The 261,387-nt window shown below is 50.9% G+C and overlaps 18 protein-coding genes, 1 non-coding gene and 2 pseudogenes across 39 annotated transcripts; 12 read left to right on the top strand and 9 right to left on the bottom strand.

The window, feature by feature from the left end:
• The first annotated feature begins 10,472 nt into the window (after positions 1-10,472).
• NCCRP1 (NCCRP1, F-box associated domain containing) lies at positions 10,473-13,665 on the top strand. The gene is made up of 6 exons (XM_032613984.1): positions 10,473-10,764; positions 11,355-11,417; positions 11,503-11,554; positions 12,164-12,259; positions 12,831-12,969; positions 13,096-13,665. Exons 1-6 carry the CDS (start codon positions 10,473-10,475, stop codon positions 13,234-13,236), a joined length of 783 nt encoding a protein of 260 aa, XP_032469875.1. The 3' UTR covers positions 13,237-13,665.
• A 1,860-nt stretch (positions 13,666-15,525) lies between these two features.
• SYCN (syncollin) lies at positions 15,526-16,032 on the bottom strand. Its single transcript, XM_032613435.1, has one exon. The coding sequence runs from the start codon at positions 16,030-16,032 to the stop codon at positions 15,526-15,528; it is 507 nt and encodes a 168-aa protein (XP_032469326.1).
• A 15,918-nt stretch (positions 16,033-31,950) lies between these two features.
• Positions 31,951-33,395, bottom strand: LOC116744115 (interferon lambda-3-like). Its single transcript, XM_032613434.1, has 6 exons — positions 33,386-33,395; positions 33,100-33,281; positions 32,743-32,820; positions 32,330-32,473; positions 32,138-32,221; positions 31,951-32,046 (listed from the first exon to the last, which is right to left on the bottom strand). Exons 1-6 carry the CDS (start codon positions 33,393-33,395, stop codon positions 31,951-31,953), a joined length of 594 nt encoding a protein of 197 aa, XP_032469325.1.
• A 3,725-nt stretch (positions 33,396-37,120) lies between these two features.
• On the bottom strand, positions 37,121-38,555 carry LOC116744665 (interferon lambda-4-like). Its single transcript, XM_032614708.1, has 5 exons — positions 38,388-38,555; positions 37,889-37,960; positions 37,653-37,796; positions 37,347-37,421; positions 37,121-37,219 (listed from the first exon to the last, which is right to left on the bottom strand). Exons 1-5 carry the CDS (start codon positions 38,553-38,555, stop codon positions 37,121-37,123), a joined length of 558 nt encoding a protein of 185 aa, XP_032470599.1.
• Positions 38,556-45,436: 6,881 nt separating this feature from the next.
• On the top strand, positions 45,437-47,179 carry LOC116744114 (annotated as a pseudogene).
• Positions 47,180-47,365: 186 nt separating this feature from the next.
• On the top strand, positions 47,366-52,350 carry LOC116744113 (interferon lambda-3-like). The gene is made up of 6 exons (XM_032613432.1): positions 47,366-47,432; positions 51,020-51,201; positions 51,481-51,558; positions 51,828-51,971; positions 52,080-52,163; positions 52,252-52,350. The coding sequence occupies exons 1-6, from the start codon at positions 47,366-47,368 to the stop codon at positions 52,348-52,350; spliced, it is 654 nt and encodes a 217-aa protein (XP_032469323.1).
• A 3,703-nt stretch (positions 52,351-56,053) lies between these two features.
• DPRX (divergent-paired related homeobox) lies at positions 56,054-56,868 on the bottom strand. The gene is made up of 2 exons (XM_032613431.1): positions 56,622-56,868; positions 56,054-56,256 (listed from the first exon to the last, which is right to left on the bottom strand). Exons 1-2 carry the CDS (start codon positions 56,866-56,868, stop codon positions 56,054-56,056), a joined length of 450 nt encoding a protein of 149 aa, XP_032469322.1.
• Positions 56,869-77,606: 20,738 nt separating this feature from the next.
• Positions 77,607-93,727, top strand: LOC116744110 (annotated as a pseudogene).
• Positions 93,728-98,998: 5,271 nt separating this feature from the next.
• On the bottom strand, positions 98,999-117,182 carry LRFN1 (leucine rich repeat and fibronectin type III domain containing 1). 4 transcript variants are annotated; one of them, XM_032613813.1, is made up of 5 exons: positions 117,068-117,182; positions 108,652-108,684; positions 106,386-106,440; positions 104,530-105,972; positions 98,999-100,732 (listed from the first exon to the last, which is right to left on the bottom strand). In XM_032613813.1, the coding sequence occupies exons 4-5, from the start codon at positions 105,933-105,935 to the stop codon at positions 99,835-99,837; spliced, it is 2,304 nt and encodes a 767-aa protein (XP_032469704.1). In that variant the 5' UTR covers positions 105,936-105,972; positions 106,386-106,440; positions 108,652-108,684; positions 117,068-117,182; the 3' UTR covers positions 98,999-99,834. The 4 variants fall into 4 exon arrangements, with proteins under 4 accessions (XP_032469704.1, XP_032469703.1, XP_032469705.1 ...); XM_032613812.1 differs by lacking the exon at positions 117,068-117,182 and adding an exon at positions 111,162-111,225; XM_032613814.1 differs by lacking the exon at positions 117,068-117,182 and adding an exon at positions 110,956-110,989.
• On the bottom strand, positions 117,102-123,998 carry GMFG (glia maturation factor gamma). 2 transcript variants are annotated; one of them, XM_032613816.1, is made up of 7 exons: positions 123,861-123,998; positions 121,342-121,438; positions 121,195-121,244; positions 120,692-120,741; positions 117,986-118,068; positions 117,438-117,511; positions 117,102-117,264 (listed from the first exon to the last, which is right to left on the bottom strand). In XM_032613816.1, exons 1-7 carry the CDS (start codon positions 123,894-123,896, stop codon positions 117,193-117,195), a joined length of 462 nt encoding a protein of 153 aa, XP_032469707.1. In that variant the 5' UTR covers positions 123,897-123,998; the 3' UTR covers positions 117,102-117,192. The 2 variants fall into 2 exon arrangements, with proteins under 2 accessions (XP_032469707.1, XP_032469708.1); XM_032613817.1 differs by lacking the exon at positions 123,861-123,998 and adding an exon at positions 121,821-121,939 and having other exon boundaries at positions 117,104-117,264.
• A 4,539-nt stretch (positions 123,999-128,537) lies between these two features.
• SAMD4B (sterile alpha motif domain containing 4B) lies at positions 128,538-165,057 on the top strand. Of its 7 annotated transcripts, none has more exons than XM_032612337.1 (16): positions 128,558-128,627; positions 134,503-134,821; positions 139,381-139,441; positions 140,423-140,479; positions 141,733-142,135; positions 151,332-151,802; positions 156,355-156,594; positions 157,168-157,277; positions 157,437-157,523; positions 158,261-158,603; positions 159,713-159,798; positions 160,299-160,417; positions 161,000-161,198; positions 161,388-161,511; positions 163,300-163,383; positions 163,594-164,999. In XM_032612337.1, the coding sequence occupies exons 5-16, from the start codon at positions 141,940-141,942 to the stop codon at positions 163,620-163,622; spliced, it is 2,088 nt and encodes a 695-aa protein (XP_032468228.1). In that variant the 5' UTR covers positions 128,558-128,627; positions 134,503-134,821; positions 139,381-139,441; positions 140,423-140,479; positions 141,733-141,939; the 3' UTR covers positions 163,623-164,999. The 7 variants fall into 7 exon arrangements, with proteins under 7 accessions (XP_032468230.1, XP_032468228.1, XP_032468225.1 ...); XM_032612334.1 differs by lacking the exon at positions 139,381-139,441 and adding an exon at positions 136,124-136,178; XM_032612333.1 differs by lacking the exon at positions 139,381-139,441.
• Positions 165,058-165,967: 910 nt separating this feature from the next.
• PAF1 (PAF1 homolog, Paf1/RNA polymerase II complex component) lies at positions 165,968-170,949 on the bottom strand. 3 transcript variants are annotated; one of them, XM_032612342.1, is made up of 14 exons: positions 170,649-170,949; positions 170,065-170,094; positions 169,874-169,966; positions 169,440-169,561; positions 169,280-169,346; positions 169,091-169,192; positions 168,903-169,008; positions 168,737-168,805; positions 168,549-168,652; positions 168,342-168,458; positions 168,116-168,244; positions 166,792-166,897; positions 166,589-166,679; positions 165,968-166,510 (listed from the first exon to the last, which is right to left on the bottom strand). In XM_032612342.1, exons 1-14 carry the CDS (start codon positions 170,693-170,695, stop codon positions 166,113-166,115), a joined length of 1,581 nt encoding a protein of 526 aa, XP_032468233.1. In that variant the 5' UTR covers positions 170,696-170,949; the 3' UTR covers positions 165,968-166,112. The 3 variants fall into 3 exon arrangements, with proteins under 3 accessions (XP_032468233.1, XP_032468232.1, XP_032468231.1); XM_032612341.1 differs by having other exon boundaries at positions 165,973-166,510; positions 170,065-170,115; XM_032612340.1 differs by having other exon boundaries at positions 165,973-166,679.
• A 245-nt stretch (positions 170,950-171,194) lies between these two features.
• MED29 (mediator complex subunit 29) lies at positions 171,195-174,523 on the top strand. Its single transcript, XM_032612343.1, has 4 exons — positions 171,195-171,450; positions 171,998-172,056; positions 172,334-172,418; positions 174,220-174,523. The coding sequence occupies exons 1-4, from the start codon at positions 171,235-171,237 to the stop codon at positions 174,460-174,462; spliced, it is 603 nt and encodes a 200-aa protein (XP_032468234.1). The 5' UTR covers positions 171,195-171,234; the 3' UTR covers positions 174,463-174,523.
• Positions 174,524-181,126: 6,603 nt separating this feature from the next.
• On the top strand, positions 181,127-183,718 carry ZFP36 (ZFP36 ring finger protein). Its single transcript, XM_032614275.1, has 2 exons — positions 181,127-181,261; positions 182,075-183,718. The coding sequence occupies exons 1-2, from the start codon at positions 181,238-181,240 to the stop codon at positions 183,026-183,028; spliced, it is 978 nt and encodes a 325-aa protein (XP_032470166.1). The 5' UTR covers positions 181,127-181,237; the 3' UTR covers positions 183,029-183,718.
• Positions 183,719-186,671: 2,953 nt separating this feature from the next.
• On the bottom strand, positions 186,672-186,764 carry TRNAI-UAU. Its single transcript is given in 2 exon segments — positions 186,672-186,707; positions 186,727-186,764. It is a non-coding gene; the product is annotated as a tRNA-Ile (tRNA).
• A 232-nt stretch (positions 186,765-186,996) lies between these two features.
• On the top strand, positions 186,997-200,604 carry PLEKHG2 (pleckstrin homology and RhoGEF domain containing G2). 4 transcript variants are annotated; one of them, XM_032614310.1, is made up of 19 exons: positions 186,997-187,957; positions 188,623-188,746; positions 189,549-189,817; positions 189,896-189,996; positions 190,905-190,971; positions 191,091-191,137; positions 191,383-191,533; positions 191,856-191,993; positions 192,167-192,367; positions 192,811-192,903; positions 192,993-193,079; positions 193,679-193,712; positions 193,804-193,905; positions 194,004-194,051; positions 194,129-194,167; positions 194,334-194,350; positions 194,535-194,711; positions 194,819-195,743; positions 195,826-200,604. In XM_032614310.1, exons 2-19 carry the CDS (start codon positions 188,644-188,646, stop codon positions 197,394-197,396), a joined length of 4,170 nt encoding a protein of 1,389 aa, XP_032470201.1. In that variant the 5' UTR covers positions 186,997-187,957; positions 188,623-188,643; the 3' UTR covers positions 197,397-200,604. The 4 variants fall into 4 exon arrangements, with proteins under 4 accessions (XP_032470201.1, XP_032470199.1, XP_032470202.1 ...); XM_032614308.1 differs by having other exon boundaries at positions 189,546-189,817; XM_032614311.1 differs by lacking the exon at positions 186,997-187,957 and having other exon boundaries at positions 188,089-188,746.
• Positions 200,605-201,541: 937 nt separating this feature from the next.
• On the bottom strand, positions 201,542-204,160 carry RPS16 (ribosomal protein S16). 2 transcript variants are annotated; one of them, XM_032614320.1, is made up of 5 exons: positions 204,008-204,160; positions 203,769-203,870; positions 202,036-202,132; positions 201,887-201,934; positions 201,542-201,746 (listed from the first exon to the last, which is right to left on the bottom strand). In XM_032614320.1, the coding sequence occupies exons 1-5, from the start codon at positions 204,053-204,055 to the stop codon at positions 201,601-201,603; spliced, it is 441 nt and encodes a 146-aa protein (XP_032470211.1). In that variant the 5' UTR covers positions 204,056-204,160; the 3' UTR covers positions 201,542-201,600. The 2 variants fall into 2 exon arrangements, with proteins under 2 accessions (XP_032470211.1, XP_032470210.1); XM_032614319.1 differs by having other exon boundaries at positions 201,547-201,746; positions 201,887-202,132; positions 204,008-204,146.
• Positions 204,161-206,328: 2,168 nt separating this feature from the next.
• On the top strand, positions 206,329-208,199 carry LOC116744109. The gene is made up of 5 exons (XM_032613430.1): positions 206,329-206,457; positions 206,588-206,632; positions 207,602-207,880; positions 207,967-208,016; positions 208,148-208,199. The coding sequence occupies exons 1-5, from the start codon at positions 206,347-206,349 to the stop codon at positions 208,197-208,199; spliced, it is 537 nt and encodes a 178-aa protein (XP_032469321.1). The 5' UTR covers positions 206,329-206,346.
• A 2,800-nt stretch (positions 208,200-210,999) lies between these two features.
• Positions 211,000-238,061, top strand: SUPT5H (SPT5 homolog, DSIF elongation factor subunit). Of its 2 annotated transcripts, XM_032614312.1 has the most exons (30): positions 211,000-211,085; positions 211,357-211,431; positions 216,574-216,739; positions 220,364-220,429; positions 220,970-220,981; positions 221,508-221,577; positions 221,674-221,742; positions 221,852-221,917; positions 222,207-222,237; positions 222,994-223,062; positions 226,470-226,721; positions 227,917-228,006; positions 228,115-228,185; positions 229,762-229,867; positions 230,099-230,192; positions 230,281-230,417; positions 230,850-231,005; positions 231,105-231,251; positions 232,112-232,258; positions 232,345-232,470; positions 233,352-233,436; positions 233,753-233,872; positions 233,957-234,059; positions 234,143-234,270; positions 234,362-234,467; positions 234,923-235,081; positions 235,203-235,371; positions 235,487-235,690; positions 237,471-237,566; positions 237,653-238,061. In XM_032614312.1, exons 2-30 carry the CDS (start codon positions 211,360-211,362, stop codon positions 237,794-237,796), a joined length of 3,261 nt encoding a protein of 1,086 aa, XP_032470203.1. In that variant the 5' UTR covers positions 211,000-211,085; positions 211,357-211,359; the 3' UTR covers positions 237,797-238,061. The 2 variants fall into 2 exon arrangements, with proteins under 2 accessions (XP_032470203.1, XP_032470205.1); XM_032614314.1 differs by lacking the exons at positions 211,000-211,085; positions 211,357-211,431 and having other exon boundaries at positions 216,601-216,739; positions 220,268-220,429.
• A 105-nt stretch (positions 238,062-238,166) lies between these two features.
• Positions 238,167-246,381, top strand: TIMM50 (translocase of inner mitochondrial membrane 50). Of its 4 annotated transcripts, XM_032614317.1 has the most exons (12): positions 238,167-239,478; positions 239,638-239,763; positions 240,406-240,568; positions 241,098-241,129; positions 241,345-241,366; positions 242,815-242,873; positions 242,966-243,085; positions 243,489-243,593; positions 243,703-243,801; positions 244,781-244,937; positions 245,278-245,384; positions 246,172-246,381. In XM_032614317.1, the coding sequence occupies exons 1-12, from the start codon at positions 239,371-239,373 to the stop codon at positions 246,271-246,273; spliced, it is 1,200 nt and encodes a 399-aa protein (XP_032470208.1). In that variant the 5' UTR covers positions 238,167-239,370; the 3' UTR covers positions 246,274-246,381. The 4 variants fall into 4 exon arrangements, with proteins under 4 accessions (XP_032470208.1, XP_032470209.1, XP_032470206.1 ...); XM_032614318.1 differs by lacking the exon at positions 239,638-239,763 and having other exon boundaries at positions 238,977-239,037; XM_032614315.1 differs by lacking the exon at positions 239,638-239,763 and having other exon boundaries at positions 239,335-239,478; positions 241,240-241,366.
• A 5,138-nt stretch (positions 246,382-251,519) lies between these two features.
• DLL3 (delta like canonical Notch ligand 3) lies at positions 251,520-260,281 on the top strand. Its single transcript, XM_032613558.1, has 9 exons — positions 251,520-251,659; positions 251,787-252,068; positions 252,911-252,968; positions 253,899-254,141; positions 255,069-255,286; positions 256,358-256,580; positions 257,876-258,455; positions 258,706-258,790; positions 259,130-260,281. Exons 1-9 carry the CDS (start codon positions 251,591-251,593, stop codon positions 259,133-259,135), a joined length of 1,764 nt encoding a protein of 587 aa, XP_032469449.1. The 5' UTR covers positions 251,520-251,590; the 3' UTR covers positions 259,136-260,281.
• The last annotated feature ends 1,106 nt before the right edge of the window (positions 260,282-261,387 follow it).

Raw genomic sequence — 261,387 nt, 5'->3', positions numbered from 1 at the left:
AGCCACTAGCCACATGTGCCTATTTACTTTTAAATTAAATGAAATAAAATTAAGCATTCGGTCCCTCAGTTGCACTAGCCACACCTCACACGTTCAATTGCTACTTCTGGCCAGCGGCTGAGGATTAAACGGTAGAGATGCGAAAACCTTCTATTATCTCAGTTCTGTTTTGACAGTGTTTTTCTCTAGCTGGATTAAATATCACCGTGGGGACTTCCCTGGTGGTCCAGTGGTCAAGAATCCGCCTTCCAATGCAGGGGGACGTGGGTTTGTTCCGTGGTCGGGGAACTAAGATCCCACATGCCACAGGGCCACTCAGCCTGCACGCCGCAACTTAAGATCCCGTATGCTGCAACGAAGATCCCGCGTGCCGCAACTGAGACCCGACGCAGCAAAATAAATAAATAAATAAATATTAAAAAAAAAAAAAAAAAAACACCGTGAAAGGTAAACTATAAAGTTGATAGAGGAAAATAATTGATGAGCTAGGGGCAGAGAAGGACTTCTGAAAACTCCCCCAAAGAAACAAATTATGAAGAAAAAAATCAATTGGATTATACCAAATTAAAAGGCCAACAGGGATGTGCGCAGGTGCTCAAACCAATTAGTAATCCGAGAAAAGCAAATTCAGCGATGAGCTGTCCTATTAACAGTACGAATCTGGTAAAAATTAAAGTCTGGCTTAGGTGAAGTGCTGCACATACGTATCTCGCAGTAATTCCGCTCCTGGGTGACTTCCCAAAGAAATTCTCCCTCGGGACCGTGCAGTATTTATGCAGGATCTGAGGGCACAAGGCAAGGGCTCCTGTGAAGCCATCAGGAGCCAGGGACCAAGTGTGCCCATGGGAATGGGGAGCCAAGCCAACCAAGTCTGTAAATCAAAAATTGTGGACATAAAAGAATAGTCCTCATTTGGCAAGACCAAAAAAAGAGACTCATTTATGGAACAGAATGGCTCACAGTGAGGAGAATGGAAGAAGGAGTGGGCTAGAGGGAAAGAATGAATGAAAGAGAGAGGGGTCTTGGGAGGAATAAAGGCCTTGAAGGCCATGCTGAAGGTCTGTTCTGTGAGCAAAGGGCAACCCCCTTTGGTGCGGATTGGAGTCTGGTCATAGGTATATAAAATGAGAATTATCCAGGCAATTATAACATGCAGCCAGGATTGAGAATGGTAGTTTATCTGCCACAGTAAGTCATTGGTGACCTCAAACTCGTGCCTGCCTCCTGCCGACGCCCCACAACGAGAAGGGCCCAGGAATCATCTCACACCTTCCCCCATTTCACAGATGTGGAGACTGAGGTCCATGGAGGGGAAGGGCCTGCCCAGGGTCACGCATCCTACGAGGGCCAGGCCTGAAGTCCTGGGTCCCTCACTGGCTTTCTGAGCCAGGCCTCAGGCTGGGCGGTGGGGCTGCAACAGTGAGCAGGACAGATCTGGTCCAGGAGGCTCCAACTCTGATGCCCCAGGGCCAGGCAGGTGACACTGGGGACTGGGGAAGTGGCCACACACGCCCCTTCGAAGGTCAGTCACTTCTCAGGGCTCCTTGGCTTTGCGGGGGTTTGGTCCAATGATGCAAAATGTTCTGATTTTCCTCGAGAGATCCTCATTTTCATGTGAAAGCTTTTGAACTCAAAGGTAGGCAACTTATGAAAAACATTTAAGAATATCACGTGGGCCAAGCAAAATCAAGGGAATAGTTAACATTCATCAAAACCTTACTGTGTCCAGCGCTTTGCTGAGCTCCTAGTTTTACCTCATTTAATCCTGTAGTGGGTTAGTGTCCCCTCCCCACCCCACCCCCCCAAAAAAACCAGACGTGTCCCCGTGGAACCTGTAACTGTGACCTTATTTGGAAAAAGGGTCTTTGCAGATGTGATTAAGGACCTTGAGGTGAGGTCATCCTGGCTTATCTGGGTGGGCCCTAAATCCAGTGACAAATGTCCTTATAAAAGAAAAGCAGAGGTAGACTATAGACACCCAGAGAAGACCTTTTGAAGACGGGCAGAGATTGGAGGCCTGTGACCACAAGCAAAACCGCACTGGGAGCCCCTAGAAGCAGGAAGAGGCAAAGAAGTCTTCTCCCTCTAAAGCTCTAGACAGAGCAAGTCCTTGCTGACACCTTAATTTCAGACTTCAGCTTCTAGAACTGTGAGAGAAAACATTTCTGCTGTTTTAAGCAACCCAGTGTGTGACAATTCATTATGGCAGCCCCAGGAAACTAACACAACCCTCCTAGCAGCTCTCCGAGGAAGTATCTTCCTTGTCCCATTTTATAGCTGGGAGACTGAGGAACAGAGACTCGAAGTCACCAGCCTGAGGTCACACAGCAAGAAAGTGGTAGAGGCAGGGTTCAAAGCCATCACCATGCCACAGCCTCCTGAAGACTGAGCAGGACCTCCCTTTCCAACCGCACCTGAGGGACCACAGGTCTCAACAGGAAAGGGTCAACCTCTGTCTTACAGGGCCGCCAGTCAACTCAACTAGGCCAGACCCCAAAAAAGGAGACTCTGGAAGAAAGATGGCCACTCCAGGAGAAGACTGAGAGGTATTAGGCCTGGGGGGACAAAATGGGGCAGCAAATAGGGTCCTGGCCTGTCATTGGGGGAGGTCAGGACCCCTCACAGCCTTTCCCGGATGACCAAAGGCATCTACAGAAGTTTGGGGACCACTGGATTAAACAGAGTTAAACTCTCTCTCCCTTTCTTCCTCTATCCCTCTCTTCCCCACAGCTTTATCCCCGACTTTCTGTCTCCCTCTGTCTTTCTTATTGTATCATTTAATCTTATTTAGTGTTTGAACAGGTAACTGAAGCCCATGGTACAAAATATAGAAGATTCCAAAGGGAATGAGTTGCAAAGTCAACCTCCCTTCCTCTGCATCCCCAGCCTCTCGGTCCCCGTCCCCAGAACCAGCCACTGCTGCAGGTTTCTTGTATCTGCTTTCAGAAATGTATGCACACACCAGGAAATACCTACATGCATATACTGATACATGTTCCACTTTGCGCAAATGTTAGCATACTGTACACATCCTTCTACACCTTGTTTTTTTGTGACCCAACAATGTATTCTAGTGGTTGATCCCAGTCGGTACATAAAACGCAGCCTCGCTCCTGTTAATGGCTGGGTGGTATTCCGTGACGCATATGAACCTTGATTCACTGAAACAGCCTCTGTTGATGGACATTCAGGACATTCAGCCTGTGGCTGTTTGCTGTTCTAAACAACGCTACAGGAGAGACCTTGCACGGACTTTCTATTTGGCAAATTTATCTGGTGTGCGTACGCCTCGCCTCCCCTGCCTACCCCTGGACTCCCACCTGCCCTCTGTCCCAGGTAATGCCTTGTGGGTATCCCTGACTTTCTGGATCCTTCCCTGGATCTGATCAACTCCATCCCAGTCCCTATAAGCATCTCTCCTTTTGTCTGTCTGCTTCAGCCTCTCTAGATCTCTCTACCTCTCTTTCCTTCTGTCTTCATCTTCATCACTCTGTCTGGATGTCTCTTTGTTTTCCTCCTTACCAGCGTCCCTCCTCCGTCTCCCCTCCTCCCACCCCTTCTCGTTTCCTTCCTTCTACCCCAACTCATCCCCACCTCTCTGTCGCCCCCTACAGGGTGAAGCTGGCTCAACACATATCCCCACCTCACAGCCCAGTGGTTTATATTTGGGGGACGCGGCACCCAACCTAGCACACCTTTCTCCCACCCTCACCCCACGCCTGACCTGGCTGGGCTCTCCCATCCCCTGCAGCCCTGGTGGAGAAGCCACCATCTGCTCCTCCAAGCCCTGATGCCCGCCCTCCAGGACATCCCCCCCCCCAGGACATCTCCCCCTCTTTCTTTCTCTGTACCAGCAGGATTGGGCCCTGAGACGCGCCGATGCACCTGGGGGTGATACTGGTTTTGCAGCAGGAGCCGTGGGAGCTAGACTTGTGCAGGTTGGATGTGGTTCTTGGGCTGGACAGAGCCTCTTCCTCCTGTTTAGGGACCGGCCTTCTTGCCCTCCCTGCTCAGCAAACAGAGCAACCAGTCAGTGTCAACCCTGAGCTGAGGACAAATAATAAACAAATAATAATAATATATAAATAATAAATAATAATAAATAATAATAAACAAACCCACCCAATAAATAAACAGGCCCTGCCCTGGTGAGGTTGACATTCTTACCGGGTGACACAGTTCATGACCAAGTGAACATACCCATGTACTCACAGGTATTTACAAACAACACTCAGTTCAAGAAAGAAAGAACAGGGTGCGGCAGGGGGGTGGGAAATTGACCTGGTGGGGGAGGGCCCAAGATGCTTTATAGGAACCAATAGGGAACAATCACCGAGATGTATTGTTCGGTAGAATAAGGCAGGAAGGGTGTGTGCCTTGTGAAGAGATGACATTTGAATGGAGATGAAGGCATCCACTGGAGGCGTGGAGTGGAAGGCCTTGTAGGCAGAAGGGGCAGCATGTGCAAAGGTCCTGAGGTGAGAAGGAAGTTGGAGGGTCAAGGCCCAGCAAAAATGTGGGACTCACAGTGGGCGAAGAGGAAAGCGTGGGTCGCCTCAAGTAGCACTGTGGGGAGGAGAAGATAGCCCCATTTTATAGACTAAGCTTTGGAAAGAAGGAAAGTCCTTTGCCCAGGGACACACGGAGTAAGGGTGAGGCCTTGAGCTCAGGCAGCCCTCTGCTCCTCACCACCAAGATCCCAGATCTGCAGCAGCATCACCTCTCACGTGGGCGCAGGGGTGCGGAGCCCAGAAGCCTGCACTTAACAAGCCCTCCAGAGGATTCCAACACACGATCTTTTTTTTTTTTTTTCCTGTTCTAACACACCAACTTGAGAACCACTGAACCAGGCTCTCCTGCCTCCCCCAATTTTGCTCTTGCCCTATGAGGAATCCCTGTCCATTGTGGGTTGACTGATGGTCCCCCCAAAAGATATGTTCACATCCTAATCCCCGGAACCTGTGAGTGCCACCTTTTTTTTGAAAAGAGGGTCTTTGTAACTATAATTAGGTTGGGGACCTTGAGATGAGATCATCCTGGATTATCCAGAAGAGCCCTAAATTCAATAAGTGTCCTTACAAGAGTGAGACAGAGGGAAATTTGAGAGCAAAGGAGGAGGCAATGTGACCACGGAGGCAGAGACTGGAGTGATTCGACCACAAACCAAGGAATGCCAGCTGCACCAGGAGCTGGGAGAGGCGAGGAAGGCTTCTCTCCTAGAGCCTTTGGAGTGAGCACTGCCTGCCAACTTGATTTCAGACTTTTGGCTTCTAGAACCACGAGAGAATACATTTCTGTTGTTTAAGCCACCGAGCGTGTGCTAATTTGTCTCAGCAGCCCTAGGAGATGAATCCACTCTCTAATGGGGCAGACCGAGCAGCAGACTCCAGCCTGACTTCCCACCTCGGGCAGAAGACTGAGCCCACACAGGCTTCCCTGTCACCGTGCCCGGCACTGGCTTCATCCTGTCATTTTCCCGAGAGCTCTGAGTCTTCTTACGAGTGGAATTCAGAGCTGCTGGGATGTAAAGAGAGGGGCAGGGGTGGGGTTGAGGTGCACTGGGACCAACTGGATGACTTAGAAATGGGGCTGCAAACTAGAATCTGATCGGGGGGGGGGGGGGCGGGTCTGAGGAGCCGGGAGGGGTTTCAGGGAGAGCAGAGCCATGGTCAGATGGCTGGTGAAAAGGATCATGGTGCTGGGAGTTAGACACTAGCATGAGGAGCTTGAACCCTAACCTGGGCCACCCTCCCCTCCCTGGGGATGCAGACTCTGGGGCCAGACAGTGGGGGTTCAAATCCCAGCTCTGCCACTTTCTGGCTGTGTGACCTTGGGCAGGACACGTCACCTCTCTGTGCCTCAGTTTCTTCATCTGTGAAATAGGTTTAATGATAATACCTACCTTAGAGGGTGCATTTGATTCACAGGCATAGAGCACATAGTGCCAGGCACACAGTAAGTGCTCCATTATTGCTATTGTTTGTTTGTTTTGTTTTGTTGCGGCTTGTGGGATCTTTGTTTCCCAACCAGGGATTGAACCCCGGCCCTCAGCAGTGAGAGCTCGGAGTCCTAACCACTGGACCTCCAGGGAATTCCCATCACCCCTTTAGATGTCCAGTACTGACACCTGAGATAAAAATACTTGATTTCGTGCCCACCCTTCGCCCTCAATCTGTTCTGACCTCGTTTTCCCCTCTCTGCAAATGGTGCCACCTTCTTCTGCCCATTGCTCAACCCTCAAGTCCAATCAAGCCTTTCCTCTTTGTCAGATCAGCAAAGATATTAAACCTGTCCTCGACCAGTCACTCTATGGCCCCACCCTGGTCCTGCCCACCCCCAACTCCTTCCTCATTGTTTCCTTGCCCCCTCCCTGCCCTCACTCAGCCAGAGATCAATTCATCACTTGCCAGCCAAAAACTTCCCCATAGTTTCACTTTGCATTTATTACACTTAGATAAATCCTACAGAGCTGCCCACCCCATCCTCTCTCTGATCTCATCTCCCCTGCGTTCCCTCCATTCCAACCACACTGGCCTCCCTCCTGTTCCCCAAATGCACCATGCCTGGTCCCACCTCAGGGCCTTTGCACTTGCTGCTCCCTCTTCTTCAGGTCTCTGCTCAAATGTCACCTCCTCCGAGAAGCCCTCCCTGACCACCTCAGCTAAAACAGGCTTCCCACCCGCTGCTCTTCCCTGTCATCACAACCTTTTTTCACCATCAAAGCATTTCATGCTGCTTGTCAATTAGTTACTTGTTGAACAGTTGAAGCCTGTCCCTCCTCCCACGAGGAAGCCCCATGGGGACAGGAATCTGTCTGTTCTTTCACCATTATATCCGCAATGCAGAGGCCTTGGCCACTGTGGATGTTTAATAAGTATTTGTTAAAAGAACAAAAGGTAGAAAGGGCAATGGGAAGTTATGGATCCTTGTTTTCTTCATATATATTTTTTGTTCACACAAATAGTAGCCTATGAGGCCCACTATTCTAGATCTGGCCTTTTTCACTCAATAGGCTTGTTGCTATTTCCTTGTTTGTACGTGGAGAGAGTTACCATATCCTTTCTGCTTTGTTTCTTATTGAGGTATAATTTACACACAAGAAAATACACCCATTTTAAAGGTACAGTTTGATGAGTTTTGGCAAATGTATACACCCATATAACTACCACCACAATTAAGATAGAACTTTTGGGAACTTCCCTGGTGGTCCAGTGGTTACAACTCTGCACCTCCACTGCAGGGGGCGTGGGTTCAATCCCTGGTTGGGGAACCAAGATCCCTCATGACCTGAGGTGCCACCAAAAAATACTAAAAATAAAAAAAAGTAAATACACACAAAAGAAAGATAGAGCCTTTTTTCTCACTCCAGAAAGTCCACGCCCCTGCCCCGCAGCCTAGGAAACCACCAACCTGTTTCTCTGATTCTAGATTACTGTTGCCTTGTCCAGAATTTTCTAGAAACGGAATCACACAGTACGTGCTCATTTCTGCAGGGCTTTTGTCAGTCTGTGTGAGGATTTTTAGGTTCATCCATGTAGCTGCATGTTTGGCTAGTCATTCCATTTTCTTACTGAGAGCATCCCACAGTGTGGACATAGCACGGCTGGTTTATCCACTCGCCTGTCGACGGGCACCTGGGTGGGCTTGCTCTGGAGTCATCATGTGAAAGCTGCATTGGGTGTGGGTCTTTTGGTGGCCATGGCTAAATCCCCAGGAGTGGGATGGCTGGGCTGTAGCGTGGGAGCATATCTGGTTTTATGAGAGATTGCCAATTTGTTTTCCAAAGTGGTCACACCATCGCTCGTACTTTTTAATGTTTCATGACACATGAGAGGTGGCTGTGGGGAGGCGTGCTGTGTTGGTCATCCAGGCCTTGGCCCTTTTGAAAAACAGCCTTTCAGAGCTTGAGTCCCCACACTGGGACCTTTACCGCTCAGAAGGTGGAGAAAGGAGACGTTTGCGATCTAATGTTGAAGACACTTGGCTTTGTATGGCCCTGGTTGTGTCCCTGGATCCCTCAGATTTAAGTAAAAATGTTTCTCATAGTATGGAATGATGGGGTGGGTGCTTCTAAAATTTTAGATTCTGGGGCCCAGAGGGACTGAATTAGACTCCTGGGAGTGGGGCTTGAAAATACACATATAAAATAAGCTCCCTGGGTGAAACTAATGAGCCCTAAAGTTTGGGAACCACTGAGTATGGGGATATGGGTGAGAGGGAAGGGCATTCTGGGTGGAAAGAACTTTCTGAGCGAAGTCCCTAAGATGGGAGAGAACAGGGAGCAGAAATACAGGGTCTCTAATGCTGGCAAAGAGCTGGGATTTTTCTCCGGCACTGGGGAGCCATGGCAGGTTTAAGTGGGGGAGCAACTGCTTGGGTTTAAGCTTTCATAAGACCCCTCTGGCTGTGGCGTGTGTGTGTGTGTGTGTGTGTGTGTGTGTAAGAGAAAGGGGTGAGGACCCCAGGAGGGAGATAATGTGGACACCATGGCAGGAGGGTGGCAGACAGAGGAGGGGTGTTGATCCCCATTCTATAGACTTGCTGCGCTTTTTTTTAGGTTTCTGGCTCTGAGCCACTCCCTGCCCTGGATTCTGACCAGGGGACAGCTCTGAGTCCACTAGACAGACACTCCTCCTTCTCTCTCTGTCCTTTCCTCCTCCCCCTCCCCCTCTTTTCCCCTCCCCCTCCCCCTCCTTCCCCTCCCCCTCCTCCAGTGAAGACAGGTGGGCAGCCAGCCAGACAAGGCTGTGGGTTTGTGCGCTTGTAGTGGCCAAGGGAGTATTTCCGGTTGTGCGTGTGTTGCGGGCTCTGCGAGTGTTTGTCTGGGAATCTCCTGGAGACTTCCAGGTGCAGCGGGGCTATTGCACATTCGTTGGTTTGCCCGCTTCCATGGGTCCTCCCTCCTCCCAGGTCCCTGGCTAATTCCCAAGTTTCCCAGGATAGGTCACTTCACCTCTCTTGCCTCAGTTCCCCAATCTGTCAATGGAGGTACTATTACCAGTTCCCACCTCCCAGGGTTGTAAGAGTTAATGAGTTAAAGACAGACAATAAATGTAACCATTTTCTCCTGTCTGTTTCTGTGTTGAGCCAGTGTTTCTCTCTAGGGGCAGTTTGAATCTGAATCCCTGTGTATCTCACTGAGATTCTGTGTCCAGCTCGCCGCACACCAGCTGTGCAACCTTGGGTGAGTTACTAGACCTCTCTGAGTCTCAGTTTCCTCAAGCATCATCATTCCGGTGTGAGCTCAATTCTGTATGTCTGCAGTATGTGTCTCTCAGGGTCTTGTGGGAATCTGAGGCAGGAGGCACCCATGGAAGCATATGGGGTTATCTGGGGCACTATGGGACCAGGCCTGTGAGGTGGGACTCTGTTTCCTCATCCGTGAAATGGGGATAACAACAGTTCCCCACTCAGGGTTGGTGTGCAGGCGGATGCTGGAGCGCTTGGGCAGACATGCAGCTCCACACACGTTCTCTATTCTTTCTTTTACCTATAAAATGCCCACAATAGTAGCACCTACGTCGTTAGAGGATGAAATGAACTTGTAAGCGCTTAGGACAGCACCTAGCGAGCAGAAAGCTCTCACTGTGGCACTTGTTACTGGTAACCTGTGTGGGACTCTGAGCCTGTGCTTACCGGGGCCGGGTGTGGGATGTGGCATGGGCAGAAAGGGGCTGTGGGCGTCTGGCCCTACAGGTTCCTCTGCCATCCTACTTCCTCTGCACCCCGACCTCCTACCCCAACCATCACTCCCGCCCTCACTCCAAACTCCCTATGACCTCCGAGGGAGGAAGCTTTGGCAGCTGTGCCACCTGCCCCAGCCCCAGGAAGGGATGCAAGGCACCCTGATACCAGAAGGGGTTTCTGCTTCTCTCTCTGGTGCTATCTCAGTGTCTCCCTGATGTTCCCCATCTCTGTGACTCCCCATCTCAGGCTCCAGGTCTCTCTCTGACCTCCACTGCACCCCCACTATGTTTCCAGAACAGGAAATGTCAGGTCCCAAGGTTGTGTCCCACGTCAGGGCAGAGGAGGAACTGGCAGAGGACCTACCCTCCCAGCCCCCACCCCTTACTGCCTAGCTGAGGGGGGTGGGAAGAGGGGGGCTTCATTAATTAACCTCTAATCCTGCCATGCGGGATCTTAAAGAGGTGGATGTGCCCCGGAGCCCTGGCATTAGCACCTTGGTCCCACCCCTCTCCCAGGGCTGGTGTATGGGTCCTCAACTGGCCCTGGGGAAACTGGGGCAGGAGGCTTGGGAAACGGAGCAGGGCCAGGACCCGGACTCCTACAGTCTGGGAAAAGGAGGCGCTGTGACCTGGACAGCTGGATCTGAGGGAGGAGGGCCTGGGGCCCCAGAGCCTTCCCCCAACACACCCTTCGCTTAAATGCCAGCCGAGGCGCTCCGCCCTCTCCCGCCCTGGGTTAATTCCGAGCCCTGCAGAGGAGCCGGGAAAGTCTCCCAGACCCGACGGATGGAGGAGGTGCGGGAAGGACCAGCGCTCGGTGGCGGGATGGAGGAACCCTCGAGCACCCAGGAGCTGCCGTCGCCGCCCCCGCCCCCGTCGCCGCCGTCGCCCGCGGCCCCCGAGACCCCCGGGTTCCCGGTGCCTGAGCAGCCGACCGAGGCCCATGCACAGCAGCTGCTGCTACAGGAATGGGCGCCGCCGGGAGGGAGCCTGGAGCTGCCCCCGCGCCTCACCTGGAAGCTTCTCTTCCTGCAGCGGCCGCTCTACCGCAACCTGCTCCGCTCTCCCAACCCCGAAGGTGCGGGACAGAAGTCCGCGCGGGGCTGGAGGCGTCTCTGCCTTCTTTCCCCAGGCTCACTCACCCAGACCGTCTGTCTCTTCTTCTTTCCGTCTGTTTGCTTGTCTCTCTACTGTTTCTCCGTCGTTGTCTATTAGTGTGCCTCTCTCTTTTTATTCCTCTACATCCCTCTCTGTCCCTTTTTGTCATTGTGCCTCTCTCTGTCTCCTTGTGTCTCTTTGTCCCACCTGCATCTCTGTTTCTTTCTACGTCATGTGTCTCCGTCTATCTCTCCCTGTGTCTCTTTGTCTCACCCCGTATCTCTCCCTCCCTCCCTCCCTCCGCCCATATTCTATCTCTTTTTCTTGGTGCCTCTCTCTCTGTCCCTCTGTCTCTGTCTCACCACAACGCCCTCCCTCTCCAAGCATTGTCCCTCTGCCCCCAGGACATTCTCAGGGCTCTCCCAGGGCCATGACTCACCACTCACCCCTGCCTGGCTGGTCTGGTCTGATTCCTGCTCTTCCAGCCCGCCCTGGGGTTAGAAAGTGGGGAGCTTTCGGAAGGGGGACAGCTTCAGCGCGCCTGAGGCTCTGCTTCCCTGCACATTTCAGGCATCAACATTTATGAGCCAGCGCCCCCCACTGGTCCCACACAGCAACCCCTGGAGACTCTGGGTAAGCGCTTTGTGGCTAGCCCGGTGCTGAGGGGCTGGCCCTGGAGAAAGGGCACATTCTAATCCTTTGCTCATCCACCCGCCAGGCAATTTCCGAGGCTGGCACATTAAGACGGAGAAGCTCCAGCAGGGCCTCAGGTGAGTGGCCGGGACCCACGGTGACCTGCCTGTGATTCCTTGTTCCGGCCTTCCTCTCTGTGGGACCTGGAGAAACAGTCTTTGCCTCTCTGGGCCCTAGTCTCCTGCTCTGTAAACAGGGTTAGTCATAAGAGCATGCCCATAAAACGCACGCCTGGCTCGCTGGGAGTAGGCTGCACATAGTAGGTGTTAAATAAATAGCAGTTAATATTGTTCCTATGCTCAGCCTCTTTCCGTAGGAGGGGGAGGGTCACCCAGGCCACCAGCTATCTGCCATTAAACCAGGCCCTGCTTCTGAACGGTGGGTGGGATGGTGCGACTCAGAAGCTCAGAGTCACAGCCACCTGGGTTGGGATCCCAGCTCTGCCACTTCTTTGCTGCTCGATCTTGACACGTCAATTCCCTTTGTGAGCCTCGGTTTCCCCATCTGCAACACGGGGCTCAGGATTACCTTCAGAGGAGTTCACGGGAACTGAGGCCGTGAGGTAGGCTGAGTGAGCTCTCAGTGCCCTTACGCCGGTGCCCTCGACGTCACTTCCAGGGTGCCCTGCTTGCTGGGGCCAGGCTGGCCTGGGAGAATCCCCACCTCCCCTGTGCTGTCTCTCACAGCTGGACCGTGAAGCAGCAGCGTGTGGACCTGCTGGCGGAGGGCTTGTGGGAGGAGCTGCTCGATGTGGAGCAGCCACACATCACGGTCATGGACTGGTACGTGCCTCTGCACCACCGGCCTGCCCAGCCAGGTCGCACACAGGCACTCCCCGAAGCGCAAGCCTCACGCCATCCTCCCAGAGACCCTCCTGCCCCTGCAGGACCCAGCCCTGCCCACCTCTGTGGCCCCTTCTCTCTGAGTCCGTTCTTGCAGTGTGCCAGCCCAGAGGCTGTTCCTTCTTCCTTGGATGCCGGCCACCCTCTTTTCTTGAGGCGAAGTCCCCTCTCTCCTTCAGGAGTCCGTACATGTGGCTCCACCAGGAAGCCTTCCCCTGGCCGCCCTCAGGTTGTGTCAGATGCATTATCCCCCAGTGCCCCGATTTCCCCCATCTCGGCCCTGACCATTCCTGTTTGTCACCGCCTGCTGACATGTCCGCCTCCCCCACTGGACCATGAATCCCATGAGGGTGGCGCGTGGGGTTGTCTTGGTCGCTGCTGTGGTGCCAGCACCACCCAGCCCCGGTGCACAAAGCGGGTGCCAGTGAGTGTCGACAGGCGACTGAGCCGGGGTTTGGGGCTGGGAGGTAGGGGCAGTGGAGGCAGCTGAAGGCCTGGCCCCCACCCCCAGGTACGAGGACAGCCGACTGGACGTGTGTGTGTATGAGCTGCACGTCTGGCTGCTGGCAGCTGACCGCCGCACAGTCATCGCCCAGCACCACGTGGCCCCCCGGACCTCTGGGAGAGGCCCCCCTGGCCACTGGGTCCAGGTGAGACTCCCTACCCCGTCTGCCACCCGCACACACGCTTTCGCATCCCAAGACCTCACAGAGGGAGGAGAGCAGGGTTTATGGGTCCCTCATAAGAACTTCTTCCTGACCCTGGTGCTGCCCCAGGTGTCCCACGTATTCCGCCAGTACGGCCCTGGCGTCCGCTTTGTCCACTTCCTGCACAAGACCAAGAACCGGATGGAGCGCGGTGGGCTGCTGCGGACGAGGGTGACCGACTCCTCCGTGTCTGTGCAGTTCAGGGAGTGATTGGCTGGCTCCGGGCCCATTCTGACCCCTTGTCGTATCCATCCACCCCTTGACACCTCCCTGACGGGCCCATTCTGACCGCTTGTCATATCCATCCACCCCTTGACACCTCCCTGAGCCCTTAGCATCTTCTTGTTCCTTTATGACTTCTGACGTCTTAGCGTCTCTCTGACCCCATAGCAGCTCCCTGACCCTTAGCAGTCCCTAACCCTGGGCACCTCCTTGACCCTTAAGCTTACCGTGTTCCCTGAGCACCTCCCTGCTCCCTCTAGACCTTCACGACCCCTCAGCTGCTCTTGGATCACGTACCACCTCCTATACCCCCGTAATCCTGCCTGACCCTTGGTTTCTCATTTGACATCTTCACACATCTTTGAATGTCTGACTCTCTGGCATTTTCCATGAGGGCAGTGGCCGCTTCTTCCTGAGTCAGTGCTTGACAGATAGTAGGGGCTCAATAAATCTTTGCTGACTGAACGAATAAATACATGTGCCCAAGGATGCTGATTATTTCCGTGGTGTTTGATCCTTAGAACTTCACCAAGGGACTTCCCTGGTGGTCCAGTGTTTAAGACTCTGCGCTTCCACTGCAGGGGGCGCAGGTTCGAGCCCTGGTAGGGGAACTAAGATACCACATACCCGTGCGCGGTGGCCAGAAAAAGAAAAAAACTTCACTGTGTTCATTTCCCACTTTCCAACTTGCACATCCTCTAATCCTTGATCCTCCGGTACCTCCGCTGACCTCTGATCTCTTCACATATCCCCAATTTATGGCCTCGTAGCCTCTCCACTTACTTCTTCTCCCATGTCTCTTAACCCAGAATCCCCCCAGATTCCCTTCCTCCTCCAACCCCAAGTTATCATCCCCCAGAGCTGTCCCCCTACTTCTTCTCCCCCCAAGACCCCTCATTTCTCTTCCCTCACTCCTCCAGAGCACCCAAACCCAGGCACCCATCAAGGGCCCTGACCCTTGGGAGTAGTAAACTGCAAATTCGAATTTTCAAAACTATACAAATTAGAACTAAAATGTTCTCCATGTGTTGGGTAGAGGGGCACTGAAAGCACTTCACAACCCATAAGTCCTGGGCTGTGACCAGATTGCAAAACAGACCCTGGCCCTAGCCTGGAGCAGGGTCCTTGAAAGCCTCCTACTGTCCTATTCATAAATCCTGAGGGAGTCTGGAGGTCCCAGCAGGCCTGAACAGCTGGGGGGCATTCAGAGACGGGCTATCCACCAAAAAGTACGGGAAGCATTTCAATGTTTAACAATCAACCGGCAGTACCATGGCGTGTCACCCAGATGTCCTGTGTGTGTGGGGGGGTGTGTGTCCACACCTAAACCCATGTCGGAATCTATGGGTGTGTCCCCATCCACGGCACTGTCCCAAGTACGGGCTGACCCAGGCCTGACCACCCTGCTCTCTCCTCCATCCTGACCCGCATCTGCATGGGCTTGGGTCCCAGGCACCAATAGACGGCAGACAGGGACAAGTTCATAACAGTTGTATTACAGGGAAGGAAGGGTGGTGGAGGCAGGCGGTGAGCTCTCTTCTGGGTCTCGCGGACTTCAGCAGACCCCACGGACAAGGCCAGGTGAGGGGCTCAGCACTTTGCGGGGGATGGAGATGAGGGATTGCTAAGGTATCAGTAGCACCTGCCATAGAATCAAAAATTACAACCAGGGGGCGCCAGGTGGGAGGGATTCTGGAAGCCTGAAATGGGGTGGGGGTCCCGGGCTGGACTCCGAGTTCAGGAGCTAGGCATCCTGGCCTGGAAGTTTGGGGCTGGAGGCTCTTGGAGTTCTTGGGGGTAGAGGGACAGGTGGGGTGGTTTTAGAGGGTGCCCTGGCTACATTTAGGGCCCCCGGGTCTGTGAGCTTGGATATGTGAGTCCAGGGTGGGCTCAGGGGCCTCCAAGTTGGGTCTGGGGGCTTCAGAACCTTAACAGGGTCTCTGGAACTGGATTCTGGGGCCAAGGCTGATCTATAGGGTCTAGGGGGGTGGAGCATGAGGGCTAGATAGGGTAAATCCTAGAATTAGGTCTGGGGTCTTGAGGTCTGGGTCAGGTTTAGAATCTGGGAGTCCCAGAGTTGGGTCTGAGAGCTCTGGGATCTGAGGTTGGAGAGGGTGCTCCCAGAACGGAGGCTGGATTACTGGGTCAGCTTCTGAGCCTGGGAATCCCAGAGTTGGGTCTGGGAGATCCAAGGGGCATGGGCTTGGGGGAGGGGGCCTGGGTGAGAAGGGGGACCTCCGGGACTGGTTCTAAGGACGCCCAATTTGGGTCAGAGGCTCAGCGGTCTGGATGATGGGGCTGGAGCCCGGGTGCTCCGTTGGGAGCTAGGCAGGTGGATGTGCGAACTGGAGGGCCGGGTCCCTGGGGGCGCGGGCCAGCGGGCGGGCACCTGCAGTAGAGCGAGGAGATGGCATTGGACCAGTCCCCGAAGACGCCGCGGCGGTACTCTTCCAGGCGCGGGTAGGTGCCGGACGAGAATTTGTGCGTCTTGCCGGCCTTGCCGCGAGAGGACCACACGGTGAGCTCGCAGCGCGGGGCCACCACGAGGGACGAGATGGCGTTGTTCCAGCCAGAGGGCAGGTAGGGCAGGTCGGTGCCCGGCTCCACCGACAGCTCGGCGCCGCCGCAGCAGCGATCGTAGTAGGGGTCGCTCTTTTCGAAGAGCTTGGCGCACGTGCGCGTCCCGTCGGCTCTCTTGAGGCTGGCGGGCTCCGGGCAGTTGCCTCGGACGCCGGGGACGGCCGCCAGGGCCACGGCCAGCAGCAGTGAGCACAGAGGGGACATGCTGACACTGCAGGGCAGCGCCCTCCCGCCCTTTTATGCTCCTGACCCGTGGGAAGGGAAAAGCTGAGAGATAAGGACTTAGGGAGGGAAAAGGAGGGCGCTTAGGAGTGGGCAGTCTTCCCAACCTACGTCGGAAACCCACAACAGATGAATACAAGACGGACTTATTTGTATAAAACTCAGCAGCTTAAGATTTAATGTGGCAAATGACAGGACCAGTGGCTTGTAATACAGAAGGTAGCATAGAGTTAATAGTTATAGGGAGGGGCTTCCCTGGTGGCGCAGTGGTTGAGGGTCCGCCTGCCGATGCAGGAGACACGGGTTCGTGCCCCGGTCCGGGAAGATCCCACATGCTGCGGAGCGGCTGGGCCCGTGAGCCATGGCCGCTGAGCCTGCACGCCCGGAGCCCGTGCTCCACAACGGGAGAGGCCACAGCAGTGAGAGGCCCTAGTACCGCAAAAAAAAAAAAAAAAGTTATAAGGAGGAGAAGCTCTTAAAAATTGACAAGGAATGGACAACCCCCTTCCAAATACCAAGAGACCCAAAGAGGGGGAGGGGAGCTGGGCCTCCGCGCGCTGGGCAGGTCCCCTGAAGGGGAGGCAGGCCCTTGGGAATAGAACAGCTGGAGATAAGGAGAGAGAGACCCTGGAGGGGAAGGAAGAGGCGGGAGAGGGGAGATGGGGAGGGGGACTCCCCCACCTCCCCAGGAGCAGGAGATCTTCCTAACCAATCTTAAGATATTAGACATATTTGCATAACAAAAACCATTGCAAGGCAATGTACAAAAGGCTTGGGGAAAATTCTGCAACACTTGGGACAGCATAGAATTAGTAGCTATAATATATAAAGAGGGCTTATAAATTGACTAGAAGATATCAAACAACCCCGCCCCCAGTCCCCACTCCAAGAAGGACAAAGCCAAGGAGCGGGGAGAGAGAAGGAAGAAGAGGCTGCCTCCCCCCCACTCCACTGCCTGGCATTCCCACTCCCAAGGAGCTAGGAGATTTTCTTAACCAAGACTGGAAATCTTGCATCTATAATATAAACAAAGGACCTTTTGAACTGTACAAAACTTAAACCTTTTGTAGAGCAACAAACAAACAAATAAAAACCTAATCTGGGGGAATATAGACAATTTTTGTAACATGACTGCTTACTGATCAGCAAGCTGAAATGGCACAAGCCAAAGGCAAAATTAAGGAGCTGCACAAGAAGGTTAGGGAGGCTGGGACCTCAGGGAGAGACAGGGCCCCTGGCATCTGGGAGTCTGGCCAAGGCCCTTCAGAGGCTCTTTGGAGTTCCTGGTCTCCCACCAGACAGGAACAGGGTCAGGTGTGTGGATGAGCTGATCAGACAGACAGGGGTTCAAGTCTGTGGCTCTGTGGGTGAGTCCAAGTCTGGGCCTCAGTTTCCTCATCTGTAAAATGGGTGATATTTCTTCCTACACTATAGGATTGTTGTGAAGATTACAAGGGATAATAGAAAGTATGGGGGCTAAAGGAACAGCTTATGGAGCCAGGCTGCCTGGAGCCAGATCCCAGCTCCTCCACGAGCTTTCACCCATGATTCCACCTCAGGGCCTCATGGAGACAAGGACGGTATCCACCTCAGGACACTGGTATAAGGAGTAAATGAATTAATCCACATAAGAGTACTTAGAGTAGGGCCCTTGCTAAATGCCATATGAGCATTTGCCATATTCTTATTGTAAAAGCCTTTAGCACGGTGCCTGGCACACATTAAAGGCTCAATAAACACACACCAGCACAATGCGACACCGACAGCAATCTGCTATTATGCATGGCCACCCAGCTAACACTGCTCCCTCCTGGTCCCCCAGATGCTGTCTTCCGCCTTGACCAGGGTAATGCAATGGTTACGAGCCAAAGGCTGGAAACACTTGGAACTAGGTTCAAATTTTGACTCTGTCACCTTGCTGAATGACCTCGGGCGAGTGAACTCACCTCTCTGAACTTTTCTTCCTACCTTCAATGGGATAATAGAAAATGATAATAGAAAATGATAATTAAAAATTACTATGGGGCTTCCCTGGTGGCACAGTGGTTGAGAGTCCGCCTGCCGATGCAGGGGACGTGGGTTCGTGCCCTGGTCCGGGAAGATCCCACATGCCGCGGAGCGGCTGGGCCCGTGAGCCATGGCCGCTGAGCCTGCGCATCCGAAGCCTGTGCTCCACAACGGAAGAGGCCACAACAGTGAGAGGCCCGCGTACCGCAAAAAAAAAAAAAAAAAAAAAAAAAAAAAATTACTATGTAATTTATAACTAATAGAATATTATTCAAAAACATTAGGAACAATTCATATAATTATTTATAAATATAAATACTTAATTGTGATATTGAATAAATACAACAGTATAAATATAGTTATATTTATAAATGACAGTATAAATATAAAAACAGTAAAACTATAAAACATGAAGTACAGTGCCTGGCACATGGTATATACACAATTAACAGGAGCTATTAGAACTATACTTTTTTTTTTTTTTTGGCCGCACCGCATGGCATGCGGGATCTTAGCTCCTTGAACCAGGGATCGAACCCACACCCCCTGCAGTGGAAGCTCAGAGTATTAACCACTGGACTGCCAGGCAAGTCCCTAGAACTATTCTTATAATGATTCTGAGACCCTGGACTCTGGTCTGGTCCTGCCTCAGACCAAATCTGGATCCTTCTCCCTCCTTTCCGCTCATGACTGTGAAATCTTATCTCCAGCTGCTAACTTCCCAGCGGGCCTCCTTAACCTCAGGGACACAGAGCCCCCACCCTCCCAGCTCTGCAAGGGCCACCGGACTTGGGGATGGACACAATCACCTAGAGCCCCAGCCACCCAGGAGGGCCATGAGCTTCAGACACAGAGAGCAACATGGAATGGTGAGGAGACCCTGACACGGAGGCAGACCAGGGACAGGAACGCAGGACCCACTGAGCCACAGCACACAACCAGCGTCAGAGAGAACCCACAGAGATCTGGGGCATGGGCACAGCATCTCCAGTCCAGAGACACACACGTGGGTTCGGGGGTGTAGGGATACCCCTTCACACAGTCAGCTACTGATGGTCACTGATTCTCACTGGTGGATCCTAGAGGATTACAGGCATCAAGTGTAGACACATGCTTGATACCACAGTGCTAGAGAAACACGGTCCCAGACAATATCCTTCCAACAGAATCACACGCCCACCATCATCAACAGAACCCCAGTTCTCAACTGCTCCCACCCTACACCCCATGAAATCTCAAAATCACAAAACTCCATGCACACATCAAACATGCCCATGTGAGCACCCATCAGGCATCTTCCCCCAGAAAGAGTTTCCTTGCTGTTGATAACACATAGTGGGACAAATAGTAGAAAAATAAACATCTCCTTATTGCACATTTTTTTTTCTTCAAATGGAAGAATGTCCTGCCCTTGAGAAACCCATGAGCCCTTCAGAAAGTTAGATGGTAAATCAATAATTCGAACACAATGTGAAAAGAGCTATTACAGGTGCGTTGCAAAGGACTCTGGGAATGCAGTGGGAAGAACAGCAGGTTTTTTAAAAACCATCCACCGATGTATTTTGATTCGTACAATGTGGGGAAAAAAATCCCCTTTTTAGATCTCACACCTTGATTTGACATTTTTCATCAGACCATAAAAAAAGGAGGTGGGTATACACTTGAAAGTGCCACTAGAAGAAAAAAGAAAGTTTTTGTCTCAATCAGGGTAGAACCTGAACATAAATCACATTATAGGTGACACATAATTTAAATGAAAATGCTAAATCTGTGCATAAATACAGGAAAATATTCAGATCAGTACTTAAATTTACACTGGATCATTGGAATGAATTACTCTTCTGTAATGACAGGTCACTGACTGGGATCATTTCTATATAATTCTCAAGGGCTAATACAACCCTCCAAAGCAGCCCTGACTCTGTAGTTTGGAAACAGTGGTTCTCAAAGCATGGTCTCTGGACTAACATCATCAGTATCCCCTGGGAACTTGTGAGAAATGCAGATTCTCAGTCCCATCCCAGTTCTATGAATCAGAAACTAGGGGTGGGGCCCAAGAGTCTGAGTTTTAAACGCCCTCCTGGTGACTTGATGCTAGAGTTTGAGAACCACTGGGTTAGGGCTTTGGTCTTCTAAGACTTCATATGTCACTGATTGTTTATCACATCTAGGATTTTCTGTATTGATACCTCAATTTGCTCAGCTCCTATAAAGTTTATTTCATATAATTTTCCAAACAAATTAAACAAAATTCCATTAGCAATAGAAAAAGGAACATCTCTTGGGGTCCACGACGGAGCCTCGTAAGACAGTGCCTGGAACCCAGGTGCCTGGAATGCACTTGAATCTTCAGCTCAGACACAAACAGGACGTGGCTGAAGACCGTTTTCTCAGCCACACCTGCTCCAGGTGAGGGGCCTACCTGGAAGGCTCCCTGGGTCCCACGGTCCTCTTGTGGTCTAGGCCAGAGCTACTCAGCCTTCACTGTGCCGCAGATTACTTGGGGGTCGAGGTGGGGTGGGGAGGGTCAAGATACTGATCCCGATTCAGCAGGTCTGGGGTAGGATTTCGTTTCTGCATTTCCTACCAGTTCCCAGGCGATGTCAGGCTGCTGGGGGCCCTTGAGCAAGGCTCACACTCCCAGCTGAGACAGATATAGCAATAATTGAGCTCCAAATAGGCAACCTGCCACCAGGAGGGAGCGGCAGGAATTCAGAGATGATCAAGGCTGTAGGGTAGGGGCCCCTGCAGGGGAGTGATTGAAACTGAAAGAGAACATCAAATGAAATTTCAGAAGGAAGCCTGTGGAGTAAGCGGAGTCTGAACCTCCTAAGGGCTGCAACAACCTTGACCCGAGATTCCCGGCAGGTGGGCGGTAGAAACCCTAAACTCAATCCGGGGAGGGGGCGGAGTTTCGCGGGCTGCCGGCCGGGAAGGGGAGGCTGGGCATTCTCGCGAGGTGGCGCCAAAGCCAGAGATTCGTGTAGCGGGCAGGTGAGTGCTGGAGCCTCAAGTTCAAATCCCGACGCTGCCACTTACCTGCTGCGTGAACTAGGTAAGATACTCAACCTCTGTGAACTTCAGTTTCCTCGTGTGTGAAGTGGAGACAATACACACAAAAGCTAGCTACCTCTTCTAGTTTTGAGACTTGTAAGGAACGTTTCCTTTCCTTTTATTTTACTTTTTATACAATTTTAAAAAGTTACACTCCTGGGCTTCCCTGGTGGCGCAGTGGTTGAGAGTCTGCCTGCTGATGCAGAGGACACGGGTTCGTGCCCCGGTCCGGGAAGATCCCACATGTCGCAGAGTGGCTGGGCCCGTGAGCCATGGCCGTTGAGCCTGCGCGTCCGGAGCCTGTGCTCCGCAATGGGAGAGGCCACAACAGTGAGAGGCCCGCGTACTGCAAAAAAAAAAAAAAAAAAAAAAAAAAAAAGTTACACTCCTTTTACAGTTACTATAAAATATTGGCAATATTCCCCGTGTTGTACAATACATCCTTGTAGCCTACTTTACACCTCCCACTCTCCCACCTCTATATTGCCCCTCCCCACTGGTAACCACTAGTTTGTTCTCTGTATCTGTGTCTACTTTATTTTTATTTTTTATTTTTTGGCTCCCAGGCTTGTGGGATCTTCGCTCCCCGACCAGGGATTGAACTCGATCTCGGGCCACGGCAGTGAAAGCACTGAATCCTAACCACTGGACTGCCAGGGAATTCCCTGCTTCTTACTTATTATACTCACTAATTTGTTGTACTTTTTAGATTCCACATGTAAGTGATACCATACAGTATATGTCTTTCTCTGTCTGACTTATTTCACTGAGCATAATACCCTCTAGGTCCACCCATGTTGCTGCAAATGGCAAAATTTCAGAAGGTTTCCCTTTGTGTTGCTTATATTGGTCATTGATATATTCTCTATCTCTCTTTTTTCTTTTTCCTTCTCTTTTCCAGTTTTATTGAGATATAATTGACATATAGTATTGTATATGTTTAAGGTGTACAACATAATGATATATGTGTATATTGCAAAATGATGACCACAGTAAGTTTAGTTAACATCCATCCCCTCGAATAATTGCATTTGTTCCCCTGTGGTGAGAACATTTAAGATGTCCTCTCTTAGCAACTTTCAAATATACAATACAGTATTGTTAACTATAGTCACCATGCTGTGCATTACATCCCCAGGACTTATCTATTTTATAACTGGAAATGTGTACGTTTTGACCACCTTCATCCATCCACCAACCTGTTCTCTGTTTCTATGAGTTCAGTTTTTCATTTGTTTTTGGTTTTGTTTTTTTAGATTCCACATATAAGTGAGATGACACAGTATTTGTTTCTGTCTGACTTATTTCACTTAGCATAATGCCATCCATGCTGTCGCAAATTGCAAGATTTCCTTCTTTTTTTTAATGGCTGAATCTTTTATTTCATCGATTTTGAGATATAATTGCAAGGGTTTTATTAGTCTTCAAATTACTAGTGATAACCAACATTTAGCTTTGTAGATCCTCTCTATTGCATATTTGGGTTTTTTCTTTCATTTGATCTTATTTCATTAATAATAATAAATAGCATTAGTTTCTATTGTGCATTTGGTTTTCATTCATTCTTTGAGTTTATTGTGTTGTTCTTATCCTAACATTTGAGATTGATGTTTAGCTTGCTAATTTTCAGCCTTATTTTTCTTTTCCCACATTTGTATTTAAGGCTTTCTACTTCCTTTGTAGGATTGTTGTGAGATAATTGTTATGTGAGATAATAAGTGTCATGTGCTGAGATTGTGTCAGGCACAGGAAAATGCTCAGTGTGTTAACTATTAATGTTGGTGTTGGTTTTGATTATTGTTTCTTTAAATTTATTTTTATTTATTTGGCTGCGTCAGGTCTTAGTTGCGACACTCAGGACCTTCACTGCAGCATGCAGGATCATTCATTGAGGCATGCGGGCTCTTTCTAGTTGTGGCACACGGGCTCAGTAGTTGCGACGTGCAGGCATAGTTGCCCCGTGGCATTTGGGATCTTAGTTCCCCGACCAGGGATCGAGCTGGTGCCCCCTGCACTGGAAGGTGGATTCTTTTTTTTTTTTTTTTTTTTTTTTGCGGTACGCGGGCCTCTCACTGTTGTGGCCTCTCCCGCTGCAGAGCACAGCCTCCGGACACACAGGTTCAGTGGCCATGGCTCATGAGCCCAGCCGCTCCGCGGCATGTGGGATCTTCCCGGGCCAGGGCACGAACCCGTGTCCCCTGCATCGGCAGGCCGACTCTCAACCACTGCGCCACCAGGGAAGCCCTGGAAGGTGGATTCTTAACCACTGGACCACCAGGGAAGTCCCTTGATTATTATTATTAGTGATGGGCCTTAAAGACAGAAAGATTCAGGGCAAGAAGCCTGGATCAATGATATATTAGTTTTCTATTGCTGCCATAACAAATGATTACAAACTTAGTAGTTTAAAACAACACAGACATTATCTGACAGGTCTGGAGGTCAAAAGTCTAAAGTGGATCTCACTGGGCTAAAATCAAGGTGTTGGCAGGGCTGCATTCCTTCTGGAGGCTCTAGGGGACAATCCATTTCCTTGCATTTTCTAGTTTCTAGAGGCTGCGTACACTCCTTAGCTCGTGGCCCCCTCCTTCTTCAAAGCCAGCAACATAACATTTTCAAATCTCTCTCTGACTCTGACCTCCTCTTCTGCCCCTCTTCCATATTAAAGGATCTTTGTGATCACATTGGACTCACCCGGATAATGCAGGATAATTTCCCTATTTTGAGGTCAGCTGATTAACAGCTTTTATTCCATCTGCCACCTTATCTCCTCCTTGTCATAACTGGGGATTAGGACAGGGGCATCTTTGGGGGGGCCATTATTCTGCCTATCACTAATTTGTATTTGATTTTACCACAAATGAGGAGTATTCTTCTCTCCTTCATGAAGAGAGGTGCCACCCAAGCTGTCTGGGGCTCCAGCGTCAGACTGTCTGGGGTTCCACAGTGCAAGAACCCAAGCTCCTTCTACATTGTTGCTCCATCGTCAATATGTGGCTTCCTCTTCATGGTCCAAGATGATTGCTTGAACTCCATCCTTTGCATCCATATCCCAGACAACAGGTGGAGAATAGGAGGGAGGGAAGAAGAAGAGGATGCCCCACCCTTTAAGAGCACTTTCTGTCAGAACTTAGCTACAGGTGAGCGTATGATGCCATAAGAAGCTGAGTCATGACTCAGGGTAGCCATATGCCTGGTAAAAAATCAAGTTTCCTATTAATAAAGGGAGAATAGATATTAAGGTATTATCACAAAGCTTGGGTAAGAGGCAGGTTGAGGGATAATCAGAGAGTCAGATAGGACACAGATCTCCAGGGGGAAATAAAGGGAATTCAATCTTTCCACAACCTGGGTACAGTAGAAGGAAGGCTGACTGTGGTAGGCTGATTGATAATGGCCTCCTAAGATATCCAGGTCCTAACCCTGGAACCTATGAATGTGACCTTTCTTTTGGCAGAAGAAACTTTGCAGACGTAATTGAATTAAGGATCTTGAGATGGGGAGATTGCGCTGGATTATCTGGATGAACCGTAAATGGAGACACAAATGTCCTTATGAGAGGGAGATTTGACTACAGATGAGAAAGAGATGTGATGGTGGGAGCAGAGACTAGGGTGATGTTCTATGAAGCTAGAGGAAGGGGCCACAAGCCCAGGAATCCAGGTGGCCACTAGAAGTTGAAAAAGGCAAGGAATCGTATTCTTCCCAGGATCCTCCCTAAGGAATCAGCCCTGCTGACACCTTGATTTTAGCCCTCTAAGACTCATTTTGATGCAAATGACCAATTAGCATATGAAAATATGTTCACTGATCATTAAGGAAATGCAAATCCATTCCATTTCTTTCTTAGATCGACTGGTCAATTTTTCTTTGACATATATATCATTATTTTGTTTATTCATTCATTGATCAATAGACACTTACTGTGAGTGAGATGGAGCCAGGAGAGCACTCTGGGCGGGGGAGGGGCCTGACCTGACTCAGGTATTCACAGAGTCCCTCTGGCTGCATGTGGGGAACAGACTGTGGGCTCAGAGCAGGGGTGGGGAGCACAGGGAAGAGGCTGCTGCCATGGTCCAGCTGGGAGAGGGTGGGGCCAGAGAGGGAATGAGCAATGGTCCAATGCAGCATATTCTTTCAAGTAGCATCAACTGGACTTACTAACTGGATGTGGGAGATGATAAAAAGAGAGGGGCTGAGGATGATTCCAAAGTCTTTGGCCTGTGGGTCTTGAAAGATGGAGCTGCCATTTACTAGGATGAGAAAAATAATAGAAGGAGAGGTTTAGGGTGGAGAAGGGAAGAAGTTACATTTCCGGCATGATAAGTTTGAGAAGCCCATTAGACATCCAAATGAAGTTGTTCAGTAGTCAGTTTGATGTATAAGCCTGGAGTTCAGGAGTGAGGTCTGAAGAGCTAAATTTGGGAGGTGTATCAGTCAGTGTGTGCTGTGACTGATACACAACCACAAAAATTTCAAAAACACTTACTTAGCTCAGCAATCCACAGATGAGCTGGGGATGGCTCTGCTGATCTCTGGGGCTGGCTGATGCAGGTCGGGTTCAGCTGGGTGGCTCTGATTCAAGCTGAGGGTCTGGCTGGCTCAGGTCTGAGACCAGGCTGAAGGAGAGCAGCAAGCCAGGGGAGCTCTTCTCGTTGTCATGACAAAATCCCAGGAGGGCACAGGAAACCCATGAGGCCTCTTGAGGACTAGACTGAGAACAGGCACATTATTGTATATCATTGCACATACATACCATTGGCTAAAAAAAGTCACATGGCGGGCTATCCTGGTGGCGCAGTGGTTGAGAGTCCGCCTGCCAACACGGGGGACACGGGTTCGTGCCCCGGTCCAGGAAGATCCCACATGCCGCGGAGCAGCTGGGCCCGTGAGCCATGGCCACTGAGCCTGCGCGAACGGAGCCTGTGCTCCGCAACGGGAGAGGCCACAACAGTGAGAGTCCCGCGTACCGCAAAAAAAAAAAAAAAAAAAAAAAAAAAAAAAGTCACATGGCTAGGTCCAAAATCAAGGGGCAGGGAAGTAAACTCTGCCTTCAGTGAGGCCATGGGAAGGGTATAGATGCAGGGAGGGGGAAAATTTGCACCAAGAATTCAATCTGCCACAAGAGCCATGACTGTAGAGGTGGGGTTGGGTTCTAAGCCATGAGAATAGATACATGCATCACAGATAGATGAGAGATAAGGGCCAGGATGAGCCCTGGTACATTCGGGGAGGAGCAGAATCAGAAAAGAGAATGAGAAGGAACCACCAGAGAGGGAGGAGGACAACCAGGAAAGTGGGAGCCAGCGAAGAATGTGTTTCATAGAGCAGAGGACGAACACCCATGTCAACTACTGCTGACAGATCAGGAAAAATTGTACTGAGACTCAACCGCTGGGTTTGGCAACATGGAGGTCATTGGTGGTCTGAACAAGAGCTGAATGTGGAGTGGTTGGGACAAAAGCCTTACTCAAAGGAGACACAGGGGAAGAGGAGACAATGACATAGACAACTCTTTTGACAAACGTTGCTGAAAGGGGAGCGTGATGGTCAACTTTATGTGTCAACTTGATTGGGCCATTGGGTGCCCAGACATTTGGTCAAACATTGTTCAGGGTGTGTCTGCGAGGGTGTTTCTGGATTAGATTACATTTGAACTGGTAGACTGAGTAAAGTATACTGCCTTCCCTACTGTGGGTGGACCTCATCTAATCAACGACAGACCTGAATAGAAGGAAAAGGCTGAGTAAGAGAGAACGCCACCTGCCTGACTGCTTTGAGCTGAGATGGTGTTCTTTTCTGGCTTTCAGATTCGAGCTGAGACATTGGCCCTTCCTGGGTCTCAAGCATCCTGGATTTTGGACCGGAACTTACACCACAGGCTCTCCTGGTTCTCAGGGCTTTGGAATTACACTGGAACTACACATCGCCTCTCCTGGGTCTCCAGATTGCCAACGGAAGCTCTCGGGACTTGGCCTCCATAATGCATGAGCCAACTCCTCGTAATAAATATATATGTGTGTATATATATATATATATATATATATATATATATATATATATTATATATATATCTGTATCCTGTTGGTTCTATTTCTCTGGAGAAGCCTGACTAGTACAAGGAGGCAGAGAAATGGGGTGGTAACTGGAGGGGGTGTGGGACTGAGATAGAATTTCTTTATGTTTTTATTTTTATGTATTTTTTTTGGCCACATCGCGGCATGTGGGATCTTAGTTCCCTGACCAGGGATCAAACCTGTGCCCCTGGCAGTGGAAGCGCAGAGTCCTAACCACTGGACCGCCAGGGAGTTCCCAAGATAGAATAAATAATAGAAATGATAGGAATAGACAGGGGAAATCTGATGATGCAGGATAAGCGGTGAGGGGAGAATTATGAGTAAGAAACAGGTAGGATCCAGGGTCCAAATGGAGAAGCTGGGTTTAGAAAGGAGGATAGCAGAGCATCCAGACCCCGATGCTGGTAGGTATGTGGATGTGGTAGTGGGAGCATATGGGATTTCTCTTCTATTGCTTCCATCTTTTCAGTGGAAGAAGCAAAGCCATCTGTGAGAGTGAGGATGGGGGAGAGGAGTTGGAGTTTTAAGGAGAGGGGAGAAAATATGAAATAAGTATTGGAGGCTTGTAATAGATTATGGAGGCCTGAAATAACCCCCATTTTGATCAGAAATCTACCATCTTTGCTGTGACCTGAGCTTTCAGGAGAAGTGGGCCCCAACCCCACTCTACAAAGCAGACCATCTTTGGTCTGAGCCACTTATAGTTGTCTCATGTCCCTTTCCAGTAAATCATTTGGGCTGAGACATGTGACAGTCATCCATTCTTTCAATAGGTATTGACTGAGCACCTACTCTGTGCCTGTTTTGGGTGCTGGGGACAGAGGTGAACAAAACAGACAATAACCTCTGAGCTGGTGGAGCTTATATTCTAGTAGAGAGCGACAGGTCATAAACAACAACATAATAAGTAACCACATTTCTTTCTTTCTTTTTTTTTTTTTTTTGGCAGAGCCGCTTGTGGGATCTCAGTTCCCAGACAAAGGATCGAACCCGCATCCCCTGCAGTGCAAGCGCGAAGTCTTAACCACTGGACCGCCAGGGAAGTCCCAATAAGTAAGTACATTCTTGGGACTTCCGTGCTGGTCCAGTGCTTAAGACTCCACACTCCCAATACAGGGGACCTGGGGTCGATCCCTGGTCAGGGAAGTAACTAAATCCCGCACGCAGCAACAAAGGCCCCGTGTGCCGCGACTAAGACCTGGCTCAGCCAAATAAATACATATATATTTTTTAAAGTAAGCACATTTATGGTGTGTTAGAAGGAGATATGTGCTATGGCGGGGGGGAAGTAGAGCACTAGGATATCAGGAGCACTAGGGGGTTTGCAATTTTTTTTTTTTTTTTTTTTTTTGCGGTACGCGGGCCTCTCACTGTTGTGGCCTCTTCCGCTGCCGAGCACAGGCTCCGGACGCAGGCTCAGTGGCCATGGCTCACGGGCCCAGCCGCTCCGCGGCATGTGGGATCCTCCCGGACCAGGGCGCGAACCTGCGTCCCCTGTATCGGCAGGCGGACTCTCAACCACTGTACCACCAGAGAAGCCCGGGTTTGCAATTTTTAATGGAATGTTAATGTGGGATTGAAGGAAAGTCTGCTAGGGGCTCCTAGGAAAAGTTTTCCTCAGTGATAAGAAAGATACATGGAAATGCTGTCCCTTTTCTTCCTCTGGACATTGTTCAAAGGACTTAATATCCGGAACTGCGGTAGCCACCGTGTGACCTGAGATGATCAAACTTGAGGATGAGGCTGAAATGCTGAGGACAGCAAGGCTGAAAGATGGAAAGGATTTGAATTATCAATAACATTAGTGTGATTTCCTGAATTAGCCAACTCCTTATCTATCTTCCCCTCAGGCTTCTTGGTATATGAGATTACAAATTCCTGATTGTTTAAGCAAGTTGAGTTGAAGTTTTCTGTTATTTAAGGAAAAAAAATCCCATAACCATTATGTGATGTGACAATATTTCATTTTAAAAATCTGTAAGTGCTGAAGAAGTTAACAGGCATCCACCAAGGTCCCAGAGATGAAAGAAACCACCCTCCTGTAGCCAAGAGTGGTGTTCAGGACCATGGAGAGTGGACAGTGGTCCTGCCTTCTCAGCACTGTGGACTAGCTCTTCTTAATGGGGGTTTCCACCAGCAAATCCCTTTCTACGGATCATTAGTCGGAAAATGGCATAGGAACTTTTAGGATGAGAGTCTTCATTGCTACTGGCTTATCAGCTGGTCCAGTTTGGATCTGAACTTGAGCTGGTTTCTATACACAATAATAAAGCTAATTTGTCTTTGTCTTTAAAGTCAGAGTTGGAGGGACTTCCCTGGTGGTCCAGTGGTTGAGAATCCGTCCTGCAATGCAGGGGATGCCGGTTCGATCCCTAGTCGGGGAACTAAGATCCCACATGCCGAGGGGCAACTAAGCCCGCGTGCTGTGACTACTGAGCCCACGTGCTCTAGAGCCCGTGCACCACAACTAGAGAGAAGCCCACATGCTGCAACTAGAGAGAAGCCCCCATGCCACAACAAAAGATCTCACGTGCCACAACTGAGACCCTATGCAGCCAAAAACTAAATAAACAATAAAGTCAGAGTTGGAGATAAGAACTTAGGATGTGTTATACTGCCTTATCATTCCAAATACCTTCTTCCTTTCCAAAGTGAGGAATCCATTTCTTGGGGAAAATTATTAATCTCTGCCTTATTGACCTCAGGCTTGGCTATGTCACTTGTTTGGGCCAATGAAATGGGGATGGAAGTGGTGTGTATCATTTCTGAGCAGAAGTTCTAAGAGCCAGTGCGTGGTACACCATGTACTCTTACAGAGGTAAGAAATAGTAATGTCATAGAGACAGGAGTAGGCAGAAGAGCATGTTTCCCTAGATTGCAGCCCCAGATTATTCATCTTCTTGCCCCCCTTCCATGGATACTGAATACAAGGACTATTTGCAGCTTTGTATCAATGACAGTCTTTGAAAACCAATCAATACAATCCACAAGACAGGCTAAAGAAAAGAAAATCACATGATCATATCAATCAATGAAGAAAAAACATTTGCTGGATTTCAACATCGATTCATGATCTTTTTTTTTTTAATTGGGCTGTGTCAGGTCTTAGTTGTGGCATGCAAGATCTTTCATTGCAGCACACGGGCTCTTCGTTGCAGTGCGCAGGCTTCTCTCTAGTTGTGGCACGCGGACTCCAGAGCACACAGGCTTCTCTAGTTGTGGTGCACGGGCTCCAGAGTGCACAAGCTCAGTAGTTGCAGCACACAGGCTCTCTAGTTGTGGCGCACAGACTCAGTAGTTGCGGCACACGGGCTCTCTACTTGTGGCACACAGGCTCTAGAGCACGTGGGCTCAGTAGTTGTGGCACACGGGCTTAGTTGCCCTGTGGCATGTGGGATCTTCGTTCCCTGACCAGGGATCGAACCCATGTCCCCTGCATTGGAAGGCAGATTTTTAACCACTGGACCACCAGGGAAGTCCCCAGTCATGATCTCTTTAAACTCTTAGAAAAATAGGAATGGAAAGGAACTTCCTCAACTTGAAAAAGAACATCTACAAAAAACCTACAACTGACATTTACACTTAATGGTGAAACTGAATGTTTTCCCCCTAAGATCAGGAAGAAGGCAAAGATGCCCTGTTTCACCCTTCTTATTCAACATAGTACTACAGTTTTATCCAGTGCAATAAGGCAAGAAAAGGAAATAAAAGACATACAGATCAGACAAGAAAATTATTTGCAGTCAACACCACTGTCTACATAGAACAATGCCCACAGTGGACCTTAATGACTTTTTGGTGACAACTCTCTCTGTGATATTTCTCCCAGCACATCGCCACCCTGACAATAGTTATCCCAGGTTTAGAACCACAGGAGGTTGGGGTGAATGTAACACAAACACAATTTTAACACATATCCTTAGAAATACTAACAGTGATAGACCATAGGTCCATCATAAAGCCATGGTCCTGCTGATCTGACCCAGACACAGCCTCCTCTAGACATCTTATTACTTAATGTCATGATAGCTTGTGATGCAATGAAATCTTCCATTGCTGTGGCTGAAAACATCCTCGGTGATTTTTTCACTCCTCATTCATTTATTCTTTCATAGTCTCTTCATCTCTCACTTCTTCTTCCAAATGCAATACACACACACTCAGAGGGGCACAGTCACATACTCAGCTGTGCAGTCACTTATACAGTCACATATAAACAAGGTCAAGGTCATAGACAAATTGTTTATTTTCACACATTTTACAAAAAGTACAACAATAAATATCTTTTAGGGGCTTCAAAAACAAATAGGGATCTGGAAGCAATAATCCAGTGGAGGTAGTTTGTGCATAAATAATATCTAAGATGCTGAGACAGGGCTTCCCTGGTGGCACAGTGGTTAAGAATCCAACTGCCAATGCAGGGGACACGGGTTAGGGCGCTGGTCCGAGAAGATCCCACATGCCGCGGAACAACTAAGCCCGTGTGCCACAACTACTGAGCCTGCGCTCTAGAGCCCGCGAGCCACAACTACTGAGCCCGCGTGTCACAACTACTGAAGCCCACAAGCCTAGAGCCGGTGATCCGCAACAAGAGAAGCCACCGCAATGAGAAGCCCACACACCGCAATGAAGAGTACCCTGTGCATGCCGCAACTGGAGAAAGCCCGTGCACGGCAACAAAGACCCAATGCAGCTAGAAATAAATTAATTAATTAAATTAAAAAGAAATAAAAAAGATGCTGAGACAGGTGGGTCTCTGGGGTCAGACACACTGGTCTCCACTGGCAACACATTTCAGGTCCCGGGTGAGGAGGCGGAAGAGGTTGAACATGACAGAGGCTTCGAGGCAGTCCCGGGACTCCTGGGAGCAGAGGGGGATGGCTCAGTAGCTCCCACGTCTGGGCTCCCAGCTGAGCCCAGCCATCGGTTTCCCCTCCCCGGTCACTCACCTTCTTCGGGGCCTCCTGGAGCCGGTGCAGCCAGTGGTGGAGGCGGCCCCGGGGCCTGGGGCCTGCTGTGGGCCGAGCTGGGACCTGTGGACAGAGGAGGGTGGCGTTGAGGGTGTGAGGCAGGGCCTGGGACAGAGGGGCACGTACAGGTGGCCAGAGCCCAGACGCGGCCCGGGTGCCCCGAGTGCTCACGCAGGCCTGGAGCTTGGAGTGGATGTGGTGCAGCGTGTGAAGGGGCTGGTCCAGGATGTGATCCGGGGATGAGTTAGCCGTGGCCTCCAGGACGTTCAGTGTCAGGGCCAGCTCCGCCTCCAAGGCCACGGGGCGCTCCCACACCTGAGGAGGAGACAGAAGACAGGTGAGAGTTGCACGTGAGAGAGAACAGGCGAGGAGGCACAGGTGAGGGGGACAGAGGAAGGGACAGTGGAAGGTGAAAGTCGGGGTCAGGTGAGAGCCGATATGGTTGGCTGAGGGGAAGGGGTCAGGGGACGAGTGGGGAGGGCAGGGAGAGAAGGACGTGAGGGAAGGAGGAGGTGAGGGGCCACCCGCAGAGCCGGAGCAGGGCGGGCAGGTGAGGGCAGGCAGGCCTGACTCCCCCAACTCACCTGCAGCTGCCTCAGGTCCCGGGTCCTGGGGAAGAGGCGGGAGCTGCAGTTCCAGTCCTTCTGCAAGAGCGACTCTTCCTAGAGAGCAAGGGCAAGGTCAGCCCACAGGGGGAGGGACAGAGGGAAGACCCCAGGGAGACTGGAGGATGGCCAACAACAGGAGGACGGGAGGTTGACTTCCAGAAGAACCGTAGAGGCACGTCCACCGCAGGAGGACAGGAGATCGCCCACCGCGGGGAGGGTGGAGGTCAGCCCAGTGCGGGGAGGGCAGGCCCACCTTCAGGCCAGGTAGCCTGGGAGCGCACAGAGGGAGGGGTGGAGGGTCGCCCACTGCAGGAGGGGTCGGGGGAGACTCACAAAGGCATCCTTGGCCCTCTTGAAGGCCTGCAGCGCTTGTGGGGACAGAGACTTGAACTGGGCCATGAGGCAGCCCCTTGCCCCTGGGAGGGCCCCGAGGGGTGAGGGCACAGGAACCGCTCCTGTCCTGCTCGGCGCCACGGTCATCAGCACCAGCACCAGCGTGCAGCCGGGGGCCACGTCTGTGTTAAGGAAGGACAGAAGGTGAGGGGAGGGAGGGCGTCGCGGCGGGGAGGGGGGAGGCTCTGGGGAGGCGAGGGTCCCAGACAATGATGTAGGGGCTGACCCAGCTTCATTCCTGCTCTCTGGTCTCTGCAGCAGACGGGGGATCGAGTGTCCGCTCTGAGGCTGCCGCCTGGGGTCTCTCAGTCTCCTCCGGCGTCTCTGACTTCAGCCTCCTTCTCTGGATCTCAGCTCGCTGCTCTGTCCGCGTCTCTGAACTTCCAGCTCCGTCTCAGGTGTAATTCCTGCCTGAGTTCCATGGCGCAGCTTTTAGCCTGTGCAGCTGGGCAATCCCAGCTGATGTAGGAAAAGTGAAAACACAGCTAGAGGCTGACACTGGCCACAGGGGAGGCGAGCGCTGGGAAAGCCCAGAGCGGGGCGGGGCCTGTGAGCCATGTGAGCTGCTCAGGGAAAGAGAAACTGACATGGATTCATGTCCCATTTCACCTCCAAGAAAGTGAGTAAGGAAGTCAAAATCAGGGCTGGGGCAGCTTCAGCCCCACACCGAGGGTCTCCTGCGCCGGTGCCCAGGCTGATCTAGGACTGGGGTGGGGAGGGGACAGAGGGACTTCCTTTTTGGCAGAGGCCCCAGTACAGGGAGTAGAGGGAAAAGGCACCTGTAGGAGGTGTTGCCATGAAGAGCCTGGAACTTCCAAGAGGGAGGCTGTCTGGGAGACGGCAGAAGGTCCAGGGGTGCTGCTGCGGGTGGCAGGGAGAGGGAGAAAGGCAAAACACTCGCGAATTCAGAGAGGACACCAGCTGCTCCCCACCCTTCCCCACCTGGTACCGACAGAGGCAGCGTGGGGGAGGTCGGGAGCCTGCACCGACCTGCTCTCTGTCAGGCACACAAGGACCCAGGAATAGGAGGAGGTGCTATGAAATTGAGCTGTGACCAGTACTTCGGGGAAATCAGGTGGGGTTGAGAAAAATGCCTTCATTCATTCACCAAGTACCTATTTGCCCTCCCACCCCAGCTTTGGGTCAGACCCTGCTCAAGGTGCCAGGAGGAGAGCATTGCAAAAAGAAAAGACATGAAACAATCCTTCATGGAGCTTTTTACTAGAGAGAGGTACAAGACAGTACCTGTCTGGGACACGGGGATTAGGCGTGTGGTATGTATTACGTTAGGTAAAGTCAGATAACGGAAAATGAAAGAAGTGAAGCAGGGACGAGAGCAGAGTGCGAGAGGAAGTCTGTATTAATAAGGTAATGAAATGACATTTGAGGGAAGACCTAAAGGAAGTGAGGAAGGGAGGTCTGTGGAGATCTGAGGGGGAGCCTTCCAGGAAAAGGGAACAGTCAGTGGAAAAGAGAAACAGAGACACGCCCCTCCTTCTGTGAGCCTGTACATGTCTCACCCTGTTCACAGAGGCTCTGCCACAACATGGTTTGTCTTCTGTGTTGTTGTTGTTGTTGTTTTTGGCCGCGCTGCCTGCAGGATCTCAGTTCCCCGACCAGGGATTGAACCGGGCCCTCGGCAGTGAAAGCGCAGCGTCCTGACCACTCGAATGGCAGGGAATTCCCTCACAACGTGCTACTGAATACTCATGGTAGCACCAAGGACATCCTGTGCTTTGCCTACATTGCAAATACAGAGGAAACTGCAGGGACTCAGAGGGGTTAAGAGACTTGCCCAAGGTCATACAGCAAATAAGTGGTGAGGGCAGGATATTAACTGAGTTCTGTCTGACACCAGAGAGTAACCACTACACTCAACAGCCCCAGTGTAGCTACATCTCCTGACTCGGAGGTAATGGACGTCTCGAACAGAAGGTGTGGAGTCCTTTTGACTATTACTCCCACCCCCTCTTTCCCTCATTCATAATTCCAGGGAGAGGGTGGACCAAAGTCCTCATTTGGGAATGTCTCTGAGCTCTGATACGTAACGTTTTTTAGAAATTTTTTTATTGGAATATAATTGCTTTACAACGTTGCATTAGTTTCTGCTGTACAATGAAGTGAATCAGCCATATGTATGCCTATATCCCCTCCGTCCTGGACCTCATTCCCACGCCCCCACCCCACCCATCTAGGTCGTCACAGAGCACCGACCGAGCTGAGCTTCCTGTGCTCTAGAGCAGGTTCCCACTAGCTAGCTATTTTACGCCTGGTAGTGTATATATGTCAGTCCTACCCTCCCACTTCGTCCCACCCTCCCCTGCCCCAACTCTGTCCACATGTCCATTCTCTAGGTCCACGTCTCTATTCCTGCCCTGCTGATAGGTTCACCTGTAACAGCAGGTGGACTTCCCTGGGGGCCCAGTGGGTAAGACTCTGTGCAGGGGGCCCGGTCTCTATCCGTGCTAGAGGAACTAGATCCTGCACGCATGCCGCAACTCAGACCCAGAGCAGCCAAAATAAATAAACATGTTTTTTGTTTTTTTGCTGTACGCGGGCCTCTCACTGTTGCGGCCTCTCCCGTTGCGGAGCACAGGCTCCGGATGCGCAGGCCCAGCGGCCATGGCTCACGGGCCCAGCCACTCCGCGGCAGGTGGGATCTTCCCGGACCGGGGCACGAACCCGTGTCCCCTGCATCGGCAGGCGGACTCTCAACCACTGCGCCACCAGGGAAGCCCAATAAACATGTTTTTTAAAAATAAAAGCAACAGCAGGGATGTGCCCAAGTCACCTACCAGTGTTCTTTCTGGTCAGTTTCTATTAATTGCATCGGCCTTACATCAGGGGAGGACACATTGCAACAACTGTGAATCCTGAAAATTGACAAATTATCTCAAAATCCCTCAACATCATACTGTTTCTCTTAGAAAGGAAGTTCAGGGGAGTGGTTAGGAGCATGGGAGCTGGAGCTAGACTCTGGGGCTCAAACCTGGCTCTGACCCTCTCTAGCTGTGTGACCTCGGCAAACAGGCTTTGCAGTTGGCCACGAAGATTGCCCATCCACAGATGCAGACAAATTATAAAAGTGCAATTGTTCTGCACTTACGTGTGTGATTATTTAATGGAGACCAATCATTAAGGCCATTCTGTGGCTTCAGCTGGAAGCTTCAGAAACATTATTTCAATGTATAGGACTCACTGCAAGGGAAGTGTAACAATGCCATGGCATAAATGAGTAAACTGAGGCTCAGAGAGAAGTAATTTGCCCAGACACGCAACACTTAAGGGGCAGGGGCAGAACTGAAACTCAGGTCACCTGATTTCCCTGTCTCAGCATTTTGTGCTGAACAGCCCCCCTCAAGATGATCACGGAATAAACAACCCACAGAAATGCAAAAATAGTTAATAATTCGCAATTAATTAACAACAGAAGACAGAACGGCAAATACACACAGGAACTTCATAAATACAAAACACGTTTAAGTAACGGAATTCAAAAAACCACTTATCCAGAGGACTTTTAGCCCTTTCACTACCCAGTCCCTCAGGGAAAGAGACTTCCCCAGCGGGGACGTCCAAGAGTCACATACTCATGGACTCGCAAAGCGGGCACTGAAGGTTCAAAGCAGGGCTGGGGCCTGTCATGAGACAGGGCTGTTCCTGTAACCACAGAAGTAGAAACTGGTCCACGGTACGTGGTGGTCAGCGACCAAGGCGGACACGGACTCCAGTCTTTTCCTGCCGGCCCGGGCCCTGGAAGATCTTAGGGCAACGCATCCCGCGGAAATATCGCTGCTTCCGGGGGAACTCGTTGTGGTCTTTGGGAAAAGGGCGCCTCTGGCACCAGCGCCGGCGGGTCCAGGCCGAGAGACCCGCCTGGTCCGGTGGGGTCACGGAGGAGGGCGGCGTCCGCAACCAGGCGCCCCCAGAGCTTCGGGTCCCAGGCGGAGCCGCGGCGGGATCACAGACAAGGACCCGAGTGCGCCACCAGCCGCAGGTCCCACGCGAGCAGGCGCAGGAGGTTGAAGATGACGGTGGCTTCGTGGCACCGAGGCGAGTCCTGCAGCCCGGGAAGGAGGCGGAGCGGGGCTGAGTCAGGGATCTCCTTCCCCGAAAGACCCCCCTCCAGACCCTCACGGCTCCAAGCCGGGCTCCCGTCTAGCCGCTTTCCCGCCTGCTCCACGCACAGCTGTGCGAGTTTGGGGACGCCTCCTGGGCCGCCGCAGGGACTTCCTCCGGGAGCCTGGCCGGACCAGCTCGAGCTGGAGGGAGAACAGGAGGTTAAGGAAGGCGGCGGGGAACCGAGCCTCCCCACCCCTCCCCCTCCCAGCCGCAGACCAAAGCCCGGATTTGGGGACACCGAGAGGACGTGAATCGTGTCTGCGCCCGTTTCTGGCCTCATGGGACAGATTCGCAGTCGGGGGGCCTGGCCTTGAGACCAGGGGCGCAGAGCGAGCCGGGAAGGGTGCGCGGCCAGGGCGCGGCGCACTCACGCAGGCCGCCACGTCCCGCCCCGCGGCCGCCAGCAGCTCCAGGGTCGGGCCGACGCCGGGGAACAGCTCGGGGCTCGGCAGGCTGCTCAGCACGTCCTGGGCGTCGGCGAGGCCGCGGGCCACCTGGCGGAGCAGCGCACGGGACTGCGGGCACCCGGCGGGAGTTAGACGGGACCGCGCGCCAGCCCGCGCTCCCCCACCCCACCCCCACCCCGCCCGCCGCCCTCGGGCCTCACGGAGGGCCGCGGAGGGTCCCTCCTCCGGCGGAACGAGCAGTTGCGCGGCCTCCAGCTCATCGTCTCTTCTTCCTGCGGGGCAAGGGCTGGGGTGACGAGGAGTCTCCTGGCAAGGGCCCCTGAAGCGCTGGGACGTCGGAGATTCCTGGACGTGGCTGGGAACTGGCCGGGACGGTTGTGCTTATCGTGTCCCGAACCAGGCAGCGCGCCTTTGGCTGAGTGGGGCTGAAAGGCACCTGCGCTCCCCGTAAGGAGCCTGTGCCCCGATGTGGAGCCGAGTCCGCCTGGAGGGGGAGCCCCTCTGTGACCCGCACCAAGGCCGTGCATGAGCTGACCACCCGGGCCTCTGGGAAGAGGTCGTGGTCACAATTGTGGACCCTGAAATCTGAGATGTGCCTGCTGGACGCTAGGACGCGAGGGCCCCTCGCGACAAAGTCTGGTGTCTCCGAGCCCGGTGGGCCCGGGGTCCAGGGGGTGGGGGCGTCTGAGCATCACTCACATAGCGGTCCCTCAGTGCCTTGATGGCCAGCAGCGCCCGGGGGTCCAGGGAGCGGTAGTGTGAGAGGAAGCGGCGCGGAGGCTCCACCACTTCGGGGTCCGCTGCCACGCCCACCGTCACCAAGACCCACAGCCCCACGGCCACCGCGGCTGCGCCACTCGGCCCCATCTCTGCTCCTGCAGGATGCGACGGACGTCAGCGAGCTCAAGGAGAAGGCCCCGAGTCCAAGCCCCTGCCTGTGGTTAGACTTGCAGAGGGACTGACGCTCAGAGCGTGGGCTGTGGACACACGCAGGGGAAGAGACAGGAGGGCCCCCTCCTACCCTCAGCCTCTCTCCTCTCACTCCTCACCTACAATGTGTCTCTGGTGCCTGGTGCTGCAGCAGGGCCTGCCTTCCACGGTCCTCTGGGTGGTGTCCAGAGTGGTGTCCACCTGGGACAGCGGTGCCTGCACCCTCCATGGTGGCTTTTAAGTGCCCAGCTGAGAATGGTGAGCAAGCGGGCTTCCCCGTGCAGGGTAAGCTTTCCCAACGTCATTGCTGGCCGTTGAATAGCCCAGAAGGCTGCAGGCAGGGGTGTGAGGACTTTACCCACCTGTGGGCCAGTGCCAGCGATGATTCTACCCCAGCTCTCTGCCACCATTTCTGGTCTCTGTCCCCTTCTGTATCCTCTCACTTTCTTTTCATCACCCTGGGTGTCCTTATCTGTGTTCTGTAATAACAACCAGCCCTTATACAGTGCTTGGTGTTACTGGGCCCTGTTCTAAGTAACTGATATGTACACGTCTCATTTAATGCTCAAAAAATGACACTGCAAGAATTGTTCCACCTCCAGTGTAGAGATGGGATGACCGAGGTACAGTAAAGTGAAGGAACTTTTCCAAGACACACAGTCAGTAATTGGCAGAGGCAGAATTTGAACCCTCACTCAATCCAGCGCCAAAGCCTGATCTCCAAGCCACAACTACCCCTAAACATCTGATTCAGTGCCTCCTTCTCTCTCTCCATTTCTGTCCTCATTTCATTCTGTTTCTCTTTTTTCCCTCTCTGTTTGCCTCCTCTTTTGTCTCTGTCTCTCTGGTCCTGTTTTTGTCTCTGTCAATAACTCCATCTGTCTATCATTCCTTTTTCTAGCAAACATTCAGGCCGGTGTCTCTCTGTCTCCATGTGTCTCAATCAGTCTCTTTGTTTTGCTTTAAAACTAAAATCTACTACTTTTCCTGATAAAATTAGCAAGGCAAGGTCATTGGATAAAGCTAAAAACCCACCTATAATTTCACCACACACCTGTCTTCCATCACCCCAGATCTGGAACAATTTTTCCAATGAGTAGAAATGTTACATATATTTATTTGTACATATGTTTTCTGATTATCGAAGTAACACATTTGTTATAAAGGTTCAGTCAGTAAAAAAATAACATTGGGACTTCCCTGGTGGCATAGTGGCTAAGACTCTATGCTCCCAATGCAGGGGCCTGGGTTTGATCCCTGGTCAGGGAACTAGGTCCCACATGCATGCCGCAACTAGGGAGCCTGCCTGCTGCAACTAAGACCCGGTGGAACAAAATAAATAAATAAATATTTAAAAAAATACAACTTGGAGAGTTAAAGAAAGTCTTTAATCCCACTTCCTGGAGGTAATCTTTTCACAGTTAGTTGCTAGTCCTCCTCTTTTTTCTTTTTTCTCTTTCTTTGAGCAACTTCTAAATTGGAACGCATCTGTATAGAGTTTGGTAGCCTGCTCTGTGTGTCTTACCATTACCTCTCATTTGCATTCGCCCACATCTTTAATTATACTGTATCAGTGAGGTCCCCTGCAGGAAACAGATGGCCTAATCAATGTAGGATAATCTGTGGTGGTTTAATATCAAGGGTGTTTACAAAGGGATTGGATGGTGAAGAGAACAGAGGAGGAGGAATGCAAGTCCTTGGGGCCCACCTGGATGAGGGTCTGTCATCCCTAGGCCTGAAGAAATGGGAGAAGGGAGGGAGTGGTTACCTTACCTGGGAAGGAGGGAGTCATGTACACAGGGGGAGGGACAGAGAAGTCATGATGCCCCTGTAGGGAGGAAGCCTGGGGAATAAATACTCTGACTTTACTCTCCTTCCCCACTCTCCGGCCCTACTGCTAAGCTCCCCATTGGCTGCACCCAACAGAAACCAAAGGCCAGCTTCCTGGGGCCCAGAGGAGGGTGGAGAAGTGGGAAGAGTGAACTTGGAGGGGCAACTGGGAGACATCCTGCGTATACCACTGGTAAGGCTTCCATTGTAACAGGATTATTGAATAACCAATCCCCCATTGGTGGGCATTGATATTCTTTCCAGTCTTTTGTTAAAATCATGGATCTCAAGACTGCAGGAGAGAAAGGGAGTCATTTTTTCATTCTTTTTTTTTTTTTTTTTTTTTTGCAGTATGCAGGCCTCTCACTGTTGTGGCCTCTCCCGCCGCTGACGCACAGGCCCAGCGGCCATGGCTCAGGGGCCCAGCCGCTCCGCGGCACGTGGGATCCTCCCAGACCGGGGCACGAACCCGCATCCCCTGCATCGGCAGGCAGGACTCCCAACGACTGCGCCACCAGGGAAGCCCTTTTCACTCTTTTAATAGTGTCTTTCATAGGGCTGAGTATAAAATGTTTCCAATTCATCAACTTTTTTTCTTCCATGGATCGTGCTTTCAGTGTATATAAAAATCATCACCATGGTTCCCTAGATTTTCTCCTATACTATATTCTAGGAGTTTTATAATTCTGCACTTTACATTTAGGTCTATGATACATTTTAAGTTAATTTTTGTGAAATGGTCAAGGTCTGCGTCTAGCTTGGTTTGTTTATTTTTTTATTTATTCGCATGCGAATGTCCAGTTGTTTCAATACCATTTGTTGGAAGTCTATCCTTTCTTCATTGAATTGCATTTGCTCTTTTCTCAAAGATCAGTTGACTATATTTGTGTGGGTCTATTCCTGGGCTCTCTATTCTGTTCCATTGATTTGTCTATCCTTCTACTAATATCACACTGTCTTGATTACTGTAGCTTTATAGTAAGTCTTGATGTGAGAGAGTGTCAGTCCTCCAACTTTGTTCTTCTCTTTAATACTGTGAAAGTTATTCTGGGTCTTTTGAATCTCTTATATAAACTTTCACTTTGTCAATATCCACAAATTAACTTGCTGGGATTTTGATTGGATTGCATTGAATCTATAGATTAAGTTGGGAAGAACCAACACCTTGACAATATTGAGTCTTCCTATCCATATTCATAGAATATTTCCATTTTTAGATATACTTTTATTTCTTTCATCAAAGTTTTATAGTTTTCCTCACACAGATTTTATTTATATTTTGTTGTATTTGTACTTAAGTATTTCATTTTTGGGGGAGCTGATGTAAATGGAATTTTAAATTTCAACTACAAACTGTTCACTGCTGTTATACAAGAAAGCAGTTATAGTTTTACAGTTATAGTTTTACAAGAAAGCAGTATAGTTTTTCATATTAATCTTGTATCCTGCAACCTTGCTATAATCACTTATTTGTTCAGAAATGTGTTTTTAAATACACAGGACTATTAAGAAAACCGATTATTTTGAAACACAGTTACCACAACATTAAAGTAACTTTGTGATAAGTAATACATATGTCTCTTTATTAATGAACTAAATACAAGACATAGCAGTAGGTTTAATAGCTACTATACTGTTGAGGGAGTAATGGGAGTAAATGATTTTTCAAGATATGTGCCACAGGACTTCCCTGGTGGCGCAGTAGTTAAGAATCCACCTGCCAGTGCAGGGGACTACGGGTTCGAGCCCCGGTCCGGGAAGATCCCCCATGCCATGGAGCTACTAAGCCCGTGCGCCACAACTACGGAGCCTGCGCTCTAGAGCCCGAGAACCACAACTACTGAGGCCAAGTGCCACAACTACTGAAGCCACGTGCCTAAAAGCCGTGCTCTGCAACAAGAGAAGCCACCCAGTGAGAAGCCCACGAACCGCAAAGAAGAGTAGACCCCGCTCGCCGCAACTAGAGAAAGCCCGCGCGCAGCAACAAAAACCTAAAGCAGCCAAAAATTAAAAAAATAATAAAAAAAAGATATGTGCCACATCTGTAATGTGTTAGGAAATATCTGTGGCTTCTTTAGTGACCAAGTCACGGGTTCTGCTAATATTATTGTGGTTGTTGCTTACATTCATATGGAAAGAAATGCTCAATTTCAGTTTGAGGTCAGTGAAGATGGAGATGCAGCTTTTTCCCATGCAAGTTCACCCTCTCCCTGAATCCTATTGTCCAGGAACTCAGGTTAAGCTAGACCTGCAGTAGTTAAATAGAATGAAGCAGATCTATAGGTACCGACATGGAAAAATCTTCAAGACATATCACACAGTGAAAAAAGTAAATCGCCGAATAATATACATGGTGTGACACTCCTTGCATGTAGAAATACTCATACATACTAAAGCAATTCAGTGGAGAAAACTAGCCTTTTCAAAAAGTAGTGCTGGAGTAATTGGACCTCCATAGGCCAAAAAATGAACCTTGACCTAAACTTCACACTAAAATAGAAATTAACTCAATATGGATCATGGACTTAAATGTAAAATATAAAGCTATAAAACGTTTTGAAAAAGTTATGAAGAACATCTTGAGGATCTGGAGCAAGGCAAAGGGTTCTTAGGCTTGACACCAAGGGCTTAATCCATAAAAGGGAAAATTGATCGACTGAATTTGATCCAAAACTTTTGCTATGTAAAAGACCATGTTAAGAAGATAGAAGAACGGGCTAAAGACTGGGAGAGAATACTTGCGAACCACCTATCTGATGAAGGACTACTATCTAGAATAGATAAGAACTCTCAAAAATCAACAGTAGAAAAATTAAACAGTCCGTTTGGGAATGGGGCAAAAGACATGAAGAGACATTTCACTGAAGAGTGAAAGATGGAAATAAGTACATGAAAAGATGTCCAACATTGTTAGCCAACAAAGAGATGCACATTAAAACCACCATGAGATATCATTATACAGCCATCCGAATGCCTAAAAACAAATAAATAAATAAACACAGTCAAATGCTAACGAGGGTATGGAGAAATTGATCGCTTATTGCTGGTGTAAATGCAAAATGGTACAGCCCCTCTGGAAAATAGGGCTGGTAGTTTTTTACAAAATCTAAACATGCAACTACTATATGACCCAGCAATTGCATTCCTGGGCATTTTCCCAGAGAAATGAAGACTTACATTCCTACAAAATCTCGCACATGATTGTTTCTAGCAGCTTTATTTATAACAGCCAAAAAACAACCAGACGTTCTTCACAGGTAACTGTTTAAAAAAAAACCCCAAATGTAGTACATTCATACCACAGAATACCATTTAGCAATGAAAAGGAACAAACTTGATACACACAACTATCTGGGGATAAGATGTCCAGCACTGAGATTCATTCTGATTAGATTGGCTTAGGTCATATGCCCACCCCCAAATGCAATCACTGTGGCCAAGGAGGCTAACTGAGGTAAATGGCTGCAGCCAAGTCACATATGCCAACCCAGAGATGGGGGGTCAAGTCACCTTCCCCAAACCATTTGGATCTCCAGCTGAAATGGGGGGATGCTGGGATGAGTTGGGGAGAGGTAATGGAAGCCTGGAAAGTTTGCGCATGGACACATCGGCTGATCTCGTCTAGTGTCTCAGTAGAATTTCTCTCATGTTTTTTTCAGAGTACTTCTGCTTCAACCACTTTGATGTTTTTTAAAACCTCTATGCCTTTCAATAAGGAAAATATACACTGAAAGACAAAATAATTTTTTTCATATTAATGCTGAGGAAGACATACATGGGAAAAAAACAGCCATTACTTGCCTGTATTATCAATATTTATTAATAACTTTATAATTAATTAAAGGTGGTCTCATGTGGGAACTTTGCTTTACTTGCCCAAAACATACCTTAACTATTCTGCACATGAATAGATCTGTCTATATAGGTGAGAAGTGGCAGAGCATCACCAGTAATAACCCAGACAGCCTGGGATCACATCTACCAGGCTGTGGTGAGCTTGGACAGACTCCGGCCTCAGTACCTCAGTTTCCTCATCTTATAAAACGTCAGCCAGTGAGAAGACCTACCTCACAGACTTGCTGGGGAGAATAAAGCAGTAAATACATGAGAAGAGCTTAAAGTGGAAGCCAAGCATACAGGAAGTGCTCAGTATGTACCAACTATAATATTATTAACAGTGGTTGAGAAACATGTTTGCAATGCCCAATTTTTAACAGCAAACGAAGAATGGTTTTATAATTGGTGAAGGAATACATATCATTTAATAACAGACTAAGGAAGCCAGAGAGAGTTTGTCTAAGTCCCAGATGAGGAAAGAAGCTGAGAAAACAGAAGGGAAGGATGTTTGTGCAGAGAAAGAGGAAAAAAAGACAGGGAGAGGAAGGATATAATGACAAGAGAGTGATTGAAGAGCAAGCATTAGAAACCCTAGTATGGGGACTTCCCTGGCAGTCCAGTGGTTAGGACTTCACCTTCCAATGCAGAGGGCGTGGGTTCAGTCCCTGGTTGGGAGCGAAGATCTGACATGCCTCCTGGCCCTAAAAACCAAAACTTAAAACAGAAGCAATATTGTAACAAATTCAATAAAGACTTTTTAGAAAATGGTCCATATCAAAAAAAAAATCTTTAAAAAGAAAGAAAGAAACCCGAGTATGAACTCCTGACAGCAGGCACTTGTATGGGTACCTCTGCCAAGCTTGCAGCTTGCAGCCAAAGGAAAATGTGTGTTTTGAGTTCATTCCTAGAGTGCAAAAGAAAGACCGACACACAGAAAGACACAAGGTGCAGAAAACAAACTTAGCATTGGCTCAGGAGAGAGGGTTGAGCAGAGTCATCGCTGGCACTGGCCCACAGGTGGGTAAAGTCCTCACACCCCTGCCTGCAGCCTTCTGGGCTATTCAACGGCCAGCAATGACGTTGGGAAAGCTTACCCTGCACGGGGAAGCCCGCTTGCCTCACCATTCTCAGCTGGGCACTTAAAAGCCACCATGGAGGGTGCAGGCACCGCTGTCCCAGGTGGACACCACTCTGGACACCACCCAGAGGACCGTGGAAGGCAGGCCCTGCTGCAGCACCAGGCCACCAGAGACACATTGTAGGTGAGGAGTGAGAGGAGAGAGGCTGAGGGTAGGAGGGGGCCCTCCTGTCTCTTCCCCTGCGTGTGTCCACAGCCCACGCTCTGAGCGTCAGTCCCTCTGCAAGTCTAACCACAGGCAGGGGCTTGGACTCGGGGGCCTTCTCCTTGAGCTCGCTGACGTCCGTCGCATCCTGCAGGAGCAGAGATGGGGGCCGAGTGGCGCAGCCGCGGTGGCCGTGGGGGCTGTGGGTCTTGGTGACGGTGGGCGTGGCAGCGGACCCCGAAGTGGTGGAGCCTCCGCGCCGCTTCCTCTCACACTACCGCTCCCTGGACCCCCCGGGCGCTGCTGGCCATCAAGGCACTGAGGGACCGCTATGTGAGTGATGCTCAGACGCCCCCACCCCCTGGACCCCGGGCCCACCGGGCTCGGAGACACCAGACTTTGTCGCGAGGGGCCCTCGCGTCCTAGCGTCCAGCAGTGCACATCTCAGATTTCAGGGTCCACAATTGTGACCACGGACCTCTTCCCAGAGGCCCGGGTGGTCAGCTCATGCACGGCCTTGGTGCGGGTCACAGAGGGGCTCCCCCTCCAGGCGGACTCGGCTCCACATCGGGGCACAGGCCTCCTTACGGGGAGCGCAGGTGCCTTTCAGCCCCACTCAGCCAAAGGCGCGCTGCCTGGTTCGGGACACGATAAGCACAACCGTCCCGGCCAGTTCCCAGCCACGTCCAGGAATCTCCGACGTCCCAGCGCTTCAGGGGCCCTTGCCAGGAGACTCCTCGTCACCCCAGCCCTTGCCCCGCAGGAAGAAGAGACGATGAGCTGGAGGGCCGCGCAACTTGCTCGTTCCGCCGGAGGAGGGACCCTCCGCGGCCCTCCGTGAGGCCCGAGGGCGGCGGGCGGGGTGGGGGTGGGGTGGGGGAGCGCGGGCTGGCGCGCGGTCCCGTCTAACTCCCGCCGGGTGCCCGCAGTCCCGTGCGCTGCTCCGCCAGGTGGCCCGCGGCCTCGCCGAACGCCCAGGACGTGCTGAGCAGCCTGCCGAGCCCCGAGCTGTTCCCCGGCGTCGGCCCGACCCTGGAGCTGCTGGCGGCCGCGGGGCGGGACGTGGCGGCCTGCGTGAGTGGCGCCGCGCCCTGGCCGCGCACCCTTCCCGGCTCGCTCTGCGCCCCTGGTCTCAAGGCCAGGCCCCCCGACTGCGAAATCTGTCCCATGAGGCCAGAAACGGGCGCAGACACGATTCACGTCCTCTCGGTGTCCCCAAATCCGGGCTTTGGTCTGCGGCTGGGAGGGGGAGGGGTGGGGAGGCTCGTTCCCCGCCGCCTTCCTTAACCTCCTGTTCTCCCTCCAGCTCGAGCTGGTCCGGCCAGGCTCCCGGAGGAAGTCCCTGCGGCGGCCCAGGAGGCGTCCCCAAACTCGCACAGCTGTGCGGTGGAGCAGGCGGGAAGCGGGGCTAGACGGGAGCCCGGCTTGGAGCCGTGAGGGTCTGGAGGGGGGTCTTTCGGGGAAGGAGATCCCTGACTCAGCCCCGCTCCGCCTCCTTCCCGGGCTGCAGGACTCGCCTCGGTGCCACGAAGCCACCGTCATCTTCAACCTCCTGCGCCTGCTCGCGTGGGGAACCTGCGGCTGGTGGCGCACTCGGGTCCTTGTCTGTGAATCCCGCCGCGGCTCCGCCTGGGACCCGAAGCTCTGGGGGCGCCTGGTTGCGGACGCCGCCCTCCTCCGTGACCCCACCGGACCAGGCGGGTCTCTCGGCCTGGACCCGCCGGCCGCTGGTGCCAGAGGCGCCCTTTTCCCAAAGACCACAACGAGTTCCCCCGGAAGCAGCGATATTTCCGCGGGATGCGTTGCCCTAAGATCTTCCAGGGCCCGGGCCGGCAGGAAAAGACTGGAGTCCGTGTCCGCCTTGGTCGCTGACCACCACGTACCGTGGACCAGTTTCTACTTCTGTGGTTACAGGAACAGCCCTGTCTCCATGACAGGCCCCAGCCCTGCTTTGAACCTTCAGTGCCCGCTTTGCGAGTCCATGAGTATGTGACTCTTGGACGTCCCCGCTGGGGAAGTCTCTTTCCATGAGGGACTGGGTAGTGAAAGGGCTAAAAGTCCTCTGGATAAGTGGTTTTTTGAATTCCGTTACTTAAACGTGTTTTGTATTATGAAGTTCCTGTGTGTATTTGCCGTTCTGTCTTCTGTTGTTAATTAATTGCGAATTATTAACTATTTTGCATTTCTGTGGGTTGTTTATTCCGTGATCATCTTGAGGGGGGGCTGTTCAGCACAAAATGCTGAGACAGGGAAATCAGGTGACCTGAGTTTCAGTTCTGCCCCTGCCCCTTAAGTGTTGCGTGTCTGGGCAAATTACTTCTCTCTGAGCCTCAGTTTACTCATTTATGCCATGGCATTGTTACACTTCCCTTGCAGTGAGTCCTATACATTGAAATAATGTTTCTGAAGCTTCCAGCTGAAGCCACAGAATGGCCTTAATGATTGGTCTCCATTAAATAATCACACACGTAAGTGCAGAACAATTGCACTTTTATAATTTGTCTGCATCTGTGGATGGGCAATCTTCGTGCCAACTGCAAAGCCTGTTTGCCGAGGTCACACAGCTAGAGAGGGTCAGAGCCAGGTTTGAGCCCCAGAGTCTAGCTCCAGCTCCCATGCTCCTAACCACTCCCCTGAACTTCCTTTCTAAGAGAAACAGTATGATGTTGAGGGATTTTGAGATAATTTGTCAATTTCAGGATTCACAGTTGTTGCAATGTGTCCTCCCCTGATGTAAGGCCGATGCAATTAATAGAAACTGACCAGAAAGAACACTGGTAGGTGACTTGGGCACATCCCTGCTGTTGCTTTTATTTTAAAAAACATGTTTATTGGGCTTCCCTGGTGGCGCAGTGGTTGAGAGTCCCGCCTGCCGATGCAGGGGACACGGGTTCGTGCCCCGGTCCGGGAAGATCCCACCTGCCGCGGAGTGGCTGGGCCCGTGAGCCATGGCCGCTGGGCCTGCGCATCCGGAGCCTGTGCTCCGCAACGGAGAGGCCGCAAACAGTGAGAGGCCCGCGTACAGCAAAAAAAACAAAAAACATGTTTATTTATTTTGGCTGCTCTGGGTCTGAGTTGCGGCAATGCGTGCAGGATCTAGTTCCTCTAGCACGGATAGAGACCGGGCCCCCTGCACAGAGTCTTACCCACTGGGCCCCCAGGGAAGTCCACCTGCTGTTACAGGTGAACCTATCAGCAGGGCAGGAATAGAGACGTGGACCTAGAGAATGGACATGTGGACAGAGTTGGGGCAGGGGAGGGTGGGACGAAGTGGGAGGGTAGGACTGACATATATACACTACCAGGCGTAAAATAGCTAGCTAGTGGGAACCTGCTCTAGAGCACAGGAAGCTCAGCTCGGTCGGTGCTCTGTGACGACCTAGATGGGTGGGGTGGGGGCGTGGGAATGAGGTCCAGGACGGAGGGGATATAGGCATACATATGGCTGATTCACTTCATTGTACAGCAGAAACTAATGCAACGTTGTAAAGCAATTATATTCCAATAAAAAAATTTCTAAAAAACGTTACGTATCAGAGCTCAGAGACATTCCCAAATGAGGACTTTGGTCCACCCTCTCCCTGGAATTATGAATGAGGGAAAGAGGGGGTGGGAGTAATAGTCAAAAGGACTCCACACCTTCTGTTCGAGACGTCCATTACCTCCGAGTCAGGAGATGTAGCTACACTGGGGCTGTTGAGTGTAGTGGTTACTCTCTGGTGTCAGACAGAACTCAGTTAATATCCTGCCCTCACCACTTATTTGCTGTATGACCTTGGGCAAGTCTCTTAACCCCTCTGAGTCCCTGCAGTTTCCTCTGTATTTGCAATGTAGGCAAAGCACAGGATGTCCTTGGTGCTACCATGAGTATTCAGTAGCACGTTGTGAGGGAATTCCCTGCCATTCGAGTGGTCAGGACGCTGCGCTTTCACTGCCGAGGGCCCGGTTCAATCCCTGGTCGGGGAACTGAGATCCTGCAGGCAGCGCGGCCAAAAACAACAACAACAACAACACAGAAGACAAACCATGTTGTGGCAGAGCCTCTGTGAACAGGGTGAGACATGTACAGGCTCACAGAAGGAGGGGCGTGTCTCTGTTTCTCTTTTCCACTGACTGTTCCCTTTTCCTGGAAGGCTCCCCCTCAGATCTCCACAGACCTCCCTTCCTCACTTCCTTTAGGTCTTCCCTCAAATGTCATTTCATTACCTTATTAATACAGACTTCCTCTCGCACTCTGCTCTCGTCCCTGCTTCACTTCTTTCATTTTCCGTTATCTGACTTTACCTAACGTAATACATACCACACGCCTAATCCCCGTGTCCCAGACAGGTACTGTCTTGTACCTCTCTCTAGTAAAAAGCTCCATGAAGGATTGTTTCATGTCTTTTCTTTTTGCAATGCTCTCCTCCTGGCACCTTGAGCAGGGTCTGACCCAAAGCTGGGGTGGGAGGGCAAATAGGTACTTGGTGAATGAATGAAGGCATTTTTCTCAACCCCACCTGATTTCCCGAAGTACTGGTCACAGCTCAATTTCATAGCACCTCCTCCTATTCCTGGGTCCTTGTGTGCCTGACAGAGAGCAGGTCGGTGCAGGCTCCCGACCTCCCCCACGCTGCCTCTGTCGGTACCAGGTGGGGAAGGGTGGGGAGCAGCTGGTGTCCTCTCTGAATTCGCGAGTGTTTTGCCTTTCTCCCTCTCCCTGCCACCCGCAGCAGCACCCCTGGACCTTCTGCCGTCTCCCAGACAGCCTCCCTCTTGGAAGTTCCAGGCTCTTCATGGCAACACCTCCTACAGGTGCCTTTTCCCTCTACTCCCTGTACTGGGGCCTCTGCCAAAAAGGAAGTCCCTCTGTCCCCTCCCCACCCCAGTCCTAGATCAGCCTGGGCACCGGCGCAGGAGACCCTCGGTGTGGGGCTGAAGCTGCCCCAGCCCTGATTTTGACTTCCTTACTCACTTTCTTGGAGGTGAAATGGGACATGAATCCATGTCAGTTTCTCTTTCCCTGAGCAGCTCACATGGCTCACGGGCCCCGCCCCGCTCTGGGCTTTCCCAGCGCTCGCCTCCCCTGTGGCCAGTGTCAGCCTCTAGCTGTGTTTTCACTTTTCCTACATCAGCTGGGATTGCCCAGCTGCACAGGCTAAAAGCTGCGCCATGGAACTCAGGCAGGAATTACACCTGAGACGGAGCTGGAAGTTCAGAGACGCGGACAGAGCAGCGAGCTGAGATCCAGAGAAGGAGGCTGAAGTCAGAGACGCCGGAGGAGACTGAGAGACCCCAGGCGGCAGCCTCAGAGCGGACACTCGATCCCCCGTCTGCTGCAGAGACCAGAGAGCAGGAATGAAGCTGGGTCAGCCCCTACATCATTGTCTGGGACCCTCGCCTCCCCAGAGCCTCCCCCCTCCCCGCCGCGACGCCCTCCCTCCCCTCACCTTCTGTCCTTCCTTAACACAGACGTGGCCCCCGGCTGCACGCTGGTGCTGGTGCTGATGACCGTGGCGCCGAGCAGGACAGGAGCGGTTCCTGTGCCCTCACCCCTCGGGGCCCTCCCAGGGGCAAGGGGCTGCCTCATGGCCCAGTTCAAGTCTCTGTCCCCACAAGCGCTGCAGGCCTTCAAGAGGGCCAAGGATGCCTTTGTGAGTCTCCCCCGACCCCTCCTGCAGTGGGCGACCCTCCACCCCTCCCTCTGTGCGCTCCCAGGCTACCTGGCCTGAAGGTGGGCCTGCCCTCCCCGCACTGGGCTGACCTCCACCCTCCCCGCGGTGGGCGATCTCCTGTCCTCCTGCGGTGGACGTGCCTCTACGGTTCTTCTGGAAGTCAACCTCCCGTCCTCCTGTTGTTGGCCATCCTCCAGTCTCCCTGGGGTCTTCCCTCTGTCCCTCCCCCTGTGGGCTGACCTTGCCCTTGCTCTCTAGGAAGAGTCGCTCTTGCAGAAGGACTGGAACTGCAGCTCCCGCCTCTTCCCCAGGACCCGGGACCTGAGGCAGCTGCAGGTGAGTTGGGGGAGTCAGGCCTGCCTGCCCTCACCTGCCCGCCCTGCTCCGGCTCTGCGGGTGGCCCCTCACCTCCTCCTTCCCTCACGTCCTTCTCTCCCTGCCCTCCCCACTCGTCCCCTGACCCCTTCCCCTCAGCCAACCATATCGGCTCTCACCTGACCCCGACTTTCACCTTCCACTGTCCCTTCCTCTGTCCCCCTCACCTGTGCCTCCTCGCCTGTTCTCTCTCACGTGCAACTCTCACCTGTCTTCTGTCTCCTCCTCAGGTGTGGGAGCGCCCCGTGGCCTTGGAGGCGGAGCTGGCCCTGACACTGAACGTCCTGGAGGCCACGGCTAACTCATCCCCGGATCACATCCTGGACCAGCCCCTTCACACGCTGCACCACATCCACTCCAAGCTCCAGGCCTGCGTGAGCACTCGGGGCACCCGGGCCGCGTCTGGGCTCTGGCCACCTGTACGTGCCCCTCTGTCCCAGGCCCTGCCTCACACCCTCAACGCCACCCTCCTCTGTCCACAGGTCCCAGCTCGGCCCACAGCAGGCCCCAGGCCCCGGGGCCGCCTCCACCACTGGCTGCACCGGCTCCAGGAGGCCCCGAAGAAGGTGAGTGACCGGGGAGGGGAAACCGATGGCTGGGCTCAGCTGGGAGCCCAGACGTGGGAGCTACTGAGCCATCCCCCTCTGCTCCCAGGAGTCCCGGGACTGCCTCGAAGCCTCTGTCATGTTCAACCTCTTCCGCCTCCTCACCCGGGACCTGAAATGTGTTGCCAGTGGAGACCAGTGTGTCTGACCCCAGAGACCCACCTGCAATGTGTCTCAGCATCTTCGATATTATTTATGTGTCAAAACCTTTTTTAATTTATTGCCTCCAAGTCACTTTTTTTATATTTATGTGTGTGATTTCTCAAGCTCAGACCCCATAAAATGTTTATTTTTCTACTTTTTATAAAAACTGTACAAATAAACAATGAAGAAATGATGCTGTTTTTGGTGTGGGACTGTGTGTGTGTGTGTGTGTGTGTGTGTGTTGGTTTTTCTTTGCTGCCATAACAAATTCTCACAAACTGAGCCTCACAACACAACACAAATTCATTATCTTACGTTTCTGCAGGTCAGAAATCTGGGTGGGCTCAGCTAATTTCCCTGCTGTGGGTCTCACAAGGCTGATCGAAGTGTCGCTGGCTGGATTGTTTCGGAGGCTCTGTGCAGGATCCTCTTCCAGACTCATTTAAGTTGTTGGCAGAATTCTGTTCCTTGCGCTTGTCAGACTGAGATCCCTTTTCCTTGCTGGCTGTGAGGGCCCATCCTTAGCTCTTTGCAACTTCTTTCTGGTCCCTGCACATTGACCCTACATCCCAGAGTCTGTAATGGTGAGTCAAATCCTTCTCATGCTTGGAATCCCTCTCATTTCTCCTGCCACATTTCTCTTCTACCTCCAGCCTGAGAAAGTTCTCTGCTCTTAAGAACTCGTGTGTTTAGACCGGGTCCACTCAGGGAATCCAGGATAATCTCTCTCTTTTAGAGTCCATAAATCTTAATTACATCTGCAAAGTCCCTTTGGCATGTAACAGAGGATATTCATAGGTCTGAGATTGCGGGTTGGCATCTTTGGGGGCCATAATTCATCCTCCCACAGTATGTGTGTGATGGTATGATGGTGTCATTAGATTGCATTCTGTTATAAGTAAAGTAATATTAACTCAAAGTGCCTTAATAATGAGAACATTTATTATTGTACAGGATGAGAAATCTCAAACAGCAGGGTCCATTTAAGCTGAGCTTCCGGTATGGCTCCCAGATCACATGTAGCCACCGTGCACTTGAAAGGTAACTAGTACAAGCCGAGCTGTGCTCTAAGAATAAAATATCCTTCAGAATTTAACGACTTCTTATTTTTCTTATTTTTCTTTTTCAGATGTTGCCTGCCTCATTTCTCCACTGTATGCTTACTATTTTTCTCTTTGTAGTTAATAAGGATGTGGAGAGAGTTTGAGACCATGTAAATTCCTGTTACTTCTCAAACTCTGACCTATTCATTTTAGCATCCATTGTTGGAGTTTGCCTTACAGTTACTATTATGACCATTACCAAATAGTGAGCCTCTAATGTCATCATTCTTTCCACATTTCTTAGTCGACATTCTACTGTTAGGAAGAGCTTTCCTCCCCTTCCTGATTCATGTATTTACCAATGGCTTTATATCAACATGGACTCATGAGTTATTATTTTATAATTGTAGTTCTTTACTATCATTTATTGTGATGATCAAGTTGTCCCAGATGAGGCCAATGGGAACCTTTTCAAGAGGGCTCATGTCCTTTTGATGTGTCCCCATCATTTGTTGAGCACCTCCTCGCTTTCTGGTATCAGATTCCCAGGCTCCTTTTGTAATTTTCCTGCCTCATCTCTGTAACTCTGGCCATTTCCCCAAGGAGCTCTGGTTCCTTTTAGTGGAGGACAGTATTTAGAAACCAAGACCTGGGTGAACTGATTGCTACAAGGATATCATTGCTTCTATACTCTCTCAGTGGACAGAGCTAGGAAACAGATGTGTGTACATCTGTGTGTACAGATACAGATCTGTGTGTACAGATGTGTGTACAGATGTGTGTACATCTGTGTGTACAGATAGAGCTAGGAAACAGATGTGTGTACATACAGAATTTTTGTTTACTGTTTAAAAGATTTTAAATCATTAATAATTTTACATTGATTATATATTTAAATTATATTTTGGGTATACTGGGTCAAATAAAGTATATTTTAAATTAAGTTCATATATATTTTTTAAGCACGGTTACTGAAAATTTTAAATGGTATGCATGGCTCGCATAATATTTATACTGAAGTGTGCCAGTTTAGAGAGCATGATGTCATAGTAGAGCCAGGGTTCTTCCATCTGGCTGCTCCTCCATCCTCAGTGTATCAGTACTGTCTCCCCTCATGGTCATAAGATGGCTGCCACAGCTCCAGCCATCACACAACCACATAATTGTCTATAAAGCTGGATGTCAGAGATTCCAGCTAGCTGTCTCTATATCTGTTATCCCTTCTTCCTTTACCTAGTGGATTTAAGAGTGCTCTACTAAAGACAACATTTTCCAGCTTTCCCTGCATCTATGGCACTATGTTTTGGCCAATGAAAATGAGTGAAAGCAATCTGAGCACCTTATGAGTTGGTCCTTTAAAGGAAATGCAACGCCCTCCTCGTTTCCTGTCTCCACTCTTGCTGAATGACAGAAATGAGAGCAGCCACCTTATTTTGCCAATTTTCTAGGATATTTACAGTGGATATAGAATTCTGTGTTGACAGTTTTCTTTTTCTTTCAGTACATTAAAGATTCAAGGGTAATTTATATACGGACTTAGGTCCTCTTTCTCTGGGGCTCCCTCCATATTAGGATTTCTCCTCTCAGTTTCCAACTACTCTTGCCGCCCTGAACTCTAGGGTCTGATACTTCAAGTCAATGACAGGTTTTCTTGGCTTCCCTGGTGGCGCAGTGGTTGAGAGTCCGCCTGCCGATGCAGGGGACACGGGTTCGTGCCCCGGTCCGGGAAGATCCCCCATGCTGCGTCCGCGGCTGGGCCCGTGAGCCATGGCCGCTGAGCCTGCGCGTCCGGAGCCTGTGCTCCGCAACGGGAGAGGCCACAACAGCGAGAGGTCCGCGTACCGCGAAAAAATAAATAAATAAATGACTGTTTTTCTGCTTGAGTTCAAGCTGTCCCTTGCCACACGAACGGAGGTGCATCCTCAGAGGAAAAGCCATATGAACTTGATCTCACATAGTGTGTTCCATTGTTTTTTTTTTCCTTCAGCTTTAATGAGATATGATTGACACATAACTTCACCTAAGTTTAAGGTATACAACATGTTGATTTGATACATTTATATGTGGCAAAATGATTACACCATAGCATTAGCTAACACCTCCATCCATCCCATCACATAATTCTCATTTCTTTTTTGTGGTGAGAACATTTAAGATCCAGTCTCTTGCAACTTTCAAGTATATAATGTAGTGCTCTGATGAATTTTACACTTAGGTAACTGACATTTTAAGACGTGAGAGGAATTCCCTGGAGGTCTAGTGGTTAGGACTCAGCGCTTTCACAGCTGTGGGCCGGGTTCAGGGAAATAAGATCCTGCAAGCCATACAGAGGGGCCAAAAAAAAAGATATGAAACCTCTACATCATCCTGTGCTTTTTCAACTCAATTCTTTCTACGACATAGACAGTCACTAGTCTGCTTCTGGCTGCTGTAGATTAGTTTTTCCTGCCTGCTCTACAAATTCGTGTAGTGGGAATTATCCAGAATTATACACTGTGTACTCTGTTGTGTGGGTTCTTTTTTCTTTCACTCAACATAATGGTCTTGAACTGCATCCACGTTGTGTATATCTTGTTTTTTCCTTTCACTGCTGAAAAGTATTCCCTTGTTTGGGAATCATTACAAATCATATATGACTTTCTGTGTCTAACTTCTCTAAGATCTTTATGGCGAAAAAGAGCCAAAAGAATTAGAATTGAAGCTTGTGGAGAGAGCTTGGGATTCCAAAATGGGATAGAGGCAGTATATATTAGGGTCTTGGCAGTAGCCAAAATGGACCGTTTTGGGGCCAAGAGAATGGTCTGTGACAGCCTTCAAATTGCGCCACCTGCTGAGTTGGAAGGAAGGTATTGGACGATCCATATAAACTAGAGGTGCAGGGGAGATACCATTAGGGGACCTGGGAGGTGTATCCATATTTCCCTTGGAAGAGCTGATCTTGCCTCCCGCCTCAGATAATGGCTGTTGAGCTTCTTGCTGTTCTGACAGAAAATCCTCAGTATTTGGCTTTCTTGAGTTTTGCTCTACGATTCTTTTTTTTTTTTTTTTTTTTTTTCCGGTACGCGGGCCTCTCACTGTTGTGGCCTCTCCCGTTGTGGAGCACAGGCTCCGGACGCGCAGGCTCAGCGGCCATGGCTCACCGGCCCATTCGCGGACGCAGCATGTGGGATCTTCCCGGACCGGGGCACGAACCCGCGTCCCCTGCATCGGCAGGCGGACTCTCAACCACTGCGCCACCAGGGAAGCCCCGCTCTATGATTCTTGAACCAAACCTGCAGGACTGTTGGATGTATGTCCATTTTTGAGGCCATTTCTCTCTGAAGGCTAGGGGTGGGGTATGGATTTTTATTGAAAAGGAAGTTCAAATCTGCCAAATGTTTCCTCGTGAACATAGTTCGTTTCCTTTTTGGATGCTTCCGGTACTTTCCCTTTGAAAGGTCGTCTGGATCCGACACCCTGTAATCTAGATGTGCTTCCATGCTGTGGTCTAGTAATAAGCGAAAAAGTCCATTCTTTATTTTATTTTTGGCCATGCTGCTCGGCTTGCAGGATCTTAGTTCCCCAACCAGGGATCGAACCCGTGCCCCCTGCAGTGGAGGGCACAGTCCCAACCACTGGACCACCAGGAAATTCCCAGTGTCTTCCATTCCTTAAAATGCTGAATCCCCTCCAACTTCTGCCTGTGTCTGGTTTCTCTCCAGTGCCTTCAAATAGTTGGGTTTTTGTTTTGTTTTGTTTTGTTTTTGCGGTATGCGGGCCTCTCACTGTCGTGGCCTCCCCTGTTGCGGAGCACAGGCTCCGGACGCACAGGCTCAGCGGCCATGGCTCACGGGCCCAGCCGCTCCGCAGCATGTGGGATCCTCCCGGACCGGGGCACGAACCCGTGTCCCCTGCATCGGCAGGCGGACTCTCAACCACTGCGCCACCAGGGAAGCCCTGTTTTGTTTTTTAATATTTTGTTCAGAGTTGGCAATTGCTGTCTGTGGGGAAATAAGACAGTACCCTCTCACCTGTCCATGTCGTGCCTTTCTCCTCCTCCTGTTTTCCCTCAGGTGAGTGATTTTTCACTTGCGGTCTCTCCCATGGTTGCCGTTGGATGTCAGCTGGGATTTGATTGACCTGAAGGCTTGACGGGGCTGGAGGGAGTTGATGGCTCACCCACAGGGCAGCTGTTGGCTGGGAGTTCAGCTGGACATGCTGAGCAGAGCGCTTACAGGTGGCTTGTCTGCCACCATTGGCTGAACCTTGACCCACCCACACTGGGTGCAAGAGGCATGGATTCTTTCCCAGGACCAGAACGAGTTTCCTGGATGCAGTGACATTTCCGTGGGATGCATGGCCAGAATATCTTTCAAGGTGGTCAGCAGAAGACTTGATTCCTGGGTTGCTTTGGTCACTGACCCCCACATACCATGAACCAGTCTGACATAATTACCTGGGCTCCTCTGACCATTACAGGCCTGGTCCTCTAATGTGAACCCCCAACACGTTTTGGGGATTTTATAAATCTGTCACTCTTGGACCTCCCCACCTGAGCAGGTCTCGTTCCCTGAGGGATTTGGGGATCACAGATGTCAAAGTTCCCAGTTATGATACTTTGGTTCCTGCTGTTTATGTGTCCTCGTGTTTGCAAACCCTGTACCTCTGGTGTCAATCTTTTCTCCCGGTGTCGATTCATTTTCATTATCAGATGGTGTTACACTTACTTGTGGGAGCAGTCATTTTGAGACAGTGTGAGTGGAAGAAGCCCAACTCTGAACTCAGATCTGAATTTGATACCCAGATGGAACATTTATCTGCTGAGTGACATTTAGTAATATATTTGCCTTTCCTGGCCTCTAGATTTCTTCCTCTGAAAATACCTTAGAGATACCTCTCTTTGAAAGGTTCATTTATTCATCCACGCAGCCATTCAGTTATCCATTCATTATATACATGGACAGTATTTCCTAGCTGCCTGTTATTTGCCAGTATTGGGAATACAGAGCCACAGGTCCCTCTCCTCGGGGAGCTTCAGACTGGGGAGGGAGCTGGTCATTAAAATTTGAAGAACAGAAAGGAGGCCAGTGTGCTGCAGTCCAGAACTCCACAAAGAGGTGGCTAGGAGTGAAGTTAAACAGGTAGATAGGGACCAGGGCCTTGGATGTCTGTGAGATCTTCAAGCACTTGGATCTTCCTGGAAGATACACAGGCAGTCACTGCAGAGTTCTAAGCAAAGAAGCAACTGCTCCAGTTTATGTTTCTAAAAGTTCAGGCCTCATAAGAGGAGAGCGCCCAGGAATGCCTAAGAGAAGAGGAGGGAGTTCGGGTGTGAGATGATGGTGACGTGCATTCACGTAGAGAGGTTCTTCTGTAAATTAGAAACAATATACGTAAAGCAACTAGCATCTCACCTGGTGGACAGAAGTATCTCAAGTACGATAAAGGAGACAGTATGGTTGTAGTGGTTAAAGATGCAAGCTCTGAGGTCACAGAGATCTTAGAATCCCAACTTCTGCTCGCTTAGTTACTGCATGACCTTGGGCTAGTCAGTTAAACTTTTAGTTTCCAATCAGCAAACTATATTATAATATCCTTCGTCACTGGGTGGTAGTGGGAATTAAATGTGTTAAATCATGTCAAGTACCAAGGCACAGTCCTTGGCACAACCTAAGGACTCGTTATTAAAGCAATATATCACCATTAAAATTTTTTTCTAACATGTGAACTGTCAAAGAAGACAGGAAGCTTTATCCTAGAGCCCTAATCCCTAAAATGGATAAAGGAGACACGGTAGTTGCCAGCCCAGCAAAAATCTCTCACGTCATTCTTTGTGGCACAGCCCTTCCCCCACGTCATTCTTGATTGACCTAAACCAACCTACAGGAGCCCTCTTGCTAAAGACTCCTGTAGGCTTGGCTCTGTGTCTGCGTCAGCCAGGATCCCCACAGGAGACCAAATGGTCAAATGGGGTAAGGGAGTTATTTAAGCAACAAAGTACAGATGTGGGGTATGGTTAGGGGAAACCAACACAGGGCAGCACCTGGGCCCACCCAACAGCCGGAAGCTATCACTGTTCCTAAACCACCAGAAGGGGCCTGGGAGGGAGCGGTTACCAGTCCCCTGACAGAGATTCTGGAACATCACTGCTGCCAGCCCACAGCCCAGCAGGGAAGTAGGAGAGTCAATACCCACCTGCTCTCTTTTCCTCTCTCCAATATTCTGCTAACACCTCCCATTGCTGAACCCAGCTGGAAGACAGAAGGCAAGGGAGTCCCAACTGATGTAATCCACATTCCCGGACCTAGAGCAGAGTGGAGAGTGAATCTAGAGGGAAAAGAGAGGACATGTTTTTGGACTTCCCTGGTGGTCCAGTGGTTAAGACTCAGTGTATCCACTGCAGGGGGCACGGGTTTGAACCCTGGTCAGGGAACTAAGATCCCCTCGTGACGCACAGCGTGGTCAAAAAACAAAAGGAGAGAAGACGTGTTTCACAGTGATCCAATTGGCCCATGATTAGGGGAATTTGGCTTGCGAGGAGGTGGATGCTCTAAGAGAGGTTTTGTTTTTGTTTTCTTTCTTTCTTTCGGCTCTGTTGGGTCTTCGTTGCTGCGCGCCGGCTTTCTCTAGTTGCAGCGAACGGGGGCTATTCTTCGTTGAGGTGCACAGGTTTCTCGGTGCGGTGGCTCTCTTGTTGCGGAGCATGGGCTCTAGGCGCGTGAGCTTCAGTAGTTGTGGCTCATGGGCTCTAGAGCACAGGCTCAGTAATTGTTGCACACGGGCTTAGTTGCTCCACGGCATGTGGGATCTTCCTGGACCAGGGATCGAACCTGTGTCCCCTGCATCGGCAGGCGGATTCTTAACCACCGCGCCACCAGGGAAGCCCTCTAAGAAAGGTTTTATGGTGTTTCATGCGGTAGGCTGAAAAATGGCTCTCCCAAAGATATCCATGTCCCAATCCCTGGGACCTGCAAATGTGACCTTATTTGGGGAAAAAAAAAAGGTTTTTTTAGATGTGATTAAATTAAGTTTTTGAGATGGGATTATCCTGGATTATCAGGGTGAGACTGAAATGCTATGGCAAGCATCATGATAAGAGAGACACAAAGGGAGGGAATTCCCTGGTGGTCCAGTGGTTAGGACTTTGTGCTTTCACTGACAAGGGCCCAGGTTCGATCCCTGGTCTGGGAAATAAGGTCCCTCAAGCTGCATGGCCAAAAAAAAAAAAAAGAAAAGAAAAGAGAGAGAGAGAGAGGGAGATTACACACACAGAAGAGGAGGAAGGAACATGACCAGGGAGGCAGACATGGAGAGGTGCAGCCACAAGCCAAGGAGTGCTGGCAGCCACCAGAAGCTGGAAGAGGCGAGGAACAGATTCTCTCCTAGAGCTGCCAGAAGGAGCATGGCTCTGCTAACACATTGATTTTGGCCCAGTGGTCCTGATTATAGCTTTCTGGCCTCACAAAGGTGAGAGAATAAATTTCTGTTGTTTTATGCCACAAAATTGGAGGTAATTTGTTACAGTAGCCATGGCAAACTTATACAGTTCATTACAGAGACCAGGACCAATTCTGGTTAATGTTTGCAGGAAAGGATTTATTATAGGGTGATAAGTGGCTTACAGAAGTGTCAGGAAGGTTGAACAAAGAGACTCTGTGTTGACCATTCAGGTATAACTTTAAGAGCCAAACCATAAACCAGAGCTTTTCAAAGGCCCACTTCCTTTCTAGGATCAGGATCCTGACTGCTTAATTAGGAATTGGCTTCCACTGCCATGATCAGGAAGGCCACAGGCCACACACCAGGGATCTGTCACAGTTATGGGACAACTGCCATCTGGAAACTGCTATGATCAGAAAGACCACCACAAAAAAGCAGACACTTCCATGGGGGTAGACCCAGCAGAAGAATGGCCTCCACCCCTCGTCCATCATTCAAATCTTGTCTGAGTGCATCTGGTTGGAAGAACCCAAATGTAAGGCAGATCCCAGCTGCACTGGAGTCAGAAAAGTTGTTTTAAACCTTTCAGCCCCTGCAGGCAGGACGGCGTACAAGAGGGAAGTTGAAGTGAATACAGAGCATCAACCTACATATTCAAGACAGGGTTCCTGGTTGCTAATAGGACCAGGAGATCCTTCCATCCCCTTCTTACCCTAGACGTTGCTGTATCTCCATGTGATGCCTGGAGCTGCAGCAGCCATCTTGGGACCATAAGGATCTGAGGACAAGTCAATTGTCTAAGACTAGCAGATCAGAGAGAAGGAAGGAATCTAAGCCTTCCATACTTCCTTCATCTTCTAAAATTCATTAACTACCCTCGAGAGCCACCTACATTTAGATTCCTTCATTGTGATGAAATACATTCTCCTTAATGCTTAAGCCCAGGTGAAACAGTGTTTCCAGTTACTTGCAGCCAACGCATCCTGGTGACCTCACACAGGTAATCTTTCTGTGTGGAAATAGAGGGCCTCATATAAAACTGCAGTGTTCTTTTATGTAAATATTTACCAGTTTGCATCTGTCCATGTACTAGTCACTGGAGTTTTAGTAATGATAAGACAGACCCTTCCTTGTCCTTGTGGAGTTTCAGACATTCTTCTTTTATGTAAATATTTACCAGTTTGCATCTGTCCATGTACTAGTCACTGGAGTTTTAGTAATGATAAGACAGACCCTTCCTTGTCCTTGTGGAGTTTCAGACATTCTTCTTTATCCTTTAATGTCTAACAAGATCCCCTCTTCCTCTGAGAGGTATTCATTGGCTCCATCAGTAAGTCACATTCACCTTTCTTCCTACACACTTTGCACACAACACATACTGAGTGTATGAGCTCTTTCTTAATGTGGCCTCTGAGTCCTCAGAGGGCTGAGACGGTGGGCCACACTGGATTCCAGTATCGAGGACAAAGTCCTGGACTCTGCAGATGCCAGAAATACAGATGGCAGAAATATGTGATTCTTGGGCTTCCCTGGTAGCGCAGTGGTTGGGAGTCCGCCTGCCAATGCAGGGGATGCGGGTTCGTGCCCTGGTCCGGGAGGATCCCACATGCTGCAGAGTGGCTGGGCCCGTGAGCCATGGCCACTGAGCCTGCGCGTCCAGAGCCTGTGCTCCGCAACGGGAGAGGCCACAACAGTGAGAGGCCTGCGTACCGCAAAAATTAAAGAAAAAGAAGCAGTAGGGGGACTTCCCTGGTGGTGCAGTGGTTAAGAATCCACCTGCCAACACAGGGGACATGGGTTTGAACCCTGGTCCAGGAAGATCCCACATGCCTCAGGGCAGCTAAGCCGGTGCACCACAACTACTGAGCCTGTGCTCTAGAGCCCGCAAGCCGCAACTACTGAGCCCACGTGCTACAACTGCTGAAGCCTGAGCCCCTAGAGCCCATGTTCCGCAACAAGAGAAGCCACCGCAATGAGAAGCCCGCGCACTGCAATGAAGGGTAGCCCCCACTCACCGCAACTAGAGAAAGCCTGTGCGCGGCAACAAAGATGCAACGGAGCCAAAAATAAATACATAAAATTAATTATTTATTTATTTTTGTAAAAAAGAAACATAGGACAACCTCATAATCACTGAGTCCCAACACAGGATGTGTTCTTGAAGTCATCTGTTCCAGTGATAACCTCGTGATCTCCCATCTTCAGCTGTCTGTGGCAGAGGGATCAGTCAGGGTCCAGTCAGGAAAAGAGAACCACGCTAGGTTATTTGAAGCAAGAGGGTTTTAAATTCAGATATTTGTGCAACTAGAGATGATCGTATTAAGTAAAGTAAGTCAGAAGGAGAAAGACAAATACCATATGATATCACTTATATGTGGAATCTAAAATGTGGCACAGATGAACATATCTACAACACAGAAACAGAATCAGGGACATAGGGAACAGGCTGGTGGTTGCCAAGGGGGAAGGGGGTGGGAGAGGATTGGATTGGGAGTTTGGGATTAGCAGATGCAAACTGGTGTATATCGAATGGATAAACAGCAAGGTCCTACTGTATAGCACAGGGAACTATATTCAGTAACTTGTGATGAGCCATAATCAGAAAGAATACGAAAAAGAATGTGTATATATATATATATATATATATATATATATATGTATGTATAACTGACTCACTTTGCTGTACAGCAGTATTTAACACAACATTGTAATTCAACTATACTTCAATAAAAATCAATCAATCAATCAACAAATAATTCAGATATTCAGTTGCACAGAGGTTTGCAAGGATAAATAAGCAAAAAAAAAGGATGTCAGAGTAACTGGAAGATTGTAATGGAATAAATCCACTGTCACCTCTGGGACTGAAGGAACAAAAGAAGACAGGTGGTACTCTCGGAACTCAGGGTCTGAGAGATGAGGCCCCACTTGGTGGAGTCCCAGATTACCAAGAGCTGGGGCTGGAACCTCCAAGGAGGCACAAAGGCAGCTCATGCTCTGGCCTCTGAAGGGAGCCCCCTGCATCAGGTGCACAGCCTCTGAATGGAGAGCTGTGAAGCTGATTTTTCTGATCATCAAATGTAGGTTCCCTGCAGCTGGTTCTTTGATCATCCAAAGGTGCATGGCATATTGGCCTACTAGAATATTTTAGGGAAGGAACAGAGCAGCTAGGACTGGGAATACTGCAGTATTCCAGCTGAAACTAGAGTTATCCACTGTGTGGTAGATGCTACAATAAATGACCCAGACTCCCATTCAGGAATGAAGAACTTCTCCAGGTGCTGGCATTGCGTAGCTGTCGGCTCTCTTTAGGAATTGCCTGAGTTGAAGGAAACTGCTTTGCCTAAATTCACACCTCACTCCAGGGCAGCCTGCATCCAATAACTGATGAACATGGAGGTATAAAGACCCAGATCCTTCACCCCAACTCAAGACAATTCTGAAGAGCCAGCCAGAGGTCCCACAAGGTCGAGAGAGATCTCTACTGGGAATGCATCACAGCTCAACTTCCCCTCTGCCCAAAGCTGATTCAGTTCCCTCTTTCACAGGTGTGAAGGAGCCCTCCCTAGTGCTCTCCCTGGGAACCCCAGCTGTGACACACAGCGACTGAGAGGATGCCGATCTGAGCTAGAAGCAGGAAGAAAGTTCCTGATCCCTTCTTCCCTCATTGGCAGGACTTAACCAGAAGATGGCAAAGGAGTCCAGGAAAATGTAGTCTGTAGGCTTTCAGCCCTATAATCAAGGAGCAGAGTGGAGACAAATGAGCTGGAGGCTGAGACTATAGATGAATAATCACTTCTCCCCATTTGCTCCTGAATTCAACAGTCCCGCTATAGTCTTTTGAACTCCCATCTTCTGTTTGCGGCAGAAATAGTAAGTTCTGCAGCATTGTTTGAGAGTCATTTCTGGAGGCCAAGCCTACAGCTTTCTCTTCTGAGCCTTTAAGTGATTTTATACATGTATTAGTCGGGGTTCTCCAGAGAAGCAGAACCAATAGGAGATATAGATATAGATTTAGATATAGAGAGAGAGTCAGAAAGAGAGAGACAGACAGAGGTTTATGACTATGGAAGTTGGCAAGTCCAAAATCTGCAGGGTGCACTGAAAAGCTGGATATCCCGGAAAGAAGGGAGGTGGCAGTTCAAGTCCTAAGACTTTCTGCTGGCAGAACTTCCCCTTGCTCAGAGGAGTTCAGTTCTTTGTTCTATTCAGGCTTTCAACTGATTGGATGAGGCCCACCCACATGGTGGAGGAATATCTGCTTTACTCCAAGTCCACTGATTTAAATGTTAACCTCATCCAAAAACACACTCACGGAAATATCCAGGATAATGTTTGACCAAACACCTGCGCACAATGGCCTAGTCAAGTTGACACATAAAATTAACCATCACAGTAAGTGCCTAATACTTACTATCAAACTCCTTTCTGTTTAGAATAGCTAGAGTGGTTTATTTCTTCTAGAAATGAACCCTGACTGATATCAATATCAGTCTTTTTGCAAGATACTTGGGAGCTGCTTCAAAGTCTTCCTCTTTACAAAGTCTCTTTGTTAAAGTTGAGGTGAGTCAGATAGATAATCTCAGGTGAGATCACTGGATTCAGGTCCCAGATCTGCCACTTACTAGGTATGTGCCTTTGATCAAATCATCTAACCTCTCTGTACCTCACTTTCCTCTGAAATAAGAGTAAAAATGACACCTAACTCATAAGGCTATTGAAAATCTAAAGTTAATTAATGCATATAAACCACAGAATAATTCTCAGCACATCATCTGTGCTCAATAAATGTTAGTTATTACCATCATCACCTCTCCGTGCTCCTGAAGCTTCATTGCCCACTTGAGTTTAATGATTTCTCCACAAACACTAGAATATAGGGACATTTGGCCAGTCTTTCCAAGAAATTCTAAACCAGGAGAGGGAAAAAATCAATAAGGACAGGAAGAGAAAAATACAGACAAATAGATTCTGGCTGGGCGGGAATCTAGCTACAAAAAGATTTCAAGAAAAAAGCGAGAAAAACTTGTTTCCACGCTGTTGTCAAAGAATACCAGACCGCTAAAAATGTTTCCATCTTGATGGAAAATCTTCAGTGTTTATGCTAGAGCAAAAATTGATATTTCAAAATCTTCAAGGCATTTTGTGACCATCAGTGGAATAAATGATTCAGATGAGGATAATCCATGGATGCTAAAACCTTTGGGTGAAAAGTTGTTGGAGCACAGGATATTCACACAATCTCCAGTATCCTCCCACAGGTGACTTATTAACTAGAAGGAAGCAAAGAAACCTTTATGATGGAGAAATTTGGCAGACTCCACCTTAACCCAATCACCAAAAAGGAGATAAACTGACAACATGTTCCTCGGGATATGACACACTGAGGACACAACATCATCTCTGAATTACTCTTGGCCAAAACCTTTAACTTGAATTGAAATCATGAATAAAGAATCAAACAGGGCTTCCCTGGTGGCGCAGTGGTTGAGAGTCCACCTGCCGATGCAGGGGACGCGGGTTCGTGCCCCGGTCCGGGAGGATCCCGCGTGCCGCGGAGCGGCTGGGCCCGTGAGCCATGGCCGCTGGGCCCGTGTGTCCGGAGCCACCGTAGTGAGAGGTCCGCGTACCGCAAAAAAAAAAAAAAAAGAATCAAACAAACCCAAGACAAAATATCTTACAGAACAACTAGCTTGGAGTCTTCAAAAATGTCAATGTCATGAAAGAATAAGACAAAACAAAAAGGCTGTGGAACTGCTCCAGATCAAAGGATGGCAAGAGACATGACATTGACATCTAAATGCAATGCACTGTCCTAGACTGGATAGGATCCTGAATTTGAAAACATATGAAGAACAAAGCTATTATTGGTATAACTGGATAAATTTTAACACGGAGTACGTATTAGATAATATAGTGTCGATCTTGTTGCTCTAATGTTAAAATTGTGGACTATTGTGATTTATGTAGGAGATGTCCTTGTTTCTAGGAGCTTCATAGAAAGTTTTTAGGCGGGAAGTAGTGATGTCTGCAACTTACTTTCAAGTGGGAGAGAGAAAGGGAGGCAAAATATTAACAGTGGTGAATCAAGGTGAAGGCTGTATGAGTGTTCATTGTACTACTTTTATAACTTTTCTGTAAGAGTGAAAATTTTCAAAATAAAAAATTGGGGGCAAGTCAACAAGTCCTTTTTCTTAAACTTCTACCACATTCCAAACGATTTTAAGTTTGTTTGTTTTTTTTTTTCCTGCTCCTTGGAGTGTTAGCCAGAAGCACATTCATTCAATTCTTATTGAGTACCTATTGTGTGCTAGGCATTGTTCTAGGCTCTGGGTAAGCAGCGGTGAACAGAACACATATAAATCCTTGCTCTCCAATAAGTGGTGCTGGGAAAACTGGACAGCTACATGTAAAAGAATGAGATTAGAACACTCCATAACACCATACACAAAAATAAACTCAAAATGGATTAAAGGCCTAAATGTAAGGCCAGACACTATAAAACTCTTAGAGGAAAACATAGGCAGAACACTCTATGACATAAACCACAGCAAAATCCTTTTTGACCCACCTCCTAGAGAAATGGAAATAAAAACAAAAATAAACAAATGGGACCTAGTGAGACTTAAAAGCTTTTGCACAGCAAAGGAAACCATAAACAAGACAAAAAGACAACCCTCCGAATGGGAGAAAATATTTGCAAACGAAGCAACGGACAAAGGATTAATCTCCAAAATATACAAGCAGCTCATGCAGCTCAATATCAAAAAAACAAACAACTCAATCCAAAAATGGGCAGAAGACCTAAATAGACATTTCTCCAAAGAAGATACGCAGATTGCCAACACATGAAAGGATGCTCAACATCACTAATCATTAGAGAAATGCAAATCCAAACTACAATGAGGTATCACCTCACACCAGTCAGAATGGCCATCATCAAAAAATGTACAAACAGTAAACGCTGGAGAGGGTGTGGAGAAAAGGGAACCCTCTTGCACTGTTGGTGGGAATGTAAATTGATACAGCCACTATGGAGAACAGTATGGAGGTTTCTTAAAAAACTAAAAATAGAACTACCATACAACCCAGCAATCCCAGTACTGGGCATATACCCTGAGAAAACCATAATTCAAAAAGAGTCATGTACCACAATGTTCATTGCAGCACTATTTACAATAGCCAGGACATGGAAGCAACCTAAGTGTCCATAGACAGATGAATGGATAAAGAAGATGTGGCACATATATATACAATGGAATATTAGCCATAAAAAGAAATGAAACAGTTATTTATAGTGAGGTGGATGAACCTAGAGTCTGTCATACAGAGTGAAGTAAGTCAGAAAGAGAAAAACAAATACCGTATGCTAACATATATATATGGAATCTTAAAAAAAAAAAAAGGTTCTGAAGAACCTAGGGGCAGGACCGGAAAAAAGACACAGAGGTAGAGAATGGATTTGAGGACACAGGGAGGGGGAAGGGAATGCTGGGACGAAGTTAGAGAGTGGCACTGACACACATACACTACCAAATGTAAAACAGACAGCTAGTGGGAAGCAGCCGCATAGCACAGGGAGCTCAGTGCTCTGTGCCCACCTAGAGGGGTGGGATAAGGAGCGTGGGAGGGAGATGCAAGAGGGAGGGGATATGGGGATATATGTATACGTATAGCTGATTCACCTTGTTATACAGCAGAAACTAACACAACATTGTAAAGCAACTATACTCCAATAAAGATGTTAAAAAAAAAATCCTTGCTCTCACAGAACTTTAACAGTCTAGTGGAAAATGCTTCTCAACCTGACATTGCTGTTATTCTCCACAGCAGCACGCTCACCATCTGGCTGTAGGTGCCGGGCAAAGACTCTTGCTGGCCTGGGCTATATCCATTCTCTACTTTTTCAGTAACAGAACCCTGATTTAATTGCAGATGGCAATGGACCAGGCCAAAAGATGTTTACCAGCTTCCCTTGCTGAAACAAAAAAACTCAAGTCATTGGGTGGGGATTCCAGGAAAGTTTCTTAAAGGGAATAGGCAGCTGCCCTTTATGCCCTTTCCTCCTTCCATGGAATTTCTGCTTTGAATATGGCTTGGGCTCCAGCAGCCACAGTGAACCAAGCAAAGATCCCTTTTTTGTTTGTTTGTTTCTTTAATGTATAACTGAGTTACCTTGCTGTACAGCAGTAATCAACATGACGTTGTAATTCAACTTTACCTCAACAGAAAATAAATTAAAAAAAAATAGCTGAGAAAACAGATTATTTCCTTGTGTCCTACACCATCCCGCCACCACCGTGTAAACCTCTGTCAGCTAAAACTTGCCAAGTGAGACACCTGAGCACCTTTTCTGGCCCATGGGTGAGAAATCGTAGTTCGTTTCTAGAGATCACTTCATTCTTTGAAGAAACGATCTTAAGAATGGAATCCATGTGCTGAGACTGGCAGAGCAGGAGGCTGAAAGGAGCCTGGATTCCTGATGTAGAACTGAAATACCAACCCTACCTCTGCATGTAGGGCTAGTATTTTACATGGGGGAGAAATAAATCTCTATCTTGCATAGGTGGTCTCTGTTCTAACAGTCAAATATAATTCATAACTGACACAAGAGCCCTCAGGAACATCAACAATCCAGCCTGCGCTGATGGGGAAAGTGTTAATGATGGCACTATTTATTGAGTGCTACCTACATGCCAGGCATTGATTTAAGTATTTTGCATGCATTAATTTATTTAATCCTCACAACCCTATGAAATAGATAAATATTAACCCATCACCTCCTGCATAAGCCAATTACTTGTAATGCATCAATCTCTAGATATATAGGTAGGTAGATAGATAGATAGATAGATATTCTACTGATTCTGTTTCTCTAGTAGAACCCTGACTGATACACTTGATAAAATGGTTTTTAAAAAAAGTTTTAAAAATCTACATGAAAGTAGAAAAAATAGCTACTAATCTCTGTTGAAATTAAATTTGAACTTATGATTTTAAATGCCGGATGTGGTTTTAGGTTCTGAGGATTCAACATGGACCAAGACGAACAGAGTCTCTGCCCTCATAGAGCTTGCATTCTAGTGGTGGGCAGGGAGAAAACAAACAGACACACAAATATATATATAATGGCAAGTAATGAATAGTGTTATACAGAAAAGATAAAGTGGGAAAAAGGGATAGAATGGTGGAAGCACTCATTTAAACAGGATGACATTTGAGCAGAGGATGAAGCGAAGAAGTAAGTCATGCAAACATCTGGGGGAAAAGCATTTTAGATAGCAGGAACTGCAAGTGCAAAGGCCCTGAGGTAGTATAGAGGACAGAGGTTATTTTTTCTGTCCAACATGTATTGATTGCTGTATCAGTCTGGGTCCTAAGAGAAGACAGAGACCACCCAGTAAGTTAAGCAGGAGAAGTTTCATATAAGGAAATATTAAGATATTAATATATTTAATATTCTCTATAATTATTTATTTAGTATAAAGAATTATTAAGCAATGGTAGGAGGGTGACTATAAAGATAAAAGAGAACGCTAAAAGGTACCCTAGGTCCAAGGAGGAATACCCAAGGAAGGACAAACTTGGAAGGGGGGTTCCGACTTCTACCACTGGATGGTGGGAAAGTTCCCTGGGTCACCGGGGCCAGAGCTGGTCACCAGTCATCAGGTAAGCAGAAACAATGCTGTGGGTGCAGGTAAGCAAAGGCTTTTAGTGGGTGGGTTCACAGAGGGAGTTGGGTGGGCTGAAGGGTGCTATTGGAACTGGGTGCTAAAAAGGACATTAACTTCAGGGGTCTTGTGTACTTCTCTGTGTGGCTTGGCCAAGGCAGATCCAGGTCAGGTGCATGGGACGAGAATTGGATCATCAGCTCATTAGACAGCCAGCCCCATGTCCCCAGCCCCATCCCACCTCATTCCCCAGCATGCATATTCTTGGGGCTATTAACCTAAAATAATAAAACAGCCAGTTATTTTACCAACAAAATGCATTTATTCAGAAGCAACAAAGAATTGCAATTCAGGACAGACAGCTATGGTGAACCACATGCAAGTCCCCTAAGGCAAAGGAGAGGGAACTCTTTTATAGAGGAGAGGGAAAGTTGGGAGGGGCTGTTATAAACAAAAAGCCCATTAGAGGAAACTGAGAGTTTGAAGTATAGTGGCTTTTCCTTGGCTGAGTTGTGAGAGACTCTCTTCGGCTCAGCTGTTGCCAGGCAAGTAGAAAATTTTTCTTCCTCCTGCTGGTAGTAGCAAACTAGTGTCACTTCCTGCCCAACATGCTAAGTATGTACCTCCTGACTGCTTTTTAGGGAGGTTTCCCCTTCATTAATTTTCACAGGGCTGAGGAAAGGGGGTGAAATCAGTGACCCATCAGGACACAGCCCATGCTGCCTGAGGCTGCCAGATACCCTACTGCCACTCAGGTCAAGAGAGAAAGGACACAGAAGAAGAGAAAAATGTACCCTGCTGTAATGTGGCCAGGAGAAACCACACAGGACCAAGCAGTGGCCAACAAGCCACCACACAAAGCCTCTTTCTCCTATGGTGTAACCTCTGGCGCCCTCTACTGGCCTGGCTGAACACCTTCCTGACAGGCCAAGGAAAAATTCATAAAAGGCCTAGCTCTATTATCAAAGAGCCGGCAAGGGAATACCCTGGCTGTCCACTAGTTAGGACTCCATGATCTCACTGCCGAGGGCCTGGGTTTAATCCCTGCTCTGGGAACTAGGATCACACAAACTGTGGCCAAAAAAAAAAGCAGGCAAAAAGAGTGAATGTGGAAACAAGAAGCAGGATGTTTAAAACTTACAACAATATCCTCCCACATTTTGGTAATTTACCACATTACAAGACTCAGACTTCCTCAGATAGAAGCCCTAAAACTCACACTCCCAGACTCCCTTTGTCCTAGATGGTATTTCTGTAGACACGTGACCTGGGCTCCACCAATCAGATACATCCGCATAAGTTTGAGTTCAAAAGTGAGCCACAATAGGCAAGAGAAATGAAAACGTATACCCACACAAAAGCTTGTACATAAATGTTCATAGCAGCATTATACATAATAGGCAAAGAGTGGAAACAACCCGGAAGTCCACCAACTGATGAATGGATAAACAAAATGTGGTATATCCATACAATGGAATATTATCAGGCATAAAAAGAAAGTACTGATCCGTGCTACAATATGGATGAACCTTGAAAACATTATACTAAGTGAAAGAAGCCAGGCACAGAAGACCACATACTCTATGACTCTATTTGTATGAAAGGTCTAGAAGAGGCAAATGCATAGAGACAGAAAGTCGATTAACAGTTGCCTAGGGCTGGGGTGGGGTGCGGGGATTGAGAGGAAAAGGGGAGTGACTGCTAAAGCATATAGGATTTCTTTTGGAGGTGATGAACATGTTCTAAAATTGATTGTGGTGATGGCTTTGCAACTGTGTGACTATATTAAAATCCATTGAATTATACTTTTTTTAAATCGAAGTATAGTTAATTGACAATGTTGTGTTCGTTTTGAATTGTACTCTTTAAATAGGTGGATTATATGCTGTGCGAATTATATCTCAAAGCTGTTACCAAAAGATATGTAAGATGATGTCAGGTAGGGATACAGGGTTTGAAGTACCTAAGACAGACTTGAATATAAAGCCTGGTGCCACCTAAAAGCTGCTTGACCTTGCGTACGCTGCTTCATCTTGCTGACCCTCTGTTTCCTCATCTATATAACTGGAATAATAATAATATCTACGTCAGGCAGTGGTTACGAGAATTAAATGAAGAAGATAACCGTATCTGGGAGATAATAAGTGCTCAATAAATGTTGGGTTTTGTTGTTTAAAAAAGGAGAGAGAGAGCCACAAGAGGTGGCCACAAAAGTGGAAAGCAGTCATCTGGTGGCCTCTGTAATAAAAGCCTCTGGGAAAAGAATCTAAAAAAAGAGTGGATATATGTATGTGTATAACTGATTCACTTTGCTGTACAGCAAAAACGAACACAACATATTATTTATTTTTTTAAGATTCTTTTGATGTGGACCTTTTTTTTTTTTTTTTTTTTTTTTGTGCGGTACGCAGGCCTCTCCCCGTTGTGGCCTCTCCCGTCGCGGAGCACAGGCTCCGGACGCGCAGGCTCAGCGGGCATGGCTCACGGGCCCAGCCGCTCCGCGGCATGTGGGATCTTCCCAGACCGGGGCACGAACCCGTGTTCCCTGCATCGGCAGGCGGACTCTCAACCACTGCGCCACCAGGGAAGCCCCGATGTGGACCATTTTTAAACTCTTTATTGAATTTGTTACAATATTGCTTCTATTTTATGTTTTGATTTTTTGGCTGCGAGCCATGTGGGATCTTAGCTCCCCGACCAGGGATCAAACCCACACCCCTTGCATTGGAAGGCGAAGTCTTAACCACTGGACCATCAGGGAAGTCCCCTAACACAACATTTTAAATCAACTATACTTCAGTAAAATTTAAAAAAACAAAAAAGCCTCTGGTTCTTTGGGGAAGGTTGTGAGGGATGTTCCTGGAGCCTGGTTCTGACCTTTAGAGATTCTAAGCCTCAGGTACAGGGTTTTTCTGCCCAGAGAGGCCCTCATGGTGTGGCTGGGGATTGTTCCCGGCTTTTGGCTCCATAAGCTGCCACTCTGCCCTCTCTGGTAATCTATGAGCTTCCCAATGTCTTTAATTGAATGTCTTTACTGCTCTAGCCAGTGTGGATTCTGTTGTTTGCAGCTAAGAGCCCTGACAGATATAGGCAGGAAGGGGCTTGCTGAAGGGACAGCAGTAAGGTCATGTGGTGGAGGAGAGGGGGGTGAAGAGGGGGATGAGGTTAGAAGACCTGGAGGGCCAGCCCTCAAAGGGCTTTGTAAAGCATGGCAGGGAGTTTGGATTTGATTCTGAGTGAAATGGGAGCCATGAGAGGGTCTTGAATAGAAGGGGGACATAATCGCTGACTGTATGTGGGAGACAGACTAGGGTGGGGATGAGGGACCAGGGAGGAGGCTGCTGTGATCGTCCAGGTAGGAGGTGAGCATAACAGGACCAGATGGGGGTGTGGAGAGGATGAGAAGTGGGTGAATTTGGAAACACTTTGAAAGTACAGCCAGCAGGATTTGCTGATAAATTGAAAATAGTACAGACTATGTGTGAGAGAGAGACAGACAGAGGGAGAAAGAAAAATCAAGTATGACTTGATGGTTACAATGAAGCCTCAATTTCATCGACAGGAGAAGGAAAGCAATACTTACTGCATAGGGTCATCACAGGGAGTCTCTACAACAGTGGGTATAGAACACTTAGCACATTTCATATACCACTGTCACCATTATTTATTACGGGATGTGTTTGAGACAACTCATCTAAACCCATCATCTTTATTCTGGCACCCCCAAACCCTACATGTGTCCACTGAGATTCCAAGAAAGCCCTCCACTATGCCCCAATTTCTTCAAAAACATTTGACCCCTTATTTTGTGTCCCTCACAAGGAAAATAGGGGTGACTCAGGGCAACTTCCTCCCCTCCCACCATTCCATGGGTTCTAAGGATTTGCCTGTCCAGGAGTCTCTTGGAAGGATACCAGTCTCCCTGTTCTAGCCTCCTTTCTGGTACTCTTCCAAATTCAGTTTCCCATTTGTCACCTCCCGGCCACTGCCCACCTGGGCTTTCTCAGGCCTGCCCAAACCCTGCCAGCAAATTCCAATTCAGCTAGTGTGTTCATTTACTTACATAAACTAGGATTGTCCCTCCAGCTAATCTGGTGGTTCAGGGTCTTTGCTTGCTTTACAATTACCTGGGGAACTGTAAAGACACCAACGTCTGGGCTGCAGTCCCAGAGATTTGACTGGTCTTAACTGTCACACACTCAATCAGTGGTTCTCAAACTTTAATGTGCATCAGATCAGCTGGAGGTCTTGCTAAACCTGACTGCTGGACTCCACACCCAGAATTTCTGATTCAGTGTAGCTCAGAGAATTTGCATTTCTAAGAAGCTCCCAGCGGACTTCCCTGGTGGCGCAGTGGTTAAGAATCTGCCTGCCAACGTAGGGGACACGGGTTCAAGCCCTGGTCCGGGAAGATTCCCACATGCTGCAGAGCAACTAAGCCTGTGCGCCACAACTACTGAGCCTGCGCTCTAGAGCCCACACGCCACAACGACTGAAGCCCGTGTGCCTAGAGCCCGTGCTCCACAACAAGAGAAGCCACCGCGATGAAAAGCTTGCGCACCGCAACAAAGAGTAGCCCCCACTTGCCAAAACTAGAGAAAGCCCACGCACAGCAACGAAGACCAAAAAATAAAGTAATTTTTTAAAAAAAAGTTCCCAGGTGCAGCTGATGCTGCTGGTCCAAGGACCACACTTTGAGAAGCACTGCTCTATACCAAGAGGTGGTCACTTGAAATGGTTAAAACTCTTGCTCCTCAAGTGTGATCCACAGACCATTGGCATCACCTTGGGAGAATGCTAGAAATGAAGGATCTCAGGCCTGACCCCACCCCCACCTACTGAATCACAATTCTGCGTTTTAACAATAACTTCAGGTGGTTCATACATATGTTAAAGTTTAAGGAGTACCAGGTTCAATCCCAGTTCTGCCTACGACTATGAGGTTTGGAAGTGGCTTCTTAAGGTCTCAGTTTTCTCGTCTGTAAAATGGGGATAATAATAATACCTATCTCATCAGGGCATAGTCAGGATTAAATGAGTTAACATAAGTATAACAGTGCCTAGCATAGGATATGCACCAAATAGAGCCACGGAAATATTGATAAAATACGAAAACAGACTGAAATAGAGATGCAGACACCAAGATAGAGGCTAGAGCCAGAAAACAGACAGCAGCAAAGTGCCAGAGACTGAGACCCAAGAAATCAAAAGCTGAACCCCAGACTCACGCAACGGGGGAGACAGAGACTCCAGGAGAAATACACCCACAGAGAAGAAGTACCAACACTTTCCACAGCCAGAAGTTAGAGGCAAAGCTAGGTGAGGCAGACCTCCCTCCCCTGATCAATGCCCATCCATCTATCCATCTGTCCAATCCATGCCCCGGCCATGACTCCCCTCTCCCTGCCATGTCCTTGTCCCTTCAGCCTGTCCATCCAACAGGTAGGGCCACAGGTCCAGCCCTGTCCAAGTGGCACCCTTGGGGGCACACACTTGGGAGACACTGCTGTATTCTGAGGTTCTAGTCGGCAGGCATCCAAGAGAGCAGAGGCCGCCACCTTTGTGAGCCTCCCCCATGAGTGTTAAGAAGCTCTCAAGGGCTTCCCTGGTGGCGCAGTGGTTGAGGGTCCGCCTGCCGATGCAGGGGACACGGGTTCGTGCCCCGGTCCGGGAAGATCCCACATGCCGCGGAGCGGCTGTGCCCGTGAGCCGTGGCCGCTGAGCCTGCGCGTCCGGAGCCTGTGCTCCACAACGGGAGAGGCCACAGCAGTGAGAGGCCCGCGTACCACAAAAAAAAAAAAAAGAAGAAGCTCTCAAGTCAGGCAGACCTGGGATTGAATCTGACTCCACCACCTATAAACTGTGTAGCCTAGGGCAGATTACGTTACTTCTCTGGGCCTCAGTTCCCTCATGTGGAAAATGGGAAATAGAAATAATATGTCTGAGTTAGGTCCTAAGACTATTCTGAGGATTAAGGGGGACAACACAAGTGACATATTTAGAACACTGCCTAGTATAGGGTAAGCATTCAAATGTCACCACTGTGGTTTACGATTTCCCACTTGTCCTGCTAAAGGCTCGCCTCTGGTGCTCTCACTCCTGGCACTGCTCCCTCAGGTCGTCTGTGGACTCACACTCTCCTTCGTTGGGAGATAACAGTGGTAGCTCTTACTATTGAGGTCTATTCCCCCATCCCTCGTGCTCTGGGCTGAGACCCCCTCCCGCCCTGCCGCCGTCCTCAGACCCACTCCTCTCTGAGGGACCAAGGCAGTAAACATTTGATCACCTAGGGCACACACTGGGGGCTCATTAAGATATGATGAGAGAATCCTTAGGGACTCGGTGGGCATGGCTCCTGCCCCTCCAGAGGACCTGAAAGCTGGGACCTGCTGTAGCAAGCGAGGAGCTGGGGGAGCTTAAAGATGGGTACATGTGAGGGGCAAAGCTGAGCAGGACAGTGGGGTCAGGTGAAGGGGGACAGGTGATCGGTGAGAAGGAGACCCACAAAGTCAGGCTGAAGAGAGAGAGGTGAGGAGACGCATTTGAGTGGCACAGGTGGCGGGCACAGGCAAGAAGAAAGTCAGAGAGGAGGAGAGTCCAATGGGCGTTTTAACTCTCCTGCCTCACCTGGCCGCCTCACCTGGCCTTTTCATCCGGCTCTCCACCCCAGCCTCTATAACCTGTCTCCCCTCACCTTTCTCCCTCTCCTAACTTCCCTTCAACTCTCTCACTGTCCCAACTCCCTGCCCCCTTCACTCAACCTTCTCAACTGTTCTAATCCAGTTGCGGCTTCCCTCGCCTGCCTTGCCCACCTGTCCCCTCTCAGACACTCCTCACAGACCTCCCCCTTCACCTTTAACCCTCTGCCTCTGTGTTTTTCATCATTCCCCCTTCGCTTATTCCCCACTTGTCTCCTCTTCTGTATCCTTTTTGCTAGCAAGGGCTTCCTGTTTCCCACCCAGGGCGCCCCAAAGGCTCTCAGGGATTCTGGGCACCCTGGGCAGGGTTGGGCAGGGCTGTGGACCTCAGGGCTGGGGAGGAATGTAGGGGCCGGGGAACTATTCAGACCTGCGCAGGAGGGATAGGCAAGAGGTAGGGAGGAGCGTGCAGAAAAGGTTGTGTAGGAGATGGAGGTTCCCTGGAGTTGCAACCTCGGGGTGGCATCCAACGTTCTGCAGGGCAAGCCGGTGGAGCCAGTCCACCTCCTCTACCCCCAGCGGAACCGAAGTGCCCCTTTCTGCCGTCTCCCAGCCTCTGCCCTTGAAAACGCGCCCCCCGTGTTTGCCCCTTGGGTCCCCTCCACACCTGCTGTGGGGCTCCTGAGAGACGCACCAGAGATTTCAAGGTGGCCTGGCAGGCACCGCGGGAGTGATGCGCAGTGGGAGGGGGGCTGAGACCCCAATCAGAGTCCCCTGACTCAGCCCCTCCCACCCCCACCTGGGAACTCGTGCCTCCCCTTTACTCCTTCCCCCAGACCTACCCCGACCACCCAGGAAAACGCTGGCCAGTTCCAGGAGCACTGCAAAATGAGAAAAGCAAATTGCAGAAAAACATATGACTGATGCCACTTTCGTAAAACCAAAACGAGAATGTGTGCATGAATCTGCATTTGATGTAAGTGTATAGGAAAAGCTATGAGTTAACAATGGTTATCTAAGGCGATTGGAGTAGGGCAGAGAGGGGCAGAAAGGGAGGTAAGAAAGAAAGGGGAAAAGGAGTATAAGCTGAAGGGGAAAATGCGCATGGAATCATTTTTTTCTTTTAGTACATTTACTGCACAGTACATAAAAAAATAAAAATTTCTAAAATTTTACAATACCGTAGACTTACAAGAAGTTGCAAAAATACTACAGAGAAGCTCCCTGTATCCATTATTACATAACTATAGCACTGTCTCAAAATTAGGAAATTGACATTGTCACAATGCAATTAACTAGACCACAGACCTTACTGGGACTGGGACTTGCCCAGCTTTCCAAGGCACTCTTTTGTTTATTTGTTTGTTTTTGGACTTTTGTGTATAATTCGGTGACATTTTATCACGTGTATAGGTACCACAATCAAAATACAGAATTATCTTCTCGCCACAGAGGAATGCCCAAGCGCCACCCGTTTATACAGTCATACCTTCCCTCCTCTTCTGTTACCCTTGACAACTACTAGTCTGTTCTCTATCTCTATAATTTGTCATTTCAAGAATATTATATAAATGGAGTCCTATAGCATGTAACCTTTTGAGACTGGCTTTTTTTCTTTCAGCACAGTGCCCTTAAAATTCATCCAATTTGTGTATCACTAGTTCCTTCCTTTTTGTCGCTGAGTACTCTTCCATTGCATGGATGTGACAACAAAGGTATATTAACCACTCAGCCGTTGAAGGACATACAGATTGTTTCCAGTTTGGGGCTACTACAAACTAATAATATTAACCAGTTTAGCTAGTATTAAATAGTTTAATGGGCTATTGGAGCTGCTATGAATATTCATATCTGATTTTTGTGTGAACACGAATTTTTATTTCTCTAGGATAAATGCCCAGGAGCGTGACTACTGAGTCATGCAGTGTAAGTGTATGCTTTACTTTTTAAGAAATCTCCAACTGTTTTCTAGAATGGCTGTGCCATTTTACATTCCCATTAGCAATGTATGAGAGTTCCAGTTTCTTCTAACGCTCACCAGCATTTGGTCCTATCAGTATTATTATTATTATTATTAGCCAGGCTAGTAGGTGTGTAGTGAATGATGATTCATCATTCAATCATGATTTCAATTTGCATAATTTCAATTTGCATTTTCCTAACAGCAAGTGATGCTGACATCTTTTCTTGTGTTCATTTGCCACCTGAATATACCGTTTGGTGAAATGTCAATGTTTTCCGCCCATTTTCTAATTGGATTTTTTGACTTTTTAAAACTGATGACTTCTGAGGTTTTTAAAATATATTCTAGATACTAGTCCTTGTCAGATATGTGGTTTGCAAATATTTTCTTCCAGTCAGCTACTTATTTTCTCATCCTTTTAAATGAGCCTTTCACAGAGTAAAAGTTTTTAATTTTGATGACGTCCAATTGATCCTTTTTGTTTTTCTAAAGGATCGTGCTTTTGGTGTCAAGTCTAAGAACTCTGCCTAATCCCAGGTCATGAAAATGCTCTCCTATGTTCTCTTCTAAAAGTTTACAGTTTTACATTTTACATGAAGATCTATGACCTGTTTTGAGTTAATTTGTGTATAAGGTGTGAAGTTTAGGTCAAGGTTCATATTTTTGCCTACGAATGTCCAGTTGTTCCAGCACCATTTGTTAAAAAGACTATCCTTGGGCTTCCCTGGTGGCGCAGTGGTTGAGAGTCCGCCTGCCGATGCAGGGGACACGGGTCCGTGCCCCGGTCCGGGAGGATCCCACATGCCGCGGAGCAGCTGGGCCCGTGAGCCATGGCCGCTGAGCCTGCGCGTCCGGAGCCTGTGCTCCGCAACGGGAGAGGCCACAGCATTGGGAGGCCCGTGTACTGCTAAAAAAAAAAAAAAAAAAAAAAGACTATCCTTTCGTTTTGAATTGTTTTTCAATTTTTGTCAAAATTCATTTGGGCACACTTATGTGGCCCCATTTTTAGGTTCCCTACTCTGGTCCATTGATGAATGTGTCTATGCTTCCCCCAGTACCACACTGTCTTGATTACTGTCACTATCTAATAAGTCTTGAGATCAGGTAGTGTGATTCCTCTAACATTTTTTTTTCTTTTTTAATATTGTTTTCACTGTTCTGGTTCTTTTTCTTTCCCATATAAATTTAAATATAATAATCCATGTAAATATAAATTTTAAGATAAGCTTGTGTATATATACTAAAAAAAATCTGGTTGGCATTTTGATAGGAGTTGCATTGAATTACAAATCAGTTTGGGAAGAACTGACATCTTTACTACATTGAGCATTCCTGTTCACTGTATGTCTCTACCTTTATTTATTTCTCCTTTGATGCCTTTCTGTAAAAAGAGAAGAACAAACCTGATTCCATATCCGACCTATTCCTTTAGCTCTAACCCTTTGTGCTCTGTTGCCTCTGCTTAGTAATTCTGGCTCTGCACTTTTGTAAAAGAATGTTGCCTATAGCCTGAAATATACATGATAGCCCATCTGACCTTTAAATATATAACACTTTTCCATTCATATAGAGATAAAAAGTTTCAGGATAGAGAATAACATTTGTCTTGTTGGAGGTTTATAGGAACATTGCAACCAACCTTACAGTGAATAGCTGCGAGAACAAAGGATTTCCCCACCAAGAAGCTTGCAACGACGAACCACACCCCCTCCCTTTTTAGCATGAAAGGAGCCTGAATTCTAACTCAGGTAAGATGGTTCTTTGGGACATGAGTCCACCACGGTCTCAGTCTGCTGGCTTTCCGAATAAAGCCCCTATTCCTTGCCCCAACTCATCTCCCGATTTATTGGCCTGCTGTGCAGCAAGCCATGTGAGCTTGGACTCAGTAACATTTCATCAGAATTTTGTAACTTTTAAGATTCTATCCATATTTTGTTTACTTATATCTCAGTGGGGTTTTTTTAGCAATTGTAAGAGGTATCCTATTTTTAATTTTGATTTTCAATTGTTTACTGCTGGTATAAAGAAACATAATTCATTTTGTGTGTTTACCTTGTACCTTATTCTTGCTAAACTCACTTATTAGTTCTAGGAGTTTTTGTATTTTCCTGGTGTCTCTATACATACACATTCATGTCATCTACAAACAGAGTTTTATTTCTTCCCTTCCAATCTTCCTTTATTTCTTTCTCTTTTCTTCCTTCCTTCCTTCCTTCCTTTCTTCCTTTCTTTCTCTCTCCCTTTCTTTCTTTGTTTCTTTCTTTCTTTTTCTCTCTCTTTCTTTCTCTCTTTCTTTCTTCCTTCTTCCTTCCTTCCTCCCTCCCTCCCTTCCTTCTTTTCTTCCTTTCTTCCTTCCTTCCTTTCTTCCTTCCTTTCTTTCTTCCTTCCTTCCTTCCTTCCTTTCTTTCTTTCTTTCTTTCTCCATATTGTACTGCCTAGGATCTCCAGCACTGTGTTAAATAAGAGTGGTGAGACTTCTCACTCATTAGGATGGCTGTTACTAAAAAGATAATAATAACAACTGATGGTAAGGATGTGGAGAAATTGGAACCCTTATGCACTGTTGGTGGGAATGTAAAATGGTGCCACCACTCTGGCAAGTAGTATGGCAGTTCCTAAAAAAAATTGTAAATGCCATACCATCCAACAATTCCACTTCTGGGTGTATACCCAAAAGAATTGAAAGCAGGAACTCAAACAGGTATTTGTACACCCATGTTCATAATAGCCTTATATACAATAGCCAAAAGATGGAAGCAACCCAAGTGTCCATTGCCAGATGACTGGATAAACAAAATGTGATATATACATATGATGGATTGTATGTATTACTCAGCCTTAAAACTGAAGGAAATTCTGACACATATCAACATGGATAAACCTTGAGGACATTATGCTAGTGAAATAAGACAGTCACAGAAGGACAAATACTGTATGATTCCACTTATATGAGGTGCCCCAGAGTAGTCAAATCCATAGAGAGAGAAAGTAGAATGTGGTTGCCAGGGGCAAGGAGTAAAGGAGAATGGGGAGTTATTGTTTATTAGTTTAGTACAGAGTTTCAGTTTTGCAAGGTGAAAAGAGTTCTGTGGGTGGATGGCAGTGATGATAGCACAACAATGTGAATGTACTTAATGCTACTGAACTGTGCACTTAAAAATGGTTAAGATGGTAAATTTTATATTATGTGTACTTTACCACAATAGAAACAACAAGAATGGTGAGAGTCGGCATCCTTACCTCGTTCCTGATTTTAGTGTGAAAAGCATTCAGTATTTCACCATTATGAGATTACCTGAATGTTTTTCACTGATTCTCTTTATCAAGTCAAAAAATTTCCTTCTATTCCTTGGTTGCTGAGAGTTGTTAATCAGGAATGGACCTTAGACTTTGTCGAATGCCTTTTCTGCATTGACTGATATGATCACGTGATTTTCTTTAATGTTTTAAATTTTTATACAACTTTAAAGGTTACTTTCTGTTTACAGTTATTACAAAATATTGGCTATATTCCCTGTGTTGTACCATACGTCCTTGAGCCTGTCTTACACCCAATAGTTTGTACCTCCCACTCCCCCTCCCCCTCCCCAGTATTGCCCCTTGCCCCACCACTGGTAACCACTAGTTTGTTCTCTATATCTGTGAGTCTGCTTCTTTTTTGTTATATTCACTAGTTTGTTGTATTTTTTAGATTCCATATATAAGTGATATCATCAGTATTTTTCTTTCTCTGACTTATTTCACTTAGCATAATGCCCTCCAAGTCCAACCATGCTGCTTCAAATGGCAAATTTTCATTATTTTCTATGACTGAGTAGTATCCCATTGTGTGTGTGTGTGTGTGTGTGTGTGTGTGTGTGTGTATCAATCACATCTTCATCATCCATTCATCTGTTGATGGAAACTTGGTTTGCTTCCATATCTTGGCAATTATAAATAAGGCTGCTGTGAACATTGGGGTGCATGTATCTTTTCAAATTAGTGTTTTTGGGTTTTTTGGATATATACCCAGGAGTGGAGTTGCCAGGTCATATGATAATTCTATTTTTAGTCTCTTGAGAAACCTCCCTACTGTTTTTCACAGTGGCTGCACCAAACTACATTCCCACCAACAGTGTAGAAGGATTCCCTTTTCTCCACATCCTTGCCAACGTTAGTTATTTGTGGTCTTTTCGTTGATAGCCATTCTGACAGGTGTGAGGTGACATCTCATTATGGTTTTGATTTGCATTTCCCTGATGATTAGGGATGTTGAGCACCTTTTCATGTACCTGTTGGTTATCTGCAATTCCTCTTTGGAAAAATGTCTATTCAGTTCTTCTGCCAATTTTTTAGTTGGATTGTTTGGTTTTTTTTTTTTTTATGCTGAGTGTATGAGCTATTTATGTATGCTGCATATCAATCCCTTATAGGTCATATCATTTGCAAATATTTTCTACCATTCAGTAGGTTGTCTTTTCATTTTGTCAATGGTTTCCTTTGCTGTGTAAAAGCTTTTACGATAGTATGATTTTTTTTCTTTAGTCTGTTAATATGGTGGATTCCATTGATAGATTTTCAATATTGAACCTGCATTCATGGAATAAATCTCTGCTTGGTCATTGTGTATGATGTTTTTTAAAAAATATAAAACATCTTTTATTCACTTTGGACTTCCATTCTTCCCGTAAGGTTACCCTTTTTCCCCCTTAATTATAGTAAAAAATATAACATATAGTAAAATTTGCCACTTTAGCCTTTTTTTTTTTTTAGATAATTCATTTTTAATTATTTATTAATTTATTTTTTGGCTGTGTTGGGTCTTCGTTTTCTGTGCAAGGGCTTTCTCCAGTTACGGCAAGCGGGGGCCACTCTTCATCGCGGTGCGCAGGCCTCTCACTATCGTGGCCTCTCTTCTTGTGGAAGCACAGGCTCCAGACGCGCAGGCTCAGTAGTTGTGACTCACGGGTCTAGTTGCTCCGCGGCATGTGGGATCTTCCCAGACCAGGGCTCAAACCCGTGTTCCTGCATCGGCAAGTCAGACTCTCAACCACTGGGCCACCAGAGAAGCCCTAGCCACTTTTTTATCTTTGGTATTTTTTTGTTTTTAGCTTTCTGTGGGTTTTTGTTGTTGTTGTTGTTTGTTTGTTTGTATTGGCTGTGCCACATGGCTTGTGGGATCCTACTTTTGCAACCAGTGATAGAACCCAGGCCACCTGCAGTGGAAGCGTGGAGTCCTAACCACGGGACCGCCAGGGAATCTGCCATTTAAACAATTTTAAGGGTACCATTCAGTGGCATTAGTGAAACCATCACCACATCTGTTTCCAAAACTTTTTCAACACACCCAAACAGAAACTCTGTACACATTAAGTAATAACTCCTCTGTCTCCCATTGCTCCCAGACCTGGGTAACTGCTAAACTATTTTCTGTATCTATGAACTTGCCTATCCTAGATATTTCCTATAAGTAGAACCACAGAATATTTGTCCTTTTATGTCTGTCCTTATTTCATTTAGCATAATGTTTTCAAGGTTCAATCCGTATTGTTGCATGCAATCAGAATTTCATTCCTTTTTATGGCTGAATAACATTCCATTATATGTATATACCACATTTTGTTTATCCATTCATCTGTTCATGGACACTTGGCTTGTTTTCCACTTCGACTATTTTGAAATAATGCTGCTATGAAATAGGCATACAAGTACTTTTTGAGTTCCTGTTTTCAATTCTTCTGGGTATGTACTGACTTTTTACATGTATTTTTATTGCTGGATAAAATTTGCTAAAGTTTTAGGGTGTATTTTTTTGGTCTATGTTTATGAGGAATACTGATCTTCAGTTCCCTTTTCTTTCTTTTTTTCTCTATTTTTGTTATGTCTTTATCTGGCTTTGGAATGAAATGCAATGCTTGGCCTCATAAAATGAATTGGAAAGTGTTGTATCCTCTTTAATTTTCCGGACAGAGTTTGTGAAGAATTCGTGTTAATTCTTCCTTACATTAATATTTGGTAGAATTCTACAGTTTAAACCATCTGGACCTGGGTGATTTCTTTCTTGGAAGCCTTTTAATTACAGATTAAATTTCTTCAATAGTTAATAAGATTATTTATATTGCCTATTTCATCTTACGTGAGCTTTGGTAGTTTGTGGTAGTTTTGGTAGTTTTGTCTAAGTTGTTGAATGTATATGTTTTTGGTAGTTTTGTCTAAGTTGTTGAATGTATAAGTTTTTGGTAGTTTTGGTAGTTTTGTCTAAGTTTGTTGAATGTATATGCATAGTATATGCATAGAATTGCTTGTAGTATTCCCTTATTTTCTATTTTAATGTCTATGAGGTCAATAGTGATACCTCCTTTCATTCACGATAGTGGTCATTTGTGTCTTCTCTTTTTATTCTTCAGTCTTGCTAAAAGTTTATCAGTTTTACAATATTTTCAAAGAAACAGCTTCTTGTTTTATTGATTGTCCTTACTGTTTTTCTGGTTATTTTATTAACTTCTGTTCTTATCTTTCTTATTTATTTCCTTCTGTTTGCTTGGGTTTATTTTTCTCTTCTTTTTCTAACTTCTTGAGGATGCTTAGATTGTTGATTTGAGAAAATATTTTTCAAATATAAGCATTTAAGGCTTACAAATTTCACTCTACGCACTGCATTAGCTGTATCTCACATATTTTTATATGGTGTATTTTCATTTTCATTCAGTTCAGTGTATTTTTTATTTGCCTTGAGATTTCTTCTTTGACCCATGGATTGTTCAGGAGCGCATTGTTTCATTTCCAAGTGTTTGAAAAATGTCCTGCTTTCTGTATTGATTTCCAGTTTGATTCCATTGTACCCAGAGAATATATTCTACATGATTTTAATTCTTTTAAATTTGTTGAGGTTGGTTTTATAACCTGGGAGATGGTCTATCTTGTTTAATGTTCCATGTGCCCTTTAAAAGAATATATATTCTACAGTTGTTGGGTGGAATGTCCTACGAATGTCAATTAGATCCTGTTGGTGGATGGTACTGTTCAGTCTACGATATCCTTGCTGATTTTTGTGTCTAGTCATTCTGAGAGAGAGACATTGAAGTACCCAACTGTAACTGTGCATTTTTCTATTTCCCCTTTCTATTCTGTTGAGTTTTGCTTAAGCTCTGTACTTTGAAGCTCTGTTATTTGGTGTATACACTTTTTTTTTTTTTTTTTTTTGCGGTACGCAGGCCTCTCACTGTTGTGGCCTCTCCCATTGCGGAGCACAGGCTCTGGACGCGCAGGCTCAGCGGCCATGGCTCATGGGCTCAGCCGTTCCGTGGCATGTGGGATCTTCCCGGAATGGGGCACGAACCTGTGTCCCCTGCATCGGCAGGCAGACTCTCAACCACTGCGCCACCAGGGAAGCCCCGGTGTATACACTTTTAAGATTGTTTTGTCTCCTTGGTACATTGACCCTATTATCATTATGTAATGTCCTTCTCTGTCTCTGATAATTTCCTAATGCCTACTTTATCTAGTATTTCTATTGGCACTCCAGCTTTCTATTGATGGTTATATCTTTTTCCATCCATTTACTTTTTTAAATTTATTTTTTTATTTTATTTATTTATTTTTGGCTGCGTTGGGTCGTCGTTGCTGCGCAAGGGCTTTCTCTAGTTTCGGCGAGTGGGAGCTACTCTTCATTGCAGTGTGTGGGCTTCTCGTTGCAATGGCTTCTCTTGTTGTGGAACACGGGCTCTAGGCACACGGGCTTCAGTAGTTGTGGCACACAGGCTCAGTGGTTGTGGCTCACAGGCTCTAGAGCGCAGGCTCAGTAGTTGTGGTGCACAGGCTTAGTTGCTCCGCGGCATGTGGGATCTTCCCGGACCAGGGCTCGAACCCGTGTCCCCTGCATTGGCAGGCAGATTCTTAACCACTGCACCACCAGGGAAATTCCTCCATTCAGTTCTTTATGTCTTCTATTTCTTTGCTGAGACTTTCTATTTTTTAATTTGTTTCAAGAGTGTTCATGATTTCTCCTTGAAGCATTTTTACAAGTTACTTTAAAATTCTTGTCAAATAATTCTAATATCTGCATCATCTTGGTGTTGGTATCTACTTATTGGCTTTTCCCATTCTGTTTAAGATTTTCCTGATTCTTGAGATATCAAATATAATGAACTACTTTCTTTTGTATCCTGGATATTTGGAGGATTATAATATGAGGCTCTAATTCCTTTCTTAAAATGTTACTGCCAGAGCAATAATCAGAGCTCTGTTTATACATTCCCAGTGCTGGTCACCTTGTACAGTGGCTGAATCACATTTTTTGGAGTTTTGGATAATTTGTTTCATAGTAATTGTAACCAGATATGTATGTATGTATGTATGAATGTATGTATATATATGTGTGTGTGTATATATATATATATATATATATATCCATTTGTATATAAAAGGGGAGATTGTATATGTATGAATGTATGTGTGCCTATATAATTATTTTGTTCTCTGGGCCACAGAGGCCTGGGAGCAGTAGAGTAAAAGTGGCTGGGTAGAGTCCTTGGTGGGGTGGGGATTAGAGATGATAGAGTCCCAACCATGGTCTGGGGGTTCTGAGAGCTGGGCTGGGTGTCCAAGATGTCTCATTCACATGGCTGGTAGTTGATGCTGAGTGAGGGTGGGAGCATGGTGGTCTCGGGTTATTCATCCTTTTCACATGGCAGCTGGCCTTCCCCAGAGAGAGATTCTCAAGAGAAACATGCAGGGACTTCCCTGGCGGTCCAGTGGTTAAGACTCTGCGTTTCCACTGCAGGGGGCATGGGTTTGATCCCTGGTTGGGGAATTAAGATCCCACATGCCCTGCGGCATGGCAAAAAAAAAAGAGAGAGAGAGAGAGAGAGAGAGAACCACACAGAAGCTACCTAAGTCTTTTCTGACTTAGACCCAGAGTTACAAGTGAGCCACTAGGTTGTATGATAAGGCCACCCAAGATGGCTGTTCTCTTGCTCTCTGTACATCCCCTGCTTGACCAGTCCCTGCTTCACCTACACCCTACTCACATGACTGACCCTTCCTCTAAATCATAGAGCTTAATCAGTAAACACCTACAGACTTGCCTCCAGCCCCAGCTACTGATTGTTCTAATCTTTAGATCAGAATGTCTCCACCAAGACAGCTTATCCGAGGGGTCGTGAGGGGCCGTGGCTCCTCTGCTGTTTTCCCTGGTACCGGTGAACCAACCTGACATCAGTTCCCCCCTCTAACTGGTAACCTCCCTCCCAAACCCCAGTAGCAAATACTGCTACCACCATGTCCTGCCCACTGTCTGCCACACCCGGTGGGGTGTCACTCCAACACCTTGCTTCAGAAATGTAAGATCCCCCCACCCATTAAACCACTGATGTCTCTGTCACTGACTCTGGGCTCTTTCTTTGACCTTGAGGCTGGGCAAGTACAGGGCTTGCAGCCCAACAAAAGGTCAACCAGATTGAAGTGAAGGGGACAGACCCACTTCTCCGTAAGGAAAGGGTCAAAGTTTTTGAAGACATGTTTTGAAACTACTACAGTCTGCTTTCTGGCCATGAAATATTTACATTCCTTCCACATGCAAAATTCACTCACCTCTATCCTCAACCTCAAAAGTCTCATCTATGTGCATCAGGCTCATAGTCAAAGTCTAGGACCTCATCATCTAAGTCAGAGCTAGGGTGTTGAGGAGGCCACCCTATTGCAGGGATACAGGATCTCTCGAGCACCTCCAAAGGGAGTGAAGCAGGTGCAACAATTTGGGAGAACAAGATGAGTATTTAGAACTGCACTGCCCATTATGGAAGCCACCAGCCACATATAGCAATTAGATTTAAATTAAGGGAAAAAATGAAATTGAAAATGCAGTTCCTCCAACACACTAGCCACATTTTAAGTACTCAACAGCCACATGTGGCTAGTAACTCCTGCATTGGACATTACAGATATAGAACCCTTCCATCATTGCAGAAAGTTCTACGGGATGGTGTTTAACTAGACAATATAAGCACAGGTGTGCCCCCTGCCTCAGAAATCTTACTCCTGAATAGGGATCAGGATTTAGTTTGGGATCTCCCCCAAAGCATGCTCTGAGCAAAGGGTATAGGTAGTTTATCTGGGAGGTATCCCCAGGAAATACAAGTGAGTGGGAAAATTGGGACTGAAAGAGAAAAAAGCTGGGAGTTCCCTGGTGGCCTAGTGGTTGGGATTTGGTGCTGTCACTGCCATGGCCCCGGGTTCAATCCCTGGTCGGGGGCCCGAGATACCACAAGCTGCAAGGCACAGCCCACAATTTTTTTTTAATTTTTTTTAAAGAAAGAGGGGAAAAGCCAATAAATGGTGCAGAGCGTGGACTAGAGTGAGGCAAGTGAGGCACCTAGGGCGCTTACCTGAACCTGAGGGGGGCTGGCTCCTTAAATTTTGCACCCTAGACACCTTGTTTCCTCACCCTAGTCCCAGCCCCGAAAGGGTGACCACTGTGAACAACTAGAGCTCATTGGTACCCAGGACCCTCTAAGGAGTTGAGAAATCGTGTAGAACATAACTCAGAATTGACTCACTGAGGAAAAGGGAAGCAAAAGTATTTAGTCACAAACTCCTGACCCTCGCTGGTTGAAGATTGCCCACGGGGAATTTATCCTGGCACTTCCAGTCTGTTCTGCATGCCCACAAGAGAAAAACCTCAGATGGAGAAGCAGAAAGATACGGGCACATGAGGTGGGAAGCTGTCAGCGCGTGTGGGAACCAGATGTACAAGTGAGAGAGAAAATGAGCTGAAGCGATATGGTGGGGGCACCCGCTTGGGGCTACAGCAGCCTAGAAATCCTCCCGCAGAGAGGATGTGTGTGAGCCTTATGGTGATAGGGAGCTGGAGGCAACCTAAATGTCCGTCACTGGAGGAATAAATAAGTGAAGGAGTGCTGTTGGCACACCATGGAATACAACACAGCAGTTAGAAACAGAGAGTCTGCGGGCTTCCCTGGTGGTGCAGTCGTTGGGAGTCCGCTTGCCAATGCAGGGGACATGAGTTCGAGCCCTGGTCCGAGAAGATCGCACATGCCGCGGAGCCACTAAGCCCATGAGCCACAACTACTGAGCCTGCGCTCTAGAGCCCGCGAGCCACAACTACTAAGCCGGCGTGCTGCAACTACTGAAGCCTGCGAGCCTAGAGCCCATGCTTCCCAACAAGAGAAGCCACCACAGTGAGAAGCCCGCGCACCGCAGTGGAGAGTAGCCCCCGTTCTCTACAACCAGAGAAAGCCGGCGCGCAGCAACAAAGACCCAACGCAGCCAAACATAAAATAAATAAAGTTATTTAAAAAAAACAAAGAAACAGAGAGATTGATGTACACCACTACATGCAGAGACCTCAGAAACATACTGTTAAGTTTAAAAAAAAAAAAAAAAAAAAAAAAAGAGGGCGAAGGGCTTCCCTGGTGGCGCAGTGGTTGAGAGTCCACCTGCCGATGCAGGGGACACGGGTTCGTGCCCCGGTCCCGGAGGATCCCACATGCCACGGAGCGGCTGGGCCCGTGAGCCATGGCCGCTGAGCCTGCACGTCCGGAGCCTGTGCTCCGCGACGGGAGAGGCCACAACGGTGAGAGGCTCGCGTACCGCAAAAAAAAAAAAAAAAAAAAAAAAAAAAGAGGGGGAAGAAGCAGAACAAGATTTATAGCCCAATCCCATTTATGTAAATTGGAGACATATACACACACAAAATCACAAAGTATAAAGATATGTCTTCGCAGCTATGTATCAAGCACATTAAAGTGGGTGTCTGTGGAGGGGAGGGATGGGATAGGGATTGGGCATGAGGCCGGGGGTAAAACCTTAGAGGGTCTTTCATGGGCCAATTGTGGGTCTATATTATGATCCGAAGAGCATGATTAGTATCTTTCTGCACCTAAGGGCCAAGAAAAAAATAAAGGAATGAAAAATGTGAAGTGCCTGTACATCAGAGCAGTTCCCTTCTCGCTACACAGTGGTGATCGCCGCAGGGGATGATGGACAGCAAAGCGACCAGACTCTGCCTGCCTTCTGGAAGCCCTACTCACTGCCTCCTTTCCAGGCAGCCCCTCCAGTCCCCAGCACGTGCTCTTGCCCCGCAGACGAGGAACTTCCTAGCCTTTCATGCTACCCAGAGGGAGAGAAAGGAAAGCTGGACGTCTGTGAGTCCCAGAGGTTCCCATCTTCTGCTTTGGCTGTACACAGAATAGGGAGTAATTGCATGGGATTCCATTCAAACCCCAGCTCTGCCATTAAACACCTGTGGGACCTCAGGTTAAGTCACTTTACCCTCCTGTGCCCTAGTTCCTTCACTGGTAAAATGGGGGATGATCATAAAAATAACTACTCACGGGAATGTTCGGAGCCTAATATGAATGAGCTCGTGGAACACGCTTAAACCGGTGGAGGAAGCTCCCTCTCTGCTGCTCCAGCAGCCCCGCCCACACACACCCCGCCCCAGCCCCTGCCCTGCTGTGACAGCTTCCCATTTCTCTTCCTGCCTCAGCCTCAGTCAGGGGCTCCCCAACATCCCAGGGTTTCCTAAACTAGGTTCAGGAACTTCTCAGGCTCCCTCCTGGGATTTCAGTTTCTCTTTCCTTCTGGGCATAGCTCTGAGCTCACCTGGTCCCACCCATACCTGTCAACTCACCTGGCTTAGCAGCTGGCCCCATCCACTCATGCCTTTGAAAGTCAAAGCCCTCAGCCAGGGTTGTGCATTTAGCCTGGCTAAAAAGCAGAGCCAGGCAGCTGGGGAAGCAGTTTGCGATTTGGCCATGGCTACAGACTTGACGCTAGTTCTGGTGACAACCATGGGGCTGGGCTTGGCTAGAGCATGTCCTGTCCCCACCACAACCAGGAAGGGCTTCGACATTGGCGTGTTCAAATCTCTGCTGCCAGACGAGCTGGTGGCCTTCAAGAAAGCCAAGGATGGAAATTCCCTGGCAGTCCAGTGGTTAGGGCTCCACGCTCTCACTGCCGGGCCCGGGTTCGATCCCTGGTCAGGGAACTAAGATCCCACAAGCCTCGGGGTACGGCCAAAAAGAAAAAGAAGAAAAGCCAAAGATGCCTTGGTAAGTCCCAGTTGTGGGCTAACCTTTACCCCTTCTACCGTAGCCAGGCTGCTGCCCGCTACTGTTGGCCTAACCTCTATCCCCCTGCTAGCTTTTCGTCTATGACTAACATCTATTCTCTCTGCTGTGGATTAAACTCAAGCCCTCCTGCTAGACCTTCATCCTTGCTGCTAGCCTCTGTCCCTCCCGTTGTGGGTTGAACCTGCCCTTGCTCTCTGAGAAGTGTCGCTCTTGGAGAAGGACTGGAACTGCAGCTCCCGCCTCTTCCCCAGGACCCGGGACCTGAAGCAGCTGCAGGTGAGTTGGGAGAGTCAGGCCCACCTGCCCTCACCTGGCCCCGCTCCTCTGGCTTTGCAGGCGGCCCCTGATGTCCTTTATCTCACCTGTGCTTCCCTCTCTCTGGTCTCTCCTCCTCTGTCCTGGGACCCTGTGCCTCCCCAACTGCTCCCTTGACCCTGTCCCTCCCCTGGGTTCCTTTTTATCATCTCTCTGCCTGTCCTACTTCCCTATCTCCCCCACCTGTCCCTCTCACCTGCACTCTTACCTTGTTCCTTCTCACTTCTCTCTTCTCTCCCGGCTCTGTCCCCAGCCTGTGCCCCTTGCCCTGCCCACCTTGTCACCATCTACTCTCAACACTGATTCCCTCTTCCCCTCTCACCTGCCCTCCCCACGCTCTCACCTCTCTGTCCCTTGTCATCTTCCTCCGCTGATCTTTTCCCAGCAAACACTCCTCCTTCCTCCACGCTTCTCACCTATGCAGCCAACTGTCCCGCGCTCACCTACCTCCCCAAACTGTTCTCTTCTCACCTGTTCCCCTCTCTGTTCTTCAGACCTCTGTGACCTCCTTCATGAGTCACTTTTCATTTGTCCCCATTTCACTTTTTCACCTGTTCCCTCACTTTTCTTTTCCCTTATCATTCTGCCTCACCTGTATCCCCTTCATCTGCCGCCTTCCTCATGTGCTCCCCTCTCCTGTCTCTCTCTTACCTCTCCCATCACCTGTCCCCACTTAACTGGGCCTTCTTGCCTATCCTTCCTCACCTTTCCACCTCACCTGTTCGCTCTCACCTCTCCACAGGTGTAGGAGCACCCCACCGCCTTGGAGGCAGAGCTGGCTCTGACACTGAAGGGTCCTGGGGACAGTGGCTAACTCATCCCTGGATCACATCCTGGACCAGACCCTTCACACGCTGCACCACATCCACTCCAAGCTCCAGGCCTGCGTGAGCACTCGGGGCACCCGGGCCATATCTGTGGGTTCTGGGCAGATGGGACCTCGCCCCTCTGTCCCAAGCCCTGTCTCACACACCACCTTCCTCTGTTCTCAGGTCCAGGCTCAGCCCACAGCAGGCTCCAGGCCCCAGGAGCCACTTCCAGTACCGGCTGCATCGGCTCCAGGAGGCCCCAAAGAAGGTGAGTGACCCGGGAAGAGGGTGGCTGCCTGGGCCCTGGGTAAGGAGGAGGCTGACGCCTGGGCAATGGGGTCTCTCCCACGGGAGTTTCAAGATGGCCTCAAGGCCTCTGTCACATTCATCCTCTTCCACCTCCTCACCTGGGACCTGAATTGTGCTGCCAGAGGAGACCTGTGCGTCTGAGCACTGGGACCTACCCCAGCCCATCTGGGAGCCCAGACCTTATTCATGCACTAACCCCAGCCCTGCCTTAAGTTATTTCTTCTCACCCCTGCAGCCCTGACTAAGACCTGAAAGAAATGTTTCTTTTTCTACTTTTATATAATATGCAGAAATAAACAGTAAGGAATTGGACTCTTCTGCGATAAGTGAATCTCTGAGTGTGTGTGTGTGTGTGTGTGTGTATGACTGTGGGTCTGTGACTGAGTGTGGATGTCTGTGTAGTGCAGGCGAAATTCATGACAGGTTGCGTATATTTGCGTGTGCCTGACTTCTGTGACTGTGTATGTATACGCATCCAAGTGAGTATCTGCCCGAACCTGAGTCCAACTGAAGATGTATAACAGCATATTCATGCCCATGTGTGTGTAAGTGTGTGTGTGTATTTATGCACATGTTTATATATCTCTCCCTGTCTGCGTGAACTGTATATCTCTCTTTTCCATATGTACCTAGGACAGATGGAAATCTATATCAGTCAGGATGCTTTATCCTATAATGTGTCAGAAACCCAACTCAAATGGGTAGAACAAAAATGAATTTATTATGTCACAGTAAAAAGTGCATTGGCAGGGCAGCTCCAAAACTCATTCATTCATTCATTCAACAATGTCATTGGGGAACCAGGTTCTTTCCATTTCTGTTGACTGATTCTTACTGTGGCTACCTCACGGTCTCAAGACAGCAGCCATGGCTCCAGCTTTCACACAAACAATATTCTCCAAGTCATAACAAACACCCCAAACTCAGTGGAGTAAAACAACAACTATCTTATAATGCTCACAGATTCTGTGGGTCACGAAATCGGACAGGGTCCAGTGTGGATCACTTGCCTCTTCAGTTTGGAGTGGCCACGAGACTAAAGGGCTTCTTAAGTGAGTTAATTTATGTAAAGAATTGAAAACAATTCTTGGCACAGGTTAAGCCCCCTATATGCGTTTATTGCTGTCATTTTTATTATTTTCGGATTTTTTTCTTCCCTAACACAAAGAAAACTCTTCGGTTTGTTCCCTTCCTTCCTGCTTAGTTCATTGGTATAAGGATGAGAGACCTGGAGCTGTGGTGGCCAATGAGGCAGCAAGCCTAGAATATGAAACTATTCTTCCAAGGAAGGTGGAACAAAAGAGTAGGAGAATGGGTCATTGGTGATATCAATAAGCTGTTGCATTAACGGCTCCAAACTCCCAACTCCAGACATATTAAATGAGATAACCAAATATCTTGAGTCATGTTAATTGGGTTTTGTTTCTTCAGCCAAATGTATCCTCAAAAATCCATCTCTGTATGCCCAGCAAAGAACCCAGAGAAAGAGACCAATTATTTGATGATAAAAATTTGAATCATGTAGGACACGTCTGAGTTCAGACATATACTCCTTTTCAGCATGAGTGATGTAATTGAAACGAGGTTGCAAACCTCTGCTTGGAGATGCCAAGGCCTAACAAAGAAATTTTGAACTGGATATACTTTGGTTTGCCTGCCCAGCATCCATTTCACCTGGTAAAGCTTCTCAATTTTCCTTTGCGACATGACCCCCCTTTCCCATTCCCTCATTGGTTGGACACAAGACTCAGGTGTGCCCAGTCAGAGCACTCCATCTCCAGGGTAAAGTGACCAGTCTTCCCTTGCCTCCCTCATGACAGCCTTTGCATAAGCTGTTCCCTCTGCTTGGGACACGTCCCCACTACTCTTCCACCACTACCACGTCTTCATCTAATTTCCACTCATTCCCTATGTCTCAGTAATATAACTTCCTCCACCAAAAATCCTTCTGAGTGGGCTTCCCTGGTGGCGCGGTGGTTGGGAGTCCGCCTGCCGATGCAGGGGACGCGGGTTCGTGCCCCAGTCCGGGAGGATCCCACATGCCGCGGAGCGGCTGGGCCCATGAGCCATGGCCGCTGGGCCTGCACGTCCGGAGCCTGTGCTCCGCAACGGGAGAGGCCACAGCCGTGAGAGGAGGCCCGCGTACCGCAAAAACAAAAACAAAATCCTTCTGAGTGGAGCACTGGGGTTTCTATTGCTTTTATATGCCCAGTAAGTTTTCCCATCCTACTTTCCCAGTGACTATTTAGGTTCAACCATATGAAATTTCCAATGTTCTGCCATTTCCAACCTACAAAACTGGAAATTTCATATGGTTCACCCTAATATTTTTAGCACCTCCCCCTTCCCCAGGCCAAACGAACTGGACATGTGACCCCAACCTGGCCAGTCAAAGCATTCCATTCCTTTGGATATCACAATCAATGCAGAGGTGGCATGTGTCCCCAGTCAGGCCAATCAGAGCCCTTCCCTGGGATTTTTTTTTTTCATTTAGGACTGGAGATTTTGCCATTTTACCTCTGGGCTGTGGTGCTAGAAGGATTGAGTCTGTGTCTGTAAATAAATGGCCATTTTCCCTACTACATGCAGTTGAAGGGGATAAATCTGAGTTGAGACAAGCGGAGAAGAGAAATGAATGGGAAGAGTGTCATGATGGAGTTGAGCCTGGGTTCCAGTCTCTAAGGCCAAGTTCCTGGTAGCTTTACCCTTGATTGTCTCCTTCCTAGCTACACGAGCCAACAAATGCACACTTTTTACACGTAATCCAGTTAAGCTGACTTCCTGTCACTTGCTACCAAGACTCTTACACACTTCCCTGAACCTCCAGGCAGGATCAGGCAGCTCTCCTGGGCTCTGATAGGTTTTATGTTTCTCCCACCGCAGCCCTATTGCCATATCTGTCTGCCTGAGCTCCAAGAGGGCAGGAACTGGAGCTGTCTTGGTCAGTCGGTCACTGTTGACCAATTGGTCACTGCTGGGTCACCAGTGCCCATCACAGGGCCAGGGCACAGAGCAGATGTTCCAATACTCCCCTCGAATGATACCATGCCCTCTCTCACTAATGTACCTCTTCTTGGGTTTAAAGCTCTCAATTTTGGGAAAAAACAAAACCAAGCATGTCATTGGCATTGATAAATACTTCTCTGTTAAATGAAAGACCTGAAGTTACAGGGGAAGGAAGGTGATGGCTGTCATCCAAAGGGCTGAACCAGGGACCATGTGGGTCCCAAATGTGCCGATGGGTGGATGCCAAGTTCTGAGGTGGCAGTTCCTGATTTTGTTTTGAAGACAGGCACACCCTGCTTAAAGTTGGATTCTCCATGGAAATCAGGCCATATACTGCCCCAGCTGAAAACAAACACTCCACTGGCTTCCCACAGCTCTGAGAATAAAATCTTTACTCTTGACCACAGCCCACAAGGCTCTGCAGAACCTGCTCCCTGCTTGCCTCTCCCACTTGCTCTCCTCTCACTCTCCCCCTTATTCCAGTCCAGACACGCTATACCTCCAACACACCAAGCACACTCCTGCCTCAGGGGCTTTGTACATGCTCTTCTCTTTGCCAGGAATGCTCTTCCCTGGCTCTTCCCACAACGGATTTCTTCAGCTCCAACATCACCTTCCTTGACCTTGTATCCTAAAGTAAGCCTCTCAGTCATCCCATCCCAGCATCCGGTTTTCATTCTCAACGTGACACTTATTCACTACCAGACACTCATTATTTACTTGCTTGATTACTGTCTCCTCGCTCCATGGGGGCAGGGGTTTCTCGTTTTGTCTATTTTGTTCACTGTTGTATCCCCTGCACAGGGCCAGGTACATAGTACATGCTCAAGAAAGCTTTATCAGGTGGATCAGAGACAATATAGTCAGATGGTTAGGTGTGCAGGATTCGGAGGCAGTAAACTTTCCAATCATGGCTCTGCCGTTTACTGCCTGCATGATCTTGGGCAAGTCCTTACCTCTCTGAACTTCAGTTTCCTTATCTAAAAAAAGAGGGTACACAAGGCCTCTTGCCTTCTGAGATGGCCCACACTCTGTCTGTGGAGCGTGTATCTAAGTAAACCCACTTCTTACCTATCCAAAAATAAATAAGAGGGTGCACACACCGCACACATCTGTTGCAGAGTATAGATGTAATCGTGCTTACTGTCTTAAGTCCATTTTGTGAGTGCTCTGTGCCAGGGGCTGAGCTGCACACTCTCTATTCACGCATGAGGGAGGGTTTGTGAGCACAGTGCCTGGTGTGTGGGAAGCCCTCAGTACCCAGGAGTCGTGATGACTGAGATAGATAAGTGTGGCTAGGCCACTGGGTGATTCTGGCCTGTGATTCTCTGGTGCCTCTGTCCTTGCTGCCTACCACCCTGTCTGCCCAGATCCATTCCCCTCCCTCCTGCTCTGTTTCTATTTCTGTCTTTCTCTCCTCCTCCCCAGGCCTCAGGAGGCCCCTGGCTGGCATGAGGCCTTCTTCCTTCTTCCCCAGGATTGGGAAAGCGTTTTCACTGCAGGGCCCACACGCCAAAACAACTTCCCTTCCCCAGCCACAGCCCACACCTTCACCTGAGAAACTCCCCTCCCCACACCAAGCCCTGCGCCCTAAGCAGACCCCTTCTCTACCTAAGAGCCCTCAGATTCCAGACAGCATGACCAATGAGCCCTTTCCCTCGTCCCCTCCCCCACCAGGCTGGCTTTGGATACCCACGCTCAGCTAACTAAGGTCCTTGGGGCCATTCCCTAGCCTCCAGACACAGACATCAGAGGCTACATTTGGTAGTGGTGAGGAACAGATACTGAGGTCAAACTGCCAGGTCTCCAATTTCTTCACCAGGGGAGCCTCGGGCACGTGACTTCACCGCTCTCGGGGGCAGATTCCTGTCTGTAAAATGGGACCAAATGCATCTGCCTCCAACAGCCGTCCGACCTTGGAGAGATGAGCTGTGCTTAGCACAATGCCTGTGTGTAGAATGAACATTTCCTAGCTGCTCAGCACTAAAGATTCAGAAACCTGCCTGCCTTTTTAAAACCCAATTTTGCCACCTTCTGGTTATGTGACCTGGGGCAAGTTACTTTACTTCTGGGCCTCAATTTACTCATCTATAAAATGGGATAATGGTACTGATGTCCTAGGGCTGTTGTGAGGATTAAACGAATTAAGTGCTTGGCACACAGCAAGCACTCACTAAACCTTAGCTATTGTTTGTGCCTTCGGGGTTTTGTTTGTTTTGTTTTTGACATATCATTCCCCACCTCTAAGTCTCTCAGAGGGTAGGAAACTGTCTGCAAATCTTCCTGGGCCCAGTTAGCTGTCCTACCTTCAGACTCACTTAAGAGCCCTTACGCTGTAATCTAGGTCACCCTCCCCCTCAACCTCCCCAAGACACATGGGCACACACAGAGGTCAGCAGAGTGGCCTCAGACACAGAAAAATGTTTAATTCTCCTGCGGCGGAGGGTCCCGGCTCCGGTAGGGAGGGGGATTTGGTTTTGGATTTTGTTCATGTGGGGATTTATTTGGGGGTTAAGAGGAAGGAATAGGGGAGAGTCTGGTCCTTCCAGTGGGACCTGCCCGGGAGAATGTGTACTGGGGAGATATAATCTGGAGAGACAAGGAGGCTGGACGCAATACGGGAGTTCAGAGGGAGAAGAGATGACGGGACAGAGAAATAAGAGACAAACAGGGAAGGACGTAAGACAGAGACGACAGAGGGCGCGACAGAGACAAACGAAGGGAACAGAGAAAGGGGCACCCCAAGCCAGACCCGACGGGACCAGGGAATTGAATGGGGTGGAGGGTGGGGGCTTTGGAGGCCTCCGCGGGACAGAATAGGATCTAGTCCAGCCAGATACAAGAAATGGGTCCCTCGCCCCTGCCCCGGGTCCCGGGCGGGGGGAGGGGTCTCGTGTCTCAGTGCTGCAGTGTCGGGGGGACCCTGCCCCTCCCCGCGCTTCGCTGTGTAAGGCACCGGCTCCAGCGAGGTCCGCGAGCGCGCGGGGGGAGGGGCAGGAGGGGGGCTTAAAGTCCGTGGGGGAGAGGAGCTCGGCGGCCCACCCTCAAACCCCCCTAAGCGCGGGGGCGTGACTTCGGGCCGCAGCCCAGGCCGCCCACCCCCTCCAGGGAGGAGAAGGGCACGCCTCCCCTGCAGTCCGACGTCTTTGCTCGGAGCTTTGTGTCCCCCGAGTCCTGCCCCGGCGTCCGGGCGGCTGGGCGTTTGTCCGCGGCACCCAGGCGTCCCGTCGCCCGCCAGCCGCTCACACGGTACTCTCCAGCATCCACTCGGTGCTGGTAAAGGCCAGGCGCGCCCTGGCGGCGCCCAGCCCCAGGTCTCCGTCCTCCCCGGCCGCGCCCCCTCCGGCCCCGTCCAGGTGCGGCGTGGACCGGTGGCGCTTTGTCCGCCGGGCGCGGCGCGGGTAACTGTGGCTCTGGAAGAGCGCCCCGTAGTCCCCGTCAAACGAATAGCGCTGCTGCGGTCTCGGTCGGGCCGGGGCTCCCCCAGGAACCAGAGCTAAAGTGGGGGAAGCCAGCGGTCCCACGGCCCCAGAACGGCTCCTCCGAGGGCCAGCCGCGGCCCGGGACTCCTCCCCGGAGGTTTCCTCGGACGGCAGCAGGCACAGCGAGGTGGCTGAGCCGCCCAGGGAGCGTCCAAGGACCGCCTCCGGTTCCGCGGAAGCCGTGTCGGCCGCCACGGCCTTTGCCTCGACGGCCACCGCCGCCGCCGGAGCTGGCACCTCGCGCAGCGCCTCGTAGCGGTCTTGCGCCGGCGGGGGCGGGGCTTGCGTTGCGCCTGCACCGTTGGTCTGAGAGCACACGTGGCTGACCCGCGGAGGCGACCTGGAGGTGCCCTTGACTCGGCGGCCATCCCCATCGCCGTAGACCTTGTAGCGAATCATAAGCAGAACTATGAAAACGAGGACGGAGGCGACAATGACACCCCCGATGGCGATGATCATGGTGCCGCCCAAGAAATGGGCCCTCAGTGGGCGGCAGGGCGCGGGATCCCCCGCCGTGGTAAACTGCACGCAGCCCACCACTCGGGTGGCGGGCAGCGCCGTGGCCCCATCGTCGTAGACGGCCAGCACGCACAGGTCGTAGGCGCGGCCCGCTGCCAGATCATTCACCAGGAAGGTCTGGCTGGTGGATGGGATCATCCTGCGGGAGGGGGCGGGATCAGCGCGGGGTTAGCTCCACTCTGAACCGCGATGCTTCAGTTGCATGTCCCACCCGGGGGGACCAAACGATACATCCCTACCAGTGGCTCACCCTCTACTGGGACAACAGCAGCCATTCAAGCAACAAATTCTCACCCTCTCAGGGCCTTTGATACAGCCCATGCCCCTTATCTGCATGCCCCACCCTCAGACCCACCCCCTGTCCGTGTCTCATCACCTACTAGGATAATTTTAGCCATTCATCTACCCTCATCTACATATCCTGGCCCCTGCCAGGGAGGAATGCTACAGTTTTTATGCCCTGCCCTCAAGGGGCATGCTCCCTAGCAGTGTCTCATTCCTACTAGGACAAATGCCATTCAAGCATTCTTATCTACATATTCCCACCTTTAAGGGGATGGATGCTACAGGACACGCCCCCTTACCTACATGCCCCACCCTCACTCAAGTGGACAGTGAGGTCACCTCACACCCCGTCTTACTCCTACTGGGGCAATGGGTGCTCTTCTAGTTCCTCTCTTCTACACATTCTTGTCCTTTCGGGGAAACCATGATACAGACCACTCCCCCTCATCTGTACATCCTTGGGTATACACATCTCGTAGCTGCATCTATCTTCTGGGACAATTTCCAAGCCCCTCAACTACATATTTCCACCTACTAAGGGGCCAGGGCTAAAGGCCACTTCCCTTCTGATTGACAGGTGCCTTCCAAGCCACACCCCACAACGGTCCACTGGAGATGGTTCCCCTACTGTGCCTAGGACCATGTCCACTCTTTGCATGTCCCGCACGTGTCCAGGTAATAAAGGCAACCACTCTGTGCATGCCCTGCCCCTATACTGCCTGAAGTCACTAAAGCATGCCCCCCGGTAAGTTTCATCCATAATTGGGGCAAATGTAACCAAGAAAGCATGCTCCTTTCTTGCTATGGGCCCCTGCCCTCAAATGAGCAGCAGTGTAGAGAAGTGGTTAAGCTGACAAAGTCTGAGAGCCATGATGCCAGGGTTTGAGTTCTCTTCTGCTCCTTGCTAGCTCTGTGACCTCAGGCAAGTTTCTTAACCTCTCTGTGTCTCATTTCCCCCAAATGGGGGTATTAACAATTCCTACTCCATAGAGATGGCGTGAAGGATGATGAGTTAACATAGCCAAAGCCTGGCACTTAATAATTTCACTAACAGCTTGCGTCCCACACGATGCTGGCCAGTAACCCGTGCTGTGGCTCACACTCTCCTGCCAGCTGTGCTCCTCCACGTCTATAAGGCCATTCCCACTAGGCCTTGCCCCTCTTCTGTTGGCACATCCCTTTCATGTCCAGCCTCGGCTAACCTGGGACTGCCACATCCACATAGATTTGCATGCACTCAATCTCGCAAGCTCTCCTCTCCCACAAAGCTCTTAGTGGGTCACCAGAGACAAGAACCGCCTCTTCATCTGCGTGGGGACTACACTGCAGGAGCGCCACCTCCTCTAAAGGCCATGCCCCCATCTCCACAGGCCACCTTCTGGTCCCGAAACCCACCTCAGTTCCTCCACCTCCAGAAGGTTCCACCACCACCAAGAGCCATCCTCCCACCGAAAGACTTCAGGTAAGGCCCTCACCACCTCATAAAGGCCAACTACCTCTCTGACTCTCCCCCTGCCTGCCATTTCACAGACCAGTGCCCCCCCAACCCCATCCAACCTTGGGCCCCTGGCTCTAAGTCTTCCTCTTCCTCTCATCATCCCTTCTCAAAGAGCCTTGGATTCTTTTTGCTCCTTCCCCCAAAATAACCAGTTGCTAGGGACTCCCCCCTTTCCAAGGACAGAGGCTGGCTCCTTAAGAAAGCTTGAGCCCATGTGTCTCTAATTGGCTGTAAGACCCAAGCAAGCAGCAGAGCAGGCTTCTGGTTGGTTGTCACCTCCGCCCATGGCGGCAGTGAGGAAGTTAACCCCTGCAGTGCTGTAGCACAGGGGCCTGCAATGGGGGACGGAGGATTGGAACTGTGGCCCTACAGGGAATGGAAGAGTCCCAGGGTCTGTTGCCCAGCTGGAGACAGAGGGCCACCAACATCGGCATACATGCAGGATCTGGGGACCTGTAAACCTCCCTCCACTCCATCATGTGGTGACCATGGGTTAGAGAGAGAAGGAAAAGAGAAAGAGAGAGGTGGAGAATCACAGAAACCAAGAGCTGTTTACAGAAATGTATTATCCATCTCCCCTAATCCCTGCCTGGCAAACAGTAGGTGCTCGATAAACATGTGTTCAGTGTAAAAAGGGCAGAATTAGGTGTTAGAAGGGTAAGAACTGGAATCCTGGCTCTGCCTCTTTCTGTGTGACCTTGAGCAAGTGACTTCCCCCAACTGAGCCTCACTTTCCCCTGTCTGTAAAGTGGGAGGGGGATCATGGCTGCCTCACAGCAGAGTTGGGAAGGTCGAATGGAGTAGAATCCTTGGTAGCACGTTATAAAAGTTTTTGTTTTGTTCATTTGTTTGCCCTAATGTTTGTAAGACTGGGCCAGTGTTTGATCCATCTCAGTAGGCCCGGGCCCAGCATGGAAACTGGCATGCAGTAGGCATTTATTCAGTGTTTGGTGACCAGATTCAAAAAGAGAGGAAAATGAGGATGACAGAGACAAGAAAAAAGGGAGGCATCTACTCATTCAACCAACAATGGGAAAATGCCTACTGTGTGCCAGGACCGTGGCCAAGAGAACGCTGGGCAAGGTGAAGATGGAGCCCAAGAGGCAGACTTCTCAGTGCAGGTCTGAGCACCCCCAAGATCTGAGGTTGCCCACGGGTGGGGAAATGGCTCCACCCGCTCTGGCGCCCCCAAGTGAAGTCAAACACAGGATTAAGCATTCAGTGGGCACTCTGCAGTGTGTCCGAGGGAGGCAGAACCAGGATGAAGGAGAGACGTCCACAGAGTCCACAACCACCTTTCAAACTCTCCCACCGTGTGCCAGGTCTGTGGCTGTGAGCCACACTCAAAAACTACCCAGCTGGAGAGGCAACGCAAGGCCAAGGCTGTTAATTCATCCTGTACTGCCTCCTCCCTCTGGGCTGTGAGCTCCCTGAGGGCAGGGACTGCTCTCTTGGTCTCCCTGTGTCCCCTGCACCCAGCTCAGGGCCTAGCAGAGAGCAGGGGCTTAGTGCCTCATGAAGGCAGGAGGGAGAGAAGGTACAGTCAGAGACATGGCGAGAACAAGAGAAAAACACATGATGGGGGAAAGTAACTCTTTAACATCTGTCTACACCACACGTGTCTGTCCTCACACGTGTGGCGATGGCTTCTAACCCAATGGATGGTGGAAATAATTTGTATTTATATCTTTTTCTCATACTTTTCTGTCTCTATAATGTACCCAATGTATTGATACAGTAGCACTGGTATATAATTTCCAAATATAAATGTAACTGTAAATATATATGTGGGAGTATATTTCATGCTCTAGAATGTTTAACTGACAAGGTAGACAATCAGACACCTTTGGCGAGCAGTGATGTAGACCATGAGCCCCATGAGAGCAGGGATCACGCTGGACGCACTCACAGTCATAACTCCAGTGCCCAGCCCTGGTCTGGCTCATGTGGGTGCTAAACGAAGATATGCAAAATGTGTGAAACACAAAGACAGTGAGACAGAAAGAGAGAGAGAAGGAAATATGGCAAATGAGAGCCGGAGACCACTCTACATACCCATCTAGAACCCCAGCTGAGCAAGAAGGCCTAGTGAGCCGGCAGATGGGAAGGAGGGCCCCTGGGGTGGGAGGAGGTCCTGGGACTGCAGCACCCACCTGTACACAAGGGAGTCATCTGCGGAGCTGTTGTACTGGACCTGGTACATGCGGATGCCAGGCACGGGCCTCTGGGCTGGCCAGCGGATGAGCACGGAGCTGGAGGTGAGCTCGGCAGCCACAAGCCGGCGCTCAGCCCCAGATTCATTGGCACCAGGTCGGCCCGGTGTGGCGATGTCCGAGGAGCCAGGCTCGGTGAGAGGTGGTGGGGCGGCCGGTGGGGGCGCCATCAGAGGCAGAGGCACCACGCACACCTCCACCGGTGCCGTGGCTTCCCCGGCGGCGTTGGAGGCTATACAAGTGAACGTGCCACTGTCCCGCAAGGTGGTGATGGTTACATCCAGTGTCCCATCCCCCCGGACCCGGGTCCGGCTCGAGTTCCCCAGCAACCGCCCATCAGGTGCCACCCAGTGCACTACCGGCTCAGGGTCACCCACGGCGCGGCACCGCAGGCTGACCGCCTGGCCCTCCACCACCAGGGCCCGGCCGCCTGCCTGCCGAGTCATCAGCGGAGGCTCACACAGGAACTCCTCCTCGGGGATGGACCAGAAGTAGCGGTCGGCGAGGTGCTCAGGGGTGGCGCACGTCTCCAGGTCATCCTCCCTCGTCAGCCGCCGCAGCCAGAGCAGCTCGCAGTTGCAGTGCAGGGGGTTGCCGCCGAAGCTGACCGTGAGCGGCGTGGGTGGCTTTGGCCCGGGGCCTTGGGACCTCAGGAAGAGCCCGTCAGGGGGCAGTTTATGCAGGCGGTTGGAGGTCATGTCCAGGCGAACCAGTTTGTGAAGCTGCACGAAGGTACCTTCGGCGATGTGGTCGATCAGGTTGTGGTCCAGCGTGAGGGTGTTCAGGTTCACCATCTGGCCTACGGCCTCCCACGGCAGGGCCTCCAAGTTGTTGTAGGACAGATCCAGGTCCTCCACGGTGGAGAGAAAGGCGTCGAAGGCGGCCGACTCCACCCGGCGGATCTGGTTATTGCCGAGGATCAGGTGGCGGAGGTTGCCCAAGCCGCGGAGCTGGTCGCCCCGGACCTCCGCCAAGCGGTTGCTGTCGAGGTGCAGGGCGCGGAGGGCGCGGAGGTCTGCAAAGGCGCCGGCCGCCACCTGGCCGATGGTGTTCCGGGAGAGGGTGAGGTGCACCAGGCTGGTCATGTTAGCAAAGTCTCGGCGGCGGACGGCCGCGATGAAGTTGTCGGTGAGCCGCAGCTCCACCACGCGCCGGTCGATGGCCGGAGGCACAAAGAGCAAGCCGGTCTTGGCGCACAGCATGGTCAGCGTGGGCGCCACGTTCTGGCAGATGCAGCGGCCGGGGCAGGGCTGGCCTCGAGATGCCCCCGCCCAGAGAAGCAGCAGAAAGGGCAGGGCAGCAGGCGGCAGTGAGAGGAGCGCCGAGGAGAAGGGGCCCGGAGCCATGGTGCAGCGGGAAGACGGGAGGAGTGGGAGGCGAGATCTGCAAGGAAGGAGAAGGGTCACCCAGGCGTAGGGCTTGACCACCAGCCTGGCCACCCTGGGATTTCCTGCTAGGAGTCCGACCCAGATCCCTCCCTTCCTGACAAGCGGGTCCTTTAGAACAGTGACAAGACTGATCATCAGCTGGCATGCACTTGTTAATAGGTAGCAGTATTTCCATTGCTGCTTGGCAAATTACCACTGCCCCACCTCTGAGTGTCCTACCCACCTCTGCCCTTCTTCTAGGAGCTCCCAGACCTCTTATAATCTCACAACCAGAGGGATGTCATCTGGCCCAGCCTGTGTCTTCCACTACCCATGATATATTTTGAAAAAATCACTGCTGACTAGGGCTTAAAGTCATGGATTTCAAAGCCATACTCCCTGGGTTCAAATTCCAGCTCTGACACTTACTAGCTGTGTGACCTCGGGCAAGTGTCTGAACCTCTCTGAATCTCGGTTTCTTCATCTGTAAAATGGAGATAAAAACAGGCCTTACCTCTGTGAGGATTAAATGGATTAATGAGCATGGTATACTCAGAACAGTGCCCAGCACATAAAATGTGTTCAATACATGTAAGTGGATAATTATTATTATTATCATCGTGTCCAATATGTGCCAGAGATAGAAATGTGCACTATTATTAAGAGCAAGGGCTTTAGATCAAATAGACTCAGGTTCAAGTCCTGGCATCCACAGCTTGCTAGCTCTGTGACCCCAAACCAATGATTTTCCCTAACTAGGCCATAATTTCCTGATTTGTAAAATGGTCTGATAATTGTACTGTTTTCATTGGGTTGCTGCAAGAGTTCCATGAACTCATTCATAGGGGTCACTGAGCATCGGGCCTGGCACACAGTAAGTATTCAGTAAATGTTAAGGGTAATACACCCCCCGCAACCTCTGGCTGTAGCAGAGGGGTTCTGAAGGTGGGAGAGGCTGAGAAAAACACATCAGTCTCCCTGCTCAGTCTTGAGAAGTCTTTCTCTGAGGCTGGTTTCATCCTGGGCTCTGCTGAGCTCCCACACAGGGGGCAGGCTTTCATGCTCACATTAATGGGCACAACACAAGGCCCCATATATGCCTACACACACACACACTCACACACACACACACACACACACACACACACACTCACACACACACAAAATCAGGCTGTGCCTCTGCTCCAGGCAAAACCTTCCGGCAGGGATTCCCCCTGCGGCAGCTGCAGCCCACGACATGTCAACTCCCATCACAACACAGGGTGGGTGGGGGGTGAGGAGAAAAGGATGGGAAGGGGGGGGTCCCTGAAACTGTTTTCACCCCACCCCATGCCCCAGTCCCTGCTGGCCCACCTCCCAGGAATCTGCATTTGGGGCCTGTGACCTGATGTGGCCTTGATCCTTCGGCCCATGGGGAGGGGGACTGTGGACACAGAGAAGGGACCAAGAGACAGAGACGAGGGGGAGGGAGAGATGGACTCGCAGTTACAGAGAGACAGATTCAGAGAGAGAGACAAAGAGATAACAAGAGAAAGAATCTGAAAGAAAGGTGAAGAGACAGTAAGACTGAAGCAAAGAGAGCCAGAAAAACTGGGTGGAGGAGACACACACAGAAAAGAGAGACTGAGACACAGAGATGGAGAGGGGGAGAGACAGGAAGAGAAAGTAAGAGTGTTATAGAGACAGATAAAGACGGGAAGAGAGAGAGAGACTGAGGGAGACGGTGATGGGGCTGAAGAGAGAAAAAGGCAAAGTCAGGGTATCCCACCATCTCTGAGGCCCCCCACTAATTTGTCTTGCATTCCCTCCAGGACACTGCTCTACAGTGGACAGAAAACCCTGGCCTGGGAGGTGGCGCTCCCAAGGTAGGAGGCCCAGCTCTGTACCCGCTTGGCAGTAGGGTCTCTAGGGCTCAGAACCACAATCTATGCAACGGGAAGTCCCACAGCTTGGGTGGGACTCAAGTTGAAACCGTAATAATAACACTGAAAATAGCTAACATTCATCAAGAGGCAGTGCAGCCTTGCCAGACCGAATCTGGCCCCAATCTTTCCAGGTTCACACCCCCAGTTCCCTGCTGTGTGGCTTTAATCAGCTGACCTCCTCTCTTTGTGCCTCAAGGATGATAGCACCTGCTACAATCACAGGATTATTGTGAGGATTAGATGAGATAATACACTGTAACATGCTTAGAGTCAACACTATATAAACAGAGTCAACACTATATAAACGTTAGCTGTTATTAGCGTTAAATTATCGTTTTCTCTGGCTTTTTCTCAGCCACCAGCAGGTCTGAGTATCAGGAGGTTTTCCCACGTACATGCACATACACACACACAATGGTAAACTATATCCATGCCACTCTCCAAATGCAGGGTCTTATCACGTCAGGAAACTCTTTTGGATCCTTTACCGATATGTGGAAACTTCCCTTTTCCGACCACTTGACTCATCCTGAAAGGGGATGCCTCCAGGTCTGAGACCACTACCTACCACCCATGCCACGGTTCTTTCGAGCCCTTACCCAAACACGATGTTTCTGACCTTGTCCCTACCCCCCAGCCTGGGGGGCACCTGGTCCCTGCCATACCCGCCACTGAAATCCATACAAGGCAGTGTTCCAGGCCTCCAGTTGGCTCAGAACAAGCCCAGTCACTCCACATCTCTCTCCCCAGCCTGTGGGACCCCCACTCACCTCTCTTCAGGGAATCAGGGCCTGGGCCAGTACCTGCAAAGGAACAAAACCACACCGTTAACATTCTTCTGGCTCCTCTCCAGAGACCTGCCTCAGAGACCATCTCAGCCAAGGAAGTCCCTGGTGTGATCACTCTCTCAGCTCTCCTGCTACAGATTCTGCACAGTCTCAGGTGGACCCAGGAAGTCATCTCTGGAAACCAAGGAGTCTGGGCCTAAGACTGTTCACCCTCCAAAACCCAAGAGTCTAGGACTTTTGTCCTTTGTCCTCTGGGGGCTCAAGAGGCTAAGAACCCCACCCTCCCCTTCCCTCAGATTCAAGAGTCCAGGTCTCAGTTCCTTCCTTTCTCAAGACACAGGACTCTGGCCCCCCAGCCCTCTTCTCCTTCAAACCCAGGATTCTAGGCTCCCAGCCTCCTCCTTCCAGAATCCACATCCCAGTCCCCCAACTTCAAAGACCTGAACAGTACCAGGAGCTGGGGGAGGACCAGAGATTCTCATCTTCACCATCACACCACTGTCACACCAACATGTGTGGACATGCCAAAACCCACATGGGCCCACAACCCACGACTCTCCATCTGGATTTCCATGGACACAGCAGCATGATCTGTGTGCCCCCTGCCCTCAACAGGCTCTTGGTCCAGGATGTGGGCACACTTGTATCCATGGATCCCAGCATACCACAGGTCATGCCACATGGGCGCCAATTCACTGGGCCCATAAGTGGGGTCAGCCTTGTGTCAAGGACACAGGCACATGTGCGCATATCATCCTGAATATATGTATTTGAACATACACAACCCCACCCCCAGAGACCAACGTGAACACAAAAATGGACTCACAGTATAGACACATACCCTCAAGGTTGACACACCGACACACAACCACACATACAATATTGCCTTTTCCCTTGTACACTCACACACAGATGCACACACACAACAGTGAAACCCACGTGTCCCCAGGTGCATGCACCTATAACCGATCTACCCTTGCACACTCACCAACACACAGGGGCACACACATATAACAGACGCTCACTCGCACAAAGATACACAAGTGCATGCTCTTAAATGCCCAAACACACTCATGCAACTTCACATATCCCCATGATGCATGGTCACAAAGCTGATACATTACTACACCAACAGATGTACACACTCGCGAATACACACCTCACACACATACACAGAACCACAACGTGCACAGACACTTCCAAGGCTGATACATACTCAAACAAGCACAGGTACAGAAAGATCCACCTTTGCACAGACACTCCCAGGTGTTCACTCATAACAGGCCCACACAACTGCCCTGTGAGGGATTTACACACTTACAAATACACACAAAATACTGAACCACAGTGGCACAGTCAACAGATAAGCAGAGAATCCCAGTCACACACAGTCATGGACACACATGCCTCCCAGCCCTGAGGCACCCCCGCCCCACCTACTTCCCAGGCCAAAGAAATCCTAACATCCCTCCCTCCCAGCACAACCCTCCCCAGCCAGGTCAGAGTTCAGCAGGTCGAATCTCAGAGGGTTGGGGGCCTGAGTCGTAGAGCATTGGTCCAAGGCAATCCTCCCACCAGCAGCCCAAAGATCCCTCAGCCTGGCTATCTGGATGCAGGCAACTCCGGCCCCATCTGCGGAGATCTGGCCGGTGAGGGAGTGGGGTGGGATGGGTGTGGGAAAGGGCCGGGTCTGCGTCCCTCCCCTAGGGCCCATCTGTCCATCCCTCGGCCTCTCATCCCTCCATCTGTCCACCTACCGGCTGCCCATCCCCCCCACCCAGCCACCGGGAAGGGGAAGACATGGCCGTCTCCCCCAAGGACCGCCGAGGACCACCCCCCCCCGGAGTTGACATGGACCGAGGAAGCGACAAACTCCCCTCCCCCAAACCCACACAGAGGCCTGGTCCCACGAGGCGCTGAGCCCCAGCCCCCCGCCGGGAACCTGACATGGACGCACAGACACACACCCTCGGAGACACACAACCTGCAGACACACACACACACACACGCACACACACGCACAAATGGACACCCAAGCGGGCACACCCGGCTACACAGATCCTGGGATGGACATCCAACCCGGACACAAACACCCAACGCAGCTAGCCGCGCGAAGACACTAGCTGAGGGGGGGGGGGGGTAGGGTGGGGGACCCACACCTGGGCATACAACCCACGCACACACACCTGCACACAGCCCCTCCGATGGGCGCGCGACAGCCCCCCAGACACACAGCAGGAGGGGCAGCCACCCGGGGGGACACACACGCACGGCAGGACACAGCACCTCGGCTCGACACCCGGCACACACCCGGATGGCCACACAAGCAGGGCGCCGCACACGCCGGCGCCGGGCACACAGAGGGCCGCGCGAGCGCACGCCGGGCCCGCCGCAGCGCCGCGGACACACACTCACACGCTCGCACGCTCACACCGGCGCTCACACCGGCGCCCCCGCCCGCCGCCTCCCTGGCCGCTGCGGGCCGCGCTCACCCAGTCAAGGGGGGCCCCGGGCCCGGCCCCGCCGCCGCTGCCTCGCTCCGCGCCATGGTGGGGGGAGGGCCGGGGGAGGGGGCGCGGTGCCGCGGGGCCGCCTCCCTCCCGCCTCCCGCCTCCCTCCCGAGCCGCCGCCGAGCTCCGCCCTCCGCACCGCCCGCCGCCGGAGCCCCGCCGCCGCCACCACCGCAAGCGGGGAGGGGACGCCGACCGGAGAGGCCGGGCGGGGCGGCTGCACGCCCCCGCCCCCCGCCCCTGGGCCAGCTGCAGACCCCTCTCCCCTGCGGAGCTGCCGGCCCGCCCCCAACCCTCCCCAGCCCCACCTCCAGCCCTGCCGGCTTCCCGGGAGACCACCAGACCACGCCCCGACTGGCGTGGGGAACCCTTGAAGCCCCAGTGGAGACCTCGGATCGTGTCCCAATGCCCAGGGGGACTCCAGATCATGCCTTACCTCCTTTGAGAACACAGACCATGTTCCTCAGCCACCCAGGACCACAAATCATGTCCTAGTCTCCTTGGTGACCTCAGACTCTGCCCCAAACCCATCAGGGACCTTAGTCTGTACCCCCAAATCTAAGGGGACCCCAGACCACATCCCAGCATCCAAGGGGATCCACAGCACCCCCATCAGGGACCGTAAGTCATACCCCAACATTCAGGTGGACCCCAGACCACACCCCATCACTCAGGGCCCCCAGATCACACCCCAACATCCAGAGAGGATTCAGACTATATGTCAACATCCAGGGAGACCCCAGATCGCGCCTTACTCCCTTTGGGGACCCAAACCATGTTCTACAGCCACTCAGGACCACAAACCATATCCCACTCCTTCCTGGGGACCCTCTATGTCCTTCTAACCTCTCGACCTCAAACCATTCCCTGCCCCCCAATAGGAACTCCAGACCACGTCTAACATCTAGGAGGCCCAAATATGTCTCTTACCCACATGGGAGACCCTAAACGTTCCTGATTACCCCCATTAGATCCCAGACCGTCCTCCCCTCCAAGGCACCCCTTGGTTTACAGAATGCCCAATTTGCCCCAGATTCTTGATCTTCCTCCCCACCGGTGCTGCCCTCCTGAGGACCCAGCCTCCTCCCCATTCCTATTCTCTCTCTTGAACCCTGAAGACCTTTCTCCCTCCCTGTGACTTCTGTGGAGTCCAGAATGCCTTGTTCCTTCCTTGTTCAGACCCCTTTGCCCAACTCCTATCAAAGAGCTGACCCCCAGCCCTTCTCCCACTGAGTATCTCAGGCCACTTTCCACCTCTTTTTGAGATATTCACTGGCCCCTAAACCCAGCAAGTCCTCCCCTCAAAATCTGTCTTATTGCAATTCCCCAGCTTCCTGGTGGCCCAAATCCCTCCCATTTTGAATCCCATTTGGATTCCAAGGTCTTCCCCTAAACCCCTTCCCTAAATTCTTCCTAGCCACATAAACACATGGAGCTTGCCCTGCCCCCCAGATCAAGGGCATCTCTGCAGAGCTTCCCTCTAGTGGACCTCCCTCTAGTGAAGCTCCAGTGAACCACTCACAACCATTAGATGCCCCTGGGGACACTCACAATCCCACCTCCCACCCCCTAGTCTTTAGATTTCACCAGCACCATCACCATTACCACCACCACCCAGGCACCATCCCCACCTCTCACCCTGGTATTTGGTGCTCCCTGCCAGGATGTGGAGGACCAGGGCTGGGAGGACAGATGTGGGAGAATAATAACAGCAACAGCAAAAGTGGACACGTGTCAAACACTACTATGTACCAGGAGTGGATCTAAGGGCTTCACATATATGACTCCATACACTCTTCACAGCAGCCAGATGAGGAAGTCGCATTATTATCCCCATTTTACAGATGAAGAAAATTGAGCCACAGAGAGGTTTAGTCACTTGCCTAAGGTCACACAGATGGTAAATGTCAGAACAAGGTGGAGGCGAAGGGGAAAGAGGGTGAGGGCAGGCCTGGGATGGACAGGAGTGGAAGGGGGCGGGGCGGTGAGAAGTTAATAATAAGAGAGACAAAGGTATACAGAGATGGAGAAACAAAGAGCCTGAGCCCAGGCAGAGACAGCCTCACTCACAGAGCATATCTGGCCCTGTGAGCTCTGGCCCCTGCCCACCTCTTGACATCATCCCTGACCACGCTTGTCTTTTAGCCTCAATAATGACTTTTCTCTTCCTCCAACATACCACCTCAATTCCAGCCCCCTGGCCTTTGCACTGTTTTCCCCTTCCATGGCTGATCCCATCTTTTCATTCAGTTCTTAATTCAAATGTAATCTCTTCAGAGATCTCTTTCCCATGACCAATTTACATCCCCACCACCACCAATTCTCCTGATGTCTGCAGATTACTTTGAAATACTTTAAAAATAAAAATGGATTAATGGATGGATAGATGGATGGCTATGTGATAAAGCAAGTACAGTCAAAACGTTAATGGTAGGGAATTCCCTGCCAGTCCAGTGGTTAAGACTCCAAGCTTCCAATGCAGGGGGCACAGGTTCAATCCCCGGTCAGGGAACTAAGATCCCACATGGCACATGGCGCAGCCAAAAAGAAAAGTTAATGGTAGAATCTAGGTGATGGATATATGGGTGTTCACTGTAAAATTATTTCAACTTTGCTGTATGTTTGAAATTCTTCATGATAAATGTTGGTGGGGAAAAAACCAGAGGACTCTTCTAAAGACTAAAGAGGCGGCAAAAAAAAAAAAACAAAACTCAGATGGGTCCCACCATTTTTATCATCCCATCACCTCATTTTATTTCCTTCATAGCCCTATCACTCTTACTAATACTCTTGTTTGCTTGTTGCTTACCTATTTATTGTTTACTTATTTGTTTATTGCTTATTGTCTAGTCATTGAAATGTAAGCCACCTGAGGGAGGTGGCATGGGCACCAATTTTCTCCAGTGTCCAGAGTAGTAATTGGCACCCAGTAGGTGCTCGGTAAACATGTGTTCTTGAACTCCTCTTAAGAGAAGGTCTGGAAGCTAGATCTGCTGCAGACTCACTGGAGAGCCCACACTCAGGAGTACACAGGATCTCCCAGCCTGGGGTCCCTGCAAGGGGAAGGATATACCCCAGAGGCAGGGGAATGCCCCATGAGGTCAGGGAATGTGAGATGGCCTGAAAAACAGGGCAACAGGTGGAAGCTGATAGTATGATTAATTCCCTGGGGCCCTAATTCCTGACCTAGACCAGCTAATAGAGATCCAATCTAATTCTTCAACAACTTAGGCCCTGCCCCCAAGCATAGGCTCCACCCTCTGTCTCTAAGGCCCCACCCCACAGCAAAATCTCTACCCTATCTGACCTAAATAAATAACACCCCTCGGGACATCTCTGGTGGGCCAGTGGTTAAGAATCCCCCTTCTAATGCCCGGGACACGGGTTCTATCCCTGGTCGGGGAACTAAGATCTCACATGCTGCGGGGCAACTAAGCCCACACGCCACAACTAGAGAGCCCATGTGCCACAACTACAGAGCCCACGCGGCCAGAGCCCACGGGCCACAACTAGAGAGAAGCCCACGCACCACCCCCCGCAAGGAAAGATTCCACATGCCGCAACTAAGACCCGAGGCAGCCAAAAATAAATAAATAAATAAATACTTTAAATAACACCCCTCAAGCCTAGGTCTTACCCTCACAGCCCAAGCCCCACCCCTTTAACTTAGTCACCACCCTAAAATTTATAACATTCATACTTCTTCAGCCTGGGCCCTGCCCCCACCTAAGCCCCACCCCTCCACCTTAGGCTCCACTCCAAAAGCGTCAAGCTTTCAGCCTAGGCACTGGCCCTTCAGGCCTAGCTTGGGTACCCCATTCTCAGCTCCGACCTAACGTCCAGTCTTCACCTGTTCAACATAAGCCCTGCTCACGTTCAAGGTTAGCAGGGAGAAGTGCCCCAGGAAAAGCCTAGGGAGCCTGGATTTGTGGGAACCTAGCGGGGAGGTTGGTGGAAAGAGGGGAGGTGGCTCCCAGTTTGTACCGCCCCTCAAAGGCCTGCCCAAACCAAAAGCAACGCTCCATTGAGCCCACTTTGCATTGTACAGCGGCATTCTGTTCTGACTTCCTTGATTGGTCCCTCCACAAGCCCTCTACTCAAACCTACTCTGCATTGGACTGCCCCTCAGAGTCACCCTCTCTGATTGGTCCCTGCTTTCCAAACTCCTTGCTCCTGATTGGGCAAGTCCTTGCACATGCCTCTTTCTGATTGGATCGTTTGCAATCATGAACCTGGAGGCAGACAGTTCAACCGTGGTGTGGGGGGGTAGTGGGAGGAGAAAGAGGAGGTAGAGAAAGAGGAGCGGGTTCCCTGAATCCCCTGCCTAAGAGAGGGAGTGGCCGTGGACCACAGGATAGCTTTGGGTTAAAGTTCTAACTGTACAGACCACTAGCTGTGTGGCTTTGAGCAACTGTTTTTGACTTCTGTGCCTCAGTTTCTTCATTTGTAAATTGGAGATAAAACTGGTACCTTCTTCACGGGTTACTGTAGGAATTAAATTAGTTAATACCTGTAAAGTGCTTATAGAAGTACCTGGCACATAGGAAGCCCTCAATCAAAGAGTTGGCTATTATTATCTATTTGATCATGTAAGTTCATGACCTTGGACAAGTCCTTTTGCCTCTCTGATCCCTGCAGACCAGGAGTTGCTGACCTCTTCACTGAATGACCCGTCCTATCTCCTCATCTCTAGCCTTCAGGAACCGAGGCTGTGCAGAGGGATGTGTAGAGACATCCCTAGCAAGAGAAATGGGATAGGGGCACCAGCATGGGTGAAAGAGAGGAGAGGCGCTCAACCCAACCCTCTCCCCACAGAAAACTGAGGGCAGTGGGGATCTCTCTATAGTCCAGTGTAGAGCGATTCTATCCTGAATCCCTCATGCAAAGGGCTTGTCCTGACTGGGGACAAGGGGCAAGGGATGGGACAGAGTGGGGTGATGAGGACATGTTAAGGCTGGGAAGGAAGGGGAAGGGTTGGAGCTGGGCTTGTGGACCCTCCCCCAGGAATGACAGGGCCGGGGAAGGGGCAGCCAGGGCCCAAGGTCACTCTGTCATCGTTACCATGGCAACAGCCACCTCTCAACTGGGAACCTGGAAAAGGGTGGGAGGAGGGAGTTCCCAGGTCCCTGAATCTAGGGACAGAGAGAGGAACAATCAGAGACCTGGAGGAGAGGCAGAGAGAGACAGTGATTCAACTCTGTGAAAACCTGCCCATCTCAGAATCCTCAGAGCCTGGTACACTGTGGGTGCTCAATGAATGTCCCTCAGAAACAGAAAGCCTGAGAGAGTCAAATACCCAGAGATGACAGAGAAAGAAAGAAGAATCTCCAGACAGGGGCAGGCAGTGTCCTTTTCCTGCCTCCTCAACCTCATACTCCTCGGGGGTCCACTGAGAGTCCTGGATCCTTTTAATCTTTCCCAGACCTGGGCCCTCAGGCCTACCCAACAGCACAAACCACCCACCCCCAGCAACTCCCCAGCCCCTGAAGCTGTTATATTTCACTTTTATAGCAACTTCAACAACTTTCCCGCCTTTAAAATCTTCCTGCCTGGGGGCTTACTGAGAAAATTAGCATAGGTACAAGCTAATGCCTGCTAGGGTGGGAAGGTGAGAGGTGGGGAGACAGGCACTCTGCCTTCTTTACTCTCAGGGACGCAGGTGTCCTTGTCCCCCTTGGGAGTGGCCCCTCCACAGATTCAGATATCCCCCCAATCCCTCTAGGAGACCAGGCCTCCCTCATTTCTCCCTAGGAAATCCTGCAGTCCCCTCCCTTTCTTTCAGAGGAACAGGTACTGAATCCTCCTTTACTCCCAGGCCTCAGCAGGCGTCCACTGGATCTGCCTGCCCTCTACTGGCTTAAGGCTGGTACTGCAGGACTGCCACCTACAGCCCACAGTGAGGAACAGAAACTGAGCCAGAACTGAGGGTCTCTGAGTTCTTGCATTTTAATTTCTTTAAGGTCTCAGATGTTCAGGTCCTAGGGGGCCTGAGTTCAGGTCCCCCGTCCAGAGGTCAGCGAAAGAAAGACAACTTCTCCTGGAGCCAGGCCTCTGTGAGGTCATCAGTGGTGCGGATTTCAAACACCTGGGCAGAGAGAGGGCTCAGTATTATAATCCACTCAGGAACCGAAAACAGTGAGGGTCCTGATCCCCTCCTCCTTCAGACCCAGGAACCCAGATCCCCAGCCCCTTCCTGCCTCAGACCAGGAGTCCAGACTCTCCCTCTCACACTCGGGAGCCTCAGCCCCAGGCCCAGACCTTTGTGAGCTCTGCCGTCTGCACCAGCCTGTTCTTGCTTCCTGCGTACATCATCTGTTGTTCAGGCTTGCAGCCTGTGTGGCAAAGAGAAGGAGGAAGCATAACTGGGGGATACCAGAGTGTTCTCTAAGGCCCTAGTAATGTCCTGCAGACCCTGGAGTTTTCTAAGAGTCCCAGGAACAATTCTAAGGAGGTCCCTGGAGGCTATAGTCAGAGTCCCCAGGTTTGTTTGGGGGCTTGAAGTTATTTTAGGGTCCCTGGAGATGGTTTGGGGCCAGACAGGGGTTTCTAGGTAAAAGGAAGAATTGAGTTTGCTTATACGCCTCAGGACTAAGGAGGATGGGGGCTCTGTGCCTCCACCTCCACCCAATGCCCTCTCAGGACTCACACCACACACACCACACTCTAACACAGGCACCTCCACACATGCACACAGTCACACAATCACCAGTCACAGGCATGCACACACACTTGCACTCAAACACACACACACACCCTCACACAGAATCTAAGACCACTTTCTCAGGATGAGTAGAGCTGTGTCTCACCCACAGGGCTGGAGAAGATGAAACACAAGGGGTAGGACACTCGGCCATCGGCGTGCGTGTACTTGTAGCTGTAGACCACGAACCTACAGCAGCAAGAGGGAATCCAAACTCAGGACTTGGCCTGGAGCCCAAGCCCAGTGCCCATTACCTGAGGCCACAACCTTGAAATCTTGACTGAGTCTGAGAACCTAGGGTTAACAACTGAGACGCAAGGTACTGGCCTCAAACACAATAAATGATTTTAAAAATAATAATAAAAATGGATAACTAATAAGAACCTGCTGTATTAAAATTAATTAATTAATTAATTTTTTAAAAAAAGATAACATAGAACTATACATACAGTGTATAAATGTCAGTTTCCCAGTTTTGATACTGCACTATAGTTAGGTAAGATGTAACCATTGGGGGAAAGTGGATAAGGGGTACTATATTTGCCACTCTCTGTGAATCTATAATAATTTCAAAAGTAAAAGTCTTTTTAATAATTAAAATAATAATAATAATAGTAAATGCTAAATAGAACTACCATGTGATCCAGCAATTCCACTGCTGGGTATTTATCAAAGAAAATGAAAACAATAATTCGAAAAGATGTATGCACCCCCATGTTTATTGCAGCATTATTTATAATAGCCAAGATATGGAAAAAACCTAAGTGTCCATTGGTGGATGAATGGATAAAGAAGATGCAGTATACACACACACACACACACACACACACACACACACACACACACACACACACACAGTGGAATACTATTCAGCCATAAAAAAAGAACGAAATCTTGCCATATGCAAAATGGATGGATGTTGAGGGCATTACGCTAAGTGAAATAAGTCAGAGAAGGATAAATGTCTTATGATCTCACTTATATGTGGAATTTTAAAAATAAAGACAAAGAAACAAGCCACCAAGTTCATAAATACAGAGAACAGATTAGTGGTTGCTGAAGGTGGGGGTGGGTGAAATGGGTGAAGGGAGTCAAAACGCAATAATTTCCAGTTATTTTATTTCCCATTATTTATTTTAAATAAGTCCTAGGGATATGACGTACAGCATGGTAAGTATAGTTAACAGTGCAGTATTGTATATTTGAAAGTTGCTAAAAGAGTAGATATTAAAAGTCCTCATTGTAAGAAAAAAATTTTTTTAAACTATGTATGATGACAGATGTTAACTAGATTATGGTGGTGAACAGTTTGTAATACAGTATATACAAATATCAAATCATTATGTTGTACACCTGAAACTAATATAATATGTCAAATATATCTCAATAAAAAATTTTTTTAAGAAAAAATGGCTTAGGGACTTCCCTGGCGGTCCAGTGGTTAAGACTCTGCCCTTCCACTGCAGGGGTGCAGGTTCCATCCCTGGTCAGGGAACTAAGATCTCACATGCCGAGTGGTGCGGCGAAAATAAATAAATAAATAAGTGCTTATTTGATTCACAACAACCCTATGATGTAGGTACTATTATTATCCCCATACTACAGATGGAAAAATTGAGGCCCAGAGAGGTGAAGTCACTTGCCCAAGTTTCTATGGATAGATTTGAACCCAGGAAGTTGGCCGGTAGAGTATAAGTGCTCAACCACTATGTTTTACTATACAGAGGACTAGAATCAGGGGCTGAGACTACAGCCAGCTACATAATTCCCCAAGCCCAGCACAAGATGAAAATGCAGGGCCCCTTGTTATAAACACAGGAGAAAGGCTTTTTCCTTTCTTCTGCAGTCTCTCTCCAGATTGATCTTTTAAAATTTCCTATTTAAAATCACTCTCTCTTGGGCATGGGGACACTCACAGAAGGAGTGGAAATGCTCAAAGGCACACCCTGGAACTTGTCATGCAGGGGGTGAGTACCGACCCTGACCCTGACACTCCCTGAACCTGTAATCAGGTCCCCTGCCTAGGACAGAGGGCAGCAGCCATTGCTGGGCAATGCAGGGAATGGGTAGCTGAGAACCCATCCAGGCTGGAGATATGAGCTGAGGGAGGCTCCAAGCCCCCAGCACATGCTCCATTGTTCCATCACACTTCACACAAAACACAGATTCAAAGATATAACTATAAAGAATTTCAAGACAGCAGGCAGTCGTAGAGCATCAAGCCCTGCATTCAAGGCTCCCTTCTGGGTACGGGGCCCTGTGTGACTGCACTTGTCAGACGCCCAGGATGCTGGTCCTGGCTGAGAGCTAGAGCCTGGGATTGAGGCTCAGAGTTGTAGGGCACCCAAAAATCAGTTGAGATGAAAAATCTAAAGAGACCAGTTTTCACAGAAGTGTCAAAAAGCTCCTCCACACACAAAATCACCAGGCTCCTCTGGCTTCACACAGGATTCTCCCCAATCATTAAAGGTCAAATAAATCCTTTGCTACTCAAAGTATTCCCAAGTATTGAAAAATAAGGAAATTTTAACTTTTTTTTTAAATGAAGCAAGTGCAATGTTGAGACCAAAACCTGACATGGTTTGTACAAAAAAAAAAGCAAACTCTAACGTTACATATGACTATTAGTGTAAAATTCTGCAGTAAAATTTTGGTAAACAAACCAAAAGTCCTAGGACAGGAACATTTGACTTTAAAGACATAGATCCCGAGCCCATGAATAGGACTGGAACCCAAACAGTCCCTCGGTCTGTATCCCTATCATCACCCCTCTCCCCATGGCCTGACCGTCCCCTTCCTTCCCTCAGCATACCTGGGCTGTCTCTCTGGCAACTCCATTTTTAGTTCCTCTGGAGAAATATTCTGGGGATGAGGGGAGAGAAAAAAAAAAGACTGCCATTAAATGAACACTTACTGTGTGCCAAGGCACTGGTCCAAGAAATACACATACATGGATTAACTCATTGACCTCTCCCAAATCCCAGAGGGGTTGGTCTTATTGTTATCCCCATTTTACAGATGAGCAAACTGAAACCCAGAGGTGTTAAGACACTTTTCTTCTAAACGCACTACAAGGATTAAATCATTGAATCCACAGACAACCCTAAGAGGTAGGGACTGCTATCACCATTTCACAGATGAGGAAAGAGAGACCCATACAGGTGAAGTCTCTCGCCTAGGGTCACAGCTAAGTTGGGACTTGACCTCCGGGTCTTTCTGGCCCCCCATGCCAGGCTCTTAGCATCAGTCACAGTTGCTTGGGTCTCCCAGTCCCACCCTGCCCTTCTTGGAGGTCCCATCCCCCGATCCCCTCACCTGAAATTCTTCCTCCAGCACCACCATCTGCCGGTCTTTGTCCACCTTCACTGAGGAGGGAGGGCACATGGGGGTTAGAGGCCCCTCCCATCTGCCCCCACGCTTGTCCCCATACCCCATCCTTCCAGGAGGGAAGATGACACTCACTTATTATGGCCGCATTGTCCGTCTCTTTTCGGAAGCGAAATTTCCTCAGCTTTTCCTTTAGCTCTGGGTCCACCTCGCACACCACCAGGGAGTCAGACTGTCAGAGGAGCCCAGCAAGAGCTGAGTCGCCTGGCCTCAGCCCTGCCCCCTTCCCCAAACCTCAGTTTCTCCATCTACTAATGAAGAGGAAGACCCAATAGCCCATAGATTGCCTTTGTGAACATTAGGAAAAGGCTCCTTTCCCTCAGGGCAGATGCTGCCCCTTTGCAGAGCAGAGGCTGGACTCGAGCCCTCTCAGCAGGTGCCCTTGGGCAACGCCCGGGGTGGCCCAGGGATCTGCTTGCCTGGGCTAAACCCGGAACCACAGTCTCTTTTCCCCCAGACTTGACCTCCCTTCCACAGCCTGACCTTCACCCTGGTGTCCTCCTAGCCCCAGCCACTCCAGCCCCTAGCCCTTTCCATACGACCCTGGCCCCAACCATGACTTTTCTGTCCACAGGCCTCTTCTTTTCTGGGTTCCGCTGTCCTCTAGGGGTGGGGACCAGGGCTACAGGGGGCAGGGTGTGGGGTAGGGGAAAGGTTTCATCTAACACCACATCCTGTTTATGCCCATTCTGGGACAACTGTCACAGATGACTCCTCCCCCTCTTTCCTTCCCCTCATCTGCTGGGACCTCCCAGGCTTTGCAGTCACCCAGACCAGGTTCGAATGCTGCCTTACTGTGTGGCCCTAGCTAAGTAACTTCACGCCTCTGATTCAGGATTGTTATGAGGATAAAATAGTTTCACATATCTCCCAGCATGGTGGACACACTCAATACACAGCAGGTAATGATGAGCTTTATTATTTTTTAAATTTTTATTGGAGTATAGTTGATTTACAATGCTGTGTTAGGTTCAGGTGTATAGCAAAGTGAATCAGTTATACATATACATATATCCACTCTTTTTTAGATTCTTTTCCCGTATAGGTCATTACAGAGTATTGAATAGAGTTCCCTGTGCTTTACAGTAGATCCTTATTACTTATCTATTTTATGTATAGTAGTGTATATATGTCAATCCCAATTTCCCAGTTTATCCCTTCCCCTCCTTTTGCTCACTGGTAACCCTAAGTTTGTTTTCTACATCTGTGACTCTATTTCTGTTTTGTAAATAAGGTCATTTGTACCATTTTTTTTAGATTCCACCTATAAGTGACATATATTTGTCTTTCTCTGTCTGACTTACTTCACTCAGTATGACAATCTGTAGGTCCATCCATGTTGCTGCAAATGACATTATTTTGTTCTTTTTTATGGCTGAGTAATATTCCATTGTATGTATGTACCACATCTTCTTTACCCACTTGTCTGTCAATGGACATGAGGTTGCTTCAATGACTTGGCTATTGTAAATAGTGCTGCAATGAACATTGGGGTGCATGTATCTTTTTTTTTAAATAAATTTATTTATTTTAGGCTGCGTTGGGTCTTCATTGCTGTGCACGGGCTTTCTCTAGTTGCAGCGAGTGGGGGTTACTCTTCATTGCAGTGCGTGGGCTTCTCACTGTGGTGGTTTCTCTTGTTGCAGGGCACAGGCTCTAGGCACGTGGGCTTCAGTAGTTGTGGCACGTGGGCTCAGTAGTTGTGGCACACAGTCTTAGTTGCTCTGTGGCATGTGGGATCTTCCCAGACCAGGGCTCAAACCTGTGTCCCTTGCATTGGCAAGCGAATTCTTAACCACTGCACCACCAGGGAAGTCCCTGGGGTGCATGTATCTTTTTGAATTATGTTTTTCTTTGGATATATGCACAGGGATTGCTGGATCATATGGTAATTCTATATTTAGTTTTTTAAGGAACCTCCATACTGTTCTCCATAATGGTTGTACCAATTTACATTCCCACCAACAGTGTAGGAGGGTTCCCTTTTCTCCACACCATCTCTAGCATTTATTATCTGTAGATTTTTTGATAATGGAATAATGAGCTCTTTAGCCCCTCCTCCAGGAAGACTTCCTGGATTCCCACCCACCCAATCTGGAATATTTTAATTCCAGAGCTGAAAGGGGGAACTTAGAGATGTTTGCTGGTCAAACTGCCACTTATTAGGTTGATGAGGAAATGGAGAATAGAGAGAAGACTCCACAGGACCCAAGTAATGATGAATTTTTTCCTGCAATTATTCAACCTCATGGGCCTTATAATGGCACTACAACAATGGTGTTCCATCCTATCAGACCAATACCTCCTTTTTTATTAAGAGCATTTTGTATTGCCCCCCCCAGTTCCCATCCTGAAATGAAATTCCTAGATAACGCAACATAGTTATACACATAAGTTCTCCCCCAAATCAATATAATGTCCTAATTGTCATATAAAGGAGAAATAAAAGGGAAGTAATTGATCAGAAACCTGTGCATTTCCGTGAGAAAATATAAGCAAACAATAGAGAATTGTTAAAGGATCCAGCCCCACGATGTCTGGCCCACTGTACTGACTTCCCTCCATAGCAGTGGGCAGATCCCACCATCTCTCACCTCCTCAAGGGCATTGCTGCAGCTGCTCTCCTCCATGCATCATCAATGTCTTCACCTCTACTGGATCTTTCCCTCAGCATACACGCCGTGTTATGTCTTCCATCTTAAAAACTAAAAACCCTGTCTCCCGTCGAGCCACTGCCCATTCATTTCCTTCCCTTTTCAGCAAGACTTCTTGAAAGAACTGTCTACACTCACTGCCTCCAATTTCTCCTCCCAATTCACTCTTCAACTCTCTCCCAGCAGACTCACTCCTGTCTCTCTCCAATGACATACACTCGTCGGGGCCACCAAGGACATCTGTGGTGCTGGACCTAATGGTCAATTCTCAGTCTTCATCTGCTGTGCCCTGTCAGCCACATCTGACACCATCCATCACTCCCCATGCCCAAAACACTTTCTTCACTTGGCTTCCAGGACACCACCCTGGCCTGGTTTTTCTCTGGCTCTTCTGGCTGTGCCTGCTCAGACCTTTTTTTTTTTTTTTTTTCCGGGACGCACAGGCTCAGTGGCCATGGCTCACGGGTCCAGCCGCTCCGCGGCATGTGGGATCTTCCCGGACCGGGGCACGAACCCGTGTCCCCTGCATTGGCAGGCGGACTCTCAACCACTGCGCCACCAGGGAAGCCCCAGACTTCTTTTTTTTTTTTTTTAGTTTTATTGAAGTATAGTTGATTTACAATGTTGTGTTAATTTCTGCTGTACAGCAAAGTGATTCCGTTATACACGTACATAATTTTTTTCCATATTCTTTTCCATTTTGGTTTATCACAGGATATTGAATATAGTTCCCTGTGCTATACAGTAGGAACTTGTTGTTTATCCATTCTATGTATAATAGTTTGCATCTGCTACCCCCAAACTCCCAATCCATCCCTCTCCCACACCCCTCCAACCACAAGTCTGTTCTCTATGTCTGCGAGTCTGTTTCTGCTTCGTAGATAAGTTCATTTGTGTCACATTTTAGATTCCTCATACAAGTGATAACATATGGTATTTGTCTTACTCTTTCTGACTTAGTATGATAATCTCTAGGTCCATCCATTCATTTGTCGATGGACATTTAGGTTGTTTCCATGTCTTGGCTATTGTAAACAGTGCTGCAAGGAACATCGCAGTGCATGTATCTTCTCGAATTATAGTTTTCTCTAGATACGTGCTTAGAAGTGTGATTGCAGGATCATATGTCAGCCTCCTTTTAACAGTCAGGTGTCCCAGGGGTCAGTCCTTGGTCCCCTTCTCTTTTCCATCCATCTTCCTGTCTTCCTGATAGCAACAGCTTCTTGGTTTTCAAAGGGGATACCTTAATTATTTCTCCAGCTGGGCCTCCCCCTGAACTCTAGGCTCTTATATCCAAATGCCAGTGTGACATATCCATCTGCATGGCTTAAGAGTCATCCTTGACCCGTCTGTTTCCTCTGACAACGTACCTCAGAAATTGTCAGCTCTGAACTTCAAAATATAACCAGAACTGGTCCACTGCTCCCCTCCACAGCCCATATTCTTCTGCCTGAAATCTCACAGCAGCCTCCTCACTGTTTCTCTGCTCCTGCCCCCTTCTCAACACTCTGTTCTTCATAGGACCGTCAGAGACATCCTAAAACAACCCAAGCCAGGAATTCCCTGGCTGTCCAGTGGTTAGGACTCTGTGCTTCCACTGTGGGGTCACAGGTTCGATCCCTGGTCAGGGGAACTAACATCCCGCATGCCGCACGGCGTGGCCAAAAAAAAAAAAAAAAAGAAAACCAAGCCAGATGACATGCCTGCCCTCTCAAAAACCCTCTCATGGCTCCACTATTATTTGGGTGAAAGCAAAAGTCCTTATAGTGGCCTTAAAAACTCTAAATCATCTGCCACGACCCCTCCTCCATTACTTCTTGGACCTTGTCTTTCAATACTCTCCTCTTTGCTCACTCCTCTCCACCCACACTAGCCCCTTTTTGGTTCTGTGAATGATCCTGTCACCGGGCTTTTGCACTTGCTGGCTCCTCTTTCTGGAACCCTCCTTCCTTCATCGTTCACCCCTTCACTCCTTCAGATTTCTGTTCAAATGTCACCTGATCAAAGGTGCTTTTCCCCATCTAAAACAGTGCCAGCCCCATCTCTCAATCCCCTTATAAGTTTTCTCCATAGAACTTATTACCAAGTTCCATTGTATTTATTTGTTTCTGTCCCCCCCAACTAGAAGGTAAGCCTCATGAAGAGAGGGATTTTTGCCTGCCTCGTTCATTGCTGAATTTTTAGCACTTCGGGTAGTGCCTGGCACATTTTAGGTACTCAAGAAGTCTTATTGAATGAATAAATGAACCAGCATCCTTAGAGCACAACCATTCTATATGGTGTGAAAGTTGTTGCTTAAATGGAGGGGGTAATGCTTAGGGTTTGTGATATCCCCCCCCACTCTGTTTTAAAATGGCCTTTCCAGGCTTCCCTGGTGGCGCCGTGGTTAAGAATCCACCTGCCAACGCAGGGGACACGGGTTCGAACCCTGGTCCGGGAAGATTCCCACATGCTGCGGAGCAACTAAGCCCGTGTGCCACAACTACTGAGCCTGCGCTCTACAGCCCACAAGCCACAACTACTGAGCCCTTGTGCCACAACTACTGAAGCCTGCGCACCTAGAGCCCGTGCTCCACAAGAGAAGCCACTGCAATGAGAAGCCCGCACCCTGCAATGAAGAGTAGCCCGCGCTCGCCACAACTAGAGAAAGCCCACTAGCAGAAACAAAGACCCAACGCAGCCAAAAATAAATAAATAAATTTTTTTTAATTAAAAAATGGCCTTTCCTCACAGCGTCTGAGATGCCATGTTTTCCTGGTTTTCTTCCTCCTCTCTCTCTCTGGCTGTTCCTTCTCAATCTTTGTTGAGAGTGTCAATTCCTTTGCTCAAACCTTATACGTCTCCTCTTCTCAAGGTTCTGTCCAGTCCTTGTCTCCATTCATCCTTCATACCCACCGCACACTAGGTCACTAACTCCCACAGCTTCAATTACCATCTTTGATCACCCTCAGATCTTGGTTTCCAGCCCCAATTTTTCTCTTAAGCCCCAGCCCCAGGGGTGTGGAGCCGCCTAAATCCTCATGCTGGGTGGCACACACTGGGCTCAGCATCTTCCTAACCTGCTTCTCCTCTGGGTCTCCTTCTCAGGGAAGCCCCCAATTCCCCCAACCTTCTAGCCAGAGGGCCTCGTCTTGAACTTCTCCCTCCCTACTCCTCTGCGGCCACCCAGTCCCAGAGCAGGTTCCCCGGGCCTCCTGGGCATCCAGCCCTGCCACCCACTCCTCCTCCACTCCCCACAGTCCCACCCTGGTGCAAACGCCCCTCTCCTACCCCAGCTGCCTCCCTGGACTCTCAGCTCCAGTTCTATTTCCTCCAATCCATCTTCCATATAAAAGCCAGAGACATCTTTGCAAACCCCCACTGACTCTCCTTGGCTTGAAGCCCTTCCATGGCTCCTCAGCGTCCTCGGGACAAATCCAAACTCTCTCAAGTGGCCAAACTTTTGGCCGCGGTGAACTCTATGTTCCACTCCGACTGCCTTTCTTTGGGTTCCTCTAATAACCACGCCTCTGTCACCTGACAGCCTTCTGAGTGAGCGCCCCGCTCTGCTTAGTTCACGCTGATCCAGGACAGTGTGCGGAATGAATAGGTTACAACAGTCAGAGCAACAACTCCCACTTAATGAAGGCTTTGCGCCCACCGCTTTATCAACAATTTTTTTTAATTTAATTAATTATTTATTTTTGCCTGCATTGGGTCTTCCGTTGCAGGGCGCGGGCTTCTCACTGGCGCGGGCTTCTCACTGCGGTGGCTTCTCTTGTTGTGCAGCACAGGTTCTAGGCGTGGTGGCTTCAGTAGTTGTAGCACGCTGGCTCAGTAGTTGTGGCACGTGGACTCTAGAGCGCAGGCTCAGTAGTTGTGGCACACGGGCTTAGCTGCTCCCGGACCAGGGCTCGAACCATTGTCCCCTGCATTGGCAGGCGGATTCTTAACCACTGCGCCACCAGGGAAGCCCTGCCCGGCACTTTTAAATGCTTCCTCTCTTTCAATTCCTATCTGAGAGAAGAAGCAACAGGTTCACAGACGGTTGCGGTGGGAAAGCTGAGACTCCAGCAGCCGGAGCGGTTACTCGCAACCTAGACAGTCAGGTGGTGGCGGGGCCCAGGCCTAGAGCGGAGCGTGCAGGGGGGGCGCACAGCCGGGCCTTGAACGCCAGAATCAGGAATTGTGACTTAGCTCGAGGCCGCTGAGGTAGACGCGCGCGAGACTGTCCCCTGCAGGCCGGGAGGCCCAATCCCAGGCTCCGCCGGGCTCCGCAGGGCCCGTTGCCCGTGGCAACGCCGCGCGCGCCCCGCCCCTTCCCCGCCCGCCGGGCTGACTGCCCGTCAGCTGCGCAGCAGGCCAATCCCACTGAGCGGGGGGCGGGCCTCGTGGGCCTCGTTCAACCCCCGCGGCCCCCTTCTCCGCTGGGACCCCGCCTTTCTCCGCGCACACCTCCCGCCCTTCGGACTGCCCTCGCAGCCCGTTGGCGGGCGTACCGTTCCTCTCCGCGGCGTCAGCTAATGCCGGCGCGCGGCAGTCCCGTCAGGGCGGGGCCAGGGGCGGTGACGCACGGCGCGGTGACGCAGCGCGACGGCGGCGGTGGCGGCGGCGGTGGTCGGTGAGGGAGGAGGGAGGGGAGCTCGCGGGCCGCAGAGGGGGCGACGGCAGTGGCGGAGGCCTGAGGAGGCCCGGGCGGCGGCGGCGGCGGCGGCGGAGGCCGAGGCGGTGAGTGGTGGGCAGGGTCGGGCAGACGCGGGGCGGCGGCGGGTCGGAGCGCGCGGGGCTCACCTCAGGGCGCCCCAGGCCGCGGGCGGCCCCGCCCCCTCAGGGACCCCGGGAGGCGGCGGGCGCGGAGCGCGGGCCTCCGGGGTCCCGATCCTCGAGAGAATCTCCCACACCCATCCCCCGAGTCGCCCTCACAGGCCGCTTCTCGAGCTTCTCTCCGAAATTCTCGCCCCTCGGGGTGGCCGGGGGGCCCGGCAGCAGCCTATCTCGTGACCCCCCCCAGGTGTACCTCGGACACCTCCCTGGAGGGCACGCCCACAGACCCCCCGAATCCGCCCGAAGCCCTCTGTACCTTTCCGCGGTGCGAAAGGCTTCCCGAGAGGCCACCCCCTGATATTTACACGTCTGCTCCAGACCCCGTCCTACGCCTCAAATATCTTCCTCAGAGAACCCCCGTCTGGTCCCAGATCCCCGAATCTCCTCCTCCGTCCAGAAATATTTCCCCGGGGCCACTCCTCATATTCCAACGATATGTGTCAGATATCTTCTCCAGGAACCTCCCTCGTAAGCCCTAAAAATCTCCTTCAGATCAGAGATTCCCCGAAATCCTCTCCAGACCCTGTACATTCCAGAAATCTCCCCCAGCGACCTGCTTCGCACATCCCAGCAGTCTCCCCCAGACTTCCTTCTCACACATCCCAAGAATTTTCCCTCCCACCTACCCCCATACCAGAAATCGCCTTGGAGATTTTCCAGTCATAGCCCCCAAATCTCAGAGCCCCTCCCCTTGGAATCCTCCAGAATGCCCCTGATGTCCCCTGAAAATCTTCCTCAGAGACTCTCTGAAATGGCCTCGGATCCTCAAAACTCACTTGGAGCGCCACCCCGCCCCGCCGCCACCAATCCATCTCCCATATACACTCCCCCTTGACATATCCCAAAAGTCATCCCTTTGGCCTCTCCCACAGGTCCCAAAAATCTCTCTCAAAGACCTCCTCATGCTTCTCAAATCTCACCACCCTGAAATGCCCTAGAGATCACCCTCAGACACCCCAGAAATCTTCCCCTGAGACCCTCCTCACTTATCCCAAAAATCTCCTCCAGAGATTCCCTGAAATCTCTGGAGAACTCTTCTTCCACATTCCACAAGTCTCTTCCAAAACCCTTTTTATGTATCCCAAATCTCCTAGTAACCCACACAAAATGTTCCAGAAATTGCTTCCTCAGGATTCCAAAACGTTTCCTCATAGTTTCTCTCTGATATTTTCTAGAATCGCTCTTCGAATCCCCCTTTCAAAATCTCTCCTAGACCTACTTTCAGATGAACTTTCCTCCTCACAAGCCCTGTAAACCCTAAGACCCTCTCTTCACGACCCCTCTGAGATGCAGCTTTTCAAGACCTCTTCCTGTCTTCACAGAGACCCCAGCCACCTCCTTGAGCCCTCTGAGACGCCCTTGAAATCCCTCCCAGAGACCCTTCCAGCACAGAGACCCTTGAATCAGCACTTAGAGACCTCCTGCCTTACTAAGAGACTTTTCCTAGATAGTTCCCTCCCTGAACTCACCCTCACAGCTTCCCTCAAATCCTCTAGAACCACCTGTAGAAGACCCCCAGCACCAACCGGCTCCTTTTCTTAGAAAGTCCCAGAATTTTTTTTTGAAAAACCCTCTACTCTGATGTTCCCATATTCCCCCACCCCAAGACCCACCTTCCCCATATATCCTATTGAGACCTTTACTCAGAGTTTCTCATCTGAGCTCTTTGAAAGCTGTTCCTAAAAAGGCCTCTGTCATCCTGCTCCAGTAAATCTAAGATCTCTCACAGAAGACCACACCTCCACAGACTCCCTTTAGAGAATTTTCTCCAAAATTGCTGTGCATCAGCAACTCTAGCACTTTGTAAGACTTCCTCAGAACACTCTCAGGTTCTCCCTCTGACATCCCCAGGAAACCTTATTCAGGGCCCTATCAGATATACCCCTTTTAGAACCCCCATTTACACCCTCTCGTCTCCTCCATTCTCTTTCCTCTGCAATCAACTTAGAGATCCTTCTCAGATCTGAGCCTCCTTCTCCCATTATCCCACCATAGGCCCCCAGCATCCTGCAGACTCCCCCTCTCAAGAGTCTCTATGTCCCCTTTTATTAAACAGATCCTCAAGAGATACCCTCACCTCTTGAAATCCCAACTCTCAGAGATCTTTCTCTCAGACCATTTTTCTTAGGTTCTATCTTCATAGACCCCTCCTCCCTTTAGATCTTCCCTTCAGAGAGATGGAGAGACCCTTAACACCTTCCTTAGACTCCTTTTTTTTTTTTTTTAAGGTTTTTATTTTTTTGGCTGCGCTGCAAGACTTGTGGGATTTTAGTTCCCTGACCAGGGATTGAACCCAGGCCCTCGGCATTGAGAGCACGGAGTCCTAACCACTGAACCGCCAGGGAATTCCCACCCTCCTTAGACTCTCCTTGAAGACTCCCCTGATTTTCCTCTCTAAAGCCTTCTTCCTTTTTCCACTTTGAGGGCCTCCTCGCAAAAGAATCCCTCCCCCTATAGTAGTGGTTCTGAGTGTTGTCCCTGGACCAGCAACATCAGCATCACCTGAGAACTTGTTAGAAATGCAAATTCTTAGGTCCCAACCCAGACCTGCTGAATCAGAAAACCTAGGAGTAGGGCCCAGCTGTTCTTAGGAACCTTCCTGGTGATTCTGATGCATGCTCAAGTTTGAGAACCACTGCCCTCTAAGAGGATTTCCCTTTCCCCACAGAAAGCCCCCCTGAAAGATATCTCAGCATATGCCTCTGTGCCCTACTGCCCACCCCCATTTTCCTGGGAGTCCCCTTTGTGAACTACCTACCCTCCAGAAGATTCCTTACCCTCTTTGAAAGGTTTCTGGTTTCTCCACAAGGTTACCCCACCCTCTGAGCAATTACTTCATATTCCGTCTTTGAATGGTTCCCTTTCAGATCTTCCTCAGCATTTTCTCCTTCTGGCTTCCCCTCCACCCCTCCATACCATCCCCTTTCTGTGCTTCTGCTTCAAGTTGCTCCCTTCTTGAACACACATGTCCATCTCTTCTCCTTATCTATTCCTCATCTGTTCTCCACATAGGCACCCTTGCCTTAAGGCACCTTCCAGTCTTTTCATTCTCTGTGTCTTACTGCCTAGAGCCTTCCATTGTACTTCTTAGAGCACCGCTCATCTTCTTCCTTGTAGTTTTTCATGTACTTGTCCACTCACCCTCACTGGCCTGAGAGTTTGGAAAGTACCAGGATGTAACTTGTTCTTTTCTGAATCCCACAAGTTGGGATCCTTCCCTCTGTAAGTTATTAGGAATCATTGGCTCATGGGCAGCTCTTCCTGCATTTGGTCAGAAATCTCTGAGTTCCTTACTCTCACTCCCCATTCAGGTTCAACACATCTTATCCACCCCCTCCTCTCCTCTCACCTCTTTTATTCTCTCTACCCAGCTCCTTTTGCCACTCCTCCTAGGAGAGGCTGCCTTCCCCACCCTCTCTCATCTGGAACTTTTCTTTGTGCTGTTTCCTAATTCTTAGCTACCCCACGTCCTATTCCTGGGGATCTGCCTCACCCCATCCTAGTTGGCTTCTCAGCCCTCCTCAGCCTTTGTAGGTTTGGGGCCTCCACAGGGCTCTCAACTTTCTCCAAGGGTTTTTGTTTCTCTCTAAGTTTGAGAAGAATAAACAGATCACGGGGTAAATACTGGGGCTGGCCTTCAGGGAGCTCACAGTACAGAAGAGAGGTTGGGCAGGTACATGGGACAGAACGTGAGGTACAAATTATATACTGTGGAAATTTGGCAGTGAGAGAAGGCACCCTCTATCTGCAGAGACTTCATAGAAGAGGTGGTATTTGTTCTGGGTGCTATTCCACAAGAGTTAGGACAAGGATGAGTGGTCTTCCAGGCAGAGGATGCAGCTTATGCAGTGGGTGAAAGACAAGAAAGACTCTTCATCTCTAACCCATGGCATCTCTTCTCTTCACCTAAAGGACAGAGGTGAAAGAAAACAGATCTCTTCCATCTGCATTGTATTTGCCAGTTGCACTTTAGTGACCCACAGAGTAATAATGTTAATGACCACTGTTTATTGAGTAATTATTATCTGCCAGTCACTGTTTAAGTGCTTCACATGTATTGTCTCATCTCATATTCACAAGAACTCTATGAGGTAGGTAAACTGTGATTATCCTCATTTTACAAAGGATGAAATTGAGGACAGGTGGCACAAATAGAAGGTCTCTGGGCTCTGTCCGTCCCGGGATGATAGTGTCTGGGGTCAGAGAGTTGGATTTTCTGTTCAGATAAGGTTGGGTGCAATGGGGCATTGTAGTGTAGTGATCAAGTATGCAGACTCTGGGGCCAGACAGGATTTGCATCCCACATCATTGCTTACCCCCTGTTTTGTGACCGAGGACAAGTTATTGAACTTCTCTGGTCCTTAGTTTCCAGAGTTGAAAAATGAAGGTAATAATATCTTACTTCATAGAACTATTATAAGGATTAAATAAGTTAATATGTATAAAGTATTTAGAACAATGCCTTGTATATAAGTGCTCAGTTTTAGCAAAAAAAAAAAAAAGTTCATATCAACCAAGACTCTAAGATATAGGTGACAGTACGTTAGCTCAAACTGGTTTAATAAAAATAAAGAGAATTAATTGGCTCATGTCACTGAAAAGTCCAGAACTAGGATGGCTCTAGACCTACCTGCATCCAGGAGTTCAATATTCCTAGTAATCTCTCCCCATTTCTCCACTGACTTAGCTTCATCCTCAACTGGTTTCTGCTTTGTGATGGCAAAGATGACCCTCAGCAACTGTAGGCTTAAACCCTACCTTCTTAGCAGTCTCACTGGAAAGAGAACTCTTGCCTGAGAGCCCCAGTTTGAAAACAGTTTCCTCTCTGAATAAGTGTGAAATGGTGACAGAAGATCCTTTGAGACATGAGCGGCAGTCTTAGAGACTCTCTTGCTTGCTAAACCAGACAGGACTGTGATTCCATCCCATGACCTTTCTGAGGGTTGATGGTAGTCCCCCTCTTCACTGTTCCCCAGCCCCAATCATTCTCTTCTCTATGGTCGTTTGGATCCAGAGAGTTTATGGCTGGTCTCACCCCACCAGACTTTCCTTTGGGATCTCACTGGGAGAAACAGGAATGAGATGACTGGCCTGGTTTGGTTATAGCCTTGGGGTAGTGGAATCCAGGAGTACTCATGTTCAGTTCCTTACCTCAGCTTTGGGTTTCTAGGGCTCAGAACTTTAGAAGAAGGTTAAGTAGATTACTGTGAGTAGAGTTTTGTTTTGTTTGTTTTAGGGTAAATTTGTTGAATAGAGTCTGGTCGAGGGCAAGTAACAGAACAGCAGTGTAGAGTGTGCACGTCTCAAACGTCTCCAGCAATTAAACAATTTATGAAAGCACTTTTCTAGGTACTGGAGATACAGCAGTGAATGAAACAGTCAAGGTCTTAGAGCTCTTGGGTCTTATATTCTGATGGAGGGAAGATATATAAACAAAAGAAATCAGATAGTGATATGTGCTATGAAGGAATTAAAACAGTGTGAAGGGGGTGGGAGGTTGGCCACTGTACACAGGATGGTCAGAATTGGCCTCTTTGAGGAGGTGACAGTTGAGCCTGATAACCTGAAAGATGAGAAGGCACCAGTTGTGGGAAGATCTAAGAGCTGGGCATTCTAATCTAAGCATAGTTACATGTGGAGAAAGGACTGCTGCAAGGTGGGGAAATTTTTCACAGATGCTTACTGAGGGTCTGTTATGTGCCAGGTACTATTCTAGGAATTGAAAATGTAGCCGTGAATAATACAGCCACAGTCTTCCTTTCCCTCGTGGATCTTACAGTCTAGGTGTTTCCGGAAGAGCTGCAGCCTTTGAAGAGACACTTTTTGACGACGATATCAGACCAAAGACTCCTTCCTACTGGGGAGATGAGGAAGATTGGGGCACACATGAACCCAGATCTGATTGATGAGAAGGAACCAGCCATGTGATGATCTGGGGAAGAACATTTCGGGTAGAGGGGTCAGCCAGTGCAAAACCCCTGAGATGTGTTCAAGGAACATCAAGGAGCTCGTTGTGGCTGAAGCATAAGTGAAGCAGAAGGGGCAAGGGCTTGGAGTGGTTGACAGAGGCCAGATCATGTGGGGCCTTGTGGGCTATGGTAAGGAGTTTACATTTTCACATAAGAGCATTGCGAAGCTATTAGAGGATTTTTTTTTTTTTTTTTTGGCTGTGGTGGGTCTGTTGCTGCGCGCAGGCTTTCTCTAGTTGCGGCGAGTGGGGGCTACTCTTTGTTGCGGTGCGCGGGCTTCTCATTGCAGTGGCTTCTCTTGTTGCGGAGCACAGGCTCTAGGCTCACGGGCTTCAGTAGTTGTGGCATGTGGGCTCCAGAGTGCAGACTCAGTAGTTGTGACACACGGGCTTAGTTGCTCCGCGGCATGTGGGATCTTCCCGGACTAGGGATCGAACCCGTGTCCGCTGCATTGGCAGGCAGATTCTTAACCACTGCGCCACCAGGGAAGTCCCTATTAGAGGATTTTTAAAACAAGACAGTGACATGATTTGTTTGCTTGTTTGGTTGTTTGTAAAGAAAATTCACTGGTTTCTGCAAGGAAAACAGGGGCAAGAATGGAAGCAGGAGGCAATACATTTGTCCAGATGAGAAAGGATGATGACTTGAATATGGTGGTGGTAGTAAAAATGGAGAGATACAGATATACATGTTCCATGTTGAGAAAACAGGAGTTAATGATGGGATTAGAGAAAGAGGAATCCAGGATGATGATACTAGGTAACAAGTCTGTGAGGGTATTTATGCCTCACAACACTATGAGAGTAGGTACTAGTATTAAACCCATTTTACAGATGAAAAAACAGACACTGCAAGGTAAAATCATTTGCCCCAAATTATGCAGGTTTCCCAGAGCTCCCCAGGCTCTGTTATCTTCCAGGAGGCCCTGCCTGGCTTCTCCCCTCCTCTCCTTCCCTTCTCCAGGACCATTCATACAAGAGCCTCATTCTTGGCTGAGGCAGTAATATACATATTTTGTATACATATTTCACGAGTTTCTGAAAATAATGGTTGGTTTTCATAAGAGAGAAGTTGGGGTCCCTTGGCTTCTGACATTCTCCTGTTCTTCTCAAGTTGGGATAGTGAGTTAACCTTAGGTAACTAGCCTATTACTTTACTCATGAAATGAACAAGCTCCTCCAAGGCCTATGTGGATGCTGTGGGAAGGCTAATAGGACCCTCCCGTTATTTGTCCAGAGACGTTGGCGTTAAAGGGTGTATGCTTTGGTCCAGCTTGGTCCAGCTTTCTAGGCAGTGGAAGGGAACTTATAAATATATATAAATATATAATATATAAACTTATATATATATATGTATAAACTTATAAATATATATATATTTATAAGTTTATATAATTAAATATAAATAAATACACTGTAGCATTATTTGCAGGAAGAAGCAGACTGCTTGGCCTTAAAAATCTCAGCTTAGCTGTGTGCAGTCTTGGGTAAGTGACTTGACCTTCTCTGTGTCTCAGTGTCTTCATCTGTAAAATGAGAATACTATTATATACATATATATAGTTATAATTTTTGAGATCAGATGAGCTCATCCATGGAAAGCTATTAGCATAAGGCCTGGCACATGATACAATAATATATGATGTGAAGACATTTGAAGCATCATGCTAGGTGTTTTTATATATATTCTTTCATCTCATTCTTACAACAAGCTTCACTGAGGAAGAAACTGAGTTACTTGCCAAAGGTCAGCACAGCAAGTTGGTATCAGTAGGAGAGCTCTGGTTCAGCCAGGTCTCACTCCACAGTGCTGCTTGTGGATGAGGAGAGCTGACCTCCAGAGGCGCCTCCTGTATGTGGGCTGCTTTTCACTGGGGCCAAAGAAAGAGTCCAGTGGACAGTTTTTCCTGGAACCTCTTAGCCAACTTTTGACTCCATTTCCCACCCTCTAGGGTCAGAAGATGCTTCTCAAGAAGGTTACTTGGTCTCTTAGAGACCAAGTATGGCAGCCATATTGTTGGACTATTTGAAAGACTTTACCATAGGGGTTCCCCTCTAGTGTCTTTTCTCAAAGGCAGGGGGTCATTTTTGGTCACACAAGGATGGAGACTAGAGCAGTGGTGAATTCTCTTGTATGGGAGCAGTCAAGGCTTAAAGTTGAAACTTTAAGTGGTAGAAACCCAGCTCAAACTGACCTCAACACAAAATAAATTTATTGGACCTTGTAACTGAAAAGTCTGGGATGGGGAGGTGGGATGGGGGGCTTCAGGCTAACTGGAGACAGGTCTTCAAATGATGTTAACAGGTCTCTCTTTTTCTCCCCTCTTTTGACTCTGCTTTCATCTGTATTGGCTTCATTCTGAGGCAGGCCCTCACTGTGAGGTAGCAGAAGTGGCAACCAGGAATATCAGGAGATGTTGTATAATCTGAGCAACCCTAACCAAGAACTTATTTTACCCAATATTTCCAGCAAAAGTCCAGGGAGGCCTTTCCTTGGCCAGGCTTTACTCCATGTATGCTCCTAGATCCAAGAAAGACAGTTAATTCTCCAAAGGGAATTTAGGGGCCTGGTACCAGAAGATGGGCATGGATGTTTGGCAGACAAATCCACCAGAATGTATCATAGTAATTTGCTACCACAGTAAGATGTCTTCAAATAGTCAGGGCTGATGCCTCTTCCCTGGCCAATCTCACCAAGCCAGTTCTTCCTTTCTCACTGTTGCCAAGCACGCAGGAGAGGAGGTAGCTGGGGGCCTCTGGCTTTTTGATGGAAGAAAGCCATCCAGTTCTCCTCTCCAGTCACCATCCAGACCAAACACGCAGCATTCTCCTGTCCAAAACATAGGAACACTTCCTTTAGGGATGATTTTTATTGATGTATAGTTGATTTACAATGTTGTGTTAATTTCTGGTGTACAGCAAAGTGAATCAGTTAAGTGTGTGTGTGTGTGTGTGTGTGTGTGTGTGTGTGTGTGTATTCTTTTTCATATTCTTTTCCATTAGGGTTTATTACAAGATAATATAGTTCCCTGTGCTATACAGTAGGACCTTGTTGTTTTATCTGTTTTGTATATAGTAGTTTGTATCTGCTACTCCCAAACTCCTACTAATTTGTCCCTCCCCTAATAGTATATTCTTAAACATGACTATTTGTTACCTAAAGCCCCAGTGTTTCCTGAGGACTGTCCAAGCCATACTTGGGCACTAGATCCTCTCTGCCAGTCATGTTTCCTGAGCAGTGGGGTGGCTTAAACGTGTAGGACCTTCTCTAGGCCCTCGAGAGGGATAGTTATCGGACTTTTGGTCTTATCACAGTTTGTGTCTATCTGGTCTAAGGACTGCAGGCCCCAGGCTTTGTTTGTTCTGTATAGTGGTTCATTGTTGCTCTTTTAATATGAATTATTTTCCAACATTTAAAAATGGGATTTTATTTAAAAATCCAGATTTCTGGCTCCTCTTTAAAAAAAGTATGTAATAATCTAAGATCTAACAATACTGGACCCAAATTCCTACATGGCAGCAGCTGATTAGAGCTAAATAGTAACTTCTCCCTTTAGACAGGGTGTGTGCTTTCCAGCTCACCCAGCCTGCTCCATTCAAAACTGGCCTTGTAAGCATCATGTTTGAGATCCTGCTGTGTCCCAAGGCTTTGCTTCTAGCATTTGGCTCAGGGGAAGAAACTAGATTAATGTTCAGTCAGCAGTTTATTTGGGGGGCACAGTGCTGTTGGGGGTCACAGTGCTGTTGCTTGGGAAAAGTAACAACCCAGTAAAAGTGTTTATAGGAAAGAGCGTGCACAACTTTGGTCTGTTTGTGGATTTGGTCATCTTTTTGCCGTAAACGCTGTTGGCATAGCAAACCTCCCATCACAGTTGTTCCCTCTGAAATAGTAACATGTCCTTCTATCTTATGAGTTGCCACCCAGTGAAGGAATCCCTCCCACTCCCAAGGGATATTCATCCAGCCTCTGCTTGACCACTTCCAGCAGCCAGGGAGCTTATTACCTCCTCATATGGCAGCCAGTTCCATTCTTGGACAGATACATTATTTTAAAATTCTTCCTTATGTTGAGGCAGCTGCTGTCTCCTTGGGACTGAAAGCCACAAAATGCTGGAGCTGGGAAGGGAAACTGATTTTTTCAGGCACATGAGCTACCACTCATCCATCCCGTATCCAGGGCAAACATTGATAACCAATCACATTACTCTTTCTCACTGAACCAGAAAGTAAAATGCAGCCTTAATTTTTTTAAATTAAATTTATCTTTAAAAATTACAAAAGTAATATATGTTCATTTGCAACTAGTGAAATAGTACAAAGTTATATAAAGAGAGTGTTAATAATTCCTCCTTCTCTCCAAGGTAACCAATATGAACAGCATACACATTTTTCTACATACATACATAGACATTGACATATGAGATATATAAGGGCTTTTGTATATGGCTCTTTTTTTTTTCATTTTACAAAAATGGCATGATTGTACATATTACTATGTACTTATGGACATCCCTCCATCTTGGTAGTTAAAGATCAAACACTATACTTAGATCTAAATATATTGTTTGTATGCTGCTATCAAGATCAAGCATATTTTTAATTACTACCTAACATCCCCTTATATGAGGTGTGCTCCAATTTATTAGTCATTCTCCAGTGATGGATATTGCCATTGCTTCATTTCTTCAGGACCCTTCTCACTGCAGTGTTCCGGGCAGCCACTACCAATCGATTGGAGTTAGCCTGTGAGGTAAAACACATTTGTCATGTCTGATCCAGTCTCGCTCCTTATCTCACACATTCTAGAGAAGGGAAGCAGACTAGCTCAAACATTAAAGTGACAGAGTGGCTGGGGCAAGACTAGAACTGAATTTTCTTGACTTTCAACATTTCCCATATCTCATGTTGCCTCTCACTTAGAGCCATCTACCCTTTTTCTCCTCTGGAGTAAATAAACAAATCTAATTCTTCTTCTGTGTGCTACCCCTTCAGGTATTTGAAGTCAGTTATGCCATTCTTCCTGAGTCTTCTCTTCCCCAGGGGAAATTTCCCCAGTGCCTTCAAATTTTTCCCTTAGGGCAAGGTTTCCAAATCCCTTTACCATCCTTTGGGCCATTCCTTCTATCACCTTCTCCCCAGGGGCTGTAGAAGTCCCAAGTGTGGCTTCCATGCTCACTTTCATTTATTCATTCAATAAATATATATTGAGCACCTTCTAAGTCCTAGTCACTGTCCTGGGCACTGCGCAACTATATAGCTTGCATTTGTTGGGAAGAGAGAAACAACAAACAAAAATATGATGATATCTAAGGGTGCCAAATTATATAGAATAAATGAAATAGCATTAATAGAGTGACAGAGAGAAACTCCTTAGATTGGATGGTCAGGGAAGATCTCTCCGAGGAAATGACATTGAGCTGAGACCTGAGTGACAAGTAGAAGCCAGCCATGCATAGGTCTGGGGGAAGCCATGGATAGGTCCAAGTGAACAAGAGCTTGGTACACAGGGAGGGTGGAGGGGCCACCAGAGTCTTGCAGGGAGCCCTGTAGGCATTTTATTTAAATACAGTAGGAAGTCATTGGAGGATTTTAAGCCAGGGAGGCAACATTTGATTTGCTTTTGAAAAGATTTCTGGGAGGCTTGTTTAGCTGGGAGCAAGGTTTCATCCCCCCCCCCCCCCCCCCCCCCCCCCCCCCGTCACACACTTTCTCTTGTTTCTTATATCCAAAGGGATTGACAGCCAGACCAGTTTGCTCTGTTCAACTGTCCCACTGAGGATCTATTGAGGTGAGTCACAGCCATTGTCAGTTGTACCTCACAGCCCTCCTCAGCAGGAGCATAGACATTCAGGGAGATGGCAATAGCTCCCTAAAACCTAGCCCAGCAGGTTCAATGGGTCTTTGTATGGAGTTCTCAGTCCTCTTGGCAGCCAGAGGGAGATGGAGCCAAATGGTTTGGGGATGGAGCCAAGAGCACTGGTTGCAAGAGAGGCAGAGGGGAAATGTGAGTGGAGACCTGGAGCAGGAGACACTTAGAAAAAGCCTTAAGAGTAGTGTCCAGAAACCAGTCAGCTGAAGAATAGGCCTGTTGTCTGCCCAGTTGACACAGCTCCTGTGTAGTTCCTGCCTGCAAAAGGAATTTGGACACTTTCTTGCTTGGGAGTTTTTAACATCTGATGTGTCGCCTTCTCAGGTTGGTATCCTCTTGGCTCTTAGGAGTCTGAGTGACAAGCTGCCATGTCTGGGAGCCAAGGGGACATCCCAACCCAGAGGACCTGGGTCAGGAGTAACCTTCAAGGGAATGAAGAAGAAGGGAGAGATTCACTTCAGAACAGGGATAGGTGGGATCTTAGAGATCAGAGTGGGAGAGCTGAGTTGGAACAGATGAGATCCCCCCAGCATGTTGGAGATCTTTGAAAAGGACCTCTGCCCCTACCCTTAGGCACCCAGTTACTGATCAGTTAGCTATCCACATACCTGAGATCTCCACCAGGGTCACCACCCACCTATATCCTAGCCTTGTGGGTCTTAGCTTGAAATAATACAAAGAGTCCATAGGGTCCTTTTAGCAGGCGAGCAGTCACTCTGCCCAGCCCCCCTGAAGGAGGTGACCAGAGACCAGCAAGGAAAGGGCATGTGCTTAGCATCACATGTCTGCTTAGTCATGTCACCTGGGGCCAGGTCTCCATTAATTCAGATATTTTGCCACAGTGTGCATTGTCTCCTATTTCCCATCTAGAATATCTTGCCAACTTACTCTCTGCTTTAAATCCACTTCCTTTGGCCCTGTGACAGCCAGACCTGAGGGGCAGCATCTTCTTTGTCTGAGTCTCTGAGTCCCAATCAAGCCTTTTCTCTGGATCTGGAGATTGGAGGGAGAGTTGGTTTAGTATCTGGTTAGCTTCATCTTTCTCCCAGGAGCTCAGCAGGGTAGGTACCTTGAAAGAGGAAGGCATGAGGCCTCCTTACCCCTTCAGCCCACACTCACCAGGCCAGTTCCAGCCCCTTCATTCTCTCTGACGACCTTGCTTCCTTTTCTAGGAGCCTGGAGAGGAGTGGCTAGACCAAGACCTCCCCCGATGTGAGCAGGTGTCCTCCTCCCTGCACCACCCATTGCCACCACGCCAGGGAACATCCTCAAGCCCTGGCCCTCAGGGGAGAGGTAACAGGAGCCCGCAGCCGAGACCATGTGACGGCGCTGGCCCTTGCCACCGCCGTCCCCCCCACCCTGGCCCCAGGCCTGGCACCATGATGTTCCGAGACCAGGTGGGCATCCTCGCTGGCTGGTTCAAGGGCTGGAATGAGTGTGAACAGACAGTGGCCCTGCTGTCACTTCTGAAGCGGGTCACCCGCACCCAGGCCCGCTTCCTACAGCTCTGCCTGGAGCACTCACTGGCGGACTGCAATGACATTCACCTGCTGGAGTCGGAGGCCAACAGTGCTGGTGAGTCTCCAGCGATGGGCACACAGCAGGAGGGAGACCTGGAACGGGAACAGATATCAGGTGTCTGAGGAGGCCTACCCAGCAATGGCACTAAGAAATGTGGGTTCTAGGCTTGTTGGTAGGTGAGAAGTCCCTGACCTCCCAGGTCATCATCATGGCTCTTCTGAGGCTTAGTTGCCAGAAATCCTCAGACATGGAATGGGGGACTCCTGGGGGAGTGCAGTGCAAACTAGAAACTACCCATAACAGAGGAAGGATCATGTAGGGTGGCTGGTCTGGGCAGCCAAAAGGAACAGACTAAAGTCATTACCTATGAAAGGGGGACGGAAGGTGAGCATTAGTTCATTTCTCAAGCTACAGGACGTCAGAGCTAGGAGGAAATTTTAGAACTCTTCCAAAATTCACATGTCATCTTATACTATTCTTTACCCCCTCAAAGGTAGGTTGCACCTAAGGCATAAACAGCTTCAAGAGAGTTTTGAATTTAGATATAGTCCATATCAGTTTCCTGAACACTCAGTAGAGAAGTGCTCTTTGTCCCACGAAGTTGACATTGGGATGGGTGAGCTAGGCTTTGCTAGAACCTCTCCCTCAGGCCCCAGGTCTAGCTAGGAGTCAGTCCAGAGAACCATCTCAAGGGGCACTGCTGAAGCCATTCTGGCCTTCTGGGCCTCCACAAGGCTGGATGGAGAGGTGTTGACCTAGGTGACGGGTGGGAGTGATGGAGGCCAAAGAAGAGGGGGAGTATGTGCACCTGAAAGCTAGCTGGGGAGGGGACCCCAGGACCCCATGTAGCATGTGTCCAAACTTTTCCCATGTTCTTCCTCAGGATAACGGTTCATATTGAGTCCCTACAACAAGCCAAGTACTGGTTTTACTTGTATAGTAACTTTGAAAACAGTGTTCTTTGGTGGCTCTAGAGTCAGACTGTCGAGGTTTAAATCCCAGTTGTGTCACTTGCTGTATAATCAAGTAACCTCACCTTTCTGAGCCTTGGTTTCCTCTTCTTTAAAATCAAGATGATAACTGTGCTTCTAGGTTAGTTACGATCCCTCTGAGAACAGTGCCTGGCATGTACTAAACACTCAATAAATGTTAACTGTTATTTTTATTGTCAGTAACTCATTTAGTCCACGCAACAACTTCACGAGATAGGTAATGTTGTTGTCTCCATTTTATAGGTGAGTAAATCAGCATGGGCTGCTAGGATTGGGATTTGGGGACCCCCAGAGCTGCTTCCTTCCTCTTCTCAGGCCTACCCGTCTTAGCAGCAGTCACCTTCATTTTTCTGAGTTTTTATGTACAATTCACAGAAGCACCATGGCTGTAGGGGAAGACAGTTCCTCAGGCCAGGAATCATCAGCTTAAGTCCCTGTCTTGCAGACAGTGGGCAGCAGGAACCCAGCTTGGCTCCAGCAAGCCCAGACCTCAGCTATTTCACAGCCCTCCCATCCTCCCCACCAGGGAGGGTTCCCCTCTGCTCTAGCACCAGGGCAAGCATTCTGAGGTTGTGGTATGGCTCTGCCCCTAGAGTGGGGGCTCCTTTGGGGCAGGCCAGTGTCTTAAGAAGCTTGGTCACACATCTCCACCACCCCATCCTGAGCAGGGAGTTGGGTGAGCACTGGGTGCCAATCCTGGCTGTATATCAGAATCACACCCGTGCTTACTGCTATTTATTTATTAGAGCATTTTTAGTTTTTGCTTTTGTTTTCAAAATTTGTGGTAAAATCAAACCATATGAAAGGTAAAAAGTGAGGTCCCCTTCCAGACTTCCACGTTCCCAATTTGTGTATGTTTTATGAGATATTCTGTGCATGTATGAGCACATACAAGTTCTCCCTTCAGCTTTTTCATTGTTTTGATTGTTTTAGCACAAAGAACATTGCACATATTAACCAATTTGCTTTTTTCACTTAACAGTATTACTTGAAGATCATTCCATATTCAGCACATACGTGTATACCTCATTGTTGTTAATGACTGCTTGATTGTAAGAATAGTAAGGTAACAGAGCCTGACCTGTGTATCAAGCAGTACTTTACTACCTTTATTACTCGTAACCCTCACAACAGCTCTGTAAGGAAGGTCTTTTAACTCCCCCATTTACAAACAAGACTGAGGTCTGCAGAGATTAGTGGCTTGCCCTGGGTTGTACAACTGGTCAGAGGTGGAGCTGGAATTTGACTTTAAATTTCTTCCTCTTGATCAGTAGGCTCTACTGCATGGTTATGTTTGGTCTTACTCTTATAAGCAGTGCTGTAATGAGTACCCTTTAAGCATCTCTAGGATAAATTTCTAGAATTCTGTGGGACTGCTAGTTTGAAGTTATGTACGTTTAAAATATTTGTTGTTACCACATTGCCCTTGAAAGACATGGTACACTTTATACCATGGTATACTTTATGCCTGAGACCCATCTCAGACGGTTTACATTAAGATATTGTGGTTAATGCCTGTCCTTGAGAACTGCTGTGGAATGAGTTGACTAGTGAATGAATATATGAATCAAGGTCTTTAGCCATAGCCCCATGTCAGGTGGTGAGAGGAAAACAAGTTGGTACTTAGGTGGATGGAGAGTTAGGGAAAACTTAAAATGAGGGAAGAGAGGGAGGGCCATGGTGTGTTCCAGAGTCAGCAGGAAGCCTGCCAGGATTAGAGCAGAGCATGACTGGAGAGAGAAGTGATCACAGAGGTAAATCCTGTGGGGCCTTGAAGGCCTCTTCCTAATAGACATTGGGACTCCAAGACTGTGTCTCCTGTCTCCCTCCCAACCTCAGGTAGAGCAGCTGCCCTGCCTTATTTGTGAAGGAAGGAGCTGCTTCCTGGGCTTGGAGGCCTGCATCCTTTTGGAGGCCTTGGAGGAGCTCTGTATCCTCTGTTCATTACGGCTTTCCCATCCCACTGTGTTTCCCAAATTTGCATCATCAGAATCACCTGATGGGGGAGAATGTGACCTAAAATCCAGATTTCTGGGCCCCCAACCCAGACCCACTCAATCAGAGTCCTGAGAGGATAGGCCTGGTAATGGGTACCCAAGTTCTCTTGCTGACCAGGCAGTTTGAGAGATGATGCTCTACTGATGATTCATTTGTCATGGGACATGAGAATAGGAATCAGGACACCCAGGAGTTCTAGATCAAGCTCTGCCACTAACACCTTTTGTGACGTGGGCCAGCCCCATCCCTCTTGGGCCTGAGGATTCACTAGACAGTACGGGGATTGTTCTAGATACTCTCCAAGTACATCAGTAGCCCTTAGTATTTTATGGGGTGGGCCCCTCAGCGAACCTGTCCCTCCTTCCCACCAAGATGCACACTTACCCCACAAACCAAATCTTCAGTTTATTTGGTCTACCAATTCTGTATAAGGGTTGCCTATAACAGGGTCTGAAGCTCTTCTTCAGCTTTTCAGATCCCATCAGGCCTGGAGGGCCAAACAGTGAGGCAGATCCTCTGCCATTTTCTGGGTTTATACTCCATGTCCCACCCATCCAACCCTGCTACTTCCTTCAGTTCTCCCAGGGAGACCCTGGGTTCAGGTTTGGGTCAGAGCTGCCAACCCACCCATCTCCTTCTCAGAAAGGGCCAGGGAATGCAGAGAGCTCAATCTCGGTGAGTGGGTTCCAATGCTGGCTTCATGTCAGAGTCACTTTATAAAAAGAACCTGAGGCCTCGGTCCTATCTCCAGAGATTTTGGTGTTTTTTAAGCTCCCTACTTGGCCCTTGTGTGCATCTAGTGGAGAACTACTAGTTTTGATGCTGACACTTGATTCTGGGTGGGCCCAGGAAGGTGGTGAAGGTACTGTCACATGACCTACTGGGAGTGGAGAGAAGAGGGGCATGGAAGAGGCTCTGGTCTGGGCTGTGTCCCTTCCTCTCAAGCAGCTAGGAGGGTGTAGGGAAGTCCCCCATCCCGGGCAGCCAGCATTGGTTTCATGGAAGCAGAGTCTGAGATAAAACCTGGGAACAGAAAAGCAACACCCAAGGGTCTCTGGAACAGGGAAGGAGAAGCCCCAGGTTTCCCCTTGTCATTATCCCTGTTCCTTCTCTCAGTGCTGTCTTCCCTGCCTACTTGGAGCTATTACAGTAATCCTACAACCCACCCCACTTCCCATGCTGACTTGGACTAGAAGGGTGGGGCCGGGGAAGCTGAAATCTCCTTCCCTCCCTGGTCCTATAGCTTCCTGGGCCACATTTCCTGCATTTCTTCCCTCCGCCTGTCCTCTGAGTCAGAGTCCCCCTATCCAGCAGGTTTAAGCCCTGCCCTCTCTGGCTCATCGAATCTGGGTGGGGAAACCGAGGTCAAGAAGGGGCTGTGGGTGAGTGAGTCACCCAAGCTCAACTCTAATGCCTCCACCCTCCCCTTTCAAGCTCTACTAACACAGTTCATCAAACAAAAATGTGAACCCCCTTGCCCTCCCCTATGTTTGTGTGAGATGGGATGAAGCATAGAGGGGCATGTTTGGAGCCAAAACGCATCCCCTCTGGCTGGTGCCTCAGGCTGCCACGATTGTTACAACAGCCCAGCATGTAAAAATGGATTTGCTCTTACGGCAGTCTCCAAGATATATTTGGCGCCTGTGATTTGCCAGCAACCAGGGTCATGACCTACTTAGCTCTGGTCACCTGGCCAAGGAGAGCACTCATATGCAGTCTCCCTCATCCTCTCTGGAGTCCAGGTTTGCAGCTTGGTGAGCAGCAGTCATTGACATCACAGCATTCCCCAGTCCCCTCCCCCATCCACCCACCTCCAGAATTTCATCATTGCTTGTTGTGCCTCTAGCTCAGAGGAACCAGAGACGTGTCTGTTTTTGGTAAATAACTGCATGAAATTCCCCACCCCTGTGGGGAATCTGAAGGGGGAGACCAGATGTGCCCTCCTGTGTGAATTGCTCCCTCCAGCCCCGAAATAGCGTAGGCTTTAGATCTTCAACCATCAGCAATGACAATAATAGTTGAAATGCATGGAGCACTTAACACAGATCAGGTGCTTTGCACGATTGTCTCATTGAATCTTTACAATAACCCTGTGATGTAGGGGCTTTTAACTACCCCCATTGTACAGAAGAGGAAACCAAGGCTCAGAGAGGTTTAAAGGACTGGCCCACAGTTATGTTGACCTACGTCTTAGAGGCAGAGCTAGATTTCGAATCCAGGCAAGTTTGCCAGTTGAACTTGTACTCTTTACTCAGTATACTCTGCTAGGTCATGAGACAGAGAGACCTGAGGTCAAGGGATCCTAGACAGGGCACATTATACACACAAAGACACCACTACCTTCCAGGGGACCATCAGGGTTCAGCTGTGCAGGTATTCATTGGGCCTCTGCTGTGCCTCAACTCTGGGCCAGACTTTTCTGCCCTGGGCAGGAAACTAGAAGTTCCATCCCTACCCATCATCTGCAGCCCCTGCTGGGCTCACCCCAAGGAGCCTGAGGCTGTGCAGATTCCTTGGACCAGTTCCAGTTCTCTCTGATGCTTTCCAGTCATGGGAGGCCCACCCTTCCCAGTTCACCGCTGTACAGACACATTAACACACATTTCCCTAGGGTCAGCCTCCATTCTTCCAAAACCACTCTCCCCTTTCACTGCAGTAGAACAAGGTCCTTCATTGAGCCCAACCCTTGGGGCTCTTCTGTCATGTCCCCTGGCAGTACCAGAGGAGAAGCTGTGTCCCTTAGCCCTGGCAGTACTCTGGGGTGGGGGAGGGACTAGACAAGGCTTCTCTCTGTCCCAGATGCCTCTGGCTACCCTGCAAGGCCTGAACAACAGCGATTGAGAGCATCAGGGTAGGGCTAAAGGGGTAGGCCAGCTCTGCTGGAGGAGAAGGGAGAAAAACACCAATCATTGAGTCACATACTGAGTGCTTACTATGGGCAGACTCTGTCAGGTGCTTTATATTCATTGTCTCCCTAAATCCTCTCAGCAGCCCTGTAATCCCTCTTTTACAGAGGAGGAGGCATATTGCCCAGGCAACTATACCACACCTGGGATGCAAGTCCTTAACTTTCTGTCCCTAATCTTCAGTCACTATATTTCTTCTTCCTTCTCATCAAAAACTAAAAACTCAGGGACTAAGTCAGGAAAATGGAGTACCAGGGAGGTCCTTCCCATGTGATCCAGTGCCAGATGGAGGTGGGAGAACTCAAAAGGTGAAGACTCCCTGAAGTCAGGAAGGCTTATCCCACCTTGGAAAGATCTTTAGATGTGGAGCTGACCTAAGAGATAGCTTCATGGTCATGGGGAGCTAGTTCAGGAGAAGATGGATGGAGGGGATGAGGTTTCCTAGCCTTGTGTGGCAGGTCCTGAAAGGGATCTTGAAAGCCAGGGACAGGGGGAAGAAGAAGATAGGCGGCATTGGAGAGATAGTAGAGGGTTGTGGGTAAAAGTTCCTCCCAGTTTTCGAGGCAGAGGGACCTGGGTTCAGATCTTGGCTCTGTCACCTTGGACATCACCTTCCCAAATGTATTTTCTCATCTACAAGATGGGCGTGCTAAAGCAAGAGTTGAGGTGAGGATGAAAGACGGTCATGTTCTTAGCATGTGTCTGGCTCAGAGTAAATGGTCAGTAAATATCCATTATTACTATTATTGTGTAGTATTACTCTTCGTTCTGTTTTGGCCAGTACTGTGGGCATAACATGGCTCTGAATAAATGGATGAACCCTTGAACACTTTAACAGGGGCTCTCTAGGAAGCTTGGGTCAGAGAGGCCCAGGCAAGAAAATGTGCATTTATATGGCCAGGAGTTGAGAGGTGTATGTGTTTCATTTTCTTAGAGCTACAAATGTAAGAATTAGTTATGTGAATTCCCAAGCCATAAATTTCCAGACAGGTCATTAAGGGAAAGAAATGCGTGAAAAAGGTATTTCTCAGGTTTTTATGCAAGGCTTCCAGTGGCCAGGTGTCTGGTCTGTAGTGTGGCCAAAGGAGACCAGAGGTCCTTGGAAATTGGGTTGAGACACCATCAGAGACAGAGGGATCCAGATCAGGGCTCACTTGAAATCCAGATGGCTAGAATTCTGAGGCCCTCCTTCTATACATGCCCATTCCCAGCCTCTCTGTTTCCTTGTCCGGGAGTTGGCTTATGCCTTGAGAATCTCTGTGGGTATTCAAAAGGAAGGAGCCCCTGTAAGATATAATAACCATGGTGTTAGAAATGACAGCTGATGTTTACTGAGGACTTACTTTGTGCCTTCCTTTGTGCTTTGGTCTCAATTCATAGCAACCATGCCAGGTAGGAATGATTGTGAGCCCCACTTTACGGATAGAGAAAGTAGAGCTCAGTGAAGTGATCACATTTACATCAGTAAGTAGGAGAGGAGGGACATAAGCCACATCACTGCCTGTTCTTTTTCATCACCCACCCCTCTGGGGTCCTAGCTCTGTTCGGTTAGAACCAGCTCCTTTGTCCCTTTCCAGGACCTCACCAATATCCCAGTAACTCAACTCTCAGAACTTCCTTGTTAGGTGTTTGAAAATCATTACGGTGGCTATAGATATGAGCTCATTTGCCCAAGAGTGAGGGCAGGGTTGGTCCCAGTCTTTGATCATTGTCTCTTTTCTCAAGTATTGGTATACTTTGTTCCTTTCCCTTGCCCCATCAGCATTACCTGCCATCCTCCACTCCATTGAGCTAGTCATGGAAGTGGTAACAAGGTTTTCAAGGAGGACAGTCAGTCCTGTAACAGTTCCTTCCTGAGACCTCCTTTTTTTTAAAAATATTTATTTATTTATTCATTCATTCATTCATGCTGTGTTGGGTCTTAGTTGCGGCATGAAGAACCTTTAGTTGCAGCATCCAGGCCCTTAGTTGCGGCATGCATGTGGGATCTAGTTCCCTGACCAGGGATCGAACCCGGGCCCCCTGCATTGGGAGCGTGGAGTTTTACCCACTGGACCACCAGGGAGTACCGAGGCCTCCTTTATGTGGCTAGCTTGGGGCCTTATTCTTGGGGAGCTCACTTCTGGGTAGAGAGAGGAAGCCTCACTCATCTTCACAGGACAGACAGGCCCTCAGACAATGGGATGGGAAGGAGACATCACCAGCTCACCAGGGCGTGGAGTAGCCACAGAAGGCTTCCTGGAGAAGGGCAGGTGTAGGCAATCCCTAAAAGAAGTAGAATTTGGATAGGAGGAAGGAGACTGTTGCAGGCTAAAGCGTTGAATCTCAGCCTGAGTATGGAAGCTTGGATGAATATGGCATGGAGAGAGCCCCAGGGAGGATGGGGATATCCTAAACCAAGTTTTTATCTGGAGGAATAGGAGGTGGGGGAGTGCCCTGGAAATGAAGGTGATGTTGGGCTAGGAGCTCTTGAACTTGAGTCCATTGGTGCTGGTTGCCATCATAAGCTCCTGGTCAGGAACATGATATCCTAGTGTGCTTTAGGAAGATCACTCCATCTGGGAGTATGGGATGAATTGGAAGGGGAGAATCTAGAGGCTGAGTCCAGTTTAAAAAGCAACAGTAAGCATTTATTAGCTATGTTCTGCATGCCAGGCCACTTCCCATTCTTTCTTAGCTTCTTGAATCTCAGAGCGACACTGTGAGTCGGGTACTGTAATTATCTCCAGAATTTTTCAGGTGAGGAAATCAGTGCTCTGTGAGGTTCAAGCGACAGAGGTCCAGCTAGTGAGCTGGGGAGTCCAGACCATCTGATTCCAGGTTGTTTTGTTTTGTTTGGCCGAGCCATATGGCATGTGGGATCTTAGTTTCCAGACCAGGGATTGAACCTGTGCCCCCTGCAGTGGAAGTGTGGAGTCCTAACCACTGGACTGCCAGGGAATTCCTGAGCACAAGCTCTTAACCACTGTATTCCGTTGTCCTCCAAGTCAGGAAAGAGGGTGTTTTGATAGTCAGGGGAAAGCAGGTACAGGCCATGAAGATAAAGAGTGGGGATACAGCAAGAAGAGCAGGCCTGGGGGCAGCAGGAGGGGCTCAGATTCCAGAGTAGCAAGTTTGGCTTATTAGGAGTCATAGCAGGTTTCTGAGAGTGGGAGTGATGGAACCAGAAAAAAAATTACTCTGGAAGCAGGCTGAGTGTGTTAGATATCACCTGTATGAGGGACAAGGTCGGAGTCATGAAAGGAGAAGGGAAATGAGATTGGAGCTGAGGGAGCAGGCTATAGGCACCTCTCCTGGTTTTATGGGAGTCCCCCACCCTGGCTCCCCTGACATTCCCTCTTGTCCCCTCTGCAGCCATCGTCAGCCAGTGGCAGCAGGAGTCCAAAGAGAAGGTGGTGTCCCTCCTGCTGTCCCACCTACCCCTGCTTCAGCCAGGCAACACAGAGGCCAAGTCGGAGTACATGAGGCTGCTGCAGAAAGTGCTGGCCTACTCGATTGAGAGCAATGCCTTCATCGAGGAGAGCCGCCAGCTGCTCTCCTATGCCCTCATCCACCCGGCCACCACTCTGGAGGACCGCAATGCGCTGGCCCTCTGGCTGAGTCACTTGGAAGAGCGGCTAGCTAGCGGCTTCCGCACCCGGCCTGAGCCCACCTACCACTCACGCCAGGGCTCGGATGAGTGGGGTGGCCCTGCAGAGCTGGGCCCTGGGGAGGCAGGACCAGGCTGGCAGGACAAGCCACCCCGGGAAAATGGACACGTGCCCTTCCACCCACCCAGCTCAGTGCCGCCAGCCATCAACAGTATTGGGAGCAACGCAAACGCAGGTGAGGAGGTGGGAGTCCGGGAGGCCATGCCTACTTGAAAAGGGTCGGACCGGGCTCTCTCTTCACTCGCTCTGTGTCCCTGGGCAAGTCACATAACCTCTCTGGGCCTCAGCTTTATGAGACAGTGCAGAGGTTGTGAACTGGCATTCCCAGAGCCATTTCTGACCTGCAGGCATGTTTTATTGAGCTCAAACTCAACAAAACTTTGGTTTTTGTTTTGTTATGTTTTTAAATAAATTTGGTGATGTAAGGAATTGGGAATTTTCTCCTAAAAATCTGGATTTTCAGCTTCTCTTGAAAAGTCAAAAGATCTGGCAACTCAAGGCCTGTATTCCTGGTGGCAACCGTAAGATGGAGTTGAATATTGGTCACCGCCTTCTGACCCTGCACATGTGTCCCAGTCGGCCTCTGCCCCTACCATCCCACTTTGGGCATGTATGATAACTGCCTGACTTCAGTTATAGACCATCATAATTTGAGGTCCCTTCCAGTCCAGACATTCTGGATTTTTGTATCTGGCTGCAGCCTACAGACTCATTTCTGAGAAATGTATGTTTGTAAGCCTGTTCATATTAGGTGTAACTCATGCTGCAAGGCATTAGTAATAGTAGGTAACATTGTTGAGCATTGACTGTGCTAGGTACTCTTTTATAGGCACTTTTCAGGCATGATCTCGTTTAATCCTCTTCACAACAATATTATTAGCCCCATTCTGCAGATGAAGGCACTGAGACTCAAAGAGCCGAAGTCTTGTATTCAAGGTCACAGAACAAGTGGTGGAACTGGCCAGGGTTTAGACCCAGGCAGTCTGATACCAGAGCTTGCATCTGACCACTGTGCCATCCTTCAACTAAGTGGCCTCTTAGCAAGCACCCGCAGAGGCTGGGGTCAGCGGGAGGAGCTGGTATTCCAGTGAGTTTTTGAAATATTAGTTGAACAGTATAAGGGAGAATGGCGTTTCCAAGGATTGATGAGGTGACAGGACCTGACTTAAAGCAAGAAGTTTCCAAATTTAACCTCAAGGTGGCCGGCCCCTTTTTGCAGGCACTGGTTAAAGCAGGCCAGGAGTGGGTGGCAGTGAAATGTTACCTGTGCCAGTGGGTGGGGTGAACCCTGGGTCTTCATTGCCCAGCTGTGTGGCACCTGTTACATATCAGTTACCCCTGAGCCTCTTTCTTCCCCAGCTGAATATGGATATCCTGGTCACCTGCCTCCTTCCAAGATGCTGGCAAGAATCAGGGAAGATAGAGGGGTAGAAGGGTACTTCTGGGAACTCTAACAACCCAAGGTGTCTTGGACCTTGTTTTCTAGTCTCAGAGCATGACAGTTTCTGGGTCCATGTTGGGAGGGTATATTAATAATCATAATTCTAGCTAAAATATATTCAGCGTTTAGTCTTTGCCAAGAGCTGTTCTGAGAAGTTTATACTTATAAATTCATTGGCTGAGGCACAGAGGAGTCACTTGCCCAAGGTGGTGTAGCCAGAATTTCAATCGAGGCAGTCTGGCTCCTCAGCTTATATTCTTTGTTACTGTGCTACACTGCCCCCACCTAAAAGTGACCCTCCCGAAGATGCTTATCAAGGGGAGGGGTCACCCATGCAGGGTGCCCATACAGTCCTTCCTCCCCACGATGGGGACAGCAGCTTTAGAGGACCAAGCTGGAACAATGTTAAATAGGGGATTTGAACCAGAAGAGGAAATGGGCATTCCAGGTACAGGGCACAGCATGAATTGAAGGTATAGGGGTGTCAGATTGGAGGGGACAGTATGCAGGCATGTCTGGCTAGGATGGAGAAGTGCGAGGATTTAAATGAGTAATAGCAGTAGCAAATATTCATGTTTACCCTGTGCCAGAGACTTCACATGGAAGTGGAGACAGAGGGGGAAGATGAAGTGACTTGCTCAGGATCATGAAGTTAATAGATGGCAGAGCCAGAATTTGAACGCAGGTCTGTCTTGACTCTCAGATCTCAGTATGTTAGGGCCACATTCAGAGGGGGCCTTGAAGGCTAGGATGAAGCTTTTCAATTTCAATTTCAAGCAGTTGCAGGAAACAGGAAGCCATTAAACTATTTTTGAGTGGGGAGCAAGGATTGGCCTGTAAGGGCAGGCAGGGTGGGTTTGGGGTGCTGCCAAGGACAGGCCAGGGCTTCTTGGAGAGTGTGAGGCCCTGGATGTCTGGCCGGCATTCCTGTTTTTATGGTTCTCATGCTGTGGCCAGCCTCCACCCCAGTGTGGGTCCAAAAAGGGCTCCTCAGGAACTGCACAATCGTTCCAATCAGGATAATTTCCAGCCCTCTCAGCCTCGCCTTCCCGCTTCTTGGTTGAGAAGGGAGGAAGGAGGAAGCCAGGAACACCAAGACAGGCAAAAAAAAAAAAAGGCCTGTGTTAAGGGTTACCCAGCCCCCCCCAGGACCCAGAGGGTGACATCTTCTAGGAGTCCAGAGGCTTGGAGGAGCCCCTTGCAGAGAACCCCAGAAGCCACAGATAGGGGGAGGAGGCTAGCCTTAGTGGGTGGGATCAATGCACTGCCCTCTCCCTCAGGTGACTTCCTGGCTAGGATCATAGATAACTGTCACAGATGAGGGAAGGTGCTTTGGGGACCTGTACCAGGCTGGTTGTCCTTCTGAGGCTGGGTGTCAGTGTAGCACTGGCAGGAATCCCAGCCTTTCCATCAGAAACGAGGCTGGGGTTCTTCTGTCTCTGCCTCCCAACTCTTTGTGGGAACTGGGACAAAGGACTTCAGTTCCCCAGGCCTTGATGTTCTCACCTACCCAGGGTGAGGCTTTTTGGCTTTGTTTCCTTTTCTTTTTTTGACTTGAGATACTTCTAGATTTCCTGTGTCAAGCTCAGAGGCCCCCTTAGCACCCTTAGGATGGTCGGTGCCCTCCTTTTGGACTTAATGAAACTTTGAAAGTTCCTGTGTATCTTGCCCTGACCTGGAGGTACAGAAATGATTGGGCAGGCTTGCAGCCATCCTACAGAAGCCCAGAGTCCAGTGTGAGGCAGGCTAGTGAAGGGGGCAGTAAGTGCTGGACTTGAGGTAGCACAGGGGCCCAGGGAACACAGAGGAAGGAGTCACAGAAGAGGGAACACTTGAGCCAGGAGTGAAGGCTGAAGTGGCTGGCAGATAAGGGTGGACGAGCGGTGAGCTAGGGGGAGGGAATAGCACTTGTAAAGGTCTGGAAGCTCATGGGAACCTGCCCTGTCCTTAGAATGGTTAAAAATCAAGTTGGATCCTTTTTCTTACCTCAGGAATGGGATGGATGGAGGGTGTGAAACATCCTGTGGATGAGGGCCTGGATTCACTCTGATTTGGGCTCAGTGTAGGAAAAATCTTTGGGAGGTGGTGAAGCCCAATAACAGAGACGTTGAGGAAGCAATTTATGTACTTCATTCACTTACTTTGCAAGTAGTTGTGAAGAACCTCCTCTAGTCGAGGCCCCATTGTAATTACTGAGGATACAATGAAGTTTAAGACGGGACAGGGCCCTGCTGTCACAGGTCTTGTAGGAGGGGCGTACAGTTAATAAGCAAGTGAACAAATAACTAGATACGGTCATCTCAAGCTGTGATAGGTGCTGTAAGAAAGATAAGGCAGCGGGGCTTCCCTGGTGGCGCAGTGGTTGAGAGTCCGCCTGCCAATGCAGGAGACACGGGCTCGTGCCGCGGTCCGGGAGGATCCCACATGCCGCGGAGCCTGCGCGTCCGGAGCCTGTGCTCCGCAACGGGAGAGGCCACAACAGTGAGAGGCCCGAGTACCGCAAAAAAAAAAAAAAAAAAAAAAAAAGATAAGGCAGAGTGATATGATAGGGGGTTGGTGGGGGACAGCTACTGCTGACTGAGGGTTCAGGGAAAGCCTCAGAAGAGGTGATTGTTTGAGATGAGACCTGGGGGAGCCAACTGCTAAGATCAGGAGAACAAGAAGAGCGGGCAAGCACAGAAGTCCTGAGGCTGGAACAAGCCTGAGTGTTCCAGGAACAAATTGGGGCGGCTGTGCGGCAAAGGCTAGAAGGGCTTGAACCAAAGGGGTGAGTCATGAGAGATGAGAAGTCAGAGGTGAGCAGGGCCCAGATCCTGCAGAGCCTTGTAGGTGTCGGGGGAAGAGTTTGAATTTTATTCTCAGTGCGAAGGGAAGCTACAGGTAAGATTTAATCGGGGACTGACTGGGTCAGATTTGCATTTTTAAGAAGGATCAGTGTGGCTGTTGTGAGTTGATTATAGACTGTAGGGGGCAAGGATGAAGGCAAGAAACCGGTGAGCAGGTTGTGACAGTAATTCCAGCTAGGGACGCCAGTGACTTGGCCCAGGGTGGTAGCAGAGGAAGTGGAGCGGTTCAGAGAAGTGGCTGAGAGCTTGCTGATGGATTGGGGGTGGAGGAGTGAGGGAACCAGCAGTACCTGGTAGGTGGTTCCCCTCAGACCTCAGGGTCCCTTCCTCTTGTTGAATTCCAGGGCTGAGCTGCCGTCCATGGCACTGACCAGGGGGACACGGTCTCCTGTGGTCAGATCCCCAAGCCTGACCTCTTGCCTCTCTCCCCCTCCGGCCAGGTCTCCCCTGCCAAATCCACCCCAGCCCGCTGAAGCGCTCCATGTCGCTCATCCCCACGAGCCCCCAGGCCCCTGGTGAGTGGCCAAGTCCAGAGGAGCTTGGGGCCCGGGCTGCTTTCACCACGCCCGACCACGCACCCCTCTCGCCCCAGAGCAGCGTGGCCTCCTCTGGCAGCGAGCAGACGGAGGAGCAGGGCTCCAGCCGGAACACTTTTCAGGAGGACGGCAGTGGCATGAAAGGTACAATGTGGGAGAGTAACACTAGGACCCTCCTCAAGAGGCTTCCGCAGAACTTACAAGGACAGAAGAGAGCTTGTAGCTGCCACCCCACCTGTCCTGTCCCTCCCCACCCAATTCTTCCTCTCCCCCACTCCATCCCCGAGAAGGGGACAGGTCTGAGGAGAGTGGACAGGCCCTGCCCTTAGGGCTTAAGACTGGGCAGAGGGACCCCCACAGGTCCCAGTCTGATGGGGGAAAAGCCCCTGCCCTCAGGCACACCAGTCTGACAAGAAAGCCAGGACACAGAGGTAACTGATGGAATAGAGGTTCCAGGAATACTTTTAAAGACATCAGAGGTCATCCTAGTACACATCCAACCCAGCAACTCAGGAGGATCGGGTGTTCTGACCAGGGAAGGCCACCTGGAAGGGTCTGGCTGGACAGAAGAAGGTAGCTTATGGACCCTTGGCTTCTCCCTACCTCCTTCCAATTTTCTACAGCTTTTAAGGCTGCCTATGATTTATGCCTGGTCCTTCCCCACATCTGTCACCAGGGCCAGATTCCTGATCTTAGGCCCTCCCTTCTTTTCCACAGATGTGCCCTCGTGGCTTAAGAGCCTCCGCTTGCACAAGTACGCGGCCCTCTTCTCACAGATGAGCTATGAGGAGATGATGACACTGACTGAGCAGCACTTGGAGTCTCAGGTAAAGCCGAGGGGACCATCAGGGCGGGGTTGGGGGCAGTACCATTTTGACATTACCCTTGCAGCCCAAGCCTCCTCTGTCTCTTTGGGCCTCGTTGGGGCACCTTGAGTACCTCAGCCTCCCATTTCCAGCTTCCTCTCCCCTTCTGTCCTACCGCAGAATGTCACCAAAGGTGCCCGCCACAAGATAGCCCTGAGCATCCAGAAGCTGCGCGAGAGGCAGAGTGTCCTCAAATCCCTGGAGAAGGTGAGGACCTGCTATCCCCATCCAAGGCCAACTGGCTACCCAGTGGTGCTAGTGGCTGAAGTCTCTGGGTCAGCCTTGTTGCCTATGTGGCCCCCACCTCGGGACCTCCGCAGCCCTAGGGAACCAGGGTCCAAGGACCAAGTGCAGGTCGGATCACAGGGTTCACTTGCTGTGGCTAAGCTAAGAGGCTCTCCTCCCTGTCTGTCCTGGCCTGTGTCTCCAGAATCTTGTTTGTTGACTCAGCCCCTCTCTTCCATTTCACTTTTCCATCTCTGACAGCTCTTTCTGATAGAGCAGAGTGTCTCCCCTGTGTGCATGATCTCTCTTTCCAGTTGGTTGTTTCTTATCCGCTCACTCTCCTTACACATCTGCCTTGATTTGCATCCCTTTTTCCCTTTCCCTGCCACTTACCTTCTGGTTTTTGCCCCCTTCAGTGTCTTAGTCCAGATCTCTGGGTCTGAATCTGGTTCCATCCTCGGTGGGACCCTGAGGCCCCACCTTCTAAGCTCCGTGGGACTCTACCTTGAGGGGGGAACAGGGACTGTGTATGTACAAATGTGTGTGTTTGTGCATGTGTGTGTGTGTATGCTCTGGCAGTGCCCTTACCTGCCTTCTCTGTGTGCTGGAACCCAGGGTCCCACCAGCTCTCTGCAAGGACTGTTTGACCCCACATGTATAGTCATTCTACGTAGCTCTGGGGGTTGGCATGTGACCCAGGCTGTGTCTTCCCCGCTCAGGATGTGCTGGAAGGCGGGAATCTGCGAAACGCTCTGCAGGAGCTGCAGCAGATCATCATCACCCCCATCAAGGCCTACAGTGTCCTTCAGGCCACTGTGGCTGCCGCCACCGCCACCACCTCTACTGCCAAGGACGGGGGCCGGGGGGAGCCACCGCTGCCAGGTGCGGAGCCTCCCCTGGCTCACCCTGGCACAGACAACGGCAGTGAGGCCAAGGACCCTCCAGCTGCAGAGGGCTACCCCCCTCCACCAGCTCCAGCTCCCACTGATGGCAGTGAGCCAGCCCCGGCTCCCGTCGCTGATGGAGACATCCCCAGTCAGTTTACACGGGTGATGGGCAAAGGTGAGACCACCCAGGGCCCAGCAGGAAATTCTGGGGCAGGGGGCCAAGTGAACCCAGGCATCAAAGGTCAAATCCAGTTTAAATGATGGAAGCAAAACTTTTCAAAGCACTCTGGGGATTAGAGCACTACAGAGAGTGGCTAAGACTGAGATGACAGGGCCCCTGCCCTCGGGTGCATCCAGGCTGGTGGTGGGAGACAGTCCTTACCCTCAAGGTGTCTCCAGCCTGAGCAGAAGATGGGACATTGTGTCAGTGGAAACTGCATACAGTAAGGAGTGAAGAGATAAGGCAAATCCATCGGCTCTTTCAGAGGGGACTGAAGTCCACGGGATGGGTGTGGTGAAGCTCTTAATGGTGAAGCCTTTTCCTAAGGCAGCACAGTGTAGGCAACTTGACACTTGGGGTTAAGTTGTTTCTTTTTTTTTAATAAGTTTGTTTTCTTTTTTTTATATATAAATTTATTATTTATTTACTTTTGGCTGCATTGGGTCTTCATTGCTGCGCACGGGCTTTCTCTAGTTGTGGCGAGCGGCGGCTACTCTTCCATTTCAGTGCGCGGGCTTCTCGTTACAGTGGCTTCTCTTGTTGCAGAGCACAGGCTCTAGGTGCGCGGGCTCCAGTAGTTGTGGCGCGTGGGCTCTAGAGCGCAGGCTCGGTAGTTGTGGCTCACAGGCTTAGTTGCTCCGCGGCCTGTGGGATTTTCCCGGACCAGGGCTCAAACCCGTGTCCCCTGCATTGGCAGGCGGGTTCTTAACTACTGCACCACCAGGGAAGTCCCAGGTCTAAGTTCTTTTAGCTGAGTGGCCTGGGACAAGTGACTCAACCTCTCTCAGCCTCAGGCTAAAGATGCCTACATTGATGAGACTGTTGCAAGACTTAAAAAGGAGAAAAGGTATCATTTACTTCACATCTGCTTTATGCCAGGCACTGTGCTGGGCACTTTATATATCCTCGTGATAAGCCAGGTACAGTGCTTGGCACATAGCTAGTACTCATCCAGCACGAGTTTCCTGACCCACCTTCTGTGCCACCCAGCTGGGCCAGGGAAGCTGGAACATGGCAGAGGGCACGCTGGTAGCTAACCTCCTGCCCTCTCCCATGTCCCCAAGTGTGCACCCAGCTGCTGGTGTCCCGACCAGACGAGGAGAACATCACCAGTTACCTCCAGCTCATCGAAAAGTGCCTGACTCATGAGGTGAGGCCTTCTCTAGGGGTCCCAAGAAGGGAAAGACTGCCCCATCACTCTCAGGACCAACATTCCTTATATAACCAATAGGGCCCTGCCTGACTGGCACGTGCCCACCTCTCCAGCCCTCATCCTTCCCAGTGTTGGGTTCAGTGGATGCCCCTGAGCGCTCATTCTTAGAGCCTTAGTACATAATCCTCTGGGGAGTAAGTCCCCCTCCTGTCTGCTGGCCCCTCAGATCTCAGTTGATACGTCTGTATCTCAGGGATGCCTTGACCAGCCCCTCATAACATCAGGTTTCTTGTGCCTCCTGTGCTTCTCCCTCACAGCATTTATCACTTACGAATGCGTGTGTATCTTCTCCCCAACTAAACTGTAAGCTCCGTGAGCACAGGTCACCTCTGTGTCCCAGCTTTGACCAGCACAGGCAGTTGATAAATATCTGAGCAAATGGATGGAAGGCAAATGTGAAAGAAGCACACACACCCCTTTCACCCCCCTAATTCTAGGCTTTCACGGAAACGCAGAAGAAACGGCTGCTGTCCTGGAAACAGCAAGTGCTGAAGCTCCTCCGGACCTTCCCGCGCAAAGCCGCACTAGAGATGCAGAACTACCGGCAGCAGAAAGGGTAGGCGGGCGTCCAGGGCACAGGGACTTCCCTCCCTAGGCCCTCGTTGGTTGACAGATAGTGCCTAGAGGGATGATTGCATTCTGGGCTGGGAATCCTGTTATACTCATTCAGTAACTGGGTGTCTTTATACAAGTCACCCAGTGAGGACTTTGCCATAAAAAAATCAGGTGGTCCCTGATTTTCCATTAGAATAGAGTGCTGAGCTGGCAAAACCAGCACATGTCCCCATAGCTGGCCCCTTGCCTGTCCCTTGTTCTCCTCACCTGTGTGCAGAGGACTCTGAAGTCCCTTCTCACTCCAAACAAACAGCAGAAATATTGTGCTTGAGAATTGAAGTTAGGAGAACTACTTTGAGTGGACTTGAGGAAACCTTCGTACACTCCCAGTCTCCATCCTGGGAGTACCCTTGGGGCAGGAGGAGACGATGTACAGAGCAGGGCCTTGCACAGGGAATCCCTGCTCAGAGCAGATCTGTGTTCTGTCTACCCATGGGGGCTGCCGGGGGCGGGGGGCGGTGAGGAAGAGGTGAACAGATGGGCCCCATCCACCTAAACTGACACCCTGCCTTCTCTCTCACAGCTGGGCATTCGGCTCCAACTCACTCCCCATAGCTGGCTCTGTGGGGATGGGGGTGGCCCGGCGGACCCAGCGGCAGTTCCCAATGCCTCCCCGGGCCCTTCCGCCTGGCAGAATGGGCCTTCTGAGCCCCTCGGGCATTGGGGGCATCTCCCCTCGACATGCCCTCACCAGCCCCAGCCTTGGGGGCCAGGGCCGACAGGTGAGCCAGCTGGAAGCAAAGGACCTGGCACTTCTGGGGTTGGGGTGGTGGTGCCTGAGATATGTGTCCATATCTCTGTGTCTGGGCCCAGCGTAGAGGGGAGGGGACGACTCTGCCAGCTCCACCGCTTCTGGGTCTGGGCCTCTTCCCCGCTCACCCACTGCTTTCTCTCTCCCATGCCACATGCAGAACCTGTGGTTCGCCAACCCTGGAGGCAGCAACAGCATGCCCAGCCAGAGCCGCAGCTCTGTGCAGCGGACCCACTCGCTCCCGGTCCACTCGTCCCCCCAGGCCGTTCTCATGTTCCCTCCAGGTACAGTGCCCACCCTTACGACTCGGCCTCAACAGCACCCTTAGCTGGCCTTTCTTTTCTCTTCTGGGTCTTGTACACACTATCCCTTGCATGTGTTCTGTCTCTCTGTCTTTCTGTCTTTCTCCCCCTCCCTGTCATCTTCTCTCACTCCTCATTCCCACCCCCCCATCTCTCTCTCTCTCCCTCCCTGTGTCATAATCTTAGTGTTCATACTGGTCTCTGTCCCCGTCTTCTTCGAGAATCATTAAGTACTCAGTTTGGAAGGGTGGAGGGGATGAGACAGTCACAGCAGCCAGGTGTCTATAGAAGGGAGTCCTGCCTATCAGTCCACTGGCATTCTTTCAGGAGCCAGGTGACCAAGCAGGAACCAGTAGACTTCAGCTCTTGGAATGGGTTCTACACTAAAGGGTGGAAGGTCTGTCTTCCCCTCTGCTCACAGATCAGCCTAGAGATGGGAGATTAGAATGAGGGCAAAGTGGGCAAAAGGGAGGTTAGAGAAGCGCTAGCCCTGCCTTGCTCAGTAAGTCAGGGGTGACTCCCTATGCCAGGCCTGCTGCTGGGCACTGAGGCTGCAGAAGCAGATAAGGCTGGTTTGGAAAGGGCTGCCTCTAGAGAGAGCTCAGATTTGCCTGTGACCCTAAACTCTTCATGTCACAAATAGCCAAATCAATAGGGATTCTTTATGAGATTATGCGAACTGCCATCTGTGGGAGGCAGGAGACCCCATTTGTCCCATTCATTCTAGCACAGGGCTTGGCACATGGTAGGCATCTGTAAATGCTATTAAATGACTGGGTGGATGAATTACAGGAGTAAAAAATGAGAAGAGTTCTTTTCACCAGTATGCCGTGTGCTAGACTGTGTCAGACAGCTTTTCTGCACTGTTGAATGAAATCCTCCCAACTGCACATGTGAAGGCCCTCATATTATTTTCATCTTATTAGTCATGAATCTGAGTCTCAGAGAGGTGATTTGCCCAAGGTCAAAAATTTTTTTTATTAAGGAGAGACAGTTAGATGGTCTGACATGGCTCATGGGTTCAGAAGGGAGGTCGTGAGAGGTGAGGCCGGAGCGCAAAAGAGCAGGGTCTTCTAAACCCAGGTAGAAAGCTTAGAGTTCCTCTGGAAGCAGTGAGGAGCCCAGGAAGGGTTTTAAGCAGTGGGTGGTGTCAGGTCTGCCCAGGGACCTGGTGGGCTCTTGCCCAGGTTCCAGAACAGGAGGCCCTTTGAGAGACTGTATGAAGACCAGCCCCCATGGCTGCTGTCCAGATTTGCCGTGCCTGCTAGGCCTTCCCCAACAGCATCCTGACAGAGGAGCAAGTCCAAGTGGGAGGGAACGGCTCTAATTAAGCCTCCGCACCAAGTACAGAGCAAGTCATCAGTCAGGGAGCACGGGGCTGCCCAGTGCTCAGGGCAGATGCCCTCACTGTGCCCAAGGGAACGTGTAGTGTGTCCAAAATAGTCGTGGCCTCCAAGCAGCTCCCCCAGCTTTACATTACTTCCTGTCAGCCTTTCTCTGTGTTGCCAAGCCTCTGCCCTTGCCATCATCACCTCTGCCTGCTTAGTGGCACTCCCAGGCCTGTCCTTCAACTCCGCCCAGTCATACCTTCCATCCAAGTGTGTGCGTGTCTTACATTCTCTGTGTCTCTGTCTCTTGCCTTTACTTTCCCTTCCTCCCTTTCCCTCTCGCCCCCCTCAGCCTCTGCCTCATGCCAGCCTTTGTCTTCATGACTCTACCTTTCACCCCAGTCTAGTTCTTACTGCTTCCATTCTCCTGTCTCCCACCCAGACTGCCCGGTCCCTGGGCCTGACCTGGAGATCAATCCCACTCTGGAGTCTCTGTGTCTGAGCATGACAGAACACGCCTTGGGTGGTGAGCATTTCCTCTTTCCCTGACCCAGCTCCCACCTACCCACCAGCGTCTCCACCTCTGAACTGAGCAACTCAGAGTCATCCTGAGGGGTCCCCAGGGGAGGCCGGACTCCAGGGAGGGCCCGACTGGGATGACAGGCTACCTGAGCACCTTTTCTTGGGCCTCCCGCCAGCTCCTGACCTTCCTCCCTTCCTCCCTTTCTTACCACAGATGGGACAGACAAAACCTCCACCATCTGACAGGACCCACAGCCCAGCGCACCCATAGGCTCCCCGGGCGGCGGGCGGGGGCCAACCCCCAACGGGCTTCTCCGCGACAGCGAGAGGGTGGGCTGGCTCAGCTATACATTCTAATATTTTTCTACTCTCTCACCCTTTTAACTTTTGTTTAACATTGGCACACGCCTTCCTCACTCCCAGGCCCGTCGAGGGATCTCTGCTGAGGCCCAGGGAGGTAGGGGGCAGCCAGGATAAAGGGGGCAGGGACTAGCCAGCCTGCCTGCCCCCTCCTTCCCTCCTTCATCCCCCACCTGGCCCCGTCCCACCCCTGCCTCCTCCAGACTGCCGGCCACCTGCCCCTCCCAAGGAAACAGTCTCCCCCAGAGACTCACTGACCCACTATCTTGTGGGGCCTGCTCAGAACCATCTGACATTTGGGGAGAGATGAGTGAGGTAGATAATCTGCTCTCCCGAACGTTATTTGAGAGGAGCTGAGGAGATAAAGGCGGGTGAGGAGCGTGTCTGTCTTGGCGCACTGTCTCTCTCCCTCCCCCCCCCCCCCCCCCCCCCGCCCCCCTCACCTCCTTGCCGCCTCCTTCTTCCCCATTCCCATCATTCCCCAAGGACAGGAGCCACTCTCCTCTCACTCACCTCCTTTTGCCCCGTTTATCAGAGGTTCTCTGCAATTAATTTCTTAGGCCTATTTAAGATACATATTTATATAGTTCTTAACGGTTTTTCTCTCTGATCATTCCCTCTCATTTTTAGAATCCCCAGGCCTCTCTCTGAGCCAAGAAAGTGGCAGGGGGAGCCTGAATTTTACGAGGGGAGAGGGCAGAGCCCTCTCCTCCAGACCCCTCTAGCCCTTCCCCACTTGCCCCCAGCCCTGGCTCCCCAGATGCAGAGGTTGAAGGCTGGGAGCCAGGGCAGCCAGTGAGGTCAGGAAGTCTGTTGCCTTAACGTCTCCTTCCCCCACCGAAACAAACCCTTCTCCACTCCCAGGTCTGGTTGCTGAAAGACTTGGGGGTAAGGAATAAGGGAAAGGGGATGGTTTTTGGTTTCTTTCCCCGCCCCCATCCCCTTTTCTTTCACCCTTATCCCACCCCCCATTCTGTCATGACCTCACTTAAGTGGAACACTATATCATAAGCCAGAGATTCGTCCCAGTCCCAGAGTCATACAGACCCTCTGATCCCTGTTCCTCCTGAGGGGTTGTGCTGGGGCCCAGGTGGAGGGAGGGGATTTGGGGGTTCAGGCTGTAGGGAAGCCAGGGTCCTCTATTCCAACCCCTTATCCCCCTCAACCGGCCCCCCCCATTGGGACATTCTCAAGCTTTTCACACCGAAAAGGAAAAAATGTTATTTTTAGATACATTTTATGAATAACTTTTGTTATGAATATGGCTGGTAACCATTGTGTATGTTATTAAAGATACAAAATGTTGGGAAAAAAAAAACCAAAAAAAAAAAAAATTTTAAAACCACCACCCTCCCTGCACTCACCCATCCCCCAGACCTTCTTGCCTCTGCTCTCCTGGTCTGGACCTCCCTCAACTCTGAGCCCAGGGAGAGGGAGGAAGCCAGGGGGTGGGGTGGCCCTGGGGACCTGCTCTAGGTCCCCACCTCCTCTCCCAGTGCCGGGCTGGGTAGGGTGTCAGGTTTATTTATGTACCTCTTGCACACTCATCAACCTATGCAAGTCCCCCACCCCGGCCCCTCCATGTTTCTGTGCCTTTGCTCATTCCCCTCCAACTCCCAGGGCTTCTCCAATCCTCTCCGAGCCCGGGGAAGTGGGATGGACAGGGGCCACCTCGTTTTGGAATCAGCAGGGTGTTCCTCTTAGAGACCCTCACCTCTTCCCAGCCAGTCCTGTCTTGTTCACTACCCATCAGGGTGAGCTGGGTCTTCCTGGCCCTGGGAGGCGGTGAGGGACACCCCCATACACCGTGGGAGGCAAGTGTTGCCCCCCTCCCCCCACCTGTCAGCAGAGTGTGCAGGACGCAGGCGGCCCCACTCTGATGGGCAGGACCCTGATCCACTCCCGACCCTCCCCGGCCCCTGCCCCTCCACCATGATTTCACTCTCCCTTCTATTCCCAGCCCCACCGGCAGAATCAGCTTTGAGTAACTGTACAGTTTTTCTCGCTGTTGGAGAAGACTTATTTGTTGGAGTTTCACTTGTTTAATGGTCTGGGCTTATTTTGGAAAAAAAAAACAAACAAACAAACAAAAAGGATTCTGACCTTTGTTATGCTACATTTCATGAAAAACCTAGTGGCCCTGCCTTTGTGGCCTTTGCTTCTGTGCCTTAAGCACCAGGAGTGCGGGGGTGGGGGTGGGGGGCAGGCGAATGAGACCATGGTGCCTGGAGGGTAAGTAAAGAGAAGCTGGCTTTATTAACAGCAGAGGTTTGGAGGAGAGGGAAACAAAGCAAAAGGCTCACAAAGAGACCATTTGAAAAGTGCCTTCCTGCACGAAATAACTATCTGCACCAGCCCTGAAGGCCCTGGGACTCAGTCACTGTCACTTTCAGCTTCACTGGAATCAGAAGCTGCGGCTTCACTGCCATCCTCCTGAGCAGAGTGCTCGCTGCCACTGGGGAAGGGGCTGGCGCTCCGGCTCCGCTGGCCACCCCCATCGCTGCCACTGTCTGAATCATTGTCACTGCCGTGGGCCCGTCCTCTGTCCTCATCATCAGAGTCAGCATCGTCCTCCGAATCAGCATCACTGCCGAAGATCTCCTCTTTGTCCCTGGCAGCCCGGGCCTCATCCTCACTGCTTTCATCCTCACCGCTGCCACTCTTGTCACTCGCCTCGTCCCTGTCACCCTCCTCCCGTTCACTCTCACTGCCTGAGCGCTCATCCTCGCTGCCTTCCTTCTCACTGCTGCTGCCCTTCTCTCGTTCCTCATCTGTGAAGGAGCAAGAAGCAGTAAGACCCAGTTCCCCACCCTCCCAGGGCTCCCAGAGTTTGGCCCATCCAGCTTTACCTGAGCCCCCAGCTTCTTTCTCTTCCGTCTCCATTTCCTCCTCTTCTTCCTCCTCGGGTTCGTGGTTCTCCAGCTGGGCCTTCCGTGCCTCCTGGAAGCAGCAGGGTTGAGGGGAAGGGGAGGGTGTTCTATCTGGTTCCTGCCCCACTCCTCACGAACCACCACCCTCCCCATGGGCGCCCTGGGTCAGTGGTGCTTGTTACCTGGGCTTCTAGTTCCTTCTCATTCATGTCCCGGTGTTTGACCACAAGCAGGGCATTGGTACCCGACTGAACCCCAGCCTTGGCTCGGCGCTTACTCAGGCGGACCCTGCGGTGGTGGAGTTGGGGGAGGGGTGTGTGAGATTCAGTTAAGGACCCCCTTGGGGAATCTGGTCTAATATGGTTCTTATCCATCCTTACTCATCTATGCTTAGCCTAGAGCAGACCAGAATAAATACAGACTGAATAAAGGAGACTAAACTTGGGGGTAAGGGACGGGCGGCATGACAGCCATCAGGATAGCAGTTTGGTTGCCCTACACTTTATATGTGTGTATATGTATGCCCTGTACACATACACATAAACGTATAAAGAACGAGACTTTAATGTGAACTAGATACCAACACTTTAAAAGAACATAATCTGGATTTCTGGCTTTTGGAAAATAAGATTCTGTGACCCCCCCCCCAGGCCTTTGTTGCCTGCCCGCCACCCCCCACCCCCACCCCAAGCATAGCGGCAAATGGGTTGCTGTGCTGGGTCACAGTGCCCCTTGGAGGTTGCCAAGAGCTCCAGGTCACCCAGCCCCCAGCAGCCCACTGTGCCTTTTAGATTTTGTGTGTGTGTGTGTGTGTGCGCGGTATGCGGGCCTCTCACTGTTGTGGCTTCTCCCATTGTGGAGCACGGGCTCCGGATGCGCAGGCTCAGCGGCCATGGCTCACGGGCCCAGCCGCTCCGCGGCATGTGGGATCTTCCCGGACCGGGGCACGAACCCATGTCCCCTGCATCGGCAGGCGGACTCTCAACCACTGTGCCACCAGGGAAGCCCCCTTTTAGATTTTTTTGCCTTAATGGGATCAGAATTTGGATCTCTCCTTTAAATAGAAACTCCAGGTCACACTTTCCCAACCTTACACCAAGGGTCCCAACACAGCAGTAAACTTCTAACCATCAGGGAAGTCTGGGGGGTCATGTTTTTTGAACTTGGGTATCTAGCGCTTCATTTAAAACATTCATGCTAATTTTATGTATTACTCCATACTTTAGCTATGTTTACTCTTACACGAAGTCTCTTATTAGTATCAGTAAACTTGGTAGTCCTACTCTACGTAAAAGCTCTAAAAATCTCCAGTGTTAAGTAAAGATTTTTTCTGGGTTCTTGTGTTAGAACCAGGTCCAGCCCACATGCATGAACAGGCTTCTGCTCTTACAAATGCACATGGCAAATCTTTAGGTATAAATGACCTCCAAGGTGGCTCTTGCATACCCCAGGGTACTGAAGTACAAGCCCAGGGTAATCTGAGTGAGGTAGGGCTGTGCTGAGTACCTGGTCTCCAACTCATTGTAGTATACCCCATCACCCTCTCGGAAGATGAAGAAGTAGTTCTCCTCGTAGCCCTTGCTAGCCTTGTTCTTCACATTCCAGTTGTACTCCCGAGCAATCTTGTAGTCGTATCTGAGGATAAAGGGGATAGGGTCAGCCCCATTTCTTCCCTGTGAGGGAGAAAAGGAGACACTTATCGATACCCAAAACCTAACCCCAACCCACGCACACGTCATCTGGTGCATAATCCATCTCCTCTTCCTGGTCCCGTTTTCGTTTCTTCAGTGTTTCTTCCACAGGCAGGAAGTAAGCCACAAATTGGTTCCCTTCCTCATCCATCATGCCCCTGGTTGGGGGAAGAGGAGGAGCAGTTAAGAGTGAGTGAGGAGAAAGAGACAATAAGAAGCAGGCCAAGGTGGACAGCAGGGCCACTTACCTGATCATGGCCTGAGACATCATCTCCAATGCAGCTGCACCACTTGTGTCCTTGGGGGCAGGGTCTGAATCAAAGATTACCTGAGCGCAAGGGTTGATCCACATCTGGGAGATGGAGGGCACTGGAGTTAGACTGGGACAGGCAGAGATGGCAGGCTATCCCTCTCTGCCCCCTGCCCTGGATCTGACCTTAAAATCTGGAAAGACAGGCATGACCTCCACTGGTGTCACTCGGGGCTTGCTGTAATGCTGGGAGATCTGGCAGAGGCAAAAACAGGGTGAGAAGGAGTACAAAGTTCTCTGGAACCACACCTTTGTCTGCCTCCCCCCCAGCCAATCCCAGTGCCTCAATTACGGATTTCTGGGCATCCTCAAAAGTCTTCTCAATAGCTGTGATCTGGCTATCCCTGTCTTTGTATATTTCTTCCTCAGTGAACTGCTGCTTCACAGAAACCCCAATCCTAGGGAGGAAGAAAAAGGCCTTTAGAGGCCACTGGATATACCTGAATGCTCCACCTTCCCTCCCTACCCACCACAACTTACTTAACCTCAGGCTTCTCATTGGAAATGCCGTAACGATTGAACTCGGTGGAGATGTACTCTGTCTTCCGCATCCATGGCACCACCTTTGCATGCTGCTGGGATCTGGGGCGGGAGAATCGGGCACCTCAGGACCCCACTACCTTCCTCCCATCAGAGCCAGTCCTGAGTCCCCACTCAGCACCCCCTCACCTCTTGGAGCTGGTAGGGGCCTGAATCTCCTCTTCCAAAAGCTTCTCATCAGCTGGATCTAGGAGTACTAGAAGAGAGCAAGGTGAGAGAAGGACTATGACGGAGGACCACAGCCAGCCCTCGCTAGCCTAGGGCAGGCCCTCCCTGTCTCCCAACACACCATTGGGGTCGATGCGGTAGGTATCAGGGTTGATGAGGTCAATGGTAACTCCCAGGTCTGGCTCAGTCAGGAGATCATGTTTGTGCTGTTTCTCCAAGGAAGTCGCTTTGTACTGGACGAACCTGGGTGGGGAAACATGCCCAGTATGGTTGCCTAATTCCAGGCTTATCCCTCACATCCCTGCTTCCCAGAGGCTAAGCTCCTCCAGGGAGGAACTCGGAATGAAATGTCCCCCATGTTGGAGTCAGCAGGCGAGCAGCTCTCGAAGAGACTCGGACACTGCTTGCTTCTTTACTTAAATATTTACGGGGCACCTACTATTATGTGCTAGCTACTGTTGTATGCCTGAACAGTCAACAAGAGAAGCAGTCCTTGCCCTCAAGGAACTCATATTCTAAGTGAGGCGTTTCCCTAACCCCCATGCGCAGTCTCACCTGTTCTGGTCGAAGGGATAGGTGATGAACTTGGGGTCGAAGGGGATGTCAGGGAGGCTATTGCAGTACTTGACTCGGCAGACCACTCCAGACCTGGGAACACAGTGGCTCAAAACCCAGCCCCTGATGCCCCACCTCTGTTCGCAACCCCCATTGGCCCACCCGTCCTAAGAAAACACAGTGGAGCTCACCTCTCAGGCAGAGTCCGGTGAGAATTGGGCCTGGTGGGTAAAAGAGAGACACTGACAAAAGATGGAAAGAAAGGGATTGACAGGAGAGCAAAGGGGGTTTTTCCAAGCTTTTAAAAGGGAAGGAGAGAGTGACAAACGCTAATTCCTCTTGGAAGGGGTGTCCCAAGTGCTCTAATGAGAGTGTCACGTATTCCTTTCAGTGTCCCTAAAGGCTTTAATGAATGAAGCCAAGTGCTCAATCCCTTTTGAAGGAGATGTGTTCAAGTACTTTAATAAAAGTCACATGCTCAATTGTTTTTGGGAAAAGGGGTCTCCAAACGTTTGACTGGAAGAATAAAAACTCAATCCCTTCTGGGTAAAGTCCCCAAGAGCTTAATTCCAGAACTCCACGGCAGGGAAAGAGGGGGGCAACACGCCTTCTGAGACCCGCCCCCGTGAGCGGGTGAGCGCTCCGTGACGTCACGGGCTGACATGGGGGGGGGCTGGTGAGGTTGTAGGCTGACAACTGGGCTCGACCCTCCCACCTAGCCGATGCCTACCCAAACGTAAAGAAAAACAGTACAGTCAGGCGCCGTATTGCCTACCTGTGGCCATCCTCGCGCTGGGCCTGGGTCTGGATAGTGGGCGCCATGGCGACGACGCGAGATAAGTCCTGACAAGAGCCTCTAAAAGGCGTGCCGACTTCGGCGCACGCCCAGTCCGAGGCAGGGCTCGGGTGGACACCGCTCTCCTCAGGGATAGGGTCGGAGTGAGGTGGGCTGGTGAGAAGAGTTCCAGCAACACTGGAGTACTACGTAGTACTCAGGTAAGCCCGCAAACAACGCCAGGGACTGACTCACAGCTCCAGAACACCAACTGCCGCCAGTGCTCTGAGGACCGCAGGTCGCCTCAGGCGGCGACGCCTTCTGGGAAATAGAGTCTGATTGGAACCACACCCGGATTGGCGAGCGTCTGGGCAAAGGGCGGAGCGAGGCAATGTGATTGGTGAATCGGTATCTCAGTCTAGACGTCGGATTTGAGGGTCGAGTTGGAGGGTGGGTTCTTTCCCCCCATTGGTTAAGTTCTCTGGGAGGCGGAGCTAACCAGCACACGGGGCCTAGAGACCAAGACGCTAAAAAGAAACCGGGAAGACGCGCTCCTGACGCACTTCCCGCCCGCGAAGCGAGAAAGATGGCTGCATCCCAGCAGCAGGCTTCCGCGGCTTCCTCTGCCGCTAGTGTGTCAGGTCCGGGTTCGGCCGGTGGCTCGGGTCCCCAGCAGCAGCCACAACCACCAACACAGCTTGTGGGACCTGCCCAGAGCGGGCTTTTGCAGCAACAGCAACAGGACTTCGATCCTGTGCAGCGTTATAAGATGCTCATCCCGCAGCTGAAGGAAAGTCTGCAGGTGATTGGTCGGGAGATTTGGCTCTCTGACACCACGGGGGCGGGCGGAGGGACTATTTAGTCAGGGAGAGAGCAAAAGGAGCGTTAGGCAGGGGAGAGGAATGAGACTTGATCTTCTTCGTGAGGCCAAAGCGAAGCTCTGTGGATTGACAGTGTGAGGTGGGATCAGGGCGAATCTTGAGCTTGAGACTGACTGGAATTCGAGGGGGAGGGAATTTAAAGGAGAAACTTAGCTCTGGTCGTTAAAGCCTGAGGAAAGGACTGGCCTGTACAGAGACTGACCGTGACTGGTGGGTGAGGGAGGACTCTGAGGTATGTCCGGGAGGGTATTGGCGAGAACCCCAGGTGAGAGCGAGCCTCTGGGAAAAGACAGGTGGTTATTGCTATAGAGGAATGGAAGCCGGGGTTACTCTGGAGTGACAGGAGGGTAAGTGCCAAGTGAAGAGGAGGCCTGAGATTGGGTGTATCTTAAGGAAGAGTGTAGATCTACCAAAAGTGTCACCTCTTCTCTTTCTCCGTCTGCTGCACCTCTTTTTTTTTTTCTTTAGACCTTGATGAAGGTTGCAGCCCAGAACTTGATTCAGAACACTAACATTGACAATGGACAGTGAGTACTCCTCTTTCTCCAGGCTGTCCTAACTCCATCCTAGTCTTAGAAACTCATCCCCCTTGCACCACACCCACCCCACTTTTCTCTTATGTTCAAGCCTGGCTCCCTAGCGCCTGACCTTGCCCTTTTTGCCCCTTCTTCTATTAACTGTCCCCTAGGCCCTGCCTCGGGTCTCCTGGGCCTAAACCTGGTTTTCTGATGGATACTTGGTTGGGTAGTCACTTAGTCCCAGAGATTGGAAATACATTCCGCACCTTCTTCTCCCGGACTGTAGGAAGAGCAGCGATGGACCCATTCAGCGCTTTGACAAGTGTCTGGAGGAGTTCTACGCACTCTGTGACCAGCTAGAGCTCTGCCTGGTAAGGGGGTCTCCTAGCCACCGGGTGACCACAACCCTGCCTCAGTTCCTGGTGCTTCAGGAACCTTCATTCAGTCAATCGACACATGCTCACTGAGCACCTCCTGCGGCCCAGACCTGTGCTGATGCTGCAGCTGATGCTGGGGGCACAATATTGCCCAATCCTTGCCCCTCACAGAGCTTCCAGTTCAGTGGGGTGACAAATATATCCTCAAACACTGACAGCTCAGAGTAGTCAGGGCTCTGATGGGAAAAGCTCAGGCCATGGAGGGCTCTGAAGGGGGAAGCATAGACAGAAGGCTCAGGGCTGGAGTCGTGGAGGCACAGGCAGAGGGGGCAGGATTAAAATGAGGGAAGCTCAGGGGGCTGTGGAAGTCCAGAGAAGGCACCTGACCCTGCCTAGGGCAGGTTTAGGGAGGAAGTGGCTCAGGGTAGACTACTGGTGGAGAGCATATCTGAGCGGAGGCTGGAACAAAAATGGAAGAAGGGCAGGAGTTGAGAGGAGGGCAAGTGTCTCAGAGCACAGCCTTTGGAGTCAGACGGACCACCAATCTCTACCTCTGAGCCTTGGGTTTCTCCTTTGGAAAATGGATTTTTGGGAAGGACTCAGCAAGATCTTGCATATAAAGCACTTAACCTGGTACTGGACACATGGCAAACGTTTCCTCATTGTCATCGTTATTTTGAACTGGACTTTGAAGGAAAAGTCAGTCTGAGGAGCCTCGTAGTGGCAGAAAGGTATCCCAGCCAGACGGAACAGCTTCTGCTTTAAGTTCCCTTTAGGAACATCATGAAATTCAGTCTGGCTGAGGTGGGGTAGGCGTTGGTGCTTGTTGCATTTTGAATATAGCCTGGAGGGTGCTGGGGAGCCATGGAGGGTTTCAAGCAGGGAAGGACGTGGACCCATTTGCTTTTTTAGGAATATGCCTCTCTGGCTGCCACATGAGGGATGGGTGCAAGGGGCTGAGAGTGGAGGCTGGGAGCCCATGGCAGGATCCAGGAGGGCCAGGTTCCACCAGAGCAGGGTCCTGAGGAAGTGGGAAAGGGCAGGTGGGAGAGATACTCAGAAGGCTTTGTGCACAGGGCCATGGGACTGACGGGCTGGGGGAGGAGCCTCCAAGATGAGGCCCGGGGCTCTAGTTGGAATGGTAGGGCCGTCCCTGAGACAGGGACCCAGGAAGGAGAGTGGTCTGGGGGGCAGAGTATGGGAACTCTGGAATTTTAGGGGAGGCTGGGTGCACAGAAGTGGTGTCATCAGTACAGAGGTCGGAACAGTAGTGTGTGTGAGTGAGACAACCCCTAGAGGGCATGAGAATGAGAGGAGGAGAAGGGATACGGGAATTACCACATTTAAGGCTTAGATAGATTAAAAAGCATCTAGAAGGACCAGCCAGAGAAGTAGGAGGAAAACCAGGAGGAGCAGGTGCCGCCAGAGAAGCTAGTGCCAATGCCAAGCCTAGGGTCAGGACAGTCACAACAATAGTAGTTGACATTCATCAACTAGCACTTAAGTTAACTTGCCAGGACCTGTGCCTGTGTCTCTTGCACGCTGCTCTCACCATTCTCACCTTATTAGATAGTAGAAGTAGTTATTAAACCCATTTTCCAAAGGAGGAAACAGACGCAGAGAGGAGCAGCCGCATGTCTGAGGTCACCCAGCGAGTGGCAGGGCCAGGCTCTGACCCCAAGACCCCCAGGATTCCAGAGGCTAAAAAGGCTACCCCAGGCTGGCCCTTGGGGTGGGGTTGGCAGTACCCGGAGTGAAGGCTGATGCCACACCTTGCTTGCCTGCCTGCCCACAGCGCCTGGCCCATGAGTGCCTGTCACAGAGTTGCGACAGTGCCAAGCACTCTCCGACACTGGTGCCCACAGCCACCAAGCCCGACGCCGTCCAGCCTGACAGCCTGCCCTATCCGCAATACCTGGCGGTCATCAAAGCCCAGATTGCCTGTGCCAAGGACATTCACACTGCCCTGCTGGACTGCGCCAACAAGGTCACAGGCAAGACGCCTGCACCGCCTACGGGCCCGGGGGGCGCCCTGTGAGCTGGCAGGGCTGGGAGCGGGGCTGGCAGTGGTGGAGGGAATGAAGAGTGGCCTCAAAGCAGCTGTGTCTCTGACTTTTCTTCCTGCCTGCGCACTGCGGCTGGCGCCAGCAGGGGGCAACAGAGGCCAGCAGGGAGCACCCAGGGCGGGGCCTGGCCTCTGCGGGCTGCCTTCTCTCTTCCCTGGCTGAGGGTGGACTTTGGATTGTGCCTGTTGGTGACCTCTTCCAGGGGCTCTCCCCCAACCTGGCCTGGCTCTGGAACCCTGACTGGGTCCCTCTCCCTCAATCCTTCCTTGATTCTGTCCCAGTTTGGGGGTGGTCTCTGTGCCTGCTCCTTTTTCTAGCTGTTCCTCTGAGCGTCTTGTGTCATTCGATCTCTTTGTCCCCATCTCCCTGTCTCTGACCATCTCTCTCCCAGTGCCCCTTTGCTGTCTTCTGCCCCCAGCTCCTAACTGGGACTCTGTGCAGGGGGCCAGAATGGAAGCCAGAACCCCTGGCTTACCTGGGGCTAGAAGGAGCTTCATTTCCAGGGACCACAGTCACATCCAGGGATCCCCAGCACCTCCCATGTCAGCTCAACCCCCAGTCTGTTTGACCCAGGAAAGAGGAAGTGGAGGGGTCTAGGCCCTGACCTCAGCATGCCCGATCGGGGAGCAACCCAGCCCACCACCCCCCGTACCCGGGGTCTGCGTCAGCAGCACTCAAACGAGGGGCGTTGTGCAATCTGCGGTGAAGCCTGGCCCAGTTGGATGCCTGGGTCCCTGTATTTTTAGCCCCAAAGGAGAAGTGAAAAGGCCCCAGCAGGGGTGAATCATCAGTCCTGGGGAAGAAGACAGGCGCCTGGGCCCCAGCTCCGGGAAGCAGACCTTGGGGAGGGGGCTTCAGGGAGGGAGTGCCCCACCAGGCTTCCCCATGGCCTTCAGGCCTGGGCAAGTACAGGGTGGAGCTACCAGCCCAGGCCCAGCTGGTGGGTGTGAAAGGCTCAAGTGACTCAGCCTGGTTGGGGGACTGACCCACCCAAAACCTTCTGTACCCTGGTTCCCATGGCACCGCCCAGAGGCCTCCTGTCCTGGACTCCACATCTGTGAGGAAAACCCGGGACCATGGAGACCTGCGATTCACCCAGAGCCTGCAACTCTGTGTGTGTGTGTGTGTGTCTGTGTGTACACACATCCCAGAAGTTCCTTCCCTTTCTCCCTGACCTTCCTTGAAGTGCCAGGCACATAGGGGCAAGCTCCAGGCAGGGCAGCAGAACTCTTGGACACTAGCTGAAGCTGCGGCCCATAGGTAGAATTTCTTCTGAAAGGAAGCCACAGCTCTGCCCATTTATCTGACTGAATCAGCCCCCACCCCCCCATGTGACTCCCCAGATCTAATAGGATAATCTACTTAAAGTCAACTGATTATAGACTTTAATCACATCTACAAAATACGTTCACTGCATCATCTAGACTAGTTTGATTAAATAACGGGACTGTAGCCTAGCCAAGTTGACACATAAAACTGACCGTCATAACCTTGTCCTTGTCAATATGGCACCCATACACATCTCCTTAACCATACGTAAGGTCCAAATAAATACAAAAACAAAGTTATATTTCCACCTAACATGATGCAATTATCTGAGTACAGCACACTTTCCCCAGAAGAGCCCAGTGCCTTCCAGCCTGTGGGCACACACCACATACTGGTAGAGATGTGTCAGTGCACAGGCCCACACACTCAGAATGAAGTACAGCTGGCCCTGTGAGGCAGCATCAACACAACATCACACACAGATGGGGGCGTGACATCCCAGCAGCCCTGACGTGGGGCCCAGCAGTGCCTAAAACCATACCCAGGGCGACTGCGGAGACACCTGGCGGGCAGTGAGATGATGGATGCACAGTTCACACAGCCACGCTGTGGAAATTGTGCCCCCGGAAGTGGAGTTCATTCAACACACATTTGCTGAGCATCTATTTTGGGCCAAGCCCTATACAGTGTGAACCAAAGATCCCTGCCTTGCTGGAGCTGATATTCTAGTGACAGTTAAGTGTGATAAAGTAAAACACAGTATGTCAGGTAATGAGAAATTCCAAGAAGGAAAATAAAGCAGAGAAGTGAGATCAGAAGTGGAGAGAGATAATAGGAGGAAAAGTAAAGTATTTGGGAGTAAGTAACACAAGATTTGCGTATGGGGGCTTCCCTGGTGGCGCAGTGGTTGAGAGTCCGCCTGCCGATGCAGGGGACACAGGTTCGTGCCCTAGTCCGGGAAGAGCCTACATGCCACGGAGCGGCTGGGCCCGTGAGCCGTGGCCACTGGGCCTGCGCGTCCGGAGGCTGTGCTCCGCGACGGGAGAGGCCACAACAGTGAGAGGCCCATGTACCGCAAAAAAAAAAAAAAAAGATTTGCATATGGAAAATTATGTTACTTTATTGGAAAACATGAGAGTTTAGGTTGGGTAGTGGTTCACATGTATTAATGTGATCTGTAAATAGATGTTACATGTATTTATTATTTGTTAAATAGATGACAAGGTTATTTTTAAACCTGTTAAAGTCCTTGACCCAGGTCATGAAGGCCTCACTGAGAAGGTAGTACTGGAGTGAACTTGAAGGAAAGGGAATAAGTTTTGGACATTCCAGGGAGAGGAAACAGTAAGTGCAGAGGCCCTGCCTGAGGCAGAAATGTGATGGTGTGTTGGTGGAATAATGTGGAAGCCGGGGCCACGGTGAAGAGGCAGGGATAGGAGAGGACCTTAGTGAAGGTTCTTAGTGGATTATTAAACCCAGAGGGAGACTGTACAGCCTCGTGCACAACCGCCCACTCCAGGGAAGCATGCATATGAGATGCACAGCCACACAGGGCAAAACAGACCATGGCAAAACACAGGCGCACATGACACCCCTCTTCCTTAGCAGAGAATGGCATAACCCACCATCCTACAATCATGGTGTCCCTGGCGTCTCCATCCTGGGGGCAGTCCCACAAACAGACTCAAGGAACAATCCAACTATGTGAATATACAAACAACCCTCTAACCACCCCTTAACCCCGCTATCTCCTACCCCATCTCAGACTTTGCCCATCACAGGCTGACTCAGCCCTGCCCTCAGCTCAATATTATCAAAAGCAGCGGAGGCTGGATTTAGATAATGCTTCTCAGGTTCGAGTGTGCGTGCGTGTTTTCCTCTGCTCTGCCCACGGAGGCCTGTGTGAACCGCAGGAGTGGGCCAGCTGCCCTCCCCATCATGTGCGCTTGTAGACGTCAGGAACCAAAGTTCAGTTTCACTGCCCTGTGACTGAGCCACAGAGGAACTGCTTCCAGACACTGGCCTCCTGGTGCTTTCAGCTACACCCCAAGGACACAGACACAGGAACACTATTCACACACCTGATGATCACACACACACAGCTGCAGGCGCCCTGCACACAGCCACAGCTGCCTACAGCCACGCACATGCTCCCACACACCCTCAGCTCCCAAGCTGTGTGCTCACAGAGCCTCATCACACCTGAGGACAGACAGCGACTCTCGCCAGCCTCCCTCAAAGAGTTACAATCACTCAGTCACTACAGAGCCCAAGGTGTTTCAGAGCTACACACAGATGTGCAGGGAGGTATGTAAGTCACACGTTCTCACGGATGCCACCTCAAAGACAGTTACAGCTGAGTACACACTTCCTCCCCCATAGATGGTGAGAGTAAATACAGTCTGGTCAGAAACACGCAGGCATAGGCGGTTTCCCGCATTTATTCTCACAGCCATACGTTCCAGGTGGGTTGTAAGGACACAGCGTTGACACAGGAAAGTGGGCGCACTTGTGTCCCACACCTAATTGCCCAACTGCACATCCAGGCGCGCCAGGGCAGCCCCACCTCGCACCTACAGCTTACACGCGGTCCACACGCCGCAGGTCCCGCGCAGCCAAGCACACTGCCAGCCCGCGTCGGCCGCACCCACTCCCGCCCAGTCAATCACGCCTGGGGCGCACAAGGCACACGTGCCGGCGCGTACACTGTCCCCAGCTCGCCCGCGCACTCTGGCCGGCTCTCACACCCCCGCGTTTCCCGTCCCCGCTTGTTTTTCTGGAAACTGCTCAACGTTCCCCTCCCCCTAGGCCGGAAGCGCTCGCCGTATTTTTAGCCTCTCTGGTTTCCGCCCCTTTCCCCCTCGGTCTGCCCGCCCAGGACCTGGCCCCCTTGCGACCCACGGGGGACCCCGGCCGTCCCCTTCCCCACCGTCATTCCAGAGGGGATTCCCGGCCTTAGCTGGTGCCACGGATTTTCCCGCTGGCTACGTGGGGAGCGGGGCGGAGCCCTGCCCTGAACTTCCTCCTGGGCTGGGACGCCTGAGGCCTGGACGGGAGGTGGGGGGGGGGGGGGTGAGGGGGGTGAGGGGGGGATGGGAGCCAGACTCCTAAACCGTTGGGAGAGGGGCCTCGGGGCTCGGACTCCTGTGTTTGAGCTCGAGGGTAGCTGGGGGCCTGGACTCCTGGGTCTGGTGAAGGAAGGGGCTGGTGGCCGTGTCTCCTGGGTCTGAGCGAGGAGGTGGCTTGGAAACCCGGACTCCTGGATCTGAGCAAGGAGGGGCGGAGGCCCGGGCTCTTAGGACCCCCGCCCCCGTCAGTGTTTCCAGGGGTAGTCTGTTCTTCATCGCGCAAAGCCCCCTCTAGCCTCTTCGAGAGTCGCCCAGTCCGAAGCGTCCCGGCTCTCGGGCCGATGACTCAGCAGTTGGGAGAGGGGAGGGGGTCAGCTTGACTCAGGGATGGGAAATGCTCCTTGTCTCCAGGGAATCGAAACTGGTATCCCTCCTCCAGGATCGCGGCCAGAGCCGAGCCGGACACCGGGGACCCCAGGGTGCCTCCCACCTCTCGTTTTACCGCCGCCTTAGTCCCACTAGCCGCACAGGGATTTGGAGCCCAACCGGGTGGCGGGTGCCAGGCACCTCCCCTTTCCCCCTTTTCCCGTAGCCCTCAAGCGTCTGTTTACAGGCGACAGAAACCCTGGTTACAGAGAGGAACTCTGGCATCCATGCCTAGCCTCCTCGTCACGGCTTCCAGGAAGCCCCCCTCCCTCGCCCCGTGCGAGTGAGTCACAGGCTAGAGGGAGGCTGCAACCGTGCCAGAGCCGCCCGCAGCCGCCCAGCTCACGAGACCGGCCGGGAAGGCCCCTCGGCCCCAGAAAGCGCCGCACCAGGGATTCCCCCGTGCTCTGTCGGACGAGCAAGTCGGCGTGTCTAGCAGAATCTCCCCACCTCAATACAAGCCCGCAGCCTGCAGTCGCAACCTGCAAGAATGAACTTTCCACCATTATAACTGCACTCCGTGTCAACGGTTTATTTCTACCCCTGTGTTTTCACTCAGGGCAGCCAGCTAGCTCATCGAGACCTAGTTTAAAAATTAGTTTCTTCTCCATATCTTAAGAGAGCGTCACTCAGTGCAACCCCTTGACAATAAAAGACTTGCCAATAAGGGGAGTGATTTCTGCACATTTAGAGTTTTCTCAAGGTACAGCCCTTTATTAGAGACCCATCCGACCATCAGTTGGGGATGACCCATTTCTGCCATTCGAGACAGCTTTCCATCAAGGAAACCCACCACCATAATGAAAGATCTCCCCCTTTCCAATCTTGAGTTTTCTCTGAGCACAAACTCTTAACATAATTTAAGGCCCTGGTATTAGGCTGCTGCCATTTACTAAAGGAGGATAACTTGGCCTCTCTCTGCCAGGGTTTCCTGGTGTGTAAAATAGGCATAACAATACCTCTTTGAGTTAATGTGTGTAAATAAAGCACTTTCATGCAACAGTGCCTAGCCCAGAGGAAGCGATCAGAAGTGCCATTATCTGCGTGAGGGTGAGAAGACACAGAGGAATTGGGAAATTGGGAAAGGAGGCCCCTTTCCAGCCTCACCAGGTGTCCAGAACCACACCCACCCCCAACCCCCGTGAGTGGGGGCGGGGAGGGCGGTCCAGGTCTCCGGATCTGGGCTGTTTGAGAGCGAGACCGTGCCAGGCCGGCAGGTCTCAGAAGAGAATTCTCCACCAGGCCCGTGGGTCTCCTCTCTCCGTTTTGCTCCTGCGGAGTTCTGTCTGTGGATGCTTGTTTCTCCCAGTTTTCTCCCTTTTTCTCTGTTTCTTTATGTGACTCTCCCTCCCTCCCGCTTCCCGCTCTGAATTTGTCTCTCTGGTACTGTCTATATCTTGTCTTTTCAATCTGTGCCTCCCCACCTCGCCTCCTCTCCTTACCCTGTCTCTCTCTGTGCACGTCTCCCTGTGTGCGCAACTCCCCCCCGTGTGTGTGTCCCTGTGTTTTTCTCTTTGGTCTCTCCATTTCTGTCTCTTGCTCTCTGTGCGTCTCTCCCCGCCCCTGTCGGTCAGTCTCTCGATCGCACGCCCTCTCAGTCTCTGCCCTTGTCAATTCCCCCAGGAGCCCTGCCCCCACCTCCGTGCCAGTTCCCTTGTCCGCGCCTCAGTCTCCAGCCTTTGAAAACTGGGCCGACACCCCCCACCCCACGCACTCCCCGCGGTGTTGCGACCGCCCGCAGGCCCCCCTCAGGCGAGTCCCGGCGGGGAGCCGGGCGGATGGGGTCCGGTCCAGGGCTGGGCGGGCTGCGCCGGGGGCGCGCGTCCGGGAAGCGCCCCTCCTGGCCCCGCCCGCCCGGCCCAACTCCTCAAGGCCCCGCCCCCCTCTGGCTGGATAAAAGCGGCGGCTCTTCCACCACACCGCAGCCTGACTTCAGCGCTCCCACTTTCGGCCTGTACCTCAGCCTTCGGCCATCTGCGCCGCCATGGATCTCACCGCCATCTACGAGGTGAGCCCCCGCTGATCGGCACCCCGAGGTCCGCAATGCCTGACTCCCTTCTCAAACCAGGGCTCTCTAGCGCCACAAACTCCCGCCCGGGACCCCTGGCTCCTTTCTCAAACTGGAACTCCTTAGTGCTTCACACTTCGGCCCGGGGTCCCTGCCTCCCGTCTCAGACCAGTGTGATGCTCTGGAGGTGAAAATGGAGCCCGTGACTTTCTGGTCTCGGTCCAAACACGGGTGGGGTGGCCCTCGGAGATGGAAAGCTGGAGAACTTTTCTCGGACGGGGGCTGTCTGCAGGCGGAAATGACCCCCACACCTGGCTTACCCCTGGTAGTTGCTGAGGGTGCGGTTTTGCGCGGAGGCGTTTCTTGGGCTGGAGTCTCAGGGTGAGGGGGAGCCGACTTCTGTCTCTTCACTCCCTGACCCAGAAGACTCTGGCAACTCTAAAACCGAAGAGATCCGGACTCCTGGGTTAACTTTGCCCGCTCCTCCACTTGTGAAACTGGAGAACCTCAGACCCCTAGAGGCCCAGAAGCTGAAAATTGGAGGACAGCGGTGTGTCCTGACTTTAGAGCCCCTCTGATCCACCCGGGGGAGCCGGGATTCCTGGGTCCCTCGGGATAAGTTTCAATCGCGAATAAACCCAGAACCTCCAAATCGGGATCCTTGCGATCCGGAACCCATGTTTGTTTTCTGCGGACGGGTGGGGCTCAGTCTGGGAGCCCACAAACCGGACTGGCAAGCTCTTAGGTGCCCTGCAGCTGGGGCGGGGCGTCACCCTGCATTTTCGGTGTCTTGACCGATCCCTGTTCCCACAGACCCTCCAGTTGCTGAGCCCTGACCTGCCTTCCGACCACGGAGAGACTGAGTCCAGCTCGGCCTGGGCCTCCTCGGGACTCTGGAGCCTCGGCTCACCCGACTCCAGCTCGTCTGGGGTGGCTGCCCGCCTGCCTGGCCGCTCCACCAGCCTGGTGGAGGGTCGCAGCTGCGGCTGGGTGCCCCCACCCCCAGGCTTCGCGCCCCTGGCTCCCTGTCCAGGCCCTGAACTGTCGCCCTCACCCACCTCGCCTACTGTGACCCCCACCACCTCCTCCCGCTACAAGACCGAGCTATGTCGGACCTTCTCAGAAAGCGGGCGCTGCCGCTATGGGGCCAAGTGCCAGTTTGCCCACGGCCTGGGTGAGCTGCGCCAGGCCAGTCGCCACCCCAAGTACAAGACGGAACTGTGCCACAAGTTCTACCTCCAGGGCCGCTGCCCCTACGGCTCACGCTGCCACTTCATCCACAACCCCAGCGAGGACCTGGGTGCCTCCGGCCACCCCCACGTGCTGCGCCAGAGCATCAGCTTCTCAGGCCTGCCCTCAGGCCGCCGAACCTCGCCACCACCAGCAGGCCTAGCAGGCCTTTCCCTGTCCTCGTGTTCCTTCTCACTCTCCAGCTCCCCACCACCACCACCTGGGGACCTTCCACTTTCACCCTCTGCCTTCTCTGCTGCCCCAGGGACCCCGGTGGCCCGAAGGGACCCCACCCCAGCCTGTTGTCCTTCCTGCCGAAGGGCCACCCCCAGCAGCGTCTGGGGGCCCTTGGGTGGCTTGGCTCGGAGCCCCTCTGCGCACTCCCTGGGATCTGATCCTGACGAATATGCTAGCAGCGGCAGCAGCCTGGGGGGATCTGACTCGCCTGTCTTCGAGGCCGGGGTTTTTGGGCCACCCCAACCATCTGCAGCCCCCAGGAGACTCCCCATCTTCAATCGTATCTCCGTTTCGGAGTGACAAGTGACTGCCTAGTGCAGATTAGCTGGATCTTAAGGGGGGCCAGTTCTCTTATGCTGTGGGTTCCACAAGGGGTCCCAAGGCTGCGGGGGAACTGAGGGACTCTTAATCAAGTAGCTCCACCCCACCTTCCAAAGTGCATTAACTCACTCCCCTGACCCTACGCTGGGGCAGGTTCTCGGTGTGCAAGCTGTTCATGCTGTTGGGGGAAGGAGTGTTTTCTGGGGTCTTAAAAAAATGTAGCAAATTGGAGGCAGTGAGGCCTCTTTCACCTCTCCCCCGCCCAATGCTGTGAATAATAAGCCCCCGCTGACCCCTTCCAATTTTTTCTAGATCCTGAGGTTCCGGTGTCTGATGGTGACTGGATCCTCCCCTGAAGGGGAATCCTGGTGCTCAAATTTCCCTCCAAAAACAAGCAGCCAAAGCCGTTGCCAACCCCCTGCTCTCCCACCCACCCACGCCTTTGGGCCTTTTATTTATGACGACTTTATTTATTCTAATAGATTTTATAGTATTTATATATATTGGGTCGTCTGCTTCCCTTGTATTTTTCTTCCTCTTTTTTGTAATATTGGAAACGATGGACTAATTATTGTTATAAATATACTATAATATATGAAGTAATATATATCGTTAAAATTTTATTTTTTTTGGAATTTTTAAATAAATAAATCTGTGTGTAAACTGGAATCCTGGCTCTTCTGCGGTCTAGAGGTAGTGAGATGGGAGGGGAGGACGGTGTGGCCTTTTTTAGAAGCGGGATGAAATCAGCCGATAGCTCCTCCAAACCTCCCCGGAGCCGAGCCGCCAGCGGCCCTTACCTGGCAGGAAGTGACGTCACCTGGCCCGGCCATTCACCTGAGAGGGCGGAGCCAGGTGAGATCACCGGGTAGGAACCGGGAGAGCCAGTTCCCGGGGCGTGGGAGGCGCTCCCGTCCCGCCGGGATCCTTGACCCAGCTCTCGGCCGGGCGCGGGCGGGGACTGGATGTTTCCGTCCCCATGGGGCCGAGGGAGGAGGGCGGGGCGGAGTGGGGAGGACGGAATGTGCCGGGGCACGAGCCCAGGGCAAGCGAAGGAGGCCGGCGCGGCGGGTGGGGGAGGGGTCGTCCCGGAAGCCGGGGCGTCCTGGGGTCCCACCGCCCGGCCTTCCAGGATCGGAGAGTGTGGGGGACTCAGGCTTTCGGCATCTCGGCGGAGGCAGCTTGAAAGCCTTCAGGATTCTAGAATGTCAACACTGTGGAATCTCAGACTTGGTCTCTCGGCGACTTCTAGGCCCTGGGTGTCCCAGAACGTTTAGGAATCGCAGAACTGTAGCCTCTGGCTTTCCGGGCTCCTAGACCTTCGGAATTCCAGAATCTTGGCCTGTCGGGATTCGAGAAGTTCGGGATTGCGAGATCTCGACATTTCTGAGCCTTGGAAACTCGTGGTCTCGCGCCCCAGACGGGGTGGGGGTCGCGGCCGCGCCGGGACGGGGCGGGGCCCCCGGGAGAGCAGCGTCCTCGGACCATACAAGGCAAGAGGCGGCGGGAACCACACTGGGGCGGAGGAGCCCAGCGCCAGGAAGCCGCCTCGCGTCAGTGCCTGCGCTCCGCCCCCTTCCGTCGCGGCCTCCTACCCCTCTTCCCCCCGCCCCTCACTTCCCTCTCCTCTCCCTACCTCACCCCTTCTCCTCCCTCTCAGTTCCTCCTGCCCAGACCCTCCTGCGCCGACCTTCCCCTCCCCTTCTTCCCCCACCCTCCCCAGCTCTTCCCCTCCCCCACCACTCCTCTCCCCTTACCCTTTTTAATATCCTTACCTTCCAGCCGCCCATTCTCCGTCCTCTATCCCCTCCTCTCTTTCCTTCCAATTCCCCTCCTCCTCCCCCTTCTGGGCTCCTTTCCTTCTCTCTCCACCCATTCCTTCCCTGCCCACACTCTTCATCCCCTCTGTTCCACCTCCCTCCTCACCCCATTTCTCTTCACCCCATTCCCTCCTGCGAGTGTTCTCTTCCCCTCCCCTCCTCATGCCTCCTTGACTTCTCAGCCCTCCTTGGCCCTCTCCCCTCGCGCACTGGCAGGCCCTGACCTTTGATCTCCTCTTCCACGAAGCACCCCCGCCCCCGCGCCCCGTTTTGGGAAAGGGCTCAGGTCCCCATACTTGGAGAGGAGGTTTGGGAAAGAGAGAGAGAGAAACCCAGAAACCCAAAGACGTTGGAGAGGAAGAGCAAGCCACGCAGACATTCACAGGCACTGAAAGAACAAGAAGTAACACATCTCTGGTCCTTCCCTTTGCGAAAAACAGATTCTCTGCCCCTTGAAAACAAACGAACTAACAAACCCTCACTTGCAAAAATGGCACCTAACACCAGCTACCAGTGCCAAACACCTGAGAGTCATTCCTCTTGACTCTTTCCTCAACCCCACACCCCAATTCAATGTCAGTCCTGTCTGATTCACCTTCTAAAGAGAGATTACAATCCACCCTCCTGCCTCCTCCTCTGGCCCCCACCCTGGTTCTATCGGGCATCATCTCCCACCTGAATCATCATAGCAGCCCCTTCCTGGTCTCCTGGCCCAGGTCCCTACCCTCAGTCTCTTCCCCACTCCCCCACTGGGCAACCAGAGGGAAGCTGTCGTGACACCTGAGTCAGATCACATAAAAGCCAAAGTCTTAAGTCCTCACCAGCCTACACAGCCTGGCTCTCATCTTTGATCACTCTTGCTCTAGTCACTCTGGCTTCCAACAGTGCATTTGCCATACTTCAGCCACAGGGCCTTTGCACTTCTTGTTCCCTCTGCCTGGAATACTCCCCCAGGTATCCCAACAGCTTACTCCCCTTCTTCAGGTCTCTGCTCAAATGTTTCCTCAGTGAGATGGTCCCTGACTACTATTATTGCAACCCCCATCCTCCCTACTTTGCTGTATTTTTTCCAAGATGTTTACCACCACCTAACACATCAAATGTACTTAGATCTTATGTTTATAGCAATTTCCCTCCCCCGCTAGAATGTCAGATCCTCAGGGGCAGGGACTTTGACTTTGTCTTGTTCACTGCTGTATCACTCACACCTAAACCCTAAACAGGAACCAGTCACATAGTGGTCACAAGCTTCAGAATTTGTTGAAAAAAATAAATAAATCGATGCAGAAATGGGGAGAGAAAGAGAAAACTCCAAGACACACACACACACAAAATAGTAACTGTGTGAAGTAACGATGTTAATTAAACATTGTGGTAATTATTTCACAATTTATACGTATCTAAAATTATCTTGTACACCTTGGACTAATACAATGTTATACGGCGATTACATTTCAATAAAACTGGGGGGCGGTGGGGGGGCGGGAATCCAAGACAAAAAGATGGAGAAGGAGACAGTATCACATAGGCAGTTTGCTGAGGACCCACAGCCTGACACATCTACTGATTTGCAGACTCAAATTCCCAGGCATCTAAGAGGCAATACCACCCTCTGGTGACCAAGAGGAAAACGGCATCTCCCCACAACAGAAAACACTCCCTAACAGATCGTCACCAGAGTCCCAGGATTCCTCCCAGCTTAAAAATTCAGGAGACTGAAACGTTTATTCTTTTAAGTGATGTAGATGTTCGGGTTGATTAATAAGATGCATAAATTGACAAAAACCTGTTAGACTAAAAAGTGCTCCAGGTGAGGATCGAACTCACAACCTCGGCATCGCTCCGCTCGCACTGTTATATAAGTACCGCGCGCTAACCGATTGCGCCACTGGAGCTCTGGCCGCACCCATGCGCCGCGGATTCTTTCAGTCATTCCTGGCCACGTGACCTTGTTGGATTGCTCCGCCTCGTCTTTGCATATACAAATAGGAATCTTTGGATTGGCCAATAGAAGAAAGTGCGTTACCAGTTCCGGATTCTCACGCCTGGAAGGCTCTTGCTGTAAAAGGGAAAAGTCCGCGAGGCTTTTGGAATGTGGGGGGGAAGCCTACCTGGGACTCGCCTTCTCATGAATATTCAGAAACCAGAGAGGCGGGGTCGTCTTAACCCTTTGTTGGCTGGCCGGCCGGAAGGCGGCCCCTCCCCCCTGCGGGCGGGAACAGGATATGAGCCCGGGTGGCTGGGGGGAGGGGAAGCCCCAGGCGACCGCCCCCCGCCCCACTGCTGGGACCGGGCTCTCCAGCCACAGATGTATGTGGCGCCGCCGCCGCCAGAGTCGGCGCCACCCATCCCGGAGCCTGAGGGGTCCACAGTCGCAGACTCCAGCCTCCCGAAACTGCACCGCGTCCTGAGGGACCCCCGAAGCTCAGGCCCCAGCGTCCAGGCTAGAGGACCCCAGATATCCAGGTGCCCAGCGCCCCCTCCTGGAGGAGCTAGGAGTCCGGGACATCAGCGCTGCGCGACCCTGGAGGCCGAGCTTCCTGCACCCGGTTTCCAAGAATTTAGGATCCCAGACCGGAGATTCCCTCCAGAGTTTCCCAGAAAGCTGAGCCCAGGACTCCCGGGGTTTGAGGAACTTGGGATACGGACTCCTAGCGCCCCATCCAGCCCGTTTGGGGTTGAAGCGCCAGCTACTTCAAGAGGACCCTGGAATTTGGGGCTTCCTGCGCTCCCTCCTGGAGTTGGTTTAATCCCTGCTCTTAGAGTTAGGGGAACATAGGAATCCGGCACCCCCACCCCACGGCCCCATCTAGAAGACTCAAGAATTTGGGTTCCCAGCACCCCCATCTGAGACTCAAGAGTCGACGCCCCCAGCATCTTCCATTTAGAGGACCAAAGAAATTTGGACCACTGCACCCCATCCTCCGAGAGACCCCGGATTCTGGTTCACGGATCCTGAGAGCCCGAAGTTCAAACCCCTGACTTGCAGAGAGACCCAGGAGTCCCGGCTCTGCGCCTCCCCGGGGACCGTGCTAGGGTCGAATAGGAACTGGGCTGCCTCGGTTCGGGGCTGGAGACTCCCCGGGAGGTGAGGGGGGAGGCGAGGGGCCCCGACGGGTTGGGGGAGGGGGCGGCGCCGCTGCCGCTGAACAATGAGGGGGCGTGCCGGCGGGGGGCGAGCGGAGGAGCTGGCGGGAGTTGGGGGCTAGAGGGGTGTGGGGAGGCGCTGCAGGGGAGCTGCGGCGGTGGGAACAGTGAGCGGATCACGGAGGGACTGGCTGGAGGGGGTCGAGAACTCTGGGCCAGCGCCCGAACTCGCAGCCCTCCGCGGGGGAGGGAGCCGTCTGCAGGACCCTGGCATCCGGTCCCCCAGCCTCCTCCGCCCTCCCCTGGGACCCCGCGGCCTCCCGCCCACGGCTTTTTCCCAGCCCTGCCCCTCGCCCTCGGCTCCAGCCGGAGCCCAAACGTTCCCAGGATCCCTGAGCCTCCGGCCCCAGACACAGCAGACTCACAGCTTGGACGACTCTTTCGCTCGCTTTACTCTTTTGTCTCACCCTTTCCATCTTTTTCTCAGTGTTATCTCTCCTTGCTCCCCTCTTTCTATCACTTTGCCTCTGTCTCCCCCAGTAGTTACTCCCAGGGCCCCCTCCCAGGATTTAGACCACACTGTTCATTCTCAGCCCCCAGCCTCTGAGCGTGGGGGGCAGGGAGGCCTATGGGGTCCTGATATCCAGGAAGGGGGTCTTTCTGCAGAAGCCGCTGAGCCACTCAGCCATGCCCGAAGGAGCCCGTGGACTGGGCCTGTCCAAACCCAGCCCTAGCCTCGGCCGCAGAGCTGAAGTGTGTGACTGTGCGGCTGTGTGTGAGACTCGGACAGGTGAGCCTGAGGGAGGGGTGGAGCCTGCTGGGCATTCATGCTTTCATGAAAGACACTGCAACGCTCTGGGGCTGACCCAGTGCTGGCAACACAGGCTGACCAAGACAGCCCCAGCCCTGCATGCACAGAGCTCCAGGTCTGGTCCGGGAGATGGACCCATCCCCATACCAGGATAGTCCAGAGGGGAAGCCCAGCATAGAGTGGTCAGGGCTGGGATGAGGAAAGCCCCGGGGACTGTGGGAACTTAATCTGGGAGGTCCAGGGAGGCTTCCTGGAGGAGGGGACATCTAAACTGAGAATTGAAAGCTGAGGAGGAATGAGTTGAGCGAGGCAAGGAAGAGTGTTCTGCACAGAGGGAACAGTATGTGCGGGGGCACAGAGGAGAGAAGAGGCTGCTTATTTGAGTAACTGAAAGAAGCTGAGTGTGACTGGAGTCCAGAGGGTAAGAAGTGGTGTGTCGGGAAGAGAGTGGACTGGAAAGGTCTTTAATGGCCACCTTGCACAGGCCCCTGTGGATCTGAGGAATCTGGACTTTACCCTGAGGGCAGGAATGGGGTTATACTCATGGGAGTGACAAGAGTCAGGCCAATTAATAAAGTTCTCCCAGGATGACACATGGAGGTGGATTTAAGGAATGGAGACCAGCAGTCCAGAGAGGACCCTGATGGGAGAGGACAGGGCACAGTGAGGGGAGCAGGGAGCCCATGGGAGAGCTGTTGAGCAGGGGTGGGTGAGCGTGGGGGCTAAGCGCACTTACTCAGTTGGGGAGACCCCCTGATCGCCTCTTCCACACCCCCAGCAGCCCCTGCAACCCCCGCCATGGCCTCCCCCCGAGGTTCTGGGAGCTCCACATCCCTGAGCACAGTGGGCTCGGAGGGGGACCCAGCTCCGGGGCCCACCCCAGCCTGCTTGGCCTCCAGGCCAGAGCCCCTTCCGGGGCCCCCCATCCGCCTGCATCTGTCGCCCGTGGGGACCCCAGCTTCGGCGAAACCCTCGAGGCTGGAGCGTGTGGCCCGTGAGATCGTGGAGACGGAGCGGGCCTATGTCCGGGACCTCCGCAGTATCGTGGAGGTGAGGCGGGTAGGCACCCAAGTGCAGTGGGGACCCAGGCCAGCCCCTCCACCCCTGTAACCCCAGTCATTCCCACAGGACTACTTGGGCCCTCTGCTGGATGGCGGGGTCCTGGGGCTGAGCGCGGAGCAGGTGGGCACGCTGTTTGCCAACATTGAGGACATCTACGAGTTCAGCAGGTCAGGGACGGGTGGGATGGGCAGCAGCGCTGGCTTGGGGGGTCGGGGAGGCAGGCTGTGTTCTAACCCCAGCCTTGGCACCCCACAGTGCCCTGTCCAGTCCGGAACATGGGGCGTCATGACGTTGGGCAGGGGTCATGAGCAGGGGAGTGAGGATCCAGAGTGGTGGAGGAGTGTGGTGGATGGGAGCCTGAGGGCCTAGATGTCCAAATATCGGGATGGGTCCAGGCAGCGAGATGGGGCTATCGCTATGTCAGGTCTGGGATCGTGATGAATCCAAGGCTTGTGTGGGGCCTGAGGATCATGACAGTGTGAGCATTTGTGTGACCAGCTCATCCTGGGAAACCCCTCAGTCCCGGACAAACCAGAATGGTTGGCCACTCAGTCCAAGGAGCATGACACCGAGTGTCTTGATGACACCTAATTACACTTACTATTTTTTGGCCACACTGCTTGGCTTGTGGGATCTTAGTTCCCCAACCAGGGATTGAACCCGGACCCGGCAGCGAAAGCGCGGAGTCCTAACCACTGGACCACCAGGGAATTCCCTAATTACACTTAAAGTTACTGCAGGAGGTTCGTGAGTCACGACAAGGTCTCGGGGTCACAGTGGGATCTTAAGATCATCACAGCTCTGAGCGTCCTGACACCCCTCTCCCTGGGTTGTGCCATGAGACGCCCCAGGCTCATGCCAGCTGTGACAAGATCTCAGGCCGAGGAATGTAATGGTAACCAAGGACAAAGTCTGAGCAGGTTGCCGTCCCCCATGTCGCGATCAGAGGACCCTTCGTATGGACATGACATCCCTTGAGGGATTCTGGCAGCCACCAAGGCCCCAGTCTCCTGGAGTCCTCCCATGGGGGGCTGGGGGCCAGGGCACCCCCTCACCCTTCCTCTTCCCTCCACAGTGAGCTCCTGGAGGACCTGGAGGGCAGCAGCAGTGCCGGGGGCATCGCCGAGTGCTTCGTGCAGAGGGTGAGGCGAGGGCCTGGGCTGGGGCCTGGGTAAGGGGGGAGCAGGCCTGGGCTAGGGGTTGCGGGGGGGTCATGGGAAGTCGGGAACTGAGGTCTCCCTGACTCCCTTGCTGTCCACAGAGCGAGGATTTTGACATCTACACGTTGTACTGCATGAACTACCCGAGGTGAGGGCCAAGGAGCCCCTGCAGGGCCCCAGGCTGTGCCCACGAGCTGATGTGCCAGCCAAGCTCCCTCCACCTGGACCCATCCAGCTCCAAGCCCTGCCATACCCTGATAGCGCCCAACCTCTCCCTAACCCACCCTGACCCTGGTGGGCCCCTGAGAGTTCCAAAACCCTGGCCACTCCCTGACCCCTCCCAGCCTCGCCCACTGTAGCTGCAAGTCTCCCTGACCTGTGCTGTGCCCCCAGCTCCCTGGCCCTGCTCCGGGAGCTGTCAGTGTCTCCGCCAGCAGCCCTGTGGCTGCAGGAGCGCCAGGCCCAGCTCCACCACTCACTGCCCCTGCAGAGCTTCCTGCTGAAGCCTGTTCAGCGCATCCTCAAGTACCATCTGCTGCTGCAGGTCAGCTGTGGCCCCTGGGGGGCTGCTTGGGGAGGGGCAAGGTCCTGTCCATTGGCCACCTGGTGGAACATCTGGAGAATGGACCCTGGACGAGTTGGGCAAGGCCTGGGGAGGCATCCAGTCCCTAGAAACTGGGCCGGTGCTTGGGGCAGGGTCTTGCTGGCAGTGGAGGCTGGCGCCGGGTGATTTCACTTCGTGTCTTTGCCTGTTTGTCTCTCTCCGTCTCTGCCCCTGCCTTTATTTCTCTCTCTCTCTTATCCTTGTCATTCTTTCTTCCTCTGTTCCTCTTCCACTCCCTGGGTGCCTGGTGGCTGCCCTTCAGGAGCTAGGCAAGCACTGGGTGGAGGGCCCAGACGCCGGGGGCCGCGAGTTGGTGGAGGAGGCTATCGTGTCCATGACAGCGGTCGCCTGGTACATCAATGACATGAAACGCAAGCAGGAGCACGCTGCGCGCCTCCAGGTGACCCCGGGAGAGGGCTGGGACCGGCGGCATGGGGGGCAGCGGGCGTGAGGGCCTTTGCGGGGGGTCGGGCTGGGACAGCGCAGTCTGGTTGCTAACCCCCCTGTGTTGGTATGCGTGCACCGCCCACCGGTGTGTTCCTGTGCCCGCTGCACCCGGCGTGGTCCCGGCAGGAGGTGCAGCGGCGGCTGGGTGGCTGGACCGGTCCGGAGCTCAGTGCTTTTGGCGAGCTGGTGCTGGAGGGTGCATTCCGAGGTGGTGGAGGGGGCGGCCCCCGACTTCGAGGGGGTGAACGGCTGCTCTTTCTGTTCTCACGGATGCTGCTCGTGGCCAAGCGCCGGGGACCAGAATACACATACAAGGGCCACATCTTCGTGAGTTCAGGGATGGGGCAGGGCCAGAATGTTACCTGCCAGGTATGTTCTATACACATATACCTGTAGACCTAAAGGCTGGGGGCAGGATCCGCAAGGAGGGACAACCCAGCTTAAAAGGGCCATGTTTTCTTGAGTCCGAGGAGGGGGGGCAGGGTTTAATAAGGAGGGGTGAGGCCAGTGGGATGCACGGGTGGTGCGGGCCTGAAGGGGGAGGACCTGTATTTGCCCACCAGACAAGCATCTTCATGGGCACGCACGTCTTCTTGATCCAGATGAGGGGGGAAGGGCTGGTGAGAGAGAGCTGAGCCCAGCCTGGTGGGGAGGGTCGACAGGGGGAAAGGGGACATCTTTCTAGGGGGTAGGGACCCAGATACACACGAGGGGCACATGGATGAGTCTGAGGCCTCTGAACTTGCCTCCCCTCTCTGCCCCTCATCCAGTGTTGCAACCTGAGTGTGACTGAGAGCCCTCGAGACCCTCTAGGGTTCAAGGTGTCTGATCTGACCATTCCCAAGCACAGACACCTGCTCCAGGTGAGCAGAGGGTGGGGCTGGGCGGGCAGGGATCCCCCAGTCCCTAGACCTCACCCCTGGCTCCCCATTCCACCCCACCCCGCCCCCAGGCCAAGAACCAAGAAGAGAAGAGGCTGTGGATTCACTGTCTCCAGCGCCTCTTCTTTGAGAATCACCCCGCCTCCATCCCTGCCAAGGTACAGCTCCTGCCACTGCGGGGGGTCCTCAGGGTGCTGGAGACTCCCCTCCCCCAGTAACACCGAAAAACCCTGACTGCAGGGGGTGCCGTCTTAGAACATGGTAGTTAAATTGCAGTGTTGCGTTGCCTGGGTTTCAATCCCAGCTCCATCACATCCCTGCTTTGTGACTTTCGGCAAGTAATTTAACCTCTCTGGCTTCAGTTTCCTCACCTGGAGGAATGATAGCGTCAGCCTCATAAGGGTTGCGGTGAGGATTAGTCATTATCAGTCATGTAAGGCGCCTGACATGTAGCAGCACCCTTTTTTTTTTTTTTTTTTTTTTTTTTTGCGGTACGCGGGCCTCTCACTGTTGTGGCCTCTCCCGTTGCGGAGCACAGGCTCCGGACGCGCAGGCTCAGCGGCCATGGCTCACGGGCCCAGCCGCTCCGCGGCATGTGGGATCCTCCGGGACCAGGGCACGAACCCCTGTCCCCTGCATCGGCAGGCGGACTCTCAACCACTGCGCCACCAGGGAAGCCCAGCAGCACCCTTTAGTAGGACCATGACTGGGGTGCTCAGGGACCAGCCCCCTCATCCCTCATCCTTGTCTCTTTCAGGCAAAACAAGTTCTCCTTGAAAACAGCCTGCACTGTGAGTTGGGGCCCTGTGTTGGGAGGTTGTGGCAGTAGAGGAATCACTTCTAAGAAAAAGTAAAGTGTTAGCCCCAAATCTTTCCCTGCAGGTGCTCCTAAAAGTAAGTCTATCCCAGAGCCCCTGACACCTCCACTTGGGTCTCCCCGACCTCGAGATGCTAGAAATTTCACCCCTGGACGAAGGAACACAGGTAAAAGAGATGGAACCCTGAGTTCCCCCTCCCTCCACTCCTCCCCCAGAAGCCTGGAGCTGGGCTCCTAACAAGGTTCCGATCCGCCTCTCCCATAGCTCCATCTCCAGGACCCGCCACTACCCGCCGTGGCCGCAGACAGTCTGGTGAGTACCCTTCACCTAAAAGTGAACTAGGCATCAGGTGGGACCTGGCCCCTGACATCACTGTGTCCTCCCTCCAGAGCCCCTGAAGGACCCTTACGTCATGTTTCCACAGAACGGTGAGGGACCACCCACCCCGGCCTGCTCCATCCCTGTCTGTCTGTCTGTTCCCGGGGATGCCCAGAGTTCATGAGGGAGGGGTGATAGGGGCAGCTCATCAATGACAAGGAATAACACTTGTTCTTACATCTCACTCTTTTCTCTTTCTCATCTCTTCATCCCCAGCTAAGCCTAGACTCAAGGTGAGAAACATCCTGGGACAGGGTTGTTTTGGGTCCTGGACTCCTGGGTCTGAGGGAGGAGGGAGCTTGGGTTCCAAAGTGCTGGGTCTGAAGAAGAAGGGGGCTGGGAACTGGATTCCTCTGTCTCAGGGAGGAGGGGGACGGGGCCCTGGACTCCTGCCCTCCTTCCTTTCCTTCCTCACAGCACACTGGCAGTGAGGGGGAGCTCTACCCACCCTTAGAGCCTCTGCCACCAGTTCCAGCTTCTGAACCCCCTGAGGACCTGGAGGACACTGGGCCCCCCACGCTGGACCCCTCTGGGACCTCAATCACTGAAGAAATCCTGGAGCTGCTGAACCAAAGAGGCCTCCGGGATCCAGGGGTGAGCCGGGCATCCCCTCACGGTGTCCTTGGGGCTCTGGGCCTGGGCAGGCAGAGCCTGGGGGTCGGGGGGCCAACCCACCCTGATACCTTTGGCTTCTTCCTCAGTGCCCACTACAGCCACCCCCCCATGACATTCCCAAGTTCCCCGGAGATTCCCAGGTGCCAGGCGACAGTGACACCCTCGCATTCCAAGCCCTGCCCAGCCGGGACTCTTCAGAAGAGGAGGAGGAAGAAGAGCTGGATATGGATGAACGGGGCCCTTCCCCACTCCACGTCCTAGAGGGACTCGAAAGTTCCAGTGCGGCTGAAATTCCTGACATTCCCAGCCTTTCCAAAAGTCCTGATGTACCCAACCTCCCTGAAATTCCCAGCCTTTCTGAAATTCCCCAAATGCCCCGCCTTCCCAGTCTCTCTGACATTTCCAATGTTTTTGAAATGCCCTGCCTTCCAGCCATACCTAGTGTCCCCAACATTCCTAGTCTCTCCAACGCTCCCACCCTCCCCTGTGACTCCTGGCTCCAGGGACCTCTGCAGGAGCCGGATGAGGCTCTAGCCACCAGGAGAGAGCTCTTCCCTGGAAGCAGTTCTGGAAAACTGGGAGAGCCCTCCTCAGAAAGCAGGGCAGGCCAAGAGGAGGGTGAAGGAGTATCATACCCAGCTTTCCAGCCCCGGGATGTCACCCAAGGTCAGGAATTCCCAGATGAGCTGGAGTTCCGCCCTTGCTCAGAAATCCGGAGCGCCTGGCGGGCACTGGAGCAGGGGCAGCCGGCCCAGCCAGGTTTCCCAGAGCCGCTGCTGATCCTGGAGGATTCAGATCTCAGTGGAGGCAGCGGAAGCGGGAAGGCAGGACCCCCAACTTCGGAGAGGTCAGCGTCCCGAGTGCGAGAGTTGGCCCGGCTTTACAGCGAGCGGATCCAGCAGATGCAGCGGGCTGAGACCCGGGCATCAGCCAACGCCCCCCGCCGCCGGCCACGGGCTCTGGCCCAGCCGCAGCTGTTGCCCTGCCTGCCCCGGGAGCAGGCTGAGCCAGGTGAGGTCCAGGTATGTGGTTGGCAGACGCAGCCCACGTGGGGGCATCCGTCCTAACTCTATCCACCTTGCTTTGCATACAGGGCCCCTGCCTGCCTTTGGACATGTGCTCGTATGTGAGCTGGCCTTCCCGCTGACCTGTGCCCAGGAATCTGTCCCCCTAAGCCCTGCTGCCCAGGTTCAAGCTGCCACAGCTGTGACTAAGCAGCGAGGCTGCCTGGACGGCCAGGGTCTAAATGCTTCAAGTTTGCCTGAGCGACAGCATCTGGGCATCCAGGTTCCAGCTGCTAGCCCTCTACCTGAGCGAGGAGGCCTCTGGAACATCCGGATTCCAGCCACCACACCTTTGCCCAAGCAGGAAGGCGCCCCCAACAGCCAGACACCAGCTATTACAACTCTGCCGGATCAAGAAGGCCACCTGGAAATCCAAGTTCCAGCTGCCACTCCTTTGCCCGAGCATAGAGGCCACGTGGATATACCGGTTCCACCTACCACCTCTTTTCCTGAGCAAGGATGCCACGTGGACATCCAAGTTCCAATCACCCCAGCTTTGCCTAAGCGGGGAAGTTGCTCTGATGTCACGGCTTTAGCCGCCACTCCTACGCCCAAGCGAGAAGGCCACCTGGACAGCCAGAGCTCAACCAACACCCCGTTAACTAAGCAAGGAGATTCTAGGGCTGTTCAGTCCCCAGCCACTGCCTGTGGCCAAGCCGTCGATCCTTTGCTTATACACAGAAGCAGCCTAGACCCTCAGATCCCAGCTGACACCCCACTACCCTTGCAACACGACCTCCCCGACATTCACGTTCCGGGTACCTCACCTTTGCCTGCACATGGAGGCCACCTAGACCATCAGACCCCAGCCAACACTCTGCCGTCCTTGCCCCAGGACCTCCCACACTTTCAGGTTCCAGCTGCCACACCTTTCCCGCAGCCACAAGGCCTCACGGACACCCAGGTCCAAGCCCTCCCACCTTTGCCCCAGCAGGAAGGCCTCCCGGACATCCAGGGTCCAGCTGCTGCGCCCCTGCTTGAGGAGCAAAGCCTCACAGACCTCCAGGTTCAGAAACTGACACCTTTGTTGGAGCAGAAGAGCCTCACCAACGACCATGTTCCAGCTGCCCCACCTTTGCCTGAGCAAGGGGGCCCTCGGGACATTCAGGGCCTGTTACCCACCCGAGTCCAGACCACGGTGGTTTTGTCTAAACAAGGAGGCCACGTGGTCTCTCACGTTGCCAGGTCAGAGTCTTCAGACTTGAGCCCACCCCACAGTCCCCCACTTGCAACCCGGCAGCTCCTGGGCTCCAACGCAGCTGCCCTCTCAAGATACCTGGCAGCCTCATACATCAGCCAGAGCCTGGCGCGGCGGCAAGGGCCTGGAGGAGAGGCTCCCCCAGCCTCCCGGGGCCCTTGGTCCTCTTCCGCCCCCACGTCACGGGCACCTTCACCGCCACCCCAGCCTCAACCCCCAGCGCCCCCAGCCAGGAGGCTCAGCTATGCCACCACGGTCAACATCCATGTCGGGGGTGGCGGGCGGCTACAGCCAGCCAAGGCCCAGGTCAGGTTGAACCACCCTGCTCTCTTGGCAACCCCCCAGGAATCAGTGGGCCTTCGCAGAGCCCAGGGGGCTCCCGATGCCCCTTTCCACGTGTGAGCCAGGATGTCGCGCTTCTTGAAAAGCAGAGACTTCAGCCAGATGCCACAGACCCTCAGAATTCACCCGGAAGTCCAGACGCTGAACACAGGTCTAAAAATTGCCACAGCTTTCCAACACCTGGAGTCTTTGGCAAATGGGCCTTATTACTTAACCTGGATTAACCCAACAGGGATGGGGAAGGGGATGTCATTAATATTTTGTTAATATTATGAAATTATGTATCTTTCCCCATTCTGGGGGCCGTGGGGGATGACAGAAGACGACAATGAATGGGAAGGTCTGATACAGCACAAATCGGTCGTTCTGAAAATTTGGGGAATCTCAAACTCCTTTGAGAATTGCTGAAGACTGGACCCATTACAGTTTGGTGTGTGATGTTAGAGGGTTTATGAACTGCTTGATGCCTATCCAGGAAGGCCAAGTTAAGAAGCTTTCTCCCAAGCAGATCCCTCAAAATTCATTCTCTTAGCAGTTTATCCAGTTGATGTGTCCCACCATCGTCTATTCCTCCCATCTACTTAGCCAATTCTATCCACCCAGCTATCTCTCCGTCATCTCCCTCTGTCCATCCGTCTTCCAATCCATCATCCCACCCATATGTCTTTATTCAACTTTCTCTACCCTATTCATCCATCATCCTACCCCACCCCCCATCTAGCACCCGTTCCTCCGTCAATCCACTCATCTATTATCCCACCTGTCCATCTTCTCCAACCAACTCTCTCCATTCATCCATTTGTCCCTCCATATTCCCATCTATGTCCATTCATTCATACATCTCATCACTCAACCATCTCCTAATCCATCGAGCCAGCCGTCCATTTAACCATCTCTACCACCATCCATCCAACCATTTTAATCTCTTTACATCCATTCCTCCTTAATTGGATTCTTCTGGGTCTTGGTACTACAAAATTTCGGAGACAAGTTCCCCGCTAATGCCAAAATGGATCAGGTTTGGGGTTCTGGCGGAAGTGTCCCACATCTGCCTTATTTCTCTTGGCAACCACTCTCCACCCTCCTAAGTATTCCAGTTCTTGTACCCACCCATCGAGTTCTTCTATCAGATCTCTTTACTCCCTCTCTCTAGTTGGGGACCTCTACAGTGCCTCAATATGCCCCCACACCCCAAAGTAATTCAGGTCTTAGGAACAAAGGCTTTTATATTAAGATTGTTCTGTCCTCCTCCCAGCAGTGGTATGCCCAGGGAGCAGCACAATTAAGCAGTTTCTTTGGTCATATTAGCTGCTTTTATCGAACAGTTAACCCCTTGTGCTTTAGTGCATCGTCTATTTAGTCTTCCCTGGAATTCTCTGAGACACCGCAGCATCATGGCTGAGTTGAAGTCCCAGCTTTTCTAGTACGTGGTGTGTTGACTTCCCTCCGAGCCTCGGTTTCCTCAATATCTGCCTCGCAGGATCATCGGAACGTTTCAGTGAGCGTATCCTTACTTCCCAAATGTATTTAAGCCTGACTCACTGAGGCAGTGTTCCAATCAGATGCCCCAGGATCTAGTCCCAACCCATGGAATGAGAACCTCCAAGGCAGGAGCCTAAGAGTCTGGTTTTAACAATCAATTAACGGCAACAACAAAAAATGCTGTTATGAGTACTAACTGCATACCACAGGCATTAGTCACTTTATTTGAACTAGTTCGCTTTGAGTCCTCACAACATCCCTAAAAGGCAAGTGAGGATGATTTTTACCCCCCACTTTAGAGATGAGGAAACTGAGGCACAGAGAGGATAAGGGACTTGCCCAAACAAGTGGGAAGGAGCAGAGCTGGGACTCATCCACACTGCCCAGCCCGTCGGCACTTTTACTTGAGTGTGTCGGGCGCTGTTCTTGTCACTGGGGGCACAACAGGGAATAATTCCTTGCCCACGAGGGGCTTGCAGCCTGGTGCTCTAAAGGCCCTAGGTAATTGGTCATTAGCTGGGTAAACTGAGTAAGTCCTGGCTCAGTAAGCATTAGCTGCTGGCTTCTATTCAGTTATTGAGTGGTTACCATGCCATACACCAGGGCCTAGGCCGAGTCGGCTTCTTGGCCTGGACCTGCTCCGCTGCAGCCTCCCGACAAAGGTCAGGATTAAGGCTGGCCCTCCCCTCTTCCGCCCCCGGCTGCACATTCCCAGCTGAAAGAAAGTTCCCAGCCTGGCCTGGGCTCCCAGCGGTGCCGGAATTCCTGGTATTTGAGGAGGCAGCAGGGAGGAAGGAGGCCGTCTACTCCAAGGCTCGGAGTGAGGAAGGAGAGGCAAGCCCCCTCAGCCACTCCAGATGCGTCCCAGCTGTGCCTCTGGGAGGGGGCTGTCTCAGTAAGGGGGTCTCCGGACCCCGTGCGAAAACCCTGGGCACTAGGCCTGCCTCGGGCCCTCCTACTCCCTGCCCCTGAATTCCATTCCTCCTGCCTGCCCGACTCCTACCTCTGCTTCATAACCCCAGCTCCAACGCCTCCTCAGGAATACCTTTCTTGCTGGTCTACTACAGCCTGCCTTTTGTAAACTGTCTTTAGAGCTGCAATTAAGACAGGCTTGAAAAGGGAAAGGGCAGCTGTCCACTGCCTTCTTTGGGACACTGCTGCCCTCCTTGGGATGTTTAGGTTAATGCCAGCCAAACCCAGTTAACCCGAGTTAACTCCAGCTCCAGTGCAAAACTTGGTGAGGTAGTTATTTAGCCACTAGGCTAACTTTCTCACCAGCTAACACGAAGACACCTGCCTGTCACCAACCTCACAGGGATGTTGTAAACACTTAGCCTGGCAACCAGATGGAGCTCAATCAACCCCACTCTCCATCTGTAAGAAGCACTTTGTATGTTTTCTCTGTACACCAGTGCTGTCCCACAGAATTTTCCTGTGACAATGTTCTCATCAGTGCAGCCCAGCTTGGCGGCCACAAGTGGCTATGGTTTTGGTAGGGCAGACATACAAAATGGGCAACTAGTCAGTAAATCCCAAGGTCCTTCTCTTATAAAGAAAATTTGTGAAACTCTCCTTGATTAAGTGTGTAATGATGTTCTTGCCAGTACTCAGCAGGGGGAGTAGTGAGGAAGCCCACTTGGGGGCAGATCGCTTAAGTATCCAGGTTGGCTGCAAAGGCTGGTATGGAAGCACAGATGCCCTTCCCACCCCAATGATGTTCACTAGCTTCCTTTAAAAATGGGGAAAAACTGAAGGCAACTTAATTCCCCAACAGTACTTCCCAATACGTATTACCAGGGCCATCCCACAGAACTTTCTTCCATGATGGAAATGCTCTATCATCTCTGCAGCCCAGTGGTAGCAACTGAGAGCCCACCTAAGTCAGCTATTATCATCCCATGGCAGACACAACAGATGAACAAGTCCTCAGACCTATATGTTCCCAGGCCCATAAGGATAGTCACCACACTGAGCATAACTGGGACCTGCTTTAAGGAGGCCACGGGGGTGTGGCAGACTTTCTCAGGAGTTATTGTTGACATCCTGAAGGATGTGGCCAATCAGGGGGAAATCATGCACCCATCCACAATGGGGTGGTTACAGCCCCCTGCCCCAATCTCAATCCTATCTACACTAGGCATTTCCTTGGCATCAAGGAAAATTCCTTTCCCAACACAGGCATGGATGGCTCTTAGTTGCTGACTTAAAGACTCCATCCAGGCAGTTTCTCCTCATTTTGTAGTAAAGATTATTGATCTTACATATTTCCCCTGCTCTTCTCTGACATGTCATTAAAACAACAGCAAAGAGACTCCCCTTGTGGTGCAGTGGCTAACATTCCACATTCCCAATGCAAGGGGCCTGGGTTTGACCCCTGGTCAGGGAACTAGATCCCACATGCCACAACTAAGACCCGGCACAGCCACATAAATAAATAAATATTTAAAAATAAATTAAAAAACAACAGCAAAAAGATTGGGGAAAAAAAAACCCCACAAGGATACCCCACACAACCAATGACCTAGAACCACGCCCACCTCAGCTGTGCCAACACACTGGACTCTACTGGAGGTGCACAGAAACTGAGACCAGGGCTGCTCCCACCAGCCTCTCCAACCCAACCCATCTCCTACCAGAGTGGTAGCCTCTAGAAAGTCTTCTGGGGCATCTCCTGTATTCCTTTTAGACAAAGACCACCACAGAAGACCACAGCATAGTCCTTGAAACCTTAAATCCCATAACATTTTTATTATAAAGGTGAACCCTGATCTTTACGACAGGCTTATCGGTAGGATTTCTGGTAGCGAGCACGGGCACCGGGACCTCCAAACTTTTTGGATTCGCAGCGACGGGGATCAGCTACCAGCAGGGTCCGGTCATACTGGATGAGGATGTCTTTGATCTCCTTCTTGGAAGCCTCATCCACGTCTGGGGATTAAAGTAGGGGTGAAGATTTAGATACGCCAGGAAGTGTCCTCCTGCTCTTTGTGACTAAATGCAAGAGTGCCAGAGCTAGACCTTGACCTGCCCCCCCCCCCACCTGATGGGAAGGACCCACCCTCACTCACATTTCTGGTAATAGGCCACCAAGGCTTTGGAGATGGACTGGCGGATTGCTGTGAGAAAGAAACACACACACAAAAAAGGTACATCAACTTTAGGAACACCCAAGGGTAGGACCCACCTTCCACCCATGTGCCCAGTTCCTGGGACTCACCATAAATCTGAGCTACATGACCGCCACCCTTCACTCGGACACGGATGTCAACACCAGCAAATCGCTCCTTGCCCAGAAGCAGAACAGGTTCCAGTAGCTAGAGCAACAGGAAGCATGACAGGATTTTAGATCACAACCTGGGCAGCCAAGCCACCTCACTGAACATTCCTCCACAACTCTCTCCAAGTAGCTTCAGCCACCACTGGCCTCAAAGTATTAGTGGAAGAGGGTTGGGCTGTTACTCAAGGCACTCTGCACAGCCAGCAGAGCAGGGGCGTTTCCAAGACAGAAGAGATCGCTGAAGGCAACCTGAAACTTGAGGTGGGCTACCTCCTGTGTTTCCCTCTGGACATCAGATTACCCATCTTTAAAACTGATTCTTAGAATGCTGGCACTTTAGCCCAACACTAAGGAACACCTCTGCAGCCACCAAGGCTGCCCCAAACAGTGAAAAGCCACTCCTGAGCTACGTCACCTGCTTTCCCCACCTGAGCTCTGTACCCTCCCTTTAAGCCTCACAGATTTCCAGAAAAATTACAACTATGCTATAACCCTATTTTGTTTTACCTACTTCAGGCCTCAGCTCACAAGTCTCCCCCAACCCTGCTCTGACGCTTCCACCCAGGTTTGAGCCAGAAACCTTCTCTGGGCTCCTGTACGCCAGCTTTGACTACTTTGGAGCAGTGTCTGGTATTGGGGTCCAATGTGTCTCCCCCACTGGATTGGGAGCTCTGTGACGGCAAGCCCTGAAGCCATCAGGGTCACTGATTTGTCTCCAGCTCTCAACACAGGCTGCACACACAAAGCCTTCGAGTAAACTGACAGTAAAAATAAGCCACAATACTCAATTATCTTCTATACAAAGGAATCTCCGACACCACCTTATTAAGTTTTAACTAACCCTGCAACGGAGATGTTATTCTTCACCTTTAAAAGCAATAGACTTAACAAATGCGTTCTCACACACACCAACAACCTCACAAGGAAAATCCAATTTACCCTCACAACAGCCCTCCAAGGTAGGAATTATTCCTGTTTTACAGAAAAGGTAAGTTACTGCCTCAAATCACTCAGCTAGAAACGGCAGAAATCAAACTCGGATCTCTTTCCATTCTGAGCCAAAGAAACTGAGACCTTCCAATAAAACTTTATTCAGGAAAAAAAAAAAAAAAGAAACTGAGGCTCAGACAGGGAGAGGAGGAACTCCTTTCACAGCCAAGCAGAACAAACTCAAATTCTTATAATGCTTATTATGTACAATATTCAAACCCCACTTTAATCACAATGTTTCGAAGAACAAAACATTGATTCCTGTTGTCGGAGAGTGTATACTACCCTAAAAGTCAAAACATTAAGAAATAAACAACCTTATGTCCGCCATTAACTTATTGCAAGAAATCAGACCACATAAACTTGGGTAATCCCCGTGCCATCCGGTCCCCAAAACTGAGTGAGCTTCCAAATAACCCAGTTAAGCACCTGCTTAACCTTCAACATCCACGTTTTCACTCTCAATTCAAGCTTTTGTAACATCGCCTGAACCCCCAACACCCAACTCCATTCATCGATAAATACCCCATTTTTCTGTCCCCTACTCAGCTTCTAAACGTCCCATTATTGACACCAGACCCTTCAGCTTCCAGGATCGACGAACTCCAGGAACCCACTTACTCCAACATCTCCATCTCCAGAACCCTCCACTCAACCCAAACAACCATCCTTAATTCCGGTACCTTGTACTGCAGCGTGCGAGGTTCGATCATCTCCAGGGGTCGCCCGTTCACCTTGATGAGGCCGTTACCTCGTTTGCAGTGCGCCACGGCCGTGGCCGTCTTCTGCGGAAAGCGAAAGGAAAACAACGGAGCCACGTGAGCTCCGGGCCCCGGCTCCCAAGTCGACCCCAGACCCCTGCCCACAAGCCTCTCCCTGACCCAGGCCTCCCCTCGCCCCTACCATCGGGAGCCCGGCTTACCTTGCGTCCGAAGACCTGCACCGACTGCAGAGGGCCCTTAGCCGGCATGGCTGCGAGCGTTCACAGGAACTCCTCACCGCGCGGCGCCGCAACTGGAAAAGGAAAACGCAGGCCCAACCTGGCTGCTTTTCAGGGTCTGCGCAGGCGCGTTGTGCTCACCTTCGCGACAGGAGGGAGCTTTACGGCTAGTGGGCGGGGCTTTGGATTGGCGGCGGGAAGGTGGGTCCAGAGAGCGGAGGGGGCGGGCCCCGGGAGCGGAAGGGGCGGGGCTTGAAAGGGTGTCGGGGGTTGACAGAGAAGGGTGCGGACAAGACGAAGTTCACATCCTTGGTCTTCCTTGATCACCGCCAGTTCTCATTTGCATTTAGGCTCTTTAATAACCTCCCTCCGCTCCCATACGCAACCGATTATCGCCCTTTTCGAAGGAGGTTTGTGTTACTGCTTCATCATCGGCAATCTTCTTCCCCTCTAGAGTTCCCTTCTGAGAAACCTGGCAGGATTCAGACTCCCCCTACGGACTAGAACCCACCTCCTTAGAGAGTCCCCCCAGAATCCTTTTTCTCTTAGAGGCTCCTACCCCAGAGTCTGACTTTCACCAGAACTTCCTTTCTTTTAGAGTCTCCTCCTGCCAGAATTTTTCTCTAAGAGGTCTTCTCCCAAAACCCCCTCCTCAGAATCCTCACACTAGACTCTTTCTTTCCCTGAATCTCCCTCCACTCAGGGCCCTTTCCTCCCGCCATAATTCTCCCCAGAATCTTTCTCTCCTCAGACCCACGAGCCCTAGAATCCCCCTTCTTCAGAAGCTCCTTCTCCCCCAATCCGCTTTTCCCGCAACTGTCCCCCTAGAACCCGTTTTCACAAAATCATCACTTTCAGAGCCCCCCCTCAAAATCTACCTTTCCCAAGAATTTGTTTTCCTTCAGAGCCTCCTCTCCCCAGCAATTGTCTCCCCTGAAATTTGCCTCCCCACTAGAATCCCCCACTCCTTGGAGACCCTCCAAAATTCTACTCTTCAGAGTCTCTGAGAACCCTCTTTCTCCGGACACCCCCAAATCACCCTCCTCTCTAGCCCCCTCCCACACAGAATTCTCTATCCCAGGGGTCCCCAACCCTCAGGATCTAACGCCGGGTGATCTGAGGTGGAGCTGATGTAATAATAATAGAAATAAAGTGCACAATAAATGTAATGCACTTGAATCAGCCCGAAACCATCCCCTCCCCCACCCCCGGGCCGTGGAAAAATTGTCTTCCACGAAAACGGTCCCTGGTGCCAAAAAGGTTGGGGACCACTGCTCTATCCCCAGTCCCCCCAGCCCATCTGAGGAACCTCAGGATTGGGTAGCTCCCTGGCCCCCCACCACTCAGGATGCTCCCTTCCTAGCCCAGAGCTCCCTCTCAGGGCTGCAGGGAGCCCACCGTTGCCTCAGTTTCTCTGGCAGCACTGCGTCTGGAGTCCAAAGTGCAAAAGGGTGTGGTGGCTCACCTGTTCCTGGAGGGTCCAAGACAGGGTGGAGATTGGCGGGCAGGTCAGGGGCCGGAGGGAGGATCCTGCAGCTCAGAATCCAGCTCCTAAAGGGTGAGAGAGGGAGAGGAGCCAGGCCCCGGGGAGACAGGAAGGGAAGACCCAGTGGCTGACTTGGAGGGACCCACAGACAGGTACACAGCACAAGAGAGAGACAGGCACACATGGAGGAGAAGGCAAAGACGGGACCAACAGAGGAGAGGAAAAAGAAGAGAGACACCAGGTCAGTCAAAGATAGAGCCAGGAGACACAAGTGACAGAGATCCAGAGGCAGAGAGGCCCACCCTCAGAGAAAGAAGACCGGCAGGTACAGGCAGGCACGAAGATTCCAAGACACTTTCAACAGAAATATAAGTAGAAAGCAGACCAGAGACTCCCAAATATGCACCTGCAGACACAGATAAAGCCTAACCCTGGTGTTTTCCAGTGAGAAGACAGGCCACAGAATGCACATGCTTTCACACACTCTGTACTGCCTTATGGGCCTGTTTGGGGGGGCAGGGGAAGCTTCCAAACTCTCCAGTCTCTCCACGGTGATCCTCGTAGCCTTGCTAAGTCTGGTATCTTGGGTGGGGGGAAAGAAGCAGGTCTGGGAGTCCCCTGACCTAGGTCCTCGCTACTCTAGGGTCACCATCTCCTCCAACTTCTTGGAGTACATTTCCTGGGTATCTGTGGATTGAGTAAAGCTGGAAGGGAGGGAAAGGGGGCAATTCCCCTCACCTATTCCAGTTTTCCAACTTGCTCCCACTCTCTGTACCTCTTGTTTCCAGGACCCCAGGCCGGAACCAGAGAAAGTCTGGGGGTGGGCAGGGTGCCCATGTGGCCTCTCTGGACCATCCTCCTGCTGGTGCTGCCCTTGGGAGGCCTAGGACCACCCTTCTGCCCAAGGGAGACTTTCTGCTTCCTCATTGCCATCATGAAGTTGCTGGTGAGGAGGGAGGGAAGAGCCAGCAGACAGGGGCAGGCTAGTTAGGGAGTGGGTGGGGGGCATGTTTGAGGAAAGGCCAGTCTCTCCCTTCCACCAAAATCTGATTTTACTCCCTACCTCGCCATTGCAGGGAAGCAAAAATGATGGCACTCTTTACACCGCAGATGATCTTTTGGTGGGTATCTCATTAGCTCCTTACTGAAGTTGGAAGTTTAGGGAGAACCCACTAGGCTCAGAACATGCACATGTTAAGGCCAGGAGACAGGCATGCTGGTATTCTGGCTGTCCAGCTCCTGACTCACCCCAGCCTTGACAAATATATATGGCCTGCATTGTGTCTTCATTGCTGCGCGCAGGCTTTCTCTAGTTGCAGGGAGCTGGGGCTACTCTTCGTTGCGGAGTGCGGGCTTCTCATTGCGGTGGCTTCTCTTGATGCAGAGCACGGGCTCTAGGCCTGTAGGCTTTAGTGGCTGTGGCACTTGGGCTCAGTAGTTGTGGCGCATGGGCTTAGTTGCTCCATGGCATGTGGGATCTTCCCGGACCAGGGCTCAAACCCGTGTCCCCTTCATTGGCAGGCGGATTCTTAACCACCGCGCCACCAGGGACATCCAACAAATATATTTTATTCACTGCTGTCTCCAACACCTACTACAGTGACTGGCACATAATCACAACAAAGGATGATGGTGATGATTACAGCTGTTCTTATATAGTGCTTACCCTGTGCCAGGTACTCGTCAGTATATTTGCTTAATTACTCTTCACACTGACCCTATGAGGTAAACAAGGCCATCATGTATGGATGTGAAGGTGTACACTGCACAAGAATCCCACATCTACAAGGACAGTATTCTCATCCTGGATATATTTGTCAATTTCCAGCAGACGGCAGTAAAGTATCTTGTTCTAACAAAATCAGCACTTAGAAGTACTTTAAGGAAGGAGTGTCTTTTTCTAACTTAACACAGGTGCACTTCCAGTGAAGGTAGCAGGTAGGGATTATTCAGAGCTCCACTTTACAGATGAGGAAACTGAGGCTCAGAGAAGTGAAGGGGCTTGTCCCAGGCCACAAGTCAGAAATTGTGGGGGTGAGGACTTGGGATCAGCCCTTGCCCAGAGACACCAGATCATTCTGTCCCCACAGGTGTGTCCTGCTGAGGCTCTAGGATGCTTCTGGCTGGAGCTGTCTGTGATTGGGTTTGAGGAGGGCCCATCCATGGAGACTGCTGTGTTCCGGCTACAGTGCCTATTGCATGCCCTCGGGTCCTGGCTGTGGGTGACTGGCTGGGGCCCTTGTCCACCCTGTGGAGGACACCCTCAGAGACCTGTCCATCTTTTTCTGGCCAAACTCTTGGAGTTATTACAGGGGGCTTGTGCTCAGCATCTGCCCTCAGCACAAACCTGGGAGGATACAGACTCCCTGGTACTCCCGGAGAGGCTGCATGGAGAGAGGGAGAGGAGATTTGGTCTTCAGCCCCAGTTCCAAAACCTCAAGCCTTCTCCTTTTAGGCCAGAGGACCTCACCTGGAGCCCCAGAAGCCAGGGGAAGAGGAGAGAAGGTAAAAAATAAGGTGAGATCTGAAGCCTGAAGTCTCTTGACCTACTGGGGCAGAGGGTTGGATAAATTGCCCACACCTGTCCCAGTTGCTCTCCCTCTCTTTCAGATACTCCCTCCTCTCTCCTTTTCCAGGAAGGGACCGAGAATTGCACACCTGTCCTCCAAACTCATCCCCATCCCTTGAGGACAGGAAGAGTCTTGTGGCTCACATTTCTGGCTGCAAATAGTCACTACCTGGAAAACTTTAAAGTGATGCTGATGGCCAGGTCCCAGCCCAGAGAATTTGACAATTGGCCTCTGGTGAATATTGAACATCTATATATGTATTTTTTGAATTTTTGAATTTTATTTATTTTTTTATACAGCAGGTTCTTATTAGTTATCTATTTTATACATATTAGTGTATATATGTCAATCCCAATATCCCAGTTCATCCCACCGCCCCCACCACCCCCTGCTGCTTTCCCCCCTTGGTGTCCGTACGTTTGTTCTCTGCATCTGTGTCTCTAGAATTTCTGCCCTGCAAACCGGTTCATCTGTACCATTTTTCTAGGTTCCACATATATGCGTTAATATACGATATTTGCTGAACATCTGTATTTTTAAAATCAACTTTATTGAGACATAATTTACATACATTTTTAAAAATATAAATTTATTTATTCATTTATTTAGTTTTGGCTGCGTTGGGTCTTTGTTGCTGCGCGCGGGCTTTCTCTAGTTGCGGTGAGCGGGGTGGGGGTGGGGCTACTCTTCACTGAAGTGAGCGGGCTTCTCATTGCGGTGGCTTCTCTTGTTGCCAAGCACGGGCTCTAGGCATGCAGGCTTCGGTAGTTGTGGCACGCCGGCTCAGTAGTTGTGGCTCGCGGGCTCTAGAGTGCAGGCTCAGTAGTTGTGGTACATGGGCTTAGTTGCTCCGCGGCATGTGGAATCTGCCCGGACCAGGGCTTAAACCCGTGTCGCCTGCATTGGCAGGTGGATTTTTTTTTTTTTTTTGGTACTCGGGCCTCTCACTGTTGTGGCCTCTCCCGCTGTGGTGCATAGGCTCCAGATGCACAGGCTCAGCGGCCATGGCTCATGGGCCTAGCCGCTCCGCAGCATGCGGGATCTTCCCGGACCGGGGCACGAACCCGCGTCCCCTGCATTGGCAGGCGGACTCTCAACCACTGTGCCACAAGGGAAGCCCGGCAGGTGGATTCTTTTTTTTTTTTTTTTTTTTTTTTGCGGTACGCGGGCTTCTCACTGTTGTGGCCTCTCGCGTTGCGGAGCACAGGCTCCGGACGCGCAGGCTCAGCGGCCATGGCTCACGGGCCCAGCCGCTCCGCGGTATGTGGGATCTTCCCAGACCGGGTCACGAACCCGTATCCCCTGCATCGGCAGGCGGATTCTCAACCACTGCACCACCAGGGAAGCCCTGGCAGGTGGATTCTTAACCACTGTGCCACCAGGGAAGCCCCTACATACATTTTAAGTGTACATTTCAATGAGTTCTGACGAATGGATATATACCACCACATTTCCATCACCCCAAAGCATTCCTTTATGCCTCTTCCCAATCAGTCTCCATCTCTAGTCCTAGACACCCACTAATCTGCTTTCTTTTTGTATAGATTAGTTTCGCCTGCTCTAGAATTTCATATGAATGGAATAATACTGTACATATCCTAGTGTCTGGCTTCTTTCACTCAGCTAATGTTTTTCAGATTCATTCATATGTGTATCAATAGCTTGTTATTATTCCATTGCATGTATGTACTGCAACTTGTTTATCCATTTTCCTCATGATGGACATTGTGTTGTTTCCAGTTTGGGGCTATTATACATCTCTCTCTCTTATCTTCTCAACTATTCTGATGTGCTGCCAGGTTGAGAGTTGAGAACCACTGATACACCAAAGAAGAGCTTTCCACAGGGAGAAAATGACAGTTCCTGCTCCTCCCTGGAGTAAATGTCTTCCTGCAGAAGTGTCAATAGGCATTTTTAAGTGGACTCCTATTTTAAAGAACTGCTGTTTAAAGGAACCAAGCTTATAGAAGGGGAAACTTTTTTTTTTTTTTTTTTTTTGGCCTCACCCTGTGGCATGTGGGATCTTAGTTCCCCAACCAAGGATGGAACCCACGCCCCTTGCAGAGTCTTAACCATTGGAAGGCCAGGGAATTCCCGGGGAAACATTTCTATTTTGTGTGCAGCCCCTCCCCAATCTGTCTTGGGTTCATTTTGGGGTTGGAGGGGAGACTGTATGCTTATGCAGAGATGCACCTGTGATGTATACTCACTCCATGGACTACACGTCTTATGAACCTGCTGCCAGTCCAACAGCAACTCATTCCCTTTTAACTAACTAGATGTATATTAAATTTCTGTAAATTGAATCCGGATGTCTCAATGCTTATGTGGGAAATTTTAGCAATGTGTTCTAAAAGCTTCGATTATTTTTTCCTCCATCAGGTTAATTTTTCATATCTCTACCTCATCATACTTGGTTGTCTTTGCCATCTCTCTGACAAATAATTACTACTATGTAAATTCACATTTCAGTCAATTTAGGGAGATTGCTAAGGAAAACAAGGGCTTTGGGGTTACCTAACTTGGGGAGGAGTCTTAGGTCTGCCACTTTGCAGTTACATAGTTTATTTTTGAGCTCCGGTTACCTTGTCTGCAAAGTAGGGGTATCTACCTCCTAGGAATGTTTCAGAGGCTGTGAGGTAAAGTCTGACTTATTTGCAAATTTGTTATTATTTGCTAATCCCTTGCTGCCTCACGGCTTGGCACACCACGTTAGTGATCTGGACTAAATTCAAGCAAGCACTTACTTCTGGCTAGAAAAGGCCGATCCCAGGGTGTTATAACACTACGATTTGACCATCCCAAGATGTCAGCTCCAAGCTCTACTTTAAGACAACTCTGCCACTCTCAAGATGGCGTCCTGGAAGTGCGTCACCGGGGATGAGCCCCAGAAATCTCGCGTTAGGCGGGGCCAAGTGGTAGGTTCTCGCGAGAGGCACGTCAGTCTCAGCCGGGCGTCGTGTGAACGGCAGCTGGTGCCGAAGGCGGAGGTGGCACCTGAACGGTGAGCGGTTGGGTTGGAGGCCGTGGTAGCAGGCCCGGGAGTCACCGGGGGCCAAGGAGGTGTAGAGACCGGATTAGGGGACTCGGGAGGTATAGCGGATGGCGTGTGTCGGGGGGTGGTCCCATTTCGGGATCACGGTTGCCGGAACGAGGCTGCCGGAAGTGCGCTGAGGGGTTTTTCTTCTCCCCGGGAACCCGAGGGGAAACTGAGGCTCGGGGTGGGGCTCGGAACTGGGGGAAGCGCTGAGGCCGCCGTCTTTTCCTGCGAGCAGAAGATGTCGGACAGCGAAGACAGCAACTTCTCCGAGGAGGACAGCGAGCGCAGCAGTGACGGCGAGGAGGCCGAGGTCTGTGGCTGGGACGCTGGGGGAGGCATTGCGCCTGGGGACAGGACCAGGGCAGAACGGCCCATGCGGGAGCTTAGCGGGGATCAGAAGGAGCTCTGGCCTCTGGGAGCTTCCAGGTTGTCGGGAGAGATAGGGAAGTAGGCAAGCCCAAGTCAAGCAGAGGCTCAGGTGCTGGAGACCCGGGATGTTCCAGGTCCAGTGAGATAACAAGTGACGTGTTTGAAGGACTTGGCATATAGTAAGAACTCACTATTAGTTTTTATATTTAGGTGTGTTCAGTCATTCCAGAAATATACTTCTAATGTCTACTACATGCTAGACGCACTTCTTTACCCTTGGGTTACGCCACTAAACAAAACAGATTTTTAGAATCTTTCTTTGCTCTGGTGAAGGTAAACAAACATGACTGAGAAGTAAATCATTTAGTCAGCTAGAAGGCACTCTGGAGAAAAGTAGAGTTGAGAAGGAATAGGGAGTGCTGGTTGCACTTTGAGTAGGATGATCATGGTGAGTCTGGGAGGGTGCCATTTGGAAAAAGATTTGTGAGGTGAGTGAGTAAGTCATGTCATGTGGAAGAAGGGTGTTCCAGTAATGGGGAACTGTAAGTGCAAAGTTGGGAGCATGTCTGTGGTGTTCAGAAAGTGACAGGAAGTTCAGTTTGGCTGGATCAGAGTGAGTGCAACATAGAAGTAACAGGAGCCAGATCTTGTCGAATCTTAAAGGCTGTGGTGAGGAATTTGTCCTTAACTGAGTGAGATGAAGCCATGAGAAGGTTTTGAGCAAAGGAAGCATGTGATCTAATATTTTGAAAGGATCACTTTAGCTTCAACCCAAAGAGGTCTGTTGAATGTCACTGTTTTAGGAACCAAATAAACATTTCCTGGGGCATAGCTGATTTCAGATATTATTTTATTAGCTATTAGCCTGTTTTATTTATTCCTCATTTACTCGTTTGTTGAACAGGTAAATGTTTGAGCATCTATTGCTATGCTCCAGACACTTCCTAGGCGTTGGAGAGAGTGGAGCAAGGCAAATTTCTGCCTTCACAGAGTTTACACTTAGTAGGCAACAATTACAGACAAACAAAGAGATGGCAGTATGATTATAGAAACGTTAACTTATTGCTTAAGTTAGTTGCCAACACTTGTAGAAATTTCATGTAAAAATCAAGCTCTCTTGCTTTTCTGGGACAATGGGAAGAGCCAGCAATCTGAGTGACACCCACAGCAGCACTTTTCTCAAGAAGTGGCACCCCTTCTTTAAAGTTAGGAATTTTCTCCAGTTCCCGGGATCTATTAATTGCCATTTGTCATCATGCAGATTTAAGAAAAGGAAAGATTTCATAAACCTGTGTTCTGGAAAACATCAGGTAGGTGAAGAGTGCCATAGGTTTCCCTTGAGCTGCCCGACTTATTTACGTTTCCTGTTTGCCCTCTGCAGGCATTTGATTGTCAATCTTTGTTGTGTCCTTTGGGGAGTCCTCAGCTTGCCATGGTGGGAATGGGACAAGAGGGAAGATGACACGAAGGGCCTTTACTTGAAGCTGTCTCACTGAGTCCTTGGTCTCTGACTCATGGCTTCAAGACACTTTGCTTGTGGTTAAAGCCTGATGGTAATGAGACCCTCATGAGCTCTCTGTCTTGAGGTGGAGGTAGTTTTATAAGCAGATGGTTACTCCAGGGGATGCTGAGGACGGACTGTGTAAGAGCACGTTCAAGCCCTGAGGTAACATAGAGATAGTAGTGAGAGCTATCTCCTCAGAGGATGCGGAGCCAGGTTTGGAAAGAAGACTGCTGGGACTGAGCCAAGGGGGATGATGACAAGGTTCCTAGAAGTCAGGCTGTGGTCCTCCTGTAGTGTGAATTGTTAAAGTAAGGGACATTGTGGGCTAGTTAGGATTCTGTACTAAGCAAATAGAATTGACCCTTGAACACGACGGATTTGAACTGCTTGGGTCCACTTATTTCTGGATTTTTGTTCAATAGTAAATTGTACTGCATGATCCAAGATTGGTTGAATCCTGAGATGCAGAACCGTGGATACGGAGGAACCTTGTATTCGGAGGGCTGGCCATAAGTTATGTGTGGATTTTTGACTACACAGAGGGTTGAAGCCCTTGACCTCCATGTTATTCAAGGGTCAGCCTTATTTTTTTAGTCATTTTCTGTTCCCAGCCCCAGGCTGGGTGGTGTGTTAGGGACCCAGCAATGCCTGAGCTAGCATGGGCCTTTCACTTAGGGAGCTAGCTCTCGGTGGTCAGGGCTGTGATGGAGGAAGCCCAGAGAATGTGCCTGACTTTCCCTGGTGGGGAGAGGGCAGGCATCACTTCCTGGGCATCACTTCCTGGAAGAGAGGGTATTTTTTTTTTTTGGATAATTTTATTCTTTTATTAATCTTGATATATATATGTATTTATTATTAAAATTCAAAGTTGCTATATGGAGAAATAGCTTTGTACCAATATTGTCTTTGTATGTGTTTATCAATAATGTATGAGATTGCCTCCTATGCTCCTTTTCCTTTATTCTCTTGCAGGCAGTAGATGTAGTTATCAGTTGTTTTTAAAATTTCTAGGCAGCCAAAGGACTAACTAGTATCACTTAAATAAAGAAGGCAAATTGTTCCAAAGTAGGAACAATTACCTTCATTATGGAACATAGAGTCCTCATATGAAGGGAGAAGAATTTCATAGCTAAAAGCTTTCAACTACATAAGATTTATGAGTAACTATGTATGTTGTTTCAAAGTGGACTCTCTATAATTAATGTCTAGGGGTTATCTTTGGTATACGATGGATTTTGATTTTTTTTTTTTTTTTTTTTTTTTTTTTATGCGTTACGCGGGCCTCTCACTGTCGTGGCCTCTCCCGTTGCGGAGGACAGGCTCCGGACGCGCAGGCCCAGCGGCCATGGTTCACGGGCCCAGCCGCTCCGCGGCACGTGGGATCCTCCCAGACCGGGGCACGAACCCGCGTCCCCTGCATCGGCAGGCGGACTCCCAACCACTGCGCCACCAGGGAAGCCCCCTAAGATTTTGATTTTTTAAATATTATTAGATAATATACAAAAGAATATATTTAATTGTATGTAAGTTATGAGAAATAATAAAAAGGAGAGGGTATTTTGATTGAAGTATGAACAAGAGGCAGAAGAGAAAGGCTTTTTATGCTGAGGACCAGCATGGATGATGGACAGTGCTATGAGAGCATGCTGCAAGTGGTTCATTGTGGCTCAAACCTAGCATTTAGGAGGGGGAGCCCAGCGAGGCGGGATGAGAGGGAGAGGCAGAGGGCACAGTGTGCACTCCCAGACCAGGCTACTAGGGAGCTGGTTCTTTACCTGAGGGCAGTGGGGAGCCGTGGCTGTGTTTTAAGCAGGGCACCAAATGACCAGATTCATGTTTTTTTGTTTCGGTTTGGTTTTGTTTGTTTTTGTTGTTTGGCCGCATGGTGCGGCATGTGGGATCTTAGTTCCCTGACCAGGGATTGAACCCGTTCCCCCTGCAGAAGTGTGGAGTCTTAACCACTGGACCGCCAAGGAAGTCCCCCAGATTCGTGTTTTAGGTCATAGTTTCCCAAGACTGTAGGATGTTTTCCAGGTGGGGAGTAATGAGAAGTGCTTTTAGGTGGAATAAGACTAAGACCTGAAGCCACACTGACTCATTTATTTTCTTTTTAGTTGCACACGCTGTCTTTTAATTGGGTCATGGAGAAAGTTTCACTTTAGTGCTACTGTGTCTTGAACACCTTTCTGAAATTTGCTAGTCTCTGTGTTTGGCAGGGAGAACAGGCCTTAGACTTAGCCTGCAGCAGGCAACAATGTCATGTTGGGACTTAGTAACATTGTTTTGCTTTTATCTTTATGGTTACTTTCTGTTTATAACTAGCTAACCTTTAAAGAGTTTTAACTTCCGAAACATTTCAAAACAAAAAAGTTTGCCTCAGAAGTAAAAATTTTGGTGAATTTAAAGAAAATATTAGATAAATGGGTTGTATCGATGTGGACATGGCAAAAAGTCATGAAGTTAATGAGGGAAAGGTTGAAATTTGGGGAACACTGTTTTGTGTGGGTCATTGCCTTTTGTGGTTTGTATGAAAAAGAGGGATTGGAGGCCAAGAGACAAGAAAGGAAGCTGGGGCAAGGATTCAGATTTAGAGGGCAATGTTCTAGCCTAGGCTAGGGGCTGTGCAGATGGGGAAGAAGGGATGGATTGAAGAGTTGCTCAAAAAGCAGAAAGGTCAGGAATTTGGTGCCTGATGGGAGCTAGAGGAGGCAAGCACAGGTCTAGGGGAAGACACAGAGGCCAGTTTGGGGTGTGGTGGTTGTGAAGGGCTCAGAGGACATCTGAGGAAGGTATCCAGGAGGCTGCTGGCACAGGAGGGTCTCTAGTTCTGGGAAAAAGTAGGGGACTGGAGACCGATGGGATGTCATCTACAGAGACAGTAAGTGAGATCGTGGAAGGTAAAATGGCCAGGAAGAGAGTGCATGGAGGGAGAAGGAAAGTGGGCCCTTGGTTGAACCCTGGTGATTGAAGCCAATATTTGAGAGGTGAGCACAGTAAAGGGAGCCTGCAGAGGAGCAGGCGGAGAGGTTGGAGAAAAGCCAGGAGAGCGCGATGTGGCAGACACCAAGGGAAGAGCGTTTACCTGCATAGAGAGTGGTCGGTGGTGTGAGAGGTCTTATAGGTAAGGACCAAAGAATGTCCATAGAATAGCTGTGAGAGGCGGTCAGTGGCCTTGGCAGCAGTGTGGACTGGAAACAGATGTGGGAGTCGTCACAGAGATGTCCACCACAGCCAAGGGAGTGGATGAGATGGCCCAGGGGAGTTGTAGCATGGAGAGAGACAAGAGCCAAGGACCAAACCTAATGGAGTGATAACATTTAAAGGCTCGGTGGAGGCTAGCAAGGAGATCTAGTTTGGGGGGGGGTCAGCTCCCAGATACTGGTTGGGTGGATGGCGGTGCTGTCACTGAGATAGGATGGCTACCAGGGAGGCCTGGCCGGGGTGGAAGGACATGTATGCAGAGCAGAGGGGGCTGTGATCGTCCAGGCAGAGCTGAGGTCAGATTTAGGGGTGGAGAACATGGTGTCTGGATTTGGGGGTTTCAGTACACTGGTGCCCCAACCCTACCTGACCCTGCAGGTAGAGGAGGAGCGGCGGAGTGCAGCAGGTAGTGAGAAGGAGGAAGAGCCTGAGGAAGAAGAGGAGGAGGAAGAGGAGGAGGAATATGATGAGGAAGAAGAGGAGGAAGATGATGACCGGCCCCCCAAGAAACCCCGCCACGGCGGCTTCATTCTGGATGAGGCTGGTATGTGACAGGGCTGGCGAGTGCTGAGCAGAGGCTGGACTTCCACCTTCAGTTCTATTTCTCCAATGTACTTTTTAAGCATTTTCTTTTGGTAAATGTCAAACACACAATCGTAGGGTAGTTTACGGAGCCCCCTTCTGCCATCACGTAGCATCAGTAGTGAACAGCTCAGTGCTGCACCTGTTTTGCTTATTCCTGCTCACTCCCACCCACCACTGGATGATGTTGAAGCCAATCCCAAATACACAATTTAACCCCAAAATATTTCATATGTATTCCTATAAGATAGATCCTTTTAAAACCCAGTTACAATGCCATTATCCTCCTTTAAAAAACTACTAATCGTGAAAAGCTCAGATGACCTAGAAGTAGGCAGCTGGACAGGGTAGTGGAGGCTGACAGATGCAGGTCCCTTCTGGCCTTGCTCTGCTCTTTTCTCCACGTGGCCCTGGGCAAGTTGCTGCCTGCCTGTCTGAGCCTCTTTTCCCCCTTGTACAGGGGGACAGGCAGTTCTGCCGACTTCAGCAGGGATGTTTTGGGGATTTGGGGGACTATGCATGTAAAGCACGTCAAGCTGATGGCAGCCCAAAGTATAATGCCCAGCCTGCAGTAGGCCCTCAGAAAACAGGGTTATTATTTATGTTACATAGACCCACAATGTCTCTGCTGTTCTATAACTGCTTTTCTGTTCAATGCTTGTGGAGGTAGATATAACATAGATAGTTGAGGTTAAATGAGTTAATTCTCGGAAGGAAAGTTTTCTGAACATTTGGCAAGTACTCTAAATTTTAGCTGCTCTCATCATCATCATCATCACTGTTGAAATATCTGTTTTTTTCCAATGGCTGCACATTGTTCCATTCTGTGATGTGCTTTATTGAACCAGTCTCTTGTGGGACATTGATGTTGTTTGTAGTTTTCAGTAGTATAAGCAGCACTGCCTTGAGCATCTTCATATAACACTTAGACTCACATATGCAAGTTATTACCTAGATCAGGCATTCTTAATCTTTTTTGTACCGTGACCCCTTTTGGAGTCTGGTGAAACCTATGGAAGTGTGATTCCCTGACCCTTCTCAGAATCATGTTCTGAAATGCATTTAAAAAAATATACAGGATTCCAAAGAAAACAATTATATTGAAATACAGTATCTAAATAATAAGAGAACATTGTGATGTATGTGCTTCTTTTTTAGCACATTGAAATAACAAGATTTAGTGGAGGATCTCTTAAGAATCTAATTTTGATGTAACACTGATTGTGAGTAATATTTTGAGATATTTATAGCGGTACTGTGCTATGAAAATATCAGATTTCATGGCTGACACTACTGTGGTTTGTTGCCATTGCGCATAGTTGATGTTGACTAAATTTTGTTGACATAATTGATGTTGACTAAATTTCACTTAGAGATTAGTGAAAATGAAGATGTAGTTTTTTCATCTAACAGACACAGACGTGGCAGATTTTTTACATGGTAAATCCCTATAAGTCAAATTGCTGGACAAATGGGATGCATATTTTTTTTTTTTGCGGTACGCGGGCCTCTCACTGCTGTGGCTTCTCCCGTTGCGGAGCACAGGCTCCGGACGTGCAGGCTCAGCGGCCATGGCTCACGGGCACAGCCGCTCTGCGGCATGTGGGATCCTCCCGGACCAGGGCACGAACCCGTGTCCCATGCATCAGCAGGCAGACTCTCAACCACTGCGCCACCAGGGAAGCCTGATGCATATGTTTTTAAAGCTTTTTCTTTGGCCAATTATCAGCTCCTGAAAATGTCGCTACTTGATACTCCCACCATCCATACATGAGAATGCTTGTTTCCCACACGCAGGTAAAGAGGAGCGACTTGAAACACCACCCTTCATTTTCTTGGGACCTTCTAACCTGAGAGGAAGCCAGGGAACAGAGGGGCAGGAGATGCTCTAGGTGTTCCTGGTTCTGAGAGAGCTTCGGCCCTTTTCTGAAAGGCTGAGAGGGAGGGAGTCCTTGCTTAGAGAGAAAGTCTTAGACAGCAGATGGGCTCAGATCAAAAGAATGGATAACATGCCATGTGACAAAGATGTGGGCCACTAGGGACACCTACTTGGTGGTGGTGGGAGTGACATTCAGCACTGCCTGTGGCGGTGCCCATTAACATCTACCACATCAGGACCCTAGATCCAGCAATTCCCTTTTAGGAGATCGAGGGATCTCCAGGTACATAAGGATACAAGAACAAAGACACTTGCTGTGATCCTGTTTGCAGTTGCAAATGTTTGGTGACCTAAATGTCCATCGATGATAAGGGCCTGGTATAATGAACTATAGGACAGATAATGAGGCGTGTGCTGCTATGGAAGAACTCCAAGCTACTAGTATTGCTTTAAAAAAGAGGGTGGGACAGAACAGTGTGTTAAAAAGTTGTGTGGAAGGGGACTTCCTTGGTGGCACAGTGGTTAAGAATCCGCCTGCCAATGCAGGGGACACGGGTTTGAGCCCCTGTCCGGGAAGATCCCACATGCCGTGGAGCAGCTAAGCCCATGTGCCACAACTACTGAGCCTGCGCTCTAGAGCCTGCGAGCCACAACTACTGAGCCCGCGTGCCACAACTCCTGAAGCCTGCGTGCCTAGAGCCCGTGCTCTGCAACAAGAGAAGCCACCGCAGTAAGAAGCACGCGACCACAATGAAGAGTAGCCCCCGCTCACCACAGCTAGAGAAAGCCCGCGTGCAGCAACAAAGACCCAGTGCAGCTATAAATAAATAAATAAGTTTATAGGGAAAGAAATTGTGTGAAGGGAAAATAGTGGTGGGGGATTTATATGCGTTTCTTCTATAAGGTCAGATTACCTCTAGACTAGAAGCTGGTCACACAGTTGCACCTGAGAAAGGGGACTGACGGGTTAGAAATGGGAGGGAGACTCACTGTACACTTACACCCTCTGTGCACTTTGGATGTTTTCGTTGTGTGTTGTTTCAGTTTTTAGTGTAATATTCAATACATACAAGAGCATGTGTTATGTAGTGGAGAGGTTAAGCGCATGGACCCTGGAGCCAGACTGCCTCTCAGGTATCAGCTGAGAGTCCTTAGGCTAGTTAGGTGACCTCTCTGGGTCTCAGAGCCCTTACTGTAAAATTAGAACAATGGTGGTACCTCCCTTAGGGTTGCCAGGATGATTCAATGAGGAATTTGGGAAGTACTCAGAGGAGGGCAGGGCACACAGTACGCTCTCAATAAGGGTTGGCTGTTACAAATGTAAGCGAATAATAATAAAACCAACAAACCACAAACCCTATCTTTAAAAAAACAAACAAATAAAAAAAACTATATACCAATTTTCCCTTCCCTTGATAGTTGGGAGGGGACTTTTCTGCTTGCTTATTTTTAAAATGGATCTGTGTGTGGTAGGGGGAGGAATGACTACCAGAGTCAGGTGGATCTGCACATTAGACCTGACCCTGCTGCTTGAGGCAGTTCTGAGGCTTTGGATGAGAGCCTCACCTGTCCGAGCCTCAGTGTGCTGACCTGTGAGGTGGGGATTTGTAGTGCCTGTCGCCCAGAGGAGATGTTTCCTGGGAGCTGTTGTCATGAGGTCATCTTTTCCCTGGATGCCCCGCTGATCACCTGGCGTTCCCGTTCCAGATGTGGACGATGAGTATGAGGATGAGGACCAGTGGGAGGATGGAGCAGAGGACATCCTGGAGAAAGGTGTGTGTGGGCCCCACCTCTGGGAGACCACTGGGGGTGTGGCCGAGAGGGCCTTGAGAGCCCACCCCCACCCCCATGCCCAGAGCCACCCCAACCCACACCCTCCTCACCTTGCTTCTTTCTGTCGTTGCCAGAGAGGCCAGCTCCGCACCCTTTTCCTTTTAGGCCCATGAGTTGGGGGGATGGGGGCTGTGGGGAGAGGACTCTGGGCTCCTAGGGCCCCAGTGAATCCCTTCTGGGGGCTGTGGGGGTGGGACAGGCTCTATCCCAAGATACCCCCCACTTCCTGGGCCAGTGCCACCCCTTCCCTGTTATTTTCCGTTCTGTGCGCCTCATACATTTCGGCTTCTCCCCCCACCACCTGGTGCCTGGCCTTTACTTTTGATTTTCAACCTTCTTGTGTCCCTCCCTTCCCCTTCCCCCAACCCATTGGTTGATTTCGCTGCTATAATTTGGCTCATACTTTGTCTGCCCTCGCCCACCACCACCACCACCACCACCACCACCACCACCACCACCACCTCCTCTTCCTCCAAGTAGAAGAGATTGAAGGTAAGAACCTGAAAAGTGTGCTTCCCCGACCCTCCTCCCATATCCTGACATCTCCTCCTTCCTGCCTGTGGCACCCTCCCTCACCCCTGACCCCTCCCCGGCCCCGGGGGCTCTGACTCACGTAGGGTCCAGAGGCAGGGGGTCTGGGGCCAGGTCTCCAGCAGTTGTTGGCCTGGGAAAGCGTGTATGTGTTTATGTGTGCGTGTATGTGTGAGTGTGAGCATTGCCGGTAGCAGGGTGAAGGGGTTGGGGGGCTGGGACGGAGTTCAGGATGTGCTTAGGCAGTGGCAATGAGATGGGGAACAGCTGGATGTCCCCAACTGCTGGGCCCCATCCCCAAGGAGGACACTGAGAAGCAGGATGCTGAGTAGGCCAGAATAGGAAGATGAGGGTTAGGGGTTTCCTCAGTGAGGCATCTGCCGCCCCAGGACCCACCTCTGACCCCCTTAACCCCCACCGCTTTCTCCAGGCCCCTGCTTGCTCTTCATCTCCCCTTACTCACCCCATCTGCCCATTTTTTTTGCAGCCTCCAATATCGACAATGTTGTCTTGGATGAAGACCGTTCCGGGGCTCGCCGCCTACAAAACCTCTGGAGGTAAGCAGTGAGGGGAAAGGGAGGTTTGGGGGCAGGTCAGCCCACCCTCCTATCCTCAACCTTCAATTCTTGTTTACTTTCCCCCTCACACCCCAGGGACCAGCGAGAAGAAGAACTGGGCGAGTATTACATGAAGAAATACGCAAAGTCATCTGTGGGAGAGACGTAAGGGTGTGGGCTGGGCTGATGGGAGGCTGGGAGCAGGTGGTTCCTTTCCGAGAAGGGTCAGGGGTCTGACAGACCCCTTCCTTCCTGACGGCCCTTCTCTCTCCAGGGTGTATGGAGGATCCGATGAGCTCTCGGATGACATCACCCAGCAGCAGCTGCTCCCGGGAGTCAAGTAAGGGGGTGGGACAGGAGGGCCGAGGTGGGAATTTTTACTGGGGTGATGTGCCCACACGGCTCACTCCCTGAAATAAATCAGGTCACAGTGTCACACAGACAGAGTGGTGGATGGTGGGAAAAGAGGGGAAGGGCAGATTGGCACTGTTCTCCTCTCTGCTTATGGATGGAAGGATGGAGAAGGGAGAGGGTGTGGAGGGAGAGGAAGAAGGATGGGTGTGGTGATTTGTATGTTTCATGATGAGGAGACAGTTTCACTAAAAGGCTTCCTTTTCCTCTCTTGTCAGGGATCCCAATCTGTGGACTGTCAAATGTAAGGTATGTGCTCTGGCCTCATGGCTTGGGGGAGGCAGGGGAAAGGGAGAGGCGGCCTCGTTGGGGGGAACTCTCCTTCTGTCTTTCCGGGGTCTCCTTGATCTGTCACTCTCTTCCTTTTGTCTGCCTCTACATCCGTCTCTCTCCCCCCACCCTCCTCCTCCCCTCCCCTCTCCCTCCCTCACTCAGTGTCTCCTCCCTGTTTTTCTTGCTGTCCATTACTCTTGCTCTGTAATCGCTCCATCTCTCTTGCTCCTCCCTCTCTCCTACTTTTTCTTTTTTTTGGCCTTTATCTTTTTTTTGGCCACGCCACGTGGCTTGCAGGATCTTAGTTCCTCAACCAGGGATTGAACCCAGGCCCCTGGCAGTGAGAGTGCCAAGTCCAACCACTGGACGGCCAGGGAATTCCCACTGTCTTACTTTATCTTTTTTGCTTGATGATTCTTTCTTTCTTTTTTTCATTGAGGTATAATTGGCTTACAATATTATGTAAATTTCAGGTGCACAACATAGTGATTCACAGTATTTTAAAGCTACTCCATTTATAGTTATTAGAAAATACTGGCTATGTCCCCTGTGTTGTACGATATGTCCTTAAAGCTTTATTTTATTTTATACATAGTAGTTTGTACCTCTTAATCCCCTACCCTTATCTTGCCCTCCCCCGACTCTGTCTTTCTTGCTGCTGTCTCCTGCCCCCTTTTCTATGTCCTGTTCTCCATCTTGTCATTTCTCTTAAGTCTGCCTTTCTTCTTCCAGATTGGGGAGGAACGGGCCACAGCCATTTCCTTGATGCGCAAGTTCATTGCCTACCAGTTCACAGACACGGTAAGTTGGGTAGGCAAGCAGCTCGTGGGTGAGAGACAGGTAAAGCCCAGAGTGAGGGACAGTACAAGTTCAGGGGTTCCAGATACCCCTTGCGCTGAGCCGCACTGCCTGGTAGGTGAGCTGCTTCAGCTAGAAAATGACTACTTTCTGGATCAAAGTGTTCTTCATGCCTTACAGAGGTACTGTCTTCATTCTTTCTGCATTTCTGGCAGGATTCCCCAGCCTCTGCACCCCTCTGGAAGTCAGCCATCTAGCTCCCTGAGCCTTTTCTGCCTGAGAATGAGTTCTGCCTGTTCACCAACCCTGGTGGGCAGCTGTCACCCTCTTACTGTTCGGTTGCGAGTCCCACCATAGGGCAGTGTGGCTAAGTGCATCACAGAACAGGCCTTTGGGGAGGAGAATTCCTTCCTTCTCTCTTTCACTCAGTTATCAAAATCCACTGAGCCCCTCCTCTGGGCTGGTCCCGGCATTGGGAGATGCTGAGGATACAGCCGTGACCATGCCAGAGCTGGTCCCTGCCCCTTAAGGGCTCATTCACACACAACACACAAAACATGAAGTAATGCTGGCTGCGTGCAAGGCAGCAGATGCTGCATTAAGGGCACAGATTTTTCTTTAGACTCCTGGGTTTTGAATCCTGCCCCTGCTGCTTCCTCACTGTGTGGCCTCTATCAAGCCGCTTCCCTTCGTTGTGCCCCTTGCTTGCCCCTCAGCATCGTTAGGATTAAGTATATTTGAATATGTCCAATCCTTAGCCGGGACTTGTTCTGCAGCTTGTGTTCAGTAAATGTAATTGTTATCATAGGCGTAATTGTTAGTTTTGGAACCAGGACGTGCTGGTTGGTAACTTTCTCACTGAATATGATTTGTGTTAGGCTGAGTGCATAGCTTTTACCTGCCAAAACAGTGGGTGTGTGTCAGTGGGACCAAGTGGACAGTTGCAGGATTTGCAAATCATGATGTTGAATGTGCTCAGACTTCTACCCTATGCCCTGGGCAAGATTCTAGTGACCCCATTTGAGATGGGACTGAAGTGGTACATGTATATCATGAAAGCCAAAATCTCTCCATACGCAAGTTCCATTTTTCAGAAGTAATTACTGTTGGTTTGTGTGTCTTTCCAGACTGTCTTCTCTGCATATTGAAAAATAGGTATTTAAAAAACAAAAGGTATTATATACGTATCATTCTGCAGAGAGCCTTTTGTCAATACCATAGTCATCTTTCCATGACAGTAAGCATAAGGTGGTTTCCATTTTTCACTATCACAGCGAATATGGAAACAAACGAGGTGCTTTTTAAAAAATTGAAATATAATTCACGTACTGTATGAAAACATGTTGCTGGATTTGGTCTTCTATTTCATTACAGATTTTTGCATCTATGTTTATAAGGGATGTTGGTCTGTAGTTTTCTTAGGATGTCTTTGTCTGGTTTTGGTATCAGGGTAATAATGGATTCATAGGATTAATTGGGAATGTTCCCCCCTCTTCTATTTTTTGGAAGAATTTGTGAAGGAGTGGTATTAATTTTTTAGATGTTTGGTAGATTTCACCAGTGAAGCCATCTAATCCTGGGCTTTGGGTGTGTGTGTGTGTCTGTGAGTGTGTGTGTGTGTGTGTATGCTTTTTGCTTATTAATTCAATATTTTTACCTCTTATAGGTCTATTCACATTTTCTATTTCTTTTTGAGTCAGTTGTAGTAATTTATGTCTTTCTACAAAACATTCATTTCCTTTAGGTTATCTAACTTATTGTCATGCAGTTATTCATAGTATGCCTTAAAATTCTGTAAGTTTGGTTGGTAGTAATGTCCTTTCTTTCATTCCTGATTTTGGTAATTTGAGTTTTTTCTTTTTTTTCTTGGTCAGTCTGGCTAAAGGTTTGTCAAATTTGTTGATCTTTTCAAAGAACCAACTTTCGGTTTTGATGGTCTTCTCTATTGTTTTTCTAACCTCTATTTTACTTATTTCCACTCTGATCTTTATTATTTCTTCCTTCTGCTTGCTTTGGGATTAATTTCCTCTTTCTCTTCTAGTTTCTTAAGGTGGAAGGTTAGGTTATTGATTTGAAAAAAAATTTGTTCTAAATTGATGTTTACAGCTGTAAATTCCTCTAAGCACAGCTTTCTCTGCATCCCATAAATTTAGTATGTTGTGTTTTTGTTTTCATCATCTCAAAATATTTTAAAATTTCCCTTACGATTTCTTCTTTGAAGTGGTTACTTAGAAGTGTGTTCTGCATATTTGTGAACCTTGTAAATTTCCTTTGATTTCTGACTTCATTCTGTGTGGTTGAAGAATATATTATACTTGATATGATTTCAATCCTTTTACATTTGAGACTTGTGTTGTGGCCTAACATATGGTTTATCCTGGAGAGTGTTCAGTGTGCCCCTGAGAATTCCACTGACAGACTGTTTAGCTATAGATGTCTGTTAGGTCTTGTTGGTTTGTAGAGTTGCTCAAGTGTTCTGTTTTCTTGTTGATCTTCTGTCTAATTGTTCTATCCATTGTCGAAGGTGGGGTATTGTAGTCACCAGTTATTATTGGTGAATTACCAATTTCTCTCTTCATTACTGTTGGTTTTTGCTTCCTATATTTTGAGGCTCTGTTGTTAGGTTCATATACATTTATAATTCTTATATCTTTTTGATGGATTGAACTTTTTATCATTATTAAATGTCCTCTGTCTCTGGTAACAATTTTTGTCTTTAAGTCTGTGCTGCTGTTAGTATAGTCACTCCAGCTCTCTTTGGTTCTAGTTGCTTTTTCCACAGAACATATGTTGGATATCTTTCTGTGTCACTACATATAGATCCATCTCATTGTTTTTTTAAGTACTACATTGTATTTCATGGTACAGGCAGACCTCGGAGATACTGGTTCCAGACCCTCACGATAAAGTGAATATCATAGTAAAGCAAGTCACATGAATTTTTTTGTTCCCCAGTGCATGCAACAGTTATGTTTACACTATACTGTATTCTATTAAGTGTGTCATAGCATTATGTCTAAAAAAACCAGTGTACATTCCTTAACTAAAAAGTAATTGCTGTTGGGAAAATGGCACCGATAGACTTGCTCCCTGCAGGGCTGTCACAAACCTTCAGTTGTAAAAAACACAATAGCTACAGAGTGCTATAAAGCCAAAGAGCAGTAAAACGAGTTATGTCTGTATGGTCATTCCATAACTTAACAAATCCCTCTTTGGGGGCATTTAAAAATTTCCAGTCTTGTTCGTTGTCTATGCTAAATGGCTCTGCAGTGAATGTCCCTGTGTGGGGGTCATTGCACAAACATGTTTCTGTGGGATAAATTCCTAGAAGAGAGACTGCTGAGGTGGCAGTCATTACTGGTACCAGCAGTCGTGTCTCACTGTCTCTTTTCACTGGCTCGGCCCTCCAGCCCCTGCAGATTAAGTCGGTAGTGGCACCAGAGCATGTGAAGGGCTACATCTACGTGGAGGCCTACAAGCAGACCCACGTGAAGCAGGCCATCGAGGGCGTGGGCAACCTGCGGCTTGGCTACTGGAACCAGCAGATGGTGCCCATCAAGGAGATGACAGATGTGCTCAAAGTGGTGAAGGAAGTGGCCAACCTGAAACCAAAATCCTGGGTCCGCCTCAAGCGGGGCATCTATAAGGACGACATCGCTCAGGTGTCTGGGGCTGGGCTGGGCTGGGGTGGCCGAGGAGGCCAGGGCTCTCTGTTCTGTCCTCCCCTCCTTTCTCTTTGTCCTTTCCAGCCCCCTGACTAGTGCAGAGAGCAGAACCCCACACGGATCAGGTGAAGCAGAGTCTGGACTTTGTTGTGAGCACACAGGAAACGGATGACCATCTTCTGTGCATGTTCTATGCGTGTTGAGTAAAGATCTGAAGGTGGTGAGGGAGTGAGCCACGTGGAGTTCTCGGGGAAGGGGTGTGGCAGAAGGCAGCCCATGAGCTAGGACCGTCACTGGCCGAAGCAGAGTGAATGAGGGTGAGAGTGGCAGGAGATGAGTTGAGGAAGGCAACGGGGCCTGTGTCTCATCCTAGAGCTTTGGCTTTTACTGGAGTCAGGTGGGAGGGTTCTAAGGGATACAGTGTGGCTTGGATTTGATAGGATTACGCTGCTGACTGCATTGGGACTAGACCACTGGTTCTCAAGCAGGGGTACCCCCAGGGGACCTTGCACAATGAATGGAGACATTTCTGATTGTTTCACCTGGGGAGGGAGTTGAGTCTGATATCTAGGGGCTAGAAGCCAGGGGTGCTGCTAACATCCGTCAAGGCGCGGGACGGCCGCCACAACAAAGGCTTACCCAGATGAGAAACCCTGCAATAGACTGGATGGGCCACGGGAGCAGGGAGACCAGTGAGGAGACTGCTGCCACAGCCTAGGTGGCAGGTGATGGTAGGACAGGACTGAGGCTGCAGTAGTAGAGGAGAGGGGAGAGGTCAGAATTTTTGAAGGCAGAGCTGACTGGTTTGCTACCAGGTTGGATATGGGTATAAGAGAAAAAAAAGGAGTGAAGAATGCGTCCCACGTTGTGTGCCTGAGAAGAAGGAAGGATGGAGAGGGACAAGATGGGGAGAGGAGTGGGTTTGGGGCAATCAGGAGGTTAGTTGCAATTATGCTGGGTGTGCGGGACCTTCTAGACATCCAGGTGGAGATGTCAAGATGGCAGTGGATATTCAGTTTCAGAATGGAGGGAAGACAGGCTAGAGAGTGAATTTGGGGGACTTGTCAGCAGTTTCATTTCTTCCCCATCACCCTCTGTCCCTTGCCCTTCCTGGCATCTCCTTTCCCTTTCTGTGTCCGGGGTCAGGAGGGGAGGGCTGGGCCCCTGCTGACCACCTGTCTGGCCTTCTCAGGTGGATTACGTGGAGCCCAGCCAAAACACCATCTCCCTAAAGATGATCCCGCGCATCGACTACGACCGCATCAAGGCCCGAATGAGCTTGGTATCATGGGGATGTGCTGCCAGTGGGGAGAGGGGGTGCTTGATACCCCTGCTGGTGGCCAAGCCCTCGTCCCTCACCCTTCCTACTCATGCCCCTTTTCCTACACAGAAAGACTGGTTTGCCAAAAGGAAGAAGTTTAAGCGGCCTCCACAGAGGCTATTTGATGCAGAAAAGATCAGGTGAGTGTCCTTGGGCTGGGCCAGGCTGGGTGCCCAGAACTGTGGTGGAGGATATGCCTTTGCAGGTTCCCCCACAGGGCTGGGCTCCCAGAGCCATCTGTAGTTTGTGAGTGGTTAGCTTGGCAGTATAGCCTTAGCCATGTTATTTAACATCCTTGTGCCTTGGTTTCCTCTGCTGGAAAGATTATAATAGTAACCCCCACTTCCTAGGATTGTATTGAGACTCAAATGATTTAATATGTGTGTGTACCCAGAACAACACTTGACACCTAGTAAGTGTGATTAATGGTATCACATATTGAAATGAGATTTATCAACACATCAGGCTTTATAAAGTCTCTTACCCTCATCTCCTGATGCCTGGACACCTCAGTTGTGGGTACAGAGCCCCTTCCACTCAGGGTGTCTCCCTCCCCCTCCCCGCTGGATAGAGCATTGGAGCAGCCCAGGGTTTCCAGTGTTCCAGGGCTGCTGGGGGCTCCAGCGGGAGGGCAGGAGAGGAGGAGTTGGAGAAACGAGAGCCAGTGACGCTTTTCCTCTGGTCCTGTTCCGGAAACACATCATGAGCAGCCAGTTTTTCATTCTGTTAAAGGCTGGACTGTAGAATGAGCCTTTTGATTTGCCAGCCTGGGCTAATACCTCCAGGCCAGGCCAGATTAATACTTCACATGCCTGAATTGGACTCCTTTACACCAGTGGTCTCCACCCGTCTGGACATCCCCTGCTGAGCACAAACTAGAGTGACCCTTCCCTGCCCCCCAGTAGCCGGTCTGACGCAGTGCCCAGACATGCGCAGCTGAGCAGTCTTGCCTCTTGCCAAATGTAGCGTGTGAATGAGAAGATGATTGAGCATTCGGCAGGAGGAGCTCAGCCTGCTCCCCAGTGCTCCGTTTTTGAGAGCGGGGCAGGCTTTCCCTCCCCACTCTAGAAGCATGGGCAGGAACTAAGGTCCCCCTGTCCCACATGCAGGGCCATTAGAGTTAAGCACAGGCTTGGGAGTCCCGCCCCTCTGCATTTGAATCTTGACTCTCAGACTCAAGGGCTCGGCCATGTTGGCCGTGTGGTGTGCCCTCCCTGAGCCTCGTTCTCTCATTTCCCTGGAAACAAGGCTCATATTACTGATGTCATGGGCTTTGGGGAGGAGTCGGTGAGGTCATATGTGTCCGTGAGTGTTAACTGTTAGCAGTGTCTGATACTTTGTCTAGCTAGTACTCACCGAGTGCCTGCTGTGTGCCAGGCCCTGTTATAGGGGAAATAGTGAATAAAAGATGCTAAGTCCCCCCCTTCTGGAGCTGCCATTCTAGTTAGGAAGATGGGTCAAACTTGCTGTAGTGGAAAATAAAGCAGGGACGGGGGGCAGCAGGGTGCAAGAAGGTGGGTGCTGTGCGCCCTTCCGTTGAGGCGGGGCCTTTGGGCTTTGTGAGAGGTCACTCTCGCCAAGGGGTGTGTGTTTTGGGAGGGGATGGCTCAGGCATCCTGTGTCCTTTTCCCCCTTTGCCAGCAGAGGAGACTGAGGTACAGCAAGATTCTCCTCTTAACCTCCGCTTCCAATGTTCTCTCCCCCACAAACTCCCAGGTCCCTGGGGGGTGATGTTGCCTCTGATGGTGACTTCCTCATCTTCGAGGGGAACCGTTACAGCCGGAAGGGCTTTCTGTTCAAGAGCTTTGCCATGTCTGCTGTGGTGAGGGTCCCAGAGGGGGTCGTGCTAATGGCGGTGGGAAGCGGGGAGGCCAAGCTTTCTCCCTCCTGCGGTCCAGGCCCCAGAGCAGTGGGTTATCTGGGCTCGTCTTGGATCCTCAAGTTAGGAGCATCCCCAGGGGATTAATCTCACCATCTCTCCAGTCCGCTCAGCTGGGCTGTGACGCTGACTTTCATCCACTTCCTTCTCTTCCTCTTGTCTCTTGGGGCTCAGATCACGGAGGGTGTGAAGCCCACACTCTCTGAGCTGGAGAAATTTGAGGACCAGCCAGAGGGCATCGACCTCGAGGTGGTGACTGAAAGCACAGGTATTTGGTCCTGGTCAGTAACCCAGGCCAGGGAGGGGGCGGCCCATGGTGAGCAGCCCTCAAGTTAGCCCTGTGCCTCCCCCCACAGGGAAGGAGCGGGAACACAACTTCCAACCTGGGGACAATGTGGAGGTGTGTGAGGGTGAGCTCATCAACCTGCAGGGCAAGATCCTCAGCGTGGATGGCAACAAGATCACCATAATGCCCAAGCACGAGGACCTCAAGGTGGGTACCATGCTGCCCGTATGTACGTGGTGGGTTGAGGGCATGACGAAACCATGGAGTAATCTTGAGGTCACTGGTTTTAGTTTGCTTAGGGGTGGTTGTGTCTGAGGCTTGTCTAGGCCCAGCATGGTGTGTCTGGGGTGAGGCTGTCTCCAGGTGGGTCTGAGGAGGTGTCTAGTCTGGTGTCATATGTCTTGGGGACAGGCTGTCTCTGTGCGGGGTAAAGGGTTGTCCAGGCTGATGTCCTGAGTCTCCGGGGCAGGCTGAGGTTGGTCCAGGTGGCCTGGGGTAGTCTGTGGTTGGGGGTGTGAGCCTGGAGTGGGTTTTGGCCAGGGTCTTTCTGAGACTACGAGTGGAATCTGAAGATGGGGAGACAGATGGGTTGTGGTGACTTCCCCTGACTTGCTTGTTGTCCTCACACCCGATCCCTAGGACATGCTGGAGTTCCCGGCCCAGGAACTTCGGAAGTACTTCAAGATGGGGGACCACGTGAAGGTGATTGCCGGCCGGTTCGAGGGCGACACAGGCCTCATTGTGCGGGTGGAGGAGAACTTCGTCATCCTCTTCTCTGACCTCACCATGCACGAGGTAGCTAGTGGAGGGCTGGGAGTGGGGTGAATGTGCCAGGAGGAGACCGAGGCCGATGAGCCACGTGGACCCTGCTTCACCCTTTCCCGTCTCCCACAGCTGAAGGTGCTCCCCCGGGACCTGCAGCTCTGCTCAGAGACGGCATCAGGTGTGGATGTCGGGGGCCAGCATGAATGGGGGGAGCTGGTGCAGCTGGACCCCCAGACCGTGGGTGTCATCGTGCGACTGGAGCGGGAGACCTTCCAGGTGTGTGTGCTGCACGCAGAGGCAGGCTTACTCTAGGGGCTTCCTCTCCCTCCAGCTCCTCATCCTGGGAGGTGGCATGGTGGCTAAGATCCCAGACTGCGCAGGGTTGCAGACCTGGCTCTGTCACCCATGGCCAGCTGTGTGGTATCAGACAAGTGCGTGTCATTTACCCTCTCTGTGCCTCAGTGTCACACCCTGTAAAAAGAAGATAGCAGCAGCATATACTTCGTTAGTTGTGACTGAATCCGTGACATCAGATGCGTACCCAGGCATTCGGTGCTTTCTCAAGGGCTGGGTGCTGCTGGTGCCTTCCTCCCCTTCACTGTGCATGTGGGAGCCACAGAGCATAAATGCTTAGGACCTTGGGCTCTGGATTCACATCTCAGCTCTGTTGCTCTGTGCTGTATGACCCTGGGCTAGTAACTTGCCCTCTCTGGGCCTGAGATTTCCCCTCTATAAAATGGGAATTGTGACAGCATCCATCTCAGAGGGAAATTTTGAGGCCTCAGTGAAATCTTGTGTGAAGGATTTAGCATGGGTCTGGCACAGAGTGATGGGTAGACATTAGCTATTATGTTAACATCTGTTCCTCTGCTCATCTCTCAGGTCCCTGATGCTCAGTTGGAATGGAGGCTCCTCCCAGAGGGTGTTTTGGAATATGACTGGGGACATTTTCGGTTGACCCAGTGCCTGGGGGGTGGTTCCCTGACATTACCTGCCCCAGAGTCAGGGAGTCTAGACGTCCTGCAGAGCTTGGGACAGTCTCCTACAGGAATAATCATCCCACTGTAGGGAAGCCCTGCTCCACATCACCCCTTTCTACTCTCATCCCCTCAGTATCCCCTCCCCTCCCTCCATAGGTGCTGAACATGTATGGGAAGGTGGTGACTGTCAGGCACCAGGCTGTGACCCGGAAGAAGGACAACCGCTTTGCCGTGGCCCTGGACTCAGAACAGAACAACATCCATGTGAAAGACATTGTCAAGGTCATTGATGGCCCCCACTCAGTGAGTATAAGCTCCTGCCCGTCTGTCACATCTGAAAGAGTTGGGGTGGGGCATGGCCACGAGAGTGACTGTCCTTCCCCATCCAGGGCCGGGAGGGCGAGATTCGCCATCTCTTCCGCAGCTTCGCCTTCCTGCATTGCAAGAAACTGGTAGAGAACGGGGGCATGTTTGTCTGCAAGACCCGCCATCTGGTGCTGGCAGGGGGCTCGAAGGTGAGACAGGCATGGTGGCACCCTGTCTGTTGACCACCTGACTCGGCTCTCTGACCTACCCTGACCCCAGGAGTGACAAGAATGGGCTTGTGGAGGATTAGGAGGGCAAGTGTCAGTGTCAGGTCCTTGGCAAAGTATGGAAAAAAAGGGTTATTGGGACACTGAGCTATTTACCAAATAATTTGTTCATTCAGTTTTATTGTGCACCTGTTAGGTGCTTGACACTGGGGGTACGGCAGTGAACAAGACAGAAAAACCTCTGCCTTTCTAGTGCTGTTGCTCTGGAGACGAACAGATAAATAAATACATGCATGATACACCTGGGGCTGATGGCAAGCACTGTGAAGAAAAATAAAACGGGACAAGGAGACAGAATGATGGGCGCTGCTCCAGGTGGCATTGGAGCAGAGACCTGAAGGAGGGTCAGAGAGCCACCTGAATGTCTCAGGGGAAAGCAGAGTTCCTGAGGTGGGATTTGTAGGGAAGTTGTACAGAACCAGGTATCAGAAAGGAAATCAAACCTGGGATCTGGGGAGCTGGGACCAGGAGATGGTTTTCTCAGGCCCTGCAGGTGGAATGCTGAATTCCCATGGCTTGCAGTTTCTGTGTCACTGGGGGTTTAAATTCCTGACTACCACATTTTAGTCTCACTCCTTGCCCAAGGGAGGCCTGGGCCTCTTGATTGACAGGCCCACAATGGCATAGGGGTGACTGTTTTCCCAAAGGGAAGTTGAGGCATCGTGACCAGAAGGAGGGAGGCATGGCTGCTGGGCAGGTTCAATCAGGAACTGTTCCCAAATGGCAGCAGGCAGTGTGGTGTGGGGGCTGGGAGCCTGTCATCCAGGCCCTGCCTTCCTTTTCACTTCTTGCCCTTTCCCCAGCCGCGAGATGTGACCAACTTCACAGTAGGTGGCTTTGCCCCTATGAGCCCCCGGATCAGCAGCCCCATGCACCCCAGTGCTGGAGGTGAGGGGAATTTGGGGTGGGGATATGTCTGGGGGGTGGAAGAGAGAGGCTGTTCAGCCCACACTCACTGAGTGTCTGCTCTGGGCTGGCCCGACCATGATGGGGCTCACAGCCCAGGGGAGACCCGACCCCTACCACAGTGCAGCCCAGGGTGGCTAGGGCTGTGATGGGAAAGCCCAGGGCTCTGGTGGTGGGCCCCCAGAGGAGCCTCCTAACCCAAGGGTGGAGGGTGAAGAGGGGGCTGGAGGGTACCCTGACTGTGGGCACAGCACATGAGAGGATGGCCCCAGGGACTGGTGACAGTCTTCTTCCCCAGGTCAGCGTGGTGGCTTTGGCAGCCCGGGTGGTGGCAGTGGCGGCATGAGCAGGGGCCGGGGGCGGAGAGACAACGAGCTCATCGGCCAGACTGTGCGCATCTCCCAGGGGCCTTACAAAGGTGACCTGCAAGACTGTGTGGAGGCCTGGGGAGGGGCACGGTGAAGGAGAGCCCACCCAGCCTGACCTCCTGCCTCCCCACCAGGCTACATTGGCGTGGTAAAAGATGCCACGGAGTCCACAGCCCGCGTGGAGCTGCACTCCACCTGCCAGACCATCTCAGTGGACCGTCAGCGCCTCACCACGGTGTACGGGCCAGGTCAGGGCTGGGAGGGAGGTTGTTGGGTAGTGCAAGGACCCTACTCACCCCACTTGTTCTCTGTGTCTACAGGGGCTCACGGCGCCCGGGCGGCATGACCTCGACCTATGGGCGGACACCCATGTATGGCTCCCAGACGCCCATGTACGGCTCTGGCTCCCGCACGCCCATGTACGGCTCTCAGACGCCTCTCCAGGATGGTGAGCACTCCCACGGGACGGGGATGAGGGGCAATGTGGGGGGATCTGGAGGCAGGACAGAACTGATGGACACACATCTCTCCCATTCCAGGTAGTCGCACCCCGCATTATGGCTCTCAGACGCCCCTGCATGATGGCAGCCGCACTCCTGCCCAGAGTGGGGCCTGGGACCCCAACAATCCTAACACACCGTCACGGTGAGGGCCAGGAGCTTGGGGGCTGGGGCAGGGTTTCCTGAGCCACTGGGTGTGTGTGCCCATGTACGTGAATGGTTCTGCTGTGTTTCTGTGTGATGGACGGGTCTGTGTGGTCCACCCTGTGTTCTCTGCTCTCAGCTCCAGGCTGGTTATGTGAAGGGGTAGGCAAGGCTGGGGCTGGGGGCAAAGTAATCTCTCCAGCTCCCATCGTAGTAGCATGCTGTGGTCAAGACCTGGGCTTGGAGACAAATTGTGTGATCTTGGTCATGTCACTTTGGGCAACCTCATCTCTATTTCCCAAGTCTCCTCACCTGTGAAATGGAGGCCTCTGGATGGGGCTGTTTGTGAGGATGAAGTTGCCTTGGTTTTGCCTGGTGTTCAGCGCTGTTCTGGAAGCATTTGCTATATCATTGCGATCACCACAGTCATTCTCAACAGACGTCTCTCCCCAACAGGGCTGAGGAAGAATATGAGTACGCGTTCGATGATGAGCCTACACCATCCCCACAGGCCTATGGGGGCACCCCCAATCCCCAAACACCTGGCTACCCAGACCCCTCGTCCCCGCAGGTCAATCCACAATACAACCCGCAGACGCCAGGGACGCCAGCCATGTGAGTCCACTGGGGCTAGGCCTTATCACCCGCTGTCCAAACCCTCCCCACTGCCACCACCTCCTTCTCTCCCCTTCTAATGCCCCCAGCTAATGCCCCACACCTCTCCTTATCTCTGCAGGTACAACACAGACCAGTTCTCCCCCTATGCAGCCCCCTCCCCGCAAGGCTCCTACCAGCCCAGCCCCAGCCCCCAGAGCTACCACCAGGTGGCGCCAAGCCCAGCAGGCTACCAGAACACCCACTCCCCAGCCAGCTACCACCCCACCCCCTCGCCCATGGCCTATCAGGTACTGCTCACTTGGCATGCCCTTGAGGGTGGTGGGCTAGGATGGGCCTTGGGCCTATAGGGACAACCAGGCCAAATAACCTGTTCCCAATGACCCCATCCCTTTTTCCCTACAGGCCAGCCCCAGCCCAAGCCCTGTTGGCTATAGTCCGATGACACCTGGAGCTCCCTCCCCTGGTGGCTACAACCCACACACGCCGGGCTCAGGCATTGAGCAGAACTCCAGCGACTGGGTGACCACGGACATCCAGGTGAAGGTGCGGGACACCTACCTGGATACACAAGTGGTGGGGCAGACAGGCGTCATCCGCAGTGTCACGGTAAGCACCCAGGCTGGTGGGTGGACGGGCATCCTTTCCTTTGGGGTCCCCAGTCTCTCTGGTTACTGTTTTCTGTTTTCTTTTTAACTGTCTATCCCCATTTTCCAGTACTCATTTATAGCTGGAAAAATAGATGTGGAAAGGTTTGGCATGTAAGCTCTACAGGCCAGGGACTTCTGCCTTTTGTGCTCATGGCTGGGCCCCCAACGGCCTGGGACAGTGACTGGCACCCAGGAGTGTGGTTACTTTTTGACATACTCTTCTAAGATCAGTTCAGTAACATGGACTAAGTGCTCCTCTGTGCCAGGCTTCGGCTTAGCGCCAGGCACCCACGCCCCCCAGGCGTTCCCAGCTCCAGCTCTGCTGGCCTCTCTCCATTCTTCTCAGTCACTGAATTCTCTGCAGCCTCAGGGCCTTTGCTTATTACTTTTCCCTGTCTAGAGAACTCTCTTCCTGCCATTCTTTGTCTAGTTAACTCCTACTCATCCTTCAAGAAAGCACTTGGGCTGTCTCAGATCTGTCTCTTATGGGTCCATGTAATTCTTTTTCATGTTATCTACCTGTTTAAAAGCTTAAAGTTTACCCTGGTGTGGTTCTTTGATTACCAAGCCTATATTTTCTTCCCAAGTAGCCCCAGTTCCTAGATGAGGGACTGACACCTTGTTGGCCCCTCAGTAAATATTAATTGAATTAATTAAACACCAGAGAGGAAGACAGCTCCAGGCCCTACCCTCACAGATTTCACATTCCAGCGGGGGAGACAGACATGTCTCCAGACAGTGACAGCCCAAGTGGCCAGAGCTGGGATATAGGAAGCCCAGAGGGAAAGGGGAGCTATGTGAACCCAGGGAGGCACCTTATCCAACTTTGGAAGGGATCAGGGATGGCTTCCGGGAGAAGGTGACATCTGCGCTGAGACCTGAAGAATGAGCAGGAGTAAGCCGAGAGCAATGGCTGGGGAAGGGGTTGAGTGTGTTCTAGATAGAGTGCACGTGCAAAGGCCTGGAGGTGAGGGAAAGCCTGGCACATTTGGGGGGTTGAAGTCTCTTCATTGTGGCTGGAACATAAAGATTCAAGGGGGAAGGTGAGTGATGAGGCCAGAGGAGTGGCTGGAGCTGGTCACATGCCAGCCTGGGGAACTTGGATTGTGTCCTGAGGGCACTGGTAGTTGGTGGAGGAATCTAAGCAGGGGAGTGGTGGGATCAGATCCGTGGTTTGGAATCAATTCACTATGTTGTTCTGTCATAGTTGGATCAGGGGCTGGGAGCCCAGAGGGAGGTCAGGCTGTACTATAGGGCTGTGGGGAGGAGAGGAAAGAGGGAGGTGGGAGAGACCCCTCAGGAGGCTGAATGGACAGGCCTCAGAGCTGGAGGTTGTTGGTGAAGTTGCTGACTAAGACGAGGTCTAGAGCTCTGGCTGGTGCCGGGGACCATGAGGCCATCCTTGAGACGGAGACCCAGGATGAGAAGTGAGTGTGGGGAAGAAACTGAGGCCAGTTTGGGACACGATGAGTCAAGAGCCTGAGAAACAGTCTCCCTTTTGGCCTAAGTTAGCTTCATGCTGGAGCTTTCCTTGCTGATCTGATCACCCTGCCCCCATACACCACAGACCCCAGGCCTTGGAACCAGGCCCAGCCTTCACCTTTCCTGCCCCTGTGTCACTTTGGGAAAGTGACTTCTTAGAATAAGCCCTGATCCTATGTCCCTTGAGGGGGGGGGGGGGGTGGTATCAGTCCTGTGTTGGGAGCAGGCCAGGCTGACCAGGCTGTCCCCACCCCCAGGGAGGCATGTGCTCCGTATACCTGAAGGACAGCGAGAAGGTTGTCAGCATCTCCAGTGAGCACCTGGAGCCCATCACCCCGACCAAGAACAACAAGGTAAGGGAGGACAAAGGGATGTGGGGGCATTGGGCTGCTGCCAAGGACCGTGACCCCATGTGTCATGTCGTCCCCGCCCCCCCCAGGTGAAGGTGATCCTGGGTGAGGATCGGGAAGCCACAGGTGTCCTGCTGAGCATTGATGGCGAGGATGGCATAGTCCGCATGGACCTTGATGAACAGCTCAAGATCCTCAACCTCCGCTTCCTGGGGAAGCTCCTGGAGGCCTGAGGCAGGCAGGGTGGACTTTGGCAGATGAATCTGGTAGATGGAGAGTGTCCCTCCTTCCTTTCCTGGCCCTTGGCTCTGACACAGGATCTGGGCCCTGGAGCAGGGCTAGCCGGGTTGATCAGGATTTCTTTTATTTTCCTTTCTGGGTTCCTGTCTCCCTCCCTGATATTCATGGGAATCAGAGTAGAGTCGACAGGGACAGTCCCCACCTTCCCCAGCTTTCTTTTGTGTTACGATCTTTCAATAAAAAGCTGTTTGGTCAAAAGTCGTGTGTGTGTGTGTGTGTGTGTGTGTGTGTGTGTGTGTGTGTGTTCTGGTTTGTAAGTGGGGTCATTTGCAGACCCCACTTACTTCCACGCTGTGTGGTCTTAGGCAAATAACAGTCCTACAAAAGCCTGTTTCCCCATCCAGAAAATGATACTCTCTACCCCAGAGGGCTGTTGAATGTTTAAGACATTGGAAAGAGATTATTAGAACAGAGCCTGCCATGTGATTGACAAGTTACATCTTACTCATGCTCGAGTTAAGTGAAAATCAGTGAGTATCCCTCAGGAAGCCTAAATTGCTCCTTTGGTGCAGGTTACAGCATTTGATAGTTTTTTCTCTTGAGCCCACATAGCAGTGACACCAGAACTGCTGTAGCTTGTGTAAGGGCGTGGGGATGGGGAGCAGTGTGGAGAGTGGGCTTAGTACTTGACCTTCCTTCACTTTCCTCATTTGATATTCACATGTCTCTTTACAAATGTAATATAAACTGTATTATGAAATAGTTCAGATGTTTAAAAAGGTATGTCAGGAGCACCCATGTCCCCACCACCCAGCATAGGAACCATATGTGTACCGGATAGTAAGGACCCACTCGAGCAGCACACCCAGTCCATTCCCCTCCAGAAGTAACCGCACCCTGAATCCTGTCTTTTCCTGACTTTGTACATTTACTACATTAGTAAATGTTCCTAAATGTGTGGTGATTTACATGTTTTTAAAGTTTACATAAACAGTATCAGACTTGTTTTCCTCTCAAAATAATTTGAGGAAGATTCATCGTGGTTCCTGTAGCCTCTAATTCATGGATTTCCTCTTAATACCCCGAGTCCGCCAGATACGGGCAGCTGTTCTTTTGGCTGAACCTCCATGAAACTGGCTGGTTTTCCAGACCCATTTTAAGAAGCTCACGGGAGGAGGGGCAAGAAAGGGTTCGGAGAATGGGAAGGAAGACGGATGAGGCCTCTGGGCCGCACGTGAGTAAGAACGTGTGTGAAGGTGGCTTTCAGGTTTTAAGACAAATCACGCAGCCACAGGTTCCCTCCGTTAGGGCTTCCGCTTCACCTCGGAGCAATGGGTGTCCGGCGCCTACCTGGGGCGTGGGCGGTGGAACGCAGTCCGGCGCGAGGGGGGCGTGGTGCCGTCTGTCTCCCGGTCCTAGTTGGAGTGCCCGCGGCAGTGCGCCCGCAGCCCTTTGTCTCTCTCGGGCTTCCGTCCACCCGCCCCTCTCCTGCACCACCCATTGGCCGCGGCCCCGGCCCGGGGCGGGGAGAGAGTGAGGGGGCGGGGTAGCGTGGCGTCAGCGCAAGATGGCGGCCTCAGCGGGGCCGTTTCTGCGGTTGCGGAGCGGGCTCCGGCAAGGCGCGCGGGGGCTGTGCGCGAGGCTCGCGACGCCGCCCCCTCGGGCCCCGGACCAGGTGAGCGGGGTGGGGGTGGGGGTGGCCTCCGGGTGCTGGGGTTCCTTCCTGGAGTTCCAGGCGGACCTCCGCCGCCCGGAGGTTCTGGGACGCAGCACCTCAGGGTGCTGAATGGAACACCGCCAGCATTTTGGGTCTCTTCCCCGCTTCCCGGGGTAGGCAGCGCTTGCGTCCCGGGCTAGATGCTTGGGGGCTCAAGTGCGTCCTCTGGACCCCACCTCCTCGACCGCACGTGGGCGCCGGGGGAGGGGAGTCATCTGTTCCCCCATCTCAGTGACTGTTCAGGTAATACTTGAAGGGGAGGATCCGGGGACGCTGGAGTCCCAGCCTGGCCTTGCGGGTATTTCCCCCGTGGTGGTGGTGGTGGTGGTGGTGAGGTAGATGTTCGGGCTTCTGATTTGACCTGCCTCCATCTTGACAGAGACCCAGTCATTCTGACCTCCGGGTCCATTACTTCCGTGCCCTAAGCCCCAGCAAGCGATTGCCCCTCCGGCCCCGCTCCCATTCTCTCCCCGTCCATACCCCACTACTGTGAGCCCCAGGCGTCCGGAGGACTTAACTCTCCGTCCTATCCCCTTGAGTGTCCTTCATTGTCTTGCTCCAGGAATCCCAGTGTTCAGCTAGGCTCCCTCATCTTATCTCCCTGCCCAGCTTTTTCCGGCTCCAGGCCCTCCAATCTTTTGCTTTTGGGATCCCGGGCACCAGAGCTTGTCAACTCTTGAACCCCTGGGATCCTGGCGCCAGACAGTTTAGTTCTTGACCCTTCTGAGAGACCCAGTCTCCTGCCTGCCCCTCCAGGCACACAACACCTGGAGGCCATGTGGGTGGTTGCTTCCTGGCTCCCAACCTCGATTCTTCTCAGACCAGGGTGCCCAAACCACCCTGACCTTCTTTCTCTCCTCTCTTGGCCAACCTACCCCCTTTCAGTTGCAGGCTACAGAGATTGGGAGCCGAGCAGGCACTAAGGCCCAGACCCAGGGGCCACAGCAGCAGAGGAACTCGGAGGGTCCCAGCTATGCCAAAAAAGTCGCACTCTGGCTTGCTGGGCTGCTCGGGGCTGGTGGGACCGTGAGCGTCATCTATATTTTTGGTGAGGAACATATCCTTGCCCACCAGTTTTGTTCTCTTGGCCCACTATTCTGCTTGGGAACTTCCCCCTCTTTCCCCTAAGAGCTTCACCCGTCTTCATTCCCTGGCTCCTCCCTCAATAGGGCAGCCAACTAGAATTTGGAAATGAGGGAAGTCTCCCTACTGCCTCTCTACTCAACGTTCTACTCTTTCTATTTGGTTCCTGCACTGAGCTATGGGGAGTCCATTGGAAGAGAAGGAAGGATAGGCTGGGCCCACCCCCATAAGCTACCTCTTCCCTCAGCACCCAAAACTCCAACCTTCCCCGTAGTGCCTTCATTCCTCAGAGACCCAGGAGACTCTGCCCCAGCCCTTCTTGTCTCAGAGGCCCAGGTATCCTGGCTACCAGCCCCCTCCTCTCTCTCAGGAGGCCATGATGCTCTAGCCCGCTTCCCTCAGACCCAGGAGGCTAGGCCCCCTGCCCTTTTCCTTCCGTAAAACCCAGGAGACTGGATCCTCAGTCCTCTCATTCACCACTATCTGCCTTACAGGAAACAACTCTGTGGATGAAAATGGTGCCAAGGTGAGCTGGAGAGAGACCTAGAGCCTTACCAGGGGTCACATCCTGTGGGTCTCCTCCCACTTGGCCTGTTCAGGCTCATTTCTGGTCTGGGGTGAATCTCTCCCTCCCAGGGACCTTTGCCTACTCTTCCCAGGGCCCTGGAGATTCCTTTTCTGGGTGTGATGGGGTTCTGCCTCTGCCATCCCAAACCCTCCATTTTTCTCTCTACCTCCCAGATTCCCGATGAATTCGACAACGGTGAGTGAACAAGCGCAGATTCTGGGGTCCCCTGACCCTCTCTACTGTGCCCTCCCCATTTGGTGCTCCCCCACCCCTCCATTGGGAGGTAGGGGAGTCAGCAGCTGGATGGCTTGGGGGGAGGGGCATACAAAACTCCAGTCCCCTTCCCTGGCCCCTCAGCCCAAGAGCAGATGGTCAGGGACAGATAGATGGGGGAGGGGAATCCTAGGTGGGTGGGAGTGCTTGGGGAGAACTGGGCTTTCTATCGCCAGACACATGACTTCCTGTGCCTTAGATCTGAGCATCTGCAGCCCCTCACCCCCTTCTTTATGACAGCTTCTTTTTTTCCCACCAGGTCCCTACCCCATCCAACTCCTCATTTCCGAAACAATGCCTCCTTCCTTCCTCCCCCTTATGATTAACCAGCTCTTAGGGAGCTTCTGACAAGTTGGATAATAGAGAGTAGTTGTTAATTCTATCACACCTGGTCCCTCCCAAGAGAAATATAAAATTGGTAGGTCCAGAAAGCCACTTGTGGTAGGGATGTTTGCAAACTGGCATGTTAGTACATTGATTGTTTTAAACTAGGCAGGTAGGTAATGTTTTAACTGGGCAGATGTAGAATCATACTGGTTTAAAGAAGGCAGTATACTGATTTATGTTGGGCAGGTAAACTTGTAGTTTTAAAGTGTGTGTGTTTATTAGCTTAAGTGGTGTTTTGATATTTTGGTTTCAAAAAGGCAGGCCCACAGACAGTTTAACTGCACTAAAAATATTGTATTGAAGGAGGTAGTCATGTAAGATTTCTGTTTTAAACTGGATATGGTGTATTCATTTATCCAAGATTTGTCAACCTCAGCCATTCTGATACTATAGATCATATAATTCTTTGTTGTAGGGGAGTGTCCTATGCATTGTAGGATGTTTAGCAGCATCCTGGGCCTCTATCCACTAGATGCCAGTACTGTGACGGTCAAAAATGTCTCCAGACATCGCAAAGTTTTCTGGGAAGCGAGGAACAAAACTGCTTCTAGTTGAGAACCACTAGTTTAAAGTGTACAGACGTGTGTATGTTTATCGTGGCTTAACTAGATTTCACATACTTGATTAAAGTGGGCACATCTGGAAACCTAGAGGTTCAAAATGGACTAAATATACTGGCATAATGTCAGCAGATTTATTTATATGTATGTGGGATTTAAGCGTAAGCATTCTGTTTTATACCTGGGGTGGTGTGTGGATATAAGTATTCAGATTAAAACTTGACAGGTGAATAAAAACGTTTGTTCCTACCTGGCAGTTAGATATGTCATTGCTTTTTATCTTTGTACTCGGAAGTGAGCTGTTTCAAACCAGGTGGGTATGTAGACCTGTTTGTATCTGGTAGATAAATAAACCCCTGGTTTGTCCAGGAGGTTGAGCAGTGGCTTATCTTGGAATCCCTTTGTGCCCTGGTGTTCTCCTAGATCCAATTCTGGTACAGCAGTTGCGCCGGACATACAAATATTTCAAAGATTATAGACAGGTGAGCAGGAGCCCTGGGCCCAGTCCCTATCCCTTCACCCCCAGCCTCCTGCCTCCTTGTCTGAGTGCCCCCATTACATCTCTCTTTCACAGATGATCATCGAGCCCACCAGCCCCTGCCTTCTCCCAGACCCTCTGCGGGAGCCGTACTACCAACCACCATACACACTGGTCTTGGAGCTCACTGGCGTCCTCTTGCATCCTGAGTGGTCGGTGTGTCCTGGGGAAGGCAGCGGGTTAGGGACACCAGATAGGGCTGGGTGGCCGGCTTGTGATGATGTGGTTAAGAGCATAGACTCTGGAGGCCCCAGTTCCACTCTGTGATCCAGAGGAAGAGGTGTCACCCCTCATTGCCTTGCTTCCCTCAACTGTGCAACTCCGCAGCCCGGAGGTGGTTGTAAGTGTGCCTTGGCACACAGTAAGTGCCATAGGGGAGTCACATCCTCCATACTCCTAGACCCTCAGTCACAGCCATGTACTCCTGAACCCGTCCGAGAGCCACAGAGATGGAGAGGGCATTCTGGTTCCAGGAATCCCCCGAGACTGGGTCTTTGTCCTCTTGGGGCTACAGGGACCTCCGGGTCTCAGTGTTTCACTGTTCTCACTGCCTTTCCAGCTGGCCACTGGCTGGAGGTTTAAGAAGCGTCCAGGCATCGAGACCTTATTCCAACAGCTCGCCCCTTTGTATGAAATCGTCATCTTTACATCAGAGACTGGCATGGTGAGGCCCCCGGGGCAGGGGCGGGATGGTCGATGTGGCAGGAGGTGAGGGAGAGCTGCAGGGCCAAGGCTCAGCCTGACCTTGTTCTCCCCCTGACCCCACCCCCCAGACTGCCTTTCCACTCATCGACAGCGTGGACCCCCACGGCTTCATCTCCTACCGCCTGTTCCGGGACGCCACGAGATACATGGATGGGCACCACGTTAAGGTGCCATGTGGGGGCCATGGTGGGGCTCTGGGATTTGGGGGAGGGCTGGCACTTCCCAAAGGAAAGAGGACCTAGCTCTGACCCCAGCCTCAACCTGTTTCTGGTTGAGAAGCAACTGGCTGCTTCCGGTTCTGCCCCAGGTCTGATTCTGGTAGGACACTAGCCTGCCGCCAGCCTGGGCTGGGCCTCTACGCCCTTTTCTCTGTCCCGGAATCTGGGAGTGGGAGCAGGGGAAAATGGGGTCTCTCCAAAGAAAACAGTTGGGAGTACGGGGTAGGGACATGACATTTGGAAGTGGATTTTTGTCTCTGTATCTGGAGCTGAGTGTCTCTGGGACTATGTAATTATAATAGTTTAAATGAGACTGTGTTGGAATTTGACTTGGGGTCTGTTACTGTGACCAGTGGTATATCCAGGGGTCCAGGAGTCTGTGGGGATGTGAATGGGCTTCTTTGTGGGTCTTTGTCCAGGTATCCATGGGTCTTGGTGTCTGTTGGGTTTCTCACTGTGTCTTGGTGGGTCTGGGGGTCTGTGTAGTTTTTCAAGGTTCAGAAGGACATAGGCTGTGATTGAGGGTCTTGAAGGGTCTGTCTGGGTACCTGTCTTTGTGTGACTCCCTGTGTGTTGCTGTGGATCAGTCAGCACCTCTATCTGTGAGAAGTTTACAAACATGCAGCTTGTCACAATCACCTGGGGCAGTGGTTAAATATACAAGTGCCCACCTCCCTCCCCAGGGAACCTCCAAATCAGCCTGCCTGAACACCAGGCCCTGGGTCTAGGAATCTGTGTGACTAGCTCCTCTGCTCCCTGCTAGGTTTGATGTCTTCATCCCAGCCTGGTCTTCGGGAGGCCGTGTCGTGATGATCCCAGTGTGTGATACCAAGTGCATGTGTATTCTGTCCGCCTCTCTCTCCCTCTGTGGGTTCCTGGTGGGAAGAAAGGAGCACGGGCCTTGACCTGACCTGTCACCCACTTCCAGGACATTTCGTGTCTGAATCGGGACCCAGCCCGAGTAGTAGTCGTGGACTGCAAGAAGGAAGCCTTCCGCCTACAGCCCTACAACGGTGTCGCCCTGCGGCCCTGGAATGGCAACTCCGATGACCGGGTCTTATTGGACCTATCTGCCTTCCTGAAGAGTGAGGCTGACCCCTGACCTCCTGGCCTCTGACCCTGGAGCCCTTGACATTCAAGAGGAATGATAAGATGCTTGATTCTGGCTTGTTTTTTACATGAAACCAGGGACTTGCGATGCGGGAGATCCATGAGCATCTTGCAGTTTTTAGAAGCTTCTTAGAATGTTTGGGATGCTTTTCTGGAACGTTTAGGGGGTGCCTGGGAATATTCAGGGGAATCCCTTTTAGAATGCTGAGAAATGTTCCACATAGCTCTGACCCCACCCCGGTCTGACCTTTACCCTTGCGGGCCCTGCCTCCCTCTGACCGTCAGCTGGCTGACCCCCACCTGCTATCCCCACAGCCATTGCTCTGAATGGTGTGGAGGATGTCCGAACTGTGCTGGAGCACTATGCCCTGGAGGAAGACCCACTGGAGGCTTTCAAGCAGCGGCAAAGCCGGCTGGAGCAGGTGAGTCCTCAGCTTCCCAGCGTGGGTGGGGGGTGTCACCGTCAGTTCCCCAGGCTCTTGAAGGCGGAGCCCTGGAGCAGCTTGTCTCCACTCCCGCTGTGTGACCTTGAGCAACTGCCTTCTCTTTCACACCACCCGTCCCAGGGGGCCTTTAATGAGGGGCGAATTGATTCTGCAGCCTGCGCTGAGCACAGGAGGCAGGAAACGCCAAGCATTTGAGATAGGTCCAGAGGCCTTGATGGTCTGGGGGTCCTGGTATTTTGTGGGGTGGGGGTTTGGATCAGGTCTGGGAAGAGGGATCCTTGGACACTTGGCCCAAGGCTTTGGGCAAGGAGTTCTGATGACCTGTGATCCTCTAATTTGTAAGTGGGGATAAGAATATGAATTGAGTCTGAGAAAGAGATTCCGAGGAGTCTAGGCTGAGGTTGATTGAGTTTGGGGTTGTGTTCCTGGCTAGAGCTCCTGAGTACCCAAAGGAGCAATCCCTGGAGATTTGGGCCTGGGGTCCCTCAGCATCCAGACAGGGGTCTTAGGGCTCAAGACTGGGCACTGGGGGCTTAGGGAGTAACATGTTGTAGTCCAGTGTAGGGCCTGGGTTAGGTTCCCAGGGTTCAGGGGACAGGCCCCCTGGGATTTGAGTCTGGGCTTCTGTGGCTCAAAGCTGGCTTTTGCCAGTGTCTGAACTGGGTCCTTAGGTTCTGGGTGCATCCTGTGTCTGGGCTGGGCAAAGGTTTAAGGAAGGTGGCCCTTGGGCTGACTCTCCCACTCTGTCTGCCCCCAACTCTAGGAGGAGCAGCAGCGCCTGGCTGAGCTCTCCAAATCCAGCAAGCAGAACCTCTTCTTTGGCTCCCTTACCAGCCGCTTGTGGCCTCGCTCCAAACAGCCCTGACCTCTGGGCCTCCTCAAACTCAGTGCCTGGGTTCTGGGCCCCAGGCCCAGTGCTCCCAGACCACGGCTTGGCCAACCACATGTCCAATAAAGTTCATCCCAGACGCTACACTGCTGTGTCCGGAGAGTCTCCAGATGGGGGCATCAGGGTGCAGTGTGGGACTCTTTGGGGGGTCGTTCCACAGTGGCTGATCAGCTGCCGAGCAGCAAGGGCACTCTGGTGGGTGATGGTTGGTTTTTAACTCTGGCCTGGGAATCCGAAAACCTGTGTACAGGGCCCTGTCCTGGCCGTGTCTTCCCATGTGCCACGTGGTCTGTGAAAGTGCATCTCCCTCTTTGGCCCCAGATTCCCTATGGAAAAGAGAGGACGGCACTGTGGGTTGAAATACAGGTAGCCGCCAGGCTGCTGTGTAAATGTGTGAAGTGTGGGCGCATGGGGCTTCGGTGGACCAGAGGCTGCCCCACCCCATCTCACGAGGGCAGCTGCTGCTCAGCTCTGCCAGCCATGGCCCTGTGGGAAGGTGGGCCTAGAGTTGCTTGATCTGCTTTTTCAGTAGAAGCCAGGAAAAGGGTGGTTATATTAAATCTCCCAATTTAAAAATGTTGGCTCCTAACCAAAACAGACTGTAGCAGCACTCTGCAGTGGAGTTTTCCGCGGTGTGTACCCCGTGTCATGTATCTCCACTGTCCAGTAGAGCAGCCAGTGGCCTCATGGGGCCATTGAGTACTTGAGATGTGGCAAGGGTAACTGAGGGATGAGATTTTAAATTTTGTTTCATTTTAATTAAATAGCCGCATGTGACTACTGGCTCCTGCAATGGACAGCACGTTTGGGTATTATTTAAGAGTGTTGAGTTCCAGACTGGTTTTTATTGGCCGCGCAGCAGCACAGCATATGGGATCTTAGTTCCCTGACCAGGGATCAAAGCCTGCTGCAGTGGAAACGCGGAGTCTTAACCACTGGACCGCCAGAGAAGTCCCTCCAGACTTTCATAAACCCAAATCCAAGTTCGGATCCAAGCTCTATGCCACGTCCTGACTTGTGTGATCACAAGCAAATGAGCAAGTTACTTCCCCTCTCGGTGCCTCAGTTTCCACGTCTGTGAAATAATAGTACCTACCTCATAGGCTAGGCTTGAAGGCTGAGTGAGGTCCCCCAGGTAGGCACTCAGATGGTAGCTGTATGCACCTTGGGAGCACCTTTCTGCCTCCCTTTCCTCATCTCTAAAATGGGGGCGATGATAATACCCATTGTAATAGAGTGGCTGCGAGGAGTAAATGGGACAGCTCATGCTCAGGCTGCATGTATATTCAGTGGGGCTTATTGTTACCAGGCCATGTTGGTTCTTCCCAGACTGAAATATCCTGTACCATTTTGGCAGTCGCCTGCCCCCTGGCTGTCTCAGCCTCTCCTGCTTTAGCCAGCATTTAGTGCTTGTACCAGTTAGATACTTTAAAAAACCCTTCCCTGGTATTTGTGAAAAGAATTAAAATGTATTTGAAACTGTGTGGGCCAGATTGAACTTGAACTCTGGATTTTTAAGCAAGGCTCACAGATGTCTACAAATAAGTAACATTTGCAGCCCTCCACCCCCACCCTGAGGTGTACCATTTGTAATCCAGGAGAGAGTTTCCTCGATATCCTCAGGATTCCCTAGCTTGAGAGCATCTGCAGGATTGAGGGAGGGCCTGTGTTTCCTTTGCAGGTGGCTTTGAGTGTTGGAAACTCCTAACTGAAAGCAAGGTATTTGGGGAACATGATCCTGGGGAGAGGGTTTGTGGACGGAGGGAGCCACTGCAAGTGAGTGCTCGCCGACCACCGGGGGTGACCCATGGGACCTTCTGAGAAGCTTTTGAAATGTGACTCAGATCTGTCCATCCACGGGGCATGAAAGGAGGAAGTACGCTTGTCCATTGGCCCGTGGCCCTGGGGGTTAAGGTTAGCACTCTGGGTGGCACATGTTTCAGTGTCTAGTGGGCTCCTCTAAGGCCTCTCCCCGACATTGATGCTGGTTCAGGGATGGTGCTGTCAGGTCACACCTGCTTAAAGCTGGATGGGAGGAGAAGGCTTGACTTGTGCCAGGTGGCCTCTGAGACGCTGCTTACGTGACATGGTGTAGGATGTTTATATCAAATGCTCGGTGCTAGGGCTGCATTAGGGCGTCATCCAGTGGGCAGGATTGGGCCAGTGTTGAGGCATATCCCAGCAGGGGCTGAATTCCCAGGTTGCACGCCACTTGCAAGCCCTGTGACCCTGGGCAAGGTCTCAAGCATCTCAGTTTACTCATTCATAAGAGGTTAATAATAGTACCTCTCATTTGCTTACTCAACAAATATTTCCTAAGTACTGACTGCCAGGCCTCATTTTAGGCACAAGGGTGTACTGGTGAACAAACTAGAGAAAAAGCTCTAGAAAAAAAGGAGCTGATGTTTTCATGGAGGAGACAGAAAGTGGTCAAATATTTCTTGGGGTAGAATAAATGCATACAGGACTTCCCTGGTGGCGCAGTGGTTAAAAATCCGCCTGCCAATGCAGGGGACATGGGTTCAAGCCCTGGTCCGGGAAGATCCCACATACTGCGGAGCAGCTAAGCCTGTGCACCACAACTACTGAGCCTGTGCTCTAGAGCCTGCGAGCCACAACTACTGAAGCTCACGTGCCTAGAGCCCATGCTTCGCAACAAGAGAAGCCACCACAATGAGAAGCCCACGCACTGCAACGAAGAATAAACCCCGCTCGCTGCAACTAGAGAAAGCCCGCACAGCAACAAAGACCCAGCACAGCCAAAATAAATAAATAAAACCTTACTTTAAAAAAAAATAAAAATAAAAATAAATGCATACAGGAAAGCATGGTAAGGAGATAGAGTGGTTTGGGAACAGGAGTGCTGTTTTAGATTGAATGGGACAGTCAGAGAAGGCCTCTTGGGAGGGTGTATTTGAGCAGAGACCAGAATGAAATGAGACAAACCATGGGGATATCTGGGTGTGCCGGGCATGGTCACCCCAGGGCCTTTGCACTTTCTATGCCCTCTGCTAGGAATGTTTTTTCCCCAGGATCCATATAGCTCACTCCCTCCCCTCCTTCAGGTCTTTGCAGATGTCACCTCAGCATAGCCTTCTGTGGGCTCTAAGGTGGGCACATAAGGAAAAGTCCTAGATAGCCAAAAAGATGCTTGGAAATCCCTTAAAGTACACATACAGACTTGAGAGAATTCACATGAAACACTATCATGCCTGGCAGAAACCCTCAATAAAGGCTGGCTATTTTTACAATCTTTAAAAATTTTGAGATATCTCAGATGTGGAAACTGTTACCTCCCCAGTTATTATCCACGGCAGGAATTTGCCTTCTCCCACAGCTTCTAATAACTGTCCAGATCTCATTTGAATAGTTCCTATAATGGGAGGCTCACTCCTTTACCTACCCCAGTACAGGCCCTAATTTGCCTCCCATTAACTGGGGTCCACAAGGTCTGGCTCTGTGCTTTGGGGCCACAGAACCTGTTTGAGTAGGGGGATGTGGAGGGAGGGCCTTAAATGTCAACCTTAGAATTTCAGAAGCTGGGAGGCACTGGGGAGCCATGGAAGAGTCTATGTAGGAGAGGGACATGGTCAGATTTGTGCTTAGAAAGACCTCATAGGCCAGAGTGGTTGGGGCTGGGATAGAGGAGTCCACAGGGGCTGTGGGAACTCAGAAGAGGTGCCTGACCCCCTTGGGGGGTGTTAGGGAAGGCCTCCTATAGGAGGTGAAGTCTGGTAACAATTTAAAAAGAAGGAAGTGGAAAGAATATATCAAGTAGAAGAAAAACCTGTGCAAAGGAACCTGGGATGTTCTGCACAGTTGACCATGGCCCTCCCCTGTTCAAAACCCTTCCATGACTCCCATCCTCAGGATTATGAGAAAACTGTTTAGATTGAGTTCTTTCATTCACTAAAAATGACTGAGCACTTACTGTATGCCTGGCTCTACTGGGCTGTGCTTTATTGAGCACCTTCTCCAAAAGAAAAATATGTACGTATATAATTGAACCTGTATTTCCCCCTATAATTATTAGCTTCTAAGTGTTACATTTTTTTCTTCTGGATAAAAAAAAAAGTTTACTCCATCTAAAGGGCTTTGCTCAGCACCTGGCAGAGTAAATGATTAGGACCGGAGGGCTGGAACATCTGCTCTAACTGGCTTTCCTTGCGGTGGTCCTGGAATACTAAGGAGCTTCTGGAGGGCGCCGGGTGCCCCCCCGCCCCCCATTCATCCTGGAGTGAGGGAGTGGGCCCCTGATCTGTGAGGACCGAATTTCCTGCCCATTTGCTGCTCACACCTTCCGGAGGCCAAACGGGCAGCCCAGCTGCGGCCCAAAGGGGGAGGGGCGCGGCCGCCCAGCAGATGGCAGCATTTACATACAGCTGGGAGCCCCCTCTGAGGCGGGGGCTCTTCGCCCTAGCGTCTGGTGCATCCGTGATGTGGGTTTGGGGAGGGTGGCTTTGTTTTGGGGAGGGGAAACACACTCGAGCATGCGCGCGTGCACACACACACAGAGACACACACGGGTCCACAAAGAACACTGGATCTTCATCGTATCCACACAGGGCTACACTCATGGACCTCCCACACCCAGCCTCCTTCACACACAAACCCTCAGCCATTCACAACCTTGCACAGACCTTACCACACACACAAACACACACAGCCACCTAGAGGCACCTGCACAGACCACAAAGTCACAGGTTCCTATGACTACACACAGTGGTCCAGGAGCTAACACATTTTTGTACACCTGAACAGAGAAGCATCTACACAGCCACAGAATCTCAAAAGTCACACAACCATGAAATCATGTACATCTCCATTCTCCCATGCAGGTGTGTGTGTGCGTGTATACACACACACACAGAATCTTAGAATTATTTACAACCTCACAAAGAGGCTTAACAATATACAATTTCAAGCACATGTGGAGCCACACAATCTGACCTAGACACACAATCACAGTCATGTACACCCTCCAGTAGCTCTGGCTCACACACCACACACAGAGTTTTAAAATCATATCCAACCTCACACACAAGCTTAACCCCCCCCCCACCCTATCCTCAGCCACACAAATCATACCCACAACCGCATATAAGATGTACACTCACTGCATTGACTGTGGCCACGACACAGTCTCACGGCTGCTCCAGCACGCTCTCCTTCCCCTGCGACCTCCTCCCCTAGGGTCCCCTGGAGCCGGCGGCTGCCCGAAGGGGCGGAGCTGTCCTCTCAGATATAAGGCTCCGGAGCCAGCAGCTGCAGCTCCCAAGACCTCCGGAAGGCCATGGTCTCCCCGCAGATGACCCACCTCCACTCCCCGACGGTGATCCTGGTGCTCTTTTTCCTTCCCCAGGTCGGAGCCCGAGTGGAAAGGGTGGATGGGAGGGTGTGCGACCCGGAGGTCTTGGGGAGGGGGCGCGGGGCGGATGAGACGTCTGGGTCCCCGCAGTCCCCTCACCCTGTACCCCTTTCCGCCCCAGACACGGCCGGCCGGCGTCTTCGAGCTGCAGATCCACTCTTTCGGGCCGGGACCAGGCCCGGGCGCCCCGCGGTCCCCCTGCAAGGCCGGGGACACCTGCCGCCTCTTCTTCAGGGTCTGCCTGAAGCCAGGGATCTCCGAGGAGGCCGCCGAGTCTCCGTGCACCCTGGGCGCGGCGCTGAGTGCGCGCGGACCGGTCTACACTGCGCAGCCCGGAGCGCCAGCGCCTGACTTGCCGCTGCCAGACGGCCTCATGCGCGTGCCCTTCCGGGACGCCTGGCCGGTGAGACCCAGCCCCGGGGCACGCTCGTGCTGGGGGCCTTACCCAAACCTCGACTGCCATCTGCCCTCCAACTTCCAAGACCCTGCCCCCTGGGGACCCCAAATTCCCGGTAACTCCATCATCTGGAATCTCACATTCTCAGACCCATAAACCCAAATTTTCTGATTCCGAATTTCCCTTTAGGGAATCCCAGATCACAGCCTTGCATGCCTGGAACCCTGAATTCCCAGAACCCCAAACTCACCTTCTAGAAATCCTCAATTCACAGGACCCTACCCCTGTTCCTTGGGGATCCTTAAACACTGGTATCCTCATCTTTGTCCCCAAATTTCCTTGCACCTAGGGAGACTTTCACACTCTGTCTTGGGGACTCCCAATATCCTCTCACCTTATCTCTTCTCAGACTTTCCAGTTGGGGCCTGTATCCAGGACTTTTTCACCTCCAAAATCCTACTTCCCATCCCACAACCCCAAAAGCATAAAGGTGAACAGAATTGTTTTTGAATTCTAGATGCTTATGCTTTTGGGCAAGTGACTTTCCCTCTTCCAGCCTCAGTATCCTCATCTGTAAAATGGGATCATCATGGTACATTACAGTGGTCCCTTTTGAGAGATTCAACCAGGTATCTTGAGTATAGTGCTTACCACATAGTAAGTGCTCAATAAAGAAAGCCAAAACAGTCATTCCTTGCCTGGGCCAGCCTCTGGGAGTTGTCCCTTGCCTGTCTGGTCCCTGGAATGATCATCACTCTTTACCTCTTAAAATCTGGGCTTCATTGAGTACCTACCTGCCCTGACCACTGTCTTCATTCTTCGCTCTCCACCTTCCTCCACCCAACCAGGGCACCTTCTCTCTCATCATTGAAACCTGGAGAGAGGAGTTAGGAGAACAGATTGGAGGTGAGTATCTTCAATTCTGGGACTTCAGTGTAGAGTGTGGGAGATCCAGGGAGTTGGGGCCCGATGTGAGGTCCAGGAGGGTGACATGGGGCTGTCTGTAGGGTGGGGCATTCATGGGATTGCTGGACCCATGATGTCATCACAGCTCCCGGAGTGTGGTGCTGGGTGTTGACAGCCCCAGGGCTCTTGGCATGTCGACACAGAAATGTCCTGATACCAGGCAAAGCGGGGTGGGGGCAGGGAGAGGCGGGAAGAAGCTCTCTTACTATCTTGGAGTCGAAGCAGCAGCGTTTCACAGTCCTGCTCTGTCACCATCTGATTTTGAGAACCCAGGGTACAATATGAGTTACTTTCTGGTTCTTGTAGGCAAAGCTCTGTCACCTTGTCCATACAGAGGGCCTCAGGACCCCTTTGGGACGTTGCAGTTTCACCAGAGAGGTTTCAGGGAGGGATATGGGATGATCTTAACCTTAATTCGAGGGGGACTTTGATGCTATATAAGGCCCAGAGGGGGGGTTCTGTCACCATTTTGATATAGGAAAATCCTGAGGCACAATTTGGGAGGTGTTTTTGACCTCACTTCAAAGACCTGTCATTGCCCCTTGGCCATATTAGGGATATCATATGTCCCAGGGTGTTAGGGGTCTCATAGCTACTTTAATATACAAAGATTCTGGGGCAAAATATAGGGGCACTTCGGCTTCTCTGGGAGAACTGTTATCATCACGATGGTCATAGGGTTCGCGTCATCGAAGATCCCAGGGCGCATTAGGGGAGTTTGCAGCCTTGCTAAGTAACTGCCATTCTCAGGACTCAAAAGGGGTGTTTTGGCTTCTTAAGATGGGAAGGGAGAGTGCGAGCCTGCGCGCTCCGTCTCCATCCCGAGACCGAGGCGGGCCGCAGCCTAGCACATCTCCCTTCTCACCTCAGGGCCCGCTTGGAGCCTGCTGGCGCGCGTGGCGGGCCGGCGTCGCCTGGCAGCCGGGGGCCCGTGGGCCCGGGACGTGCAGCGCGCAGGCGCCTGGGAGCTACGCTTCTCCTACCGCGCGCGTTGCGAGCCGCCGGCCGTTGGGGCCGCGTGCGCGCGCCTCTGCCGCTCGCGCGGCGCCCCCTCGCGGTGTGGCCCGGAACTGCGCCCCTGCCCGCAGATTGAGGACAAATGCGAGGCACCGCGTGAGTCCTGCGTTCAACCCCACCCCATCCCGTCACGGCCCCTCCGGCTCCTTTCACAACCTAGTTACCCTCTTCAGGGAACTGGGGACCCGAGAGCCCCTCGCCAGCTTCACTCATGGTCTTCAGCCTGTTCCCATGATCCAGCTACCACTTTCTGGGAAGCTAAGGACCCTAGACTTCTCTCCAGCCCTGCCTGGGCACTCCAGCCCCCTTCCCTCTTCCCAGCACACTTGTCTCCCCAAATAAGAACCGCACACCCATTTCCCATCCTTGTACCCCCAGTTCCTCCCCTAATCCATACTCACACCCCTTTCCAGATGCTCAGACCCCAAAGCTCTTCTAATTCTGGGGCCCTCCCTACCCCCACTCAGGAGGTTTGGAAGCTCCTCCCATCCCCCTCAGGGGTTCCCCCATCCTCCCTCCCTGTGATTACACTCTAGACCCCACTGCGTTCTAAAGCTTGGGGTCCCCCAACCCACCCTAGGTATCCCAATGTCTGAGCCCCACTGAAGCCCCTAGGACCCCCAGGCTTATCCAGATCCTCCCAGACCTCCCCTAATCCAAGGCCCTCCCATTTCCCCTGAAAGGCCAAGGGTCCCTCCTCAATCCTCTTCCTTCATTCTCCTCTCTCCAAGCTCAGACCTGGGAACCCCCACTCCATTCTCCTTCCAAGAGCACAGACTCTGGAACTCATTGGTCTGGATTCAGATCCTAGCTGTGCCACTTCCTAGCTGGGTAAATCACCCTGCCTCTCAGGGCCTCAGTTTCCCTGTCTGTAAACTGGGAGTCACAATACCATCTAGCCCATTGGGTTGACAGTCACAAAGATGAAACAAGTGATGCACGGGAAGTGCTCAGAAATTTCTCTGATTTCCTATCCTCCCTTCATCAATATTCCTCTTCCCTCTGCCTCTCCTTCCCCCATAGCGGCATGTCGAGCAGGCTGCAGCCCAGAGCACGGCTTCTGTGAGCAGCCCGATGAATGTCGATGCCTGGAGGGCTGGACTGGGCCCCTCTGCACAATCCCTGTCTCCACCAGCAGCTGCCTCAGCCCCAGGGGCCCATCCTCTGCTACCACTGGATGCCTCGTACCCGGGCCTGGGCCCTGTGATGGGAATCCGTGTGCCAACGGAGGCAGCTGTAGTGTCAGTATCACACACACCCCCACCCCCCGATCCTGGGTAATACTTTTCCCAGGGAGTCCCCTGTCTGGGGCTCCATGAGACAACAGCCTTGGGGGGGGGGCAGCTGGGACAGCTATCAGGGAGGGCTTCCTGGAGGTGTCCAGCCTGCATCTGGGGCCTTGAAGTAGGATGACATGTTGGGGAGAGCAGCCCCAGTGGGTGGCACCTAAAGGTGTAGATGTGGGAATGATGAGGGGTCCTATCGGGCCACAAACTGCCCCGCCTATGGGGTAGAGAACAAGTCAGAGCTCAAGGTAGGGGTGGTGGGGCCGAGTGGGTTGAGGATTAGGGAAGGGCGGGCATCAGAGAAGGCTTCTGAAGATGGACCCGGGCTGGGGCTTTAAGCCCCATTTGGCAGACAGGAGGCGACTGGAGAAGCTAGACCGGACAAGTGGCCTGGGGGAAGCGAAGGTGTGGTGGTGGGAGTGAGCCTGGGATGAAGCAGAGCCTGGTGTGGGCCACCTGGACACTGCCACCACGGGACAGTGAGAAACACTCAGCGTTCAAATTAGGGGGAGGGCCTGAGAAGGGGAGATCCAGGGAAGGCTCCATGGAGGAGGTGGGCTCAGAGCTAAGACCTGGAATTAGGCCTGGGCCATGAGGACAGCATCGGGGAGGGCAAACAGGGCAGGCAGCATTTGGCAGCAAAGGTGTAGAGGTGGGGACGGGATCTCTCCGGGCCTCCAGAGCCTCCCCTCTGTGGGGTTGGTTGTGCAGACCCAGAAATGTGGAACAGAGAGTTTGTCTCGGCCTCAGGGACTTCCTCGGTGAGGCCCCTACACCCTAGGAGGTGGGACTAGACCAGGAGCAGCCCCCCAGTGGTCAAGACTGAGGAAGGGGGGACTTCCCTGGCGGTCCAGTGGTTAAGACTCCGTGCTTTCACCGCAGGAGGCATGGGTTCAATCTCTGGTCAGGGAACTAAGATCCCTCATGCCGCACCGAGCAGCCAAAAAAAAAAAAAAAAAGACTAAGGAGAGGGATGGGATTTCTAAGGAGATGCTGACCTTGCCTGTGCCTCTTGCCTGTGCCCAGGAGACCCCGGGGTCCTTCGAATGCACCTGTCCCCGTGGGTTCTACGGGTTGCGGTGTGAGGTGAGCGGGGTGACATGTGCGGATGGACCTTGCTTCAACGGTGGCTTGTGTGTGGGAGGTGCGGACCCTGACTCTGCCTACATCTGCCGTTGCCCGCCCGGTTTCCAAGGCTCCAATTGTGAGAAGAGGGTAGACCGGTGCAGCCTGCAGCCATGCCGGAATGGTGAGGTGGGGAGCACAGAGCGGTGAGGGTGGGGAGTGGGGGTCCCTGCATGGTCAATGGGCAAGAGCAGGGCTTGGCTCACACAGTCCCGGGTGGGGATCCTGACTTTGCCTCCTCTCGGTCTGCGGCTGGGCTACCCTCTGCCCAGCCTCAGTTTGTTCTTCTGTAAAATGGGTGAGGTGACATTCCTATCTCATAACTATTTGTTGAGCATCTACTGTGTGCCAGGCCCTGTTCCGGGGATACAGTAGGGAATGAGATGAAAATCCCCACCCTCACAGAGCTGATGGAGCAGAGAGACAATAAAGATCAATAAGTAAATATAGGAGGTTTTGTGGTGATAAAAACTAAGAAGAGGGAATCCCCTGGTGGTTACGACTCTGTGGTTCCACTGCAGGGGGCATGGGTTCAATCCCTGGTCGGGGAGCTAAGATCCCAAAAGCCGTGAGGTGCCGCCAAAAATAAAACAAACAAACAAACAAAAAAAAAAAAAAGAAGGGGGATGAGAAGTAGTGTGTATGGGGTGGCAGGTTGACATTTTAGCTAGAGTGGGTAAGGAAGACCATGCTGCAGGTAGGGAGGCAGCCGTGTGGGGATCTGAGGGAAGAGTATGTTCCAGGCAGAGGGATGAACAAGTGCAAAGACCCTGAGGTAGGAATATGCCTGGTGTGTTCAGCATCGCAGGGAAGCCAGTGTGGTTGGAGCAGAGGGAGTGAGGGTAGGCTGGTGAGAGATGAGGTCAGGGAGGTGACTGGGACAGATCCTGTAGGGCTTCGTGGGTTATGGGGAGGATTCTGGTGTTACCCTGAGATGGAGCCAGAGGAGGGTTGGGATGGAGGAAGAATCGGATGGCTTTCTGGAGGAGGGGACACCTGAGCACAGACCTGGAGGATGAGCTCGAGAAGAGAACAGGTGAAAAGAATGAGAGAAAAGGAGGAAGGGAAAAGGGAGAAGAAGGCATGGGCAAAGGCCAGATGGTTCAAACCCGTCGTTCCAGAACTGTTGAAACTATTTCAGTACGGTTAAAGCCGAGAGAAAAAGAGAGAGAGACCCAGAGAATCAAAGAGGTGTGAGGCCGAGTTAATCCAAGACTTCACCAGGGGGAAAAGAGGCGGGTCGGTTTTACAGGCAAACTCCCAGAGGCTGGCCCTAGAGTTAGACGGTAGAGGGGCGCCCAGAGAAAAAATGAGGGCGGGGATCACCGAGCTGAGAAGAAATCGCGGGCGGGCTTCGAGCGGCGGGCCTGGGGTACTCCCCTCAATCGGGCCGCGCCCCTGACGCCCTCTTCCCCACAGGCGGGCTCTGCCTGGATCTGGGCCATGCCCTGCGCTGCCGCTGCCGCGCGGGCTTCGCGGGGCCACGCTGCGAACACGACCTGGATGACTGCGCCAGCCGCGCCTGCGCCAACGGCGGCACCTGCCTGGAGGGCGGCGGCGCGCGCCGCTGCTCCTGCGCGCTGGGCTTCGGCGGCCGCGACTGCCGCGAGCGCGCCGACCCATGCGCCGCGCGCCCCTGCGCCCACGGCGGGCGCTGCTACGCGCATTTCTCCGGTCTCGTCTGCGCCTGCGCGCCCGGCTACATGGGCGCGCGGTGCGAGTTCCCGGTTCACCCCGACGGCGCAGGCGCGTTGCCCGTGGCCCCGCCGGGTCTGAGGCCGGGGGACCCGCAGCGTTTCCTTTTGCCACCGGCTTTGGGACTGCTGGTGGCCGCGGGCTTGGCCGGCTCTGCGCTCTTGCTGGTCCACGTGCGACGCCGTGGCCCTGGCCGGGATACTGGGTCTCGCTTGCTGGCGGGGACACCGGAGCCATCGGTCCACGCGCTCCCTGATGCACTCAACAACATGAGGACGCGGGAAGGTGCCGGGGATGGCCCGAGGTGAGGGGCTTGGCCGCAGACGTAAGCCTTGTCCCTCTCGGCTTCTTGCATCAATCTCCGTAGTGCAATTGGCCTGATTCCTTGATGGGCCTTCCTTGATTGGTCCCTTTCTCTTATCCCAGCTCCAACCTTTTTCTGGTTGGATCGTTTCACAATTCCTCTGGTTGACTTTGGGTTCCCTTCCTTGGTGGGTGGGAAAACAAGATATGAGAATTTAAAGTGTCTGGATCTTACTCTTTTCCTCCCGCAGCCCATCCTCAGATTGGAATCGCCCTGAAGATGGAGACGCTCGTTCGGTTTACGTCATATCTGCTCCTTGTATCTATGCTCGGGAGGTAGTTACCCACCTTTCCCCACCCTGCGCACGTTGGGCATGATGGGCAGAGGCAGCTCCTGCTTTTCCTGTAGCTCTCCTTTATCTGTAAAATGAAGAGGGTAGTGTCTCTGGAAGATCCTCTGCCCATTTTTCAGTTTTGACTTAATTTAGTTCTATCTTGCATGCCTTTTGCTATCGTTTTGAGCTACTTGGCATCTTCTCTTTGGATGACCTTTGGGCCTCAAGAGGTCACAGTGGGGAGCCTCAGCCAGAGATTCTCCACTGATTTCCACTCACTGGGGAGAGGGAGGGGAGGTAGAGGGTCAGACCTTTCTAATGTTTCCTACTTTGTTTCTAGGCCTGAGCTGCCCCTTCTCCATCAGCACCTGGGGACAGAACCTGGATATTTTTGTATTCTCTGCTTCAGACACTTTGGAGTTCAAGCTGGAAGGGGTGAAGGGGGGGTTTTGCCATTGGAAGTTGTACATAATGGTTATTTATATCCTATCTCTTTTTCTCTCCCCATCTCTCCAGAGACATCTATAAAGGCTCTTAGTTTGATCAGCTTTGACTCATCAAGTTGAGTGCTTTGTATGTGGTTTTGGGGCTGAGGGGAGAGATTTTGTCTCCCGAGAAGAATAATAGTCAGGACTCTACTGCAGGGGTCAGAAACAACTCAAAGTAGTTTAAATAAACAAGAGAATTTATTAGTTTATAAAAGTGAAAATCCTGTGGCAGGTGGTAGCTTTAGCAGGGCTGGATTCAGGGGCTCAGTGTTTTCCTCCAGTTGTCTCTAGGATGACTTCATATGTAGACAGGCTTTCATTGGCCCTGGCTTGTCACATGGCCTTGCTCAAACTAGGGGCCAGGCAGTATGGCTTATTTTGATTGGCCAGGCTTGGCCGTCTGTCTAGTGCGTGACAGGGATTAAGGTCAGCCTGTCCAAACCACATGGAATATGTGGGCAAAGGGGTGTCCCTTTCTGTATCAAAAATCAGCATTTGTTGCTAGATATAAGTACTGTACGTGGCAGGCAAACGGACAGAACCAGTCAGTGAGAGCAGAAAGTAACTATTTTACAGGGGAATGGGAGGCTCAGAGAGTGGAGTAACCGCTGCAGCTCCTTCCTGATGAGATGGAACAAATCTAGGTAAGATCTAGCAGAGAGGGGGGACCTTCCTAAATTTGGGGACTGTCCTAAGACAGTTCATCACACATCTAATACTGCTTCTACCACTGAAAATATAAAAAGCCTGCATCAGCCAATTTCTGCCAATCCTCCTTCCCCATATTTTCTAGTGGGGAGTAGGCTGGGACAGTGCCCAAGCACTTTTGGAAATGAGCAAAATCATAGGAACTGAAGATGAGAGAACAGAGAAAAGTAACAAATGGAATATAGCAACAAATGAACAAATGAAGGAGTCCTTTTATTAGAACATCAGCCAAGGGATCCACATGTTCTTTTAATTCAGTCAACGATACCATATATTGAATAAATACTTATACATACAAATTCTCCTTTCAAGTTTCACTATATTGAATTTCTGTGTCATGAGATTTAACTGTACCATTAAGGAATATGGACATTGAAACAAAAGCATACTATCAAATGATATTTAAATTGAGATTAAAGGCAGACATCAGCACCAGCCCATTGTTCCTTCAAAGACAACGCGATATTCAGAGGCCGAGTCTTTGCTGCCTTGAACAAAGTATACCACCTGCCGAGAGAGCAGAACTCAATTTAAAAGCAAAGATGGGAAACTGTGTTACACTCATCATGTATTTTTTTAAAAATTTATTTTTAGCTGCGTTGGGTCCTCGTTGCTGCGTGTGGGCTTTCTCTAGTTGCGGTGAGCGTGGGCTACTCTTCATTGCGGTGCACGGGCTTCTCATTGCGGTGGCTTCTCTCGTTGCAGAGCAGGGCTGTAGGTGCGCGGGCTTCAGTAGTTGCAGCATGTGGGCTCAGTAGTTGCGGCATGTGGGCTCAGTAGTTGTGGCACACGGGCTTAGTCGCTCTGTGGCATGTGGGATCTTCCCGGACCACGGATCGAACTCGTGTTCCCTGCATTGGCAGGTGGATTCTTAACCACTGCGCCACCAGGGAAGTCCCTTCATCGTGTATTTTTGATCAGTGACTGCATGCAAGCTGAAGGCAGCAGCTGAATCCCATGGATTCCCCCCTTTGATGTACTTCTGGTGTCAGGGATGCCTCACCTATCTCAGAGTCTTGTCACCATCACTGTACATGTCGGTGAGTCATCACAGGAGCAGTACTGGCTGGATTATCAAAGAATGATGACCAGAGTCCTCTGATTCACCACCACAAGGGAAGAGTCCCACACCCAAGTCTGGAGGCCCTTTAAAGTGCAGGCTCTGTTCTATCGCTTTGCCTCATAGGCTGCTGCAGGCTCAGCCTAAGGTCGTAGCCTCTGGGGCAAGGAAGACTATCTGAGATGATCAGAGCTTGCAGGGAAGAGAAAGTTATTCTGGTCCAAATCCTTCACTTTAAAGGTGAAAGGAAGCAGGGCCCCAGAGGAGTAAGGTGGAAGGCATTGCACACCAAGGAGAAACTTGTCATTTTTTTTCTCTTTTGACAGAGCTTTAAATCTTTAA

This window comes from Phocoena sinus, chromosome 19 (assembly GCF_008692025.1).
Source record: "Phocoena sinus isolate mPhoSin1 chromosome 19, mPhoSin1.pri, whole genome shotgun sequence".
Classification (NCBI taxonomy): Eukaryota; Metazoa; Chordata; class Mammalia; order Artiodactyla; family Phocoenidae; genus Phocoena; species Phocoena sinus.
The sequence above is the reverse complement of the archived record's forward strand: the minus strand, read 5'-3'. Positions and strand labels throughout refer to the sequence as shown.

Excerpts from the sequence above, each read along its gene's own strand:
- SUPT5H (XM_032614312.1), top strand. The coding sequence starts at position 211,360 with ATGTCGGACAGCGAAGACAGCAACTTCTCCGAGGAGGACAGCGAGCGC. Across the intron at positions 223,063-226,469 it reads CCTACCAGTTCACAGACACG|CCCCTGCAGATTAAGTCGGT; the intron begins GTAAGTTGGGTA and ends TCGGCCCTCCAG. Across the intron at positions 234,271-234,361 it reads TCAGACGCCTCTCCAGGATG|GTAGTCGCACCCCGCATTAT; the intron begins GTGAGCACTCCC and ends CTCCCATTCCAG.
- DLL3 (XM_032613558.1), top strand. The coding sequence starts at position 251,591 with ATGGTCTCCCCGCAGATGACCCACCTCCACTCCCCGACGGTGATCCTG. Across the intron at positions 252,069-252,910 it reads CCTTCCGGGACGCCTGGCCG|GGCACCTTCTCTCTCATCAT; the intron begins GTGAGACCCAGC and ends CCACCCAACCAG. Across the intron at positions 256,581-257,875 it reads CCTGCAGCCATGCCGGAATG|GCGGGCTCTGCCTGGATCTG; the intron begins GTGAGGTGGGGA and ends TCTTCCCCACAG.
- LRFN1 (XM_032613813.1), bottom strand. The coding sequence starts at position 105,935 with ATGGCTCCGGGCCCCTTCTCCTCGGCGCTCCTCTCACTGCCGCCTGCT. Across the intron at positions 100,733-104,529 it reads GATGACTCCCTTGTGTACAG|GATGATCCCATCCACCAGCC; the intron begins GTGGGTGCTGCA and ends CCCCTCCCGCAG.
- LOC116744115 (XM_032613434.1), bottom strand. Across the intron at positions 32,821-33,099 it reads AGAGGGCCAAGGATGCCTTT|GAAGAGTCGCTCTTGCAGAA; the intron begins GTGAGTCTCCCC and ends CTTGCTCTCTAG. Across the intron at positions 32,047-32,137 it reads TCCAGGAGGCCCCGAAGAAG|TCCCGGGACTGCCTCGAAGC; the intron begins GTGAGTGACCGG and ends TGCTCCCAGGAG.
- SYCN (XM_032613435.1), bottom strand. The coding sequence starts at position 16,032 with ATGTCCCCTCTGTGCTCACTGCTGCTGGCCGTGGCCCTGGCGGCCGTC.
- LOC116744109 (XM_032613430.1), top strand. The coding sequence starts at position 206,347 with ATGTGGCCTCTCTGGACCATCCTCCTGCTGGTGCTGCCCTTGGGAGGC. Across the intron at positions 206,458-206,587 it reads TTGCCATCATGAAGTTGCTG|GGAAGCAAAAATGATGGCAC; the intron begins GTGAGGAGGGAG and ends TCGCCATTGCAG. Across the intron at positions 208,017-208,147 it reads CCAGGGGAAGAGGAGAGAAG|GAAGGGACCGAGAATTGCAC; the intron begins GTAAAAAATAAG and ends CTCCTTTTCCAG.
- SAMD4B (XM_032612339.1), top strand. The coding sequence starts at position 141,940 with ATGATGTTCCGAGACCAGGTGGGCATCCTCGCTGGCTGGTTCAAGGGC. Across the intron at positions 156,595-157,167 it reads GGACGGCAGTGGCATGAAAG|ATGTGCCCTCGTGGCTTAAG; the intron begins GTACAATGTGGG and ends TCTTTTCCACAG. Across the intron at positions 161,199-161,387 it reads TTGGGGGCCAGGGCCGACAG|AACCTGTGGTTCGCCAACCC; the intron begins GTGAGCCAGCTG and ends TGCCACATGCAG.
- ZFP36 (XM_032614275.1), top strand. The coding sequence starts at position 181,238 with ATGGATCTCACCGCCATCTACGAG. Across the intron at positions 181,262-182,074 it reads ATCTCACCGCCATCTACGAG|ACCCTCCAGTTGCTGAGCCC; the intron begins GTGAGCCCCCGC and ends CTGTTCCCACAG.
- LOC116744113 (XM_032613432.1), top strand. The coding sequence starts at position 47,366 with ATGCGTTGCCCTAAGATCTTCCAGGGCCCGGGCCGGCAGGAAAAGACT. Across the intron at positions 47,433-51,019 it reads TGGAGTCCGTGTCCGCCTTG|ACGTGGCCCCCGGCTGCACG; the intron begins GTCGCTGACCAC and ends TCCTTAACACAG. Across the intron at positions 51,559-51,827 it reads GGGACCTGAGGCAGCTGCAG|GTGTGGGAGCGCCCCGTGGC; the intron begins GTGAGTTGGGGG and ends TCTCCTCCTCAG.
- DPRX (XM_032613431.1), bottom strand. The coding sequence starts at position 56,868 with ATGGAAGCACATCTAGATTACAGGGTGTCGGATCCAGACGACCTTTCA. Across the intron at positions 56,257-56,621 it reads AGCGGGGCTTCCCTGGTGGC|TTTATATGGATCGTCCAATA; the intron begins GCAGTGGTTGAG and ends CTGCACCTCTAG.
- MED29 (XM_032612343.1), top strand. The coding sequence starts at position 171,235 with ATGGCTGCATCCCAGCAGCAGGCTTCCGCGGCTTCCTCTGCCGCTAGT. Across the intron at positions 171,451-171,997 it reads AGCTGAAGGAAAGTCTGCAG|ACCTTGATGAAGGTTGCAGC; the intron begins GTGATTGGTCGG and ends TTTTTTCTTTAG. Across the intron at positions 172,057-172,333 it reads ACTAACATTGACAATGGACA|GAAGAGCAGCGATGGACCCA; the intron begins GTGAGTACTCCT and ends CCCGGACTGTAG.
- TIMM50 (XM_032614317.1), top strand. The coding sequence starts at position 239,371 with ATGGCGGCCTCAGCGGGGCCGTTTCTGCGGTTGCGGAGCGGGCTCCGG. Across the intron at positions 241,367-242,814 it reads TCCCGATGAATTCGACAACG|ATCCAATTCTGGTACAGCAG; the intron begins GTGAGTGAACAA and ends GTGTTCTCCTAG. Across the intron at positions 242,874-242,965 it reads ATTTCAAAGATTATAGACAG|ATGATCATCGAGCCCACCAG; the intron begins GTGAGCAGGAGC and ends TCTCTTTCACAG.
- LOC116744665 (XM_032614708.1), bottom strand. The coding sequence starts at position 38,555 with ATGGGGCCGAGTGGCGCAGCCGCGGTGGCCGTGGGGCTGTGGGTCTTG. Across the intron at positions 37,961-38,387 it reads AGGCACTGAGGGACCGCTAT|GAAGAAGAGACGATGAGCTG; the intron begins GTGAGTGATGCT and ends CTTGCCCCGCAG. Across the intron at positions 37,422-37,652 it reads GGCGGGACGTGGCGGCCTGC|CTCGAGCTGGTCCGGCCAGG; the intron begins GTGAGTGCGCCG and ends TTCTCCCTCCAG.
- GMFG (XM_032613816.1), bottom strand. The coding sequence starts at position 123,896 with ATGGAGGAGAGCAGCTGCAGCAATGCCCTTGAGGAG. Across the intron at positions 121,439-123,860 it reads GCAGCAATGCCCTTGAGGAG|TCTGACTCCCTGGTGGTGTG; the intron begins GTGAGAGATGGT and ends CTCCTCTGACAG. Across the intron at positions 120,742-121,194 it reads TGCTGGAGGAAGAATTTCAG|AATATTTCTCCAGAGGAACT; the intron begins GTGAGGGGATCG and ends CCTCATCCCCAG.
- PAF1 (XM_032612340.1), bottom strand. The coding sequence starts at position 170,695 with ATGGCGCCCACTATCCAGACCCAGGCCCAGCGCGAGGATGGCCACAG. Across the intron at positions 169,967-170,064 it reads CACCGGACTCTGCCTGAGAG|GTCTGGAGTGGTCTGCCGAG; the intron begins GTGAGCTCCACT and ends CTGTGTTCCCAG. Across the intron at positions 168,245-168,341 it reads GATTATGCACCAGATGACGT|ATACGACTACAAGATTGCTC; the intron begins GTGCGTGGGTTG and ends CTTTATCCTCAG.
- RPS16 (XM_032614319.1), bottom strand. The coding sequence starts at position 204,055 with ATGCCGGCTAAGGGCCCTCTGCAGTCGGTGCAGGTCTTCGGACGCAAG. Across the intron at positions 203,871-204,007 it reads TGCAGGTCTTCGGACGCAAG|AAGACGGCCACGGCCGTGGC; the intron begins GTAAGCCGGGCT and ends CGCTTTCCGCAG. Across the intron at positions 202,133-203,768 it reads CTCGCACGCTGCAGTACAAG|CTACTGGAACCTGTTCTGCT; the intron begins GTACCGGAATTA and ends CTGTTGCTCTAG.
- PLEKHG2 (XM_032614308.1), top strand. The coding sequence starts at position 188,644 with ATGCCCGAAGGAGCCCGTGGACTGGGCCTGTCCAAACCCAGCCCTAGC. Across the intron at positions 189,818-189,895 it reads ACCTCCGCAGTATCGTGGAG|GACTACTTGGGCCCTCTGCT; the intron begins GTGAGGCGGGTA and ends TCATTCCCACAG. Across the intron at positions 193,906-194,003 it reads CCCTGGACGAAGGAACACAG|CTCCATCTCCAGGACCCGCC; the intron begins GTAAAAGAGATG and ends CCTCTCCCATAG.
- NCCRP1 (XM_032613984.1), top strand. The coding sequence starts at position 10,473 with ATGGAGGAGGTGCGGGAAGGACCAGCGCTCGGTGGCGGGATGGAGGAA. Across the intron at positions 10,765-11,354 it reads CCGCTCTCCCAACCCCGAAG|GCATCAACATTTATGAGCCA; the intron begins GTGCGGGACAGA and ends TGCACATTTCAG. Across the intron at positions 12,970-13,095 it reads CCCCTGGCCACTGGGTCCAG|GTGTCCCACGTATTCCGCCA; the intron begins GTGAGACTCCCT and ends GTGCTGCCCCAG.